This window comes from Aulonocara sp. 'chitande type north' Nkhata Bay, linkage group LG15 (assembly GCF_057382095.1).
Source record: "Aulonocara sp. 'chitande type north' Nkhata Bay isolate Kocher_YH1m ecotype deep benthic linkage group LG15, A_spYH_male_GT1.1, whole genome shotgun sequence".
NCBI classification, from domain to species: domain Eukaryota; kingdom Metazoa; phylum Chordata; class Actinopteri; order Cichliformes; family Cichlidae; genus Aulonocara; species Aulonocara sp. 'chitande type north' Nkhata Bay.
Window position 1 is genome coordinate 41,819,187 of NC_141358.1, and position 265,548 is coordinate 42,084,734.

The following is a 265,548-nucleotide window of genomic DNA, read 5'->3' on the forward strand; positions in this document are numbered from 1 at the left end:
AGAAATTTCGTTTACACACACTTTAAAACACAAAACCAGGCTGTGTCTTTGGTTCGATTCCCGCACTGAAAACGCTGCCCCCTGACAGCTCCCCCGTCGGAGCCCATGAGCGATAAGCTACCTGCTCCAGAGGAGGTCCCGGCAGTAATTAACACCACACCATCGACCTGCTGCAGCCTGTGACAGTGCAGAGGTGCCATCTATAGAGAAAAGGATTTCCTACAGTTCTGGCACTGAAAGCGATAATGAGACATTTCACCGAGGAAACACAGCGGGACGAAAAACTGTGGTACAAACATTTATTTTGAATATTTTTACTTATTTTGTACAACTTACCTTTTAAACTTTGGCCAATTACCAGTGATACCCAAATTTAATCATGCCAAATATTTATTTTATGCAATTTATTTATTTATTATGCAAATATATTTTAAACTTCTCGGTGGCTTCGCCTCATCTAACTCTATACTTGCCTACATGTGCTATTCTACCTGCTTTTAAACCATTTAAAATTACAATTCATAGTTTTATATGTGAATTTTATAATGTTAAATTAGTATTAAACAAATGGCTGACTAAGTATTTTAGGCTTTAGTTTACTTCAGCCATATTCCATATAAAATCATACAAAAATAAAAATAGCTTCAAATACAGTCATGACTACTGCATATGTGGTCTGCACAATACTGCTTATAGTTTAGCTGCATCTTGCTGATCATTTTTGCTAACATAAGCTGATAACTTAGTACTATAACGTCTTCGCTACACACCCAGCAAACATGGTTGAAACCCTGACATCGTCTCTCTGGTCATAAATGGCTGCAGTTCAATAGCAGAGCACCGCAGACAGGCTGATGTTGCAAAGAAGGAATTCAATGCATTTGTGCTTTTTGTTTGTTTGTTTGTCTTTTTTAACTAAAATGGTCAGCACGTGGTTGCGCTGTGAGCATACATCAAGAATGAAAAGGGCAAAATAATAATACTGAAACTCTTGTTTTCCTTTGATTACGTTATGTTTTATTATGTTCTGAAATGACATTTAATTTAATGTAGTTACTTATCTAAGCTGGAAAGTTTTTTGTTTGTTTGTTTGTTTGTTTGTTTGTTTGTTTGTTTGTTTGTTTGTTTGTTTGTTTGTTTGTTTCACTCTTTGCTTCGAGCCCTGTGTACATGAGCTGCATGCTAAAAGACCTTTTGTTAAAAGAGTTGGCGTAATAAGCATATATGCTTCAGCCAATACCTTTTAATTAGCCTTGTCTCGTGCTTTCATGCTTTGTGGTAGATCTTTATGCTGTATTCACTGAGATATTTGAATGCTACTCAATAAATCAATAAATAAAATATATAAGTAAAATGTCTTTACGCCACTAACAGTTTGTTACATTTCAAGTGTAATTCATTTGTGACATGGTGAACTTAAAGCATCATCTTTTGCTCCAATGTTGTGTGATTGTTGGGATTTCCTTTTACCTTAAAATATAAAGCACCTTGAGGTGACTGTTGTGAAATGGAAATATATAAATAAAATTAAACTGAACACGTCTGATTCTGATTCAGTTTATCCACAACATAAACTTAGGAATGCTGCTTTTTAACTTATGAAGCTAATTAGCTCAACGGGACAAGAGGTGGATGTAAAAGAGGTCTGGCATCAGAGTCGAGGCTTAAAGCTTTTTATTTTTTGTGTGTTTCATCTTAATCAATAAAAAGTTGGTAGAAAATATTTCTTGAACACAAACTTTAGCTTGCTGGAAAATCTAACAAGGACGTAGGTGGGAGAGATAACAAAGCAGCATCAGAAACGTTGCTGCTCTGGTTCAGCTCTCATTTTTTCTGCTCGCTGGTTAATTCTTTGCCCCAAAACCATCAAGACAAATCCTAATGTTTAGTCCAAAACAAATGGTGGTGGTCCACATTTTTCTAAACCACAGATTAAGATTTTATATGACAAAGGGCAGTGACTGTGGTGGAAACCTGGCTGCCTTATTTTTTTATTTTGTTCTAGCTGAAGGATTTTGAATCTTACAGTGAAGAAGGGAATTAGAGCTGCCTGGATCAGTATAGCTGGTTATTGTCAGCATGACTGTGGTATGAGTATATTATAGGTTCTGAATATACAACATGACGAATAGATAAAGTGACAATGTAACAGAGCCTCATCTGGAGCAACGAGGTTCTCCACAGATCAGCACAGAAGAAGAGAATCCAGTATCAGTGTAGCCGTAGCTAATTTAGAGAATTATCATCAACTGTGATTGGCCAGTTTCATACAAGGTGAAGAAAGACTACCTAAGATCCCGCCTCTTTCTAATTCTACACACTAGTCTCTGTAACAGTGAATATAAAACATTCAGTGTTGAGAAATCACAGCGCACGCAGGAAGGAGGTGAAAGTCCTGCAAACATACAGTTGAAAATCTATCTAACCTGGGTCACACCTGGTGAAGGACCAGCAGCTTTCAGGTCCTTTGGGTCCACATGTGGTCTTACCACATCAGCATCATGACAATAGCTCTTCCTTTGTTGGGACCTGACTGGCAGGTGTCATACTCTACAGGTAAAACTGGAATTAGTGTTAATAGTGTTGCAGGCTGGACCTCTTGCATGTCATTCTTTTCTTTCACTATATTTCTTCGTCTAATGAAGGCAAATGTGGATTGAGTGTTTCATGGCTCTGCAGTGTTGTAAATGGACACGACGAGGACTGTGGCAGAAAGATGAGGATCCCTGAGAAACCCGACCTCTTTACATCTTTTATCAAAGAGTGAAACTATTGTAATTTAAACGAATCCAGAGAAAATAAAATAGCACAGTCGTGCTGATCTTCATGTCACAAAAATCCAGTTTATTTTGTACTTTGTAAAAAATGTGGGGTGTTAGCCTATTTCCCCCCACTTCTGCAATGTGCATGCCAGACAAAGTTTGAGAAGCTTTGTGTAAGATCACACTTTCATGTATGAGCACATCAGCGATGTGATAGTTAAAACAACAGGATCAAAGTGCTGCACTTCTCTCTAACTCTACATGCACCGGTTTTGTTACCTTTCAAACATGTAGCCTTTATGCTCAGTGTCACAACTTCATATGATTTCTCTTCACTCTTGAAAGTTTATACTTTTTTTAACCACAAACCAAAAAGTCCTCCCAAAAACAGACTGATGTGTGACTTTAAGAGCTAATTCTAGGAGTTAGCGCCAGTAATTGTGTTGATTTGGGAGCAGTGAAGGGTAAAAGGGGACAGATTTTGATAGATAGCCTTGTGAAAGGAAGAAGTTTTGTCCAATCAGCCAACTTCATACCAAATCCATGTTACCAGGAGCTTATGTGTCAACCACAAAGCTTAACAGGGATTGAACCACAGTGTGAGTCAGCAGTGCGAAACACTGGCAGCACATCTTCAAGGAAAATCCTGCACAAACTGACACTTTACTGGAAGAAGTCTGATTGATCTGAAGCTAAAGTTTGTATTTTCAAGAGTTTTGTAGTCGGAAGCAGGATCGGCTGAGCGTGGGGTGGATGGGGACGGCTTTTAAATTAAGGGGAAATCTGCAGTTTAAAAAAATTTATATATTTAAATTGTGTGAATACAACGGGTAAATTCAGCAAATTGCAAATATAAACATGTGGAATGAGCTAGAGTTACACATGAATGTTCATTCTCCAGTCAGTTTAAATCAGTGTGAATCACATCAGTTTTGCAAAAGTGAAAAGTTGCATCAATCAACTCAGCGCTACAGGAGCCTTTTTGTCCATCAAGAGAAAGACTCCTCACAGCGGCGACTGAACACATTCAAGCTCATCTTACATTTGATGTTTTCTACGTTCTGCTGTGAACACAGAATTGTAAAATTTGGGGTTTTGAAATTTGGAAATTATTCCATTCTGCATCCAAATCTTTTGAAATTGTCAATGAATGACAGGACAACACGAGATAAAGATTTTTTAAATGCATTTATTTATGAAGAAGCTTTTTCCTGTGTTTCCTGTTGTGCCACATGTATTGTAGTCTTACGTTACTCAATCTTGTGTTGTAAATGGTAATAACAATAATAATTGCTTTGAAAGCATTTCAACAATATGGACATTTAAACACGCTCTGTCTCTTTCAAAGCACAGCATCACAAAGACAGAAAAGAGGAATCTGAAACGTACACACACCGGAGTGTTAATCACAAGCCACATGATTTATTGACATGAACAACAAGTGTCAGTTAAGGCCTTTAATTTTTACATTTGCATTATCAATAATGGAAACTCTCCTCCCTTGTAACCAAACCTGCCGTTGTCAGCGAGTCTTGTTGCATCTTGTTAATTCTCAGAAATAATTGAAAGAATCAGCTGTCACGCACATTTTCAGCTGAGCTACAGACAGTCAGAGGCACGTGGCACCTACCTTAGAGAGCAACGACTTTGTGTAATATTCATTGCTCTACATTTTTATTATGGTTCTGATCCACAGCACAAAAGATTGACATTGCTGCAGTAACATCACCAAGTGGTTGTTGAGGTAATGTTAGCATTCTCTGAGCATTGTCAGGACCAAATGAGCGGTGGATAAGCCTCTGCAGCTACACACTCATTGACTAACAAGTTGTGATGAGCCTGCTGGCTGGTAAAAACAAAAGGTTTTTGAGGCACTTCCAGGTCGGCTTCAGATCCAAAAGACGTGTCCGTCATTTCTATTCTCTTTGGAAGACAGATTTAGAAATAAAATAACGATTTGTGGCAACAGGTATGTGCAAAAGCAGAGATAGTAAAAGAGATGGACATACTGTAGCTTCTGGGTCTGAAAAGTGACGGTGATGCATAAGTATCTCAAATCTGCATTCTTTATAATATCCACCAGGGGGTGATTTGTTTGGTTACAGACTTCTGGTCCTATAGATATCCTACAAAGGGAAAAAAGCTTTTGACTTGACCTCTGTGGACACTTTGATGAGTTTATGGGCTAAGTCACTCATACTGAATAACCATTAAGACCATTTTGAAGATTGTGTTCATACTAAGTGGTTATCTAATGAAACTTACACACCAGAGTATCCGAACTTTGCTCATCCAATCCTATGTCAGAGCAGCAATGCTCATTTCAATGCTTCAAACATTACTTGAGGAACCAGTGCACGACATCACAGGAGCCACGCCCATATGTAATAATAAGTGGGGCCAAAAAAGGGCAATGTGATGCCCCGCCCACTTCCTTGTAGTCAGTTCGATCCAGTGTTGGAGAGCAATGGGCTGACAAGGGAGTGTCAAACACTAATGCAGCTCAGTTGGGCCTGGGTAAGAGCTGGCCTGTGGCTTCACTCTAGCTGAGGTCAAAGTCAGTATTCATTTCCTCTCATGTCTTTTTCACATCAAATTTTCTTGACCCTGATGGAAAATGTCAGGAGGTCAAGAAAAGCTGTAAAAGCCAATTCAAAAGGAGTCTGAAGAACCGCACTGCTCAGAGAAGGTGACTGCATTTACACTATACTGCTTAATCATGTGTGGATGGATGAGGACACCAGTCTGTCATAAATGACTTCAATACGTTATCCCAGCCTTCTTACTGTGAGGATGAAAGCTGCACAAACATGGAAACCACTGTACGATTCATTCATTTCCATGGTTGCAATTTAAAAACGAAGAATATATTAAGTCAGAGCGTTTAAATGAAATGTTGTCGGCACATAGCATCTACTTTAACTACTGCATACAATCTTCAGTTTCAGTTTTCAGTGTGTCTGTAGTCAAATGAATTAATGATAATCCAAACGAGAAAGGCAACGTCCAAAAGGAGCCTCTGCTGTAAACAATGCGATCATCTACTTTTACTTTGTGATGGAGCCAGTCGTCTTTGTTTAAAACGCACCTGTTTGAACACCGTGTTGCAAAGTGGGTCTCAGAAGGAAGCAACAAGCAGATTTTAATGAGTTCACCTGTGGGTTTATAAACTGGAAACGGCACCTGTGATTGTATATTGATCTGCTTCAGTTGTCAGTGAGGCTCATTGTGAACAGTCTGATAACGTGTCACTGTGAACTGCTGGATTGTTTGTTATCTTCTAATGTTTAACAAATGATGCTCTGGTTCATCATAACAGAGGGTAAAAACAGAGGCGCTGTCTATTTAACCACATCCATCTACTCTTTTTACAGCACTGACTCATCCACTCGCTGCATTACTGAAACCGTTTCATTGCTACTCCTTGTTTGTTTTCATAAATGTTACTGAAGTAATTGTCTTGTGTGGACTATTTGTTACTTTCGCTGAATCAGTCGATGAAAATCCAAATCACAGTGGCAGTGAGAGTTGGATTATTGGCTGTAGACAGAAAGTTATACTGGAATAAAAACGTCCATCTCTCTCACCACACTCGGTCCAGCGGTGAACGCTGAAAACAGGACTGATGACAGAGTCTGCAGTATCCTCCTGTAACAAAGCCTTTGTACAGCAAATTGGACTTGGTGGTTGATATTCCCACTGTGCCCTGACTGAGGCAGAGGACTCATCGATCCTCAGCAGTAACCTCACATTTCCCTGTGGCTACAGACAGAGGGGCTTAAAGTTTAAATCTCTCTTAAACAGGGAACCTCATCCCATACTTCACACGGGAGGAGTCTAGCACATTGAGTGAGAGTTCATCGGGTTATTTAGTTCTTTTCTTGTCTCTAGTACCAACAGCATGATGCTATTGATGGATATTCAACTCCAGTGATGCGATCAAGGACATTTACAGTTTACACCTTGTCAATATGTCGTCTAGACTAATTACCTTTTGAGCTGTTTTCAATTCAAAGCAGACGGTATAAGTGATGGTGGATTATAGATTGCTGACCTCATCTCCAATAACTCACTTGACAGCTACTATTGAAGGAACCAGCCAGTGATGAATCCAGTCTCACTCCCGACTACTTACGCATGGACACATGGCCGGCTCCCCCTGGCGTGACATTTAGACATAAATAAAAATGTGAATGGCAAAATTTGAACCCTAATCATGACTGATAAACCTAACAAAGCAGTTTTGGTGCTCAAACCCAATGCAAGAGACAAAGTGTGCAGATTGGACACAAACACAGTCTCCTGATTAACAGTGCTGTAGTCACGGCACCCTTGTGCCTCCTTATTTTTATTTTGTTGCTCTTTCATGCAGAAGCACTAATTGTCAGTGTCCAGTATTCCTCCCATAGTGCATCAAATCAAAGGATGCCTCAGAGAAGTCAGCAGCTTCAGCAAAATGCCAAAAATTACAATGCTATTATTTTTTAAGTATATTCTTGTTGTTTTCATAGCTCACAGTCCATATACAGACACAGTCTTTACCAAGGTTGTTATCGTTAACGAAAACTAACGAAATAACGAAAACTAGAAGCGAAAAACATTTTCATTAACGGAAATAAAAATAAAAACTAAAAAAGGAAAACTAACTAAAACTGTAATAAGTGTTCACAAAACTAACTAAAATTAACTGAATTTATAGCAAAAATGTGTTTAGTATTCATTGATGTGTGCGTGTCCTACAATAGTCGAGGGTGAAGATGAAGTTTAGTTTCCAGATTTTTTCTTGCTGTGTCTCATTATGCCAGCAGGTGGCAGCACGTTAGTCGAGTCGTCTGTGTTGCTCCGTCCACGCGCAGAATCATGTCAGGAAAAGTCGGGAGAAAGCGCCAGAGTCCAATTTGGGATTACTTTGAATATGACTGTGCTTTGGATAAAGCAAGTGTCTTGTAGTGGAAAGAGACAAATTATGAGGGACATTTCTAAAGGGAAAAAATCCCACAAACCTCAAAGTGCACTTGAAAAGCTCACACAAGAAGGCTAACCTAGCTTACCTTGAGAAGGTAAGGGAGCGCACTCAAACCTCATCCCCAGAAACAGAAGCTAACCCCAGGCAAGGCAGCGTGATGCATCCCGAGACAACAGGACTGGGACATCTACACAACTGTGTGAGTCAGTTGCCTTCAAAAAGTTTATCAATTCACTTGAACCAAAATTAGGAACACCCGGTGCTGCAAGAGTTACAGTTTTTTACAGACGCTAGGACACATTTCACAATACTTAGGTCACTTTTGCAAAACACTTCACACAATCCTCCTAACTGACCATCAGCTTGGCAAAGCAGTTCATTTCACATTCAAAATGCACTACAACTACCAAAACACTTCATTCAGGTCTCAAATAAACTCATTCTTCCAGAACACTAGCAAAGGTTGACAGCCGACAAACACACTTTGTCACCCACAAAACAATGACCTAAAAAACACTAACAACATGTAGCATTACACAGTGTTTTCTTGTGTAAAACAAGGACACATCTCTGTTTATAATTTCAATATATGTTACTGGAATGAATCAGACATCATGCAGAATTCGTTAATATTTGTTTATGTATTTTTATGTTTTTGCACTAAGTAATCCCAAAATACAAGAATTTGTATACACACCATCCACTGATACACATACAATAGTAATGCTAATCTACTCGGTCTTCTCCATTTGGCCACAGGTTCTCATCCACATCACATCTTATGTCATCTAGGGCAACACACCTAGGAAAGAATCTCCTGGCTGCCAGAATTGAAGGAGTTGAAAAATTGAAGGAGTAACACCTGTGTAGATGTTCATCTACAATGAGAATAAGCTGTGGCTGGTTAAACTGCATTTTTAGATTTAAAATATGTTTCAATAAAATATTGCTGTTGGATTTTGCTCTTTTCAAGTTTTGCATTGTGTTATTGTTTTGGCCATAAGTTTAACAGTTTTGAAAACAGTATGTAAGCACATGCAAAATGTCCTGTACGTACAAAGCTTTTTGGCAGTTGTTGTGTCTGAGTGAGAAGATGATTCATGAAATTTGAGAGATGTAGTCATTGAATGCATTTTGTGCCAAAACAATGATAACTGGTCCTCAGTTTAGCCCACATAGACTTCTGTTGTGCTCACTGTGTGAGGAGTTTTACAAACGTGACCTAAGTATTGAGAAATGTGTCCTAGCGTCTGTAAGAAACTGTAATAGTCTCATTGGGGCCAAGATATACATTTTATAGTTGCCTGGTATCAATGGTTGTTCACCTGCCTTTATTTATTCATTTATTTATTTATTTATTTATTTAAAGAACCCATAGGTGGGAATGTGAGTTGTCTGTCTCTGCGTGTTAGCCCTGCGACAGACAGGCGACCTGTCCAGGGTGCAGGGTATGGTAGCTGGAATAGCAACATACCCAAGGATGAGCAGAAGAGCATGACTGATATGATGAAACTGGGATTTTGTTACACTTAATTATTGCAAACACGACTAAAACTATAACTGAAACTAATCAAAGCTAAACTGAAACTAAGGATTTTCAAAAAACTAAAAACTAAACTAAACTAGCAAACAATTGGTAAAAACTAATTAAAACTGATATAAAATTGAAAATCTGAAGTCAAAACTAAATAAAAATAAAAACTAATGAAAATTGCAAAACTATTAAAACCCTGGTCTTTACACAGGGTGTAGTATACAAACGTGCTGGAGGAATTCAGGCTGCAAATACAATCCATCTACCCCACCTGTCTTTCTCATAAAGAAAGATAAAAGCAGTGTGATAGAAAAAGGAGGGGTGGGTCAAAAAAGACTAACATATTTCCTTCATGTAGTACTTTTTGACTAGTATCTGACCCATAAAGGGTCATGAAATAATATGTATTAATGCAAGACATAATCAATTGTACTGTGACATTGAAGTAGGATATAAGGACTTTATGTCCTTGTTTGCGATAAAGTATTCGAAACCAAAATAATGTCTGCAGTATTTCAGTGGCTTTATTACTTTGTGCTCATAACCACTGAGGCACATTTGCAACAATCAAGCTTACAGTTTTTTCTGAATGATTAAACCCTAACTGTGATTCCTGTAGCACAATCTCTAAAACTATTCAGACTTATAGCAAAACCACTCACTGAGTTTGCAAAACTAAAAGCACAAAAACTGCTTTGCACTCAGTTTGCAATTTTGTAACACACACTTTGCAAAACTTTAGGCACAATTCACTGCACAACACTCAATTACCAAATTTCCAACACACTCCTAGCAAAAGTATACACATGTATGGCTATCATTAACACTAACTTGCCAACTGTCTGGCACACTTTCACATGTGAAAACTTTTTTAGATAATTAGTTCACTTTGCAATCAGCCTAAGCACTATAATACAGGTAAGCTGTGTGTGCGGAGTACAATGGAGGGAGCAGAAAGAGTGAGAAGTAGAGGAGGCCGAGGAAGAGGACGTGGAGGTGAAGAAGTAGGATGAAGAGGACGACAAGGACAAGGAGGAGCAAGAGGAAGACGAGGAGGGGGGAGAGGAAGATGAGGAGGGGGGATAGGAAGGGTAGGAAGAGTAAGAAATAGAATTGCTGATGACATCAGAGCTACAATAGTGGACCATGTAATCAACCGTGGAATGACCCTGAGGGTAGCTGGCCAACGGGTCCAGCCTAACTCGAGCCGCTACACTGTAGCAAGCACCATAAGGACATCTTGAAATGAGAATCGGTGAGTACAGTCACTTCGCACAAAGATTTGTAGCACTGCCATATGCCAATGAGAAACACACCAATACCATTGATGTAAAAATACGGAAATTGTTACTTTACAGAATTGCTAGATGACCAGATGCTGGGGCAGAGGAAGCATGTTCACTGCAGACCAAGTAACCCATAGAGTCATTATGGCGATTGCAAATAATCCTATACTTGGAAATAAACACTTGTGTTTGTTTTGATGTGTTTGAATAAACACCAGTACTTGAAGTTTGGATCCCTCTATGCTTATGGATCTATGACAGAAGTATGAGCTCAAACTGACATAGCCTACCTTGTGCACAGAGAAAGCAAAAGCCAGATGTGTTTTGTATTCATACCATCAGTGTGCAGTTGGCGCATTGTGTGCTTAGTAGATGATGGCTTGTGTGTACTGTTTGATACGGAAACACCATTTTTACGAAGGTGTGAAGGGTTAATCTAGCTGTGTTTGCTTTTGCAAGAGAACTACAATGTTTTGATGATTGGGTGACAGGTTTTCTTATTTGTGTGAAGAGTTTTGCAAAATTAGCCAATAGTTACTAAAAATGTGCTTAAGCAATCAGAAAAAACTGTAAATGTTCCCCCATCTTTTTCTCTGGTAGCAATTTTATAGGATTTGTGTGTGTGTGTGTGTGTGTGTGTGTGTGTGTGTGTGTGTGTGTGTGTGTGTGTGTGTGTGTGTGTGTGTGTGTGCGTGTGTGTGTGTGTTTCAGGCATTAAAATGTTCCTTCAAACACACACTTCACATCTGACCCAGTTATACGGTGACATTTGTTCCACAGAGGAGCTAATGAGCCTGACACTAAGCGGTGTCTCGTTTCTTTTTCAGGGCCGTTTAAGAATGTTCTGGTTTCAAAGTAAGAATATTTAACACTGCTTTATGCATTCAGTACAGCTGTCCTGTTCAGAGGACATGTGACCAAAGACGCTCCTGTCTGTAGCCTTTCTAAATGTCTTTAATTAGACTTTGGTCCACACATGCCTTCAGTGCAAGCTCTGTCCTCAGGACTGTGGTGTCCACTGAGGGCCACCCGTACCTGCTGGTTCATGCTGGATCTCTGACACGCTTATTTCACATGATTAATCACCTGCACCTGTATTAAACGACTGCCTCTTTCACTAACTTATCATTAGGACGTTACATTAGTCAGAGTTGTATCACATTAGACACACTTATGTTCCTTGTATTTGCCCCCACTGCCGTCTGCTCACTCCCACTCCACACCACCTCAGGCTCTGACTGCCTGCAGCCCAGCCTGCAGAACACACTTCCTCTAATTCTGAGTCAGTGAATAAAACTATGAACTAAGCTTCACTTATCTGCAGTTTGCATTTGGCTCCAACAGTTCATTTAAAGTTAATGATGTCAAAATTGTTACAAAAACAAAAGATGAAGATTTGAAAATTACTACTTCATGCAATTTTATGTACAATTTTGATGAATGCATTTTAGAGGCAGTATGGTTTTAACTTGACTACCTTTTTAAGAAGTCTTTTTGTGTGATTAAACTGTGGAGGACCCAGTATGCCAAAGGATAAAGAAAAACAGGTGAAAAATTAGGAACTTTAACCATAACAAGAATTATTCCATGAGTTAGGTTAGTACCAAAACACTAAAGTAAGAGCCCACTAACTACCTGGCAAAGACCGATGGACTGGACACAGGCTAATTACACGAGCTAATAAGGAACTGGTGATCTCTATCAGACACTAACAAGAGACAAAAAGAAGAGAGTAAAAACACATTCAACCATGTTTTCCTAACTTTAACCCAAAATACTGTTTTAAAAACCTTTTTTTTCTTTAATTTTCACTTGTAACACCAGTTTTCCAGTTTTTTAATCCTCCCAAAGACGCCAGTTTGAGATTTTATGACTGGCACGTCTCACTTAAACATCCATGCCTCTGTGCCACAGGGCTCTGCTGCATTAAAAACATATCAGTGAGTCTCAGTGTTTTACGGGGTGTTAGGATCCTCATTATCAACAGAAACTACTTTATTTTGACTCAGTCCCACATAAAGTGTCCCACTGTTGGAAAACTCCCCAGAGCAACAAACATGGATTAATCCACGGCTAAAAACAGTCACTGTTTATTATCTCATTCTCTCTCGCTGCTGTGATGTCTGCTGCCGGAGTGAGCAGCTGTTTTAGGAAGTGACTCATTTTGTTTGAGAATTAAAACCTGCAGTTTTTAAGTTTCATTTTGAGAACCATGGGCTAAACTTTGCTCTTACGTGGGTACGAGCAAACTGTCTTAAATCTAAAGTTTAGGATTTGTTTACTCTTACTCTGCACCTCCATAACAATTATGTTCACATACAGCTAAACTTCATTCGTCTATATATTATACTTCCAGAGTTACATTAAAAACATTTTGGTAATAAACAGATATATCCTCTGGAGATCCAGTGCGAGCTGGAGGGACTCACAGCAAGCTCAGCTAAGATGCGGAGCAGGCTCTACCCTCCCCAGCTACAGCACAGGATGGTGGGGCTGAAATCTGTCCAGGTGATAAAGAACGTCCTGGAGAGGCAACTAGTTATTGCTTTGTTACATAACAGCAGCTGTGCCTCAGGATGTAGAGCAGGTCCGTGGCTTGTTCCTGATCTCCTTGTCCAAGGTGCTGAATCCTGGTCTGATGCTTCCATTGCTGTGAGCATAAATCAGTGAGTGCGATACATCCAGTCCATATATTGTCACAAAACTCTCTTTACAACGTTTAAGAGAGTGCTGGGCCTTATATCAGCTTACAATAAAAGAAGCAAAGCGGAAACACTTTGCAAATATTATTATGGTGAATTATCAGAAACCACATATATTGTTTAAGTCAATTGAGACTATTTTAAGCTCTCCCTCTGCTCTTAGTTTTGAGCCTTCACTTGAAATGTGTGAAAGGTTTCTGCACTTCTTTATAAACAAGGTAGCCTCGGCTAGGGCGCAGATTATTTTGCCCACATCTGACGCCTCTGATCTTCCAGTTTGCTCAGCTGTCTTTCAACAGTTTGAGTCGGTTACTCTTGCTCAGCTACAGGAGGTGGTGGTTCATTTAAAGCCTGTAGGCTCACCTTATGATCCTATCCCTCCCCTTTTTCTGAAAGAAGTCTTTTCTACCTTAGGTCCAACTATTTTAACCATTTTAAATAGCAGCCTTACTTCAGGTGTGGTTCCAAAGAATTTCAAAGATGCAATTGTGCAACCACTTCTTAAGAAACCTGGGCTAGATACAAACGCTGTTGAGAATTTTAGACCAATATCTAAGCTGCCCTTTTTATCTAAAGTCTTGGAAAAAATTGTATATGACCAATTGATCTCATACTTGAATGCACAAAATGTTCAGGAGATTTTTCAATCTGGTTTTAAAGCAATGCATAGCACTGAATCAGCACTTTTAAGAATTTTTAATGATATATTTTTATCATGTGATTCTGGTGAAAGTGTCATTCTTATTTTACTCGATTTAACTGCTGCATTTGACACTGTAGACCATGAAATTTTAATCTCACGTTTGGAGCAGTGTGTCGGTATAGCAGGTGTGGCTCTGAAATGGTTCAGGTCTTACTTAACAAACCGAACCTTTTCAGTTCGCTTAGGAAACTGTGAGTCCTCCCGAGCTCCGCTGTCTCACGGAGTACCACAGGGTTCCATTCTGGGCCCTATCCTGTTTTCACTTTATTTACTTCCATTGGGCTCAATTTTTAGAAAGCACAGACTCTCGTTTCACTGTTATGCAGATGACTGCCAGATTTATGTTCCTCTTAAAAAGAAAGATGGGTCGTCTGTCAATCGTTTACAAACATGTCTGGAGGACGTCAAGTCGTGGTTGGCGCTAAACTTTCTTTGTTTTAATGGTTCTAAAACTGAAGTAATGGTGTTCAGACCTGCCTCCACTGCTGTTCCGTGTGTTGATTTGCAATCCCTGAAATCATTCTGTAAACCAGAGATTGTTAATCTGGGTTTTAAAATGGATCCTGAGCTTAAGCTTGAAAGCCAGATCGGGTTGGTTGTAAGGTCTAGTTTCTTTCATCTGAGGCAACTGGCCAAAATTAAGCACTTTCTTACGAGACAGCAATTTGAAACAGTAATCCATGCTTTTGTAACCGTTCGGCTGGATTACTGTAATTCTCTTTATTTTGGGGTGAGTCGATCTTCTGTTTTTCGACTGCAGTTAGTCCAGAATGCTGCTGCACGCCTTTTAACTGGCACTCATAGATACGAGCATATCACCCCAGTTTTATATTCACTTCATTGGCTGCCCGTGCATTTTAGGATCCATTTTAAGAAGCTTTTATTTGTTTTTAAATGTCTGTCCAATGCTGCCCCTGTGTACCTCTCTGAGCTTCTTCATCCATACATACCTTCCCGGTCCCTCAGGTCGGCAGACCAGCTCCTCCTGAGTGTGCCCAGGACTAATCGTAAGCTCAGAGGGGATCGGGCGTTTGCTGTGGCAGCACCAAAACTGTGGAATGAGTTGCCTTTACATGTTAGACAGGACCTTCCTTATCTGTTTTTAAATCACGTCTTAAAACATATTTATTTACCTTGGCTTTTAGCACAGCAGGACTTGTTGATGTCTCTTAATACGTTTCTTATTAATTATATTACTTTTAATTTTAAGATATTTTATATGTAATTTAAACTGTTTCCTCTCTGTTTTATATTTGTAGCACTTTGGTCAACATAGTTGGATGTAAAGTGCGTTATAAATAAAGATGCTATGCTATGCTATGCTACAAAACGTGTGCGTGTATCAATACATGCACACACTTTATTTGGTAGAACATATGGTTTCATATATTGGTCCATCTTGCCTCTCACCATTTAGCTCCCTGCGTTCACTCTCTCTGACACAGTGTCAAACAAGCTGCTGCTGTGGGGTAATTGGCCTAAGGGAATCATAAAGTGGGCAAAACTCAACTTCACAGAGGAAGTGGAACATGAAATTAAAAACCATTGATAACAGCACAGGAAATGTCGCACTGCTGGGTTTGTTTGGCCTACACTGTACTGAAACGACCTTTCTGAGGGATTTCTGTTCGATGTCTATTTCATGACAAGGAACAATTTGTCATGGATCTATATGCAATGAAAATGAACACTCGAAGCTGAGGTAGCTGTGGATCAGGAAGTAGACCAGGTCAACCCCCAGCTTCTCAAAGTATCCTTGGGTGAGGATCCATCTGAGTGTGAATGTTAGACAAGGTGCTGAGGCACAGAAGAAAAGCGCTGCATGACTGTGTGACTGAGGCTTGTAGGAAAAAGTGCTTTGAAAGCTCAGATGTGCTGTGTAAGCACCAGTACGTTTACTATGTTAATACTAGCTTTTGGGTTGGGTTTACCACAGCACTGAAAGACCCCTCCTGTAGTCCACCAGTGCACAAACATGCACGCTGCTGACCTACATCATCATCATCCTCTGACCCTGCTGTTGGCCCGTTGAACAAACGCTCAACAAATTGGTTTTCTTCACCAAACAGGTGAAGAGAATGAATGAAGTCAGGTATTTTAAACATCTGACCCACGGACTCAATGACTGGACTCACTTACAAACAATTCATTTTTCTTTTTCTCCTTTAAAAAGATCATTTCATCAAGGGATCATTTCCAGTCACGAGTGCACAATAAACACACCTTTCTGTCTTTGTTTATTATTGAAACTACGCTGGTGGTAACATGACGCCGGATGCCCTTTTACTAACGCCGTGGTCATGACAGTCCGGGTTGCTAACCGAATCACTGTGGCTCATTTGTCTGAGGTGTTTTTGGGCTGACTCTGATAATCAGAGGCTTTATTATGTTTGCATTGAAACAAGTGAAGAAAGAATTTAATTGAAATGGATTTAATTGGGACTCTAATTTGTAAATAGCTAGAACAGCATCAGTGTGGGGCCGTCACTGCAATTGTCTCTGAATGTGCCTCAGCAGAAAAAAAGCAGCTCTTTTTCTAAGAAATTCTATTAATATTAAACTGATCTGTTTGACTAATCACACTCTGGCTTTAAACAGAGCCTGCTTTATGTTCATATTTGCCATTTATTTTGAGAGGAACAATAAGCCAATATTGCATGAAGAATATTGGGTTAGCTCGGTTAACAAGAATGGATGTTTCCAGAGAATATGGGCTTGGACAGAACACTGGACCAGCCATCGCTTATGAAGGAGGCCAGCCTGATTGTTCGCACCTTGGAAGCTGTCTAATCCATTTCCCCAGTCTTCCAGATTGATACTGAACGGCAGAAGAAACTACCGTCACTCTTAGCATTTCCTATTTTGTTTAATTTAGGGCTTCGCACCAAATAGCACATCGTCTTTGTACATGACAAGCACTAGAAAGTTTAGATAATACAAACTGTGGTGGATGTTGGGTAACAGTGTGGAGCGCTGTTTGTATATTTGTGAGAACTGGCTTTTCAAACTTTATTTTGAAATCTGTATTTGTTCTGAATACTAATTTTATAAATTCGATTAAAGAACCCAAACATCGTTTGTGTCCTGGGCTGTTGGATTTCAAAAAACATTTTGCTAGCATGGCAATGTGCTCCAAGAAGTAAAGTGTCCTTCTGACAGTGAAACCCAGGGTTCAACCTTGATAAGCTTGAAAGTCGGCTTCAGACTGCAGGTCCTTGGTCTCCAAACCATTTCTCAGAAGCAGCTGATCATTCTGTGTTGCAAAAAGTTGTGGTGGGTAGAGAGAGTTGAACATCAGACACAGGCAGAACACAGGGCATCTGGCCATATTTTTCAAAACCTGCAGACCAAGCACATTAAACTGTGGTTCAGACAGCTTAGGCAAAGGTGACGGATTTAAGGTAAGCTGTATTAAGTCGTGTTATTTGTCAGAGAATTGCAACCAAAATGTTTGAAGAGGGACCAGCATCACAACGAGGTCGAGTTCAGTGATTCCAATTAGCTGTGGTGAAACCTTAGCAGTAACCGTCCCCCGTGTCTGCATCCACCTGTCAGTCGCTCTCATGGAGATGGATGAGTTAGTGAGAAACCCTCTCCTGCAGAGTAGAGGTGACAACAGTACAGACTTTCTTTACTAGTACAGATACCTGGATTAAAAAATACTCCAGTAAAAGTACGGAAGCAACTTTTTTACTCAAATAAAAGTGAAAAAGTACAGACTCTGAAATGTACTCAAAGTAAAAAAGTAGCTACTTGAAGAAAAATTCTACTGACCCTTTTTGCACAAAGGGAACTGAATCTTGTGCCATATTGATATAATCATAAAATATTAGTGCACGAGAATACAAATACTATTCTAATCTAAACTGTGATTATCACCAGAGGATTTATTATGTAGGACACATACAGCACAAGAGAACTTAGAAAATAACAGTTGTCTGTAGCCTACGTTGTAGAGGGGGACTAATAGAAGCTGGAACTAATCTAAGCATCATTAAATACAAACTCATCTCTGCAACCTAAATCTGACCATGAGCACCACAGCCACTGTGCACCAGTCTAACACAGAGCTTTACTGTGAATTCACCTCATTAATGCAAGCGGACCTGTTTGTCCTGCACAAAACTCCCCATTTTGCAACATTTGAACAACACAGATTCAGTATAGTTGAGTCTGTTTCGCAGGACGTTATGCAACATGAAAATGCATAATTTGGAGCTTTGGAGCCAGCCTCACCCGGCCATTTCACTTTGCTGTCATAAGCCCCAGAGGTTGATGCTTGGTTGGGGGATGCTTCCCTGAGGACTGATTCCATTCAAGAGAATAAGAGGGCTGCATTTTTTTCCAGTGTGAAGCCTGAATCACTCTGGGCAGGAGTGATTCAATGACAAAGCGTGTGTTCATGAGCATGTGAAGCAAACAATTTCTGAGCTCATAGATCTTGATTGATTGATTGATTGATTGATTGATTGATTGATTGGTAATTTATTTCAACATGTGAACAATATACAAGTACATTTAGAAAAGAAATGAGAGAAAAAAAAATATACTATACAAATTACATACAAAAAAACATTCTGATTAATTTACATGTTGAAAGGGAGTGGGAAGAAGTATACACTTATTTAATCCCACCCCTGTCCCATAAATTATCAGTGAATATTTAGTCAGCTTCCTTACTGATATAATTTGTAATAAAAATAGTGAACAGATTTCTGATATACTATATACTATAATATCACATCATGAATTTTTTGTTTGTTTGTTTTTAAATAGAGACATTCACTTAATGTAAATATTTTCCTTTTCTTTATAGATCGAGAAGATCATATTTTTATAACTCTTTTTGAACAGTTTTATGTTTGGACATTGCTTTAATTCCATATTCAGTTTGTTCCATAGTTTCACTCCTTGAACAGAAACACAAAAGCCTTTTCTTGTAGTACGTACCTTCATTGTTTTGAAGTTACAAAAACCCCTTAAATTATAACTTCCTTCTTTCAAAAAAAACATACTCTGAATATTACCTGGCAGTTCTTTATTTTTTGCTTTGAATAGAATTTGTGCTGTTTGGAATTTCACTATATCGACAATTTTCAATATTTCAGACTGCAAAAATAGTGAGTTTGTATGTTCCCTATAACCTGCATTGTGGATGATTCGAATTGCTTTCTTTTGAAGAGTAAAAAGTGAATGTAATGTGGTTTTATAGTTATTGCCCCAGACCTCTGCACAATAGCTTAAGTATGGTGAAACCAGTGAACAGTAGAGAATATGAAGTGATGTTCTGTCGAATACCTGTTTTGCCTTGTTTAGTACTGCAATGCTTCGTGATACTTTGGAATGAATATATCTTACGTGAGCTCTCCAGTTAAGTTTTTCATCTATTATTACCCCCAGAAATTTATTTTCACTGACTCTTTCAATATCAACACCATTTATTTGAATCTTTGCATTTGTATTTAAACTACTATTTCCAAATAACATAAGTTTAGATTTATTCAAATTTAATGATAATTTGTTTTTATCAAGCCAGAACTTCACTTTACTTATTTCATTAGTCATATCCTCCAATAAATTCTGCAGATCATCACCAGAGCAAAAAATGTTTGTATCGTCAGCAAAGAGAACCATTTTTAATACTTTGGACACTTTACAGATGTCGTTAATGTACAAGTTGAAGAATTTTGGACCCAAAACTGACCCTTGGGGTACACCACAAGCAATGTCCATACATAAGGAGCAACCACCATTTATTTTCACAAACTGCTTTCTGTCACTTAAATAACTCCGGACCCAATCTAAAACTACCCCTCTGACACCATAACGTTCCAGTTTTCTTATTAATATATCATGATCTATAGTGTCAAATGCTTTTGTCAAGTCTATGAATAACCCAGCCACATATTGCTTTTTGTCTATGGAATTTGTGATGTATTCTATTGAATCTAATAGTGCCGATGATGTTGATCTGCTTGATCTGAATCCGTTCTGACTCTCAGTGAGTAGTTTATGTTTATCTATAAATTTTTCCAGTCTGTTTTTAAACAGTTTTTCCAGAACTTTTGAGAATTGAGGTAGTAAAGAGACAGGCCTGTAGTTTGTGAAATGGTGTTTGTTTCCAGACAGACCGTAGACAGAGTGTCAGAGTGGGTAAGAACACCTCTTCCACCCTTGTGGTCAACACCGGTGCCCCTCAGGGGTGTGTTCTGAGCCCTCTGCTATACACTCTCTTCACCCATGACTGTATTTCCTCCTGCGCGTCCAATCTCATTGTTAAGTTTGCAGATGACACTACAGTGCTCGGACTTATATCCAACAATGATGAGACAAACTATAGGACAGAGGTGCAACAACTAGAGTCATGGTGCCACGACAATAACTTGGTCTTAAACACCAAAAAGACCAAGGAGATCATTGTAGATTTCCGGAAGAGGGGTCATAACAACCATCTGCCTCTCTTCATTGGCAGTGAGGCGGTGGAGAGGGTGAGCAGTTTTAAATTCTTGGGGGTAACTGTGACCGAGGACCTGTCCTGGGGCAACCATATCACCTCAGTTGTACGGAAGGCCCAACAGCGCCTCTACTACCTGAGGAGACTGCGGAGCGCACACATTCCCAGATCTCTGATGTTGAACTTCTACAACTGTGCCATCAGCAGCGTTCTGACGTATGGATTTCTAGTGTGGTTCCCCAGCTGCACCAAGGCCGATCAGCAAGCACTCCAGCGGGTGGTGAAAGAAGCTGGCAGAATTATTGGAACAAGTCTGCCAGAGATCAGTAATATCTTCCCCACTCGCTGTCTGAGGAGGGTGCACAGTATCCTGCGGGACCAACATCACCCTGCGCGCCACCTTTTCCATCTGCTGCCCTCAGGGAGAAGGTACAGGTCTATACAGGCCAGAACATCCAGACTGGCCAACAGCCTGTATCCACAGGCTGTGAGGCTCCTGAACTCTCTGCCCCCCTCTCACGGACAATAACCATATCCAACTTCTTAATAGCAATGAACTGGTCTGCATTGGTGCACCATATCTTTATTCTCTTCCCCCTCCTGCCCCCCCCCCCCTCTTTCTTAAATAGATAACTATCATATCTGATATCATATCTCACAGTACAATAATATTGAATGGGTGCATTGTTGTATTTTGTCATGTTTCTCAGGTCTTTGTCTGAATTTCTACGAACATTATTGCTAAGGATTGTCTTATTGCATTGGAGTCACACTGGGTTAAATATGTACACTTGGGTTTTAAGGGGTATTTATTATTTTCTTCTTTTTTTGGGTTGTATGGAAGCCCCAAACGCAATTTCATTGTTCTTGACAATGACAATAAATAAATAAATACTAATACTAATACTAAATTTGTATAGAGGTATAACTTTTGCTATTTTCATTCTGTCTGGAAATCGACCAGTTTGAAATGATAAATTACAGATGTATGTAAATGGTTTTATAATAGCCTCAATGACTCTTTTAACCACTATCATATCAATATCATTACAATCCAAAGATTTGTGATTTTTACATTTTTTGACAATTTCAAGAACTTCATTTTCATCAACGGCTGTGAGAAACATAGAATATGGATTTCTGTCAATCAGTGTATCGGGTTTTTCCTGTGCTTTCCCAGGATGAGTGATTGTTCTTGCTAAATTTGGTCCAGCAGTTACAAAGAATTCATTGAGACTATTTGCCACAACATCCATATTGTATTCTTCATGGTCATTACAAATGAAATACTTGGGATAGTTCTTTTGTCCAGTCCCACATTTTATAACACTGTTCAGGATTTCCCATAATCTTTTATTATTATTTCTATTTATATCTAATTGCTTCTTATAGTATTCCTTTTTACTAAATCTAAGTATATTAGTTAACCTATTTTTATATCTTTTGTATCTGATTTCAGCATCTTTAGTTCTCGTTCTTAAGAACTCTCTGTATAGAGCATTTTTCTTTATACATGCATTTTGCAGACCTTTTGTTATCCATGGACAGTCCATATATTTCTGTTTCCTACTATATTGCTTTATTGGACAGTTGGTATTGTACAGTAATGTAAATATTCTAAGGAATTTATTATAAGCACTATTAACGTCCTGTTCCTGATATACTTCACCCCAGTTTTCCTTCAATAAATCTTTTTTAAATGCATTCATTCTTTCTTCTGTTCTTACTCGTCTGTACTCTTTTTTACTGTCCATTTTATTGATCTTGTAATTCCTATCATAGATTGTAAAAATTGGAAGATGGTCACTTATGTCGTTAATCAGGAGTCCACTTACAGTCTTATTTTCAATGTCATTTGCAAAAATGTTGTCTATGAGAGTTGCACAATGTGATGTAATCCTGGTAGGTCTAGTAATTTTAGGGAATAGGTTCATACAGTGCATTGTGTTTATAAATTCCTCAGTGGTTTTATGTTTATTTGGGTTTAGCAAATCAATATTGAAGTCTCCACAAATGAAAACTTTTTTGCGAGCTATTTCAATAAATGTTTCTTCTATCCAGTCTTTAAATGTCTCAATACTACTACCTGGAGCTCTGTATATACAGCTAATGATTACATTTTTACTTTTTTCTTTACAAATTTCAACTGTAATACATTCTAGTACATTATCAATCACCATCGTCATCTTTTCCACCACATTAAATTTCAAGGATTTGTCCACATACAAGGCCACTCCTCCTCCTCCTTTGTTTCGCCTAGTTATAAATGTGAATTCATAACCCTCCAGTTCAAAGTCTGTTCCTTTTTCCATATTGATCCAAGTTTCTGATAAGGCAATGACACTAAATGGATGTGAAAACTGGTTAAGATATTCTTTGATATGACTAAAATTAGCATAGAGACTTCTACAGTTAAAGTGGATAATTGATCATTTATTCTCAGTTTTAATCCTCTGATTGTAGTCTTTATTTGTATAGTAGCAGCAATTGTTATTGTTAGATGAGAAAAAGTTGTTGTCTGGATCTATTTCATATTCCAAGTCGTGTGTATTGTGATCCATATAGTTAAATGTTTTCAGTTCCAATTGATCACATTCTGCAACTGTCTGACTGATGCAGCTGATTCTTCCAGATGTATCTGAGTTCTTCCTTCCAGTGTGTGTCATAAGTGAGTGTCTGGTTGTCTGTTACCTTGTTTGCCGTCCAGATCGTGTTGCTCACTGATATTTTTCGAGATCCGCCATATTTTTAATGGTCAGAACTTTGGCTTCCTCTGGTGATCCGTTTAGTTTAATGAATATTTTGCAGTTCGTCGTCCAAGTGCTTTGGATTTTTCCCAGCTTCTTAAGGTGTCGCGCTTTTTTGGCTATTTCAGCGTTGTGTTTGGTTAGATGTTCATTGATAAAGACATTAGATCCTTTTAATTTTCTTCCTTGTTTCAGCAGCGTAATCTTGTGCTTTCGATTTACAAATCTTAATATAATAGCCGGTATGTTGCCGTTCCTCCTGGGAAGAGGGTGGCATGCTTCGACAGAGTTACAGTCCAGGGCAATCCCTTTGGACCGCAGGAAAGCAGCCACCTGTTGTTCCGTGGAGCTAATGTCAAGCTCTCCAGGTTCCTCGTTGCTGTCAGCGGTCACCGCCTGAGCGTATGACCGGGGTTTAATATGGAGCCCAGTGATGATGACGTCGTTTATCCTGGAGTATTGTTCCAGGTCAGCGACCTTACTTTCCAGGTATGCAATCTTTTTATCTTTTTCGGCATTTTGGATGCGGAGGAGCTTTACCTCCTCCACAATTTCAATGATATTTTTCTGCTGCAACCTGATAGTAGAAATTTCCTCCATTATGAAGTCAAGGGACTTTTTAATGTCCTCGACTTCCTCAGCTGTCGGTGTCCTCTTCGGCCCCATTTTATCTGGTTACCCTGGTAGCAGGTTCGGTCAGCTGATTCCTCAGTCAGCTGTTAGCCTGGTAACGCGTTGGCTAGCCTGCAATTACCTCGTTAACTCCGTTAGTCCAGTCCAATATCCTGTATCAAAGTCGTAATCCAGACAGGGTTGTACCAAAAGTTCCAACAATGTGAGTAGTCTTTGCTCCAGAAATTGATGGCCAAATTTCAAAAATCCACAGGACACGATCAAAACACAACTTCCAAACAAATGGCAAACAGGAAGTGAAGGTGGAGGTATGGGCCAATGGTGTTGAGTAACAGAGAATGGGTGGCAGGACAGGACTTTGATCTATATTTACATTAACAAGCAGCTGTTCTTGAAAGGATTCTGTCTTGATCAAAGAGCTGGCTGTCACTGGTGTTCCCTGAGCCACTCTACTAGAAGCGTAACAAAATCTCACAGGCAGTTTTTCCATTTAAAGATAACACATTCATTGTTTTTGTGCACTGGACAGGACACAAACTCCCAGCTAAATGAGTGAGTCAACAGTGTGTTTTACTGTAGAAGTGACTTCCCGCTAACACGAGCTGACGCTGAACCTTGCAGCAATCAGTGAGTAAGCGGGCTGAGAAAAACAACAGGACATCATTCCCTGACAGTGCGACAGAAGTCAGCAAATGCTCCATTGTGATGTGAGCCCACAGCCCACGGCAACTCTTAGGTGCTAATTTGAAGAGATCAGCCTTGATAATCAGGGGCTGATGTGTCCTGATACTGCCTGCTGCCACACTGCAGAAATACACTGGGACTTAGACACAGCTTTTTCATACTTAGCTTGTCACCCCCTTATTATTATTGGCCGTCACTGCTGTCCACATTTCTGTGCCACTCTGCTACATCTTTAGCTGGCAGTTTAAGATGTAGCAAATTCTAACAATCAGAATTTGCGTAAATGATTAATTTTCTCTTTCTCTCGAGTTTACAGAGGGAACCGTTCCAGCCCGTCCTCTTCTGCTGCAGACAGCACACAACAGTGACCTGGTTAATGTTTAATTACTTTAATGGCTCAGATAAGGTATCTCTTTGCAGACTGTGAAGAAGCACTGCAGAGGGGGGGCTGCTGTCCAGTGGGTACAGTATCACCAGACTTCATTTCACTGCACAACAAGCTTTTTGTGGAACCCGGTCCGACTGCTGCTGAGTTCCAGTCCAAAAACGCTTACCTGCAGGCAGAGTTTCCTACTATTAAGCAAGAGCAGTTGGCAGTGTACCTCTAATTTAAAACTTCCCACTCTTTTCAAGGGCAAAATGTGAATTTCCTTCAGTACTTCTTGGTTGATTTTTACATTGCAGCTTTTTTCTTTTCTTCCTTTCTTTCTTTATTTTGTGGGCATCGCTAAAAACGTTCCACCTGCTCCTGTCATGTTTGGTGCATCATCCAAGCAGCAACCTCTGTAACTCACAAACAAATGAAACACTGCAGTGCTGCAGTTCCTCTAATGTCCTCTTGAACGCAACTCTAAAAGCAAGTCAGTCCTCACAAATTCCAGGTTAAAATGTCCAACTTTGCAGGAAAAATAAATCAGTTTACTGTCCTGTGCACACATGCTTTTGTGTTCAGTTTCTACCTTCAGTAACTGTACAGAGATTTATTTTTATGCAACTCAGCTGATCACCTGATTGTAGCCGTGGTGATATCAGTCACTGGTTACTGAGCATCATTTACAGCTGATAATCTTGCACTTCTCTCTGACGTTTCTATAACATCTGTGATCAGCTGGCCATGACATCCCCATGGGCGTAGTTGTATGCTGCTGATATTGTTCGATGTCACGATGTCAGAGTACCGTTTCCAAATTTCAAAACACAGTCCAGTTTTTCCCATCAGTGTTAAATCTTCTGAGAGGCTATTTGGGAACACGCATTATGACCTGCGGTTATTATTACTGCAGCGTCAAGGAATAAAAATACTTCACATTCCGACATCTTGAAACGTCCTCGCAGTCATCTGAGGCATGTCGGCACTGCTGCTAGATGTTTTGTTGCGTGTAATGTACGTGGGATTGAGTCAAAATAAGAGAAATGCACTCAACAGTGAAGCCTGTTGATAAGCACAGAGCTCAGGGGCACAGAGGAACACGACAGATCAGGCTTTGGATTCACACATGATTTGTTAACAGGATACATTTGTTGCTGGTAAGATCAAATTTTCTAAAGACTAAGATGAATCTCATTTTCCAATAAGCAATATAACTTTGAATCTTGGAGTGACATGATTTCCTTGTGCTGTGTGTGTGTGTGTGTGTGTGTGTGTGTGTGTGTGTGTGTGTGTGTGTGTGTGTGTGTGTGTGTGTGTGTGTGTGTTGGCACAAAGAGGTTTAAGTTTTCTGCTCAGAGACAAGAGTGCACTGAATGAAAAACTCAAACCTTTTGATGTTTGCTTTGAGTTTGAATCTCTGTCCCTTTTAACAGGAAGAAACCCGGAGGTTTCTTCCATCATGAACAATGATGAAAGTTAATTAAGAAACCAGCTACTGTCTGAGTTCCAAATCGTGCATACTGCGTGCATATTAAGTCAACTTTAGGCCTTAAAGTAACTGCTGGGGAAAAAATAGCCGCAATTAAAGTCAACTTCTTGTTCTACATGAATGAACCTGTGTGCCCCGCATGAAGCAATGTTCAAATAGTGTGCTTGGGCATGCTGCAGGCATTGCAGGCTGCACTGGGACTACTTCACATCCCTATAGTTGATGCATTAAATGCTAATTCATTCTAATTCTGTCCCACTGGAACATGCATTGTGAGGGTAAAGGCAATGCATGGAAATGATGTTTTTTCAAACTGTTACACAGATCCAAACTGCAGCAGTAAACTGGCTTCTGCAAAGACGCAATAAACCTGGTAAGTTCGAATAAACAGGGGATGTGAAACATTATTGGAATCTTAAACAAGCAGCTTGAATTGTAAAACGAGTGTTTGCATAACCTGAAGGGAGCAGATTTCAACGTTACCTGCTTCAGTCTGTTTCATTCCATGATCTCAGTGGAAATCTGACTTTTGTATGAAAGTGGAGAAAAACAACTTGCTGATCTGATCAAGGGCAGAACACTGTGTAAAAGCACCTCTTTAAGGGCATTTCTGCATCAATAGTTTGTTCGCTCTGTCAGAAACGTGTGTGCTATTTGATTGTACCCTATTTTTAGAAATACATAAACATAGTCAACGAGTCCTGCTACTACCACCTGAGGAATATGGTGAGGAAAAGATCCGTTCTACATTTTAGTGCCATTCGGACCATCATTCATGCTTTTATTCCCTCTGGCATCAATCAGAGGGGGGAGGGGGGAGTAAAGATAATGGTACTATTTTACTCACTAATAATAATAATAATAATAATAATAATAATAAGGAAAAAAGAGAGAGAACTTTCTGTTTCCTTTGTATTGTTCTCCAGCTCATTCAGCCAGACCAGAAACAACTGGAGGAGTAAAACCCTGAGTCATAGACAGTAATGTACAGATCAATACCAACAGGGGAGAGAGAGGACGTGTATTAGGGCCATCATCATCTCTTCTGAATCCCTTCTTTGGCATTTGTCTGTTTATATCCATTTCTTCCCCATAACCAAAGTCTGTTATCCCACAGATATTTTCCCCTGCAATGTTTTCTAGTGTCTCCTGGGGGATCCCAAGGCAATCCCATACTAGAAGAGCCGCATAATCTCTCCAGAAAATCCTCCCCTGGGGTCTTCTCCCAGTTGGACGTGCCTTGAAGACCTCGCTCAGGGGGCATCCTGATTAGATGGCTAAACCCCTGCAGCTGCCTCCTTTCAACATGAAAGATCAGCACTCAAACCATCTCTAAGGCTTAGGCCCATCCAATGAGGGAAAGTGGTCGCTTGACTGGTAAATCTAAAGCCTCTCCTCACAACAGTCCAGCCCAACACCTTCATGCCTCCTGACACCTCATCATCATGCTCCACCTTCCCATCAACAAAGATCCTATATATATAATCCCAAGATATTTCAATGCTTTGGCTTTGGGCATCAACCCAGAGGGAGCAATCCACCACTGTGGCTTCAGACGTTTGCCTCCCAAGCCATGTCGCACGCAAACTGCTCCTTTGCATGAAATCTAGTCTTTAATGTGGTGCTGAATCCAATGGCCAGCAGACAACTATTCACCGAGCAGCATAAAATGTTTTGTACAACAAAGATTCTGCATTTATTCACTGGGCATCAGAGATATTTCTGTTTAGTGGAAGAGATAGAAAATGAGAGCAAAATACAACATAACTGTGCTCAGGTTTAACTGTGATTGCACTGAACATGATCTTTGGAGTTAAACTTCTCACATTACAGACTTATATTTAAGGAGAGACTGACGCCAGTATTAATCTCAGAAAGCATGCCACTCTGATTTATTTTATTTTACAAGTCTGTGAAAAAGTTTCTCAGCAGCAGCCAATTAAATCACTTTGTGCCAATCATATAAGACATGACAGCTCAGTGAAGAATCTAAACATCACAACTACCGACAGACAAGTTTAGACCTACAGCATCATGAGACAGTGAAAGTAATAAACATGAGACATCATATTTATCCCCTTGATGATTTATCATCTTTTTAACTCTAATGGATTTGGAAAACCTCGATTACACTCAGAGATATCACAAATCATCTTTTTTTCTTTTTTGCTGTCATTGAATTTTGTTTGTTTTGTTCCACTTGTTTCTGATGGATTGTCAGTATCTTGATTGGCCTTACATGATTGTGTATGTATGTGCAGTTAACAATGAACCGGGTTAGAAAACTATAAGGAACTCTTTGTGTCAGACCAGTATGCTTGAATGAAGACGTTGGCACACGTCTGTGGATTTGCTGCACTGCACACTAATTTATGCATCTTTGCTTTTAACAAAAACCTCTTCGTGCGATATTGATTGTAATCCTCTCAGGTAGCAGAGCTGGCTCACTATAAACACAGGAAGTTCTTTGTAAATTAGATGCAAATGTGGTGCTAACTCTATCTGAAGCAGACCATATGCCACAACAAATGAACATCATATGGTAGCAGGTGCACTGAGATATTACGTGCAGATTGTCATTATGTTTACAAGAGCTGATGTTAGATGTGAAATGTTTTCCCTGCTTAATATGTAGCGAGACATGACTTATCACGTTTTAGAGTTTCTGTAGTTTGAAACTGACATTTAAATTAAATACTTTTAATCAAGTTTGTTGGATTTTAGCCAACTGGATAATAATAAGGGAATCTCAACAACATGCACGTAGAGTTGCTGTAATCCTGCAGTTCATTGTTGACATGCACAGTTCACAGACGCACTGGAACGTACTCATAATATTAAAGAGATGAGTCAGTGCACATAGCATATATAATTTGTAAGGATTTGAGTGGTGGTGTTAGCCATTGCTAGTGTAACACACCCCAAGCAAGAGGGCGGCTGACAGATTATGTCTGGTTCTGAAAAAAACAGATAAATTATGAGATGGACGACAGGTAGTGTGTTTCCTCTCTCGCTTCTGCCAGATCTTTATTTAAACACATTCATGTGTTCACAACAGGTTGCAAAAACTTCTTAACATCTCTGTCTCACATTCCCAAAGCCCAAAATCAGAATAAACTAAAATAGTATAATAATAGTATAAACAAAAATCTAAACAGTCATCTCTGTTGTTTGTTACTAAGAGCTATAAATCACACTTTTTTTCACACATCGTTTGATAAAGCAAACATTCCAGTATTGTACCATATACTAATGGCGTATCTGTGTAGTGGAAATCTCCACATCAACATTGCAGAGCGATCAGAATTATTATAGGTTATTACACTAACTTTAGACAATAACAGTGACAACATATCAAACTGTCTCTGCGAACACATTAACTCAAATATACAGGAGCCGTGGTGTACTTTTGTTACAAGAGGGTGCCTTAAGTTTAGAAAACAACAAAGCTAACAGCTACTCTAGGATGTGGCGAGCTAAGCTAGCTCCTACTCTCGATCGTAACACATTTCAATGAGCAAAACAGACGAATACAGATCCCAGCAAAACAAACTGCTGGTCAGGTTTTACCCTTATTTGGCATGTAAATTATGTGGACCACATGTGTGGCCTTATTACTTACTAACCTGAAAAAAACAGATAAATTATGAGATGGACGACAGGTAGTGTGTTTCCTCTCTCGCTTCTGCCAGATCTGAAGACGAGCAGTAGCGTCACACTAAACCATCTCACTGGGGCGGAAGTGCCCCCTTGTGGCGTAACTAGGGATCACACCACATGTTGGATCTCCAACAAAAATCACAAGATTAAGGCCCTTCCTTAACAAAACTACACCTAAAAGCTTTAAATCACATAATGTGACCACACATTACAGTGTGTCACACGCTCCCTGACAAAATAAGAATGGCTCCTGGCATTCAAACCTCAATTTTTCTCAAAAACATTGACACATACACTTATTCAATATAACAAAGGTGTGTATATGTAAGGTGTGTAAGCATATGAAAGGTGAGGTGTAAAGCATGTGGGTGTTGGAATATGATAAGGAACTGTCCATGGTGGCATGTAGGGTGAGGAGAGCGTTGCAACTGTAGGATGAGGCTGGTACGATGGTTCACCCAGTGTTTGGTATGTCAGCATCTGCCTTGGTTTCCTCTCCCTAGTCGACCTTCTCATGTCGCTAGTAGAACATCGTGGAGGGGTGCGTGCAGACAGTTCGTCCTCATTTGGAATTGACAGTTCATCATCTGCACTTTCTGATGGAACTGGGTCATGTAGTGAAAGCGCCTCTGGAAAGTTGTCTCCTAGACTGGCTTGATCTTGGCTGACTGGCCGGCCAATACAGCTTTCTTCCCTGATGGGTACCTTCGCATGACTGTTTTCTTCACCGGAGGCTGGGTGGGGCTGTTCTGCAGTAGATATCCTATGGTAAGTCTTTCCTTTGATGGGCTCTCTTTCTTTTACAGGAAGCCTCAACCAGAATTTTCCAGTACTCTCTTCAGAGTCTGAGTCACTTGTTTCAGTCTGTTGTCTCCTCCTGCCTCTGTCCCCTGGCAGGTTGTTTGATTTTGTTTGTCTCTTTGGTGTAGGTTCAGGAATGTGCTGTGGGGCCTCAACTGGTAAGTCATTCACAAGTAGTAACAAGTTACGGTGAAGCACTCTAGTCTTATCCTTATCTCCTGCTTCTCGGTAGACGACATACACGGGGTTGTCAGCTACTTGTGCTTTGACTACGTAGATACTCTTTTCCCAGTATGACTTGAGTTTTCCAGGCCCACCTCTTTCACCAAGATTTCTAACGAGGACCCTGTCCCCAGGATGCAAGACGACACCCCTGAGTTTTTTGTCATAGTAGGATTTGCCTCGTGCGCTGGACAGTTTACTATTGTCACTGGCTATCTTGTACGCCTCAGTCATCTTTTCTGCCCACTTTTCAGCATAATGTTTGTGAGACACAGTTTTTTTCTCCCCAACCAGGCCAAACAACAAGTCTATTGGGAGACGGGGGTGATGCCCATACAACAGAAAGTAAGGGGAATACCCTGTTGACTCATGCCGCGTACAATTGTAAGCGTGCACTGTTTGCTGAAGGTGATCTTTCCAGCATTGCTTTTCTTTGTCGCCGAGTGTCCTAAGCATCTGCAAGAGAGTCCGATTAAATCTCTCGGCGGGATTACATTGGGGGTGATACGGTGTGGTCCTTGAGTGTCCAATTCCAGCTTTCTCTCTTAAAGTCCGAAAGAGCTCGTTTTCAAACTCACGACCCTGATCGTGATGCAGCCTGCCGGGATATCCAAAACGCTGGATGAAATCACCAAAGATGCGCTCAGCTGCTGTCTTGCCTGACTTATTTTTGGTCGGGTATGCTTGAGCAAACCTTGTAAAATGATCTACTACGACCAGGATATATTCATATCCACCTCGGCTGGGCTCTAGGTGCAGGTAATCTATGCATACAAGATCCAAAGGTGAGTTTGAAGTGATTGTGCCCATTGGGGCACGGACATGTCCAACCGGTTTTTTTTGTTTTATGCAGGGACACTTCCTTGTGACATAGTTTTCAACTTCCTGTTTCATAAATGGCCAGTAGAACCTCTCTCTAGCTAGGGCCAGTACTCGGTCAGTACCAATGTGTCCCATGTCGTCATGGAGGTATTTTAGTACCTTGGCCTTGTAAACTGCTGGGAGAACAAGTTGCTGTCTTTCAGTAGTACGTCGATACAAAAGTCCATTGTCAAGGCACAGTTTGCTCCATTCATGAAGCAATCTCCTTGCAGCTTTACCTACTGTTTGTCGTATCTCGTTTGTCATTACAGCATTTGTCTCTTTTAGCCGAATGATTTCTCCCACTGCTGGGTCTTCCCTTTGAGCCTTCACCAACTCCTCACTGCTTATGATTGGAAGTGAAGTTGGGGGGTCTTGGTTCGTGTTAGCAGTAAGAGCCAGGATGGCGACCCAAGCTACATCCTGTTCCTGGGCTGCTTTGGCCCCACCCCATGTGGTTTGCACAACTTCATGAGAGAGCCCCTCAGTACATGCTGTCACGTACTTCTCAATGTCAAGGGGCATGCGGGACAACGTGTCAGCATCTATATTTACCTTTCCTGGTCTGTATTTTATCTCAAACCGGAAATCTGACAACTCCCCAACCCAGCGATGCCCAACAGCATTAAGCTTAGCAGTGCTCATTATGTAAGTCAGAGGGTTGTTGTCAGTATAGATGATGAAGTGTGGGGCATAATAGAGGTAGTCTCTAAACTTTTCACACACCGCCCATTTAAGCGCCAGAAATTCTAATTTCCCACTGTGCAGGCAATAGTTTTTCTCGGCTGGAGACAGCGTTCTGGAGCCATACCCAATAACCCTTAGCTTACCATCTTGCTGCTGATAGAGTACAGCGCCAAGGCCTTGCTCTGAGGCATCTGTGTGTAGCAAGAAAGGTAAGTGGAAGTCTGGGTAGGCCAGGACTGGAGGGTGGGTGAGCATGTCAATGAGTTGCTCCAGTGCCCCCTGGTGTTCACCAGTCCACACCACAGGAGTATTGGAAGACAGCTGACTGCCTTTGGTTTTCCTCTGGTGAGGTGGTGCTCGTGACATGTCAGACTTGGCTTGGAGAAGCTCATACACAGGCTTTGCGATACGTGAGAAGTCCTGAATATAGCTACGGTAGTAGCTGAGGAAGCCCAGGAGCCGCCTCACATCGCCAACAGTCTGCGGTGTTTTGGCCCTGAGTGACTGCACAGCCTCTAGATCCTTTGGGTCAATTTGCACACCCTCTGCTGATACAAGGCGACCCAAATATCTTACTTGTCTGCAAAAGAGTTCACACTTTTCAGACCTTAGCTTCACACCGTGATGCTGAAGTGCTTTCAAAACTTTGCGGACGCCCTCAACATGCTCCTCAAAGGTTTTGGCATCGCAGAGGATGTCATCTAGGTAGGGAATGCAACATTCATCCCTAAATGCATCCAGCATCTCCTCCATACTCCTCTGAAAGGCTGCAGGCGCATTGGAGAGGCCGAAGGGTATTCTGACCCACTCATACAACCCCCAGGGAGTTACAAAGGCTGTGAGATGCCTTGAGCCCTCTGCCATAAATCCCTGGTGGTACGCCTTTCCTTGGTCAAGAATACTGAACCAGCAGTGGCCCCCCAGCGTATCGATCAGATCTTGGATACGGGGCAGTGGGTGCCTATCAGGTATGGTTTTCTGGTTTAGTAACCGGTAGTCGATGCACAGGCGTAATGTGCCATCCTTTTTGCGGACACATACAACAGGGGCAGCATAAGGAGATTTTGATTTGATTATCCAGCCCTTTGCTAGAAGGTCCTGGATATACTCCTTTACTTCGTTGAATAATGGCTTTGGAACTGAGCTGTAGGCTTTTTGCACAGGGATGTCATCTTTAAGATTTAGTGACAGCTCTAGGCTTGTAATACAGCCTATATCATTAGCATCCTTTGCAAAAGCAGCTGACTCCTCAAACAGCATTTTCTTTACAACTCCCTGCTGCTCCTCTGTGAGGTGATGTACATCAACGGGTGGATGCCACAATAGAGTGGAACAACTTGCAGTAGGTGGTGCAGTGGTAGGACTCTGAATCTCCAGGTCTCTGTTTGGGAGTGAGTCAGTCTCAACAATTTTCTTGATAGGCTGGATACTGCCAATCAAAGCTTTTCGAGGTAGAATAATGTCGTGTTTTGTCTGGTTTCCTAAAGGCAAATTTACATGTGGAGTTCTGCCCATCTGAACTTCTAAGAGGCCCTCACCCACATCTAGCTGTTGTAACTGTGGGCAATTTTCCTCAGGTTCGAACAGCACTAGTGGGTCGCCAGAGTCAAACTGTGGTGGTACTTTACATTTTACCCAGGTTACGCTACCAGCTGGGATGACTTTGTCTTTCGGACCTGTTCTCAGGCGCCCCTGAGCAGAAACAGGTTTTTTTGTCTGCACAAAATGGACAATAGTCTTTGCTGTGTCATCTGGGATGGACATTGCCCCACCTAGGAGGCGACTTAAAGTGGAAGCTAGCCTTTCTGGTTTTCCCTGAATCACTACTTCAACCACATTGAATCCCAAAAGTGGCATTTCTAAGGGCAACGAGCTCACCAGGAAGGGTACACTGACTGATAAATCTGGGTCCTCATTTCCTGGTAAGTTCAGGGTTATGATCACCCAGCCATCAAAGGGGATTAGCCCTCCATTGACCGCATACACTTCCAGTGTCTTTTTATCTTCCATGAGCTCAATTAGCTCAGTCAGGGGGCGAACGTCAAGATCAGGTAAGTACTTGTCTCTCCAATGGCGGTCTATTATGCTGACTTGGGCCCCAGTGTCCAAGAGAGCATTGACTGCGAGGCCATTGAGGATACACTTAGTCAAAGCTTTCCTACCTATTAATTTGGCAACAGGTTCATTGGTAGGCATCGTGTCTTTTAGGGGGTCAGCAGCAGTTCTCTCACGGCTATGCTTTTTGTTAACAGCAGCTGTTTCAATAGCTGTTTTGAAACTACTGTTCCCCGTCACCTTGTGGGTGGTGTCTGTTTCAGCTCCCCTGTCTGTGAATTGGGACTTGGGAAGGACTCCGGTTACTGTTTGTCCCCCCACAGCAACCGGTTCACGTTTCCCTGCTGCTTAGGGTTTTTTAGGCAACCCACAGCTCTGTGTCCCTGTTCGCCACAAGAGAAGCAGTGTTTACAATCTTGTAACCCCTCCTGCACACATTTTGGACAACCATAACGGCTTCCTCTTCTGGTTGCTTGTGGCTTGGGGGGTAGACAGCTGTATGACTGGCTCCTCTCCACTTTCTCTGCTAGGGTGTCTACTAATTTGGTGAGCACATCTATTTTCTCTGCAAGCTTCTGTACTTCATCTGATTTAGCTCTATGCTCTGTCATGTCTTTCTTTATATTTGCCTGCTTAACCTGTTCTCCCTCAACCTGTAGACTATGTGCAGCAGCTTGTCTTGAGCGTTGTGTTGACCCCAAACGCCTTTGTCGTTCACTTTCATCACTTGTTACCCTCATGACATGCTTTAGGATTGTCTCATCTGTAACTGTGTTGTCTGAAAGTAAAGGTTTAAGCTCCCTGCGAATATCGTTGTACTTGTGTCCTATTCCCTGATACACTGTGTGTAGGAAGACATCTTGTACTGTATCTGGGCTATACCTGATATCAGTCCCTGGCTGTTTTGACCCAAACAATATTCTTTGCTTCAGTCCAATAACACGGTAGAGGAACTGCTGAGGGGTTTCATGCTCATTTTGTTTGGCACACATTAGTTCTTGGAATAGTTCTGTGCTATTCCTCTCACCTAAGTGCGACTGGAGGAACCCCTTGAGCTTAGCCACAGTCATGTCTTCTTTATTGACCAGCATGTCCTTGAAATCTCCTGGCTTTATTATCCTTAGCACACCTCTCACGATCTCAGACTCAGTGAGATTGTCCTTTATCCCCTCCTCTATCTGTCTGCAAACACTGTTAAAGCTTATATCGGATGAGTGATCTCCAATTTGGCCTCCTTGAACTTTGAATTCACGGCGATGGATGTAGGACAGATCCTTCAATGATACTACTTGTTCGGGTCCTCTGTGTCTGGAAACGTCCATCTGTGTCTCAGAGTGATGTGGGACTGAGAGTGTAGGTTGTGCTGTAGCTTGAGGTGTGGGAATGTGCATCAGCCTACCAAGCTTTCGGCTCAAATCCTCATAGTCTAACAGCATCTTTTGGACATTCTCTGGTGAAACGTCACAACTGAGTTTATTAGTTGTCTCAGTGATTAGCTTGGCGTTTGCTGTTACAGGAGTGGTTACATTTGTTACATCAGAAAATAGTACATCAGTGTTAGCTGGTTGGGCTGATGCAGTAGGTGGGACAGTGATAAGTGGGGACATTGGCTTTGTATTTACACTTGACCCAGCAGGTAAAATTACACTACTTTGAGACTGAACAACCTCATCGACAACATCTTTTAGGGCTAGTAGTTCTCCCATGCCCCTATCCTCAGCATCTAATAAGTTCTTACTGTACATAAAGGCGTGGATGTACTCGAAACATCCCTCTGCGTCTCCGCTGGAAAGCTCTGCAGCATCTTTGCCTGGAGCAGGGCTGACTGTAGAAGCAATCTGGAAAAGTTCGTTTGATGACAGCGACAGTAGGCTTTTCCTGATGTCCCATACCAGGCTTTTCCTCTCCTGGTCTGCCATGACGACGTCTTCCCCAGTCTCTCGCAGTAGGTTGCTTTTGGGTCCAGCCCTCTTCCTCACTTGGTCTCAGCTTGTCTCACACAGACAGCTCACTTTGGGGCAGCCGGCATCACGCTGTCAGCTTTACCAGCACGAGGTGTTGTAGGTTGTGGGATTAGCTCATGGCAATGTGGAGAGCCAATCCCGGACGAGCCCCCAAGAATCTGTAACACACCCCAAGCAAGAGGGCGGCTGACAGATTATGTCTGGTTCTGAAAAAAACAGATAAATTATGAGATGGACGACAGGTAGTGTGTTTCCTCTCTCGCTTCTGCCAGATCTTTATTTAAACACATTCATGTGTTCACAACAGGTTGCAAAAACTTCTTAACATCTCTGTCTCACATTCCCAAAGCCCAAAATCAGAATAAACTAAAATAGTATAATAATAGTATAAACAAAAATCTAAACAGTCATCTCTGTTGTTTGTTACTAAGAGCTATAAATCACACTTTTTTTCACACATCGTTTGATAAAGCAAACATTCCAGTATTGTACCATATACTAATGGCGTATCTGTGTAGTGGAAATCTCCACATCAACATTGCAGAGCGATCAGAATTATTATAGGTTATTACACTAACTTTAGACAATAACAGTGACAACATATCAAACTGTCTCTGCGAACACATTAACTCAAATATACAGGAGCCGTGGTGTACTTTTGTTACAAGAGGGTGCCTTAGGTTTAGAAAACAACAAAGCTAACAGCTACTCTAGGATGTGGCGAGCTAAGCTAGCTCCTACTCTCGATCGTAACACATTTCAATGAGCAAAACAGACGAATACAGATCCCAGCAAAACAAACTGCTGGTCAGGTTTTACCCTTATTTGGCATGTAAATTATGTGGACCACATGTGTGGCCTTATTACTTACTAACCTGAAAAAAACAGATAAATTATGAGATGGACGACAGGTAGTGTGTTTCCTCTCTCGCTTCTGCCAGATCTGAAGACGAGCAGTAGCGTCACACTAAACCATCTCACTGGGGCGGAAGTGCCCCCTTGTGGCGTAACTAGGGATCACACCACATGTTGGATCTCCAACAAAAATCACAAGATTAAGGCCCTTCCTTAACAAAACTACACCTAAAAGCTTTAAATCACATAATGTGACCACACATTACAGTGTGTCACACTAGCAAAAAATTAACATGTCAGTGGCTGTATTTACTTACTGTAAAAGATTTGTGTAAAGTTGATGTAAAAGAACTGAAGATGAGCCGATTACACGGCAGTTGTCAGTTTTCCATCAGCAAGACAAAAGTTTTCTTTCCTCCTGGGAAAATAATTCATGAACTGGACTGGTCTCATATACTGTGAAGCTACACATGTACTGTACTCATCCACTGCTATCAATGTAACATTTACAAACACGTTCAGTATTTAAACACATAACTCAGCTTTTACAAGCATATATGTGTTTAATTATGTTAATGTACACAGCATCCTCAGGCTCTGGTTTTCTTCCTCAGATATAGATGATCCAACCAAATGTGACAGTACTAATGATTTAACCATTCCTCTTACACTTAGCACTATTTTTCCAGCTCTGACATCTAACATCAGTTTTTACTATGAAATAATCTAAAATTATAACAGCACAAAATGTGGTCAACTCAAACGATTATGAATATTCACAGCTGTAGCGTGTCACCCTCTTTTATCCACACCAATACATCTGTGTTCAAAGTCTGCTGGAGTGGCTTCTGTCCACACCAGAATGTGGCTGCTTCTCTCTATTATCTCAAGTCCAAAATACTGTGTATGGTGTCTTTTGAGATGCAGTGAGCAGGAATGTTGCATAGCTGTAATTTAACATAAACCTATCGAGAATTCTTCAGGAGTTAGTGAAGGGGTTGACAATCTGAATGTTTCTAGCATTTCCTGAGTTTCCTGGCACTCGGAATTCTCAATATAGTTAATTGTAGTTTTTTGTAGCTTTTATTCAGACATTGTTGTTGCTTATTACCGAGATGAAAAGAATCAACCAAAGGCAGTTTCATCTATACTTTCACCAGATCAAGAGTGCTGACAGTGAAAGGCAGTTTCTGATTTGACGTTTGTGCTGTAGACTATTTCAAGATACAGCACTAAATCAGAGCGGCATATTTTTATCCCCACTAACGATAAAAAGTTATGTAGTACTAACAGGGGCATGTGCCCTGACAGAAGGTAGGCCTACTGGGAAATTAACTAATAATAATGTTTCATGGCTTTTGTTCACAAGAAGCAATCAGGCTACCCTTGTAGTAGATTGTGGGCCAGACTTGCTGTGTTGTGTCAGTGCAAATGTTGGTATTTACAAAGAGCACAGTGACAAGATTGCGTGTAACAGGCAGGAACCTCTCAGTTATTGAAAGCATATATAATCAAGTGTACAAAATGATTTGCTAACATTTGTGCAACACAATCTATAGTTAATGACGCCAATAGTAACACAGAAAAATCTATGTATTATTTTTGAGCTTTTTATTGAAATGAAGTGACTGTAGCTTTGATTAGAAAACAACACAACCTTTGTGGATCACCTGTATACAAACGATTATTAGGGCAACATAAAGAAAAAAACATTTATTGATCATTTCAAGAAGAAAGACAAAATATGCAGATAACAGTTGTTGTTTCAAGACAAACTGCCACTGCTGCTATACCCTCTATATAAAGGGAGATGACTTAATGAAACAGACTGATAAGCCGTGATACAACATACATCCTCTTTATTGCACCAGTCTAACCATCGATAACCTTGCATCTGTCCATTACCAACCATTTCATTTTGCATAAATTCACTCTTCCATGTTTTTCTGTTTTTCAGTTTCACTAGATGCAGCTTTCTGCACCATGTCGTCCTTGTATTTATCACCACACTGTAAATCGTTCCTCGTTACTAAAACTGATTCTAAAGTACAATTTCACTAGCTCAGAGGGTACCGTGGCAGTTTGTCTTGAAACAACAACTGTAATGTCAAAATTTTCTTAAAATACAATTTAGACTTTATTCTCAATATTTTCACTTTATTCTCAAAATGATTAATAATATATATTTTATTTATGCTCAGTCACACCTGTATATATATATATATATATATATATATATATAATATATATATATATTAGGGGTGCAACGATACTCGTATTGATATTGAACCGTTCGATACAGTGCTTTCGGTTCGGTACGTATATGTATCGAACAATACAAAATTTTTATTTCTTTTATCAACTTTTCTTCTGATGATGCTGTCTGTGTTGAGTACGGAGCCCCGTAGGGGACATGGGAGAAAAAAAATTAAGACGGCAAAAGTTTTGCGAGATCTCGCAAAAGTTGAATTCCAACAATGGCGGCAGCTACTTAGCTGTAATATTACTCTTTCTGGGTCACAAAATACACTTTTAAGATATTTTGAGGCGTGAATGTAGTTGTGTAAATGTCAGATATCTGCTCGGTTTACAAGACATCACATATTTGCAAAAGTGCTCCGACGTTTTCGGAGATGTATGAAACTTTTAGGCTGCACTGTCGAGTGCAGATCTGAGCGCAGCACAAGCTAGCAAGACAGAAGCTAAGCTCGTTGCAACATGGCAACTGCCTCAACGCTTCCCGAAATTGAACCTCCCCCACCCTCATTCAGATCTGGCCTTTGGAACTATCTTGGTTTTCATGTGACGTATGACCCTGAAGGTAAGCGAGTCATGGACTAAAGTAAAACAGTATGTTGGATGTGCCACGCAATGCTCAATTACATGGGTGGGAGCTAGTGCGTTAGCGCAGTTAGCTTGTTAAGGTGTTGACGTCGTCCAGCCCCACGCACAGGGCGAGAGATTTCCCACGTTATGGCGTTAATGTCATTTGAACAAGATTAAGGCTGACAGCACTAGTGGGAACACAACGAATATGACTGCACATTTACTCCGACATCATCCTAGTGCAAAGACAAGTGGAAGCAGACAAAAACAACAAGCACGCATGCTACAAACTTTACCCGAGTCGTTTAGACAGCCGTTAGCACACGATTCTCCTTATGGGGACCTGATATGTTTAATATGCTGCTGAGAATATAGCCCAGAAGAAGCGTATAGTATAGCTTTTATTTTGAAAGAGCCATTTCTCTGTAATAAACTCTCTTTTCCAAAGATGAGGGATTCCTCAATCAGATTAATTTTTTTATTACTTTGTTTTTTCAGCAACATTCAATTTAAAAACTGTACTTTTGAGTTAAAATATATATTTATAATTTTAATAAATGACAAATTAAAAAATCATGAACATTTTTTTGTATCGAAAAAATATTGAACCGTGACACCAAAGTATGGAACCGAACCGTGGATTTTGTGTATCGTTGCACCCCTAATATATACACACACATACATACGTGCAAATCTCCGTTAGCAAGTTAACGCGAATTTTAAAAAACAAATGTTAAAAAAAAAAAAAAAGGAGACAGACAACCATTCATACCTACGGGCAATTTAGAGTCACCAATTAACCAAACCCCATTACCTGCATGTCTTTGGACTGTGGGAGGGAGCTGCAGTCAAAAGACACAAACACAGGGAGACACTCCACACAGAAAGTCCCTGTCCAGATGGTGGAGTCAAACTCAGGACCTTCATGCTGTGAAGCAACAGTGCTAACCACCACACCGCTGTGCTGCCCATCTAAAAGGAACCTGTGTGACAAATGCAATTATTTTTACAAGAACAAGCACGACACAACATTCAGGCTAATATTTAGCAAAATTAGTTAAAGCTTTGCAGGAGCTTTTTAAATCATTCTGTTCTAGATTTGTGGACATTGAATGTGTCTGTTTTTCACACTAGCACTGTAAGGTAATAAATAGCAGATTAATGGTAAAATGTTTTATGCATGTTTGTTATAAGAAATCCAAACACAATAGAAGTGTACACTTCACCTAAAACCAGATTATGCATTTCTCCTCAAGGGGCCGAGCCTCAGGTTTTGTGTTCTCTGTGCTCTCCTCCACAAATATAATAAATTCTTAGTGCATAAGAACTGCAATAATCAGGAGCAGTGCAGTGTTTGTTAAATGCATGGAAAAGCTTATATTTTCCTTAGCTTAGAAAAGAAATATCAATTTATGTGTGTAAAACACAAGCAAATCTAATATATGCGTATGTAGTATGAATGCTATAGAGGCCCAGTGTTGAATGCCTCTCCATCCTCCCCCGGGCAGTTGTACAAATCCTAAAACAAGCCACCAGATGGTCACCCCCAGGATACAGCTACTGAGGGGATGTACACTGGGAAAAGCAGCTAATATTAGACATATTAGAGCATTTCTCAAGGTACTTCCACTGACAGATGGCATGAGAGCATCTTTGACTCACAGCACAATGTGAGTGAAATCTAACCAAGCGCAGCACTATGAAAACTCTAGCACTCTATATTTAAGGCTAAACATAGTCCGAGCCCTCTGAAAGCATTATAGACGTAAGAGTAATTTTTCTTTCAAGATATTTTGACAGTGGGCCCAGCAGACAGCAGACTGTGCTGGTTGCTGCCAAAGTCTAACTACGAGGTCGGAGACAACGCGTTCTCATCCCAGGGTGACACACAATGCCATTTTGTCAGATGCCGCCTGCGTCTCACCATTACGCACAACGTGTCTTTACACGTGTATATCTTGACGCACTGGCTGCTGTGAGGTAACAGCCTCATTTTAGAGGGCTGAAAAGTCTTTGAAGGGTGGCGTGAGTGTCAGGCTGACCATCCAGAAGATCGTCACATCTAAAAAACAACAATCTAGGGGGGATTGCTCCATAGACCGCCAGGTGTGCTCCACACTACCACGGTCATTGGCACTACCACCAGACAACACGTGCTTTAGCTAAGACGAAACCTTGTTTTCACCCGTTTTCAATGAGACAAGGCAAAACTTCACAAAGGCATCCATCCAAAGAGCAACAGGACTTTTAGCAGCCATAAAAAATGATGTAGCACAGACAGGGGCATGTACGCTGACAGATGTTGGGAAGTTAAGTAAGAATAATTGTTTTGTGGCTTTTGTTCACAAGAAGTAATCAAGTTACTATTAACAAAAGGGTTGTAATCAGTAACTGTAAGTAAAAACTGAGTATAAATAGGACTGCCCTGTCCTGCCTGAGCCATGGCTGATTTCTGTTGTATGTTCCAGGAGCATCCAAGCGTGACTAGTAGAGCAGCCCACCTTTTTGTTTACTGTTGTCCTGTGCAGACCACCCTGAACAGAAGACAATCTGCTCAGCGTGGAGCGCTAATCTCTGTGGAAATGCAGCTGTTAGCAGCATGCGGCACATATCGCAACCATCACAGCGTCACGGTAATCTCTGTGGGGTCACTGGCAGCAGGAAATCAAGCTTAATTCCCTTGAACTGAGTGTGGGATGCTCAGTTTGAATAGAAATGTGTGTTTCTGCAGAACAGAGGTTCAGTGTGGGAGTTAATTATACTGACTGTGTCCTGAGCTGGGACACTGCTGACCCCAGAGCTAGAACAGAAAAGCCAGGATTATGTGGAAGTTAAACACAAACGTTGGTACAGATATTTTCCTTCATAAAGGAGCCGATGAAGTTTGAGCTTTGACGGTAAAGACTTCTTTTATTAATTAAACAGAAAAATAATTCACTTAGCAGTTTCTGTGTATACTGGTTTCACTACTAACCTGCATTTATATGTGTAGAAAAACTTCAAAAGGAAATCCATCAGCTGATAATGTAGACGGTAGGTAAACATTTCACAAACTGCTCAGTTTGTTCTAATTTGTTATTTATTTATTACCTGTAAATGAATAAATGTCACTGCCTAGTTTTCAGTTGTAGCCTTTTTATAGCAGCTGTATTTGTAGCATGTGCAGTTGTATCCATGGCTCAGCTGTAGTTCAGCGTCCTCGTAATCCCACGTGGCGTTAATGTGAGTCACGGCATGACGCAACAATACAAGGACCCTGAAAATGAAGCAAGTGAATAGAGTTCAGTTATTGTTTGTTTGTTTTTGTTTTTTTACTGTTACATATTTAAATATATCAATATCTTATCATTTACTGCCCTCACTATGCGTCATATGGAGTGTACAGCCAGCACAGGTATGTTGAGCCTAACGTCAAACGTTTCACTGTGACAGGTCGTCCTCTTCCTTTGATCACTTATTCTGAACACGTGCAGTAAAGCTGGTGTGGACCAGATCACGTTCAGGGTTTCCCTGTGATAATGTCTCTGACTAGCATAGGCAGCGCTCGGCTGATTGATTTTGTGTAGAAAAGGAGTGAAATGATGTGTCAGCCACCCCTCATTATGTGAGTGCACACAGAGCTTGAAGCAGAAAGCCCGAGTTAACATAGAAACTTAATAACTATTGTTGTGATACCATTATCTCTGATGGGGTTCCAGGTTCTGTCAAGTCAGGTAAGAGATGCGATGGTGAACTTGTGCAGTGCACTTCCCTGGTCTTCTTGTTAAACGGTGGACAGACAAATAAAGACATTAATGGGTCTGTGATAATGAAATTAGACCCATTTTAAGAGAATAACTCCACACAAATTGGACACCAGTGCATATTTCATACAAACAGCTCATTAGTGATCTGTTCAGTTTGACAGGGCATTTCCTCTCCACAGCAGCACAAACCATGAGGTTAATGAAATTAATAATAATCTTTTAATTTTTTTCATCTTTCACTTTAACATGTTTAATCAGTCAACTTTAATTCAGTCCAATAAAAGTTCAATATCAGTTTTGTTCCTATTGAACCAACTGACAAGAACAGTCAGCTCAGGGTGCTGGACAGCTAACAGATGGACAGGTGAGTTACACGATGCTGCCAAAAGTATTCGCTCATCTGCCTTTCATAACTTTCTTAATCCAAACGGTTTAGTATAATGTCAGTCCGTCTTGTCAGGGACGGCTTTCCACAGGGTTTAGGAATGTGTTCATGGGAATGTTTGACCCTTTTCTGGAATGAACTCTCAGCACTCTTTCACGAATGTTGGTAGAAGCATTCGTCATAGGTGCTTGATTTATACACCTGCGGTCATGGAAGTGGCTGGAAAATCTGCATTCAATGATTTGGATGGATGAGTGAATACTTTTGGCAATGCAGTGTAAAAAAACATAAATACAAAAGTCCTGATCCTTAGTTTGTGCTCGCAGAGTAAGTCTGCATTTCCAGTTGGATCTTTAGGTCCTTGGCTGTAGCCCTGATGTGCTGCTGCTTTTCATTTTGATTGGAAGTCCCATCAGGATAACAGCCTAATCAGTTATTCGTCTTTCAGCCATAATTTTAACAGATTTATTTCAGTAAACTGCAACTGCCATAACAAGCATGGATTCTACAGACTGATCTACTCTCTGGAACCCAATTATAGTTCAGTCATAACTGTTTGCAGCATCCTTCATGCAGTGGAAGACTTGATGTGGTTTTGATCGTGATTAGCTGCAGTTCACCACCAGCATCCTGTTTGCCCCTTTGTGTCCCTTTGAAGTCTAATTTCTTTGACAACAGCGTCTATAAAAGTCATCAATGCAATGTTTACGCTGAATGACATGTTGAAGCAACACTGTGGGAATCTGCTTCTGACACTACAGTCGGACTGCTGCTAGCGGTCCTTATCCGTTCCCGGTAGTTACCGACCTCCCTGGTCATTACAGACCTTTTTTTTCTCTACCTGCCTAATGGTAACTCTGAATATTACCCATAATGCTTTTCTTCCCTTTTTTTCCCTTTTGCTTTGTTTTGGGGGGGGGGGGGGGGGGGGGGGGGGGTTGGAGCTGTTCAACCTGTTGCACAACAAACTAGCTTAATGAACTTGAACTTACAATATTTGTTTAGAAAGTGCTTTTCATAGACAAACTAATAAAAATAGGAATGTTCAAGAATTTGTACAGTGTGGAAAGCATCAGTGAGATCAGTGTGGGCCTGAGGGTCTGAGGACAGTCTTCTGTCTCATTACAGATAATATTTTATTTACTGGAAGAAGTAATACTAATACATATAACTGTATGTATTTAATGTATACATTTAAAGAGGCATATGTTTGATTTGAAATAATGTTAATTTCACTTTTGGGGGTTTTGTCTGTTACTCGCTCGTGTATTAGTGGGTTTAGTTTTCACAAGCATTTTTAAACAAAGGTGAACCAAACAGGTGAAGAGCTGTGAAGTGTTAAGAGTTTCATACACAGAAGCATAAAAGTTTATTCAATAGTGAAATCAAATAGTGAAGTCCATCATTAAATATAGTAAGTTCCATGATCGGTCAGTGCTCCATAATTTTAATAACATTGCACGTTGTTCAGGTTTTTTCTTTTGTCTTTGCATCACCGGATCACATCTGTTGATATTAATTTTCCATCCACACCTCCTCACTGTGATGTTTAAGTTTCTGTGCTCAGAGTTGTTCTAGGCATTGTCAGAAATCATAAACCCTAATAGTTTAAGCTAAGTCAGGAGCTCTCTGAGAACCAGTAAAAATACATTTAGAGCCATAAATATTTGGGCAGTTACACAATTCTTGTACTTTTGCCTCTGTAGACTCCACACTGGACTTTAGATCAAACACTAAAAAGATGCAATACAAGTGCAGACTTTCATCTTTAATTCATGGGCTGTAATAATGCCTTGCATTAGCCGATTATGAACTACAGCCACTTCTTTATGTATTCCCCCAGATGACACTGTCTGTCTGACCTGTGTGTAGCCCAGCAGCAGCAGTGTGAGTTATCTGCAAGAGATTCAGGGCAGATTCATCGAGTGAGGAAAATAGTGAATAACATAGTCAATAAGGGGTAAGATGGATGCACTATTGAGGATCTTTAGCTCCTCATTAGAAACTGTGCATCTCAATTTAATAATATTTTTCATATATGAGAAACAGGTGCTAAAGATCTGCTTTACATGAGTGTCAAAGATCAGGAGTGATAGAAGACCCCTGATGCATACTGACAGCACAGTCCCCCAGAGCAACGGTTCAAAACTCCATTCAGTTTGTGGACAATGTACAAGTCAGTTAGATGCTCAGAAAATTATACCAATAAAACCAAATAAGAAAGAATGAAAGGAAGAAAGAATGCTTACATAAAGCACACAGTGATGTCTTTAAAAAACAAGCATGTCATTTCAATGTGATATATGTTAAGATGTCATAATTTGGCATAATTACAATTAACGTGGCACACAGTATAGAGGGACTCTAAATGCACAAAGTCTTTGCAAAACTTTGCCATCTTCCCCTTTTGCAAGGTCATCCAGTTGGCATAACTGGACCCTTCAGCACGCTGCTTCTGGCCCCAAGCTGCATGTTGGACATCGCTGCCAGCATACAGCTTGATGCTGATTAGCATCTGCCCAGTTTTGAAACTTTAAGTGTGGTCGTGCTGATGAACAAGAAGTGTTGGAAGTATAGCTCATTCTGTATAATTTGAATGAACTTCGTGTGTGTTTGTTGTCTCGTGTTATGACGGGCAAATTCATTTGTCTTTCCTGCATTTTGTGGCAAAAATAAATTCATAGCATGAACATAATGAAGACACATAATATTTTAACTATCAATGTGGGTTAGGCTGCTGATAAAAATGTGAGTCAAGGTCACAGGACCTTTTGTATATGAGAGGCAGCAGCAGCAGTGTAATGGGGCTGAGTGTCTCTGCAGTGCTAACCCAGTATCTCCGCTGGTTGGGTCCTCTGGGAATACTGGTTTTCAAAGCTGTGAAATATAAATCTGCCAGAGCCCAAATCTGAACTACGCTTTAGTCTCAGCCACTCACGTCTGAGGCTTTCGGTGCTCTGTCTCTGCACTGCAGATGAAAGGATACCCTACTGATAATAATCTTTTTATAGTTTGAAACAAATTTGATCCTCACCACGGTGTCTCCTTGAAAGTGCATCTCCTGAGTAAATATCAGTTATCAGAGTCAAATCAGTCCTGAAAAATCTGTTATCAAGCACAACTTGCTCAAAATAATGATTCATGCAAAGTCCAACTTACTGGCAGATCACTCAGTGATTATAAACACAAAATAAACCAAGTAGTTACACACTGGCTTTCAGCGCTCGGCAGTTAGCAGTAATTGGGTCATCCTTTAAATCATTATTCTTCAGAGTTGGTTGAGTCGCTGCACACTGTTTTTCAAGGACCTCTCTGTATTAGGTTGCATTTATTCCATGTATGTAAAATAAAAAAGTAGCCGTGTGACGCACTGGTTAGTCAGGAACTAGCTTAAAGGTGAGCCTTTTCTCTGCCACCAGCTTTAACTTGACTGAGAAACCAAGCAACCCTAAATACTCATACAGTATCTGTAACATCCCAAGGTCGGCATGCTGTAAAGCAAACACTCTAGTTTACTGCAAATGAAACTAAAATGTATGAAGTTGCATCAAATGAGACTTAACACAAGTGACTGAGTCCATAAAGTCATCATGAAAGTCTCCCTCCCAGTTAGTATTACTGTGGTAGTATACAGTATGTATGTTTATGTACATATGTTTCACTTTTCTGCATAAAATGGAAATAATGATATTTCCAGATGTCAGAAAGAAAACCACTTTCAAACTGTAGATGTCCCAGGAACAAAACTGCTTTCTGCTATCAGGCAAAACAATCACCTGTAACCATCGATTCTTCCTGATGCTACTGTGTGTGCTACATGTAGACCAGCGCTGGTCTGGACACCAAATTATCAGGTTGTCAAGGAGCGTATCTGAATATGTGCCAGTCTTCAGGCTTTGTTTCAAAACACATTATCATGACTAAGTAGCTTTGAAAGTGCACTCACTTAGCTCTGATTATCAGATGTGCTGGATTAACTGTTTGGATATATGAAGATGAATTTATGGATGAATTTATCTCATTTGCAAAACACTATATATTTACCTGTATGTTGACCCAGTAATTCAGAGGGTTTTTCTTTAAAGAACTGGTGTATTTTTAAGTTCTTTTTCCTTTTCTCAAACTCTTTTCTTTTCCTTCGTCTTTTCTTCCGTTTCTCAAAAGGGGTTTTCTAAATTTGCTCAACAACTTTGTTTGTATTTACCCCAAAGCCATTGCCAGCACTACTGTCAGTGCGATTCAGAGACAGCAATCTGCCTTCCCTAGAACTTTACTTTGGAAAAGTCCTTGAACAGCAGGTAGGAGTATGTCACTGCCTATACACCATAAAGACGCCGGACGTACGGCTTCAAATGAGTGTCTAAAGTCCTGGTGGCTTCATCACATGTGCTACCAAACGGCTTCTCCCAGATTCAGTGGGAGAATCATCCGAGGCGCATGGATATGTGGGCTGCTGTTGGTTTTTAGCTTTTGCAGACACATTTTGTAAAAAGTAATTTCAAACCAAGTTGAGAGGACGGCAAAAGAGTTCAAGGATGGCAATTTGACATCGATACACAGTGAGAAAAATATTTGAAGCCTGTATTTCTCCTTGTACCTGGAACGAGAGACCAAACCCTGTTTACTGTCATTTAACCAAACCAGTAACTCGCTCTGTGTTCGACCATTTAAGCCCACTTCAGACTCCCTTTGGTACGTGTTTACAAGATCCATCATTTCCACTTTCTGTTCATCCTCTGGGTCAGCACCGCTCTAATGTACTCTGGTAGCATCAGGTCACACATTCCTGATTGTATAAAGTTAAGTAGGAGCCACTCCAGGTGTGACTGAATACTGGAAACCTTTGACACTAGCTGTTATTGAACCGGATCCATGCTCAGCCACTTCCTTTTCAGCTTCTTTCTAAAACAGATTTTACTGAACTGTCTTCTTCTTAATTTTGTTGATAAGTTTGCAAACCCACTAACATAGCAGGTAAGCTAAGTACAAATAGATACACAGGTATATAAAAACCTAAATAAATAAATACTAATTTATGTGTCACACTGGAGATTTGCTTTGTGATATTATTTCCCACTTTGGCGCCTGGCAGATAGAAAGCACCGTGGAGAAACCATCCAGCTGTCACAAGTCAGGAAGCTGAGAACAAATGGTGCAAATTCATCTTTAGAGAAACGTCTGGTTTACAATCCAAAGATGAGTAGATGTGCGTTTATCTAACATAATCAGCATGAGTATTAACAAGTGCCATTGAGCCCATTGGCTTCCTGTCTGTTGTCGACCTCACTTCCATCTCTTTGTTTTGTAATTAAACTGGAGACATCAGGTTTCTCTCGTGTTGACTGAACTGGATTTCTTCTGACGCACAGAAATAATTTGTCCAATATTAATGCAATCAATACTAAAAGTGCAAAAAAGACTTTTTTAATCAGTGCTCTCCTTTTCTCACCATGACAACCAGATTTTTAAAACATTTTTAAGTGCTTGTAAATGGATGTGCTGAAAATGTCTCACTCCTCAACACTTAACAATATTAAATAATTATAAACTCATCTCAAATCTGCCTTCCACTGGAAAATTACTGCCAGCTTCTAATCCGAACACCACCTCCTGTACTGTGTGGAATCATCTGAGTTCAGATTCCACCAAAACATCCTGATTGATTAGAAGGCGACGTGTTTGCCACAGTTAGTTCAGACTATGTAAGACTGTTGCTTCTGATGATCATATCCCACAAACTGCACGAATTCATCAAGGCTCGATTCTTAGGCCACTGATTTCCATCCTGTGCACACTGACTCTAGGTCAGGTTGGTAGCACTTTATAATACATCATCCAAGTTACACAGAGAGAAGTTGGTGAAATTATTTTTGTGCTAATGTTGGTTTTTTATGTGAAAGTATTTAGACCAGAGAGTAAAGTTGTTGGTTAATAAGTTGCATTTATGAACTGTACAGTTGCTGTTGCACAAACACAGGTATCTGCTGAATTAGTGATAAGTAACATAGTAACATAATGGTAGTGTTTCACTCACCAGATCTGAAGCAAACATGTTTATTTCTGCTACAAAGTGGAGTATTTGGACGTAGGACTTTATATGACTCACTGTTGAGACAAGCCTCGAGTGGGCATTAGAGGAACTGCAGTCTGTGGCATTTAGTTTTGTTTCATTTTTCAGCCCCACAGGTTGATGCTTGAAGAGGAGACATGAAATTAAATTCAGCTGATGTGTCTGAAGCACGACATCTCTGCCCCCAATAACAGAAATGATTGAGATCCATTAAGTGTCCTCTGTAAACAAGGCAGATAACACAAGGTCAGTGAGGGGAACACCTTGCATGGGTGTCAACAAGGAATACAACTTCTGTTAGCGTTAATTTTTACAGATGAAGCAGATGGAAGAGGTGAGGGAGAGGTGAGCGAGAGTTGGCCGGTGGCAGCTCGAGGTTGAGGTTGTGTAAGAGAAAACAAACTACAAAGAAGCAGTGAGAGCAGCAGCAGAGTGCAGACAGGCAGGAGCTTTCATCCTGAGTGCTTTCGGTTTTAAAAAAGCTGATACAATATATACACATGGGGTAAATGGGAGATATTCCCCAACCACGGAGGTAAACCGAATCACTAATTACACCGGCGAATGATGAATTATTAATAAACCAAGTAATTGTTTCGGCAAATAAGGGTTCTCCATGAGGAGAAATATTAACAACAGATAGAGTGAGGCATATCTGCAGTGCATCTATTGCTCAAACAATGGTGCGCTACCTTTATAGAGGATATATGATGGATTTAGAAATCTTAGATTGTGAATGAGCCCTTCAAGCTAAAATAATATTCAGTGAACTGTTTGACCATGCTTTAGAGAACTCCCAAAAAGATGCTTATAGGTAGACTTGGTACTCTTTTGCCACCTCATGCTTTCAGGTATTCAAACGCATTGCTTTGGTTAGTTGTGATGGCTGCTCCTGTTAGAAGGGGGCCTTACTGGCTCATAGTGCTCAGAGAATAATTGGATCATTAGCATTCTCTCTCTCGTCTGTGGGTCTTTATAGGCTTTGCATTACAATATAAATCACCTTGAAATGAACGTTGTTGGAAACTGGTGCTATAAAAGTATCATTCTAGGATAGGCACACAGTAAAAGTAAATAAAACTACAATTCTGACTTTTTCACTTAAAAGCACACTGCAAGGATGATGAAACAGGCATACTGCATGTGGCCTCGGGATTAATGAAACAACAGAGGAGCAGCAGATGCTGCCTGCAGCCCTCTCATGGTCTGGAGTGGTTACAGTTCTCTCCATGAAACTCAGCACAGCAGCAGTCTCGAGTTCCCAGGAGAGTGTCACATTAAGCAAATGTTTCTCTGGGTTCACACAGTTAGACGCAGCTCAGTGCTCTGCAAACAGGAAGGCTGAACAAGTCAATCCATTCACAGAGGGAATCCTGAAAAGTGGTACTTTAGTCCTGCTGATAAATAATAAAGGAGCGAGTCTTCAGTATCTAAGACTAACTGTAGTTTAGAGTGTCCAAACACAAGCCGAGCAGGTTTGGTTCCTAATCAGTTTTTCCTGAAGGTACTTTTTACTGTCTTAAGTAACCAATAGTGTGTTTGTGCCCAAAGCTAACTAGATACATTTTAGTGTCTTAACCTAAACAAGTAGTCTCAACCAATCCAAACTGAAAAGAAAATGAATCATATAATTTGTATTTACTCACAGTACTGGTTATTTTCACAGGGCAGCAGTGAGGTGCAGTTTGCAGGTAGGACAAAATACCAGTTGCTGTTCTTTTAATGTAAGCTTATGCTTCCCAGGCAGTGGCTGTAACGGTCGACTGAGCTTTGTCACCTAAGTAAGGGGCAGTGAGAGGAGAGGTGAGCTTGTGCTTCGCTTTTAAAGCTGCAGTAGAAACTTTGTCACTGAAAAATGGAAGAAAATGGGAACAAGGTGTATTGCACTTCAGTTTTTTGCAAACGGGAGCTTTCTGTATAATATTGGTGATGCTGAGCACGTTTCCAAGGCTACCGTCTGTCGGGCAGTCAGGAATGTTACAGTTGCACTGAAACGTCTCCTGTACTCGTTTGTGTTCCCCGGTCATAGACCCACAAGATTTATCAAAGAGGGATGCCACAAAATTGCAGGTATCAGGATGAACGAAACTTAATTCATGATGTGGTGATACTTGGACTACTACTTAAAGTTTACATTTATTCCACAGCATTAATGTGCAGGTACATAGTTCCCTGTAGCATTTCAAACTAACAAATTATTTCATTATAGTAATGGATGCTAATTTGTGTTCTCTGCACTGTGAAGATCATATGTGATGCTGCCAACATTATCACAAATGTGGAAGCCAACTGCTCAGCCTCTGTGAGTGGTGGTGGTGGAGGACCCCCACCTGTTTTTCGGGCCTCTGCTTTTTTTTCTGTTGGCTATAACGGGTCACATTTGAGCATACAGAGTAAGCAAATATGTACTTGTAATGTGCTCAGATAATTTCAATAAGTGCTTACAGAGGGGAAATTAATGTAGCCTCTAACTGCAATTGATTTACATCGGACAAACAGACCAAGCACTATGGCTCATAATACAATTACACCTTACCTGTTTGGACTATATTTTTATATTTCATTTTTACTTGCTGCCAGGAACGTTTGGGGCCTGTTGGGTTGCACCTGCGCTCACATCACATCACAAAATAAAATGTATGAAATAAAAAATAAAATAAAATATAATAAAATAACGTGTTAAATGGGTGGAAATCCCTCGATCAATGTTTAAATTAACACTCACGCATTGACTCTGTCGGCTATGTTTTGCCATGCATGCTCCCTTTCTTTTGCAGCTGAGGCTGTATTACTTTTATCGGCATATGCTGCCATCAGAATTTTGGCCTCAAGCGCTGTAAAATACATTGACCGCGCCTTCTTTCCCTCTGTCTCCATGGTGACTCGCTTAATCTGTGCTCCACTAATCAGGGCTTTATGTATCCTCGTGCGCGCGCTTAACTTGGGGTTAAAGCAACTCCGCGTTGACTGAACTAATTGTTATCAGCCTTTCTGAAACAGAATATTCCGAGTTGGACAGTTTGGGGTTACTCAACCCTGAGTATCTTTTGTCACTCTGAGTTTTCTAAACCGGCTTCCTGAAATAGGGCCCTAGTGTTATTTGTCTCTCAGAAACAGTTCATAACTTCAACTCATTCATGTCACCTAAAAGGTAAACCTGTTTCTCCATCACCTGTTCAGCTCTGATGGTTCAGTAAGGACGTCTCCTGGTTTCATCTTCATGTTTCCCTCTCACCACATATCCAAACCGACATCATGACCAGCAGCTTTACAGCTGTGGCTCCAGCAAACATCAGCTGATACTAGAAATTATTATTAAATAAATTCTAACAACAGCTGATCAAGCTTAAAGGTGCTGCTGTTGTTTAGCGCAACATCCAATGGTTTCCTGTTTCTGGCGCAAAGTGAACAATAAACAAACAAGAGAGAAAAGCCGATCAGCTGATCATTGATCAGTTTCATGATTGAATGAGAGAAGAAGAGGCAGCTGACAGTGTAAAGACAGAATAACTCCAGCTTTGTGTCTTTTTCATTCTAGCTGAAGTCCGGGACAAACTGTTCCTTTTCACCTCAACACGAAATGCGTAATAATTTCTCTGAATACGAGACGATTCCGTCTTTTACGGGACGGCTGGCAACTCTACTAACTAACCTTATGAATAAAGTTCAACATCAGTAACATCATAGCACCACCCAGCTGTATAGAAACTCCATCATGCTAGCTAGCACACAGTACAGGCTATTGTAACTGACTGTAAAAAGTCAGCACAACGAAAATAAACTCCACTTAAACTTGGTTCATATCTGACCCAGATAGACTGCAGGTCATAACTTCTTTTTTCTTTTTTTCTTTTTTTTGTGTCCCGTTTGGATCTTTAGCATCAGAATTGTTGTCTTAAAGCCAAGAAAGATGCCAAGCGGATTTATTTTACCAAGTGGATCATCATGGCCTTGCCATATTGGTCCATTTGATTGACCTTTATTATAATTATGAATTTATTTTATTTTCAGTTGCTACAAACGGGACAAACATGACTGGGGGATAGGACAGGGAGAAAGAATGAAAGAAAGAGAGGGAGAGAAAGAAAACCAAAGGGGAGAAGAGACGGTGAGAAGGGGGGAAGAAAGAAAGAAAAAAACAAACAACAAAAAAAACAAAACACCTGGATCACCTGTATGGAGAAAAAAAACAGAAGAGAAAGCAAACAACAAAGAGCAACATAATAAAAAAAACGGCACCATCACAATAAACTAGCTAGCAGTAGATAACAGTAGATACTAAATAATAAACGATATTGTGCAGCACGCAGGATAGACAGCACACAATGTGCTTTGAGGCAGCAGCCAAGAAAGCTGTAGTCCGCGTCTGTGAATACCCGTGTGTACACCTGTGTGGATCAGCATGCTTGCATTCCAAAGGTTTCTCCATGTAACGATCTGCTAGGGAGTGTGGGGGGGCCACAGCCCCGTCCTCCAGGGCATGAAGCAGGTATGGAGGAGATCAAAACTCCAGACATCCAGAGGCCCCCAGAACACAAGAGACCAAGGAAGACCAACAGAGGGGCAGCCGCGCCACTGTCCCAGTAAGAGCTGAGGAGAGTCCCAGATGAGGGCTCACTCAGCAGCCGCGGAGCAGAAGCCGGGGGGAGTTGCAGTGACGCGCCCGTGAGCTCCGCCGGCCCCCAGCTGTGCCTGAGTGACCCCACCTCCGAAGTGGCCCGAGCGAGCCCCAGGCTCCAGGCCCCGATAAGCGGCCGCCAAGGAGTGAGCCGGTGTGTACCTGGACGCCCATCCCCGTACACAAAGAACCACCAACGCACCGATGTCTGAGGGAGTCCGCCACTGGCAGGGGAAGTGGTGGTGGGGGGAGATAGGCCTCCAAACCTTGGAGGGCCTGAGATGTCCCCAGAGAGGTGGCGTCTGATACCCAACCTGACATATAGACACAGACATACAGGCACACACAGACACAAACATCCATTCCCACCCTCAGGCTCTCATATGCACTTACTCCACACTCAACCAACGTGGAGACAGACATAAAGAGACGCTGTACACACGATCACACTCCCCAAGCGTACTCTACAAACCGGGTCTAGGTACCCTTGCCCCTGGAGGGGGAACTGCACCCAGACCCAGGTGGTGTTACCCTTTTCCCTGCGGTGGGGGGAGGCAGACCACCCCGACTCCGCAGCAGCAGGAAGGCTCCACACTCCAGACCGCAGTCGGACGGCCAACTCCTCCTCCTAGCCCCCCTGCTCCAGCAGGTCGCAGAGAATGGGGGTGAGAGAAGACTCCAAACCTCCCTCCACCCGCTCATTGTAATGTTGATGCATGTGTGTTCTAAGGTGCATTTAAAACCCAGGAGGGCTTGGAGCTACCTGCCAGAGAGCAGCAGGTAAGCGCATGGTCCCTCCTGCTAGCCCTCAATGTCTACGTGTATTTAAAATTGAGAGGTGGGCAACGACGCCAGGGGTGAGGTGTACACCCTGATGGTACTTTGGACTCCGTGTATCGTGCCCACCCCCAAGATCCTATATGTATGTGTAATGAGAGTGTGAGTAATGTGAATGTCTAAGTTGTGGGATAAAATTGAGGCAGAGGCAGCCAGAAGGGGACAGGGGGGGGGGGGGGGGGTAGCCTCCTCTGCACCCTGGTGACATACCCCTACTCCAAGGCCCTGCATGTGTGGGTGGTTGTGGTGGAGTGGGAAGAGGGAGGCAGCTGGAGATGGGGAGGGAAGGAAGGGAGGGGCAGGTAACCCCTCCCTGGGGCCAGCTCCCCCGCTGACCCCAGTAAGCACCCCCATATTCCGCGACCCGTCAGGGAAAGGGGGCCCAGGCCCATCCAGACCGGGGACCAGTGCAGCAGCGCCGCCCGGCCCCACAGAGCCCGGGACAGTCCACCCAACCCCACCACAGAGAAAACTGCACCCACCCCACCATCCACTCATCTTCCAGACTACATGAGACAATAGACGCCCAGGCTGAGATCTTCCTCCACCTCTCCTGTATCTCCCCCTCCTGCAGAGAGTTCCTGAGGAGAGGAAAGTTCCTGCAAGATGTGACAATCTCCCCCACCAGTTGAAGAGCCCCCCAGGCGGCTCGACGCACCGGCGGCACCCTGCGCCAGGGATGGGCCCCCATGCACCCACCCGCCCACAACCCCGGCAACACACAAACCAGGACCCAAGGCCCCGAGGCCCGGCCAGGGCCCCAGCCCAGAGACGGAGCGCCCCCAGAACCTCACGCCCATCCCGGACCCACCCAGGGGCAGCCAGGCTACCAGGTCAGTAACCCACGTCCGTCAGCACAGACCCTCCCCTAGCCCCGCTGCACGCAGCCACGAGGAAACAGTCACCCGAGAGCCAAAAGAGTTATTTTTAAACATCTGCCAGCATCTGGACAACCCACCACCTTTCATTGTTTATACCGTCACAAAAACAAACAAACAAGAAAAAAACAAAAAAACATCAGCCCATAAATATGAAGAATCACCATCGGCCCACGATGGCCAGTCCAGCGATGCCAGGCCAACCGGTCAGATAAACGGGAAGGGTGACAGCGGTGCGCAGGCCGCCACCATGTATTGTCACTTCCCCTTAATTAAAGCCGGGTGCGCGGTCCCCGCTGCGGTCTCAGATTGCAAGAGCAGCTGCAAGCCGAAGGTGTTTCGGGGTTAAATATAGGAATGGGTACAGTTTAGGTTTTATCCGATACCAGTACCAAACCGGTACTTTTGAAACGGTGCCGGTGCTTAAAGAATGGAAAAAACTTTGTCCAAAAACCTCTCATGTTCAGCTGTTTTCCACTTTTTCTTTAGTCATTTTCACTTAGTGAAACTTAAAAGAGTGTGTTTAATATATAAAGTCTTACACTCCCTTGCTCCACCACTGAAGCAGTTCATTAAGCATAAAGAAAGCTCAGACAGGACCACTCGAGCTACAATCCGAGGAGACATGTTTATACCCCACAGACGGACAGCATTTGGGCAGAACGTCCTCTCTGTTAAGGGCGGCCATCGGTGGAACAGTCTTCCTCAGCCCATTAGAGAACGCTCGACATTCAATTTGTTTAAGGCAAAGGTTAAAAACTGGTTATGGACAAATCAAGTGTGTGATCATGTATGAGTTGTATAGTTTTAATGTTTTGTTTGGGAACAGAATGGTGTGTGTATGAGTTTGGTGATGGAGTTTTTATTATGAATGAATGATGAATTTTTATGAATTATTATGTCTATTTTTTTATGTTTAAGGACAACAGATGGAAATTAGCCTTTGGCTATAATCTGGTATGTTTACGTTCATGTAATTTTTTTTTTTTTTTTTTACATTTATGTTCATTAACATGCACTGTCCTAAATAAATAATTAAAAAGAAATTTTAGCCTTTTTGTCCAGGGTGAAGGGAGCATCTGCCATCAAACAAGAAGACAGCCGCATGTAGCTATGATGATGTTTGCTAGTTCACCTTACATGCATTAATGTAATAACGTGGTTAGCCTGCTCAACGTAAATTACACACGAACAACATGAAGCTACTCACGCAGAGAAGAACGGCTGCTGCTGCATCATCATCCTCATCATTTCTGCTACACTGGCAGGGCTAGGGGCCAGGACTCTCCTCTTCGGGTTTTTGGGGGATGTTGCAAACTCCGGGTCCGATAACAGGCACCACACCCGCAGTAGATGTGCTCGGTGTGAGGTCTCGCAGCAAGCTATCAAATACGGCGCATTTCTCGGCTTTTAACAAAACGCTATGCGTCGCCAGGTGTTTCATCAGATTCTTGGTGTTACCTCCTTTGACAGTATCACAGTATCAGCTTAAAGCACTTGTTGCTGCTGAGTTTGCATCTTTTGCTGTGAAGTACAGCCAGACTTTGACCGCTTCGCCTTGGGCATTTTTAATCTGTAGCTCTGCTCTAAAAGAACGTACGTACCTGGACCCACCTACTACGCTCGCAAAGGTAAAATGATTGGCTGGAATCCAAAGTGTATCTCAGGGGAAAAAATCACCGAAATAAAGCACCGAAATGTGCGCTGCTTTTCGGTCTGGTTACTACCGTTTATGTCAGAACCGGTACCTTGATACCGGTACCCATCCCTAGTTAAATAGTGGGTTCTCGCGCGCTTGCGCGGTCACGTGAACCACATTATTTTTTGTTTGGGTTTTTCTCCTATTACGAGACACTGTACGTTGTTATAAATCATAAATAAACACATATATGATTATTATGGAAAATATGGCTGGAAATAAGAAAAGTATTGTTTTGTGAAGAAAATCCCCTTGATGGATAAATGCCTAGTGGGAGGGGCAAGGGAGGCTATACCTGGGCCTGGGTGAGATGGTAACGTGGTTACATGTAGGCTGGTTCAGCTGCTTGAGCTTCGGGAATAGGTTATTTTTTATTTTTCTATTTTTTACAAGTTCCTTGTTTATTCTTTTGGTAAATAGTCCTTTGTGCACTTGGGAATAAGGTACACGCCCCAAACCCTACTGACTACGCTTCTGTTTGTTCGGGACAAGTTTACGAGAGGACCCCGTGACAAACTATCACAGCTGTCATCTATCTGATGTGTTGGTGACATACGGCAGAGTTAAATATGAGGGTGGTCTGCATTTTAGCAGCTCATCAGTTGTGATATTTAGGAGCATTTCTCTTCCTGACAGTGATTCAGAGAATCTGCTCTGTCCTTAATAGAAATATCTGGGTCAGAATAACCTGACAGCAGAAATGCCAACAGCATCATCATCCATAATGAACAGCAGATGATAATAAGTTACCCCTCCTCCTTATAAAGCTTTTTCATTTTAGCAACATATTCAGTATTTCTCAACTATTTTTGCAATAAATATTTGGGCGATTTTTACAGTAGTAGATTAAAATTCATAATTAACATTTCCACATGTTTCAGAAGCTTACGCTCTCATGAATCTCATGGTAACTTTGGGCTTTTAGCGATTTCTTTGACCTGCTCTGTTTCCTGGGTGGAGAGACTGTACAGCATCACATCACTGACTGATTTTAAAAAAACAAGAATTGGGTTTGAATTTATTTATTTTCTCTCGTTCATGCAGGCTCAAATATAAACATATACCCTCTCTAGCATCTGGTTAAATCTTACTTTAGTCAGACACTCTTGATAGTGTTGATACTGTTATTGTATGTTTTACACATGTTGGTATGGGATGTTGTATTTGTTTTAAATGTTATATACTTATGTGGTATGTGACTTTTGTTGCCATGATGCCAGGTCTCTCTTGGAAATGAGATTTTTAATCTCAGATTTTTACCTGGATAAATAAAGGACTAATAAAATAGTCATTAACAAGCTTCTGGCACAAGTCTTGATATTACTCTTCTTGGGAGAGTTCATTTAAACTGGTCGGTTTCCAGCACAGCGCTGTACTCAGCATTGCAGTATTTTCTAAGTGATGTCTCCCCCATGTTTTTGGTTCATTTCTCTTTCTGAAGTTTCTCACTCTGTTCCTCTCCAGTAGTTACAAGTTTGCCCCTCAACCCTGAAATTTATCACGCTGGAAAGCTTGCAAGTACTCAGAAGCAATCTTTTGTTTTGTAATCATAAACAGCTTCTGTGGCGGGGGCGTGGTTTGCTGACCTGCTGCAGAGGAGGGGTGACACAGTGAGCTCTCTGGGCGGCGGGGAGGCAACAGGTGTACGGGACTGCGTTAATGAGGGAGATGTCTTTTTGTGTTCCCACAGTGAGATGGACCAGATGATGCTGGCAGGGAGACGGGGTGGCTGCGTCCGAGGCGGGTGCCAAAAAGCTGCAGATTATTGTCAAAATAAAAAAGACGCCATGCATAACCCGTGTGTGTGTGGGTCCTGTGTCACAGCTTCCTAATGGCTAAAATCAATAGTGACATTACATATAAGTTAGTATTATAGATCAAATTACCTGGTGAAGTAATTTGCCAAGCTCTGTTTCTACAGTACCATTAGCTGGGGCTGCATACGCTGAGGCTGGAGTGGAAAACAGGCAATGAGGCTCACGTACAAGCTCCACATCCTTTGAGTTTGAGCAGAAATCCAACCCAAGTACTTCACAGAAGTCATTCCACAGGCTGTTAGAGGCCACCACGAGAGCTTGGCAAGGCCTCATTTTCTTAGAATAGACTGCAACACACTCTGGCTTTGGGCAACAAAGTGATTTAATACAAAAGAGTGCTATAAAACATTTACAATAATCAAATGAGTGATTCAGCTGATGGTGAAGGTGGATCACCTGACAGGAGCCACGTTGACACGTTGTTCAGCATTACTGAATGATAGGAATGATTGAAATCTGTACACAGCAGTGAAAAACTGCGGTTCTAGTTCATTTTGCTCCATCGACCATGAAGGCCTCCTCCCCGTTGTCCCTGGGCAGAGCTGCACAGAGCCAACTGACAAGCCTTCAGCTGGATGCCCGATCTCATTTCACATGCAACGGAAAAATGGACACAGGCCTTGTTAAGAGTAATTAACTGCACGCATGCGCCGCTCTGCATGTGGATATTAATGCAAAGTCAAATGACAGAGGAACACAGCTCTGTGGCTTCAGAACAAACAAGCACTTATTTACTTGTTCTTGAGGAGCGTCGGGCAGTGCCAGTAGATGACATGCCCGACACGGTTCACTGGTTTGAGATTATTCTGTCAACATGGTTCTCGAGCAGCCTTGAGGGTCGCAGCTGACACGTTACTTCTGCTCTTCTCTGCCTGCTCATTAAACAGTTTTATCTATAAAGTCGCTGATGAGCTGTGCTTTATGTGGTTAGTATATTCTGCTTGTCTTCAAAACACAAGCACACAAATGCACTTGTGCTGTGCGTCTACTGTCACATATGTTGAGCTGCATCAACTCTTTTTATGTTAAAGTCAGTGTTTGCATCCAAACATCAGGTTTGGTGGTTAATGATATCAAGACTGGCGGGAAAATCCACATTAGGAATAACAAAACTGAAAATGGAAAACTGCTCTAGTTTTACCTCTAAAATTATTACTCGTCCTTATGAGACGTCAAAAAACCTTCATCAGTTTTTTGAAAGGGTAACATAGCAAAGTAAAACTGAGTCACAAAGGACAGGAGCCGATCCCAAACTGAGCGGAAGTCAAAGAGCTCTTTCAGAAGAAATGCTTGTCCTGAGATTAAAAACCTTGGTATTTTTTAAAGCTGCATTTGGTATCTGCACATCAGCTGCACATGTGAGCAGAGCAGGTAAACATTTCTGAGTCGGTGTCACGGAGATGACATGAGCAGGCAGTGTGCGACTTTAAGCACGAGCCCAAGGGAAGCTCAGAGAGGAGTCCTTGAATGTCATCAGCCTTCAGGTGGAAAGAGTCTCCTGCAAACAACGATACGGGGTGTCTGAAACGAGAGAAGAACTCACCTGGAGTCTGACAGATGATTTCTCTTGAACTTGTAGAAGTTTGATGTGGAAATAAACAAGAAGTGCTTCAACAGTCCTCTCACACTTATTTACCTTTAAAATATTTGGACTTATTACACCTCTGGTTTTGGCAAAAGCATCAGTTCTGATACTTCAACCGTAAGATCATACAAAAAGTTCCTACCATGTGAATAACATGTGCACAAACAACCCGCGGCAGGTCGAATAACACCGTAGAATAATGACATTTTAATGCCTGTTTCATTTAGGTCGGGTTTTTATCTTTTTCAGATCTGGAGATGTGTGAGCGGAGCAGGCAGGAATAAGCAAATAAAAACTGGCAGCAATAATAATGAATGCAGAGAAAATGTGGAAGGTTAAAAAAAGTTTTAAAGCCATTAATTGAAAAAGCATAAGCCAGCCAATGTGCCTGAAGCAAAAGCTGACAACGGTATATTTGGTTCACAGTTAATCAGACTTGAATAAAGCCTTTCAAAAGCAAAGTTCAGAAACATGCACACATAAAGAAGGAAATGTTGAAACTTAAAAAGAGAACCTTTATTGGTGATGATAATCAAAGTTCTTCAGTTTTTTCTGTGCGTTTCTATTAAAGGTTCTCTGTCTGAGACCACCCACCCATCCCTCCATCAGTCTTCTTATCTAGCTCAGGGTTGAGGGGATGCTGCAGCCCACCAGCTGTGACGGGACGAGAGGATAGTCTATCTCAGAGCTCAGACTGCATCACTATTGTCATATTTCAATCTGAAATTACAATGTGATTGATTGTGAGGTAAATTTATTTGAAGAGACACTTAAAGTTCAAACTGGTTCTTTTCACTTTCCCAGCATGTTTCAGTTTTGTGGGACTTTTCTTCCAGAATATAATTTTTGTTGGGCTTTCCTAAACTCTCCAGTCACCTTGTGTGCTGCCAACACTTTCCACCAATATTTGTTGTTTTAAGTTGTTTTCTTTTGTTTTAACTAAAGTTACCTTTTGGCTCATCATTCCTGGCTGCAATATCCTGCAACCTGCCTTTGGGGTCTCATTTTGACCTTACTATAATGGATTGGTGTGTCCGTCCCCCATGTTCACAAATAATGAGAATTACACTGAACTGCTAGAGTTATAAATCCACTCAGGAGGGATCTTATAAAGCACTTCAGTGTCCATGATTGGTGGGTAAACTTTATAATCCAATTCTATAAACCGAACCCCGAGCAGAAACACGCAGCTGCTTCCCACAGCTCTAAAGAATAAGATTGTGTTGCACTTTAAACTTCATTGTTTTCTTCTGGATACAAGTACTCAAACACTAAAAAAAACCATCTCTAAGAAACAACAGCTTCCAGTGGAAAAGCCCAAGTTTGAAGTAAAGAAGCAATTACCAGACATGACCAGGTTCTCACATGTTATCAGAGTTGAAATGAATTGGAGTCCAGTGCTGAAAAAGCATTAAAAGCTATTACACGTCTGTGGCTCAGGCACACTGTATTCCAGTCATGGCAGCCATCAGTGACCTTTTCACCCAAAATCTGCGAGCTGACAGACTCAACAGTGCAGAGCCTGCAGCTGTAAGTACTCTAAGCTGTTGTACCTCCCTCAAGAACAATAGGAAAGACTGAAGTCAGTTTCACTTTGATTGCAGTGTAGTTATCTACTCAGTCAGTAAGGCTGGTACTGGGCAAGTCTGTCAGATACCTCAACACAATCAGGTACAATTCAGGACGTTCAGCTGAAGTTACAAAACAGCTCGTCGTTTCAGACTCATCAAAATTATTTCAAGTAAATAACAAAACAAACACAAAGGAACAGAACAGGAGCAAATCAAAGACAGACAACAAAGACAACCGTGAGCTGATCATTCATTTATAGTATAACAAAATCTGGTTTAGAAGCACATAAGTAAAGTTCTTCATAGATGAGTACAAATGTGTACAGAGACCTGTCATCAGATTGAGTAACGTGGCAGTTTCACCAGTGGATGCTTAGAATAACAGTACCTGTTATATCTTTCAAACAGCTTCCCACGACCGTCCAACTCTTTCACATTATGATTTTTACAGCAGCTTTGTTTTCGAACGCTCCAGCAGAACCTGTTCACCTCGGAAATTATTCAACCATGAATGTGCGCTTGTATATTTGAATGGTCAGTCTGCCCCTGCTGATGTCACATTCTTTTAAAAGCAGATTTCTTGTGATTTTTAATTGTTTCACAGAACAAGATGGCAACAAATACTCAAACTGAGGCTTCAGAATGGGACTAAAAATTAGCTGGTAATGCTAATGGCTATGCCCACCTTTGGTTTACAGTCTTTGTGCAGCTATCTGGCCTCTCATGGAGTAGATTCACATCTCTGGTGCGACAGCAGATAGGAAGAATATTGTTAAATATTCGTTGACATGTCTGTTAAACGTCTGATAAACATGTGCATTGGCACTCTAATTGCTCTTATGTGGCTTAAACATGGCCAACTGTATAGCATTAATGCTAAATAGTAAATGAAAGTATGCTTTTTGTAACGACTTACTGAAAACTGAGCATAATGTTAGTGTGACACTGAGCTCAGTCCCAGACATCAGCTGATTTTGGCTGATACCCTTCTGCACATCCTTCTGGCAAATCTCATCGATCTGATCTCAGCTTCTTCAGCTGCCTGTAGTTTTGCTGCCTCTGCAAGCAGCTTTGCAACTCACCTTCTTTTCAAGCTAGCCCTGCGATTTCTGCCATAATCAGCACTCTCTGCTCTCACCTTTAAGGTCAACAATCCTGTTTTGAGGTAACATAGCTTTTGTTCTGTATGTTTAAAGATTAGGAAAAAAAACTATTGTGACCAGCTGTTTTACAAAAATAATGAGCTGTTGTAAACTACATTTGGGGGGGTGTTTTTACAGATTATCAGTGGTGCCAGTTAGCCACATCAGACTAAGTCTGATATACAATTATATGAGAGGCCGACTTCCAGATTTTGAGGCATTTAGTGACTATAAGTTATTTTGAAGAATCTGAAGAATATAATTTTTTCACTGACAAACATCAGATTTTTTTATTTGCAGTATACACAATAACACCACGGCTCAGATAGCTCCATAGCTATATATACTTAAAGCTCTTCTATCCATGAGGTTATGAAATTGTGAATTTTCGTGTGATGCCCCTGATTAGCCATTATGGCACGCACACTTTGCCCTTAATAGTGGTCTAATATCAGGCCTTGAACCGTTAAACCTACTACAGCAGAGCAGAGGAGATAAGACGAGAAGGGTCTGGCTGCAGCCACTGTGGAGCTCCACAGTGGCTGCAGCCAGACGCTCTTGGATAAGACCCCTAATTCCAGATAACGACACGTCTTTCATGTAGCCTGTCAATAAGTTAGTGTTTGAAGTGTATAGTAAGCAGCTGTCTTCTAACAGCAGATTGTGATAAGAAGACAATTACAGAGCAAAGATGTTTTGCTTACAGGCTTAGTTCTTCAGTCTGAAAGTTAAAAGACTTTAAATCCTCAAAATAGTTAAGCTGAAAATAATTAATGAAGAAGTTCTCCTGGTCAGTGTATGTTTAGCAGGAAGGGTGCAAGAATTTCATGCAGCAATTATTACAGTATTTCAGGTTTTTTAAGCACGTTGGCACATGTGACAGGGTGATAACAGCTGACTATTCTAATATCTGCTGTCTGTGGATGGGAGGGAGAAAAAGGACATTTTCAAGTTTGGTGCTGCAGAGATAAGCTGATAATAGCTGCAGGTGTACTGTGTGGCAGACCTTCCCAAAGTGTGGGGCCCCATTGCCCCAGGGGGGGCGCGGTATGAAGAGGGAAAAAAACAAACAAAAAACGCTTGGACACTGCTGGCACGGGCGCCCACACAAACGCAGAGCAGGAGATGAAGCTGAATATGTTTCCAAACCAACTTCATTCTGAGCCAAAGAGTAGAAAATATGGTGAAGCAACTCTTCCCTTTGGTTTCACCTGCACAGGTGCTGAGGTAGGTCTCCCTGCAGGATTGGTCTTTCCTGTGTCTGGAGCAGCGCTGGGCTGTTTAGATCACGGACAAACAGGATCCCACATTCTTGATTTTTAGTTCACAAACACTTGTTGTAATGACTAACTGCTCCTGACATGTTGGAGATGTTTACTCTTTATACAGTAAAGTTACAGCTGGATACAAATAACATCAGGCTGATCCTGCCACGATTTGTCCGCCCCTGTCTAAATCAGAATCAGAATCAGAATCAGAATCAGAATACTTTATTGATCCCTGGGGGAAATTATTTTTTGTTACAGTGCTCCATTATAAACCAACATTAAGACAAGACAGACAATACACTAACTAAGAATAGTACAATATATACATATATATACATACATAAGTCACTCATAAATAAATAGCTGGAAAAGAAACATGTGTAGCTGTACCATCAAATCACAGACAAACAGGATCTCACAGCTGTTTATGTTTTTAAACCCATTTTGAACAGAGAGGCGTTTTTTGAAAAATGTATTGACAGCTATGTTGAACATTATTACACAGAAGAAAAAAAACAACTACAGTAAAATAATGACACCGTGACGCCTCTGCCTTTGTAAATGGAGGGACAGTAACTGCGTGTAAAACCTGCAGACAGTCAGATTAACAGTATTTTGTCTCTATCATTCTGCAATTCATCTCATGTAAACAATAACGTGGCCACAGCGTGACGTGGAAAAAGGCACATACCTTTGACGTTGTGTGACGAACTCTGTATTCCTCGTAAAATGCAAAAAACAAGTTTTAAAAATCTCCGTTTTCGGTGATTGGAAACGCCGTTTACGTGGACGAAACAGCTGCGCTTTCAAAATCACCCGTGTAGGTGCGGACGCAGCGTAAAAGAGTTAGTAGTTTCTTTTATTACCACCTGTAATTTATTGCAGGTTACTTGTATTTGCTTAATTGTTTACTAAATGTTTGAGGTGTGAAATAAACCGCAATGGAGCAAAATATGGGCGTGTGTGGTTGGAGGATGTGTGCGTGCGGGGGGGGGTGTCACAGAGGAGAAGAGCCCAAATGTAGGCTGGAAATTAAAGATACATCTGTGCACTGTACAGGAGGTTGTCGAAATGTTTGGAGAAATGCGCCATTATTATTTCTCTTTTGTTTTTGTCAATTTTGAACAGAACATTTTGTGAAATGTGTTTTCACTTTTTGTTAAAGTTCTAATCGATAACCAAAGATAAACAGCTCTGCATAAATGTCAGTGCAAGAAAACAGAATTTATCCCAAACTGTAACCACCATCCCCAAGAAGTGAAATAGAGTTACAGACCGACCGAAGCACACAGACCAAGTTTGCAGCAGGCTGTCCGTCTACAAAGCCACATCATTGTAATTGATTTTTGTAGTTTCCTCTGCCACTGCGTTGCAGTTTGTCACTTTGCTGTTTTCGTTCAGTCAGCGTGATGGTCACTGTAGCTACAATGTTTTCCAGATTTCATGGCTTTAGGCTTATGAGATGCACAGAAGCAGAGTTACTGTTTGCACTGTTTATAGTAAGCAGTGCGTTTCAGCACTGGACAGCTGACAGATGTTTAAAGCTGAGATTTGGACATAGTGAAGCAGGAGGTAACAGTTAGTGTGATTCCTTAAGTCCAGCTCTTAAAATGAAACTTGCATTCAGCTAAAAGTTGATAAACCAACAGCGACATGGTACCCAGGATGTCCTTTAGTTTGTCTTCGTTTCTTCCTGTGCCTGTTGTGATGATTTTGTTTACCTTCTGTGTTACTTTGAAGGTTAGTTTTGTCATGTCTCACTTTAAGGTTTTGTTTTTTCTTTGCTTTTCAGTTTTAAACAGATTTTGAAGGATTTCTAAAATAATGTTTTTTTGTTTTTATGAAAGTTGGTTGTTAAGCACTGTAGTTTCAGCTGCCTCTCAGCCACTCTCTAATGTGTGTACGTAGTCCAGTCTTTGTCTTTGTCAGATTGTCTGGTTTGTGGGTCCACCTCTCAGTTAATGGGCTTCTTTTGCTTGTTTTATTCTTTGAATTTTCTGTATATTGTATTCTTTGGTCACCCAATAACAGTTTGCTTTTCATTGTTTAACTTGCCTATGCTCTGCATTTGGGTCCTCTGATGTTTGACTGTTTTTATATGGCATATACTACAGTTTGAGTTTGACATGAGCCTTGAAACTCAATGTTAGCCACAACTAACTTAGCTAATTATAGGCCAATCTCCAACCTTCCTTTCATATCAAACATCCTTGAAAGAGTAGTTGTCAAACAGCTAACAGATCATCTGCAGAGGTTTATTTGAAGAGTTTCAGTCAGGTTTCAGAGCTCATCACAGCACAGAAACAGCTTTAGTGAAGGTTACAAATGATCTTCTTATGGCCTCTGACAGTGGACTCATCTCTGTGCTTGTCCTGCTAGACCTCAGTGCAGCGTTCGATACTGTCGACCATAATATCCTATTAGAGCGATTAGAACATGCTGTAGGTATTACAGGTACTGTGCTGCAGTGGTTTGTATCATATCTATCTAATAGACTCCAGTTTGTGCATGTAAATGGAGAGTCCTCTTCACACACTGAGGTTAATTATGGAGTTCCACAGGGTTCAGTGCTAGGACCAATTCTGTTTACATTATACATGCTTCCCTTAGGCAGCATCATTAGAAGACATAGCATACATTTTCACTGCTATGCAGATGACACCCAGCTCTATCTGTCCATGGAGCCAGATAACACACACCAATGAGTTAAACTGCAGGAATGTCTTAAAGACATAAAGACCTGGATGGCCGCTAACTTTCTGCTTCTTAATTCAGATCAAACTGAGGTTATTGTACTCGGCCCTGAAAAGCCTAGAAATATGGTATCTAAGCAGATTCTTACTCTGGATGGCATTACCTTGGCCTCCAGTAACGCGGTGAGGAACCTTGGAGTCATTTTTGACCAGGACATGTCCTTCAACGCACATATTAAACAAATATGTAAGACTGCTTTCTTCCATTTGCACAACATCTCTAAAGTTAGAAATATCCTGTCTCAGAGTGACGCTGAAAAACTAGTTCATGCATTTATTACTTCCAGGCTGGACGACTGTAATTCATTATTATCAGGAAGTCCTAAAAACTCCCTGAAAAGCCTTCAGCTGATCCAAAATGCTGCAGCAAGAGTCCTGACAGGGACTAGAAAGAGAGCAGATTTCTCCTGTTTTGGCTTCCTGTTAAATCCAGAATTCAAAATCCTGCTCCTCACATACAAGGTCTTAAATAATCAGGCCCCATCTTATCTTAATGACCTTGTAGTACCATATCACCCTATTAGAGTGCTTTGCTCTCGCTCTGCAGGCCTACTTGTTGTTCCTAGAGTATTTAAAAGTAGAATGGGAGGCAGAGCCTTCAGTTTTCAGGCCCCTCTTCTGTGGAACCAGCTTCCAGTTTGGATTCAGGAGACAGACACTATCTCTACTTTCAAGATTAGGCTTCAAACTTTCCTTTTTGCTAAAGCATATAGTTAGGGCTGGACCAGGTGACCCTGAATCCTCCCTTAGTTATGCTGCAATAGACGTAGGCTGCCGGGGATTCCCATGATGCACTGAGTTTTTCCTTTCCAGTCACCTTTCTCACTCACTATGTGTTAACAGACCTCTCTGCATTGAATCATATCTGTTATTAACCTCTGTCTCTCTTCCACAGCATGTCTTCATCCTGTCTTCCTTCTCTCACCCCAACCAATCACAGCAGATGGCCCCGCCCCTCCCTGAGCCTGGTTCTGCCGGAGGTTTCTTCCTGTTAAAAGGGAGTTTTTCCTTCCCACTGTCGCCAAAGTGCTGCTCATAGGGGGTCATATGATTGTTGGGTTTTTCTCTGTATCTATGAAGCGCCTTGAGGCGACTTATGTTGTGATTTGGTGCCATATAAATAAAAATTGAATTGAATTGAACTGTTGTTATGTTATGTTCAGCTTGGGTTCAGGACACTGGAGACATGAGACTGATAGGGCTGGGTCACATGACCTTAAGAAGTCCTTCATTTATGTTGCTATAGCTTCAATTTATCGGGAGAAATAATAAATAAATACAAAAAATTGAGCGTTTATCCTTCCTTCTTTTCACTCCTCTGTAGATTTGAATGCTACTATTGTCAGTAGTAGTACATATATCAATAACCATGATTAATCAGCTTATTTCAGCCAAAGGATAAACTGCAGGCAAAGCCCAGTAAAAGTGAAATAACAGCGACTTTTAACAGTAAATCATGCAAAGCTACTCTAGTATTAGAATAAAAATAATATGGAGCAGGAATGACTAGGATATATCCCCTTCAACTAATCCTATGGCTAATATTATTCAGCCTGCAGCTGGCTGCACTTGTAAATCTGCAGCTTCTAAACTTAGTGCTTGCAAACATAGCTGCCCCTCAGAAGTTGTCCTTCTCGTATAGGTTCTGTTTTAAAGCAGCCATGTCTCTACAGCGCCTTTGTGTGGGAGTACTTAGAGCCTGTCTGCTGTTCGGGGATCAAAGGTTCGTAAGAAACTCAGACACAAAGAGAAATGTAGCTTTGCAGCTCATTCCTCAAAATCACGAAGCTTTAAGAATTGAACTGGAACTGATCTGGAAAAATGTGTGACTCAAGTCTTTGCTTAAAATACAGAAAATATTCATCACTGTGCTATCAAGCACAGAGAAGACCTCGTCGCAGTATATCTTGTCTGGGATATTCAAAAAGATTAAAGTGTAAAGCACCACTTATAGTCCCTCGAGGGCGCAGAGAAGATGACACCACTGAGGGCAGCACCTTTATGACAGATACAAAAATCATCAGTACAAAACAGATGAGTTGAAGCTTTGCTTTCCAGTTCATCTGAAAGAGTGTTTGGTTTGATTTCACTCTTGTTTTTTTTTCTTTTGATGTGGTCGTTTTTTTAACCTGAGTTATTTTATTTCCATTTCACCTTCTCTTGTGTGACAGTCCTGGATTGACAGGGTCAGGTCATGAACGCACACCTCTCACTGTTCTCAAACATGTTCTGCACCACCGTCGCATGCTTCGCCGCCACTCCTGACTTCTTAATGCAGTCCCACTCTTTTTTTTTATAATTGAAGTCTTTATTTGTTTTTAACATTTCACAACACGAAAACAAACAAAACAACCAACAAACAACAACAGAAAAAAAAATATATATATATATATATAAAAAATATAATAATAATAAAAAAATAAAATAAAAAAAAAACCCTCAAATCAGTTAACTCAAATCTTTAAGTCATTCCCTTACTGAGTGCCTACACAAACAAACAGTGCAGCAAGCGTACAACATGACTAAAGATAATTGCCCTGACCAAATAAGTTCCAACCATCTCAGCCAAAAACACGTCCCCACGATTTGTCAAAACCCTCCCTATCATCATTAATCCTAGCCAAGAGCTTTTCATACGACACCATTTTCAGCATAGTTTCTTTCCACCTATTATATTCTGGAGGAGACGGTTCCTTCCATACACTGAGAATAACTCGAGCCGCTGCGATCACCCCCACCTTTATAACCACAAAGTCATATTTTGAAACCCCAGGTAATACTGACCAATCCCCTAATAAGCACAGTCTTGGTGACAGGGGTATCATCAAACCAATCCACCTTCCTATTTTGTCCAATACTTTTTGCCAAAAGGGATAAACTTTCCCACATTCCCAAATAGCATGTATAAATGTCCCTGGATCTGAACTACATTTCCAGCATACATTACTGGGACTAATTCCCATTCTATAAAGTTTGGATGGAGTGAAGTACCACCTGTGTATTAATTTATACTGAGTAAATTTACCCCTGGCCTCTCTTATATATTTATCAGAGAATGACAAAATTCTGCGCCAGTCTTCTTTAGAAATTGCACAACCCAGATCCCTCTGCCATATAACCCTCAAGTTTTCACATATCTCTTTTTTTGGATTGTTAAACAGTTTGTAGAAAACCGCCGCCCTATGTGCTGTACTGGACAATTCTAAAAACTCCACCACCATATTCGAGCTTTGAGCAAATTTTCCTTTGGTAACACAATCCCTTATTTGTAAATATTTCCAAAAATTATTTTCTCTTATCAAACCGTATTTTCGGGTTATTTCAGCAAATGACATAAACACTCCCCCTGAGTAAAGATCACTTATCCTGCGTATGCCTTTGACAAGCCATTCCTTCCAGAACACAGTTTTCCGCCCAATCCTTACAGCAATATTGTTCCATAGCGAGGCATAAGGTTGTCTTAGATGAGATGCTCCACACAACTTGTGCACCTCCACCCAGACAGCTTTGGAATACCCGAGCACTGGGTTATCATGAGTCTTGTCCATTAGTTGCCGCGCCCTGCGAGAGAACATCCAAAGGTGTGAAGGGGCTCGCTAGTTCCTGTTCGATCTTCATCCAGCTCAGCTCAGAGCCCGATCCTGTCCAGTATTTGGCCAGTCTTGACAATTCAAAAGCTAAATTATACAACTTCACATTTGGGAGGGCCATTCCCCCAATGTCTTTAGAGGCCCACATTTTCTTTATATTCACTCTCGGCTTCTTGTTATTCCACAAAAAATCTTTGATTAACTTCTCAATTTGACCAAATATGTGCAAAGGAATCCGTACAGGTAACATCATGGAAACATAATTGAACTGTGGGACCACCATCATTTTAATCACATTAATTTTACCCCATAGTGTAAGATTCAATTTACCCCATTTATCCAGATTTGTTTTTATCTTTAGGAGGAGAGGTTCCACATTTGAAAGCATAATATCCTCCAAGTCGGGTTTTAATAATATTCCTAAATACTTCATACCTGAAGGTGAGTACTTAAAATTGAATGGAGTAACGCATCCAGAATGACATGATGCTGACAATGGCATGCCCTCTGACTTGTCCCAGTTTATCTCATAACCTGAGAACCCTGAAAATGACTCAACACACGTGAGTAGCGCTGGTAGAGACTGCATGGGATCCGTCAATACTGCTAAGATGTCATCAGCATATAGAAACAACTTGTGTTCCATACCCCCTGCATGAACACCTCTGACACCCCTGTTTGCTCGAATAGCCAAGGCCAGCGGTTCCAGAAATATTGTAAAAAGCAACGGGGACAAAGGGCACCCCTGTCGGGTCCCGCGAGTAAGATGAAAAAACCCTGACACCAATCCATTTGTCAAAACCGCTGCCCTTGGACTTGCATATACAGTTTTGACCCAATTACAAAACCCAGGCCCAAACCCGAACCTTGCGAGGGTCGTCATAAGGAAGCCCCATTCCACCCGATCAAAGGCCTTCTCAGCATCTAGCGAGAAGGCCGCAACCGGGGTTAGGTTAGATTCGCTTCTGTGCATGAGATGAAGAAGTCTTCTAATGTTATCACCTGAGGACCTATTTTTAATAAAGCCAACCTGGTCACCATTAATGATATCTGGTAATATTTGATCCAGGCGGGAGGCCAAAACCTTTGTCAAAATTTTGCAATCAACGCCCAAAAGGCTTACAGGCCGGTAATTTGCTGGGTCCGACAGATCCCTATCCTTTTTAGGAATAAGGGAGATCAGTGCTTCATTAAACGTACTCGGCAAGGAACCTATCTCCAATGCCTCAAGGTAAACTTTATGCAGGACTGGGGCTAAAATATCGATATATTTCTTATAATACTCAATCGGGAAGCCATCCAAGCCTGGCGATTTCCCATTCTTCATTAATAAGATCGCAGCCCTGACCTCTTCTTCCGTTATAGGCTCATCCAGTCTCGTTTTCTGTTCCCCAGAGAGAGTAGGTAATTGTAGACCTGAAAAAAATGTCTCCACCTCCCCTTCATCAAGCGCACCAGCAGACGTATACAAATCCTGATAAAATAATTGGAAAACTGAGTTTATTTCCTTCGATGAGGTTATCACTTGGCCGTCCTTCTTAATCATAGATATATTATTCAAATTATCTTGCTGCTTCAGTTGTCTTGTCAACAGTCTTCCAAGATCACTTTTCTTAACTTTTGATGCGTATGCAATCATCTTTCCTCTTATATATGCTTTAGACGCTTCCCAAACTGTGGCTACTTTGTCTGTGGAACCCATATTGATTTTGAAAAAATTTTTGAGATCCTTTGTTAACTCCTCACTAAAACTCTTGTTCTGCAACAACATCGTGTTAAGCCTCCAGCGGCCCCTCTTCGTTCTATCTGTGTTCAAGTCAATTTGCAACTCTACTGTGGCATGATCACTAATAGCAATGGCACCAATCTCACAGTCTACGACTGAATCGACCAGAGACTTTGATATTAAGGCGAAATCTATCCTCGAATATGTTTTATGACAGTTGGAGTAAAACGTGTATTCCCTTGAACTGGGATTAACTAACCTCCAAATGTCCGTTAAGCAAAGATCGTCTGTCAGTAAATGAACAGCCTCTCTGTCCCTGGGTGTAGACGTACCCCTGGGATTACTCTTATCAATTATCCCATCCATCACCTGGTTGAAATCCCCAGCCAATATCACCTGCCCCACATGATCCCCTATTATCTTATTCATTTTGTGAAAAAAAACTGGCTCTTCCTTATTAGGTGCATAAATATTGCACAAAACTGTTCGAACCCCATTAATTAAGGCCTCCAAGCATATAATGCGTCCTTCGTCATCATTATACTTCTTCAGCAACACGAAGCTTAATTTCTTATTAACAAGGATCAATACACCATTTCGTTTACTCGAATATGAACTATGAAAAACGGAGCCCACCCAGTCTCGTTTAAATTTTTTCGCCTCTTCTTCCCCCGCAACGTGGGATTCCTGAATAAACGCTATATCTGCATTTTTAGATTTTAAGTATGTTAGAACCTTCCTCCTCTTGATTGGGTCCCCACATCCGTTTATGTTCCACGATATTATTTTAGTATACCTGTTCATCGCTTTCTAACAGAAATGGGGTAAGGCACACCTTGTGCGCTTTACAACACAACACAAATATATGCATAGGCACTCAATATTACAAAACCCATCTGGTCTTATCAAACTAGCCGTCAATAAAAAAAAACAAAAAAACAAACAAACCTGAACAAAACCAACACCCTTCTTTGCATAGCAACTCTGAACAACGTTGCTAAGCGCCCCCTCCCTCCCCTCCCACCCAAGCCTAACTAACTTTAGCTTGAGACCCCAAACTGCTCGTGGTCCGTGAGACACGCTAATCATCCGACAGCAGCACCACCGCCGCAGCCCCATTGTGCCCATTGTTTGTTTGTTACCTTATTTTAAAATCCACATACACTACTCCGATCTGTTACATCATGTCCCGCATTCCTCTAAGTCGACTCCTGCAGAAATTTCTCGGCCTCTTTTCCGTCTTTGAATGCTTTCTTTTGTCCGTTCCACGTGAAAACGAGCGTTGCAGGATACATCAGCCTATGCTTCACTTGTAGCTCCCGAAGACGCCTCTTCACCGGATTGAATGCCTTCCTCTTCTCCGCCAGCTCCTTTGTAACATCTTCAAAAAAGGAAAGCTTGGAGCCTTGCCAATCGACTCCACGCCTCTCTCTGGCCACCCGAAGCACTTTCTCCCTAGCAGATGAACGTAGAAAGCGGACATGTATCACCCTGGGAGGCTCGGTAGGTTCCGGCATTGGTACCGGGGAACGGTGGGCACGTTCAATTTCAAATTCACTTCCAGAAAGCTCAAATGCTTTGGCCAGTATCTCCATCACATATTTGTCCACGTTCCCGGGTGTCTCCACACCTTCTTTGAGTCCAATGATCCGTACATTATTCCTCCTGCTACGGTTTTCAAGGTCCTCCACTCGCGACCACAACGCGTCCATCCTCTTCTGGAATTTGTCCACTTTTGCCTCGGTAAGCACGCTGGCATCTTCCATGTCTGATATACGTTGTTCCGCCTCCCCTAACCTCACTTTTATATCTTCCACCGAATCTTTCAATTCTTTAGTGGCCTCTTTAATAGTGGTGACATCTTTTGCTACGACCTGAAGAGTAGCGTTCATCTTCTTAATTTCTTCAAAAATGTCTTTTTTGCTCTCGCTCCCTATACCGTCCTCAACTACTGGAGAGGCGGCCTCAGATGCAGATGCACTTTCGGGTGGTTCCGGAGCGAGGCTAATGCTAGCTTGCTTCTTCCTCGTGGTAGCTCCCTTAAAAAAGTTTGCTTTGTTGTTACCTGCCATTTTCCAAAGACGGTAATCCTTGAAAAGCTTCAAAGTCCACAAAGGGCGTCCAATTTACGACTACAGCTGGAGTGTATGTTTCCAGATTCAGAACATTAATCAACAGGCTTTAGGAGCGCCTCTAGTGTGCGGCCATCTTCTTCGGCGGTCCCACGTGACTCCAATGCAGTCCCACTCTTGACACAAACGCATTTCTCTAGATCCATAGAGAAACAGTGCAATTTCTTCTGGCCTCCTCTGTACTGATGCTCACTAATTGTCACCTTTCCCATAGCATAACTGTGACTCATCATATGGTTTTATGCAGCTCTGCACATCACCCTTGTTCTTAAAAACTGGAACCAGTACACTTCTCTTCTCAGAAGAGTGCAGCTGCGCGTCATTTCGCGCCAGTTTGCTGCACAGTCGTTTTCTAAAGCAGAAGCTGTCGGACTCGCTGAAGCAGTGGCTGTTTTATGACATGGACATATTCCCGTCTCTTCACTTTTCTGAAACAAGCAGACACGAACATTACAGTAATATGTAAAAACTATCGGCTGCTGTTAACAGCAGCAGTAATCTACTGAAGTGCCTGACACAGAGCATAGACGAACACTTCTGAGTGATCCTTGTTCATCATCCATAACACCGCGCAACTCCCGCTAAGCAGCAAAACCTGATTTTACTTCAGCAGCACAGAAAGCGTCTGAAGGTGAGCTTAAAAATGACTGCAGGCTACACTGTGGAAGAGATGCTGCCGCTGCGTTCTGCAGAGTCTCCGTCTTTAAAAAAAATGTATTTATTATGTAAAGAGTTTAATTTCTATTGTTTGTCCACTCAAGGTTTAGAGGGATTTTAAGAAGTATTTAGTTAAATTACTTATTGAGTAATTAAGTTACTTTTCAGACACAGTAATTAGATAAGTATTTTAAATACAATATTGATTAAGTAATTAGTAATTAGTAATTAATTACTTTTTTAAAGTAATTTACCCAACACTGCTCGGTAGCATATTTCTATCTCTATCTCAGTCTGCTGCTTATCCAGCTCAGTCTCTTTACCGAGCAGTACTTAGAGTCCTTTGACTTTGCCACATTTCTCTTTGCCAAACTCCTACAGTAGCTTACTCGTACTGCTGTCTGCTTTGACAGACACTATCTCTACTTTCAAGATCAGGCTTCAAACTTTCCTTTTTGCTAAAGCATATAGTTAGGGCTGGACCAGGTGACCCTGAATCCTCCCTTAGTTATGCTGCAATAGGCTGCCGGGGATTCCCATGATGCACTGGGTGTTTCTTCTTCACTCACCATGTATTAACAGACCTCTCTGCACTGAATCATATCTGTTATTAATCTCTGTCTCTCTTCCACAGCATGTCTTTATCCTGTCTTCCTTCTCTCACCCCAACCGGTCGCAGCAGATGGCCCCGCCCCTCCCTGAGCCTGGTTCTGCCGGAGGTTTCTTCCTGTTAAAAGGGAGTTTTTCCTTCCCACTGTCGCCAAAGTGCTGCTCATAGGGGGTCATATGACTGTTGGGTTTTTCTCTGTATGTATTATTGTAGGGTCGACCTTACAATATGAAGCACCTTGAGGCGACTGTTGTTGTGATTTGTCGCTGTATTAATAAAATTGAATTGAATTGAATAACTGATTCAGAGCAGTGAAGGCAGAGCCAGTAGCAGCTTGTCTAGCATGCAATTCTCCCATTAATCAAAGACAATATCTTTATTCACAATACATTTGTGCAAACAGTCAGATAAAGCTGCTGGCCTCTCAGGATGTGTCAACGCAATCAGGAGAAGCTCCATATTTCAGTGAAATCAGAGGCTGCTTCCTGATACAAACTGCAGACAGTAGTAGTTTGAAGTGTGGATGCAATAGCAGCCATTAAGAAAAGCTTATGGCTCTTATCACCCTTTGAGGTGAACGGAGATGGATCGCCTTCATTTGATTTTCATTGATGCCTATGTTTAGATTTGATTGGACAAGCAGTGCTTGCCTTGCTTGTCCGCACTGATCACCACTGGGTTACTAATAAAGTTTGTGGCTAACCAGGCTTGCTTGCATTATCTAATATCCCTCTGAGGCAGAAACATTCATGTAGAAACAACAATTTTTATATACAGCATATGATTGCAAGGTCAAGAGTTTAAAGCCTATGCTGCTAGTCTAATTTCATTGAAGCTGGCTTGCTAAATTAAAACTGGCAGTAAGGAGCTGAATATAAACAACTCTGAGGCACTTGCTGAAAGTAGATGCTGTGATGTTGAAATGACTGACATTTTAAGCAGGAAAAGCAGGTGGTTCAACCTGGCCATGCTGAAGACTATATGAATGTGAAACAGGGTGGTGTTAAAAGTATATACACATGCTGGCAAACACTGCATGAGTAAAAAGATTGTCAGCTCTTGAAACAAGCCTCTTGAACAGCATCCTGGGAGCTGATGATTGGGCAATTCTGCTTTCAAAGACCTTTACTGTGCAGAAAGCCACCAAATAACCTAACAGAGAAATCTGGACTCTCACGCATAAGAGCTCCTCAATTATTGGCACAAATGATGCCTTTGATCACAACAGGCAACAGTTTGCACTGCAGAGATCATCCAGGTAAAGTTGTGCTTGCTTTAAAATGGCTCCTCTGCTGTGATCCTGCTCGTTCTGAAGACACATCTGACACAAGAGCAGCGGTTTTTCACTGAGTGGTATTTTCTTTTTGGGATTTGTTATTCATATCCTCCTGAGACCCAGGGGAAAAAAGTATTTTGATTTTGATTTTTTTCAGATAAATCAAGTGTTGGGATGGCAAAAAACACATTACAAAAACAAAATTAATTTTAACTAATTTTATTTTAATTTTACAACATGTGCACTTCAGTGCACAAGGGGAGTTCATTGATCACGAATGTGAAACTAACAAAATTCAAGAGCTATTTAAGAAAATTAAATGCTCCACTGAATTTTTTGTAAGCAGGATATTAAAACTTATTTATATAACAATATCATAAAAATGTAGATTAGGGATCAACTTAGAAGTCACTGACACTTCACTAGCTGTAAGCCATTGGTTCAGGAACAAGTGATTGCACTGGGCTTTCTATTTCACAAAAGTCAATTCATTTATGATATCTGAGGAAGTAATGTGATTTTTTTATTTGGAGACACAAAGCAACATTTGGCACTTCCCACATGTGTTTTACTGTTGCACCCAACCATTCTACAAATGAAATGCCTTGGACTGTTAACCATTTCAGGCAAGTGGAGTGAACCATATTTTGTTACACTCTCATCTGGTTGGGGCTTCCTTTTCTTGATTTTTGGAGAGAACTCTTCATTACTGGTATTAATCAGGTCTTGATCACATGTTTGTACCTGGTTTCTCAGCCAAGAGGAGCTTGAACTCCAGATACTGTGAGTTCTTTTCGCACATTGAGATCATTGACAACTTTTAACAACGACGTGATCTTGTAGAAACAATCAGGTGTCATGGATTCATTTATAAATGCGACTCTTATTTTTTACTTTACTGGAAAACATTTCTGCATTTTACCCATATTTTATTTTTAACTCAAAATCAAAAATTCCAGATTCTCCTACATGTTGGTTTTGGACCAGATAGGACGACAGATTTCAGGTGGCCCTGTGTCTTTCTCTATTACATCTGCCACTGCATCTTGATAATCTTCGTGTGGCTCCTCCTCGGTTCTCACCCTCTCCTATCTGGCTCACATGACTCATCTTCTGAAGAATCTATGTTTGAATCTCCCTCAATGATTCTGTTAATAATTCTCTCTGCCTTTGTCAAAGAGTTGTCTACTAAAAAGTGAAATAAATATAAGTACAAAGTCCCGACGTGCACCAGAGTACACATTAATAAATTAGTCATTTCCTCTGTGAAACTAAATAAGCTTAATTCTTAAAAAACCCTCAAATTATTTACTAGATGTTTATTTTTGAAAATTACTCAAAATCTGATTTTAAAAAACATTTTAAATGTAAATATCATGCTTACCTTTCTTTCTTCCATAAAATATTCTTGTGGGCACGCCAGCCATTTTGAAAAGGTGGGAAAAAGACAATTGGCAAGGCCACACCCCCACACATGTGATATCATTTTAAAGGTACTGTTGTCCTCTCTAAGAAACATCAGGACTTAGAAGAGTGGCAAGTAGAGTATGAGAGGTACAAGCAAAAACTAAATGTGTACTACAGTGCACAAAAATGAATTACTGGGTCTCAGGAGGATATACAGCAGAATACTATGTTACGCGTACTATGTTTGTTTGTAATGAAACTGAACACAGAATTGCCAAAACCAAGTGTGCTGCCATAACCTCCTGTCTGAAACGCACAGAGCAGAAATAATCAGATTTAAAGTCTGGTATAAAAATGTTCCTTTGTTGTGTCAATTTTTAACTCACCTGTTTAAATTGTATGAGGGCTTGAATATGCATAATTAAAAGTATGGCATCTTTGAATGGCAGGTGGGTGCTGTCAAAGGGTGCTCTCTGTCAGGCATCACAGGAGCTAAATGGAGTCAACATCAGAAATCATCTTACAGCTCTGTTAAAAGCTCTGTTGTAGCTAATTTCACTCTTCATAACAACTGAAACTGAGTGGAATACATTAACAGTTCAGTCTGAAATCAGTCGAATGTGACTGGCAGATCTATCTCTGTACGTCTGGGCTTAAAGGTCGGCGTGTGGGCTACATTAATTCAAGTCTCTGAACTGGTTCTTTCAACCATGCTTCATGTGTTTAAATTAATACACAGTTTGCAGCCTTTCCAAGAATTCTAGCTTTGGTGAGTGAGGTTCTAGCATTTATTAGTCTCTTTCTTAGCATTAATTAGCAGGTGTCTCTGTTTGTGCGTTACACCTGTACAGTCTATGTGTATGACAAGCAAACTGGCATTAGCTGATGACTAAGTAGCTCATAATATTGGTTTGTTATTGCTTTTGGTGGATTTAAGTCCTAAACAAGATCTTGAGTTTCACCTCATGTCACACCGTCCAAATACAGCCTGTCATAAGGTTTAATATAACCTCTATGTTAATGTAGGTTCTTGATATATTTTGGTCTCCAGCGAGACAAGCACACCTCTGTTGCTAACAGAGACTGGCATAGCAAAAGGAAAGCTGACAAGACAAGCAGGAGACACCTATTTTTACCGGCTCTAATATTTAGAATCAAAGAAATAAAAGGAAAAGTCTTTACATAAAATAAGAGACTGGACGTTGACGATTGGATGTCACATGAAATCATCCTTTTCTTGCCAAACTAGTGTAGAAAGAGTTCAGGAAGAGATTGTCTGTGACACATTAGGTTCAGCTGAAGGAACAATGAATTACACTTCAGTTTTCAGACTCTTCTCTAAACTCTTTCAGTGGGGAGCAGTGCTGTCTGCACAGCTGTGATATTACATTATATTATATATTATATTCTAACATTATTGTCATTAATGATCAGACGTTATAGAAACCTAAAGGGAGCGTGTGGAGGCCCCTGGAAACGATTTTGATTTATGGGCTCCAGAAACAGCAGCACAGCCCCCGTCTTTGATTTATAGGCTGAACCAGCTGAGGACTGAGGCCCATGTTTCCAGCTGCTGTATCACACAACACTGACCAGAGCGTTTACTTTGGAACCTACGAGAAATCAATGAATACACGGCGTTTGGTAAATATTGACACACACGTGTTGTTTAAGCAGTATAAATACTCTACAGCTGCTGTTACAATTACTTTCAACTTTAAAGTCATTAGATGAAGTGCTATAGACAAAACAGCTGTCAGTAATTATTCAGTTAACTGCCTGTAAGCTATACATGGCCGCCGGTCATAAGTTCAGTAATTTTTGTTTAAAAACGACCGTTTAGAGAGAACAAAAAAGATGTTTGCAGACAACGGTGTTCTCGTTAGGACCTCATCAGATCTGTGATATTCTTTCACATACAGCAGTTTCTGTGCTGGGATGAGAAATAACTCCTCACTGCTGCTAACCTCAGTGTGACAGAACTTGTGTGTTAGCAGAATATTAATCCTCCTGGGTCGTGTGCTGTTAAGCCTCCAGAGGCACTCGCTGCTTCACCACTGTAACCTGCTTCTGTCAGGATATTTATTTCAGTTTGGCTTCAGCTACCCTCCTCTAACAAGTGTTTTACATGAATTTGCTGCTACATGAGGAATAAGGGAAGGTTTGCTGAAGAAAATAAAGACAGCATTTAATGCCACATTTTCTTTATCAAGGCTAAATGCTGCTCTGAAAACATTTGTCATGTTCTTATTTACATCTTGAGCTTCTTCAGAAGATGAGTGCAAAAACCGTATGTATAAATTTAAAAACTACATAGAAAGGGTGTACTAAAAAGCTAAGCCTCAAACTGCGACCTCAGTACGACAAACATCTTGTGTCTTTTAGTTTTTGATGACAGACTGGACCCTCTTGGGGATGGGTGATACCAATCTCTCACACAAGGTTTTGTTGCTCTGCTTTCCACTTTGAAAAACACCAGAAGTGTTCAGATTCAAGCCAAATGACAGGTCGCACGTTCCCTCCTTTTAAACAGTCTCAGCTGTTTCAGTGTTTTTGGGATCTTTGTAAAAAATGATGTTCCTCTTCTTTCAAGCTTCATGAAACTACGAGGGGTTTTCCCCATTTCTCCACCATGCAATCCCACGTAAGCACACTCCCACCCGATGCTTTGCACTCAGCACAGTCACTGCAGTAGTGCCAGTCAGGTACCCGTTTAAGTCCAAAGTATCCTTTTGGTTTAATCCAACCGATGGTTCTGCTGCTCCATCACATTTGCTTAATCATGCTCCTTCGTGAGCAGTGGTTGTCTTTAGCATTAAACTCCATCACATAGGTGACAATCATTAAACATCACATCTATAATGTCATGCGCAGGTAGGTCTGTAAGCTTTTGGACAGTGAAACATTTGTTTTTTAATTTAGTTTCTTTACACCACTACAGTCGCTTTTAAAACCAAGTAATGAACACGTGATTGAAGACTTTCAGCTGGAATTTAAGGGCTTTAAGATAAGATAAGATAAGATAAGATAAGATAACCTTTATTAGTCCCACACGTGGGAAATTTGTTTTGTCACAGCAGGAAGTGGACAGTGCAAAAGTTATGAGGCAAAAATTAGAATACAATAAGAATAAATACAGTACACAGCTGTACAGAATAGAATAAAATAAAATACTATATACAGTAGAATAAAATAAAATAAATATACAATAAGATAAAAATAGAATACAAATACAAATACTATATACAACTGAGTAAAAATGCAACGATGACAGAAAGGATTATTGCACTTAGTATTATTGCATATGTATGGATGTGTGTGTTTGATCAGTTAAAGTCTTTATTATGGAGTCTGACAGCAGTGGGGAGGAAAGACCTGCGAAATCTCTCCGTCCCACACCGTGGGTGCCGCAGTCTCCCACTGAAGGAGCTGCTCAGTGCTGTCACAGTCTGCTGCATGGGGTGGGAGATGTTGTCCATCAGGGATGACAGCTTAGCCGCCGTTCTCCTGTCACTCACCACCTCCACTGGGTCCAGAGGGCATCCTAGAACAGAGCTGGCCCTTCGGATCACCCTGTTCAGTCTCTTCCTGTCCCCAGCAGAGATGCTGCCGCCCCAGCAGACCACACCATAAAAGATAGCAGAAGCCACCACAGAGTCATAGAAGGTCTTCAGGAGTGGGCCCTCCACTCCAAACGACCTGAGTCTCCGCAGCAGGTACAGCCTGCTCTGCCTTTCCTGTAGAGGGCGTCTGAGTTATGAGTCCAGTCCAGTCTGTTGTTCAGATGAACACCAAGGTACCTGTAGCTGTCCACAGCCTCAATGTCCATACCTTGGATGTTCAGTGGTTGCAGTGGAGAATGCTTGTGCCTGCGGAAGTCTACCACCAGTTCCTTGGTTTTACTGGCGTTGATCTGGAGGTAGTTCAGCTGGCACCAGTCCACAAAGTCTTGGGTCAGACCTCTGTACTCCTTGTCGTCCCCATCAGTGATGAGGCCGACTATTGCAGAGTCATCAGAGAACTTCTGCAGGAAGCACTGGGTGGAGTTGTGGGAGAAGTCTGCAGTGTAGATGGTGAAGAGGAACGGAGCCAGAACCGTTCCCTGTGGGGCCCCCGTACTGCAGACGACCCTGTCCGACACACAGCCCTGAGTCCTCACATACTGTGGTCGGTCGGTGAGGTAGTCCAGGATCCAGGTAGTGAGGTGATGGTCCACTCCAGAGTTCACCAGCCTGTCCTTTAGAACCGAGGGAAGAATGGTGTTGAAGGCACTGGAGAAATCAAAGAACATGATTCTAACAGTGCTTCCAGCGGTCTCCAGGTGAGCGAGGGAACGATGTAGGAGGTGAATGACGGCATCATCCGCTCCAATGCCAGGCTGGTAGGCAAACTGAAGTGGGTCCAGTGATGAGCTTATTAGGCGCCGAAGCTGAGCCAGGACCAACCGCTCCAGGGTCTTCATCAGGTGGGATGTCAGAGCCACCGGCCTGTAGCTGTTGAGGTCCTTACCAAAAGTGATGGATTAACCGAATCACCTGATCCTGGGTCACACTGGGAGCTCCGCTGAACCGCTACCAGCTGCAGCGTCAACACTTGGAACCAACTGTAGCTCTTTTCTCTCCACATTTGTTATGAAATAACAAAAATAAGGTAACAGGCCTCACCTGTCCCACAAGAAAATGTGGGACCGTCTAAAAATGACTGTAATTACCACACAGTTAAGGTGGAACTTAAGTCGATTGTAATAAAGCAGAAAGTGATGTATAGAAGAAAAATAACAAAAACAATCCCGGTGTCCAAAAAAATAAACAACTGGATCGAACTGTAAACTGTGCCTTCTGTTATTAGCAGTGTAGCGCTCAGATAGACTATCAATAAAAGGTAGACATGGCAATCATGATGTCAGCCATTGATTAGTGAAGCTCAATTCTGAAACCTCGAGCTGAGGATTTTCATCATCACCTTCTGGGTATATTGATGTTGCATGGACACGACGAGCAATGTGCAGATCTGAATATGAAACAGGCAGAAACTTCAAGCTTACAGTGCACCAACATTTCCAGTCACACTAAAAACACAGTCGACTTTACTGCATTTCTTTACCTTCAATGTGAAAGTCATTTACGAAATGGAAATCATGTTATATCCAGTAACTTGAAACTAGCAAGTGACCGAATAAATTCATCAGGAAAGTTTTTACTGAGGTCACAGGTCAAGTGAGCAGCAGGGAAACTTTCTTGTAGGCGTCTATGCAATCATACTTTGTATAACTTCCAGAGAAGTCGTCCCTGCAAAAGAAAGATTGCAGGTATAAGGATTTATCTGGGATCTATCTACAGTGATGTGGAGAAAAATCTAGAGGAATTAAGAGTAAGAATAAAGGTGCAGTTAGTCAAACCCATTGACAGGTGTCCTTCACCTGTAGATGAAAAACGCAGCAATGTGACATGTCATCAGTTAATATTCTTACTAAATATTTTTTTGATACCTCATTAAGGATAAGGATACGCTTTATCTGTCAGTTGCAGTTGCCTGCAGCTGAGATGACAGACCCAGTCGACCATACAGACAATATACAGACTTACATTGGGGAGACAGGTCAGGCGAGGCAGCAAAAAAAGGGATAGACAGTGAAATATGTAACATATGGGGGCAAAGTCAGGAGAAAAAAAGGGTTCTGCCCATGATGACTTCCAACCAGTGAGTCATCATGAGGAGAAAACACAAAAACTCCATAGCACATAAAGAAGCACAGATATCATCACACTGTAATGCCATGAAACACAGACAAGCAACATAAGGGCGGGGATACGCCGATGTACGCCTCCAGCTGAGCGGGTGTCTCCATCGGTTCAGCTTGAGAAAGTGTCCTGTAGCCAAGAGCCCTGTTATCATGGGTCCGAATAAGTAGATGTCTTCAATGTCTTCGATAGACAGTCTCACCAGGACACGCCACTTCTGCCACCCGTCCATCGTGTATCCAGCAAGTGACACTCGGGCTCTCCCGAACCCAGGCTTCTCGTCAAGAATAGAGTGTCAATTACATTAAGGGACCAGTTGATCAAATCCATAGTTCTTCTTTAGTTTTAGAGAACAAGAGTGAGAAAGAGACTCTCTCAGGGTTAGAGTCAGACAAGACAAGGACATAGAAGCAGCAGCAGGGAAGATAAGGTTCAAGGTTCAAGGTTCAAGGTTCTTTATTTGTCACATGCATAGTTATACAAGTATAACACACAGTGAAATGTAGCCTGACACGCTCCTCGACATGTGCAAAAATTGGGGGGGGTGTGTGTAGAGGAAGAACATATATATATATATATATATACACATATAGTATATACACTGGGTGAATGTGCAGTAGTAGCAGCAAGCAGGTGAATTCTGTACATTAATATGAATAGATATCTGACTATTTTACAGGATAGACAATATAAACATATTTAAAGTTAAAGGAATTGAAATGTACATTGTGCCTTGGTTTAGTGTCTGGAAGAGAGTCCTGTCTCAGTCAATTATAGATGATGTGAGAGGGCGGGTGTGTGTGTTTAGGGCACGGATGGCTTGGGGATAGAAGCTCCTCTTGAGTCTCTCTGTCCTTGCCCGGAAGATGCGGAACCTTCTACCAGATTGCAGAAGTTGGAACAGTTTGTTGCCTGGATGGGACGGGTCCTTCAGTATCTGCGCTGCTCTAGTCAAATCAAATCAAATCAAATCACTTTTATTGTCACATCACATGTGCAGGCACACTGGCACAGCACATGCGAGTGAAATTCTTGTGTGCGAGCCCCACAAGCAACAGAGATGTGCAAACACAACAACACAAACGAGCAAAATACAAGAATGGCCAACCTGAAACTAATAAATATATGTACAATATATAATAGTGTATGCATTTATGCATGTGTATACTAAATATTTTCCTACGTGTGTGTGTGTGTGCGTGTGTGTGTGTGTGTGTGTGTGTGTGTGTGTATACACATTTTTACAAATTAAATAGTAAAAAAATAAAATAAAATAATAATAATAATAATAATAATAATAATAATAAAATATATAAAATATACAGAGTTGAATATGTGCAAAACAGCGGCATTACTGTACAGTATGGAGTGCATAATGTTGAAGTTCCAGTAGTGAAGCTGAGGTGTCTATGACGTGTTCAGCAGTCTGATGGCCTGATGGAAGAAGCTGTCTCTCAGTCTGCTGGTACGGGACCGGATGCTGCAGAACCTCCTTCCTGATGGAAGCAGTCTGAACAGTTTATGGCTGGGGTGACTGGAGTCCTTGATGATCCTCCCCGCTTTCCTCAGGCACCGCTTCCTGTAGATGTCTTGGAGGGAGGGAAGCTCACCTCCAATTATCCGTTCAGAGCACCGCACTACTCGCTGGAGAGCTTTACGGTTGTAGGCGGTGCTGTTGCCATACCAGGTGGTGATGCATCCAGTGAGGATGCTCTCAATGGCACAGCGATAGAAGGTCCTGAGGATGCGGGGGCTCATGCCGAATCTTTTCAGTCTCCTGAGAAAGAAGAGGCGCTGCTGCGCCTTCTTCACTGTTTTGTTTGTGTGTACTGACCACGTAAGATCCTCAGCCAGATGTACTCCAAGGAACCGGAAGCTGCTCACTCTCTCCACAGCAGCGCCGTTGATGGTGATGGGGGTGTGTACTTCTCTGCACCTCCGGAAGTCCACTATCAACTCCTTTGTCTTTGCGACGTTGAGGGTGAGATGGTTGTCTTGACACCAGTGGGTCAGGGCGCTGACCTCCTCCCTGTAAGCCGTCTCATCACCGTTGGTGATAAGACCCACCACTGTAGTGTCGTCCGCAAACTTCACAATGATGTTGGAGCTGTTAGTGGCTGTGCAGTCGTAGGTGTAGAGTGAGTACAGGAGAGGGCTCAGTACACACCCCTGTGGAGCACCAGTGTTCAGTGTGATGGGGGATGAGGTGATGCTGCCCAGTCTGACCACCTGGCGTCTGTCAGACAGGAAGCTAAGGATCCAGCTGCAGAGGGAGCTGCTCAGTCCTAGATCCTGCAGTTTCCTGTCCAGCTTCGAGGGAACGATGGTATTGAATGCTGAGCTGTAATCTACAAACAGCATCCTCACATACGTGTCTCTCTTCTCCAGGTGTGACAGGGCAGTGTGTAGTGTCAGGGCTATGGCATCATCAGTGGACCTGTTGTGGCGGTATGCAAACTGTAGAGGGTCCAGTGAGTCGGGTAGTGCAGAGCAGATGAAGTCCCTGACCAGCTTCTCGAAGCATTTGCTTACGATGGGGGTCAGGGCTACAGGTCGCCAGTCGTTCAATGAGGAGATGGTGGAGGATTTGGGTACAGGGACGATGGTGGCCACTTTGAAGCAGGCTGGGACTACAGACAGAGAGAGGGAAAGGTTGAAGATGTGCGTGAACACTCCAGCCAGCTGAGCCGCGCATGACCTGAGGACGCGGCCGGGAATCCCGTCCGGACCAGTAGCTTTGCGTGCGTTCACCTTCCTGAAGCACCTCGCACATCCTCCTCAGACACAGTGCGCGCACTGACGTCATCCGCGGTGCGCACACTGTCCGGTCTCATGGTGTTCGCTGTGTCGAATCTAGCGTAGAATACGTTTAGATCCTCACACAGAGAGGCCGTGGTCTGTGGTGTGCTGGTTTTCCCTCTAAAGTCTGTGATCGTGTTTAGTCCCTGCCACATACTCCGAGGGTTGTCAAACTGTTGCTCCACCCTGTCCCTGTACTCACGTTTGGCTGCTTTGATCGTCTTCCGGAGTTGGTAATGTGCGTGTTTGTAGTCCGATGTGTTCGCGGAGGCAAAGGCGGTGTTCCGTGCCGCCAGTGCCGCCGCGAACATCTCCGTTAATCCAGGGTTTTTGATTTGGGAAGGATTTGACTGTTCTGGATGGGACGACATCTTCCACGCATTTCCTGATAAATCCACAGACTGAGTCTGTGTACTCATCAATGTCCCTAGCAGCCACGTGAAACATTTCCCAGTCCGCGTGATCAAAACAGTCCCGCAGCGCAGACTCCGATTGGTCCGTCCAACAGTGCACCGCCCTCCGGGTTGGAGCTTCCTGTTTCAGCTTCTGCCTGTAGGCGGGCAGGAGCAGGATGGAGCAGTGATCTGATTGGCCGAATGGGGCGCGGGGGAGGGCTTTGTACGCATCCCGGAAAGAGGTGTAGCAGTGGTCGAGTAGCCGGTTTCCACGTGTGTTGAAAAGGATGTGTTGATGGAGTTTGGGTGAGACTTTCTTTAGGTTTCCTTTATTAAAGTCTCCGGCTGTGATAAACGCTGCCTCTGGGTGTGCGGTTTCCTCGCTGCTGATCGCGCTGTACAGTTCCCTGAGTGCACGGTCAGTGTCGGCTTGTGGGGGAATGTAAACAGCCGTAATAATCACTGCTGTAAATTCCCTCGGTAGCCAGAATGGCCGGCACTTAATCATCAGGTACTCCAGGTCCGGTGAGCAGAAGGATTTGACCGGGTGCACGTTCGCATAATCACACCAGCTGTTGTTGATCATGAAACACACACCACCGCCTCTGCTTTTCCCAGTAAGATCCTGTGACCTGTCCGCGCGGTGCACAGAGAACCCCGGCAGTTGTATTGCGGAGTCCGGTACTTTGTCCGATAGCCAGGTTTCTGTGAGGCAGATCACGCAGCAGTCCCGCATCTCTCGCTGGAATGAGATCCGTGCCCGAAGCTCGCACAGCTTGTTCTCCAGAGACTGCACATTAGCCAGTAATAAACTGGGTAACGGTGGTCTGTAAGTGCGCCGTCTCAGTCGAACCAGAACGCCAGATCTTCTCCCTCTGCGTCGGCGTTTGCGGCCTCCAGGGCCAGAGAACAAAGGCGTCTCAGGTGAGATGAATGGGGGGTCTGCAAACGGAGCGTCCGTGTTGCAAAACTTGAACTCCGGAAAGTTATAAGAAAGACCGTCTTTTATGTCCAGTAAGGTTTGTCGGTCGTACACAAGGAGACAAGTGCTGCTCGTGAAAAAATAAAGGAAAAGTAAAATTAAACACAGAAGAAAGCCGTTGCTTGGGGGAGCTCGCGACGAGGCTGCCATACTCGGCGCCATCTTGATCATCATTCCGTCCGGCATCTCCTGGTGTAGGTGTCCTGAAGCGGGGGGAGAGCAATCCTGCAGCAGCGTTCTGCTGTACGGATCACTCTCTGGAGAGCTTTTTGGTCCTTCACACAGCTGTTCCCAAACCACGATGTCATGTTCTGTGTGAGGATGCTCTCCACAGCGCCTGTATAGCAAATCCTGAGGATCTTTGGAGAGACCCTGAACTTCCTCAGTTGTCGTAGGTGATACAGGCGCTGCCTAGCCTTTTTGGTCTGGACCTGAATGTGGGCAGCCCATGTCAGGTCTGAGGGGATGTGGACACCAAGATACTTGAAGGACTGCACCCTCTCCACTGGAGCTTCATTGATGATAATGGGCTTGTAGTCTCTGTGCTGACCCCTTCTGAAGTCCACCACCAGCTCCTTGGTCTTGCCGACGTTCAGCTGGAGGTGGTTGTCCTGGCACCACGATGCCAGATTCTTCACTTCATCCATGTAGGCCGCCTCATCATTGTTGGAGATGGCACCCAACACCACTGTGTCGTCAGCAAACTTCACAATGGTGTTGGAGCCAGATAAGGGAAGGAGAGGGTGAAAGATGCGTCCGCCTCCTCCAAGAGCCAGAAGATATATAATATATATATTACACCTGCTTTTTTTCTTTTCTTTCACAAATGAACAAGCTGATATTTGACAAGAGACACCCAGACTGGCTAACTGATGTCTGGAGAGTCCTGATCCCCAAGGATCCCCAGAAGGCCCTGTCCCATCCAACTACCAGCCAATAACCTGCCTCAGTACCACATGGAAGCTCCTGTCAGGTATCATAGTGGCTAAGATGAACACACACGGCTCAGTGCATAAGCGGGGCGCAGAAAGGAGTTGGCAGGAATACCAGAGGGGTGAAAAATTGGACCAATGAAGAGGCCGCTGGGAAAGCCGCAACCACCCAAGACCTGCAGAGGGTCAGGCTGAGGAGTCAGCTGAATGGATAAAACAAGATCTAGGGAATCCACACCTACGCCCTGCTGCTGATCAAGCACCCTGCTAGGATAGTAAGATGACCAAAGGAGGCTATAGAGGCCACTGACATCAAGACAGGGAAGCTCCTGACCAATCATGGAGAATTTCACCCCAAATAAAGCACCCTGAGACTTCACACTGAGCAAAACCACTGCCCAAGATGAGAAAACAAACATCCACGAGGACATCAGGAAGATCACAGACGACCATGTGATTCATGAATACCTCAGGCAAGAGGAAGAACCATCATGCAAGGACAGGCCCCCGCATGCTATGTACCACCCGCAGATAGAAGAAGTGGCTGACATCCAGAAATCCTACCAGTGGCTGGAAAAGGTGGACTGAAAGAGCACAGAGGCACTAATCATGGCAGCACAGGAACAGAGGAAGACGGCCATAGTGATAGATGTAGCTATACCAAGTGTTAGCAACGTGAGAAAGAAGGAATACAAGAAGCTGTACAAGTGCCAAGGGCTCAGAGAAGAGGTGCAGAAGCTGTAGAGAGTGAAGGTAAGTGTGGTCCCAGTGGTAATCGGAGCACTCGGTGCAGTGACCCCCCAGGTTATGGGAGTGGCTCCAGCAGATCCTGCAACAACATCTGAGACCTCTGTCCCGATACTGAAGAACCTCAAGCTCCCGGCGCTCTGGTAGGGGCCTGAGCTTGAAGGATAAAAGAGCGCCCACAGGCTCACCATAGCGTGATCGCTCTGTACTCACTTTTTTTGCTTCTGTTTTTTTATATTGGGTAACATGAGCAGCTGCTTTAATGTTTACAATTTTATAAATTGCTGGTGAACAGTGGGAGCATTTAGCAGCTAACAAGAAAGATATTTCCCTGAGGACCAGGCAGAGACTAAACTAGCTCTGATGAACTAGGACATGTTGATGTTTTAAAAGATTTGACTTGGCATGACTGTGATGGGGGGGAACTATGGATAAAATAAGCAGCTACAGCTCATCAGGAGCTGTGTAACAGTCTGGCAGTCGTTTGGACTCACAATATTTTTTAAGTTAGTTCAAAGCAGCTGCCTCACTTGTGTGGATTGTTGACATTTGAGAGAATATGGAGTATATGGTGTAGACCAGCGTGCTTTCACTCTTTGGTTTCTTTATTTCATGACTTGTTTGGTGTGAGGGGACAATGATCCCTGGTGACAGCAGTGTTTACTGGAGTTGTCATTTGATGTTGAGTCCTTAAAATCAAAGCAGGTTACCATAGAGAAAAAAATCAGCAGCACAATTTGAACCATATGGGAACAAAATGTTCTAAAATTATAAATATTTAGAAAGTCTTTATTACTATTGATCTAACTAACATGATTTGCTGTGAAAATCTTCGTACTGCATGCATTCATTCATTGCCTTACAATATTTTGGAGGTGACTCATATCTGCATTCATGTTAAATTAAAGGGAAGAGTGTCAGCGCTCTCAGGGATACACCGATGAAGCACGGCACTGAGAGGATGTTTGGTCACATCTGGCGCTCTGAAACAGGTGCGTCATTCCTCTGAAACATTAACATCTTAAGGATGTTTCTGTATAACTATAGCTGTTACTTTGTGCCATATTCTCTTAGATTACAGGATATATATAATATAATATGTGTATGAATAAGCTGTTTAGTCATGCACAAGCAGTAAGAGCTTGGTGTGCACTGCTGACAATAACATAAACTAGAATCATGTTTCTGAATCTCACAGCAGATATTTTCCTGTTGGCTTTATTAAACAGTGATCACTGTTTGTAAGTCAGCCTGAAGGGTTTTTATTGAGAATGCTCTGAATTCACAGGGAATTCCCACCCTAGGTGGATGCCAAAGTATAAATAACACATCAGCAGCTAGAGCACCATTATCAGCTGCTGTCAGAGGTGCAATAATATTGGTTTTGCATGCATTAGCCTTAGTCAGCAGGACTGTCTGCTCAGAGATAATGAATGAAGGATACCTGTAAAGGTAAGCGGGAAGCCTAAAACAGGTCAGGCCTCTGATGACAGCCAAATATGGCTGCACTGAACAGCAGGCTCAGCAGATCGAGCACCAAGAGAAGTCCTTTAAAATTATACCAAAGGCTTTGTTTGGTCAGCCCTTCCAAAATGACACAGGGCAGTGTTTTCACTAGGACGGTGTATTCTGTGTCCCAAATAAAAAAAAATTGTCTTATTTTTTGTTTTAAGAATCTATTTTACAAGTTTGGTAAGTTTCAGAAAAGCAGCATTAAGCCAATAAAATCATTTTTCATCTTTATAAATCTTGATATGAATAAATGGACCAGATTTTTGGTTGTAAGAGCGTTTCTGACTTCTGCTTTTCCTCTAATAACACATCACATTTGACTGCATGGAGATAAGGGTCATTCTCAGGGTCATTCTCAGCTGCAAAAGGGTATGGGGTATTGTTGTCAACCTGCCAGGCGGGGAGGTGGCATGGACACTTTTAAGTTGGGATAAGAATGAGGCGACGCAGGACTGATACTATAGGAGCATCTACTAGGAGCTGAGGGGTATACAGTGGTGTGAAAAAGTGTTTGTTCCCTTTTCTAGTTTTTTGCATTTGTCACACTTACATATTTCAGATCATCAAACAAATTTGAATATTACACAAAGATAACTCAAGTAAACACAAAACGCAGTTTTTGAATCAAGAAATCTCTTGAATGGTGCCTGTCCGACAAAGTGAAGCAGACTAACAGATCTCAGAAAGCAACACATCATACCACGATCTAAAGAAACCCCTGAGGACCAAAGTCACTGACATCTATCGGCCTGGGAAGGGTTACGAAGCCATTTTAAGGCTTTGAGACTCCAATTAATCATGGAGAGAGCCATTATCCACACTGAACAGGGGTGAACCTTCCCAGGAGTGACCAGCCGACCACAATTACTCCAAATTTAGTCCAGAAGGTAACTAATTCAGATGGTCACAAAAGAACCCAGAACAACATTAAAGAACCACAGGCTTTACATGTCTTAGTCACAGTCAGAGTTTATAATTTACCAATAAAAAAGAGACTTGGCAAAAATGGCCTGCATGGCAGAGTTCAATGAGAAAATCACTGCTGACCAAAAAGGACCTCATCTCACATTTGCCAAAAACATCTGGATGATCCCCAAAACCTTTAGGACTGACAAGACAAAAGTTTAATTTTTTGGAAGGTGTGTGGCTCATTACATCTGGCGTAAAATTAACACAACATTTCACAAAAGGAATATCATAACAATAGTCAAATATGGCGGTGGTGTGATGGTCTGCAGCTGTTTTGCTGCCTCAGGACCTGGAAGACTTCCTGTGCTAAACTGAACCATGTTATTCTGCTGACTGTCCGGCAGTTTGTTTGTGACCTCAAGCTGAAGCGCACTTGGATTCTGCAGCAGGACGATGATCCGAAACACACCAAGTCTACCTCTGAATGGCTTAGCAGAAACATGTATGTGCGACTTGTATGTGGAGTGACGTAGTCGAAGCCCTGACCTGAATCTGACTGAGATGCTGGGGCATGGCCTTGGAAATGCAGTCCATGCTTGAAAACACTCCAGTGTTGCTCAATTACAACAATGAGTTAAGCAAAGATGAGTTAGACAAAATTCCTCCATGGTGCTGTAAAGACTCATTGCCAGGGCAACATCACACGATGTTTCAAAGCGGTGACAGGACCGCACAGGTGAAAGAAGACACTAATATTATGTTCAACTTAAAGGACCAGTTCTAGTCAAAACACTATACATAAGGTTAATATCTGTATCCAGTTATTTACAACTGAGATAGCAGACCATGATTGTTTCTGAGCCTTTACAGTCTATTAATATGTTTTTAATGAGAAAGTAAGCTACTGTGAATTCAAGTTAAGATAACCCTGGTTTGTGTCTATCAGTAGGTGACAGGCCACAGATAAGCACCAATTCCTCTAAAAGATACAGATCTGCAATGTTTGGAAAACCCAGAAGGTTGATATTGTTGCTGGATATCATATCTGGATTGAGAAAAAAACATTCAGCTCAGAGCACAACAAAAACTATATTTGTAACCCCAAGGTCCACCTCTGCTTCAGAATCAAACCACAGCTAGCAGCCTGCTGGAATCCAGGATGGGAAACACAGATGTAAGCTGAGAACTTACTAAAAGAGCCTTTTCACAATGGAAAAATGTCACATATGGATGATGTGAATAGCTGTTGTTAGCTAGAAGCCCATGTAAGAGCACAAACTGGGGATAAACTGAGCTGCCAAACCTCACAATCTGAAGGTTTCCAATGATAAACATGACAGATGTTTTATAACGAACCAAAACTGCTAAATGGAAAGAAAAAAGACTGAAATAAGTCAAACAATAAAGAATCAAATGAACCAGAGCAATAATGTATGATATCAGTTTTTTGTAAGTGTGTGGTAAGTAAATTAATGTACAGTTCAGTAATAGAGTTTTATTTCAAAAACATTGTCCTGAAATACGTTTTTTTGCATTTGTGATTTGTCTTTAAATAAAACAAAAGAACAAACAAACAAGCAAAAAACGAACAAAGAAAAGAAAAGAAAGCAACAAGGAAAACAAACATTGAGATGCTGGAGTTGAACATATTACATTAACACTGTTTTTAACTCATTATTGTTTTGGAGACAGTGTATTTTAAAACACTTAAAACTTTGGGAAAACAGTATTTTCCTACCTGAGATTACATTTATCCGCATACTTACAATCTTATTTAAAAGTCATTCTTTGCTGTACTTTTTCTTTAGTTTTTTATATTACATTTTTATTATTATTTTTGTATTATTTATACTTTAAGGTATAATTTTACAGTAAAATAAAGTAGAATAAAATGAACAAAGTAAAATAAAATAAGATTAAATAAAATTATAATCGTACTGGATTTAGAAAAACAAGCAAGGACGCACGCTGCCAATCACGTGACGATAACACCGGTCTCCTCTGACGTTCTAAGATTAACGTTTCCGGTTTATTTTTCACAATAAAGGGCTCTAATTATTTCATGAATTTTGTTCGGCCCCGAATGGTTTTATGTGGTGTAAAACAATTGAATATCAATGGTGATTTGTTTTAATTATATTTTAGCTTTACGTCAGAACATTTTCAAGGAACTGTGTTCTATATACATAAAAATTCAAATAATATTTATTTTATTTTGAAAGGTTTGCTTTCCATTTCCGGTCCAGACCGACGGAAATGTAGCTAGTTTAGCGTAGCTCCTCCCTGTCTGTTAGCACGTAGAAAGTTCAGCTGGACGGCTGAACTCGGTCGTTGGCCTCGGAAGTTTAACAGAATGGCTCCACTGAAGTTTTGTGCGAATATTTCGTGGCTGTTCACAGAGCTTCCGGACTTCAGCCAGAGAATATTAGCAGCAGCCGCGGCTGGATTTCAGGCTGTGGAGGCAGCGTGGCTGTACGATTCGGATCTACAGGAGCTTCAGAGAGTCAGAAAGGCCACAGGGGTGGAGGTCGTCCTTATCAACACCCCGCCAGGTAGACACTAGAGGGGGTCGCACCGTTACACGCAGCTGTTCATGTTAACTACCAATGCTGAAGAATGGCGTGGAGAGCAACTTCCTCCCGGGTGGGAGTGCACAACAATAAAAGAAAAAACCCACGACCTTCTTAAAACGATAAATATTAATTGTTTTTCTTTTAATGACAAATATTCTTAAATAAGCCAATTTGAAAATTAAAAATACAAATTAAATCCAATACAAAGCCAGTCAGGCCTGTGTCAGGTAGTGCTACTGCTCCACTACTACTGGCATGTTTTACAAAGCCAAAAATACTACATTTGAGCTATTCTAATGTAACTAATGCAGTTTCAGTACAGGGTGAGTACAGGACGATAGCGCTGCATTGTGTTTGTGTCACAGTTTCAGTCTGTTTGAGGATTGTTCCACCCCTAGTCTTACCGCATCCATGCATCATCTGCTTATCCAGTTCAGGGTCACAGTTGGGCTGGAGCCTGTCCCACATGTCATTGAGGGGGAGGCAGGGTGGCCTTATAGTTGTGGCTCTCTGGCGAAACGTGTTAATGTTTCCTCTCAGCTGACTGAGAGGTGGTTAATAAAGGGAGAAACTGATCATTTAAAATAAATAAATAAATAAAATCTGATTGAAGTGTAGACTTTAAGCTATAATTCAAGGGGTTAACAAAAGTATTGCATTTATTGTCTTCTTTCGATATGCTGGAGCAGCGGCTCTACTCCACACTATGCCTCCAGTCATCTGAGCTCTCACCCTTTCTCTAAGAATGAACCCAGCCACCATACTGTCATTTCAACTGCATGAGTTTGCGACCTTTTGGTCATTACCCAAATTCCATGAGAGTTGGGACGTAGATGGACTGTCTCAGTCTTTCAACTTGGTGCTCTCGTCACCTTGACAATTCAATACAATACCTGCAATACTGCTGATGTTGCACCAATCTGCTGGTCCAATAAGATTTCAAAATGCTTGAACTCTCTTGCTTGAGGCAGCGTCTCTTCTCCAACACAGTGGGAGACTTCCACTGTTTTTGTGGCCTCAGACTTGTAGGACTCAGACTCTGACTCCGAGGTGCTGACTCTCCTGCATGTTGTAAGGAGCTAGTTGAGGTGACTTGGGCACTGGTTAAGATGTCTCCCAGGCACCTCCCTTTGGTGTCTCTTGAAATGCAAAGTGGGCCAAAAACAAACGAGAGAAAAGCCGATCAGCTGATCATTGATCAGTTTCATGATTGAAGTAGCAGCAGGAGAGGGAGGGGGAGGCAGTCTCCAGCTGGAATGCTTTACAAACACTCAGAGATGGACTTACACACTTGCTTTACTTCTCTGGGATCACTTCCTCGGAGATGAAATGCTGGTTTGGTAGCGAGACTCAACCAGACCGCCGACAGGTCTCGCACCACAGCCGCTCTATCACGTGACCACACTGCTCCGACGTGCTACGGTTATGAGCAGAGTTATGCCATGTGGCAAGTTTTGTGAGGTGCTCTTGTGATATTTAATGGATCGGATTACATTTTTTATTTCTCTCCGATATCCGATCCAGTAATTTAGGTCAGTATCGGACCGACACGTAATATCGGAGCGGTCCATCTCTAGTGTAAACACAATATATTGATTAGAACAAGGATATGTTGGGTAGGAATCTGCCAGCATAGACAAACAGTTTTCCCTATTTTCACGGCTCTGACAGTTTGTGAATAGTTTTGGTTTTGAAGTCCTCATTTCTTCCTCAGGGTTTTATTAAAAGTAACTGTCGTTCAAGATTATTAATCACCCAGAGCAACAAGATCATCAGTTTCACTTACGGAGGCAGAGCAATGAAGACGCATCATAAACACTAACAATGATGTCACCCACTACAGCAGGCATTCAACACACAGAAATTAAGCTTAAGAGTTGTGTGTGTGTGTGTGTGTGTGTGTGTGTGTGTGTGTGTGTGTGTGTGTTGCAGGAGATATAAAGGCAGGTGATCTCGGTCTTGGAGCAGTTCCTGGAAGAGAAGCAGAGTTCAGAGAGGGACTGGATCTAAGTGTGAAGTATGCCAGAGCTTTGGACTGTAAGAGGTAAATTGAAATCCATTTTTTATCCCCTAACCTCCAACCTGAGAAACAAAGAAATTGCATATATTATTAACAAGCGTGTAGTCATACGAACGCTTGCATTTGTCTTGTGCTGTGTAATAGGGCTGCATTGATTCTTCAAGTAATCAGAATAATTACAAAAGGGAAACCAAGAAGTAATGCAGTCTTATATGAAAGACATTTCATATCCACATACTCGCATACACAGAGGGCCTCCAACACTAAAGAGACGTCCCATACAGGGACGCGGACCCTAACCACGGGTCTCAGCCCGTGAAGCCCTTTCAAAGAAACGCATAGCAAGGGGAGGTGCACTTGCTCTCACCCTGTCTGCTGCTTAATAAGCCTCAATTGTAGAAAAAAAATGCTTTTATCCAGCAGCTCCTGCAGGAATGTCGAAATGGATAACTGGGATGGTCCTGGCACCATTCCTCAAAGGCTGCCCATTTGTAAGCATATGAGGCTCCTGATTGCTGCTACCATGCTTGGGGGCAGACCCTTAGCTGTCAAATTGAACCTGTCATCATGATGAACTGAGGACATGCGGGGCCGATGTGCTCTCTCTAGAACTGGAGATACCCCTCCCTGCCTGTTTATATAAGAGACCATCCTGACTTGGATATTCTGGCTCCTCAGAATCAGACGAAAATGCTTGAGAGCTGAGAACACTGCTAGTAAGTGATCGATGTGCAGCCTGTGCTGTGGTCCAGATCCCTCTCACTGATGCGCCATCACACAGAGCTCCCCACCCCATCAGAGAAGCAGTGGTGGATACCACGTTGTGAAACAACACTGCCAGTCGGAGAGCCCTGGTGCAGCAGCCAGGGCTCCCTCCAGGGACAGAGAGCTAACATGCAAGCTGTGGTTACCGTCAGCATCCTCCAGCAAAAGCTATGTCGCCACCTCCTCTGTTTAGCAAGTTACGAGAGCCCAGTGGTCCAGATAAGATGCAAACACCCATCTCTCTGAGGGGTGCTAACGCTGCCAGTGTGTTCATGGGGAAATGCATCACCTGCCTGGCCTGGCTCACTCGCTTGCAGGCTGAGCATTTGAATAAGCATTTTTCATTGATTGTAACACAGGACCGTGTACATTAATAGTTTGTTGGAGACACCTTGGTGGGGCACAGCAATGAAACACAGCAGGAACACTTGATTTGGTCACCTGAAAATTCAATATACCCAAACTTGGAGTTACAACCTGAGAAATTTCGTGTGCAGGGGGTTTGTGCTTCGTAGACGGTGGTAGAAAAGTGCAGTGTTGTCTGGGGCCGACAACCTAAACACAACTTAAGTGGTGCCTCTTGGACAGCAACAGAGAGGGAAAAGCAGCATTTCCCTGCCGCTGGACCCATTCTCCACTCGGTCCCAGAGATAGGAGGGCTGAGGCTTGTTGGGCCCGAGGGTTTGCTGGTGTGGAAGTCGATACGGAGGCTGTGCGCTCGCTGCAAGGTCACCCGCAGCAGCCGTGGGCGCCGCTCTCTCGCAGGTCGGCAGAGGAGTGGCAGGCCTGTGAGAGCTAGAGCTGCTTCTTCCTCAGATCAAATCCAGCCTGCATTGCTTCCAGTGATGGTCCGAATAGCCCAGCAGCAGACACTGGTTCGTCAAATACACAGCCTTGTCCCTGTCTGGGAAATCAAAGAGCGTCAGCCACAGGTACCTCTGTGCCACTCCCATCAACACCATCCCTCTGCCAAGGCAGTGCTGCATAGGGTGCAGCACTCCATACCACTACTGCATAGCGGGGCGCACGAAGGATCTAATCAGTGGCGATTATGACCTTGTTAAGGAGAAGTGCCAGCGGGCTGTCTGCAGGAACCAGCAGCCCGAGCACCACCAGGGACATCGCCTGGTACGTCTGGAGCACTGTGACGAAGCGGCAGTGCCTGAGCCCGATAAATCTTGTCCAGCTGCGCGTGCTGAAGCTGCAGTGCGTGAACGGCAGAGTTGTGGGGCAACCGTCACCGTGGTTGTGAGACGGGGGCAGATAAGCAGCCAGGGACAGCTCCAGCTAAGCCAGCCTCCTCAGCACCATCCAGGTCCACAGTGACACAGGTGACAGTATTTTGCTGCATGATGCGGTCAGCTCAGAGACCAAGTCGGGAACATGGGACGCCAGTTTTTGGCCGTCATGGGCTCCGGTGGGAGGATAAGAATTACAACGTGTCCTGAGCTGGCAGAGGAGAGGGTCAGTCCACGGGAAAAAGAGACACGTCGTTGTGGCCGGCCGACGCAGCAGTAGCGGCGCACTGCGATAGGCTCTCCTGCTCATCCCTCAACAAACCACACGTCCAGCACGTCCTCGTCTCCCTGGGGGGCGCTGGCCACCTGCGTGGTTCCGGCTCATCTCTGGTTAACCCGTCAACATATTCCATGTCGTCAGCTCAGCTAATTGCGGGGACATTGACCACATACTCCTCGTCTTTGGACTCAGAGGTTTGTTCTTCGCAGTGTGTAAACTCTGGCTCCATGTTAGACCATCATCATCTCTGCTGCTGTGGTGTTGTCAGTATTGGCGGGCTTAATAAACTTAATTAACTTAACCTTTTGTTTACTTGCTGCTCCTAAGTTGTATTACCTGTATTGCAGTTCTGTTCTCAGTGGCTCACATTTCCAGAGCCGTGTGTTAAACGAAGCAAAGAATTTGTGTCGAGAATTTTTTACGATGGAATTATTCAAATTACTCGCTGAATGTTTGCAGTCCAACTGCATCTGTTACTGTGTCACTGCTGTTATACTATGATGCTTCTGCTGGCAGCTTGTGACATTAAATTCACACTAACAGGTCGTCTGTCATCACTGACAGCAGTCATCAAAACCAAGGTTTGAATTTCAGTTTTAGTTTGCACCAATAATGCTGCTGTTCCCAGCTGTTCGTAGCTTTTTTCAACAGTATTTTTAAATATTGTAAATATAAAAATGGGACACTATCACCCCCCCTGCTCTCTGGGGTCAGCTGTCTCTCTCAGTGAGCTGTACTGAGTGATGCTGGTTGTTCCAGCAGTGAGTCCAGGCTGAACTCGCTCCCGGTGGACTTCAGCTTTGTGTACAAGCTTGCCTTTATTTAGCTGGATCCATTTACATGGTTTAAATTGTTGTATCTGTGCGCTTTCTTTATAACACATTGTGAAGCACTTTGTGTGTTTTGTTCTTGAAAAGTGCGGCATAAATAAAATTAACTTACTTACAGTTGCAAGTCAACCAGGCTCAGACGTTTCTCGGGCCATGATAGTAGAGCAGCTAGAAGAAAGGCACTTTAGTAAGAGGCATGGCTGCCAGCAAGAGCCCAAACACTGTCTGCTGAACACCAGGCAACGTTTATGGCCTAGTAATACCACTCTGTAAATGTAAGTGCTCCTTCACTAAGTAAAACATTGTGCTCTCAGCAGCCGAAACACATTTACTTTAAAACACAAAGACTGCTTTCTCCACATGGTGTCCACTCATTCTGCCAAATGTTATACAAAGTATAAGAAAATCAAAGGTCATTTTCATTGTGCTGGCAGTGACACAACCGCAGCATTACTGGTACATGCTGCGGTTGCTTTGGCAGGTTCAGCCAGCAGGTGATTTACTGGTGGATGTGTTGAATTGTTTTTGCATTTTATTGCACAGCCCTCATTTCCTCGAGAGTTGTTGTCATTTGTCGCTCCGTTATGTTATCGTCTGATTAAGTCACGACACACCAGCTGGTACTTAATGAAAGTAAAGCTCAGCAATAGTTGAACTTAATTTCATTTGATATCTCTTCAGCACCGTGCACAGATGTTCTGGACACAGTCAAAGCAGTTGGTTTGTAACTTCCTGTTGATTTTCTGGTTCATCTTCAAAATTTGCATTGAAGATTTTCTGGTTACTGGAAGCTTTCAGTCACAGCTTTGCTGGTTTTTGTGACTTTTTCATAAAATGCATTAACTGCCTGATATCTTTTGGATGTGTTATAATGAAGTTAATCACACTTCTGGCATCTGAGGCTACAGATTTGCCAACATATGCTGTCTTCAGAGGCTGCAGAGATTTAGCGAACAGAAGCAGCTGTGTGCAGCAGACACCAGAGTCCACTGTGGTCGGGACCAAAGTACCACCAGGAAAAGTCAATTCAGTTCATGTAAATAGGCGTGACGTCACAGCAATCAATAACTCCGCCCGTTGGCGTTGTCCCCTGATACAATCGGAGTAATTTACAGGAAATTTCAGCGTAAGGTTCTTGATGACCGCTCTGGGGCGGGCTAAGCCTCTTAATGGTGCTGTCTAATGGTGCGAGATTTTAGAGAGGTCCGCCGAGGTTCGCTGATGCTCCGTAGATGTAAAGCAGAAATTTCTACTTCATGTTGCAGTGTGCGTTTCCTTTTTGTCTTATCCAGTTACGGGAGCGTCGCGTTTCCACTAAAGGTTAAGTGAAGACATTGTGTGTTGATCTGGACTTAAAGCGTACATCATCCCCACTGCTTTGTTCATGTAGAGGATGCTGGCTGACCTGTGACATGGCGTTATGGTTCCAGATCCTCACTGGACATCATTGCGTGTTAGACTGACCACAGTTGCAAACAAGGGGACATGTTGCCAAATGCGAGTCATAAAACAGCCCCTTGTGTCCGAGCGCCCGGCTGTTCCCTGGAACGTGCTGGAAACGTCTCTTTTCAACATCTGTCGGCTCATTTTTCTGTTTTGTTTCCGAGCAGCTGGCAACGTAAATTTGAAAAGCTTGTTTGTCTCTTAATTCTTGTAATTGCCGCCGAGTTATCTCATAATTTGAGCCAGTTTGATTAGATGGTTGATAAACCAAACAAACGCACCTTTTGGAGATCTTTGTGTGTCACTTTTGTTCTCAGGTGTGTAAAGCTGCCCTGCAGGTACAGAGTTGAACAAAGCCATGTTGATTTGGCACAGTGTGTGAAAAATACAAATCCATTTAGCTGCTGGTGTTGCTCGTGCAGACTCATTGTCACATTTCAGCAGAACGCAGGCATTGTTAATGACACCTGCTTTAACCAGACAACGTGTCTGCTGCGAAAAAGGTCGATTCAGACCAATTTGGGACAAGCTCAGCTCCCTTAACTCATTCACTGCAATTGACGTCTATAGCCGTCAATGGCAGTGAATGAGTCAATGGGTTTAACTCATTCACTGCCAATGGCTGGCAGTGAATGAGTTAATAAGTCTGGCACAAAAGCAGTCTTTATAAATGTGTTTTAAAAGCTAGAATAGAGTAATAGATGTTCCTGTGTGCCATCTTTTCTACATTTCCTTTCCAGGATTCACCTGATGGCTGGGAGAGTTCCCGTGGACTCTGACAGAGCGACGGTTGCTAAGGGAATGGAGGCGGTCTTTGTGCAGAACCTGAAATATGCCGCTGATATCCTTTCAAAGGTAAGTGACCTTCTCTATCCAACATACCACTACTGTCACGGCAGTGCAGTCATAAATCTTTCATGAATGCATTCCCCTTTGGGCATGAAAAAGGATTTAATCCCTGCACTCGAGTAAAGGCAGAGTTTCAGAGTGCACGTGATGAGCACAGCAAAGGTAAATATATGTTTAATTGAGTGGGTTGAGCCTACGTGGAGGCGGTTTGGTGTCGTGGCTGAGAAAGAGGATCTCCACGCTAACAACTGGATCTGTTCCAGTGGTTGAAGCTGTCGCACAGAGATGAGCTAACGTGAGAGTCACTCAGTGCTCTGTAGCCGTTTGCTTCTCCACAAACTTCTGCTTGAGAGCCACGCCCACTGCAACATCAGTCAGTGACTTTCCACCTCAGCTGGCGTCCCTGTCACCGCTTCCCAGCCCTCCACTCTCCGGTGTCAGACACGGCTGCTTTTCAGCGAAATACTCTGAAAACCGCATGTGCATCCACGTGGACGAGCCCCGACACTGACCTGCGACAGCGTTTGAAGCACTTCTGTATCGTTTCTAGCTGCACTGTTGCCAGATATGAACAGAGATGGAGCTGGGTGTAATGGCCTGTGGACAATGATTTTAGGCTATACCACAATAGACAGTTTATATCTTGATATTTCAAATATTTCATGCTCAATTTATCCCTTTAATACATACAGTTGCACTCGTGTGGAGCTTCTAGAAGTCATTGCAAAATAGACCTACAATAAAACATAATTGAATCCATTCTAGGGCTGGCACTGGGACACATTGGCTTTTACCAACTGTTTGCTGAAAGTAAGGCCATGATGTGAGGCTGTATATGTGCTCGTATACTGTAATTTAATAGAGACCAAAGCTGGCACACACTAAAACTCCAGTTTTATTCTTGCTGTTTCTCTGCTGAAATCCTGATTCTAGTAGTTGCAGCATTATCTGGTAAAATCAGCGTAAAAGCCAACAGCTGTGATTGTATTTGTTCCTTTGGGGGGGCGGCTGCTATAGTTTTGTGTAAAATGACTCAAAATGATGTGTTTTTGTTGAAACCTTTTCCACTCTGCACTTACTGAGCAGAGTAAAAGCAAAGATAGAAGCGCCTCTGACAGGACAGCAGGGTCTGTGCTCGGGGGCGATGTTCTCGACTCTTCTGTGGACAGTGTGCAGGCTTTTCCCCAAACGTTTGGATTTCTCGGTAACTATTTTTGTCAACAGTCACTACTTTGGACACCTGTAGTACGTTGTGGTGAGCCAGGTCTGGGATGTTAGCTTGGGCAGCAAAATATGAGACGCCCAGAGTTTGAAACTGGCAACTAGTAACCTGAAGGTTGCTGGTTTGAGTCCCTGTTAGGTACTAAAATGTGTATAATGAATGAAAAATATGATTCAAGTTACACCAATCACACTATCGCTCTTAGGAAGGAATCACTGGACTGATTGAACCGATCAACACCAGGATTACAGACCCCGGGTATTTTCTGGACTCTCCTCATCAGGGTAAGCCCGCCCACTCTAAACACCCTTGAACTGACATCAAGAAACACGTTATGTTTACTTTTGCATATGAATGATCAAAAACCGCTGACCTGACCAAACTATGAGTTCAGCTGGAGCTTCAAGTAAGAGTTGACTGGTTGACTAGAATGATGATAATATCAGGGCTCAGTCCAGGTGTCATACTCGTGACCTTTGACCCTCTGGATATCATGTTAGATGCGAGTGTATTATATGTCCTTCATGCAGACATGCTAACACTGCTTTGCTGTGTCTGCCTACGTCTTTTCCTGTTACCTTAGTTACCAGTTTCACTACTTTTGTTCTCCAAAGAGTCATAAAAGTCTCAGACATCAAAATGAATAATGGCAGTGGTTGCACGTGCAACCTGTAGACTTTGGTAAAGTTTTAAAGACTTTCATCAGTTTGTTTTTTCCAAATTAACTCGTGAACGTAATGATGCAAAAGCCTGTTTCCAACAGCAGCAATGAAATCTTCCATCATCGCTGAGCTGGACCAACCAAATGCAGTGGTCTGATTGGTCAGATCGGTTTATTCCGAGCCGAAAAATCGAGCTTGGTTAAAAAGTGAAATTACAGCTGCTGCATTAACAATCGGTCCAAAAACTGCACAGTTTTTATGCATCTGGTGTGTGAAGGCCTTCAGACTGTGTCATTAAAATTAGTCAACAGCTAAAGCGGGAAAATCCCAACCTAAATGTGAGCTGGTATGTTTATTCATCAGTGACCCTGAACCATGAACGGCGCGATGTTGTAATGATGACGTTCAGTATGTCGTCTCATTTCCAGCACATGTAAATGCTTCTTTTTTCTGTCTGCAGCATCTGCAATCCTGGAGAAGGTTGGAAAGCCAAATATGAAACTGCAGATGGTGGGTTCTTTCAAAATGTGTCTAAAGTGGAGACAAATAACGTAACAGCCGTCTACACTGTTTCAGGACATCTTTCACTGGCAAATAATGGATGGAAACCTCACACAAAACATTCAAAAGTATATTCCTGTCATTGGTGAGTATGCAAATGTTCATCTGGTATTAAAAACTCAAATCAGTTATAGCAGTCAAGACCTCAAATCGAATCCTTCTGGGTTAATATCTGCAGAGGCTGCCTGTCTTTCCTTCTCTTCTTTATTAATTTCTGCCGTCACTCACACTTCCTGTCTCTTCTATTCTGAAAGTGCTCGAACTCGTGGGGGTGACGGCGTGGTGGCTTGAGTTAGAGCCAGGAAATGGCCATAATGCACAAAAACTGGATGTGCAGAGGGAACTGACTTACCCTGCTGATGATGTGCTTTGCCTTTATACAGCAGCTACAGAGGAAACGAGGTCCATCAGGTCGTTTGCTTCATCAGCATCAGATACTGACTGTAGGCTGCCGTAAATGACATTTTAAAACTTGAACCTTGTTATCGAGCAGCATGCTTTTTTCTTTCTCAGAGGCAGACTAAAGGTATCTGTGTCTTATCACACAAGTGGCATTAAGGATGTTAATTAAAATCACCTTGCAGACCTCATAATCTTGATATGGACACTGACCTCTGTCAGCTGCACTCAGAGAGGCTGTGTCTGCACTGGGCAGAAGTATTCCTGTCTAGTTTAGTTCTGTGTGCAGCGCGACTGAAGTGTAGAAGTAACAAATGCACGGGCTGATTTTCAGCATCACTCTGACACATCATTGCACAGATGAAAGAGTCCTACGTGTTTCTTTCGTGTCTGTATTGAAGGACAAAAGCACTCCCAGGTCCTCCGTGTTACTGGAGGTAATCCTATCCACAGTAGGTATCTGGTCAGGCGCTGACTTCTGCTCTTTATGTTGCCCAACACAAATTTGGGCAGTTTCACACATAAAACCTGGTTTTATGTTTCGTGTGAACACATCACAAGATGATAGGTTGCCACATTTCTCAGGTCACGTCCAGATTGCTCAGGTTCCCAGCAGAAATGAGCCCGACAGCGCCGGAGAGCTCAGTTACAGCTACCTGTTCGACACACTGGAAAACATCGGCTACCAGGGTTATATCGGGTGTGAGTACAAGCCGCAAGGTGAGTGTTCGTGTGATTTAAGGAATGATTATGAAAAAGACTTAGAAAACAGCCGTAATTAACTCTCTCTTTGCACTGCAGGCTCCACAGACGAGGGTCTCGGCTGGATCAAAGAGTACTGGGCTCACAGAAAGTGCTGAGAGGAGGTGACGGAGCATAAAGCTGCCAGAGCCCGACGGACCTCCACCTGCAGCACGCGGACTTTGCACAGACTCCTGTGTCCTCCTCTCTGAATCTGTTTCCACACTGTAGAAAGAAGTGAATACACGACTTCCTCCTCATCGTTGCTGGGTTTGTGCTTCTTTCTTCATCGGTGCACTCAGTTCATTCACAGCAGTGATTCAGGATGGCAATGTTGTTCTTTAAAAGTTCAAATCATTTTTTCCATAAGTTTCTTCGTAGCATCAGGTGGAAGGAACGTAGGACGGAGCAGGCAGAGCTGCCGAAGGCTCAGAAGTAGAAAATACTGACTGTGAGAGGCAAGCTCGACATCAAAGGTGTTTCTTAAGAAAAAAATCTTAGAGTAGCAGCCTGATGGAGCAAATGATTAAGAATTCGTTTTTGAATGAAATATTTTGACTCCTGGTACGACATTTAAAACAAATAACTGCAACATAATGACATTTAATAATGAACTAATGAATGTTATATTTGAAGTTTTGGCGTCTGAGAAAATGACCTTCAGGGCTGAAAAGTTAAAGTGCTGAAGTGGGCTTTCTTTCCGAGACGTGTAGCCGAGATATTAGAAAAATAAACTTTCCTTCGATGTAAAATAGTATTTTCAGAAATGAATAAACTTTCCAGTTTGCCCCAAACTGCATTAAGGTCCTCTCATATTTACAGCTGATTAAGTGCTTTGCTACTAGAAGAAGTCCAAGTAATGAAGTGTAAACCATTTCCTGAACATTTAGCTGATGAATTTGACAAACTCAGAGTTGGGACAGATTTATATATTAAAACAAATTTCTGGTACTTTCATTAAGTTTATTGCTTAATGTAACAGAACCAGAGCGTTTATGCTGTGATGCGTTGCTCATACCGAGGCTTTGGCTCTAGCCACTTTGCTATTGTTAGCTCCTGTAAAATGTTCAGCTGTGTAAGTCATTTGAAGTGTCTGATCAGGTTTATTGTCCTGGCTACCTTCAGTTTGTTTGGGCGAACTTGTTTACATTGAGGAGATCGTAAGAATAAAAGAAGGCAACTGTTTGTCCTGCTGTGAGGTTTAATGTATGAACAGACGCTCAGTCTCTGAGGTTTGCTGATACACTCCACGCTGTAATATAGAAACATACAATCATTCCTGTGGCTTGAGGCTGGTGAGTCCGCGGTGGTCGATCATCTCCGAGATGCAGAATGTGGATCTGACTCCACGGGTTTCATGTTTCGTGGTTTCTTTCAGCTCGGAGTCCTAATTACAAACGACACCAAATCATTTTCCATTCTGTCTTCTGGTTTGCTTCAGCGCGCAGCTCATTAGTGTTCATCGTCCTGACCCTCGTGGCCTGTAGACGTTACACTGAGATGATTGCGTCCACAGCAGCTTTTGTACACTTAAGAAATATTTCCACACACGGAGCCACTGGACTGGTGCACATACTGATGAACACTCAGGTAAATGAATGGTTTAACCGTCCATCTCACATTTCAGATATGTATTGATTATTAACACGTTATGTTAATAATCGATATGCCTCCACATGGACGCATTTCAGCCTCTTCGCGTCGTAACTTACGCGACGTATTTATGGCGATGGCGTCCTGTCGACTGAACGGTGAACCTGCTGCTTTGCTTTTGCACTCAAAGTTGAGAAAATGTTTTTCACGTGTCGAGCAGTCAGGTGATGCTTTGACTGGCTGCTTGTGCAGTTCAGCATCAAAATGAAGGAAGAGTTGATCGTTGCAGTGAGCAGTCACTCAGCTGTGTACATGAGCTGAATCTGTAAGAGGCAGCTACCTCGGCTCGTGCCGAGTGCTAATTGAAGCTCAGCCAGGACCGCGTGAGCGATTTGTGTTGCTATGACAATTGCATCACCAGAGACACCCACCAGTCTTTATTTACTGGCGTTACTACGGTGCTCTTCCTCTTCCTCAGGTGTGAGTGACACGGACGTGACACAATCCACGAGCTTGTTTCTTTTTTTCATCTTTGAGGATTTTCTGGAGACTTTTTTCCTGTTGTTCTGCTGCACGAGTAGATTTGAGAGCTTGGTTGAAGGTTCTTGAAGATGTTCTGCATCTTATCAGAGGCGGTTCCCATAAAGTTATTCTGTTTATCTGGATGTGGCGTTTTCAGTGGGAGAAACGTTTCTCACTCATCCAGGTGGCTTCTGCAGCCCCAGCTGACTGCAGGTTTCCCCTTATAAACAGGACATTTGCATACTGGAACTGTTGCATCAGGATGGGCAGCTGGCGTAAACTGTTGGCCAGAACATGCTGCTCATTGTGCAGAGAGCAAGCATCCTCTTTAAAACTCTTCCACGGTTTTCAGTGGACTGGTTATTTTTTGGTTGGATGCTGGGCGGTGAGCACTGAGACCAGGACTGTGCTCATAATTGTGTGTGACATTAATGGGACTGTGACCGAGGTCATTCCCAGGGTGAAACTGTGCACGTGGACTAATACGGAGACATCCTAGGGTAAATACTCAGCTTTTGCACTGACACAGGCTTTGATAAATGAGGTGGGTGCAAGCAGACTTTCCTCAGCGTGACTTCATCTTAAAAATGGAAATGAAGTCAGAGGATCATCAATTTGACGCACTGGAGGAGATGAAATATGTACTGCAGAGTCACGTCCGAGAGAAATTATTTTTTAAATCTGCGTTTTTTCCCCTTCATTGCAGTCTCTAAACAAAAACACTAATAGTGGTGAAAAACAAATCTGTTTGATCCTGTTCTAAAGGTTGCAGAGATGCGCGTGTGAAACCTGAAAGAAGCTTTTTCTATTTCATCCCAGCTGTTGCATTTTAACCCAATGACCTCTGATACACACCCTTAGTGAACACATTTAAAAATAACACAGACATGAAAATGTGACATGGATGGCATGAGTGTCAAAACCACTCTGGATTCATTCAGTGAGACCACAAATCAGTACGTTTTATAGACATGAGCCAGAATTTGAATTGTTTTCACAAACTGGTGTTGTGTTGTCACGCCTGACTGACTCATGCTAACGCCTTCATTAAATCTTTTACTTGCAGTGTTCCCAACTAGCTGCGCCTTTTTAAAATTATTCCCACTGACTGAACACCCGAACTATAATAAATGCTCTGACACACTGTAATAACAAACGTTTTGTGCTTTATGCCGATGATTCTGGCGTCTGCAGGATTGAAGATGCTAAAACAGGGGCGTCCGACTCCAGGCCTCGAGGGCCGGTGTCCTGCAGGTTTTAGATCTCACCCTGGGTCAGCACACGTGAATCACATGAGTTCATTAGCAGCTTCTGGAGAACTTCACGGCATGTTGAGGAGGTCATCCAGCCGTTTGAATCAGCTGTGTTGGATCATCTGAGACCTGCGGGACTCCGGCCCTCGAGGCCTGGCGTTGGACAGTCCGGCACTAAAGTTTTGTCCGGGGCTTCTGTCACGACACGAAGCTGCACAGTGAAGAACAGTTCAGCACACTCTTACTCTGTAACTTGTTTATTTAACTTTACATACTGTATAAAGTGTTCTGTATATACACAATATACACGACACAGGTAGTGCAGGTTTTATTTTACAGGGCTGTCTGCTTACAGTTCACATTTTGCATGATGAATAATCCAGTGTTTAACATTCAGTCCTCTTCAGTTGGTGAAGCTCAGACCTGTTTGGTTCCCTCCCAGAACGGGTGCGACTCCTACAGGAGCCACACTGGACACGGAGCCTTCCTGTTGTGATGTAACAGTCCTGTGCCAGGCTGAGGTATGACTACCAGCCACACTGTGTGAGAGTACACACCACCACCCGGCGCTGATGACATGTGGCATGTTATTATGCAAATCACCAAAGTTAATATGACCAATTTTCCTGCTTATGAAAGGCAATTTTTGTCACATTTCTCCAAACTGACTCAGGCACTTTCGCTGCATAACACCAGCAGTGTGTTTCCACACATCTCCTGCCAGAGCGACAACGGCGTCACTTCACAGGTTAGGGAATGAAAAAAGGGAAAAGGGAGAAAATAATAAACAGAGAAAGGCACTTGAGGGCAACAGACATGGCAGTGGGGTTCAAGTGGAAACAGGTTTGACGCATTTGAACATAAAAGCCTTCCCACTCTGCGCACCGGCATCTGGGCTGTCTCTTCTTGTTTTAACACTGATGTGGCGTGAAGCTAAATACTGTCAGAAGGCACGAGATCCAAACCGACGCTGAGACATTAGTGAAGATGTGGAGCTTCAAATTTGTGCAGAATGCATGTAAGTGCTGCCTTCTGACCACTGACTCAGGCTCAATGATGTCAAACAGCCGCTGCACGCTCACGATGTTTCTGTCCGTACATCGACGGCGTCCTCGCCGTGTCATATCCATCAGAATGTGTTAAAGAGCACCTTCCAGGTCGTCCACCCGTTCTACCTTTGTGCCTTTGAGCACCGAATGCTCAGAGTTGTTTCCAGATTGACAGATGGAGCTGCAGCAGCTTGTGGTGGTGAAGGTATGTCCTTACTCTCAGCTATGACACCAGCTTTGGTTGGTGACCAAAAGCATCCCATCAAAGCAGCAGAGCTCTTGCGTCTGTGATGACGAGGTTCAGGTCGTCTCCTCTTCGGTGATGTTTTCTGGGCACGTCCAACCAGGAGGAGACCCCGTTGCAGACCCGGGACACAGCTGAGCTGTTCGGGAACGTCTCATTATCCTCACTTCCTGGAAGAACTGGAGGCAGCAAGGCATCATCAGTTTGTGGTGCCATGCTTACTAGTACCAGTACATTTTTAGGGAGGTGGAAATACGTGAAACTGGTTCTGGATTTGGCACGACGTTGGTGGAGGTTAAAGGTTAAAGATATGAGCCCTGAAAAGCTGCAGATCATCTCACCTACTCAGCTCAGACCGCCCCAAGTATTTGGACTGAGTAGGACTCAGTTTGATATATGCTACATATTATCTTATCAAGCACTGCAAATGACCTCAAGTTCCTCGAGGAACCAGGAGCCAGTGATGCTGCTTTGGCCAAATCTTCATCCTCAGCCCCTTTTTGAATCTGTTCCAGGATGTGAGATATTGCTGACATGTCTCACCTGCTACAAAGATCTAAAACATCACTTTTTAAACAGGATTTTGTACGTTGTGATTTAAAGGGACTGTCCCAACCCATAAGTGCATACAGCCTGCAGTTCTCTTTATCTGGATGTTGATCGCCCGTCTGACTCTTGACAATAGTGGTAAGGAAGGTGCTTTTGCTGTGGCGTGGTCACAGTGCTGTTTGAAGGCTCGTACAGTAACTGCGAGGGAACCCATCGTAGTGTCTGCTCAACTTTATGATCCTCAACATTTAAAACTGTTTCTTGCACATGAGTCCAGTATGTCGCTGCTCCCACTCAGTGAGCTCAGCGTTATGCAGAAAGCTTCTCTTCTCATTTCCATTTGTCTCGTGTTAAAGACACGACTCGGGTCCGGGTGCTATAGCAGTCCGGTCCACAGATTGTAGCACGCGGTGTTAATTACAGACTCCAGGTGATGATACATGGACACCAGCTGAGGAGGGGGGCTGCTGCCGGCCTGCGGCTGCAACGGCAGCGGCTCCCGAAACACGACCTTTAAACTCTGCGGGAGGAAGATGAAATCTGAGAACTTTGCATGACTTTATTATAAGAAAAAATAAGTCAGACGTGTATAAGAACTCACAGTTTTTCCAGCTTGGTTGTCCAGAAATACCAGAACGAAGCAGTCGGTGAACTTTTGGTTCAGAACAGCCTGAAGTACAAAGACACGAGTGGACGTTAGCTGGAACGAGGTGAACAGGTGTGTGCAACACAAACGTCACCGTTTTAAAGTCTGTCTCCACAGATACAGAAGAAATATGTGTTACTGCAGTTCATGTGTTGGAGCTCTCACTCTGAGCTCGATGCTCCATCCTCTCGCCTGTAAGTCACTCGAGGTCTCTTTTACACTCTGACTCGACTGATCTAACAATCGAGTCTGAACGCGAGTGAGACTAATCAGTGTCGCATTACGTGTTGCAGGTGTTTCTAGCTCGAGTCTGCTAAATGATCCCATTTGTGTCCAGAGAAATGCTACTAGAGACTAACGGAGCTGTGCTTAGAGATGACGTTTGGGGTCGTGTTTCCAATATTTTTTAAAGGGATCTTGATGACACTGAGCATTAAAGGGAACGCCTTCATTTGGTTGTTGGCTGGTAACGTTTTGCTGCCCGTTTGTGAAGCCACAGCAGAGGGAAACTCATGGATACAGGGGCCTGTGGGTTTGCCACTTTGAACTCTTTTTTTCTCACCAGATACTGGATGCCGTTGTCGTCGAAGTGTCTGCAGCTCTGAGGGAAGCGACTGAGCAGGACCTTGATGAGACTCTGGTACCAGGCTGGACCCATGGTCAGGAAACAGTCCTGCAGCAACACGTTCACACTACAGTTACAACACTGACCATCAGAAACTTTCACTGGGTTTCACCTGCAAAGTCAAATATTCAAGCTGCAGATGTATCATTTAAAAGCTCCTCCTTTAACTAACAAAATCCTGAAGCCTCCTGATGTGTTAGGAACATTTACCTCCCATTCACAGCTCCTGCTAACATGTATGTGCGAGCTGATGTTTGATCTGCAGGTCACCTGCAGCTGGCTGAGGTCACAGCGAGAGCCTGATCACCTCCAAATGTTTCTCATACTGTGGGAGCACCGATGCTTAGCTGTGTGCTGGTGTTGCTTTGCGTTTCAAATGACAGGGTGTCGAGCTGCTGGCGGTTCATTTGTGTCGAGCTGTGGTCTTAGTAATCAAGGTGTTTGGTATTGCTGATGTTTGATGGTCATAACTGAATCTTGATTTTAAGGCTAAAATTAGAGTCTCACCAGCTGCGGGTCGATTTCCCCCACTGATCGGCTCTGCACAGCCTCCAGCAGCTCCTCCAGCTCGCTGAACGACAACTTGGCCAGCTTCAGTTTATCCAGGGCCACATGCTCGCCGTGGAACAGCCTCCTCCACAGGTTGTCCCTGCGGCAGTGACCCATGGCCTGCTCCACGCTGATCTGGATCTGTCTGCGGGCAGACGCCACCTCGTTGTTGAGAAGAGGGAACAGAGGGGAGGCGTAGAGGAGCCCCTGAGCCTCTGGTCCACCGCCTGTCAGAGGGTAAAACTCGTTGCCATCACTTGGAGCCAAGGGTGCTGAAGCTTCAGACGAACCCTCCTCCCAGAGGTCCTGCTCAGAACCACGTGACCCAGAAGCCTCTGCTCGATCCTGGGAGAGCCGTCCCCCCAGCTCTCCGGGATCACGGTGGATCTGAGGAAGCTTCTTAAAGCGGCGCATGTCTGCAGTGAGGCGTGGGAATAGCTCCCGCTGACTGGTCATGATCACGTAGAAGCGTAGCCTATGAAAGGGGACGAGATGAGACTCAGCAAAAGTTTATCCAAGGTTATCCAGTGCCTTCAGTGATGTACTGTTAACACATTTGTTTGGCCCGTGAAACGTCCACCAGTCCTCTTTAGGTTGTGTCAGGACATGTCAGATAAAACAAACATGGTGTCAGCCCAGATATGAGTAACTATCACACAGCCTCTGTGCTGCAGTCTCTAGATCTTACCTGAGCAGATGCCTCTCCCCGTCTGACTGCTCCTCAAACGGAGCAGCGTTGTGACACACCACCAGGGAAACATCGAAGTCATCGTGGTGGGGCAGACCGTCCAGATCCTTGTAGGAGCCCGAACTAAAGCAAGAGGAGCCAACAAAGGTAAAGTTAAGCCGCAGATATGAGGAGAGAAGGTTTATTCTGAGGTCAGAGCTGTTTCTCCACCTGTTCCACAGAGCCACCAGGGCATACTCGTGAAGGTCAGGCATCGCCTTCTTGTTGTCAGTGGCGACCGCAGCCTTCGACATGCGGAGCGGCTTCATGCCATACGTGCTGGCGTGGTCGGTGATGTAGTTGTAGAGCTGGTGAGCCGTTATCATCCCCGTGGAGATGGAGAAGCTCCCTGATTTACACAAGAATGACAGACGCTCAGAAGGACAAACACAGTTGTTCCTGTGCACACACAGAGCCCGAGAAGCTCTGATGGAAAAACAAATATCTGCTCATCGATCCAGAACGGCTCAGAGAGCGCTGCTGGTGACGCCCGAACGGAGGCGGGACACAGAGGGACTGAACTCGTCTTTCAGTGAAACAATTTCAAATATTTACTCTGAATATCATTTCAGTTGGTTTGCACTGACCACCAGAGGGAGCTGGAGAAGACGCTAAACATGAACACAAATTCACCTGAGTAGACTTCCAGTACTCGTGCTAGCAGAGGTTAGCGAATAAACTCTGTGCTAAATCAACCACAGGGGTGGGGGGGGGTAAGAGGTGAGCTAAAGTTGTTTATTTCAGAACAAAAAAAATAATTCATGAACCATCACTGTGGATGATTCAGATTTACCTGTTTAGCTACAGGAGTTTAACCCAAACTTTGTTTGGAGTTTGGAATTTAATCCAGACCACTTCCTCCCAAAGGTCTTGGTGCACTTATTTTTTTCTGCACGTCTGCATAGTTTAAGCCAAGACAGCAGAGTTTGTTTTTTAAAATGACCACAACTTCCATAAACGTGCTGCGAATAACTTCAGTGAAGTCACAGCACACGGACACATTTTCAGATGCAAGTCTTTGTTAAATGAAGCTGGTGGAAAGACTTCATCTCATGTATCAGGGACCATTAGGTAAAAGGGGGAAAGTTGAAAGCCGGAGGCAAAGAATACAAATTAAAGTTATAACCTTGCACTTTTTAAGGTTGGATAAACCTAATCGCACCATAAAAATGGGGAATGCCATTCGCACTTTAGTGAGGACGTGCAGCTATATGGTGGATATAACTGGATCCTTAGTTTGTATTTCCCATCAGAACCAGTGTGTGTTTGTGTGGGCACTGACCCACAGTCCAAATGCTTCTAATCACATGATGATTTTTGGGCCTATTTTTCATTTGTCAGTTTGTTTTTTTCTGGTCTTTGTTTCTGGTGAATTCGAGTTTTGTTCCCTTTAGTAAATGCTCTGTACACCGTTCACTGTGTTGCCATCTTTTGTTTACTTTCACTGGCTGCTCTGGCGGCTGCTGTAAATGTTGAAAAGCTAGAAATCATGGCAGAATCAAAAAAACATTATCATCATCATCACATGGGATTCGATGCAGTCAGCAACACCAGAATCACCTTGAAAGACGTGGTTGCGGCCGAACTTGGGGATGTCCGGGTGATGGGAGATGAAGTCGTCCAGGAAGTCGGTGAGCTGGTAGCCTTGCCGTAGCGTCATGTGGCAGCCGACCAGGTACTGGTGAACCACTCGCAGGTGGAAGTCGTAGCTGAAGGAGTGAACGTGCATGGTGTCCCTGACTTTATCACACTCCTCAGTGAAGAGCATGGAGAGCTGCAACAGAAGGTTGTGAGACGGTCATCACCAGGACAGCATGACTCACTGACACAGACGGGAAAAGAAGGAGGTACTCTAACTCCAAACTCAGTCAGTCTGAATACCTCTGCAAAACTGATCTGGCAGACAGCGCTAACTCTGAATGTCTATCTGTGCGATCAGCCATGTATGAAACTGTTTTGCATCTGAAGGGGAAGGACCTGCTGTTCCAGCCACTCCAACAGAGACTGCTTTGTACAGCACACCTTAAGGCCCTGCTGCACTGTGACTCCCATCGCTCCTTACTGAGAAGCTTTTGTAAGCAACTTTGATATCAATCAGATTCATAATAATATCCTTTTTAATTAAATCCAACATCAAAAGGGAGCTGACAAAAGCAATAATTGCAAATGCAAATGGCTGCAGTGAGAGGCTGTGCTGTGCAGTTAATTACAGCACAATAAGAGTTTACAAGGAGCTCTAATTGCTACTCCTGCTTTTACTTTGATCTGGACCATTTGCCTGGAACGTGCACAAAAGCAGCTTCATTATATCAAAGAGCCAAGAAAAGACTGCACAGCGTTCTGTAGCTACAGACTTTCATCTCTTCGCCGTCTGGAACCTTTTCCTGCCTCGACACTTGTCCAGAAACTGGCAAAAGGGCAGAAGACTTTCATCAGCACCCTCACCGCAGAGATAAGAATGAGGAAGAATATTCTTTTGCACACAGGAATGAAAAGATGAATATTAACTTTTCTCTCCCCAGCGGTGTTCCTGCAGTCTGGCAGACAAATTAAGTGTGACCTCCTGGCCTGTTATCTATGGAGCCTGGAAGCCAATGGGACTGCGCGGCTCTCCTCAGTTCATAGGTAGTTCCTGTGTGTGTGTGTGTGTCCTCCTTGCTATCACGCTAACATTTATTATTTCCTAACCTGTAATCCCAAATGGTTCATGTTCTAGTTAATTAAAACACTCCGTGTAACTTTGACAAGAACAAATTGCCAGTTTGAGTCGTGGGGCTGCAGCTCGTCTCCTGTCAGCGGCACTCGGTGGAAGTGAAATTAATGACAGCGGCTGCATTGACGGGAGAAGCTGCAATCAGCGAGGTCATACAAGAAGAAGAAAAAGAAGAGAATACAAAGCAAGCTGATTGAAAGAAAAACAAGCAGAGCGACGAGAGGAAAGCTCTCAGACTGTGACATCCATCGATGCGTCCCTGTGAGGCTCTGCATTTTCACTCCTGGAAAAAAGACTCACATTTCTGCAGTGGTACTATCACAATGCAGTGATCTGAAACCCAACAGGAGTAACAGCAGTTATCCAGCTGTGATGTGTGTATTACAACTGCAAATATACACTCACAGCCACTTTACCAGGTACACCTTTCCCCCTTCAGCACTGCCGTAGTGCTTTGTGGCACAGATTCGACAAGGTGCTGGCACCATTCCTCGTGGTTCACACTGACATGATAGTGTCACACGCATGCTGTAGATTTGAAGTCTCCTGTTACATCACATCCTAAAGGTGCTGTGTGGGATCAACACTTTGAACCTTTGATTACAGCAGAATCAGGTTCAAGAATCCAGTTTCAGATCATGAGAGTTTCCTGACGTGCCATGCTCTCCAGCTGGAAGACGGGTACATGGAGGAGATTCATCAGAGCAGATAAGCTTCCAAACTGTCCACTATTGGCGAGGCTGTGGAAATCGTAAGCCGTGGTCTCCTGGTTTTACCTGCACGCAGCAGCACTCTGTGTGGTCTTCTGCTGCTGTAGAGCTTCTCACTTGGTGTTTTCAGGGATGCTGTTCTGCATACCTTGGTTGTAATGAGCAATTGACCGAGTTATTGTTGGCTTCCCATCAGCTAACAGGAGCTTGGCCAATCTCCTCTGACCACTGGCATTTACTGGACCATCCTCTGTAAAGCCTACAAGTGTCTGTGTTGAAAAATCACACATTCATCACTTAAATAACATTTGCTGATGCTCGGATTGAACTTCGGGTCTTCTTGACTATGCCTACATGCATTGAGTTGCTGCCATGTGATTGGCCCATTAGTATTTGCAGTGTTGGTGTCTCTAATAAAGTGGCTGGTGAGTGTCTGATTCTCTGCTTATGTATTTAGTACCTGATTTTCTTAACCGCAACACCCTGAGGATATGTTAGTGTGAGTGTTGCAGTAAGTTTGCTTTCTCTGGCTGCTTGGTCAGGTTTAGGCACAGAATAATTACATGCATTACTAATAATTCAGAAGACCCTTATGAAGAGAACATCGAGGGAACAGTTTACCCTGCCCGGGGTAGGGTTACCGGGGCCCCGCCCTGGAGCCAGGCCTGGGGAGGGTGCCCGAGGGCGAGCGTATGGTGGCCGGGCCTTAGTCCATGGGGCCCGGCCGGGCACAGCCCGAAGAGGAGACATGGGCCCATCCTCCCGCAGGCCCACCACCCGCAGGAGGCGCCATAGGGGTCGGGTGCATTGTGTGCCGGGTGGCGGCCAGGAGGGGAGGCCCTGGCGGACTGATCCCCGGCTGCCAAGACTGGCAATAAGGACATGGAATGTCACCTCTCTGGTGGGGAAGGAGCCTGAGTTAGTGCGTGAGGTTGAGAGGTACCGGCTAGATATAGTCGGGCTCACCTCTACGCATGGCTTGGGCTCTGGAACCAGTCTCCTGGAGAGGGGCTGGACTCTGTCTCAGTCTGGAGTTGCCCATGGTGAGAGGCAACAGGCTGGGGTGGGTATTCTAATATCCCCTCGGCTTGCTGCCGGTACGTTGGGGTTTTTCCCGGTGGATGAGAGGGTTTGTTCCCTGCTCCTTAGGGTCGGGGAACGGGCCTGACTGTCATCTGCGCTTATGCGCCGAGTGGCAGTTCAGAGTACCCAGCCTTCTTAGAGTCCCTGGGTGGGGTGCTGGAAGGTGCTCCACCTGGAGACTCTGTTGTCCTGCTGGGAGACTTCAATGCTCACGTGGGTAACGACATCGAGACCTGGAGGGGCGTGATTGGGAGAAATGGCCTCCCTGATCTGACCCCAAGCGGTGTTTTGTTATTGGACTTCTGTGCAAATCACAGTTTGGCCATAACGAACACCTTGTTCGAACATAAGCGTTTGTCCATAAGTGCACGTGGCACCAGGACGCTCTAGGCTGCAGGTTGATGATCGATTTTGTAATCGTATCACCAGACCTGCAACCATATGTTCTGGACACTCGGGTAAAGAGAGGGGCTGAGCTGTCAACTGATCACCACCTGGTGGTGAGTTGGATCAGGTGGCGGGGGAGGACGCTGGACAGACCTGGTGCACCTAAACGCATAGTGAGGGTGTGCTGGGAACGTCTAGCAGAGGCCCCAGTCCGCGAGATCTTCAACGCACACCTCCGGCAGAGCTTCAACAGCATTCCGAGGGAGACTGGGGACATTGAGTCCGAATGGACCATGTTCAGCGTCTCCATTGCCGAAGCTGCTGCATTGAGCTGCGGCCGCAAAGTGGTTGGTGCCTGCCGTGGTGGTAATCCCCGAACCAAATGGTGGACACCAGAGGTGAAGGGAGCCACCAGGCTGAAGAAGGAGTCCTACCAGGCTTGGTTAGCCTGTGGGACTCCGGAGGCAGCCGACAGGTATTTACAGGCCAAGCGGAATGCGGCTCGGGCAGTGGCTGAAGCAAAAACTCGGGTGTGGGAGGAGTTCGGAGAGGGCATGGAAAAAGACTTTCGGACTGCCTCGAAGAGATTCTGGCAAACCGTCAGGATGGGAAAGAGGTGCTCTACCTGCACTGTGTATAGTGCTGGCGGAGCGCTGCTGACGTCGACTGAGAAAATTGTCAGGCGGTGGAAGGAATACTTCGAGGACCTCCTTAATCCCACTGACACGTCTTCCGAGGAGGAAGCAGAGTCTGGGGATGAGGGGAATGACCCGCCAATTTCCGGGGGCGAGGTCACTGAGGCAGTTAAACAACTCCTTGGTGGCAGAGCCCCTGGTGTGGATGAGGTCCGCCCCGAGTTCCTGAAGGCTCTGGACGTTGTAGGGCTGTCCTGGTTGACACGCCTCTACAATGTTGCGTGGAGATCAGGGGCAGTACTCCTGGACTGGCAAACTGGGGTGGTGGTCCCCATCTTTAAGAAGGGAGACCGGAGGGTGTGTTCCAAATACAAGGGGATCACACTCCTCAGCCTCCCTGGGAAAGTCTATGCCAGGGTGCTGGAAAGGAGAGTTCGTCCGCTAGTCGAACCTCGGATACAGGGGGAACAATGTGGTTTTCGTCCTGGTCGCGGAACACTGGACCAGCTCTTTATCCTCTCAAGGATACTCAAGGGCGCATGGGAGTTTGCCCAACCAGTCTACATGTGTTTTATGGACTTGGAGAAGGCATTCGACCGTGTCCCTCGGGGTGTCCTGTGGGAGGTGTTGCGGGAGTATGGGGTGTCTGGCCCATTGCTACGGGCCATTCGATCCCTATACAACCGTTGCAAGAGCTTGGTTTGCATTGCCGGCAATAAGTCGGATTTGTTCCTGGTGGGTGATGGGCTTCACCGGTTCTGTTCATAATTTTTATGGACAGGATTTCTAGGCGCAGCCAAGTGGCGGAGGGCTTTCGCTTTGGTGGCCTCAGAATCTCATCTCTGATTTTTGCGGATGATGTGGTTCTGTTGGCTTCATCGGTTCCTGCCCCAAGTGGAGGAGTTCAAGTATCTCGGGTTCTTGTTTGCGAGTGATGGGAGAAGGGAGCCGGAGATCGACAGACGGATTGGGGCTGCAGCTGCAGTAATGCGGACGCTGCACCGGTCCGTCGTGGTGAAGAGGGAGCTGAGTGTAAAAGCTCTCAATTTACCAGTCGATTCCAGCATGTCCCACCGGGAGGAGGCCCCGGGGCAGACCCAGGACACGCTGGAGAAATTATCTCTCGGCTGGCCTGGGAACGCCTTGGTGTTCCCCCGGATAAGCCGGAGGAGGTGGCTGGGGAGAGGGAGGTTTGGGCCTCTCTGCTCAGGCTGCTGCCCCCGCGACCCGGCCTCGGATAAAGCGGATGAAGATGGATGGATGGATACTAATAATTATCAAATACTCAAACTTAAGACAGATCATTTCAAAATCTAAAAAAATCTTTTTCAGCTCACGATAACCTAATAATCACAATCTGGATGACCACACAAGCTTGTAAAGTTTGTGCACTTTCAGTGATTTATTTTCATCCTTTGACCTTTTTCTCCTATAAACTTTTTTTTAATGATTGTTTTAAAATCTAGAATATAATATTTAAACAAACTCCTTGTGGCCGCACCCTCACAGCCTGCACTTTGCAACCTACCATTATACTGTTAATTAATACTCGACTCAAGCTCATTTAGCTTTACATTACAAAGAAAATATTAGAAGAAAAATCAATGAAATGAGTCATTGATGGCATGATTCAATTGTAGCTACCGTCACGCTGCTAAACATGCAGCATTTAAGCAGAAGTGGCCCAATAACTGAGCCTTGGGGAACAACATATACTTACTCAGACATACAGTTATAAACACCCAGTGGTCACTAACAATTTAAATGAATTAATAGTTCTGTATAAATTCTGTATAATAGAAATTATACAGAATTTTCCAGTATTGTATCTGTAGCAGCGGAGCAGCAGAAGCAGCAGTTTACATTCTGTGTAATTCAAAGACTGAACCTTCACACATGAACACAGACCCTAGCTCCAATCACCACCTGGCTGCTAAAGAAGAGGAAGAAGAGGAAGAAGAGGAAGGGCAAAAGAAAAACATGGTTGCATAAAAAATTAGCTCCAACACCCAAAACACCAAACCAACAACCACAGAGAAGACAGCCTGTTGAAAACAGAAAAGGAAAAGAAAATCATAGAGGTGCTTGGCCCTCACCTGATCCTCAACACAATCAGGTATAAATGCATCATTTTTATTGCATAACTTAAGTCTGAGTCCCTGCCTTAAGCTAAAGATGCGTTTTTACAGTCAAGCTGTAGTTTGCAGCAACAGTAGCTCCCACAGTGCACTTGATTTAACATTAAACCCAATCATTCCCACAGAGACAGGCAGGTAAACTTGAAAGGAAAGAGACCAGGACTGATGAGAGCAAGCATAGAGTGGCGAAGAGGGGTGGAGCCTGATTGTAGTGAGACACCCCTCCCTTGAGAATGGCTGGGACATACCGCACAGTCAGATACTGGTGTGGCATCTGGAAACGGCTTGCAACGAGGTTTGGTGAGGAGGCTGCCCTGATGGAGAGATGACATGAGGTGGGACTAGGCAGACACAGAGACACAGACAGATGGATGGAAAGGAAGACTGAAGATGTGCTAAGAGATCAAATAAAACCATTTCAGACTACAAATATCCACATTACATACACACTCTAGAACTGTGGACTTGGATGTGTTTATTGTTTTTAGTGTGACACTAACCAGCTAAACACTCAGCTAATCTGACTAGCTGATAGTCACAGTAATATGCATCTTGGTTAGTAGGAAACTACTTGTGGATAATACGACTTCAGTAAAGCATCATAAGACTGATATATCCATCGATCAGCCCCAACATTAAAACCACCATCCTGTGGTTAAGCTGCACATCCTTCTGTTGGCCTCAGGATCAGGTTAGTTCCCACAGATGCACCGTCAGACTGGGATAGGCGTGTTAGGAGGCCAGCTCAACGACCTGGGCTTGGACTTATAATAATCACATGATATGTGGTTCTAATGTTGGGCTGATCCATAGCTGTTAGCAAACTTTACGCTTCATTCATTAAGTTGGTGTCACTTCACTAACAAGCTGCCTGCTATTTCTCAGTATTTACCAGAACACTGTCAAAGCAGTAACACATTAAGTTTAATGCACGCTGCTGTAAACCCCAAATACTAATGCAACTAATTTGTGTTTATTTATAAAGACATTTTATACTGACAGCACTAACAAGTGCTAACGAATGAATTACCACAGTCCTCGTCCTGAACACCGTCTGAAACTTTGCATGTGTGCTGGGCAATTAAATTCACTGATGATCAGAGGAACACGAGAAACAATATTTGAACAAATTAAAGTAGAAAAAAATCTGCATCTTAAAATGGAAAAGATCCCACAGTATTTTCACATTTAGGAAAAACACGGGGAAGAGTTCGTTTCTGCTTGCAGCCTATTATGATGGCGTATTGAAACACTGTTCCAGACGCATTTTTCACCTCTTAGATCTGAATAAAAAGACTGAAACTATTTACTCTGATATTGTCGTCTCAGGCACAGATCAAGCCCACCTTCCAATCAAATCTTTTTGCTTATGAGGGACATCCAATGAGGAGAAAGATGGGAGGTTTTGTCAGACGGATGATGAACTGAGGGGTTGCACTGATATTATTGATATTAACAAGGCTTATTCTGCAAATCATGCAAAGCTACTGTAACAGAGCCAAAGGACAAAGGCTGGAAATAAACGGGTCCCCTTTAATGTGGCCAGCATGAACATTCATTCTTTTTATATCTGTGTGTTTCTCACATGTCAACAAGTCTCCTGTTTAAAGTGTTTCAGCAACATCGTCATTTAAATGTAAATCATATTCTAAACTGTTTAAAATTATCTATTAATTAAGAAGCAATTCATTGCTTTTGTGTATAATGTTTGGGCCAATGTGAAGAGCCACTTCAGAACGTGCTCTCACCTGTAAATACTGACTGCAGTTATGACTCCCTCCCTAACACAGGGAACACATCTCTGGGCTTTACAGAGATAATTCATTTTAAACATAAAACACATTGTTTACGCTTAATTTACTCAATGTCAAGCTTTTTGTTGAGGATTTATGGACATCTTTAATTCACAATAGCTGCAGCGAATGCACCTTTCTTCCTTTCTCAACACTTAAACCCTTTGGCCTCCCCACTGTGCTTAGAGGCACAGGCTCTTTCAACACAGTCAACCTCTCACATCACTTTGTAGACATCCTGACAACACCACCGGGAGGGAAACAAACAGCATGACATCTTTCAAAACATCTTTCTCTGCCTTCGTCACATCAAAGTGCACCGACCCCCTAATCTGAAAATGGATCAGTCACAAGTGGGAGAGATGTTCACCTAATATAGAAGCAGAACAAGGACCGAAGCTGCTGGCACTCGGGATAAGAGCTGAATCTTCAAGGTCGGAAATTCTTCAAAAATCCATAAACAGAAGTGAAAAAGCACCTCTGCTCATGCACAGAACAAACAATCGCAGCTTTGTGCACAAGGGAACACCATGAAGTTGTACTTTGGTACTTCCTGTGAGCCATCCTAAAGTAGAAATGGCATTTATACAAGATAGAGGACATTTCATTTAACAAGTCCATATAAACAAAGTTTAGCAGAACTAATGGCGATTAGCTTATGTTGTCTTTTTTTATTGAATATTTCTGCGTCTAACTTGGCTTTAAAATTCATGCCTAAGCTACAAGGCAGATTAATGCAGGTCTCATTATTTCCCTTCATGTTTACACGTCCTGTTACTCGATATAAAAACTGATGGTTTGATTCATGACTCCACCCAGAAGTATTCTTGTAGGATTTTCATTTATTTATTTTTTTATCTCTGGTTGCCGCTGGTTACCTTTTCTTCATGTTTTCCTGCTCCTGTCTCCTTCACAGTTAAATTTTCCACTGACACCATTTCTGATCATGTAGTCTTGAATCCTCCATTTATCTAATTTCCTCAGTATTTTTAAGAACACACTGCACACCATGCCAGGCACCAGTGTGCGGTTTAAGCTGCAGCTGCTCTAAAACAGCACTATTGCTCATTAAAATCCTTTTTGACATATTTCTGTAATAGTTAGTCCACCACTATGTGCAAGTTCTTTCATCTAAATGATCATTTTTCACCAAAAAACAGAAAAAAAATAGTGAAGTATATTATGATCTTTATAAGACGCCAAATTACAGATAAATACTTGATTAAATAACCATAAAGAAGTCCAGTGTGCCAGTTGTTATCTGCCTTAAAAAATAACATAATTGTTTGGTTTTAAGCTTTGATAAATTTCTAAAATATTTGCGTTTTTTGATTTTATCACAGTGTTTGTTATTATGTAATAAATGCATTCGTATGCAGCTAACAGCTCTTTGAAAATCCATTTTTGGAACAAACCCCACATGTTGCACAGATTCAGCTGCAGTAACAGCTGTACAAGTGTAAGGCAAGTTTATTTACAGCAAGGTGATTCAAAGCGCTTTACAGAGACATTAAAAAACAAAAACAAATAAAAAGCATGAAAAAAATGTAAGTTTTGAAATTTAAGCTTAAAGTGTGGATTTGGTGCTTTATTCAAATGCAGCTGAGAACAGGTGAGTCTTCAACCTGGATTTAAATAAACTGAGTGTTTCAGCTGATCTGAGGCTTTCTGGGAGTTTGTTCCAGATATAAGGAGCATAAAAGCTGAATGCAGCTTCTCCGTGTCTGGTTCTGACTCTGGGAACTGATAAAAGACCGGATCCAGATGACCTGAGGGATCTGGATGGTTCATACTGGGTCAGGAGGTCATTGATGTATTTTGGTCCTAAACCATTCAGAGCTTTATAGGCCAGCATCAGAACTTTAAAGTCTATCCTCTGACGGACAGGCAGCCAGTGTAAAGACCTCAGAGCTGGACTGATGTGGTCCACTTTTTTGGTCTTAGTGAGGACTCGAGCAGCAGAGTTCTGAATGAGCTGTAGTTGTCTGACTGATTTTTTAGGTAGACCTGTAAAGATGCTGTTACAGTAATCAAGCCTACTAAAGATGAATGCATGGACTAGTTTTTCCAGGTCCTGTTGAGACATCAGATCTTTTATCCTTGATATATTCTTGAGGTGATAGTAAGCTGACTTTGTTATTGTCTTAATGTGTTTTTCTAAGTTTAGGTCTGCATCCATCACTACACCCAAATTTCTCGCCTGGTTTGTGGTTTTTAGATGTATAGATTGAAGTTCTCTGGTGACCTGTAATCGTTTTTCTTTGGCGCCAAAGACTATTACCTCAGTTTGTTTTTGTTTAGTTGGAGAAAATTGTGGCACAACCAGTCATTGATTTCCTCAATGCATTTACCAAGAGCCTGTACAGGGCCTCGGTCTCCTGGTGACATTGTGATATATATTTGTGTGTCATCTGCACAGCTGTTTATGTGATATGTCAAACAAACAACGCTGATTCATCCTTTGAGTTTAGTAACTTTTGTATGTTTGAATGATTTATAGTGAAGCTGCCAAAAACTAAAAGGATGCTCCTCTGACGCTGGACCAGTACAACAACTAATGATGAGAGGATCAAAAGGCTGTTTGATCATCCTTTTGTTCCTAAAACTTGGAAAAGGTTCCACCTGAATTATTTCCAAAGTACTTTTGTTGTTACTTTGACTCTGGTTTCTTCAGGCTGTGTTGTAAGCATATTATTTTATGCATCAGACAATAATACATTTGATAAATAATGCATCTTTAGATTAAACCACGTGGAGTATGCTCTAACAGACGAGGTGAAATGAGATGGGAAGTGCAACATGGCTGATAGTAAAATACTGTCAGGGGGCCGAGCTGCAGGCTAAAGCCACACATTGTCAGAAACAGTCCACCAATGTTGAATTTGCTTTAACATATTTGGCGTCCAGATTGATGGCAGCAACTGTCACTCGTGCATGATCGGAGGAGACCTCACAGAGAGGAGAACTTGGACTTATTTCTCCCTTCAGCTAAACATCAGCAACTGTTAGAAACAGCGGGTCTGAAACTGGAGGCAAATTTAAATAAAAATAGAAATAAATAAAAACCAGCTGACTGTTTGCAGAACTAAACAGCTCTGCAAACAGTTGAATTAACGCCCACTTAGATTGAAATGGGCTTTTAAAAAGTTCCACTTCACTTTGTCGCTAAAAGCAGGCAGGCCATGTGTGCCTGTTCTAAAATACTTTTCCTCCTTGCAGTAATACATGTTCGGGATGCACAGCATGAAACAGCACGGAGCGGCAGACCCAATGAAATCTGAAAAGTGACACAGTGTGAAAAACACCCTGGATGGTGAAAGTACTGGAGCAAAGTGATTTTCTTTCCAGATGAACAGTCGCTGCTGGACAGCGTCAGGATTTCATCTTCACAGGCAGTTACTCAAAACATGTGAACTCAAAACAGAAAATAACAAACAGCTGTTAGCTTTTATGTGCAGATCAAGAAAATGCGGATATATTTTTAAAAATCATTTGTGATTGAATCCTGTTTCAGAATTTTACAGCCGCTCTGTCTGTTCATAAATAAAACACATTTAAAACGAAGACAAGACTAAAGCTCGGGACTTGTAAGACACGAATGCTGTTATTAGGTCCGATTCTTTATCGATCGCCTCAATATTTCCAGATTCATGTTTCATTATCTGAGTCTCAACAGAAAGAAAAAAAGCTTCATTGTTGCTGCTTCTCCGACACCAGCTTGATGCCATTTTTATGCAAATATCAGAACATAACATGCCAGCACTGATAAAAGGAGTCGATAAGCTTGGAGGTGCACGAGTCTGCAGAACTGGAACATTTGGAGCAGTTTCTTGTTTCCTCCCTCTGTGGCTGAGAAGTTTAGTTTAGTTTCACGAGCCTAAAGGTGGGTTAGGCGAGTCCAGGAACATGTTTCTCATTTCACTGTGCTCCATGATGCTGTCCCTGCAGCTGAGACTGCCTGTGGTTGTCCTGTGACAGCACAGACAGCAGGATAAACGCAGGACAGCGGCACCATTTTTACTTAACACTACAACACAAATTTGTCCACTCAACTCAATTTAAAGTTGAGAGACTGCTGCTTACACAGGAAATAGTGGGACTTCCACAGAGAGTCTAAAACAACCAGAATGATTGGTCAGAAGTGCTCGACAGGATCACTTCCTGAACTGGCTGATGTCCTTGCTACTGTACTGTGTTTTGAATAAATGCCACTTTCACTGACCTGTTGCTCTTTTTGCTGACATTCTACTTTGGTTCTTGTGTCCACACATCCTCTGGAGGAAGCTTGTGTCGTGCTTTTTCGCAGACTCGCATTATTTTGCTCGTGGCCGTAGGCAAAGGTGTGATGCTGACTGCCATACAAATCTACAGTTCTGCCTTCATACTCTGTCTTTACCACAGGGTACGGTTCTACTCTACTCTACTATGTGAAGGCCTTGAAATACTACATCTCCTTCACAGGTGCAGCAACCTTCTGAGTGGGCTCTACCTGCTTCCAGCTGATGGCTGAATGATGCAGCGGTCCTCCACCCAGCCTGCAGACAGACATTATTGCCTACATGCTGTAGTTGTTTACTGTCACCAAGAGAAACGTGCCCCCTGCAGTCTCCCGTGTGAGCTTCTCCTGCTGTAGGTTTTTTAAATCTTAGGTGTTTTTGTTGTACTGCTGCACTGACACTCATTTTTTGTTCCAGCACATTTCCCATGAAACCAGCATTGAATCTACACACGTCATCATCCACATCAGGCTACATACTGTTGGGTCATTGGAAGCCAGCATGCCTGCATTTGTTACTTACCGCCATGATTAAGCTCTGCATACACAGATACCTACTACTGCCACAAATCCTGTACCATAAAAGGGATTGGAAATTTAGCACTTTCAAGTCTGAGGCCATGGTTGGCCTCAGACTTGAAAGTGCTAAATTTCCAATCCTAGGATCCTCCCACTTAGAGGTCAATGAAACCAAGATAAGCAGGTCATCTGCTAAAAGCTAGCATAGATAGATGCTCTTCAACCTGCAGCTTCTGTCCATGAAAGCTATGAAGAGAAGTGATGTCAGAGAGCAGCTTTGGCTCCAACAACGAGTGTTTGAATAGCTGTAGCCTGTTTGGTCACTGCAGTGTAGTTTCTCATAGATGGTTACGGCCGACACTTTTAAGTTGCGCCACCTTATGATGACAAATTTACCCTAGTTGGACCTGACATGACTAGTAGATGTGAAATAACAGTGGAGGTTATTCTGTCTCAGCCAGAGGATTATTTTCAAATCTGTATCTGCTTCTTATTTATTAATAAGTGTGTTTCTGCTCACGGTGGATAAACAGACAAAGGGTGGAAATTACATCGGACGAGAAGTAAAGAAATGGGCGAACACGCTGTAAACCAGACTGAACAGCTGCTGTTGACCACGTGGCTCTTAAACTGCATCAGAGCAATAATAATATTCAACTGCAGCACGAACAGAAGAGGCAAAATAACACTAAACTACAGTAAAGCTAGCATAAAAGCTACGTGTGGTTCACCTCTTCCCATCATGCTGTCAGGAACTGGCTGCTTCAAATGATTATTTTATCTTATTTTTTATTTTGCTTTACTGCTAACAGCTGGGAAAATGTAGTCAGAGTGATAAAGTCTACATGTCGACTCACGTGAGGCACTAATGGTGTGAAGGGCTTCAAAAAATGTGGTTTTTAAACAACTCAGACTACAAGGAATTTATTCAGCATTTATATTGAAAGAGTTTAGGTGTTTTAAAAACAGCTTTAATTTCAAGTATATCAGTTCCTACAAAAACTGATTTAAACAAAGATTTAAGGATTTAAATTTGACTGAGCCCATGATCACAAAGAGCCCAGCAGCCCAACACCAGTCAGAACCCCAAACCTACATGATGCACACAGATCGGCACTCCTGCCCTCCCACTGTGATCATTTGTGTTCTGGTTTGTGTTTCCTTTTCGCTCTTTTATGTTCTTGTTGAGGACACGGAGCTCAGTGTTGTGTGTCCACACAGCAGTGCAGATCAGTGTCAAGCATTTACCTGCGAGTTGACGGTCTGGCCCATGGGAATACGGGAACACTCCAGTGCATACTGCTTCACACAAAAGTAACAGCCCTGGTGGAGTGACACAAAGACCACAAGGTTACTCAACACCAGAGTAAAATAATCCGTAAGACTGCACACAGGGAGTCAATGTGCTGTTTTTCAGGAGAGCTGAAGGCTTGTATGTGGAAAAAATCTATCCTCACCATCACAACAAACAATATGTCGAAAGGTCAAAACGTTTCACGTGTAGCTAAGGATGAGCAAACGGCAAAAACAAACACATAGTGCCAGGATATCAGACCACACACACAGCACGGGGCCAAACGCACAGCGCTGCGACGACAACATCACAGCAGTGATTACCCACTCCTCCCACTCTCAGTAATAGGTTTTGGCAAACACTGTGGCTTATTTCACTCGTCTCACACCAGTTGTGTTCTGTCTCGTTGTACGTTAAGTGTGGGACACAGTAAACAAAAAGGTTGCCATAACAACCTGGGAGGAAGACCTTAGCTGAACACGACTGAAGGCCTAACGAAAGATGCTAGTGTGGGAAACACCAGTTACTCAGTGGGACCCACGATGCAGGCTGATACTGATTCACTCTGAGTGTTTGCAGTGGCAGCGCTGCTGACACTGAGACACTGACCACAGGTACAAATGCTTTACTGGGGATGCTCGAGAGCACTCTGGCAGCACAGCGTTTCACTGTCTGACACACTCCTATGATACAGAAGTACCTGACACCAACTGCCTGCTGTAGACGCACTGCAAACAAAAAGTTCCTCCAAGCATTATTTCCCTTTCACTACTGTAAGAGTTTGGGGCTTTAAGCAGGTCATTACTGTTGAGTGCTACCAGTAGGATGTGGCTGTTGGTCAGTGTGTCGCGCTCTCCTTCGCAGGAATTTGACAGCAAGGTGAAAAGTGACACCAAGCTCAGCGTTTTTATCTGAAGTTGAACACTTTTCGACTTGCTCAGCACCTCTTCTCTTCTCACTGCTGCCTTTTTTAGCATCTTTCAACACTGCAGCAGAACCAACACGACCAGAAACAAAGTGTTAGAAATGCTGGCGTTCAGACCGGATCTCTCCAGGATGAACAGAATAACTGTGAACTTTGGAAACGATCCCCATCAGCGTCACATGGACCTCGTCTGAACAGCCAGTTGGCCGCTGATCGCTGTGACCCATCATCCCTTTAACTATTTAACATTTAACCATCACATTAGATTTTTAATCATTATCTAAACTAAACTGTTCGCCTGTCTCAAAGAACTGAAAGAATCATACCACTGTGATTTTAGCACATACAGTGTATTAGTGAGGACAGCGCTTCTCACCTGAAAAGCCAGTTCCATCAACACGATTCCTCCTGGCAGCGCCCTCTGCAGGTGATATGCGGTGGTCCCAGACGCCGCAGTCTGAAGGTCACAACAGTCACAGTTTGTAACTGTAACATTTTAAATGCGCACCACCTTTATGTGTAGCATAGTACTACTCCAGCACCCTCATCAACACTAATGTTATAATGGTAGATATTCTTTATTGTAACACAATATTGTTTCTAAAGCAACAAACTGTTCCCGCTGTGTGGACTGACTGCTGTGCAGGTTTGGAAAGCAAAGGGAAGGACTGATATCAAAGCGAGGGCTGTCATCTCAGCCTAATGGGATTTAGGTCTTATTTATGCACATATGTGGTGTGGACCTCCATCTGTGCACAGAGGCTTTCATGGTCTCCGAAACACCAGGGCGCATCCAAACAAAGCATTCAGTGGAGGGGGGGCAGCACCAAACGTAGCTATGCTACCGAGCTCCTCGAAGCTGACGAACATGATTATTGTGCTCTTGCTTCCCACAGGTTTGAAGCCATCTGCCCGTCTCTCCGCTGTTTCACAGAAGGCTCATCTAACCTGTAGAGACGTCCGTCAGGTTCATGCTGCCCCAGTGGAGCCAACGTGCTTGCTGCAAGAAGCATGCGATGTCACAGGAGGCACACCTCCACTCCGCATTATGTTTTTGTTTGACAAAAACCCACCGGTGTTGGATTCGATCATTATCCAGTCAGACGTCCCTGCCGTCTTAATTTCTAATCTAAAAGCAAAGTTTTGTTTTAGCATCTCTGTAAATCTGCAGACATGGAGGGGGGCGACGAGTCAATAAATATGCAAACGAGTCCAAAGCTCTGTGTTGGACAGCATCACGGCACAGATTTGAAACTCCTGACTGATGCAGTGAGTGAAGGTCAGGTTGATCTTTGTGTGGCTGCAAAGCCAACAAACCATGCAGGTAACTTTCCAACTGCAGCACATGAAAGGTCCAGTGCATAAGAGCAATTCAGACCTCAGCTTTGTAAATAAGAGACAGATGATCAGGCCTGTGGCTGATATTGTAAAATCTGCCACTGCGAATCTTTTTCATTTCTCTTTTTACGTAGCTGGCTGTGGTTTTCATGTTCAAATAGCAACGACATAGAAGGTGACGTCATTAAAAGCTGGGACAGAAGGGATCTGGATTTTCCGCCTGCTGTTGCAGGATCACAAGTGATGAAACTGAATTTTGTGATTTCTCACTGTGGCCTGTTTCAGGATGCAGGTGTGCATGTTAGTCTCACCCAGCAGGTAAACAGGTTTATATTTGCCCAATAAGACGTTACTGTGTCTGATTATGTGCAGCTGCTGGTGCCTAAACAGTGTGATTATTTACAATAAATACACACAATGAAAGGACAACATTTAAACCTGCGTCACATTTTGTTTCCTACTTTAAATCAGGCTGATGTTCCGTTAAATCGAGGAGAGCGTCCATATTTGCCAGGTGCTGAAGTTGTGCCACAGAGGAACTTTTTACACGCCATAACTCATTAAAGTTAGCAGCAATGAAAAGGTTACCACTGCCTGAGTACAAACAAAACAGCTTCTTGACCCCCTGAAGCAGCGCTGCAGTCTTTTTCCATTGTTGCATCATTACACACATGTTTACACCGTCTTTGGGAACTCGCATCTGTTTTTTAAAAATACAGAAAGATCTAAAACTGTCAACTTCTCAGCGTGCATGAGTACATGAGTCTTCCTCGAGTTTGCCTCACCACAGCTCAAACCATGGCTGTGGCAGCTCTTCAGTCAAATCTGATAAAAAAAAGTTTAAATCAGACGTAGAGGAAATACCCGTCTCTGGAGATGCTGGAGACTTTAGTTTTACTGACACATTAGAAATTCACTGGACCCGTTTTCCCACAGCACAGTCTGACTTTATCCCCAAGTTTTGTGAATAAAAGAGCATTTTCAAGGTGAACACTAACCTTAGGGCTGTCCTCGCTCTTCTGCTTCACATAAGAAAAAGACATCCTGCCTTCTGATGACATAGAGTTCAACATGGCAGCACGAGCGCGGGCGATGCTGCAGGACAGGGGGTGGGGGTGGAGTGGGGGACAGGGGTCAGTAAAGATCTGCTTAAACTATAAAAAACCCAACAAAGGCTCATAGAGAGCCAGCAGCAAATATCCAAGCAGGAAGACAATTCAGTGCGAGTCACACACAGACTGAGAAAGTGACAGCAGGCAGGACGCTCAGGCTTCCTGCCTCAGTGGATGGAGGTTAAAGGTCAGAGGAGAATCAAAACATATGCGATTAGATGACTAATAGACAAGTATGACACACGACAGTGCGAGAGAAGACTGGAGGTTAATGATTCCTGATTGTCTTACATTTTACACACTAAAGGGAGAGAAAAAAAACACCCGTTTACTAATTAAACAGTTTATGAAACGTGTTTATTCTTATCTAATAAACATAAATATGGACTTACACATGAAAGCCTTTATTTTAACTGCTGCCATTAGACATGCCCCAGTTTAGATGCAATCACTCACAAGACACTTAAACATGTGCCCAACCCTGGACATTACATTTCTTTCATTACCATTTAATACTCGTACAGCTGCTTTTGTTCCATATTTCTTCATATTCTCTTATATATTTTCTATATTGTGTATTTTGTTGTACAGTTATTTTATTTTTAACTTTAATTTTTATATTTTACTTTATTCTTTCCTAGTTAAATTTACCCTTTATTTTCATATTTATTTCCTATCCTATTCATAGTCGTTTATTTTAGGTCACGAGCAGTTGTTGTGGGGATTCAGAGATTCTTTTATTGCTACCATATAATCTGCCTTATGAAGAATGTATTAATAACATGTTTCACAGTATCATTTATCAGTAATATTTCCTGCAGGGTTTATAAAATTGCATTGAATATGTCTGTCATCACATTGACCTTTCTATTTTTACAGGTTGAGTTCATTTTATACACAATGCATAAATGTGCTTGGTTAGAGTTGATGTTCCATTCTAGAAGGTTTTAAGCTTCACTGGTGAGAGTGTCCAGATGATACATGCTGAGGGGAGATGAGAACATAGCAGGTTAATTGCATGCATGCTTACGATACACATATTAATCTAGTAGCAGGTTTGAGTGAAGGCCTAAGCGTCTTCTGCTTCAGTTTGAGACTGGCTGCAAAAGTACTCTACTTAGTGATTAATGACGAGGGTCCATTATTAGCTCTCAGAAATGCTAAGACCTGAAGTTATTACCTTAAAAGGCAAGTAATGTAGAAAGGAGAAGTTATATGTCGGTGTAAGGTTATATGTACGTGATGAACCCTTGTCTGTACGAGTTGAACTTTTGCCCGTCTGTCACCATGTATTTTTGAACTGTATTGACGTAGGTGTGCTATCTTGTCCTATAAAACCAGAACCCAGTGTATTCTTGTCAGAGCAAAACAATCCGTATGCTGATGGTTGGTTGTTCTGTGATAATAAAACTCATCGTTTGATTGCACTTTTCCGGAGCCTCCATCGTTTGTTGTCTGGTCTAAAGTTGATCGATCTCGCAACATTGTCTAAGCACTTCACTGTGTATGTGACAAATACAATTTGAATTTAAATGGGGGCATTAAAGAGAAATCTCTGAGAACAAGCAGCCCGGATTCAACGTAAAGTTCTGATTAACACGTCTGAGCTCATGGAGGGGGACGCACAGGTGCTGAAAGGGTTGAGGGTACATTAGAAGGAAGCAACAGCTGAAAAGCACACATCCAACACACCTGCGAGCTGGAGACTGAGGCCGGACCTGCACCAAAATGAAGCCCATGCTCTGCAGGTATTGGACATACTGCTGAAGGAAGGTGCTGGAAATTTCAAGCAGCCAGGACTCTTCCTTCAGTCGGCCGGGCAGCATGTCAGCTGAGTCTGTGCTGTAGCTGCGGTCCCGACCTGATGCCGTGGAATCACTGGAGCGATGCCTTTTCTGACACACACAGTTTCAGAAGAATTTATAGTACAGTGCACATGGCCTGAATACATATCAAAGAAATGAACCATGTTTGAATACAAAATTCTAAAAGATGACTGAAAATCACAACTTTCATTTTGAGCCTGATGAAACAAAGAAGCCATACGTCTGAGCCGTGGAAGAATAATCCAGATCAATGCACCACTAATGGAAAGAGCATTTGAACTTTGATGAAGGCCTGTTTAACTTGAAAAGAGCGACATGTGCAGAGTTAGAGCACACAGGCAGAAAGACAGGGGGCTGCTGTCAGCTCTGACAGGAAGCAGGAGCACCGGGGCTCACATGTGGAAATACACGTCACAAACTGATCCACATCCCAGAATCTGTCTGAAGCCTGTCGACCACAAAGTGCTCCATACATACAACATGTTCCTGTACTGAAAATGACCAAAGTGACTCCGATTGTGAGATTTTTCAGATGAAAGAAGCTGGAATCCTACAAAACTTCCTCCTGAGGTTTGAAAGGAACTTCCAGGGAATAAATTTACAACACTAACATAAAACATGCTGGAGTGCTGTGTAAATCAATACTCCTTTCACAACAGAACACAGAAAACATATCAAATGTTGAGACATTTTACTCTTTCATGAAAAACCATTTCTCGTTTTGCAGCTGAGCTCATGTTGAGGAAGTCGGGTGTCCACAGCCCCCTCCTCATCTGTCAGCATGACAACAACACGAGGCTGGTGGGGTAAACCAGCCGGAGGAGCATTTTGCAGGTGAGTAAGATGTAGAGAGGCACAGAAGATGATCTTCAACTAAGCAAAGCTCATTTAAAATGAACTGAGGCAAAATGGAAAACTGTTTTGTGATCAGATGAAGCAAAATTTGAAATTCTTGTTCCTCTGGACTAACGAGGAGAGGGACCATCTGCTAGTTATCAGTTCAGAAGGTGCTGGAACTGGTGGCTTGCACTTCTGCAAAGGTACCGTCAATGCTGGAAAGCATATGCAGGTTTTAGAGCAACACACGCGCCCAAGCAAACACTTAGTATGCTGAACTGAAGTGTCTGCAGACCTTTCGTCAACTGAACACATTTGGTGGGTAATGAAACAGGATGTACAGCTCAGCAGCCTGAACGCCACATCGAACACTGCACAGATGATACTGTCGTTGTTAAAGACTTAAGCAAATCTAGTCACACACTTTGGGGCCAGACTGAGATACTTTAGGAAACATCAGGCTCTGAAATAAATTCCTCTAAAACCTTCATTGTGTTGTTAAATAACAATAAAAAGGCTTTAAATACTTACAATTAACTAACTTCATCAGTCACTATCTATTCCCTCTTTGACCATAATAGAAAAACTAGTCTTCTGGGAAGGGGTTGATATGTAAACTATATCACTTATTAGCAGACGAGTCCTCTGAGTCTTCTGTAAAAACACTGCAGAGGACTAACACGACGATATTCCCAGGAAGAGTGGAGGAAGGCATCCAAGGCTCATTCAAAAACACATTCAACGCATGTTTTAGGCTACTGCAAAAATAATTGGTTGACATGAACCTACGGAGCACCAGAGCAAAGAATAGCTTCATTTATGCTTTAATGTGGAAATAATTAGCAGTGTGTTCGAATAAATGCATTCTGGGAAGCAGTAGGAGTTTGCATTCAGGATCTCGTCTCAGTGAAAATATCTTCTGGCCCTTAAAGGTTTATATCCAACAAATGACTAACAGGACTAATATGAAAGCATGTTTTCTCCTCAGCTAAAGGGTTACCCGCTCACTTGTTTGGAGTATTTGAGGCCTTTTCATAGAAAGAACAAACTGGATCTCAGTGTTGGAAATACTTGATGATATGAATAGCCTTTTGTGATATGATGCTCTCAGATGTCTTATCTGTGCACAATAAATGGATTAAACGGAGAGTTGCCCATCCTCACTCAGCCCTTTTCTGGTCTTTACAGATGTATAATGCTGTGCGTAGGGAAAGTTAAAAAAAGGGACCAAAATAAACAACAGCATTCGTTTCCAAAAGTCCAGCAACTGGTGTCCTCAGCTCCAAGTCTATTTATGGACTGTTGTTAAAAGAAGGGGCGATGCTACACTGTTTACACGTCGCCCTGCTCCAGTTTTGTAAACATTTTTCCTGCCGTTGAATTGAAAATGACTCTTCTGGACCAAAATGATCCATTTTCTCAGTCTAAATATTTGATGTGTTTTCTGTGTCGTCGTTAAAGCAAATCCTTTTGTAAAAGAACATCTCAAATCAAGCATGAATGTAAAACAGAGGATTCCTAACCTGGAGTCACTGCGTTTACCATGAAGTAAGAGAGGAACATTAAACACAGGATCAGAAATTGAAGACTGTATTTATATTCGGTCTTCATATGAATAAAATGTCTAAAGTGAAAAATGAATCTGCCAGTAACTTTGCCTTTAGCTGCATGGAAAACAAACCTTTTCTAGAGGCTGAATAATCTGTTCCTCTTGGATCTGCTTGCGGAAGACGGGGTCAAAGAGCAGAGGGGTGGCACAGTAGTGGACCAGTCGGGACGACTGCTTCAGAGTCTCCAAATCTGTCCCCTGCAGAGACAGCCAAGGTAACTCTTACTGAAATGGTAAAAGTATGAAACTGCAAGTGGGATGACATAAAAGACCACAGCAACATCAAAGATGACACCAGGCTGAACGTTTAGCAGCAGATCAGCATTCAAACTACAGCCAACAGGTAATTTAGCTTGTTTATTGCACTGGACACGGGTCCTGGCCCCGACAGACTCAGCTCAGGCTGCAGACCTCCTGCTGGATGTGCTTCAGTAAGAGCACCATGTGGGCGACTGCTGAAATATCAAATTTGTAAATTTAATGCCACCGTGTAACCTCTCGAGATGTCACGGTGTCAGATAGAACCTTTTTAATTAGCTCGGATATTCCCCACTTTGAAACAAGGCGATGCAAAATGATTTCCCCGAGGAGTGAGCTGTAACTGAAGCCCCTCAAAGACATGAAGCAGTGAGACGCTGTTCCCCCGGGTTAGTCGAGTGCAATTAGCTCCATCTGAGATTATGCTGCTTGCACAGTGGAAGAATTTACTGGTCAAATACAATTTGCTGTTTATGTTTTAAATATCCATCATCATTATGAACTTAAAGGTGCATTTTGTGATTCCCCTTTATGAACGTTAACTAAAACTATCACCACCAGGGGGCAGGCTTTTCAGAAAGTATAACGACACGTGTGCTGCTTTTCTTTTAACTTTCTTTTGTTTTGCATTCCTCACACTCCACAGGCTCCATTATAAGAACAGCTGTCTTTAAGGCTACATTTACTTACGTTGACCCTGCTGAGCCGCTGCTTTCAGGAAGCGTGGGAATTCTTTCAATTGAGCAACTGGTTCAGGAGTTATGGGAATTACAGATGTTTAATAAAAACATTGCAGGTGCCTGTGTGACCCCAGCGACCGGCTCTAAAGGGTTAAACACTGTTGAAAATACTTACTGAAATGGGCATGTTGGACTGTGCTGACCTCTGCTGCCAGGTCACGAACAGGTTCTCTATCTTCATCTGCTTCTCTAATTCTGTAAGAATAAAAACAAAGCCATTAATTTTTCAAACTGACATCATGTTTAATGTCCAGGTCAAACTATTCACCTCTCCGCTCAGCAGCTTTGATCTCCAACAGCTGGCTGCCATGTCGAGCCACCACATCTCCGTCCATCAAAGGCCGAATGGTGCAGACGTCCCTCAGAGCTTCATCAAAGGGAAGCAACTCGGAGGGAAAGTGGAGGGGAGCAAGACTTCGACCAGAGTTTCCCAGTCTGCCCTGCTCTTTACTGGGCAGAGGAGGGACTGCGCTACGCAGCAATGCATCAGGCTCCATGGAGGGACCGAGGAATGGGTTGGGATCCTGATCAAGATAGAGAATAAATCAAATACCTCGACAATTAATGACGCCATCACCTCACTTAGCAGCTAAATACCTCCTGAGTAACCTCAGGAAACCACTCTTATTACATAGTTGTCGAGTGAATCGCAGTTTCCTGTCTGGCCAAGCAGGCTTTCACCGGGCTACTGTTAGCAAATGCTAGCTTATATCTGAGCCAAGCACAGCACAGCAGCTTTTAAAGTCACCACTAAAACACTGTCTGAAGCCACAGGTTGGAGTTTCTGTATGAGAAGCTTGTGTTGGAGGGTTTGATGTTTGTGGTGGTGACTGCTGGGTGTCATCGCTCAGACAGTGCTGCTCACAGCAGAAGAGAAGTCTGGGCCCAAGTCCTTCACAAGAAGTCATTTCACAAGCAGCAAGAGGGAACTCAATAATCTGGAAAGGTCTTGTTTTTGTATGGTCCGTTAAAACTCATCTTAAAAGAGTTTAATACGTGAAATCTTAGTCTGTGTTCATCAGGTGATTAATTCTGCCTTAACCTGAGGATGCTCAAGCCTTGGACACCACAGACAGGAAGCACATTTGCATTCTTCTATCACATGACGCAGCGACGTGCTGCAGTCACCGCGCTGCATATTAGTTTTGTCTGTTCTTCTCTTTTTGCTGTTGACAGGAGCTTTTGGGTGAGTTTGCTCAGCGGAGCAGCTCAGGGCCCAGATGCCCCTCGTGTGGCAGTGCTGGCTGCACCATGCCCACAGGCTGGGGGGTCAAACCGTGCACTGGTGCTCCCTCTGCTTCTCATCAGGACCTTGACAGATGAAGTTCTGTTCAGGCAAATTTTCTGCTGCTCTGACTTTGCCTTCTGTCCGCACTCATTAGTAATGCCGTGATGAAGAGCGAGGCCATCGGAGGGAAAGGAAAAGTTTGCTTCTTTCTATTCTTTGCGCTTGTTTTGTTGTTGGCCACAGGGAGAAGACTGAAAGGGCATTTGGTGTCATTCTCGGCTGCAAAACGGGGTCTAATAAGTCCCTTCGTCCGTCTGTTTTGCTCACACTGTGCATGACATTTTGCTGGATTTTACTGAACTTTCATTCAAACTAAAACAGCATTACATGATTTATTTAAACAACACCATGGTCAGCTTGACATGGTGGGGAAGGGTGGCACTCTTTGCTCTCGGTATACTTCTCCATACTGGAAAAGTACTGTATGCTGATTATCCAACCAGTGATCTCCGATCTGAGCCAGAAGAGCCGAACAGTCACCAAAGACCTCGTCCCTTAGTGTGTTCTACAGACGCATCTACTCCAGGAGTTTTCCTCCAATCGAACGATCCCAAAATACTCGCTCCCCACTGTAGCTGGGCCTTTGGCTAGTCTGCGTGGACAGCGCTTTGGCTCAGATTAGGACTCTTCCTCACATCTACCACCACCAGCAGGGGGCCTGTTCACAGAGGTTTGTGTTTTACAGTTTACAGATGTCCCCTAAACGAAACAATTCAAAAGTTCTTGTTCTGAAAAGAAGACATGAAAAACATGGCTGTGCAACATGAGGTGGCAGCTTTTTAAATAATCACTCCTTCAATAATATGAGAGGGTTTCTGAATCCATTCGTCACAAGGTTAGACCAGCGGTCCCCAACCCCCGGGCCGTGGACCGGCACTGGTCGTTTGGTACCGGGCCGCGAGAGTTGAGGCTCGGGTTTTATTTTATGTTGCTGTATTTATCCGCCACACCTTAAAGGCCGGTCTGTGAAAATACCGTCTGACATTAAACCGGTTGGGGACCGCCGGATTAGACCATATTTAAATAAAAGTTTTTGACTGTGCCTCGTTTTTCATGTCTCTTCAAATCCTTTTTCATGTTTATACAGTAGTCTTGCACATCTGTGAGGTTCACATCTGTAAACAAACTAAACTTGATAAACTGCAGTGTCCTCACATCACTGTTTTCTCACTCACTATGTATTAACAGACCTCTCTGCATTGAATCATATCTGTTATTAACCTCTGTCTCTCTTCCACAGCATGTCTTTATCCTGTCTTCCTTCTCTCACCCCAACCAATCACAGCAGATGGCCCCGCCCCTCCCTGAGCCTGGTTCTGCTGGAGGTTTCTTCCTGTTAAAAGGGAGTTTTTCCTTCCCACTGTCGCCAAAGTGCTGCTCATAGGGGGTCATATGATTGTTGGGTTTTTCTCTCTGTATCTATGAAGCGCCTTGAGGCGACTTATGTTGTGATTTGGCGCTATATAAATAAAATTGAATTGAATCACAGGTTACAAATCAATGTTCCATCTACGCCAATGCTGCACGATGCAAGCTAGTTTTAATCGATTTTTGAAAAGCTCTGTGGCTTGATGGCTTTATCATTTGCATGATGTCTCTTGTATTTTAGCAGCAGTCGCTGATGCCGTCACTCTGCTTTCTCTGCCTACATTTTTCCAGATGTTCCAACACAGAAGCCTTTTTAGTCGCCCAATTCTCAAGCCATCTGTAGTACACTATCACGTATGACACCCCCTTCATCTCACCAGGAAAAACGATTGTAAAATCAATCAGTAGCTGTAGAAGTGGAGCCTTCTTGCACTGCTGTCCTCAGAGCAGCGAAGCTGATGTGACAGCTGATGTGTGAGAGTGGGAGGGAAGATGGGATGTAAAAGATGCTTTGCAAACAGTTATTAAACAGGCGGCACAGCAGACTACAGAAACCTACAACCCAAAGCCCTCTGTGTGAGAGAGGATCATAAATAATCGAGGAGGATGAATGGAAACTGACAGAGGCTAAACTGCACTGAGGTGGTTAAGTCCTCCATTTTGGAAAACAAGGCCGCTGATGTGACAGGGTTATATTTCCAGGATATGATCCGGACAACATAAGAAGACAGCAGATAGAGAAGGGTAATAATCAAGGAGAATAAAAATGCTTAGTCGTGTGGCTGAAAAATCTTGTTTTGGTTTCTGCTGCCAACACCATCAACTGCATATTGATCCAAAACTCCATATTTAATAAAGGGTGTCCAGCAGTTTTTGCTGAGACACGCAAAACAGAAAACAAAGCTGAATCGAGCCACAGCGAGCTTTGATGAAGCTGCAAGTGGCATAAATATGGAAGAGGCTTCAGTGACAGTCTTTGCCTGCCAATATTTACACAGGATGTCAATCGACTGAACTGAAAACAGTTTGCACACTGCAGCATCTCCCAAATATTGAATATTTTACACGAGATAAGTGTAGTAGGGGCGACTAGTAGCAGACCAAAGTTAAAAAACACCTCTTGTATCTAAAAAGCCAAACTTTACAGTGATCGTACAGAAAATGCTGCAGGAGGACAAACGGAGCAAAGCAGAAATGGTTCTGATGCAAAAGCAAGAAATGCTCATTTAAAAATGACACTCACACTCAGATAAATCCCAAACCTCTCGGGCTAATTACGTACATGCTAAGAGGTGGTTATAGTCCCACGGCTACAACTGTCATAGCCTAACATTAGCATTTTGTGTGCATGTTGCAAAAATGATAAACGATGCTTATTTACTGTAATAAGCCGCGACGATTTCAGCTTTTTGTAAGAGGAACCACAGAGATGCAGCCCTGCAGCTCTCTATACAACTATTGTATCATAGTACAAGATGAAAACACATTACTGTGACACATCGTCACTGAAACTCATAAATAGCACGAGGACCACTAACAGGCTGGATCAAGTAATGACATCACCATCCATGTGGGAGTCACACAAATTCGTCCTCGGGACACAACAGCTGCATGAAGTGTGCTCCGGGAGCTGCTGCCTCCTGTGACAGCGCGAGTGCAGATGCTACCCTCCCAGGCTGATTCCACCTGAGCTAGCATCCTGTTCTCCTCACCAGCTCCCCACCAGATGCAGCAGAGCAGCAGAAACAGAAGGTGCAGCCGTGCTTTTTAGAGGCAAGTCTGAGGTCTAAGGGGGAGCCTGAAAATGCTGCCGAGGTTTTTCTGATGTCATTTTTTATATTGCTGTTATAAAAAGAAAGAAGGCTGTGATTATTCTCCCAGAACAATCATTGTGGCAGGACCACGTCTGACATGTTAAGCAGCGTTAATCGTCCTGCTTTTATATGAAAAACACCCCTGTGCAGATCATATTCCACAGTTGCACAATAACTGAGCGGCACAGCCTGTCATTGCAGAACTCAGTTAACACAGCGTGTCATTACAGGAAGCACGCGGTGACTGCCACAGTGCTGATGCCACATAACCTCTGCAGTGAGTTTGACACTGGTCATTTGCTGTCACCACATGTGAACACATGATGGCCGATCGTAGTCAGCTGCCTCCTTTCTTTCTCTAATGCAGGACAAGCACAGCACTGACTGTGAGAGCTGCTGGTGACTCAGCAGCTGCTGAAATACCATGAATAAAAAATACGCCCTGGGTTCCAAATCAAATACTCGAATACTACTTTCAGTCCATACTGCAGCTTCTCTCATAAAGTCAGTATTACTGGAGCTGGAACTGATTCCTCTGTCAGAGCACTGTACCTTCAACTTTGACTGCTTTGACTGCCTTGCATACATATATGAATATATATGTATGCACACATACATAGAGATCAATGCATTTTTGATACAAATCTGTTGATATGATTTTTGGCCATTAAGCACTGACTTCATTTGTGTGTGTATGTATGTATGTATGTATATACACACACACACACACACACACACCTATGACGTTAGAATAAAGTATGCGATATTGAACCCAAAAGAAAACTCCAGGGCTAAAAAATGAAGTCGGTGCTTAACGGCCAAAAAGCACATCAACAGATTTGTATCAAAAATGCGTTTATCTCTATTTTTAAGAATCGAAAGCTTTGACTGACAGGTGAGGGCAGACTAAGCTGCTAGACACCTGCTGGGGTAACTGGACCGTAAACTACATTTTGCTGGATTTTGTAGGAAGTGTGCAACTGTACAGTTTAACAGTTTGATGCTGCGCTCCAGTCATGCAGTGCAATCTACCCAGCAAAGCATGTTGGGGTGGCACAGACAACAACAGGACTGTTTGGGCACCTGTAAATATCAGAGGAGACTGAAGTATCCTCAGAGACGGACTTTGGTAACGTGTATGTAAACAAAACAGTCACCAAAAAGTATTTTACATTGTTTATACACAGAAAAAAACAATGTAGTAAGCTTTCATTTGTGGGTCTGACTGCCAAGTCTGATTACCTGATTACTTATAAGACGACAACTTGCTCATAACCTAAAACCTAAGACACAGTGAGGCTGTCCTGCTTTTAAAACGGGCATTCAGCAACCAGTTAAGGCCATCTTTGAGGTACAGTTTATGTACTAAATGGTGCTTCAGTGCTTAAACCCTCTGTGTGCTCTCTCTGACTCAGCACAAAACGTCCCTCACAAATAACTAACAATGAAGTGATCCCATGATGCTTTTCTTCCTGTACTGCTGTTGGCCTGCTTACAATACACCAGAGTGTTTTCACCTGCTTGGAGTCTATTTCATGGATGGGAGCATCGGAAAAGCAGTAGTGATGGAAGAGACCCATCTTCTGATTGAACAGGCAGTGGACGACGTGAGCCCTCGCATTCTGCCACTTCACCAGACGCACCAGCTCGCGATTCAGAGAGGCGCCCAGATCCACGGACCAGTTGTAGCTGTACAGCGTCACCTGAAAAACCAACGGTGAAGTATTACAATCATGTTTTAAAGAGCACACTTGTACTTAGAAACATAATCCCACAGCTTAATTATGAAGCACAATGAGGATATGTGTGCTACCTTTTTGAAAAGATATCAGAGAAATTTGCTTTACAGAGAAATGACAGCATTTGGCTTCAAAAACACACTAATAAAGGTAAAAAACCCAGAGGATTAAAGATCTTTGGGCTAGTAACCTGGCTACCACGTAGGCTTATATGTCACACATTTTCATTATTGTGGGCAGCTTATACACATGCGCTGTCAGAGCACCATCTTTATTTGCTCAAGCACCCACTGACAAAAATACATCTAAGGACAAGTTCATGTATTTGAAAGCCATTACAAATGGGACCCTTTGGGATCTTGTTCTCTGCCCGGCCTGAGGGATATACAGAGTGTACAGAGGCCTCCATATCCCAAATCACCTCTTTGTCCAGGATGCTGATAAAGAGGAACCTCTGGCGAGGAGCCATTCCCACCCCAGCCTGGCTCGGACCGACCGAATCGCTCTGCTCCAGAGCATCGAAGCGCTGGAAGCCTTTATGAGCTGGACAGAAAAGACAGAAAGTCAGTGCAACAGCAAAGCAATACGAGTCCAAGCTGCCCAGCAGGCTGTGCTATGTCCTTCAACAAAGAGTCCCAGCTGACTCTGATCACAATCTTTACTGAACTGTCAGATGAACATAACTGAGTTTTAAATACAAACGTACTGGGCAGCTGCTTCGCAGGTTTTTCACTTCCTGGGAGGTTTTGGGGTTTCTGAGGTTTGACTGACGAGAGCGAAAGCTTTACTGTGATGCTGCTTCTGAAATCACAGCGTTCGATGGACCACAAAAACAGTGTTGGCTTGATTATCAGGAGTGAAGAAACGTGGTTATTTTTTAAAACCGATGTAAACCTGTTTGCGAGCGGCGGTCGTGATATCCCCGCAGAAAGGAAGCAGAGAATGATGAAGTAATATCATTACCACAGAAAGGTCAAACAGCATTTCAGCTTCAAGATGATTTAAGGTGCGCTTAAACAAAACGTATTGGTGCTGCAGCTTTATAAAAGCTCATGAGTGCTATTCTCTCAATGTGTGCGTTTTATTCTCCTCGTCAGTGTGAGACACAACGTCACGGGGCTGCTTTTACTTCACTTTGGTTTGTGGCAGGTTTAGTTATTTATTTGTTACCTCAAAGTATAAATTAGTAATATTCAGCCCCAAACTATGAAGCTATGGAGAAACTATTCAAGAAGAGAACTGCTAACATCATGAAGCCATGTAGTGTAATAAGAACCGGACATGGGTTCCAGTGCAGGGGACTAACTGCAGAAATAAGTCTGATTGTAAAGAAGTCAAAAGTAAAAATGCATTTATTTTCTAAATTGTGATCGAGCTGTTAGCCAATGAGCATCGAGTATCCCGCGGCTTTCACAGTCGTAGCTCGAGGATGAACAAGAGGACGTCACATGAATAGATCCATGTTTTCTATACAGTCCACATTAAAAACTTTGCTATCACAGCATAACAATTAGTCTGATTAACTGATGTGTTTTAAAGTGGCGAGGCGACATAGTTAGCATTCGTGGTTATCGTTTTATGATGGCTCCGTTCTGTAGCTTTGTTACAGGGTGATCGATACAATTAAAAACACGACTGAAGTTAATGCAACTTCAGTCGTCTTTTATTTATAATGTAAAACAAATTTCATAAATCCAACTAAGTTTGAGACCCATTAAAAATGAATTTAAGACATTTTAATGCCTTAAATTCAGATCATGGATCTTAAAAAACTGCAGGTCTTAAAGAACCAGTAAAAATTCAGTTTAACTGAAGAGGCGAACACACTAACATCTTTTTATCACACTGACTCTCTAAGACTTTCATGTCAACATGTGAAGTATTCTGCTGTTCTCTGTGAAAGCTCGCTTACATATATTTCAGCTGTTGAGACTATAGAAAAACAAACAAACAAACCAATATATTGACAAAACGCAGCCATAAAGAAAATCCTATTACCATGAAAGTTGTTGGTAAGCTGAGGAGCAAACTTACGTGTGAACCTATTTAGCACTGGGCTGTTTTCCTCATCTGAACTGTCTTCTGTGGGTAAACAGAGGAGGTACAAACAGCAAGGCGGCGTGGACAGTGAAACACAGCTCGACACAAACCGATGTAAGCAAAACAAAAATAAGACAGATGTTAGAGAGCAGCGAGCACGGACAGAGAAACACAGAATCAAAGAGCAGCGGCGGCGGCGGCGAGGACAGAGCACGTTCAAAGCTTCAACAGGAAACACGTGGAGCGTCTCCTCCACACTACTCATGGTGTTAAAACAAGTGTTAGCAACATGCTGCAGACAGGTCTATGCCAGCCTAATATACCGAACAGCTTTACCTCAAGAATATCCTCACTAGACTAGCAGTGTGTGATTAGCTGCTGCGACACAAAAGCAACAGAAATGAGGCCGAACTTTATTTTGCAGCAGTCGAATAAATGAGAAAAAACTAGAAACAGAAGCTCTGCATGAGACAAAAGCAGACTTCACTCACTGGACACCTGAAAGGACTCATAAACTACACTACAGTTAGACATTAATATCTCAAATTAAACTGTATTTATGTTTTATAGCCATCATGTTTGTTGACTTTGTTATATGTAAATTATAGTTTTATTCATGTTGATTCTTTTTAGTTTTTGGTAATTATTTACTATAGTTTATAATGTAGCATTTTATTCAACTATATGATGTTTAATCAACTTTTCAGAGGTTTCTTTTTTGTTTGTGTCATTTTGTTGTGTTTCCATCCTCTGCTGCTTATAGTGGAAATGTTTGACATAATGTTCGGTGCAACCAAACACAGCTTTCATTTACCGAGTCAACCACAAACTCCTCACTCAGCAGGCATCCAGGTCAGATGCCTAAACAACCTCGATATCAAACAGCTGCTGGTCTTTACCCCATGGCCAAGTTACTCACCCCACTCTGAGGGTGAGACAGACACACACCCTTCATTTCCACTACTTGTGTTTTCTATGGTAGCCTCACCCATGAGTAGGACCGTAGACAGACCAGGAAGCTGAGAGCATTGATTCCACACTCGGCTCTTTCTCACCAGGATGGACGGTCTGACTATACGTTAGTCTCCCACTCCACTCATGAACAAGACGTTAACATGAACTTAAATTCCTCCACACTCGGAGCGCACGTTCCTTCCTGTTCCACCGTAGAACCACAACACTGGACTTGGGGCTAATCCTCATTGATGTGCTGAACTCTGAGCGCGCTTGTATTTAACGTCCTTTTATTCCACCTTCTGTTTGGTTTCAGTTTGCTTTGTCTCATCGTCGGCTTCTCAGTCGTCTGTGAAGCTCTTTGAACTGCACTTACTTGCATGAGACGAACTACAGACTGAAATGTGATTGATTACAATAATGAGGAAACAAAAGAACATCACAGGATAATGTGTTTATTGGACTTCTATTTTACTTTATTATGGGGTCATCTGTTGCTCATTAGAAGCAACGAATGACTCGAGCACATAACAGGCTCACAGGACCAGCAACAACACTTTACATGGACTTCTTTTTATGTGATGCTTTTTCTCTCTCATTGTCTTTATAAGCCTGTTTATTGTTTTCAATTATTCTTGATCATTTCTCATTAAATGCTTTTATTCTGTTGTTGACATTTATTCTGTGTTTTGCATTGTGCAGTCTTGTTGCAGCTCGTTCTCACCGTTACCTTCATCTTGTTTTGTTTGGCCTTGATTCTGCTCATCTGTCAACTGACTGTTTGGTAATTAAGCAGGAGGGAGACAAAGTAATTAACTTTTATTCTAAAAACTCTGGTACTTTGTAGATGATAAAATATAAATCTAACAATGTGTCATTTGAACATATCGCCATCCAATAATATAATGTGGTGGTCGCCGTCGCTGGGGGCCAGCTGGGGTCAGCGGGAGTTTGCATGTTCTCCGTGTGCCTGTGTGGCTCTCCGTGAACAAAGACACGTATGTTAGGTTAACTGGTGTTTCTAAATTGGTTGCAGGTGTGAATGAATGTGTGAACGTCTCTCTGTGCAAGTATGGTGGCCTGTCCACAGTGCGCCCCACCTCGCACCTAAAGGTCAGCTGGGGTCGGCTTTGGAAAACTGATGGATGACACCGATGTACTCGTACTTGAACGGCTGTTCAATTCCAAACATGGACTCTTACAGAAAGACTCATCACTTACTACATCTATATCAGGGCTGCACAAATCTATGAACGGCATTCATTTCTAATCAAATATTCTGATTTCCTGATGAATTGGAGAAAAAGGAAACAACCATAACAGGCTGTTTAAAACACACTGGAGCTGAGGTAGTGATGCATAGCCTGTGCAGAGGGTAAGGTAGTAAGGGGCTAATGTGAACGGCTGGTATTGCAGCGGTTACCTTGCTCTGTGCTGTAGTGCCACTGATGGAAGTTGCGGCCGATGAGAATGAAGCTCCTCACAGCGTCCGGTGGTTGGCTGAGGTTCTGGCCAAGAGGGAGCGGCACAAAATGGTCTCCAGATGTGGGGCAGCTGCAAAAAGTATAATACAGGTGCAATATTATAGAGCTGAACGACTTTAATGGCAGTGTGCAGTCAGAGGGCGCCCACCAGGTATGGTATATATCCTGTTAACAGTTTCCAAAAATATGCCTTTCTACTCTCTGAGCTCTCAAAGTGCTTCATGCAACATGTCTTAATGTTTCAGTCCCATTCATAGAAGCACTGCTTTCTATGGCTAAGTGCATTGGATGCATTCCAGTGGATGAAGCTGAGAGAAACCTGGGGTCAGTATCTTGTGCACAGACATTTGGCATGTAGACTGGAGCAGCCAGGCATCGAATCACCAACCTTCTGATTAGTGGATGACCTGCTCGGCCCCCTGAGCTCAGTCTAAGTGTTTCTGAGTGTGACCTGAAGCTGCAGCTGTTTGCTCAAAATCCTCAGTTTAACATTTTTTTCTATTTTTGAAACGTCACCAACGCGACCTGCTCGTCAAACCTTTAGTTTGTGAGGGGCAGCCAATCACAATAAATGCTGCAGTAAAGGGAGAGAAATAAAAGGCCTCATAGCTGACAGAGGATGAACTGGGGGTGGTAACCCAAAAACAGCGCCTAACTTCTATAAGGTAAAACTGTGTGTCTATAGTCGTGTTCATTGATTATATGTCTGAGAAGTCTAAAGGAGAACTGATTTTCGAGTGCGATCACAACAGTGACTCGGTATCTGTGTGGCAACAATCAGGAATGAAGAAGTTGTCTGGCTCCAGAGAGCGCACACTTCTTATTCACAGTGTTTTCTAACGAGCAGGCTGCTAAGAAGTCTGCGAGAACAATTTGTTCGCTTTCAGGGGTCTGCACTGAAAGAGATGACAGCAAGTTGGACTTATAACCAATAAAAGTCATTCAAATTTCAGCTGAAGAGTCAAAATGACTCAAAGCATGAGGAGGCTGAAAGTAGCTGGAATGCCATTTGATGAAGTGCAGACAGCAGTTGGAAGATCAGCTGCAGAGATGAAAGTGAATGAAAGCTGTGGAAATGTCATTTGCATTGGAAGCAACAATCGACATTTGAGCTGAAGCTGAAGAGTCTCAGCTGAGGTGTTTTTGAATGTCAGAGCACAACAACAGCTTTCATGCACCTCGGCAACAAAAAATATCACAACTCAGTGTTACTTTTTATTGCTCTCAACATCAGGAAGGTAAGAGTGATGATCGATTACCAAGAAAAGCACGATGTAAAAACTCACCTCGTCTTTCGAAATGTCTTCACTGTTGTGTCGGCGGCCAGCGAACTGACCAAACTGACAATCTCTGCCAAGATGGAAGGCAGCAGGAAGTGTGAGGCCGTTTTAGTGGTACACTGCTGAATGGAGGGGCAACCTGCGAGTAACACAGAGTGTGAGAGCTCGCAGAATATAAACCCCCAACTTCTCAAATAAGTTTTCAGATTCTGGATGAATGTAGAGATAAAACTTACCAAGTTTGGCCATGAAAGTTATCCACGGCTGGCAGATATCTTGGTAAATGGGGTCCAGAGTGCCTGCATCTCCCTCCTCAAACTGAGACAGCTTCCTCCTGCACAGCCACAAACCCCCCACACTTCATTAAACCACATTTCTATGGGACTCACAGCAGAGAGAAAACCTGTTTTGGTGGTTTAAAGGCTTGTTGCCTGCCATCAGTGATGCAGTGGTGGTCAGGCAAGATTTCTGCTTTCTCAGCTCCATATCTAAGACAGAAATGACAATACTACCATACATGGTAAAATATTTAATCTTTAAATATGAAATGGACAGTACTGGCACTGTGACTCCACCCACTCAAGCATCATGCTGTCTTAGCCTTTTCTGAAACCAGGCATCGTGATCGCGCTGGAAGACATCTGACTATGAAACCAAGGACACCGCACACTAACCAGCTAACAGCCTGTCAGTCACAGCAACTTGCTAACCAGTCTTGCAAGTATTAGCTGGTGTCTTTCATCTGTAAATACAGTCACTGGTGAGTCCAAAAGGCAACCACAGCAGCAGCCAATGATCTAACAGGCATCAAAATGCCAATGAAGCTAAATGGTGACGATGCAGCAGCTGTGTGCATCTATGTACAGTCTGAGACTGAAGAGCCACCAGCAAGACTGTGCAGCAGCTTACACCTATCAGCTTTCTCCATACACAGTGCAGACCCACCTGCTAGGACCTGGCGTCCACATATGTGGACTTCACATTTTGGGTTGTCTAGACCACAATTATTCACCACTGTTCTATCGAGATATAGAACGAATGTCCTCATATGTGGATCTCATTTTTCTCAGACACTACATCAGGTAAAAAGATCATTCTTTGCTTTTACATCCAATCAGCCTAAACAGCAAAGAGAAATTAAAAACGCCATGAAGGAGTTCGTGTCTTAGGAGGTTAAATTTGGCACCAAAGACCGTGACCATCTTCTAAACCATACCAGAATGATTTCAGCTCTTCTTGCTTTCCTCTCGATATAAAGTTTTAATGCGCTTTAGACAAGCGGCTCTCAAAGCATTAATGTCCAAGTGTTAACCCAAGGGGCCAATATATGATTGAGGGCCACACAGGAAAAATGCTGCATATATGATGTGTCATGTAGCTTTCATTAGTAATAATTGGTCTTTTCCTGCGATATCACACTCTTACATGAAGTAGAAGGAGGAACTGCACAGCCCACGCTGTGTCCGTATTCTCTCCAAGGACTGCATAAGGGTTCAACTTTGTGTGATTTCTAGCTCCCTGATGCAGTTAGTGTTCAGTATAATAACTCAAAGTGGCTTCAGTGAGTCCCACCTCTGGGTCTGCTCTAGCTCCACAGCCACCGTCTTGTCCTGGCTCCACTGCTGCTTTACATTCTCCGTCTTGTGTCTGCGGCGCGCTGCTCGGCCCTCCTCGCCTTTCTCCTGCACAATGTCGTCTGTCGTCTTGGGGCTCCCGAGCTCGGCCGAGTCTGGCTTACTCTGATGGAGGGAAAGAAACATGCTTACTTTCATACGTGTCTGTGACGACACGTCTGATCTGTCGAAACTAGACGAACAGTCAATAAGCACTGGGAACTGTGCAAAAAAGGAACGATTGTTTTTTAAATGATCACAAAATGCTGACGTAGAAAGCCAGTAACTGACCAGTATGTCCCAGAAGCTGCGGCGAGTGCTTTTGCCAGTAGGCGTGGTGGACTCGGGTGTGCTACTTCCTGTCGTGGGGGCGCCTCCTACAGCTTGGATTAAGCTGATCGGAGATGGACTGGTTTTAAAAACCCTTGAGCCACTGCGCTGCCTGGGGCTGTCCTTCACTTCTCTCGCCTCAGCCAAAGGAATCAGCAGCCCTGAAGAACATTTCACAATCAAACTTCAATTAAAGTCTTAAACGTTTCCCAAGGATGGCTGCAGTGAGATCCTCCATGCTGTTCTGCTTTCTGCCACCGGGTGTCACGAACGCCCGCATCCAAATATCCCACACGCTTCTAGATTATTCGTTTAGTCTGTGAGGCAAATAAGCCTGATAATAGAGTGCTTTCATGACCAATTACATGAGGGTCAAACATAACATGGGAGGGAGCTTTACTACATTCAAACAGGAAAAGGAAATCAGTCTGTCGTACCAACGTGTTAAAACTTTACCTTTCCACAAAGGCCCTGCAGCTTCAGTGTGTGCTGCTGCGTCTCCTCCATGTCATCCTCTGATGTTGGGTTAACCAAAAACAGATTCCATGCTTGTGGGGTATCTGACAAATTCCAAAGTGTGGGGTAATCTGGAGTCCTTTGTGACCCATCGGTCTAAGTCTGCTTGTGCTGATATTATCAGCTCAGAGGACAACTTGCCAATTTTCACCATCACCATCATTAAACCTCTGATCTGTGTCATGATATCAGTGTGGATGGCCACAAACAGATGAAGCAGCATGAATATTGGATTAATCCGGCCAAACGGGCCATTATGCAGCAGCAGGTAAACCATCTCACTGAATATGTACAAAGGCCAGCAGTACACTCCATGTTGGTAACAAACAGAAAATCTGTCAGCAAACAGAATTCTTCGCCTCGCTCTGAGGACGGCATTGATAATGTAGGCTCAGCTAAATTTGTGGCTTTGTAGTTAAAAGGTTAGCAGGACGTCCCTTTGATACCAGAGAGCAGTCCTGGAGGGACAGCTGCATCCATTTTTGAGACCTACTCAAACACCATTTGGGTTGTGTAATTATCCGCTGAGTTGTACCAGCTCAAGATTCAAGCATTAAACTAAAAAACTGAAAAACAAATGATGGGGGGAAAAAAAACCCATGGCATAGTCGCCTACTACTCCGAAAGAGACTCGCGTTTAGGAACAGGACTGTCTGCGGGTCAAGAAAGCACAAATATAGAGTACACCTACACCTGGCTGTAGCACCGCTGCTTCTCTGTCGCCATCTTACAATGCTGTGATTGCAGCCAGCCCCCGACTCTCTGTGAACGCCACTCATGGCCACTGATCAATGATCATGACAGTTCAATGATAATGAAACTGACCTCACAACCCACTGTTAGTCAGTGGTGCTACTTTCAGTCATTATGTGAATGTACTGACTGTAAGTTTGTGGAAACCTGAAGGATGAGAAGGCGACGTCCAGATGAACAGAATCAACCTTCTGGTTCATCTGCTTGTAGTTTTGTCTTGCAGTGAACGTTTGTTATTTGATTTGCTAAAGACAAAAACATTGTAACAACATGAAACTGCTGCTGACTACAGCTTTCATGTAACACCGTGCACCGCACAGCAACAATGTGTCAAAATCATTTTAGAAAAATAAACCTCTTTGGCTATTTTGGCTACATTTGCTTATGTGACCGTTTCAGACCCATTATCAAACTTTTAGGACGTAGACAGAGCCAATTATCTCTGCTGCTCCTCGAACATAAGCAATGACATCAGTGTTTTTGTTGACACAGTGTCAGAAGTGTGGTGAATGATATTACACTGTAAAGCATTGTTTTTATTGGACTGCTTGGTACAATCTGATTGCAAATAGGTGCAGACACAACAGACCCAGCATACAGATGCAGTAATGAGCTCACCTTTTGCCTCTTCTTTCTGAGCTTTCGTTGCTGGGCAGAGGACCCCGACACAAAGAGGGTTTGGCAATACTCTCAGCTCCATGACAACATCACACAGTGCGTGGCGCAGTGCCCCCTGCAGTTTGTCACTCAGCTGTAAGGGGCTAATGTTGCCTTGCTCCCAGATGTCGAAGCGGACATACAGCTGTGGTTCTGTTAGAAGCAAAACAGACAAATAAGTGAAAAAAGGGAAAAAAGCAATAAAAAGGAACATTTTGTTGACTCACACCACAACACACACATCCCACAGAGCCAGAAAGATATCTGACATCAATCTGTGATATTTTGTTGAGCATAACATCTCATGGATGGATGGACGGACGGACGGATGGGTGGGTGGGTGGGTGCATGGATGGATGGGTGGATGGGTGGGTGGGTGCATGGATGGATGGGTGGATGGGTGGGTGGGTGGGTGCATGGATGGGTGGACGGACGGACGGACGGGTGGGTGCATGGATGGATGGATGGGTGGGTGGATGGGTGGGTGGGTGCATGGATGGACGGGTGCATGGATGCATGGATAGATGGACGGACGGACGGACGGATGGGTGGGTGCATGGATGGACGGGTGCATGGGTGCATGGATGGATGGACGGGTGGATGGGTGGGTGGGTGCATGGGTGCATGGATGGGTGGACGGACGGACGGACGGGTGGGTGCATGGATGGACGGGTGCATGGGTGCATGGATGGGTGGACGGACGGACGGACGGGTGGGTGCATGGATGGATGGATGGATGGATGGATGGGTGGGTGCATGGATGGACGGGTGCATGGGTGCATGGATGGATGGACGGGTGGATGGGTGGGTGGGTGCATGGATGCATGGATGGGTGGACGGACGGACGGACGGATGGGTGGGTGCATGGATGGACGGGTGGATGGGTGGGTGGGTGCATGGGTGCATGGATGGGTGGACGGACGGGTGGGTGCATGGATGGATGGATGGATGGATGGATGGATGGGTGGGTGCATGGATGGACGGGTGCATGGGTGCATGGATGGGTGGACGGACGGGTGGGTGCATGGATGGATGGATGGATGGATGGATGGATGGGTGGGTGCATGGATGGACGGGTGCATGGGTGCATGGATGGATGGACGGGTGGATGGGTGGGTGGGTGCATGGGTGCATGGATGGGTGGACGGACGGACGGACGGATGGATGGATGGGTGGGTGGGTGCATGGATGGACGGGTGCATGGATGGATGGATGGATGGGTGGGTGGGTGCATGGATGGACGGGTGCATGGACGGACGGACGGACGGACGGATGGATGGGTGGGTGGATGGGTGGGTGGGTGCATGGATGGACGGGTGCATGGATGGATGGATGGATGGACGGACGGATGGATGGATGGGTGGGTGCATGGATGGATGGATGGATGGATGGATGGGTGGGTGGGTGGGTGCATGGATGGACGGGTGCATGGACGGACGGACGGACGGACGGATGGATGGGTGGATGGGTGGACGGGTGCATGGATGGATGGATGGATGGACGGACGGATGGATGGATGGATGGGTGGGTGCATGGATGGGTGGGTGGGTGCATGGATGGACGGGTGCATGGATGGACGGGTGCATGGATGCATGGATGGATGGACGGACGGACGGACGGACGGATGGGTGGGTGGGTGCATGGATGGATGGATGGGTGGGTGGGTGCATGGATGGACGGGTGCATGGATGGATGGATGGACGGGTGCATGGATGGATGGATGGACGGACGGATGGATGGATGGGTGGGTGCATGGATGGATTGATGGGTGGGTGGGTGGGTGGGTGCATGGATGGACGGGTGCATGGATGCATGGATGGATGGACGGACGGACGGATGGATGGATGGGTGGGTGGGTGCATGGATGGATGGATGGATGGGTGGGTGCATGGATGGATGGATGGGTGGGTGCATGGACGGATGGATGGGTGGGTGCATGGACGGACGGATGGATGGATGGATGGGTGGGTGGGTGCATGGATGGACGGGTGCATGGACGGACGGGTGCATGGACGGACAGGTGCATGGATGGGTGGCAAAATGAAACTGAGATATCATTATTTTCCCTTTAAGGGCCACAGCCTCATGGCAGCATTTAATGCTGTCATCAGCGGACGTTGTGTTACAAGTATGTAAAACAATTGATAATGAGGCTGCTCTTAATGCCTGTGCTGTGTGTCCTTTAGCTTAACCCCTGTATCAAAGGTGTCTGTATCCACTGTGATATCACCCACTGGTTTGCAAAGCCTGAGACTGAGCCCTTTCATTGGCTTGGCCTCATGTCACCCATGCATGAAAAGCACAGGGCAGGTCTGACTGTGACACTGAGGGATCATCAACCACAGGACAGGCCCGCCATAAAGCATACTTTTCTTTCTAAAGGTTAATCAGGTCCAATATATTTAATATAAACATTTTTAATAGATCCTAAAATAATCAGAAAGTATTTACTGAGGTCATCGAGTTAGCCAGCAATAAGGTTTTCCTCCTATTCATTTCTAATCATGTGCAGTCGGACTTTTTATCCCCCAGTTCTGCATTGGCTTCAACTGTAGCTGAAGCCAATGCAGAACTGGCTTCAGTAAAATTCAGTAGCTGTAGGATGTAAATGGTGAATGGACCGGTTCTTATACGGCACTCTCTACTCTATTGAAGCCCTCAAAGTACTCTATACATCATTCACCCATTCACATTCATTTATTCAAGCACTGTCCGTCTAACATTCACACACATTCATACTCTGATATCAAAGAGCATTTTGGGATTATTGTTAGTAAACTGTAAATTTATTACATCCAGGGATCGAACCATCAACCTTTCAATGAGTGGATGAGCTGCTCTGCTGCAGAGAAGTCATAACAACAAACATCTTTGTTGTTAAGTGACATCAAATGTTACGGCCAATGAAAAGGAAGCACTGCAGACACCAGCTGTCCCATCGTTCATGCTTTTTGATATGTGATCACCTGTGATGTGGACAAACATCCAAAACTATGAGTTTTCCTCCAGCACACAGTTTCAGGGTCTCGTAATGATACCAAAATAACAAAAGAAAACCTTTTTAGTCACTATCCAGGGCCCTATTTCAGGAAGCCGGTTTAGTGGAAAAACTGAGTAAGTATACCCTGAGTTAACGAAAACTCTGGTTTTTCGGTTTCACAAAGCGAGTTCAGCTGAAGCCTGAGTGAGTCACTATGACGACACACTCCGTGAAGCTAACCTGCCCCCTAGCAGGTTTACTTCAACTAACCCTGACTTTCTCCGCCTCTTTGTCGGAAACCTGACTGTAGGAAGTGTCAGACATGGCGTGCTCCTTCCTTGAAGAGCCAGTAGATGTTGAAGCCCAAATTCTCCGCAGAGCTCTCCGCCGGGAGAGAGTGATTAGAGCGCGTTTGGACATTTTATCATTTCCTGATGATTTCCTGTGTGAACGTTACCGTTTTTCAGCACAATCTATAATTTATTTGAATAACATCCTCAGGCCTAATATTGCTCATGTGACACATCGCAGACATTCTCTCAGTTCTGTACATATTATTCGTATTGCACTTCGGTTTTTTGCAAACGGGAGCTTTCTGTTTTTACTGTCTTAAGTAACCAATAGTGTGTTTGTGCCCAAAGCTAACTAGATACATTTTAGTGTCTTAACCTAAACAAGTAGTCTCAACCAATCCAAACTGAAAAGAAAATGAATCATATAATTTGTATTTACTCACAGTACTGGTTATTTTCACAGGGCAGCAGTGAGGTGCAGTTTGCAGGTAGGACAAAATACCAGTTGCTGTTCTTTTAATGTAAGCTTATGCTTCCCAGGCAGTGGCTGTAACGGTCGACTGAGCTTTGTCACCTAAGTAAGGGGCAGTGAGAGGAGAGGTGAGCTTGTGCTTCGCTTTTAAAGCTGCAGTAGAAACTTTGTCACTGAAAAATGGAAGAAAATGGGAACAAGGTGTATTGCACTTCGGTTTTTTGCAAACGGGAGCTTTCTGTATAATATTGGTGATGCTGAGCACGTTTCCAAGGCTACCGTCTGTCGGGCAGTCAGGAATGTTACAGTTGCACTGAAACGTCTCCTGTACTCGTTTGTGGTGTTCCCCGGTCATAGACCCACAAGATTTATCAAAGAGGGATGCCACAAAATTGCAGGTATCAGGATGAACGAAACTTAATTCATGATGTGGTGATACTTGAACTACTACTTAAATTTTACATTTATTCTCACGGTTCCCAGGCATGATTGGCTGTACAGATGGCACTCACATTCCAATCATTGCTCCTTCAGTAAATGAAGGAGACTATGTGAACAGGAAGTCTTTCCACAGCATTAATGTACAGGTACATAGTTCCCTGTAGCATTTCAAACTAACAAATTATTTCATTATAGTAATGGATGCTAATTTGTGTTCTCTGCACTGTGAAGATCATATGTGATGCTGCCAACATTATCACAAATGTGGAAGCCAACTGCTCAGCCTCTGTGAGTGGTGGTGGTGGAGGACCCCCACCTGTTTTTCGGGCCTCTGCTTTTTTTTCTGTTGGCTATAACGGGTCACATTTGAGCATACAGAGTAAGCAAATATGTACTTGTAATGTGCTCAGATAATTTCAATAAGTGCTTACAGAGGGGAAATTAATGTAGCCTCTAACTGCAATTGATTTACATGGGACAAACAGACCAAGCACTATGGCTCATAATACAATTACACCTTACCTGTTTGGACTATATTTTTATATTTCATCTTTACTTGCTGCCAGGAACGTTTGGGGCCTGTTGGGTTGCACCTGCGCTCAAATCACATCACAAAATAAAATGTATGAAATAAAAAATAAAATAAAATATAATAAAATAACGTGTTAAATGGGTGGAAATCCCTCGATCAATGTTTAAATTAACACTCACGCATTGACTCTGTCGGCCATGTTTTGCCATGCATGCTCTCTTTCTTTTGTAGCTGAGGCTGTGTTACTTTTTTTCCGCAAAATTTGCATGTTATCGCCCACCCCCGTGACATCACGCTCCAAAGCCCTATGCTGCCATCAGAATTTCAGCCTCAAGCGCTGTAAGATACATTGACCGCGCCTTCTTTCCCTCCGTCTCCATGGTGACTCGCTTAATCTGTGCTCCACTAATCAGGGCTTTATGTATCCTCGTGCGTGCGCTTAACTTGGGGTTAATGCAACTCCGCGTTGACTGAACTAATTGTTATCAGCCTTTCTGAAACCGAATATTCCGAGTTGGACAGTTCGGGGTTACTCAACCCTGAGTATCGTTTTTCACTCTGAGTTTTCTAAACCGGCTTCCTGAAATAGGGCCCAGATATCTAAATACTTCATTTACATGCACAAGCTACTTATATGGAGAGACTTCAGTTTGAAATGGTAACACCTGCATCTCATGCATGAGGTGTTTACTGGAGTGACAAAACTGTAAAGCCTGTTTAGATGTTTTGCGTAGACACCAAGCCCCTCGTCTCTCAGTAATTTCCACGAGGCTTCTGTCATTTTAAATCTTAGGGGTTCCTACACAGAAAGGGTTGCTCCTTATAATCCAGGTAGAGATAAAAGTACCAACACTTAAGCTTTCAGAAGTAATCAGCACACGTTTCTTAGAGATGTGGTCTTAATATCAGGTCAGCTGTGGCACCATGTCGGACTCAGATAAGGGCCATTAATCATCTGCACCATGGTGTCATTTCTCTCACAAGGATCATGATTAAACTGTCTGTGATATATCGATGTTAAAAACAGCTCATGGTAGCGCACAGTTTAAATTACATTGCATTAACGATTAGCTAACACATCCCTCTCTGTCACTTCTACACATTTATTCAACCTAATTGCAGAAGGTGATGAAGAATAAAAAGCACCTGCTCAGAGGCACGATGGCCCGTTATGTTCAGATGCTTGTTAGGGACACATCATGTGAACTCTGTGGCCTCTGTTCACTGCTTCACACACACTTCATATTTCAGCAGAATTCACTGAACATGTCATGAAACTATATAGAAACCATGTAATGTGAAGGTTATACTACACAGTTAAACCTACAGCACTGACGATGACTATTTTTAATGCCTAAAACAGCTTGGTTATTATTTCCCCCATATTTCACCAATCCCAGCAGCAGAGTGTGACTAACACTTTATATAACAACAAGCCCCAAATATGAGATTTCGTTTTGATTTATGGCCGTGTGCTGCAGTGTCACACTGACAAATTGAGCTTCCGTAAGTGGCTCCGTAATAGACTCGTATTCATTAACCGGCAGATTTACTTGTTCCGATTTAGGGGCATTTCATATTTGGACACTAAATTTAACGGCTGGACTGTTAACCCCAGCACAGTTTGATGTTTATGTTTGCAATTAATCCATTTTAAAATGAGTGGCGTTTACATGCCTCCTGGGACGTGCTGTAACCTTGTTGCATAAACAAATCCAGCAGTGAAACGATTCTCCAGAGGGTGAAGAATAATGTGAAAACCAATGAGCCCAGTCTCTGCTGGAAACATTAGTTTGGCATTGTAAAAGTGGGCTGCACTGATTTTCACATGCTAAATTCAAGTCGTGCTTAATCTACGCAGACTATGAAAACATCTGGAGACCAGGTCATTACCTCAGTTTGGGCTTGGACATCTGGATCTCAGTGATACCTAATATTAAAATATGCTCTGGAGCAGATGAAGAGAAAGATCACCCAGAGCCACATCTTCTGTCTCAAGCTGCATCAACATAAACTCAGCACACCTTTAAGAGAGTTGTGCATTGCTACAAACCTCTCATCACCTCCTTTAATAATGTCAGACTGAAAGAGGCTCTAGTCTACATCCTGCACATCAAAGTGGCTCCCTGTCAATATCAAGCTTCACCTGAGATACAAATTTGTTTACAGTCTGCAGCTCTGATTGGCTGCTGGGTTTTCAATAAAATATCAGCAAAGCTCAGATAACACAGACGCTTATTGAACTGTAGAAATACAAAGGCCTGTGATCTCGAGTCACTGTGTGTGGACAGCTTCTGCAAAGACACAGTTCAGGTTCACCAGAAAGGCAGCTTCACAATATGGAGATTTTTAGAACTGCAGCAAATGAAAAATAAAAGTGCAGCTATGACAGTGACAGCTGCATCAGCTGTTTACAGGCTGCATCAGCTGTTTACAGGCTGCAAATCTGCAGCTTGTGAGTCGTCACGTACATGCGCGGCTGCAGGTTACATTCAACAGATACTTTACATCACTGAAAGTTTCAAAAAGGAGCAAAGTAACTGAATATTTATACATTTCTTTTCCCTCTCTCCTCGGGGCATTTCACTCGGTGGTCAATTTAAGCTTTTATAGGAGCAATAAAATTCATTTCTGAGGAACACAAGCAGGCATTTTTTCATTTTCATTGTAAATCAGTTCGTCTTCCTCAGAGGCCAAACCAGCACTGTTGTGTTGATGAATTCTTGTTTCCAGCATCTCTTCAATAAAGCTTATTTATGGACCCACCGAGCACCAAACACCACTCACAGCCGTTTCCTGCTGCACGAATCTTGTCGACCTGTCATCAACATTGCTGCTAATATTTTTATTAAAATGGCAAATTCTTTCCTTCTGATAAACACGTGTTTCCTTTGTTCTGCTGTGACTAAAATATCGATACAACATTTACAAATGACTGCGATTTCTTTTTGATTACCTGAGCCGCTAATGATGGACTCCACTTTGACGACAGCGGTCAGCTCATTAAAGCGATCCGGGTGCAGGGGGACGGAGCAGTTCTCGGACTTCTGCAGGGCGGCACCGCCCTGAGCTGGAACTTGAAGGGGCCGACCGTGGGCATCGACAAAGGAGAGGGCGATGCAGGCGATACCTGAAAGAGCAGGGAACGTGTTCAAACGACCAACTTCAAATCACCAAAGTCTGGGTCGCTCATTAGTTTTCAATTCATAGTCTCCTCATTTCATGTTTATTTGAAATTTCCCAGCAACTTTGAGGTTTTCAGGCCTCATTATTGATCATCTCATACTTCCTGACGCATCACAGCTCTGCACAAGCTTCATCAGAAGTATAGCTGCCACCACATGTCTGAGGATGTTATACTAGTTATCAAAGAAAGCTCCTGAGCTAACACACAGCTACATAACCACCACGTATGTACACTTTATAAATTCAATAAAGTACTGGGAGTGAGCTGAACCCATACAAGCTGACACTCCCTGAGAAATACTGTGAAGCTTAAGGAAGGATGAGTGAGGGCATCCGCGGCTGTGTTCTTTCTACCACGGTGTTTAGTAAATGAAAACTTACGCAATCACATGTAGCAGTAATTATTCCAAGGCAGTAAGAAGAAACCAAACTCACATGTGTTGTTAGATCAAGCAGGTTATTCAAGTATTGGCCCGTTTTTGTCTGTGAGCGTGTTTCCGTGTTAGTGGCCTATGTTGGGTCAACACGAGGGTCAAAGTCAACAAAGACGACAACAAAGCTCACGCTACTAAACTAAGACGGCAACAACTGAAACCCTCGCGCAGCAGTACAGGTACCAGCCGAGCCGTCACTGCGAATCTCCAACTAAGCTCCTTTAAACTGCAAGCTACTCTGCAGCCCTACCTCCACCCTCCACCTCCGCCTTATTTAATATCATGTCTGCTGCCACCTGTGCCCGCTCTGTTCTGTACTGGGAGATACTGGACCCTGCTCAGAGAAATAGGAAAGTCCCCATAGGCGAGATGACTCTTATTTTTTAAACAATTTAAATTGCTAATTTTACTGCTTATCAAAGTGAATCTGCATCTCATATTTGACTATTCATTGCAATGTGCATGCAGCCGAGCATGCTGCATTAGCCAGTTACTGATATAAGCTTCCTGTAACTGGCTCTTCATGATGGTGAGCGAACGATCAAGCTGGGAAATGAGGCCTGTGTGTCTAATGGGCAGCCACAGAGTGACTTCAGGCTCCATTCTCAGGGCACATGGCCGTCCTCTGCACAGTCTATCAACACTGACACTGGTTGGTGAGCTTGACACAACAAATAAAAACGAAATCATAAAATGCTCCCCAGGACGAGACAAAAGTAAAATCCCATAAACCCATATTTCCTTCACAGCAGAACACAGAAAACATTTACATATTTACACTGAATTTGTTTTCTTCTGATTTAACAGCAGAAGTTCACCAGTGTGCAAAAAAACTGCAAAACACTGTGCAACAAATTTAGAATAATGTTTTTCAAAAGAATAAAAATGGGCCGTATCATGCAATAATGAAGCTCAATGTGAACACGAGGCAGAAAAATGATCCAAAAGACAGACTGAGGCCAAGTGGAAAAATGCTGTGAGGTCAAACAAATCCAAATTTGAAATTCTTTATGCGCAACATGCACACTGGATCCTCTGGCCTGCAGAGGAGAAAGACCACTGGGCGTGTTTTCAGCGCTCAGATGAAAGCCTGCTGCTGGTGCGACGGGAGTGCATCAGTGCCCAGGGATCAGGCGCCATTAAAGGGCACAGTTAGAGACCGTGTTTAGAGCAGCGTACGCTGCCTTACATATGACACTTCTTCAGGGAAGGGCTTGCACATTTCAACATGATAATGTTAAACCCCACACTGCATCTATTATATAGTAGCATAGCTTCATAATACAAAAGTCTGAACTGGCCCGCAGTGAAATTAAGTGAAAGGGACGACAGAAACACAGGACTGTCGAGCATCTAGAATCCTCCATCAGACATTCCTCCCACAAAAATCCAGCAACCAGCGTCCTCAGACATTTACGGGAACTATACATGTGTTTAACTAAAGCGGTCCTGACTGACTAACAGTTCTATAAAAGCTGGGAAGCTTAATGAGCATGACCCTGTTCCAACTTTTTCATTTCTCAACATTTTAAAATGGTTTTTTTGTTCTGTTGTGGAAAAAAATGGTTTATGAAATTTGCAAATAGTTTCATTTCTGTTTACATTTTACACAGTGTCATACTTAAAGTGTATGTTCTTATATTTCAGGTCCATTTCATTGTGGTTGTGTTGAACTCTTACTAATGTCCGTAAGCAGAAGAGACCCTGGGAACACCGCATTTCATGCACCCTGCAAGTCCATGCCAAATCTTAAGCCAACTAAAAGATGGATGCAGCTAACAATAATAATAATAACAACAACAACAACGATGTATATGCTGATGGAAGCCTAACAAAGGCCGAACACAGTGTTAGGGCACTACAAAGAAAATAAATAAAAGGCCACGAGCAGCAGCAGCAGCGCAGGCTTCAGTTGACACAACCAGCAGGAGTGAAACGGGCAGGTACCTTTAAACTGAGAAGGTGGGAAGAGATGCTGAACCAGCTCCAACATGGTACCTGGGTCAACATTAAAAAGACCCAGAGAACAGAGAGTATTAGGGATGCAAAACCAATAACATTTTATTTTTATCCAATTTAACACCAGGAAACTCCAAGAGGGGGTGGCAGTTGTTGGGCACCACACTAGTAAAGCCGACCCACTGGCGGGATTTTGCTTGCAGTAATATTTGCAAGCAAAACATGATTAGCCAGCTAGCTGCAACTTCACTGTCTGCTGATGTTTCGGTGATAAACTCATTTATACATAGCCAGATCAGCCCAGGGAGTCATCCAGCCTTATTCTCAGTATCTGGCTTCATGAGACAGTTTTCTGTGTTTGTAGGCACACTAGCATTAGCCAACATTAGCTTAAAGAAAGAGGGTTGTGAGTCAGATTTGATCCACCAAACCAAAACAGCCTGCCATGTTGTTTAATGCCCAACCCAGCAGCCAGCTGTCTAACCATAGCTTGCTTATGTCATTACCAATAAAACTCGTTGCTTTGTTGTGTTTGTGTGTTGGAGTTTGTGCTGGTTACTGCATTTCTAAGCTACCATTAACTATCGTTGCTTAGTCCTGATGCTGGGAGCAAAACAGTCTCCTGGGTGCTTAAAAAGAGGGGAGCTACATGTTTTTAGGTTCGTGGATATGCTTCTCATCCAAGAGGCTTCTGCAGTTCTCAAACTGTTACCAAGCCACAGGTATAGATCCCCTGGTGGGGCTGACCCCTTGTACGGGGGCCGGATGTTCGTACACCTACTGTTAATAATATACACATGAGCCACGGTGTGATAGAAGGTGAGCATCACTGGGGCCAAAGTGTGAAGACATCGCCCCATTTCCACCCTCATGTGAGCTGTCGAGGTCAACTCAGGCCAGGAGTGAGCGTGGGGTTTAAAGAGGATCTGGAGGCTGCATTGTAGGTGCCTCATAGCTGACAGTTGAACTGAATAAGCCTCTTGGATGAGAGGCAGAAGCTTTTCACAAACCTACTGAAGTCCAGCTGCCGTCTATTTAAGCATTTAAGAGGACTGAGAACCGACAAAGACACGAGCAAAGGAGAGGCACTCAGGCAAGACACTCGGGAGTGGGAATTGTGTGGATTTGAGAAAATCCAAGAGCTTCTCTCGGAGGCAACCAACAGAGTCATTTGTGGGTATAGTTTAGTTTTTAAAGTATTGACACAAGCACCTGTTTAAACTGCAGTTTAAATATATATATAAGTTTTATCTAATGTATGTTTAAAGCCCTGCTGAGTGTGACCTCTCACAGACATTTGAACTTTAACTTCATTTACATTTCATTACAGGTAAACTCAGTGTGTTGAACACATATGAAAAAGCATAAAAAGCTGTGCAGTTGACAGCTCCGTGTCAGCTGAGCCCTACACGCCTTACTAGATACATACAGTGCTTCATCTGATACTTTTAGGGAGCAGTGGCAGGGTGGATGTTACTGGTGATGTTTGGCAAGAGTGCATTAAGAATACATATTGTAGTTCTGTAAATGCTAGACATAGTCTGAGCCAATTTAAGGTATTTTTTTCTCCCACTAAAGTGGAAAAAATATACAAGAACGTTTCAGCCCTCTGTCTTAAGTGTTCAAGTGGTCGAGGAACTTTACCTCACCGTTTCTTTCAATGCCAAAAACTAACTTTTTTGGAATCATCTGTTTGATTTTCTGACCAAAGCCTTTGGCAGGGAGGTCCCATGTTCCCCTTTGCAGCATTGTTCGGGGTGTCTGAACCAGGATGGGCAAGGGACAAGACAGAGACGCAGGTTGTGTCAATGACCACACTTGTGGCAAGAAAGCTGCAAGTCTGATAAACCTCCTACCTTCGAAATGTGGTTGAGAGAATTTGGAAATGTACTCCATCTGGAGAAAATCAGGTTTACCTTGTCTAACCGAGAGAGAGTGTTTTATAAGATTTGGCAACCAGTCATTAGCCTGATGGATAAATTTAAGTGAAATGTGCTCTGTCTTAACATTTATGTGTGCTGCATTACCACCTCGTTGACTTGCCGTCCACCTTCTATTGTGTTCTTTGGAAGGTGATTGTTGTATACGGCTCAATTATAAAATCAATAAAAATATATTGAAAAAAGAAGAAGCTGTGCAGGCTTTCACTGCACTGAGAGGTGAAATAAAACAAAGCAACAGCACCTGTGAAGTCTAAGCCTGTGTGAAGAAAAAGGTTTTCAGTTTGTTTGAGCAGGTTAGCAGGCAGCTTGTTTCCAAGAACAGGACTCAGCACGCGAGTTTTACTGCTGCGTCAAATCTACGCCGTAAATTACACCCCAACCAAAACCCTACTTAACCCTACGCTGCAACCTCCCACGTAACCTGACGTGCACTTCCTGAGAAATGTAACCACAAATCGGTCGATGCAAACCAAAATGACCTGACTGGAAGTTAGAAAAAGGTCTTTATAAGATGCTTGCTGACATAATTTACATGTTAACAGGACTTCTTAATAAGGTATTATTGCTGATTTAGAATATGAAGGCAGAGTTAGTTGTTAAACACAATAAATAAATAATAAAGTATCATCACTATTAAGCATAAGAATCTATTTAGAGTCTTAATGGGTCTATAACATGTAATAAACCCTTGTGTGATATCTGATGCCACATTTGCATATTATTAACAGCTAGTGTGTGTTAATAAGCGCTTTATAAGGATGTTATCTATTAACAAGTGTTGATAAGGCCCGTGACATTTAAGTGCAAATAAAATCTGAAGCTACAACAGAAGCTGTTACCTCACAGCTAGTTTGGAAGCCGATCCTAATTTAGTCAGCTGGGATTCAGACGATAAACGACTGAGCAGCAAAGAGTCATCAGAGAACATTTCATTAATTAGCAGTCAGGCAACACAGGTGAGAGTCAGGGTATCTCTCACTTTGCAACTTTTCGAGCTGTCTGACACTCGGGAGTTATTTCACACAGTGAGTGGGGGCTTGGATATCATCATATAACTTGAGGACCTCGTTCCACAGCTGCTAAGACTAATGAGATTCAGTCAGAGCTTTCCTGCATAGCAATTAAAAAGTAGTTAGACGGCAAGTGGAGCGAATGTAGGAGCGAGGGACAAACTCTTCACATCAGCCTTGATGTTTAGATTCGACAGGCGCGCAGAGGTCAGTTTGAAAGAGACTCGAGGAGGCCATCTCCAGAGCTCCACTGCTCTGCAGCTGGAAGCAGCGCTGTGTCTGTTCACTGGAAAGTTACTTGGTACCAAAACAAAACAAATAAATCTTGGCTTTTTTATTTTTAAAGAAGCTGATATGCCAGGAGAAGTTGTTGCTGATCTTGGTTTGATACTGATCCAATATTTGGTGCAAAACTCTACAAAACCAAAAACCACACCTGATGTAAATTTGGCCACTTTCCCCTTCCAGGCCGTCTCCTTGGCCACCTCTTCATTTGATGTGCTTTTGCTTTTTAATACTTGCAACCAAAGGTCTGATTATATACAATATCTTTGTTATTGGTTAATACAGGAAGTGTACTTTGGGCGGCACAATGATTCTACAAATGAAAATGAAGCAGTGTAATTAACAGCCAAACGTTGAGTTGTATTGACAATGGCAGGGAACGTGTCACAGAAACAGTAATTATACATAAGCGCTTCAATTCAGTAAACTCATCATTTACATTGATAATTAGCTGCCCTTTGGTTGGAGAGTTATACATTCGCTTTCTCGTAGTGAACTAGCTAACCTTTCAGTTACAAAGCAGCAGCACTCCCCTTTAACTGGCTTCAAATGCCAGTAGATGACATTAGCATATTGATAAACAAGAAAGTATTGCAATGTGAAATGGAACTGATCAGTTCTGCAGGAGAAAGCATGACAGCAAAGTGGAAAAACTTTGCAGAACTTCAGCTCGATTTGAATGAAGGAGCACAGCTAAATGAGGCACCATTGACATGAAGCAAACCAATTTCTACACAAGTGTGAAATTACATTCATGAGTGCATAAAGCACACTGTACAAGCTGCTAGCTCAAGGTTTGTGCAGCTCACAACAATCCACATAACGAGCAGGACAGCTGAGAAGCTTTCCTGCAACAGGCAGGTCACCGCTGGTTAAAGAGCAAGTTAGGCTCCCAGCTTAATGCACGTGCACGCACACACACACACACAGACACACACAAACACAAGTTTCAGGTGCATGTTAAGGAGGGGGAAAAGAGAGCCGCCTCAGGAAAACAAATGTGCTGATTCTCATCACAGAAATTAAGAGTGTGCAGCAAAGGGAGGACGAGTGTGATGGTCTCTGTTATGCCAGACAGGGACAGGGAAATGTCTCCTGAATTTAATGTGGGAGTTATAAATAGGACAAAAAACAGAGAATGTCAGCGAATTTGACGATATCACACTGACTCCACATCTGCAGCTTAACAAAGGAAACGGAGCCAAGAGCTGAGGTTACAGCAAAGTTTCCAAGTCATTATTTGTTCACAGTAAACAAGGAGAACTTGTCAGTGCTGTAAAGCAGTTTATGAAAATGGATCCGTGTTTAAACAGGCCATTTTCTGCTTCCTCTCACATATATGTGGTCACGGCAGTGGATGCCCACTTAAGGCCTAAGGTTTTGAATAATGAGGACAGAGGACTGAAAGGTCACCCTGTGAGCCGAAGCTCAGGCTTCACATTGTTTTCAACACTTTTTAGTTTCATACTGCTTTTTCTACTCTGAGCGTCCACAAGTGCAAACATGCAACGTGCAGGCATCTGAGGTAGGAAGCTGTGTACACGCCCACCTGCAGTTCAAAGCTTCTTGTTTTGAGGGACAGCCAATCAGAAGAAAAGGTGGCCTGCACCTTCAGTTAGACACAAAACCTTTTTTACTTCAGTGGACGAAACCAACTCTAACCTTAGTGTCACAGGTTCCACCAAACCCCGTACGAGGACAGAGACGTGTCACGTAATGCCAAAGGTGACGCACTGCACTGAAGATCTGCTTAAAAACTGAGAAACGTATCAGCCCACAGCTGGGTTCAGCTTTCAGCTGGGAGAAGCTACGTGTCTGAACACTAATGGGGCCATAATGTTGTCTGATCAGAGAATAAAGGTTTTTAAACCTTATTTTGAGGCAAGGCTGCAACATTTCTTGTCTCTGTGACAAATGAAACTGAGTCTATGCTTCTCCTCTTTTTTGTTCAGGCGCTCAGTCTCACATCACCTGACATCCTTTTGGTGTTGCCGAGATGGCTGCCAGGTGCTGAGACTTAGTCCTGGCTACCAGGAATGAACATCAGCAGTGCTCAGTAAGTATACAGACTCCAGGTACTTACAGGTTTCCAGCAGGTGCAACCAGCACCACAGCAGCAATAACCTACATGTAGACTCCTGCATCACTATCAGAGAGACAGGCTGTGGCAAACAGCCTCAATAAGAGACACCGCCGGCTCTGGTCATGTGTCAAAGCTGGATTTTCCTGAACACAGTAGTGCAGCCCACCTGGATAAGGTTAGGCTATCGGTATTCACAGGTGACAGGTTTGAGGTTACTGTGCTGTTGACTGTCTTTGTAGGATTACCTTCCCCTCAAACACAGAGTAACTGAGGCCTGGTGGCACTGACGTGCTGGGCTGGGAGAATGTGATTACCTTTGCCTCCCGTCCCCTGGCCTCCGGGCTTATTGTAGAGGTAGATATCACCGTCAGCCGTGTCACTGCTCAAATGAAAGTAGTGCTGCAGACAGAACAGGAGAGCAAATCAGTCCCTGGAAGCTCAAACCACACAAGTCAGCATTTATTTCATACACCACAATGAGACTTGTCAAAATGATTTTAGTGTCTGCCTCAGTTGTGCAGAGCCTCCCATATCTAGGATTTATTCATTTTTAATCCCGATCACTTTAAACAGTGCTGTTTGTAGTGCACTCGCATGTCAGCCTGTCATCTATCAATGCAGGCAGGCCTTCCTCAGTTTGCAGGGAGCACGGACCTATTTTTTTACAAGTCAACAAATCTTTCAAAGTATTCGGAGGACACAAAAAAGTCTGTTTACTCAGGTGTTTAATCAAGCAGCAGTAGTTTCTTGGATTATGTTAAACTGTCAGAAACGATCTCATGGTGAGTGATTAGAGAGCTGCTGAATGAGTAACCACACAATCTGCTGACTTTTCTCTTTTCTTAAGAACAAAACAAATCCTGTAAATTAAACACACAGTGTGGAGATAAGACCTGAACAGGTACACACTACAGGAAGCTGGGTTACACCGATCAGATGCTCAGGTAACCAGTAACAGTGCCTGCTTCTTATTCTTACTGGGAGGCAGCTGGTGTCCTGCAGTGGACCAGTGGACACTTGTTTATCGCTCGTGTATCTTTATGTGTTGTGAGCCTGTTTAGCTGCTTCCTTGGACACGTGTCTCTTATGAAATACATTTTTGATCTCAGTGAGATTTACCAGTAAAATAAAGGCTAATCTATTCAAACAGAACGATCTTAGTAGACATGCTAGGACATATTTACATTACCCTTTTATTTATTTTATCAAAGCGGGTTTCTTTCACTAGAATGTCTGGTGGTCCCTTCCTATTCTTCATGTCTGTGGTTCACGTCACAGCCTCCTCGAGGCCCACAGGGATAAACTGCAGAGCTTTTCAGGCAACTTCCAGAATTTCAAACCTGACTTTAGTTCCTGACAGTTTCTTCAAGTTTTCTGTGTTGCCTCCAAATTCCTGTGAACTGTCTTTAACCTGCACATCCACAGCAATGTGTTGGGGTCCCTTTTAATTATCTGAGAACTAACACTGTTTGCTGTGGGAGGTAACTGGACTAATGGCCCATACAAGAGCATTCAAGTAGTTTATTCATCTGTAACTTGATACCAAATATTAACATAATAATCTATTTTACACACAGTCTATAATTATTAGTAAAGAAAACACTGTAATAAGTCCCAATGTTCAATAAGCCTAAAGAACCAATAAACAGAGATACAAACAAGCAGACCGAGTGAACGATAAAGTAACAACAAGCTTTCTGATCCGACTGCTTTTTTCACGCCATCAGACTTTATTGTAACAATGTCACAGTGTTGCCTGAACTCAGCCTTTCATTTGGGGTGTAAACAGTTATTGAAAGTGACAGAACTGCCAAGAGCCAGAACTACAAAGACGATCACTTGCACAGCCGACACTTTGACGTGTCAGAGGACTCGCGTTTTAATGAAGGCTCAACTCCACTTAAAGGGTGTTCTGTTTTTGTGCATACTGGTGCACCGTCACAGCTCACATAGAAATGTAATGACAGGCAGCCATCATTAAAGGTCTTTTGTAATTACTCTCCACCACAGGCTGGCGTTTTATCACAGAGTGTCACTGTGGTTGAAAACCTTTGGAAACAAACGAGATTTCTTTCTGCTCACCTGACTAACACCATGCTGATTCCAGGTATTATTAAAGATTTAAAGACTAATATTAAACTGAACGCATGAGGGGAAATGTTAGGTTGTACCTTGAAGTGATGTGCTGTGTTCATGTCCGTGTACTTGGGCACGTGCAGGAAGATGAGGAGGTTCTGTTTGAGGTAGTGAGCCACAGCGGACAGCCAGGGCAGACAGTACTGGGGGAGGCTGAAGGTCATCACCTCAGTGGCTGGAGATCCTGACGGCTGGATGAACTGACCAGACAACATTTGGTGAAGGCTTTTATCTGAAGCAATTTTCAGTAGTCTGAGTGCAAACAAGTGCTTTCTGCATTCCCCAGGGTGGATACAACCCAGACGCAGGACACAGTTTACTCATTTCACTGTACAAGTCGCTGCACACAGAACTACAGAAGAACACCACACACATAGAAACACAAAAGCAACGTTCCCCTAAAAAGTGAAAATCATAATGTACCTCCACATCAGCTGGCGTCAGCTTGCAGTTCCTGACAAGCATGACAGTGATGATGTCCAAGGTGGTTTCATCCAGGCGCTTACGCAGCACCTTCACCAGCTCGTCTGTGATCTCTGGACCTGAACAAACGGTGATAAAAGAGCCCTGTGTCACCCTCACCTCTTCTGCCAGTGCATTAGAAACGGGACAGAAAGTTAGCGATTAAAGTCTTCAGAGGATCGAGTGCATGAGGCAAACTGCTCCCCTGTGACAAAGTCAAATAATCCAAAGGTTCTGCCTACAAAGGGACCGTCCAAGTGGTTTAAGACTGTCCTTGTTTGTGAAGTTCAGAAACTTTCAAGCTGTGCGAGATGTTTAGAAAGTCTCCAGCTATGTGATATTGATCTCTAATAACATGCCAACGTCACGTCTATAGCCCGATGTTTTTGTGTTCACCATCCTGTGATGGAAGCACATGACTGCACCACCCTGCAGACACTGGTTCTGCCACAGGATGGTTGTCTCACTAATATTGTATGAACCTAGAAACCCAGTATAAAGTAAGGATACAGCACCTTGCTTGGATCTGGCTGTATAGAAACAAATGAGAAAAGAAAGAAGAAATCGAAAACAAGGGGAAAAAATATCAGTCTTTGCTTAAAGATGCTAAGATGGGCCCGTTGCTGATGTGAGTGAGACGCCTTGGATCGATGGGGAGTGGACTGCCTGTGGTGCCAAGGGCAAAACCAAAGTATGGGGAAGCAGCTTTCACATATAATGCAGCATAAAAAACATGATAGTTTCAGGAACGTCTCGAAAACGAATTTTCAAATCCAGACGGAAACATTTTTATTCTTGTTTGCTTCTGCTGAGCATTTCAAGGGAACCTCGTCTTTGTTTCTCAAAGACATATTTATACTTTCCAAGGTGAATGTTGATATTGAACATGGCCTTGGTTTCAAATAACAAGGTCAGGTTATCCACAATCAATCCCTGTGGTTGCTCTAAACACAGAGGCATTTTTTCTACTTCCGGCTCTGTATGATGTCACAGAGAGGGGACATTCCTAATATGGTCATCTCTGGCGCACAGCTTAAACATACGTTAACCTCAATATTGGAAACTATTACCATGATACTACTGTGGCACTCTATATAAGAAAAAACATGTAAAGGAGTAATGTTGGGTCTGCTTTAATAAAGCAGCTCTTCTGCTGACAAAAGAAAACTAATCACACAAACACATGGAGGAGACTTTAATACAGCCATCCAGTGATACTGCAGAATAAAGATCATTTCAGACTATGATGAGTGGCAGAAGCAGAGGAGGATTTTAATGAGTTATGCTTTGAGAAACCATGAAGTGAGGCCAGCGTGTCTGCCTGAGACAGATTCCCAGTGCAACAGCCCCATCAACATGTCCGCAGGAGGAACAGCACCGGGCAGCAGAAACTCTTCACACCCAAACGTCTCGACTTTTTATTTTTAACATGAGTTAGCTGAAGGAAGACGTGTTTAAAGCACACACACAGTGGGATTATTCAGTGTGATGAAACTAAGGTGCACACAGTAGTTGGGTTTGTGTTGTGTGCAGGGCTGAAAAACATTTCTCTCTAAATTGAGTCCAATTTGGGAGTCACACCCCTCGACTACAGAACCCTTGTTCCCCAAAAGATGTGTAAACAAGGTAGGTGACAACTGCCTTCTCTGTCAGCGCCCCAAGTCACACTCAGTGAGAGAAGAGGAGCAGTGAAGGGTGTTAGCAAAACTGTCTGCAGGTTTCCACCCCTCACCACTGTGTGTGCAGCGGAGCAGCATCAGCCACCGGCTTGTTGCACTGAGGGGCGCCACACAGTGCAACAAGCCTTCATTTATGTTTCCTGGTAAATGGACCTGAGCACTCAAAGCCCTTCATAATGCTACGCAGCACTAAAAAGCCTCCTCAGAAACTGAGAACTGCTTTGTGCAAAATCTGCGCCTGACAATGGTCACAGATAACAGCGCATTACATCTTAGGCTGCAGGAAACATGAACATCTATAAAAAACATTTGACCCAACTATCCTTAAGAAATCAAAGTTCATATGTGGAAATGTTGCCACATGTATGTCACAGCCCGTTATTAACACCAGGATAACCTAACTAACTGCTGCAGGTTAAGTTGTTGCTGCATTGCTGCCATTAATTGAAACAATGCATCAATGCAGTCACCATGTTTTTCAGTAGCTTACTAATGCATGGACATCTACGGAGTTTGAGGGCTCTACACCACTCAAAACACTAGAAGCTGCCCTCCAGCAGACATGCCATTCACAAGATTGGCAGAACCCTCAAAGTCACTAAGATCTGAACACCAATGGCATCAATTTGTAGCTCCTACGTTGCCTCGTTCCCAGTTATTCACAAACTTAGATGTTCATGCTGCTGACCCCCCCCACCCCCACCCCCCACAGTGAGGTGACAACAATATCCCATCAGCCTTTTATGGCTGAGGTACGGAAGAGGATTAGGGCCACTGGAAACAATAATAATCTGAGATTAAAGTCAGAATTCTGACTTCAGGAAAAGGAGAAAAAAAAAAGACGTGCCCACTTTTTTTTTCCAGTGGCCCTAATCCTCTTCCGTACTGAGGGGTAAAAATATGAATTTTCAAGTTATATTTATGACCACTGCTGGCTCGGTCTCTGCGCACAGAAAATCTGCATTGCGCACAAAAATAACAAACAAAAAAAACAAATCTAACCTGAATTGAAATTAAAATGAAAACTTTAACGATTCAGTTTTGCAGTGTGAGTCAGTGACTGGCTGCTCCCGTATGGGATCAGAACGATGCCACCTTATCCCAAAGTCCAGCCAATGATGCGATTCACATTCGTATATACGCAGCTAATCAACGTGGCTGACAGGCTATGACAGCGTCCTTATGTGCCGGTGTTTTAGCAAAGCGGCTGATGTGGAGTGAAGCCACGTTAATGACAACGTGTACAACCATTGGAGATGTGAGCAGGACAGACAGAACAACTGACGGACAAAGTGTGGACTTTATAGCAGTTTTTAAATTGTGTTGATCGGCCGCGTAAAACCAGAGTTATGATAAAATATCTGCAATGTTTGTTTTTCTTCCTGAATACTGTCGTTGTTTCTATTTACTGCAGGAAGAAACGGTAAAAACGGCGTTTTATAAGGAAAACGCTCGAAAGCCTGTGAGCAAAGACAAAAACACCCCCAGCCTTTCCTATTGGTGGAAAAATTACCATGTGGACCAATCAAAAAACGATATGGCAACATGGCCTTTAGTTGTTTAGGGAGGGGGAAGTTTTAGGAGTGACGGCGTGTTTGAGATGTGAGAGATTTGAGACGTTTAGCACAAATCTTGTGTAGTTAGTGTGTAGTTAGTGTGTAGTCAGTGTGTAGTCAGTGTGTAGTGAGAGTGTAGTCAGTGTGTAGTCAGTGTGTAGTCAGTGTGTAGTGAGAGTGTAGTCAGTGTGTAGTGAGAGTGTAGTCAGTGTGTAGTCAGTGTGTAGTCAGTGTGTAGTGAGAGTGTAGTCAGTGTGTAGTCAGTGTGTAATCAGTGTGTAGTGAGTGTGTAGTGAGAGTAGTCAGTGTGTAGTGAGAGTGTAGTCAGTGTGTAGTCAGCGTGTAGTGAGAGTGTAGTGAGTGTGTAGTCAGTGTGTAGTCAGTGTGTAGTTAGTGTGTAGTCAGTGTGTAGTGAGAGTGTAGTGAGAGTGTAGTCAGTGTGTAGTCAGCGTGTAGTCAGCGTGTAGTCAGCGTGTAGTGAGAGTGTAGTCAGTGTGTAGTGAGAGTGTAGTGAGAGTGTAGTCAGTGTGTAGTCAGCGTGTAGTGAGAGTGTAGTCAGTGTGTAGTGAGAGTGTAGTGAGAGTGTAGTCAGTGTGTAGTCAGTGTGTAGTCAGAGTGTAGTCAGTGTGTAGTCAGCGTGTAGTCAGTGTGTAGTCAGCGTGTAGTCAGCGTGTAGTCAGCGTGTAGTCAGAGTGTAGTGAGAGTGTAGTGAGTGTGTAGTCAGTGTGTAGTCAGTGTGTAGTTAGTGTGTAGTGAGAGTGTAGTGAGAGTGTAGTCAGCGTGTAGTCAGCGTGTAGTGAGAGTGTAGTCAGTGTGTAGTCAGCGTGTAGTGAGTGTAGTCAGTGTGTAGTGAGAGTGTAGTGAGAGTGTAGTCAGTGTGTAGTCAGCGTGTAGTGAGAGTGTAGTCAGTGTGTAGTGAGAGTGTAGTGAGAGTGTAGTCAGTGTGTAGTGAGAGTGTAGTCAGTGTGTAGTCAGTGTGTAGTGAGAGTGTAGTCAGTGTGTAGTCAGTGTGTAGTCAGTGTGTAGTGAGAGTGTAGTCAGTGTGTAGTCAGTGTGTAGTTAGTGTGTAGTCAGTGTGTAGTCAGTGTGTAGTGAGAGTGTAGTCAGTGTGTAGTGAGAGTGTAGTCAGTGTGTAGTTAGTGTGTAGTCAGTGTGTAGTTAGTGTGTAGTCAGTGTGTAGTGAGAGTGTAGTCAGTGTGTAGTGAGAGTGTAGTGAGAGTGTAGTCAGCGTGTAGTGAGAGTGTAGTCAGTGTGTAGTCAGAGTGTAGTCAGTGTGTAGTCAGCGTGTAGTCAGTGTGTAGTCAGCGTGTAGTCAGCGTGTAGTGAGAGTGTAGTGAGTGTAGTGAGAGTGTAGTCAGCGTGTAGTCAGAGTGTAGTCAGTGTGTAGTCAGCGTGTAGTCAGTGTGTAGTCAGCGTGTAGTCAGTGTGTAGTCAGCGTGTAGTGAGAGTGTAGTGAGAGTGTAGTGAGAGTGTAGTCAGTGTGTAGTCAGCGTGTAGTGAGAGTGTAGTCAGTGTGTAGTGAGAGTGTAGTGAGAGTGTAGTCAGCGTGTAGTCAGCGTGTAGTGAGAGTGTAGTCAGTGTGTAGTGAGAGTGTAGTGAGAGTGTAGTCAGTGTGTAGTGAGAGTGTAGTCAGTGTGTAGTGAGAGTGTAGTGAGAGTGTAGTCAGTGTGTAGTCAGCGTGTAGTCAGCGTGTAGTGAGAGTGTAGTGAGAGTGTAGTCAGTGTGTAGTCAGCGTGTAGTGAGAGTGTAGTCAGTGTGTAGTGAGAGTGTAGTGAGAGTGTAGTCAGTGTGTAGTCAGCGTGTAGTCAGCGTGTAGTGAGAGTGTAGTCAGTGTGTAGTGAGAGTGTAGTGAGAGTGTAGTCAGTGTGTAGTGAGAGTGTAGTCAGTGTGTAGTGAGAGTGTAGTCAGTGTGTAGTCAGCGTGTAGTCAGTGTGTAGTCAGCGTGTAGTCAGCGTGTAGTGAGAGTGTAGTGAGAGTGTAGTCAGTGTGTAGTGAGAGTGTAGTCAGCGTGTAGTGAGAGTGTAGTCAGCGTGTAGTGAGAGTGTAGTCAGTGTGTAGTCAGAGTGTAGTCAGTGTGTAGTCAGCGTGTAGTCAGTGTGTAGTGAGAGTGTAGTGAGAGTGTAGTGAGAGTGTAGTCAGTGTGTAGTCAGCGTGTAGTGAGAGTGTAGTCAGTGTGTAGTGAGAGTGTAGTGAGAGTGTAGTCAGTGTGTAGTCAGCGTGTAGTCAGCGTGTAGTGAGAGTGTAGTCAGTGTGTAGTGAGAGTGTAGTCAGTGTGTAGTGAGAGTGTAGTCAGAGTGTAGTCAGTGTGTAGTCAGCGTGTAGTGAGAGTGTAGTCAGCGTGTAGTGTAGTCAGAGTGTAGTCAGTGTGTAGTGAGTGTAGTTAGTGTGTAGTCAGTGTGTAGTGAGTGTGTAGTCAGTGTGTAGTGAGAGTGTAGTCAGTGTGTAGTGAGAGTGTAGTGAGAGTGTAGTCAGCGTGTAGTGAGAGTGTAGTCAGTGTGTAGTCAGAGTGTAGTCAGTGTGTAGTCAGCGTGTAGTCAGTGTGTAGTCAGCGTGTAGTCAGCGTGTAGTGAGAGTGTAGTGAGTGTAGTGAGAGTGTAGTCAGCGTGTAGTCAGAGTGTAGTCAGTGTGTAGTCAGCGTGTAGTCAGTGTGTAGTCAGCGTGTAGTCAGTGTGTAGTCAGCGTGTAGTGAGAGTGTAGTGAGAGTGTAGTGAGAGTGTAGTCAGTGTGTAGTCAGCGTGTAGTGAGAGTGTAGTCAGTGTGTAGTGAGAGTGTAGTGAGAGTGTAGTCAGTGTGTAGTCAGCGTGTAGTCAGCGTGTAGTGAGAGTGTAGTCAGTGTGTAGTGAGAGTGTAGTGAGAGTGTAGTCAGTGTGTAGTGAGAGTGTAGTCAGTGTGTAGTGAGAGTGTAGTCAGTGTGTAGTCAGCGTGTAGTCAGCGTGTAGTGAGAGTGTAGTGAGAGTGTAGTGAGAGTGTAGTCAGTGTGTAGTCAGCGTGTAGTGAGAGTGTAGTCAGTGTGTAGTGAGAGTGTAGTGAGAGTGTAGTCAGTGTGTAGTCAGCGTGTAGTCAGCGTGTAGTGAGAGTGTAGTCAGTGTGTAGTGAGAGTGTAGTGAGAGTGTAGTCAGTGTGTAGTGAGAGTGTAGTCAGTGTGTAGTGAGAGTGTAGTCAGTGTGTAGTCAGCGTGTAGTCAGTGTGTAGTCAGCGTGTAGTCAGCGTGTAGTGAGAGTGTAGTGAGAGTGTAGTCAGTGTGTAGTGAGAGTGTAGTCAGCGTGTAGTGAGAGTGTAGTCAGCGTGTAGTGAGAGTGTAGTCAGTGTGTAGTCAGAGTGTAGTCAGTGTGTAGTCAGCGTGTAGTCAGTGTGTAGTCAGCGTGTAGTCAGCGTGTAGTGAGAGTGTAGTGAGAGTGTAGTGAGAGTGTAGTCAGTGTGTAGTCAGCGTGTAGTGAGAGTGTAGTCAGTGTGTAGTGAGAGTGTAGTGAGAGTGTAGTCAGTGTGTAGTCAGCGTGTAGTCAGCGTGTAGTGAGAGTGTAGTCAGTGTGTAGTGAGAGTGTAGTCAGTGTGTAGTGAGAGTGTAGTCAGAGTGTAGTCAGTGTGTAGTCAGCGTGTAGTGAGAGTGTAGTCAGCGTGTAGTGTAGTCAGAGTGTAGTCAGTGTGTAGTGAGTGTAGTTAGTGTGTAGTCAGTGTGTAGTGAGTGTGTAGTCAGTGTGTAGTGAGAGTGTAGTCAGTGTGTAGTGAGTGTAGTTAGTGTGTAGTCAGTGTGTAGTTAGTGTGTAGTCAGCGTGTAGTCAGAGTGTAGTCAGTGTGTAGTGAGAGTGTAGTCAGTGTGTAGTGAGAGTGTAGTCAGTGTGTAGTCAGTGTGTAGTCAGTGTGTAGTGAGAGTGTAGTTAGTGTGTAGTCAGCGTGTAGTCAGCGTGTAGTGAGAGTGTAGTCAGAGTGTAGTCAGTGTGTAGTGAGAGTGTAGTCAGCGTGTAGTGAGAGTGTAGTCAGAGTGTAGTTAGTGTGTAGTTAGTGTGTAGTGAGAGTGTAGTCAGTGTGTAGTGAGAGTGTAGTCAGCGTGTAGTGAGTGTGTAGTCAGAGTGTAGTCAGTGTGTAGTGAGAGTGTAGTCAGTGTGTAGTGAGAGTGTAGTCAGAGTGTAGTTAGTGTGTAGTTAGTGTGTAGTCAGCGTGTAGTTAGTGTGTAGTGTAGTCAGTAGTGTTGTGTGTGTCAGAACAATGAGGCGCCTGCTGAGTGTTACAGGTGTTACAGCAGTGACACATCTGCTGCTGTCAGGCCTGCAGGTATCAGGCTGTTGTTCTCCTTCGTCTCATAGTGGACACAAATTATTTTTGGAGCGGCACAAATAATTTGTGTGGCATCAGATTTGATGCAGAACAGCTGATTGTTCTGTAAATAGTTTGAAATGTTTGTTTAAAAAAGCCTTGGCTGCATTTTTAGGTAAACAGCTGCAAAAACACTTGTTTACATAACTCAGTTACTTTTTTGAAGAAGTAACTATATAATTAATTGCCCAACATTGGTCATTATTAACTGTATTTGCAGACAGAGTTACAGACTCTCTAACAGACCACAGACTCACAATACAAGTCAGAGCTTTATAAATATATAAAAAGTTAAAGTTATTTTTCCTTCCAATAGTGTTAACATGCTGCACAGGTCATCAACAAGATCTTCTTTAAATTTCATTGTAAGTGGGCTGAAGCAGTTAATTAAAAGTAGTCTAACATAAACGCTGTAATTCGATTATTTTAATAACCATGTAACTTGGATGCTGGCGTGACCACAGTGCTCACGTCTGCTGTTGCTCACAGTGGTCCAAGTGTCGGCTCAGGGAGTTTGTGTGTTCGCTCAGACACGTGAAACATTAGAGGGAACATTGTTTATGACACAGGGTATGTGGTGTACCCTTATGTTATCTTATGTTTACAACATAGTTGCATAAAATATATATATTTAGAAATACCATTACAAATGCATCCTTACGTTCTGCTTAAAGATGAGGAGGTTCGAGCTGAACCCACATGACAAAGAGTCCTTTGGGCCTTTTGGCAAGATACTAAACCCCAAATTGCTCCTGATGCAACCATCAGAGTGTGATGGGTGTGTGCACGCATCAGGTAAAAAGCACCTAAAGTGGACAAAATAAAGCACCGAGTGTTTGTGTGTGTGTGTCTTGTTGTAAGGAAGTGCTTTCAGTTCTCAGCAAAGACGAAAAGTATAGAAAAGAGAAAATAGAAATACCGTCCGTTTACCATTTCACGAGTCTGGATGCAGCATCTGTGTCTATAGTGTGAGAAGCAGCGATCTGCAGGTCAGGCTTTAAGTCACCAATTTGTAATTTAATTGGTGTAAAAGCTGAATTGGCTTTGACATCAGCTGCTTCGATTCTGTGGTTTGCTTTTCCCCTCATACTTTTCAAGTAATGGTTATTTAAATATTATCCCACTAAAACCAGTGCAGGAGTTGTGTTCACCATCAGGAGGTGATTGTGTTTCAGTGCTTTAGTCTTTAAGACAAACATGAAGATGAGCAGATTAAGCTGCTGCCTTTTAATGACATTATTCTACAGGAGGTGATATTGTGCTGGGCTTGCTTCTTCACAAATATTAAAATGAAATGTTTGACAATGAACCACAAAGGCTGCAGCAAAGGACACTATTACTACTGCAGGCAGCCTTTGAACCATATGCATTCTCCATCACATGGATGATTTCTGCTTTTTTTATGCATTAAAAACCTTCGGTGAAAACTACTTTAGATTTGCATCGAGCATATTCTCTGTCCGGTGGACATCTGATCATTTTAGTCCAATCTAGCACATGAGCGCTTTTATTTCTCACCTGGAAAATATGAAAATCTCAGCTACTCATAGTGACATCACTCCCAAATTGGCTTCATTATCGTGGCCAAATCAGAAAATCAAAGAAAAACAGAATTTGTTTGGCTTGTTAGCGAGGTAGAGCAATTTGTACATTACGATCAATACAGCACAATACTTTTCCTTACTATAAAACAGCACATTAGTGGATAGAGCCTGTGATGTGAAGAACTGTACAGATTAAAAGTTTCACAGTTTTACTGATGTTTACGTTCATTGCCGCCTTTTTACTTTATTAACTCGTGTTGGTGGAGCTGCTCCAACTTTCTGAGCTGAGAGGGCGTTTCCGCCTGGGAAAATAATTCTGACTTCATTTGGAACGCACTATTACAACTTGGAAATGATTCTCAAGCCCTGATGTTTCCCAGTTCTCACCTGCACTTCCCACTCCATGCACCAGCAGCAGGATGTGCTTATCTACTTGTCCAACTGGCCGAGAGCCCTCCAAAGAAGACCTGGAGCCCTGAAAGACACATCAAAGATTTGGCAACAGTACTCTGATTTCAAACCTCAATGCAGATTACACCGGTATCCTTTAATTTGTGTGTGACAGAGCATCTCTGTGGGAGGTATATGTACATGGACTTGGCATCAAATGTGCTCATGCCTCCTGCCAATGTACCAAAACCCTCCCCCGTGCTTAATCTGGTAAACAGTGTGCATGTTCATATTATGATAGACATCTGTTTGCTCTCTCTGCTTGTGCTGACAAATATTCAGTCCTTCATACTTCGCTTCACGTTGTCCTTTCTGCCCGTTCCATGGGCACAGGATCCTCTGGAAATATGCTGAGAGGAAGATGAGATTTACTTCTGCTGCTTAATGTAAGTGCTTTCCAAAACTGTCCATCAGCCGTTCCGTGAGTGAATCTGAGGGAACGCAGCTGAAAACGTCTTGCTTTCCTGCCTTATCGACTGCACCCAGTGACTGACAGGCTCGGGTATAATCTCCCTTTCAGAACATCAGATAAGGTGCACAGAACCACCGGACCTGGAATTACAGTCACTGAACTAAAACTTGCCTGAATTCTCTGACCTTTGACTACAGGAAACTTCCAGAAGACTTAAAATCCCTGTTTTATTAATCCAATTAAGCAACAAACCTTCATGTGCACACTGTGGTTTATTATCGGGAGGAAGTCCTTGAAGCATTTCACAGAAGAGTGGGAAATTAAAGGAAGATACTGGTCTCCACCAGTGCTACCCTTCAGCCTCCCAGTAGATACAACTATGGTATCAATTTCAAAAGCCTATCTCACCTTCTTCTCAACTGCATTTTGATGAAGCTCGAACCCTGACCACTGAGATTCAAACTCATCCGAGATTTTCAGTAGATGCACCTATGGTCCAGCTTTAGTGGTCTGACAAGTGAAACTTTTACTCTAAGAGCAGATCTTAGTCCGAGAGTAGACTTAATCCATGTCTGGGAAACTAAGCCTGTGGCCCTCAGAGAGAACAAATTCCAGCGAGATCATCTTAATGGCATAATTGCTGTTTTAACATAAGTCCACCAACCAACAGAAACACATGATAAAATAACACGTTGATAAGATTAAAGGAATAGTGCTGCAGATAAACTGTGAAAAATGGGATTCAAATCAAGCTGAACAGTCTCATACGTTTGATCCGTCCCAGCCTTCCCTGCCTGGCACATACTCTGCCTCTCTCCTTCTGCAGCTCAGGTTCATGCCTGTGGGCAGGTTTGGCACACCTGTGCTTTACCACCTCATCACCCTGCAGTATTTAAGGACCAGCTCATACACCGTCTCTGCCAGAACGTTACAGTCGTCAAAGCAATTTAGGCTCAAATTATGCTCCCAGTCAATTATCGGAGATTTTCCTTGTTCAGTAAATTTCCCCCCGTGTGGCCGCCAGCAAACTGTCAGCCTCATTTCTGGATCCTTGCCTCTCTTGATACTTACCTGTCTGCCCACTCTCCACCCATGCCTGCACCTCTCAAACCGACTAAGACTCTGAACAAAAACCTTATCGTCATCTTTGAGTTTTATATACACAAAAACTCTAAATGTTTCAGAATGTAGACGTTTGTGTGGAACCTGCATCTAACTTTGCCTATCCTGGCTTACATCATCACACAGTCCCCACATCTCACAGTGAAATGATCTGTTACTGGTTGCAGTCAGTGGTGAACAGACTTGGTCACTTACTACAGAGTCCTCGGACATCGAAGGCTCTTGACTCCTGGCGAGCCCGATGCAGCGAGGCACGTGGAGGTTCCCGTCCATGTCGGAGTACTTCCCTGTTAGTGACGTTTCACAGAGTCTGGAAAGAGCACGAGGAGGTAAGTTGATGTTTTTCTGGATGAGCTGGTAATAATCATGTATTTAAGAAGAGAGAACCATCTCTGCCCGCACCATTACGACAAATGTCACACAATTTGTTGCTGCTTCTCAGGCTATTCTATCTGAAACTCACTCAGTGATGTTAAAGAAATGCTGCATATCTGAAACACATTAGAGGTAAATTACAATACTTACTTTCTGCTTTGCCTGTGCAGAGAAACGTCGATGTGCTGCCACTCTGAGTGTAGATAAACTGCTCTAATCACTCACGCTCCAATCAATACGTACGCTTGAATCCTCATCACAAATTCATGTCGGAGCAAAGATGCTGCTGAGGTGTAACATTACATACGTCTCGCCGCTGTTTTTATCGTCACTACATCACCTCAATAATCTATATAAATACACACATTCACACACAGACTGATTTACATGAAACTCCGTATTCTGTTGTTTGTTTCCCGTTTTATTCTCAAACAAGGGATTTTAGGCTTTTCCTGCAGAACAACACACAATGAAACAGCTGATACGATCATCAGCTGATCACCTGTGTGCAGCAGCAGCACATGCTTCGTGCTTTCCCTCTGCACCACATCCAGAGACGTCCTGAATAACAACTGAAATGGAACCATCGTGACCGTCTCAGCTATTTCTCCAGTGACAAACCCTTCAAACCAAAGACCGTCTGCTGCAGGTGCGTTCTAAGGAGAGCGATTGCTGAGGATGTGCGACTTAAATAAACAAAGAAACTAAATAGAAAAGATTCGATGCTAATGTTGGGATGACACACTGCTGGTTTGTAAAGAACAATGACTGCATGCCTGTCAGGCCGATTTATAACATTTGACGACGGTTCTTATGCAAATAAAATATTTTCTTTTCCAAATACATCAAAAACCCACATTTCAATGCCGTGGACTCCACCTTATGAATCAAACAAACACGCACACAAAGTGTTGTGTTCAACTCCAGCAAATCTTTAGTTAAACACAACACAGTAAGTTAACTGACTGTGTTTCACTGTGAAGTGAACGGGGAACTGCGTCAGCAAGCATGAGAGGAAACGCTGGCTCCAGCCTCAGAGTGAACACTGCGATTTGGAAGCTCCTCCATCTGGCACAAACATCACAAAATTGTTTCCTTGCGATGTCCTGTTTGACAGCAGTTCAATTACCAGGAAGTCGGATTTCTCCTCCACCACACTGCTGTTGTAAGAACATCTGTGGGTGGATTTTTGCTTCCAGCAAACGAGATGGAAAAAAGTCAAGGAGAGCCGTGTCACAACAATCTTCACAAAGCTCTCGCAATATAGAGGAAAGTTTATACTGGGAACTTATACTGGGAAGTTTATACTGGGAGCTTTCTTTAAGCATCGGGGGCGAAATGCTGAAAAATACTTTGGGGACAAAACTGGACCCACTGGAGAAGAAAAGAAGTAACAGAGAGTCAAACCTGAGGTAGAAGACTGATTTAGTGGAACGCTCCTGGTAGACAAACATGTTCTTCCTGTTGACCACGCAGAAGGCATTCAACACAGAGCGCAGGGCCTGGATCGCTGCGACAGGAAGACAGAAACATCCACGTTTACAGAACAAATCCACTGATTTAGGAACATCATCTTCGCTGGATTGAAACAGAGAAAGATTCTAATAAGCACATAACTGATGTAAATATGAGAACTGCACATCAAGTACACACTCAGTACAACCACAGTCCCAACTGCAGCCCACTGCAACAACCAGCGTCCAACAGGACGTTACAGCAGTCGCTGCTGTGACTCGAGTCACTGCTCAGTCACAAGCACTTATTTCTTCAGCTCTCTGTATCAAAGATTAGTCCAGCCCTCAGTATCATACTGGAATTGAAAAAGTTGGATCATAACCTGAGCGAAAATATGGCAGTGAGCCATGAAAAAGAGTCCACATGTTCCCAGTTAAAGCTAATTAAAACGCATGGATTCATAGCTACGGGTGCACATTTAATAACAGAATTACAAATCCTGTTTTTGCTTTGGAGCCATTTAAATCCTACACAGCGACTCCTCGGAGTAAGAAGAGATTTATCATACACTGAACTGAAATGACTGCACGCGTTTAAAGCCGAGCACCCGGACGTTCCTCTCACCTCTGGCCACTCCCATGTTGGGTCCCATCTTGAGGCGGGGGTGAATGTGGATGATTGTGCGCCAAACCACATCGCAGGCAAAGTGCCCTGGGATAAACTGCATGGTAGCAGCCAGATAATCTCTGGCCTGGTAGCTCTCCTCTGTGCTGTAGTCTGTGGTTAGAGAAATACCAATATTTACAACTTTATTTGCAGAGGACTAACTGCAGAGTGCAACATGACAGAAGACTGCAAATGTCTTATAGGCTCTGAAACCCTTTGTGAGGAATCCCAGCGTTAATATAAAACACTGTAAAACTACCTGCAGCTTGTTCTCACTCACCATCAGCGGTGTTGAGCCTCTGCCTGCAGTGAGGCTCACTCTTCCAGATGTCTTCCTCACTCTCAGCCACCAGCAGCTTGTTACACAGATGGCTGTCGTGCAGGTCCTGGAGCAGCATACGCTACAAAAGCACAGAGTGTGCAAACACCGAGCAGTAGACTGAAAATGCAAGTTTCAATCCTCTTAAATGTCTGAAAATGATCCAGCAATTAACCTCCTAGGACCTGCGTCCACATATGTGGACGTCACATTTTGGGTTATTTAGACTAAAATACTCAATTTTGCTCTACAAGGGCCTGATGTCCACTTACGAGGACATTATGCTGCTACAAACAAAGAAAGAGACGCAGCTTGGGGTGCTGCAGTAACTACCTGATTCACAACTCTGCACATTTCTCCGATCTTCCTGACCACCATTTGATGCAGCTGTAAGCATTCAGGCAACTCCTGCTCTTCCTCCTTCTTCTCCAGCTCCTCGGTGCCGACCTCTTTTCCCTCACTGAAGCATCTGTAACAACACAACACACCCAAAGGATGAACAGCCGTGATCAAAGTTATGAAAGTAAGCTCAGACTTGTTTTTAGTGCCTCTAGTGTCAGAAAGGAAAAACGTTTGACTAAAAGAAAAATGAAAAATAAGAAAGAGTCAAAGGAAAACAACATTTGTATTTGATAGACTTTCCCTCATAAAGATAACATCTGGCGACCTCCCATTAATGGCGAGTTTGACACCGTAGTATATATCAGTCGACTGTTTTTCCAAGCGTACATGCATCGACCGAGACCGCCATCACTAACTTCCAAACTCGACTTTGATACTCGACAAGCTACTCACCTCCCACTTCCACCTGCACTTTCAACTGGACCACGGCCAATCAGAGAGGTCCCGCCCCTGACTATCTCTGATTGGTTCAGTCCACGATAGGGACAAAATGTGTGTCTGTTGTTGACCACAGGGAAGGTTGCAGATTTTTTTTTTTGCTACCTGAACAGTTGGTCGCACAGGTGCAACCAAATATTTTTTTTTAGTCGCACCACTGAAAAATTTGCTTGCATTTGCAACCAAATTGGTGGCACTCTAGAGCCCTGGTCGTGACGTTCCCCAGAGGCCTGGTAATGAACTCATCATGTGATCCAGGTGTGCTGACCCGGGGTGAGATCTAAAACCTGCAGGACACCGGCCCTCGAGGCCTGGAGTCCGACACCCTGCTTTAAACGGTTCTGATTTTTCATGTCTATAAAAATAAAAACAGATCCTTAAACAGGGGCTTCTTTGAAAACTTGTTACAGTTGCTTCAATTAAAACCTGTATAGTTGTTTTTAGGTCACTTGTTACTAAATGAATGAAAAATGGGAATCACTAAATGACTCTGACCTGGAGTGGGAGTACACCGTCACTCTGTCCTGGTGGATCTTAACAATGAGCCAGAAGTCTGGCATAAGCCGGGCCTGGCACTCCTGTTCATCCAGGGTGGAGCTCTCACACTCAGAGTCGCTGCTGCCACCATCATAACCTGTCAACACAGCATTACGTCTGTATTTAACATGTTTCCACCATTCTTCTGAAGACGCATTGACATGAACCGTCTATAACATAAGAATTAAGACTCTGTAAAGCAGACACTTTGAACCTTTCAGACTGCAGGTGTTTCTATGACTCTCCCCCACAGGGAGCCTCTCACTCAGCTTTGTGCAGCACTTACCCTGCATGTCTGAGTCCAGGCTGCCTTGGCTGGAGACGACACTCTGGACTCGACTCGGCCTGAGTTTGCCGCCACCTGAGGAGAGAAAACAAGAAGTGATAGAGGAGCGCGTCTCTGTTCTACGCAGGTTAAACTACAGAGCTGAAACCCGAACGGTGCACCACGCTGAAAGAATCGGTTACTGTTACAATATCTTCACATTTTACTTTTACACGGACTTTATTTTTTTAATACTTGTATTTATTAAGATTTATTATGCATTATATTTATCTTTTTATATGAAGTTTCTTTTTTTACTGACCAACTTCTGGAATGAATAAAGTACAAATGTAAGGTGTGTCATCATCACTGGACATGATGATGACACACGTGCAACAAAACAGTGAAACAAGCAAACCTAAACAGGTATGAATGTGAAACTCACTGTGAGAGGCCGACTGCACGGACTCAGCCAGGCTGACACTCGAGGGTGTCTTTGGGGGTGAGCTGGCCTCTGTGCAGCTCTCTGCCTGCAGCTGGGGGGTACTGGGCTGACCTCTGTCCCCAACCATGCTAACAGAGTCATCTGCTTCAGGCTTCAAGGCTGCAACTGATTCACCAGCGTCCAGAGTCGTGTCACTGAGAGCATCAGCAGCAACACTGACTGGCTTCCTGTCCTCCCTCTGCACAGAGTTCAAGTAAAAGTTAGAGTCATTCTGTCTGATAAACTCCTGCAGATAAACTCTACCAACTATACGTCTTAAAATTTAACCTGATTTATTTCTGATCATGGATTTATGCTGATGTCAATAATAACATAAAAACAAACTGAATGCACAGCTGGACAGATGAAGGCTGATCTGATGTATTTTCCCTCCTCTGCACATCACAGTCACTGATGTATCTAACCTCACTGTCGGCCTGAGCTCCTGCTTCGCTCTCGAGCGTCGTGGTCTCCGCCTGAGCTGCAGCACTGCAGGATATGGTGGCGGCAGCAGGCTGTTGTGGGGGGGATGCAGTGCTCTCAGACAGCCTCTCGGTCTCTCGGATCCTCTGAGGGTGCAGTCTGCTCAGAGACATATAGTAGAAGCCGGCCTGTTCTCCATTTAACACATAGCCAGAGAAAGACATCCTACGAAACTCCTGCAAGATAAACAAACGTTGTACTTTATATTCATACGTCCATCTATACAGAAGTAACAAACCTCTGTGCATGCCTGTGAATCAGCCTGTAGGCACATATGCAAGAACAAAATTAAAGATTCATTAATGAACTCCTATCATGTTCTCATACAAATATGTGCAGACATGTTTTTGTAGAACATTCCTGGAGAAACTTTGTGTCTCAAGTTTAAATCCTGTTTGTTCTTCTTGCCTCTTTGAATTTTTCCAGCGACTGTTCAGGCCCAAAGACAAACTGAAGCGGGACTTCCTCACAGTGACAGTGCGGTCGACCGCTGGAGCGTAAAACGTGCTCCGCCACTTTCTGCAGCGTGGCCGGGCCGATGACCCGAGAGTGACGCAGAGCAGAGACGATCTCATCCTCCAGCAGCCAGCGGATCTGAATCACACGAGAGAAACCAGGATAAGAGCAGCACTGCTAGTGTGTGTGTGTGTGTGCAGGAACAGCAGGAAGCACAGATATCTGTTCAGTGAATCTTTCACAAAGACTATTAGAAATGCTCTTGTGAAGTGTACGAACGCTGCACGCTTCAGTAATGTGGAAAAGCTGCCCACCTGTCACGTGTGGGAGGACTCACCTCGTCCATTGTGGCCAGGATTGCCAACTTGTGGGGAAGTGGGAGTTTGGATAAGGGGTCACCAGAGATGCCGTTGACACCTCCTCCCCTCAGACTGTCCAGCACGGCCATCAGCTCCTCGTCAGAGCGATAGGAGGAGGGCTGCCCTGGTGAACGATTCATGCTGCTCTCTGAGGTGTACCTACACACGGAGACAGCTGACGTGAACATCATGGAGTCCACACTCAGACTGACTCAAAGACGCAGTGGGTGCATGGGTCTCCTGCCAACAGCTTCACTCTGGTGCTGCTGCTAATCATCACTTCCAATCCCGTCAATTTAATCTAAAATAAGCAATAACTACTGAACATGAAGACAAAAATTACAATTGATTATTTTTGTCACCTCGGTTTTTAGGTTTACACGATGATAGAAACAATAATAACTTGGTAGCAGGAAATTAGCAGTCTTTGAATGAAAAATGACTGAAATAAGATATTTTCTGTGGATAAAATAATCAATTAATTCAACTTAAAAAAATGAAATAAATAAAAGGAAACAGCACGTGTTTAATTGTAGTAAAATGAATGGAGTGATATTCCAGATGTGCTGGTGTAGTCATCAGTGAAATACCGACACAGCCACAACTGTTGCTTTGCTTTTCTAAGGCTTGTTGGAGTCCATCTACCAACTGTCAGTTCAGCCTTTTCTATAACTGTCTGTGAGATCCAGACTGATGCTGCAGTGTTTTCTTAGATGTGCATTATGGATGATTATATACAGGCAGATAGAGGTCCAGGGTCCTGAGTGGGGTGTGTCTAAAATGAAGCTCCGCCTCCATCTCACAGAGCTGTTTTTTACTTTCAAAGCTTGTGATTTGCTAAAATGCTCTCATTGAGTTTCATCTGCCTGACATTTATTCATCTCTTCATCTGGCTGCGACTATCACAGGTTGAGAGGCGGTGTACACCTTGGACAGGTCACCAGCAGAGCTAACGAGCACTAGGACTGGGTAACATAAACGCTGACAAACTGTGGTCCAGTTTGTCGTGTTTCTCTTTCAAAGGTGTTCCTGGTTCATCTGTGCTGGAGCCACTTTAATTCAGAGAGCAGTGCAGAAAGATCCTTTGTTCTCTGAAAGGGTCTGTTTTTGGTTCATGTTCAGCTTTCCTTTCATTCTGTTTGCTTTTTGTGGTCAAATCCAGGAAAGTGAGTAACGTCCTGCCCAAAGAGGCATCAATAACTCTTTAAAGGCCATTTGAGAAATTCACTGCAGAATAAGCAACGTCACCAGTTTCTGTCTTTATTTCTGCTCCGTGTCACCGCTTTTAAAAAGTGTGATTTCATTAAAATCCTACCAACGCTCCTACAAAGGATCTTTACTGCAATCGATCAGGATGTAAAATTGAGATTAAAAAAAACTGGATTTTGCACACGACCTGTTATGATGGAAGTCCGCCATGGCTTCGATCTCCAGAGGCAGCGTCAGAACAAAAATATCCAGCGTGACCGAGAGTTCGTTCAGATCTACAGACTGCACCGCCTCAGCATTCTCCAGGCAGGAAATGACCTCACCTGCAAACACAACTGTGAAGTAAGCTCGGGAACAAAATTAACAGTGTGAAGAAGAAGCTCTTTGTCCAAAGTGGTGATTTATAGAAGCAAAAGAGTAACACAGCTTCAGATATGCTTCCTTGCACAGAAAGAAGCCACTTAGGTGGAAAGCAGTCAGCTGTACTCACCCAGGCACGTGGGCAGCGTCTGCATGGGCACGGAGCCATGGCAGCTCTTCATGTTGACAGAGCAGGTGATGTGAACAAACAGTGGTGGCATGTCCAGCTGTGGGGCCTCGTTCTCCAGCAGGGACTCTCCCTCCAGGATGCTGAACGAGTCCTGGTCCTGGTTCACAGTGTTGGAGTCAGACAGGGACTGGTCCTCACCCTCTCCCTGGGAGCTGCTGCCTGGGTGCTCCTCATACTCCACCACCAGATCTGTGTCGCTCTCCGTCATTATGCAGGAAGACGGCACATTTTCTGCAAGTGTAGCAAGACAACTTTAAAGTAGTCCTAAGAATCATAAACTCTGCAAACTCTTTTTGTTGTTTCACGTCTTTGGTTAAATAAGGTTTTAGGAAAGACTTTATTTTACTTTCAGGCTTTTTATTGACCCGCAGGGACCACGTGGATCCTGCCTGTTATGCATTGTTGTGCATATGTGGGCTACATGCCGACTACGGGAAAAGCGACCCCTGTCTTGACGTTGTTCTCTCGATAACGCAGGACTGCATTGGGCGTTCCAGGAAATAAAGGACTCCACATGAACGTCTGGAATCCCTGAAGGTTACTCACTGAGTTATAACTTATGTGTTTGTGTCAGTGTCTAACAGTAAAGGCATATAACTGTATATGAATACACAGACGAGTATCAGACACCTGTACAGAGATCATTTACTGCTACAATATAACCTGCATTATTAACATTGTATTAGTAATATATCCCACAGCACTGATGTTGCATTAGAGATGCTTATTAAAGTTATTGCCACCATGTTAACCTTTTTTTACAGGTGCAGCTATAATTATTTTATACACATTGCATGTTTGTGCTCATTCAGAGTTGATGCTCAGTCTCTTAAAGAAGGTTTTAAGCTTTGTGAAGCGCTATGTCCTCACAATCTATAGTGTAGGTGACTTGGAGCACAGAAGGATAAACAGCGCACACGCTTACAAACACATAATCCTGCCAGGCCAAAAGCCCGAAATTCATTTAGCTTCTAACTGCATTTCAGTTTGCTTGGTAACAGATGACAGAAGACAAGTCAAGAAAAGGACAAGCCCTCAGGGACCGTCTAGGCTGGAAATTTACTGCCATGTATGGAAGCTGTTATAGAAAGAGGAACTTCTGTGTCTGTTTTTAGCCATCTAAGATGTACCATTTACTGCAATCGATGTATTTGATCTGCAATCGACGTGAGAAGGGGCGGTAACCCCGATGTTATAAAAGCATTTTCAAGTGTGTTCTTAGCAGGAGACGTGTGCTGATGTGATGCTGCAGACTTCTTCTCCTGTGTGCGTTGGACCTCTGCTGTTTGTTTCATTGCTCCACATTTATTGAAGTCGGGACACCTCAAAAGGAGGCGATGTGTCTCGCGTTTCTAAAGCATGAAACAGAAGTCGCTGAAATAACGACGGCTGATTAAAAACTAACTGATGAAGCACTAACTGGATATTAAATGTGAAATGAGCCGTACTAAAATGATCAGTTTAACTGGGCTCGGCCTCAGAGTCTTCCTCATCTTCACCCTGCTTTGAGTTCTTCTACACCTTTCTCCCAGACGCTGAAGTCACCATAACGATTGCTTTCCATTATAAAAAGCCACTTGTGTAACGCTCACGAGCAGGCAGGTGCTGTTATTGACTGGAGAGAAATATCTGTGCTCAGAGCACAGGATGGACGACTGCTGAAAATTCACTCGTTTTATTTTCCCTTTCTATCAGTCTCACATTTTATCTTTTGTAGCCTCCTCCAACAACAACAGCCCTTTTGTTGAGTCACGTTTTCACAGTAATTTCGATGATTCCACTATCAGCCTTTTGGCTACAGGTTATCAACAGCTACAGGAGGAAGAAAAGAAACAACAAACACAAAAAAGCTACGATACTCCTGCACAGAAGCTTCAGGGAAGCTTAGCAGTATAACAACTTGTGCTTAATGAAGGACGAAACATGAAAGGTCCTCCACCTTTAACATTTGTTACTGCTGAACACTGAACAACTGAATGTGTGACCACAGTGCTGACGGGAGACTAACAACAAACCCAAACTAAAGGCAAACGTTTCAGAACGGCCTTTACCGTCTTCAGTGGCGGGCTCAGCTTCTGACAGCAGCTCTTCACTCGCCCGTCTTTTCATCTCGCCGTCCTCCGACTCCTGTGAAGGAAAATCAGAGCAGCAAGGTTCATGCTCAGATATAGAGATACAGACTCACCTCTCTTCGGTTTGCTTCTCTGAAATAAACAGTTTTTAGTTTCCCCCCAACATCTGATTTGTCCAAATCCTTGATGACATCCATCCCTCTTTATAACATCTAACCTGCTATGATATTGTAGCAAATTTACAGCAAACTCACCTCTTTCTTGGATGAAGGTGGAGAGTAGTAGAAGTAGTGTGGGTTGGAGGGAACACTTTTGAAATACTGAGAAAGGATCTCCATGAATTTATCCTGACAACAGTTTAAAATTGAAATGATAATTATTTAAAGCCGTTAGCTTTCTGGTCCAAGAATCAGCTTTAAGGAACTGAAGAGTACGGGATCCCCCTTCAGACACTACCTGTATTATTTTGTGCAGATCTGGATACACGTCACACGCGGGTTGTGTCTGCAGCAGCGTCAGAGGGAATTCTGCTATCGCTCCTTTCTTGGGCTCTTCCTTGATCGGTGGAGATGTAGGAGCAGAGGAATCAGGAACTCCTCTGGATTCAGCCTCACTGGTGTCCTCCACTTCAGTACTGCAGCCAGAAATACCACACAATTAATAACTGTGTCAGTTAACATGAATCTTATTGCAGACTGACCTTAAAACAGTCGTTATAAAAGTGCTTTGGAAGGGAAAAGCCAACACACTGACAGCAAACTTATGAACTGGAACGTGTTAACAGATGTGATTCATCAAAGGACAATTAGCAACATGGTGTGGTGGTTTGTTGCTTTATTTGAATGATGACTGGTGAAAGGGAAACATGCATTTATCACGTCTCAAACAGCTCTGGCATCCTGGAGGTCTCAGAGCGCCACATTATTCCAACAGAGCAGCCCACTGTGGGAGCACAGGCCCACCGGTGGCAGACTGCATTTAGGAAACAGACACCATCTATACTTCTTACATTACAAACATTTTCATGAAGCTAAATGACACTAAAACTCTGCTTAGTTGTATCATAGTTTTGTGCTGTGTTCGTTCTTTCGGCTCCTGTCAGAGATCTCATCCTGGTAAACTGGAGCTCTTCTTCCGCACGCTCGCTTGCTTGCAGGGGCTGGTCTGGAGGTCTAATGTTATAGTTTTTACTGCAGTTTACTGCAGTCTTTCCCTGACCATGTAAAGCACAGTGAGAAGACGAGTGCTTAGAAGTGTGACTACAAGAAACAAAGATTTGTTTATAATAGAACTAAACCCTCTTTTTACAGAAAAGTGGAGAATAAATAAAGTTCATTAATATAACAAACGAATCAAAGTATGTTTGAGTCACACCAACATCAGCACATGTGAAGAAAACCCTGACGTAGGCCTCTGTGGATGTGAATTCACCAGCTCAGACAGCACCACCTGCTGGACAGTTTAAATCATTACCAAATGACTAAACTGTATGCTGATGGTTTGCATGCCACTAGCCCCAGATAAACAGATCCACAGACAGATGGGCAGAAACGTGGCTTACCCCCTATGCTGAGATGTTTTATGTAAAGCAAAATATAAGAAGGTGATAAGCTGTAACTTAACTTTGTTAAATAGAAGCAACTCGTTTCTCAAAGACTGGCATGTGTCTGATTCTGATGATTGGCTTCACCTGCATGAAGAGGCCACTTTATCATCGAGTTGCTCCCCCTCAGCTTCACCAAGGATAAACGTGGCAGGGCTCCTTGAAGCTTTCAGAGGCCCTCCTCCCCATCCTGGAGTCTTGCCGTGTTCCCTGAAGACCCTGATGTGTCCACATAGCGTCTGCAGGAAGGAGGTGATGTCGATCTCCTGCAGCGATTCTTCACAGTAGTCCATCGCCATCAGGACGTCCTGGGAGCTGATGTTGTAGGACTGCTGCAGGCTGCGGTATACACCTGACAAGAACATGGACGCGTGACCAAACGACGCTCGGACGAGTTTCAGTCACTGTATTTTAACACCTGTGAAATCATGGACGACTGCGACATGTTGCACTGCTGTGATGGACTTAACCTTAGATCCTCAGTTGTGTGTGTGTTTTGGTGGAGTAAGGATTTTTCTTTTTGACTACTCAGTTAAGCTTGAAGCATTCGTGTTGGTGGACACAGATCACCTTTGACGTAGCTCTGGTGGTAATGCTCCTGCAGCATGCTGCAGTAGTTGGCCAGCTCCTTGTGTTTGTGAGGCTGAGACAGGAGGTCGGTCCAAGGAGACTGACTGCTGCGATCCTGAGATAGAGACCTGCTGGGGAACAACAGCACAGAAAAGACACTGAGAAGAGGAACCCGGGTCTGACAGGATGATGAAGGATCAGTTGAACCCACAAGGATAGATTACGTTAGTACATAAAACCTCAATTTCACACATGTAGAAAACAGTGCTGGTTAAAATACAGACAGTTCCACTGCACCTAGTTTTGCATAAGCACTTACATGAACCCATATCTGCACCACAGTACAAGCCCAGTCACAAGGCCGAGAGACCAGTCGATGAAACCCTCACAAGCCAAAATCCTTCTGACCGACTGCTAAATGACCGACATGCATTTCCCAAAGCAAATAAATTTGAATGTTTCCATGTTAACCAGTGGTTGTTGACTGGTCTCTATGCTTATGTGACTGGGACTGGGGATTAAGCATCATCGAAGGAGCCAATAAGCCTGTGAGGGACAGCTGAACCTCCACAGCAAGCATCTGAAGCGCTGAATTAGGGGAGGAGCAAACATGATTTATCAGGTCAAAGTCAGGGAGAGACGAGTCATTTAACAATATTTCTATTTTTAACCTAAGTGTAGAAATTATTTGTGTGTGTTTATAGGTTTGTAGTTTAAACTTAAAATAAGACACAAACATCTAAACAACAGTCTTAATTCAGTATTGACACCCAGAGTTAACTGTTAGTTAAGCACAGGAAGTCTTTTATTGTTTCCCAGTTAACCCATTCTAAGTATTAGGATAGACTCCAGTATGCTTCTGTTTATAAACATCAGCATAACTTTACATGTTTACAAATATGTCATGGCCCCATGCTGTCAGTTTAAGCATCACCAGTCTCTGCATTCCCGCTACATCAGTGGTTCGCAAACTGTGGTACGCGTACCACTGGTGGTACTTTGGCTCCATCTAGTGGTACGTGGGAAGTCTCCAGATTAAATGATATCTGGCACATTCTGGTTCAAACGTACAGCTCTGCTGTCACTTCCAACATGAATGAAGACAGAAACTAAACAGCAGTGACGTTTGTAGGGTTACTGAAGTTTGGCTAGCTGCTATATAATGATGTGCTACGTGATTGCTAGCAACACAGCTATGTTAGCATAAACAGTGAAGCTGGAGGATGAAGCTAACTTTCTTCCACTCGATAAAAGTTAACGTGAGGGTTCCTGATGGTTAGAGACAAATGCAATGGCATGGCAGGATGCTGTAAACAGACCAAACTTCAGCAGGAGAACAACTGAGAAAATCCATCCACAATACGAGGTTAGTCATTAATATACTGCTGCTGGGCTGCAGTTACATCGTAAGGGTTTAAACACTGAGCTGTAAAATGAACAGTGATGATTAAAACCGAGAGAGGCCGACAGTGATCACTGACTGTTTTTATGGGCTTGTTGAGATTAGAACAAGGTACAAAGTATTAAAACATGTTAAAAACACAGCAGCCTTAATAAACACGGAGCAGTTTGTTCAGACGTCATCACTTAACGATTGGCTATCCCACCTGCTGTTTTAATGCAGCACAGTTGTTATTATTATGACGTGTCACATCCTGTTCATGACAGTTAAAATAAATAACATTCATATAAGAAATAAAACTGTCTCGTGTAAACTGCATGTGGTGTTAAATAGGCTGATCTGCACTGTTCAGAGTGCAGTGTCTGTGTGACACTCTTATATAGAATAACAGGTATCAATAATCATCCCTGACAAATATCCTGCCGACCCAACAGAGTTTGGCTTCAAATATCACTACAATCCACATTCAGTGTTTCTGAGGTGTACCAGTAAATACTGCCAACTATTTTAAACTATTGCTGTCAGCTTCAAGCATGCAGTGAGTGCTGTTTCACACAGAAAACTGAATTATTGCATTACTCAGTCGCACCAGCACAAATAATGTAAACAGAAAGTTTGATCTGTCCACATCATCTCTTTGAATTAAAACTATAGTTCATGTGTAATCCTTGGCTCATCAGCAGTGAGGCTGGTTCTCCACTAAAACAGATTACAAAGCTGAAGAGCAGCAGACAAAACTGCAGCCTGTGATAGTATCAGTGTTAATACATATAAATACAGCGAGGCCAGCATCCCGCTGAGACTTTCATAATTCATGTTCGTGGATAAAAACCTTGTATATAAAACATGGATGTAGATCCCAGGTTTAAATATCAGTCTAAACTGGAAGTGTCTTAAACCTGCAGTCCTTCCCCCATCCCACAGGAAGTGTCTGAGGCAATTTTGATTTACAACCTCAAAAAAAAAAAAAAAAAAACACGTCTTGGTATTTATGATACCAAACATCATTTTTATGTCTTATTCAGTAGGACAGGACAGCAGGCATGAAGGCAAGGCCACAGTTTTAAGAGACTTCAACAATGTCAGAGCTCCAAATAAGCAACAGAAGAAGAAATGTGACCCTTTGATGAGTGTCTGTGGTTTTCTCTGATGTTTGCAGCAACAGGAGGAAGCACAGACAGGCCCGGGGAGTAGATGCTTTTACCAGCCTAGTTTTAGGAAAGCCACACTGTCCCGCTCTACAAGCGCATCCCCAAGTTGCCAGAAGTGTCCAGAGAAAGCTGAGCAGCCCCTCAGCAGACAGAAGGAGAGCAGACAGACAGACAGTGTGCTACCTGAACTTCATCTGCTGACACATCTCCCAGGACTCTGCATCTCGGGCTCTATTCTCCCCCGTGAAGACAACCAGAGACACACATGTTAACATCTCCACTGCAACAATCCAAGGCTCGCAGTGCGTCACACAATCATGACAAAGCCTAATTACAACACGGCTCCTCTTCGTCTAGTACTTCTAAGACTGGGTTAGATGATCCATATTCAGTATTTGGTGACGGTTTTTGTGTTCCAGGCAATAACAGTGTCATTATTATGAGATAGCCAAGGTTACAAAAAGACCCAAATATATACAATAATTCTATAAGACCTTCTTATCATTTTATAATTGTAACTGGCAACACAACTGTAAAACCTTCCTTGTCTTTCAGGATTTCAATGCTTGCTTGTTTTTCCCTCAGTACCTGAAGAAGACGTCCCTGGGTTGGCGGCTGGAGTTTGGGTGAACCAGCTGCTCTTTCAGATTCTCCAGTGAACAGTTGTAGACGTAAACTGGACACTTCAGCTGGCTGCTGTCACCAGTGCTCTGCTGGGAAAGCTGTCTGCTGAGGCTGATATGGAAGTCTGACTTGTGTGGCTCAGAGAAGTGGACTCCTTCTTTTTCTGCAGCATCTGGAAACATCAGAAAAACGTCAATCTTTGTGCAAAATGTTTGAACAATTCAAACCCTGCAGACGTGCGGTTTTAGGCTCACCTGAGCCCGGCATCCAACTCTCCATCTCTGAGCCTCTGCTGTCCCAGCTGTTCTGCTCCAGGGTCTGGGAGTCAGCAGCTCCAGTCTGGCCATCAGATGGAGATGAGAGCACAGGGGACCTGGCGGTGCTGGAGCTCAGTCGCCGAATAGAGCGCAGGCTGAGTCCAGACTCGGACCCTTCAAAGCCACCAGTGGATCCAGACAAAGAGTCAGCCTGAGATTTGTTGCTGGGGGTCAAAGCGTCGTCCTCCTGTGTGCTCACATTACTCCGAGGCTCGGTCTCTCCTGAAGCCATCAACATCAGAACATCTGCAACATAACAAACATCATGAGAGCGCGCTAGAAGCACCACAGCCAACAAACTCCAGACTCACCTGTGAAGGTAGCAGGAAGGAAGGTGAGGATTAGATGCTGGGAGCTGATGCACTTGGCATAACATCTCCACTGTGGCGCAGAGCAGCTGCTCTCCAACAACAGGGGCTCTTCATCCACAAGGTCTGCATTGCTGAAACTCTGCCAAACACAACAGACATTTGTCACGAATACAGGAAAGACCAACGAGGGACCTGAAGCAGCTCCCACTGCAGATTTCCAGTGTGGTTGTGGCCTCATTACCCACAGAAACAGTCAGAGAGCTCAAAAGGACTATTTCAATTTATTAGAGAAATGTTTGCATTCCTATCCCATGATTTACTTTAGTACGTTTAACTAGAAACAGCAGACTGAAAGAAAACAATACAAGTATCACAGACGTGTGTGGCAATCAAGCCTAAAGGCACCAACGGCTGTAAGGATTCAAACATTTTCAAAGGCTTCAACAGATCATCACTAGCTGCATTAGAACAACATAAATAAAAAACACTTAAAAGTGACACAGGTTTGGTTTTGTGCCAATGTTGGAGATCACCTGTAAAGTGCTGGTTGACCCCATCACCTCTCTGCTGCTGCCGGCCGTGTAGAATGACGTCACCGTGTCCTGTTTCTCTGGAGGCTTGACGCACTCCTCTAAAGAAACCGAGACGACAGAGAAACTGATAAAACAGAGAACAAAACACTCATATTTTGTTACTCTCCTATCATTCTTTTCCAATTATAATGGGATCATCTACCTCCAGGAGATACTCTGGCTAGATTCACATCCACTTGGACACAGACTCGTACAGACCTTTAATAACCGGCAGGGAGAAAGGAGCGACGTGGCCGTCTCGTTCCCGCTCCAAGATGTGATGCATGAAGGCGACGTGGTCCCCGTCAGCTAACGGGATCTCTCTGTCACTCAGCTCGTTCTCCAGGCTGGTGTGGAAGAGGCTGAGCAGGAGCTCATTGGGCAGGCAGTGGGAGCTGTTCATCTGCTCCTCACTCCCCGTCGCTGAGCACAAAAAGGGAAACGCGCTCAAATCGATTTATTATATTTATTTATTATCATTTCTAAGCGTATAGATGCATGTTGTAGGACACAGATGGAAGTGAGATGCATTCAGATCAGCGAGCCCTCATATACAGTGCGCTACTCTGTCTAAAGCAGGTTGACGTAAAACGTGCTGTACATACCTGTGCTGAATGTGACGAAAAACAGCTCAACCTGCTGGCATTTTGGGAGCAGCTTAATGAGGTCAAACTGGAAAGGGACCATGTGGATGCTCTCCTCAGAGACCAGATGTTCTCCTGCACGCACACATAATGGAAAATCATCACATTTTCAAACAAGCAAAAACCGGAGAATCGCATCCGCTGAGCCATCAAGGCTTTAATGTATTCAGCTTTAGTTTAATGTTTGACTAGAATGAGCTCAACAAACGTCTAACAACGGCAGACTGAGTGCTAACACTTCAGCGAGGCACGACTCTTGCAGGCGTTTCTGTGATGTGAGACGTTTTGCTAACGCTGATTAAAAGCTACGTTTGTTACCTTGTGCATCCTTGAGTCCAGCTGGCAGAGAGCAGATCTGATCCTTATTCTGACACAGCTGGCTCAGATATTCAAAGGTCATCATGGTGGACATGCAGGCCAAGTCCCTCGGGAAGATCTGCAACACAACAGGGATGCGTAAACCAAACCTGCTGCTTTTGACGAGCAAAGCTTCACGTACACAAACGGAGCAAACTGAGCTCTAGTTTGAGAGCAGCTTGTATAAGCCAGCTTTTCGTACTGCTCGAGGGAGCTCCTGGTACTTAAGGCCCTGAAAGGAGCGGTGCTGATCCGTGCAGTTCACCGTGCCGCACTGCGGTTCCACCCAGCATTCGGTCACGAGGTTCAGCTCCGTGTCCAGGTCGACTGCCTCCACCTCGGTGTCATTGTCGTCGTCGGTGGAGAAGCTAGAACTCCACGAAAGACAAAACAAAATGCTGAAAATTGAAGAGTTCAGCTGAGCTGCACAAACATTTTGAACTGTGTTAAAGGGCTTCGTGTTAGATTAACACTTTGCAGACATCGACACAGCATCAGGGTATCTCAGATTAAATGACAACGACACGCTGCTGGCGGAACATAAACATGTCAGTCACACAGCTTCTTCCTCATCACTGTCGATACCACACGCTGACCAGCTGCAGCTTTGCAATAAACATGAATAAATCAGTCAAACTGAGCCTGGATGTAAAATGCTGCATTATGTACATGTTACTGTTTTTTAAGAGGTTCTGAGGTTCAAATGAAATCCACCGTTTCTGGTTTCTGTTGCTTATTTGTAGCTTTAATAAACAGGTGAAGTAAACGTAGACTTTGATCACGCTGAACTCAAACCAAGTGACAAACATTCCTGTTGCTTTTAATAAAAGCTGCGTCCTAACAGCGTGTCCTGGTCTAAACTATGGGTACTGCCAGGCTTACCTGTCCTTCGTTGAGGTAGAGTGAGGGGGAAACAGGATATACTGAACAATACAAGAGTGACTCTCTCTGTCCACGTCTCCTGATGTTCCCTGAAGACACAAATAAAACCAAATCAGGATCACAGAGAATCACTTTGGGAGAGCAGTTTGTCCTGCTGTTCTTTACCTTCATTGGCAGCTCGATCACCAGGTTTATAATGCCCTCGCCACTGGCAGCAAAGTTGAAGCCTTCTGACAGGCGAATCCTGCAGACATCAGGACAATTTTAAGGTTTTGCATCTCAAAGAGAAGAAATTTGTAAAGAGAGACACGGCACTTAAAGAATCCTGAATTTAGATCAGAATCATCTTTGTTTGTTCCAGTTTGATTTATGGGAGAGCTGCATAACCACAGAGTAGATACCATCAAAACCACGGTGAAAAACTGCTGCTCAAATGCGTGCATTTTTTCCTCTGGCTCATTTATATTCGTAGCTGTGGTATTTTTAAATAGATCACATTTAATAGTTTGAACTTACTCCGAGAGCACGGACAGGATATGGGCAACAGCCTGCATGGCTACAGCCGGTCCCTGGCTGCTCTGCACGGCCCACACCCAACGCTGGTGCAGGAAGTAACGTGACAGAGAGGCCAGCGTCGAGGAGGCTGTGCGGTTTGCTGCCACGCTGAGGGGTGCAGCGGTGTTGGAGGGCAGTGGGAAGGTCTCCATGTTGAAGATGAAGGGAGTCCTGAAGTCTAGAGGAAGCTTGTCATACCTGCACAGGATCAGCAGTTAGTCTCCATTCAGTTGCTGTTGGTAGCAACAGCAAACTGTGTAACCAGTACTTTTAAGTGGTTATGCATTTATTTATTTATTATTAGATTACATGACCTTCCTCTGGTGGCCTACTATGACATGGACCGACCTGATTAGCAGCTTTTCCAGAGGCTTACTGACCACCACCACACAGGGTCTGTCAGAGAGCGCAGGCTTGGGAGCAGGGATGGAGGGAGACTTGGATGGAGACGGGTGGCCCACAGCCTTCCTCTTGGTTTTGGGTGTTGCCTCTTTGTTCTGAACACGATGAGGGAAGCGAAGCTTGAGGATCTGCTCTCGCAGCTCATCCACAATCTGATTTTAGAAAACAAAGCACAACACGAGTCTCACAGAGAGTTACAAGTGGGGCAGTTTGTTCCCCGAGCATACATGTGTCCTATAACCTCCTTTCATGTTTTTACAAAACTGCTCATAAAAGAAACGGAGAACCACATTTTATAAAAACAGTGCACGAAAAATACAATACTGTCATCTACTAACAGCTATGGATCATAACACTGATATTGTATTGGCCCCATGTTTTTTGACTGAGTACCTTGTTCCTAATGTGGGCCGGTGTGCCGATGGGGAAACCCAGACGCAGGACCATGCAGGGGGTCTTTGAGATGACACGCACCAAGTAGAAGGAGGTGGGAGGCTGATCAGAAGAGCTGCTGAGAAAAAACAAAGAGCGTTGAGGCAGAAGCAGTGAGTCTTAAACATCATCAGCCAACACCACCTGTCGTCTCACCTGTATATGAGTTTTACATACGAGTAACCCTCCACCAGCACGAAGCTGCTGCAGTCCCTCAGCAGTGACGTGAGGGCCGAGTGGGAGATGCGACACTGGATGGTGCTGTAGCGCCCGTTGTTCCCAGGTGTGTGCAGATGTTTGGGGACAGGCCTGCAAAGGTCAAAGTATTGTGGTAGCAATGAAAGACTGGCAAAGAAAAACAAGCTGATATAAACAAATATGGCTGATAAAAAGAATACAAGAGCTTCATTATTCTTAATGCAAGCTCAATCATCCAGGTAAGGAAATCTCAGTGGTTGTTGATCAGTGGTCATGAGGATTTGCATAATTAAGATGAAGGAACTGCCCTCCCAGCCCATTGTTCCCTCAGTGGGCTGGTTTCAGTCATTGTGCAAATGTGCTGTTTATAAGATTGAAACCTGCAGTCAGCTGAGACTGAAGACGTCACCTGATGATGACGAAACGTTTCTCCCACAAAACGCTACGTCCAGATGAACAGAACCAACTTTTGGAGATTCATTATTCTTACATATCATGCTCAAGGATGATGACAATGCGATGCATGTGTAGCCATCTCTGCCAGAAGTTGGCGTCCATGGAGAGGATGGGCTTCCAGTATGATGCAAACTGGGACTGAGAGGAATCTTTGGATCCACTGTGCTGCAGAGACAAGACCTGGAGGAGGAGGAGAGACACGACAGCGTTAAGAGACAAACAGATAAACAGAGCTGGTCTCTACAAACACTACATGTTAGTAGGTCCCACACAGCGGGAACAATAAGAACGATTTGTGAATATTTAGGTCCATTCTGGTGTCTTGCTTCATAAATCTGCAGGATTTAGGAGCATTCGGGATGAAAGTTTCCCAAGAAAAAATGCAACTACGCAAAAGCAACACTTTGTGACACACAGAGTTTTTAAACCTTGCACCAACACAGATCATAAGAGTTGGTAAGTTCCCAACATAGTGTGAAGTATAGCAACAAGGCTGACCGGAGTGGTGGAGCCAGGAGGGATGTAGAACAGGGGAACTCCATTTTTGGTGCTCTCAGGAATCATGTAGTTCTCAGGCATCGAGTTAAACGACTGCAGGTGCACCAACATCTGATCAGTTTGGTTGATGCTGGAAAGGACAAACAGCACATGGATTTTCATATCAATATGGCTACATGATGGTGGGATCGCACAGAGTCTCTAACTGGAAACCAGATTCCAGTCCTCATGTCGTACCTCTGCAGTGTGTTCCAGAAGCGCCGGATGACAGAGGTGCGGTACTGGCTGGTGATGGGTTTCCTCTGGGTGCAGCTGATGTCGTGCAAGATGTCGTAGCTCCCCTCCATCGTCACCTCCACTCTGGTGGTTCTCTTGGAGGGGTCCAGTGGCCAGGAGGCAGCCGCGAGATACTCAATGTGCATGTTGTGTTTCCATAAGAGCACGAGCTTCACCTCCAGCTGAGTCCCACCTAATGTCACCAGCAGCTTCAGTCTCAACACAAACATTCAGTTTTCCTGACTTGGTGTGAGATGTTAGTAAAGACACACAGCCGTTTACCTTTAGTGAGGCTGATGTCAGTGATGGTGTAGCCCTCTCTCAGTCTCACAGACAGCACGCTGATTAGATGAGCATGGACCTCCTTCTCCGTGTGCTTCTTCCTCCTCATGACCAGAGCAGGGTTTCCACTGGCCGACACCAGGTGCTCGTTGAACAGCTTGTGCTGGGAAACTACAAAAAACAGAAGCAGTTAGTATGTGTCATGATGATTAGAACCATCACTATCGTCTTCATCACTAACAATAAAGAGATTATGGCCTACAAACGCTAATAAGCTGACAATGAAGAGCAAGAGGACTAGCGATAAATGCAGCAGTGTTTGAACTCCTCGGACATTTTTGTAATTCTATGTATTCCTTCATATGACCTGAAATATAACTGGTTTTTCATATAATGTAGCTAAAGAGATCCCAGGTAAGTAACTGTTAACAATCTATGGAACTAAGAGAATTCAACATATCTTGTATTTGTGATATGCTTAAGATTAATATTATAATTCAGCAGCTGCTTTTCTGTAAAAACTGACAGTAAAATGTAAAAAAGGCTTGGTGTAAATCAGCGCTCCTCAACCTTTTTTGCTCCACAGACGGTTTCATGTCAGACAATATTTTTAAGGTGTCGCGGATAAATACAACAAAATAAAATGATGCGACCGAGACAAAAACTGTGGTGTTTTGTAAATATAAGAATAAATATTAATTCACTGTGTAACTTTATTAGGAGCGTCCTCCTGAAACGCACCAACAACATGAGAGTAACGTCCTCCTCTCTGCCCCTTAATGCTCTCTGGTCACTATGGTAACGCGTAAATATTTCTTTCAAAATAAGACACAACTACAACACAGGAAAGACCCAGGGAACCAGAGCTAACGATAAAAACCCTGAAAACCATAAACTTCACACCGGAGCCTCAAGTCTCGTAGCCCGGTACCAAACGACCGGTACCGGTGCGTGAGTCGTTTGGTACCGGTGGTGTCAACCAGAGTGCTGTCCTGTGAGGCCTGATGGGGGAACGCTCATATATTCATGTAAAATGAGTCATTGAGACTGAGGATTCAAAAAAACGTTAACAATAAAAAACACAGCTTTTGTGTTTCAAAACAAAGAATAAATATTTAGATTCTGCACCGTTTTAAAAACTGTCAGAGCTCATTTGTGTTGCATCCTGTCACTGAACCAGTGCTCACAGGACTGATGAAAAAACTAGCATCAGACTTGTACATCGTTGTCTCACCACAGAAATACTCTGAGTTCATGGACTCGGGGCTCTTGAGGAAGGAGTATGTTAGAAATGCTTTGTGGTAGGCATTCATCTCCTCGCTGTTTAGGTCCACTTCAGGACAGCTGGGCAGGTAGGAGCCAAAAGTGGCTAATGAGATGAACTTCATCAGCTCGACGTTGGGGATATAGCCAAAGCTGCAGTCGTAGGAGTACGCCCCGCCAACCTGTGCATGCAAAAACAGGACTCAGAGACGAGCAGCTGGAGAATCCCCTAAATATCTTTAAATAATAATCATCATCACTTCTATTGTGGAAAACGATTGTTGTGACTGCTTTAGATAACAGTTCTTGCACACAAAAATGTATATTCAGAATACAGAGTTAGATTCTTGTCTTTACTTGTACAAAGGAGCAGGAGATGGTTCCACTCCGGAGCTGGTTCAGCAGGGTTTCACACATGGCCACATCAGGAACACTCGTGACCCCGTCCGTGATTATAATGATGCCTTTGACAGAAAGACAAGTAAAGAAAGGAGTCGGTGTTCCAAGTTTATTCTTCTTTGTAAAGCACTGGCAACTTTATATCCATCGCTCCAGGATCGTCACATAAATGACTGTCATGTGGTACAAAACCATTCATTAAAAACCTTTAAAAGTTACAGGAAGCTTATGTGTGCTTTATGCGACTGCATTTACTTGTTCATCAATGAAACTTAACGTTAAAAAACAAATGCACGCAGAGTTTCAACCTCTCTATTTTTATTTCTCTCATAAGTACACCTGTCATTTTACAGAAGAGAAACTGAGTGCATCAGTGATTTAACCTGTCTGAGAGTGTGCACTCTTCCTCCATCAATCATGTCATAAACTCAATAAAAACAACAGTTTCTTGGCTTGCAGAATAAAGGAAGCCATGACAAAGTCCCAGATGTGTGACTTCAGTGGTTCACATCAGATCAATAAGTTGACCCATACAGCAGGAAAACAACATCAGTAATATCTGATGGAGTACTGTGTGCTTTCAGATGTTAACGGTTATTTCTGAGGAAACAATCATCCAGGTAAGAAGATCCCAAAAGGCTGATACTCTTCATCAGCGTTTTCACGTCTTCAGTCTCAGCTGACTGCAGGTTTCAATCTTATAAACAGGACATTTGCATAATGACTGAAACCAGCCCACTGAAGGAACAATGGGCTGGGAGGTCACCTTCATCATAATTATGCAAATCCTCATCACCACTGATCAATGTCCATGAGTCCCATTCACAGAGAGGTGGGGAACGGCTGCAATCACAGCATGTAAGATGGAGACAGATGCACCCTCTGCTTCAGAGGTGGTCGTTCCCTTTTCACAGAAATGTGCTGTTTATAAGGTTGAAACCTGCAGTCAGCTGAGATTAGTGACGAAACTCCTCCCCCACTGAAAACGTGCAGATGAACAGAATCAACCTTTTGGGCTCTGAGGAAACAGTTCTCTTGATCTGTGGATGTCAAGTGCAAAATCATCTGCATAAAAACAGATTTGTTCTTAGAAGAGACGTTTTTTAAATAAGGCACGACAACGAAAGAGAAACTGCTAAATAACACCTCTGATACTTGAAGTGTAACTTCACCAACCTGCACTGGAGTTGGGAGGCAGCAGCTGAAGGGCCAGGATGCCCTGGCGTACCATGCTGACCAGCCCCATTTCAGCTGACACCATGGAAACACTTTGCGTCCGGTGGGGGTGCTCGTCCAAGCCGCTGCTCTGGTCACTTGAGTTCTGTGACGGCTCCACGCACTAAGAAGCAAAGGAAATATAAATGTGTTAGGACACATTTAATGCACAACATAGAAGGCAGGATTTAATGCCACACTCATTCTTTATAAAGCAGCATTAAACTGTGACACGCTTTGATGTAGACTCACAAGCTGCCCCCAGGTGGAGGAGCTTTTAGTTCACTTTGCTGAGGGCAGTTACAACATGTGCTTTCATAGGTGGACAAGGTGACGCACTGAATGCAGTGCAAAGTCTGCCCCTGTTTGTTTTCTAGCAAATAACAGTGAATAATGTCAGCAGGGAATTGTGTGTTTGTTAACATATCAGGATATCAGCTACTCGCTCCCCTGGGATCATCAGCCGTGTGATGAGAGACGATATTTTACTGACCTGCATAATCAGTCGACCCACAAAAAGACTCAGACATAGCTGTTTAAAGTCTGGCCCTTCTTCCCAAAATGAACCATTCAATAAAGATCTTTGACAGAAGATCTTTTTCTTAAAAACAATGACCTGCTACAAACAGGGGTCACAAGTAGGGATGGGTACCGGTGTCCGGTCCCATGATGGCACCGGTTCTGACATAAACGGTAGTAACCAGACCGAAAAGCAGCGCACATTTCGGTGCTTTATTTCGGTGCTTTTTTTTTCACTTCTAGCCAATCATTTTACGTTTCCGAGGATAGTAGGCGGGTCCAGGTACGTATGTTCTGTTAGAGCAGAGCTACAGATTAAAAATGCCCAAGGCGAAGCGGTCAAAGTCTGGCTGTACTTCACAGCAAAAGATGCAAACTCAGCAGCAACAAGTGCTTTAAGCTGATACTGTGATACTGTCAAAGGAGGTAACACCTCGAATCTGATGAAACACCTGGCGACGCATAGCGTTTTTTTTAAAAGCCGAGAAATGCGCCGTATTTGATAGCTTGCTGCGAGACCTCACACCGAGCACATCTACTGTGGGTGTGGTGCCTGTTATCGACCCGGAGTTAGCAACATCCCCCAAAAACCCGAAGAGGAGAGTCCTGGCCCCTAGCCCTGCCAGTGTAGCAGAAATGATGAGGATGATGATGCAGCAGCAGCTTCTCTGCGTGAGTAGGCTAACCACGTTATTACATTAATGCATGTAAGGTGAACTAGCAAACATCATCATAGCTACATGCGGCTGTCTTCTTGTTTGATGGCAGATACTCCCTGCACCCTGGCCAAAAAGGCTAAAATGACCAAAGAAAAAGTGGGAAACAGCTAAACATTAGGGCTGAACGATATATCGCATTTGCGATAATATCGCGACATGATCAAGTGCAATTTTCTAACCGCAAAGGCTGCGATTATACTCTGGACATGTCCAAATTCATGGGCTGCATCCTCCTGAGGCCGCATTTGTAGACCGATTACGTCACAGCGACGCGCCGAAAGCTGTCCAAATTACTACCATATCCCAGAATTCATAGCGCGGCCCAGCCAAACTCCAGTTTCCAGCAATGGCGGCTGCTACTAAGTTTTAAAATTACTCATACTAATCTTTCAGGGTCACAAAATAAACTTTTAACATATTTTCAGGCGAGAAAGTAGTTGTGTAAACATCAAATATCTGCTCGGTTTATCAAGATATCCCATATTTGCAAAAGTGCTTCGACGTTTTCAGAGGCGTCTGCTACCCACCAGCTCGACAGCTAGCCGGGAGCTCGAGGGTTACTGATGCGGCCGAGAACGGCACAACTCCCGGCACATCATTTTCAGATCACCGCGGAGTTTCGCTGCTCGGGTTAAACGTAATATATAAGTCACTTAGACAACCTAAAAATGTTATTGTTGGGCTTTTTTCAGTGTTTTGTTTGTTCGTGAGTAAATCGGTTTGGCTGAGATTAAAGTTCTTAGATTAGATAAAATAAAACTTTATTAATCCCCCGGGTGGGTTCCTCCTTGGTTTTCACACAGCTGACTAAACGTCAAACAGAAAACTTATTAAACAGAAGTATGAGACAGTCGAGAATTTACACCAGTGTCTGGTTATATTTTAGATAGCAAGAAGCAGACGGCCGAGTTTATTAAACTCCACCGAGACAGCGGTGACGCTAATCAGAACTAGACCGTCCAATTTCACGCCTTTAAACTTTAAAGGCGTGTTTGTGTGTGTGTTTGTACAATTGCTATTATGTTTGCACTTTATGTGTAATGTTACTGACTGCAGAGATCAGTAAGATGTGTGTATTTTTTATTTATTAGTTTTATTTATTTAATATTATTTTTTAATTGAATGACTGTCTAGTAGTTCACAGATGTCGAAAAACTGAGTGTGGTAAAGCCACTGATTTTTTTTATGTATATTTCTGCAATCTGCACATTGTACTGACTTTCATTTTAATGTTTACACCAGGGTTCCTTGTCAGCACTTTATGCTCAGATGTTTGTAAGCTAAAAATAAACTATTGTGTATGTTCAAATATACTGTTGTGATTGAAGAAGTTAAATAAAAATGTCAGTCATCAATTCATGCATCACCTCATGTCATCATAACAGAGGTCTGTCTTCCAGGAAAGAACAGTTTAAAATTAATGTAATATAGTATTGGCCATACTATATGATGTATTGCTTGTCTTTGTTTAATAATACAGAAGACAAAGACCTTAAAAAATAATCGCATATCGCATCGCAATCGCAATATTGGGGCAAAAAATCGCAATTAGATTATTTTCCATAATCGTTCAGCCCTACTAAACATGAGAGGTTTTTGGACAAAGTTTGTTTTTTCCATTGTTTAAGCACTGCTTCCAGCCAAGAGTGATACCATATATGCCCCATAGCTGCAGAAAAGGCTAACATTGTTATCTTTTTACAAAAAAACAGCTGAACATGAGAGGTTTTTGGACCAATTTTGTGTTCTCCATTCTTTAAGCACCGTTTGAGCACCATTTAAGCACCGGCACCGTTTCAAAAGTACCGATTTGGCACCGGTATTGGATAAAACCTAAACGATACCCATCCCTAGTCACAAGTGAATCCCATGGGCGTAACAAACCTGCCGCAGTTGGCTAAAGTATCACACCCATGCTGTTTTTGGTAACCATGGATACAACAGGTGCTTGTGGTTGGAAGCCAATCGTGGAGAGGATGTTCGGGGTCAAACTGAAGAGCGATGCTAATCTAGTCTGATAAAGTAGGATGTTGTTTTATTTTTGCTTGTAAAGCACGGTGGAGCTTTACAGGGTGCTGGTGAGAGCTTTTACACTTGCAGTGTTTCTCTAATAGTTACAGCATTCTTGCTAGCACAGTGTCATTTCTGCTAGTGTGCACTCGCCTGTTCGTGCTGCTGATGCAGGACTTCTGCGATGCTACTCTCCAACGCTCTGAGCTGCTGGTAGATGTGATGCAAGAACTCATCCAGGTCTGTTTTATCAAGCTGGCATCCTTGGACCAAAACCTGCAGGGAACAAAAGATTAAAGACCGTCAGAGAACTGCACAAACATCTACAGCAGCCTAACATCTCCCACAGAAACTAACCCAACGTGTGCTTTGGTGGCTGAAATGTAGTCAAACATAGTAAAGACAGAGATTAAAGTAAGCGTGAAGCACTCCACACCAATGTGGGCTGGGCAATAAACACGTGCTGGAGAGAGAAACTCTGCTTTTCTTGGCGTTAAGTTACTCTCGAAGACATTTGTTTCATTCATTTTTATGACTAAAGTAAATTACAGTCATTACCTGATGTGAAGGGAGGCCAATGATGGAGGAATATGCAAGGATGGTGATGAAGATCTTAGGCTTGAAAAATCGATCTGTTCCAGGGACTCTGAATGGTTGAACCAGACCAGCCAGACACCTGGACAAGGCGTGGAAGACCTCATCAAAGATCATCTCGCCTGTGCTGTCATCCTGCAGGACACAAAACCAACGTGTAACACAGAGACACCAAATGATCTGGCATATTGTACACCAGAGGCAGGGCTCAGTGTGAGCCGTTTCCCTCAGTCTATGACATTCATACCTGCCCAGTTTAGGCAGAGGTTTTATATTGAACTGAACACATGTTCTTTACATGCATCAATGAAGCCACTGTGAGAGCCCAGGTCTACGTCAAAAAAACGTTAAACTTGAATTAAAGTCTGTTACTAGTGGAGCTGACTCAACCAGTGGTGCTCTGTGCACAGAAGCTCTGCTGTGCAGACTGAAGAGTCGGTCTGATGGATTTTCACCACACTGAGAATAACAGTTTTAACATTAACATCAGGCTGATGTGGAAGTTCAGGATGAGGCTTTGCAGGAAGGCCTTATCTTAACTGTTTTTTAAAGGCAACATGTGAGTGACATCACTGTGATGACTTCACTGTGATGACTTCACTGTGATGACATCACTGTGATGACATCACTGTGATGTCACTCACATGTTAGATGACATTGTGCTGTGAAGACTGGAACATCTGTGTTGGCACTACTTTAGCAAACTGCTGACGTAACAAACAGCACTGATGTAACTGTGAAACAAAGAAACATGGCACTCATACAACTTCAGTCACAAGCCACGCCCACACTAAAGCAAACCCTCCTTTATTCAGCTTTCTGACTCTAGAAGATCCATCCATCTACTTACTTACTCACTTGCTTATCCAGCTGAGAGTAGTGGATGTTGGAGGCTATCCTAGCTGTCATGACCCTGCACAGGTTGCCAGTCTGTCACAGGACTAACATATAGAGACAGACCACCAGTCACACTTACATTCAACCCATTTAATTTAACCCTACGCATGTCTTTGGACTGTTGGATGAAGCCACAATCCCCAAAGAGAACACACACGGCCCCTAAAGCTTCTTCTAGCTGCTCTTAATCAGCAGGGTTCACCACAGCAGACAGGTCTGCAACTTTGATTTGACAAACTGTTATGTTGGACGTCAACATGGGAATAGGGACCTTTAACATTAGGTGAATTTATAAACTACATAAATTTATGAAAAATCTCTTACTGAGGTTGTAATTTAAAGGAATTAATACTTTTTGCAACCCGAGGTTCCAATTTGAAGTCGTGCAGGTTTAAGGCACTTAAAAATAAGTTCTTATTTTACACCATATAAGGATATCTCTTATCTGTAGGTAACTGCTTAACAGTTTTCCAGATATGGGCTTCATGCTAACAAAGAAGCAAATAAGTCCATCCGCTGTCCATATGTTACCAGACATGCTGAGAGAAGCGGACCTGAAACCTCTGAACTGCATGAGCTCCTTCTCTTATGCAACGATATGGTTCAACAGTGCAGCGTGTGCATTTACAGAATACTCTGTGCTGTCTCATATAAAAAGGGTCAAATGTGAAGACTGAGGAACACATTCAGCAGCACAACAACAGTCTCAGTTCTGTGCTTTCAGACTTTAATTCTATCCTTGTGATTGCACTTGGTAAGAGTTCATTGGATCACCATGCAGTGCTGCTTCACATGCATGGATGGCCATGCATCCAGTTTTCTGTGAGAGGTTTCAGTACGGAGTAGCAACATCCCACTGAGCAACAGCTCGAGCACGATTCACATTCAACCAACTAAAAGTGAACAATCTAAATCTTAATGAGGTGCTTCGTCTGCGAGTCAGAGCAGCAAATGATTGTGAGCTCAGAAGGCAGAGCGGGTCATCTGCAGTATCCTTGAGCAACATACTGAACCCCAGGTTGTCCCCAATGTTAAATAAAGAGGCAGCTGGAGTAAGAAAAAGCACTTTAAGTGATCAAATATTTACCATTTGCAAAATTCATTCACAAAATTTAAATTTTTTTGCTCTTCTAACAGCGTCTGAATAAATTAAAAGCCTTCTTGACTACAAATGGAAACACACTGAGACACTCAGGAGCCAGAAAGAGACGTGATGTACTTGATATAAGACAAGCAGACAAATGGATTGTCCACTATGAATAATTTACACAGCAAATAATCATAACAAACTTAAATATTACATCTATTCTTGCACTAAGCACTTTTTAATATTGTTTGAACTCATTCAGGAGACAGTGCATTTAAGACTTACCACAATCCCTGTGGAGGGACTCAGGTCCAGCTCGATGATGAAGCGGTACCTCCGGGCCAGGAAGGTGGCCCGGGTGGAAGGCATCAGTATGCATGGGTGTGAAGTTGGGGAGATATCTGGCTGCCATCCTTTAGGTAAGATGCTAAGCAGGTCCAGTTCATTTTCAGAGTGCAGCTACAACAGGAAGTGGGAGGAAATATGATTTGCAGTAGCTTTTAGAGACCAATCAGAACAGCAGTTACAATGTTAAAATAGCTCTCCATTTTTCCTTTAATTTGTCACAGTGCAGCCACCATCTAATCATCGGTGGCATATACAAGGATAATAATAGAAGGGTGCCAATCTTGATCTTGGTGCTGCTGGGCCATCATGAGGACAGGAGAGGAAACTCACCACTTCAGGCTTTGAAGCCGGACAGATGATTTGGTTAAGTTTACTAAGAAACCACGCCAGTCGCACATTCCTAGAGATCCGGTAGTCCTCTTTCATGAGCAGGTAGATGTGGTCAGCCTCCTCCACCTTAACAACAACATGCACAATCATAAATGTGGGATGTTCACACATCTGCATGAGCGAGAGAGGGTTTGAGGATGCCCAACCCCACTGGATGGCAGCATTATTCAGGAATAATAAAGACCATATTTTCTAATATAAGCATGTCCATGTAGAACAGATCTATGTGATCTATTCTATTTAAACTAGCAAGAGTGGCTATAAAGGTAATATGAAAGTATTTACCAATATCACAGTTCAGGAGAGCAGTAGGGTCACAACTTTCACTCCATGTTTCAGAGGTCCCAGCGCAGAAACTCCAGAGCAACAGATTTCAAATCGAAACTAAAAACTCACCTTTTCAGTTTTAGCTTTAAATGTTAACAGGTGTGATTCTGTGAACAGCACCGACTCTCATTTTTAATTATTAATAACTATATTTTAATTTTGCATTTAATTTGATATGTCATTTTTCCTATTTGCTTTGCTGGCTGTTGTGCATCATTTTCATCAGTTTTGTTGTGCTTCAATGTACCGTAAAATCTTTAGTATTATCATTTAAATAATCCAAATAAAAGCTTCACCAAGTTTGAAATCATTACCTTTGTTTAAAACACCATCTGGCTGATACCACGTTTTGTGCTGATGTTCTTTTGTTCTGCTTCAGCTTTTTATTACACCACAATTCAACATTTTGCCAATGCTAAACTGATGTAACAGCTAAACATAGGCCAGAGTAAGTGTGAGCTTTTTTGCTGACTGGCAGTCAGCAGGGTCCATAATAACAATGTTAGCCTACATATTTGTGCATCATTACACATAGTTATAGATTACAACACTCAGCAGTATATTGATCAACATTAGCTGTAGCTTCCACATTACTTATATACAAATAAAATAAGAAGTAATTATAATTCAACAGCATCGTCTTCAGTCACACCAGTCCTCTGCATATCCTCCTTCACTACGTCAATGAATCATCTCTGGTTTTCCTCCTGCCTGGCAGCTGCATCTTCAACATCCTTCCACATGCACTCTCCCTCCTCTGCACCATCTCAGCTCTGCCTCATTAACTTTACTCCAAACCACTCATGAGCTGTCCCTGTGTCCATTCTGTGTCCATTCTGGTCGCTCCCAACAAAAATCTTCAGTAGCATCTTCAGCTCTGCCACCTCCAGGTCGGCCTCACGTCTTTCTGTCAGTGCATAATAGCAGGTCTAACTAACATCTTAGGAATCTTCCCTTTATCTCTTGCTGCTATCCATCTGTCAAAAATCACCCGTGACACTCGTCCCCACCCGCTGCACTCTGCCTGCAGGCTCTTCTCCACCTTTCCTCCTGCAGAGTCCAACAGTACAAATGTACAGCTTGCCTTTAAATAACATATAATAGTCAATCTTTTAGCTAGCTGGTAATTTGAGATACTGGACTTTCATGTTAAAATTTCACTTCATAAAACTGCATTTGTATTTATTGTAAATACATAATGTGGGCTAAATGTTTTTAGCTGTTTCCTAACGAACACACGCGGAGCGTTAACCCTTTTGCCTATTTTAATGCTGAAGGAAAGTTTTATTTGGCTCTGTAATCTGCAGGCACGTATCGCCGAGTTGCTAACAGGCCAGAAACTCAGCAAAATTAACTTAAACCTTCTGACTAATGTGACTCGTGTTTACTTCCAGTTTGTCAGTTGCTGCTAGCTTCCTGTAGTCGTGTAGCTGTGCAGCTATCACAAGTTTCTCCTCGTCTGCAGACGTCACGTAACAGCTCTGCCTCTCTGTTGTGGATTATTTAAATTCATGCTTCACTTTAAAAGGGACTTTAACGACTTCTGGGTGTTAAGAGCACGAAGTTAAAATGTGGCATGTTTTACTAACCAGTGCTACCCTGACTGTTACCTCATTGTCCGGTCTCTCTGCCATGCCGTGTTTAGCATAAGAGCTGCAGGGTGTCGGCGAGGCTCGGCCGACGGATATCCACTCTGTGTTGTGCAAAGTGGTCTGTATTAGTACTTGTTTATCATCTGTCTTCTCTTCTGATCAGGTGCTTGTAGAGCGGTACCAGCGTCGACATGTTCTTCTTCGTCTTCTTGTTTTCGCGCAGTTGACGTCCAAACTCTGCGGTCTTACCGCCACCTGCTGGGCTGTAGCGGGACCTACAGGTGACCGGGTCGAAACGATAGTGTCGATGCTGGTGTTGGTATCGGATCAATACTAGAAAGAGTGATAAGATTTATACATATAAATATTTACATGTGTTAAATGAATTATTTTTTAGAAATTAAAAAAATAAACATCAAACATGCACTGTGACATATGATGTTTTTTTGACTCTCAGGTCTATGCTGTTTGTAGCCTGTAGCACCTTTATAAGACTTCTGTCTTATAAAGGTGCTACAGGCTACAAACACAAAGTCCTTTAAAGACAGGCACATTTACATTGCAGGTCTTCATAGAAGTTTGAAAATACATAAAAAGCTCACAAACTGTTCTCCACAACACGAGCTGCCTTTATAAGTTCAAAGTACCACTATCTGTACTGGTATCAGCAATACTGGCCCTGCTTGGTATCAGAGTGATACCAAATAAAATCTGCAGTATGGCACAGCACTAATGGGGCATTTTACAAACTTTATAAACGAGGACTATCTCCAGCAATAACATCATTCTTAGATTTTCTCTGACACAGAATTGATTTTCATGATTTTAATAAAGAAATTATAGCGGAACTGTTACTGCTGCCATATTTTGCCTGTGGCATGCTCTTTATGAATAATTGGAGGTGGATAAGATGGCTGTGAAAGCTGAATAAAAAGCAGTTGATACTTATATGCAAAAAAGTTTTTGAAGGAGTTTTTGAAATGTGAATAGAGAAGCAGACTGTTAGTGCTCGTTAGGTCTGTTGTATATCATGTCTGTTGAAAACAAATGATGGATTGAAGACAATATTTTCTGCTTCTCGCACTCTTTGAGTTGTTTTTTCCACTCTAGCTGTGAACATTGAACATTATCCCAGATCCCACAGGGCAAGTGGCAGAATACACCCTGTACAGGTTGCCAGTCTGCCACAGGGCTAAACCACAGAGTCACTGTGATGCACTCAGGTGAGGTCCTGCTGTGAAGACTCAGAGTTTTGATGCTACTTCAGTGACACAAACACTGACATAATAAGTTCATGTAATTGTGACACCAAGAACCACTGCACACCCATACAACAGCAACTACGGTCCCAAGGCAGACCTACCCTACACCATACCCTGCTTTATTAAACATTTTGATTTTAAATTGGGCTATCTTTCTGTCCATCCACTTTCTTCCACTTGTCCAGTTCAGGGTAGCTGGTGGGCTGAAGGGTAACAAGATATCATAGAGTGAGAGAGAAGGTAAACCCTGGAAAGGCTGCCAACTGTCATGGGTCTTAAACATAGAGATATACTACCATTCAAGACTATAGAGTCAATCACGCATATCTGTGGGAGGACCTAGGAAAATATGTGGAAAACACGCAAACTCCATGTGTTGTGCTACAAACAATATTTCTATAGCGAAAGGTGAGGACCTGGTCAAATGCGAAGGTTAGGGGATTTTTTTAGACATATAGTGGGAATTCTGATTTGCAGCAGTCAAATCACTGAAATATATGTTAACCCAAAAAGTTGAATTATATTCTGAAGGAATTTGGTGTCGAGGATGTTAAATAATAAGGAGAAAGTATGTTTCCACCTCCTAAACCCCTAAAGTGAAAGAAGATTCAAAAGAAGCAGCGAAATGAGATTTACACAACTCAACATCGTGGTTTAATTTGGATGTGAATACGTGAGTCCTCTGTGAGAATGACAACCACAACTGTTGTTTTTACACGTTTTCTGAAGGATGGCTGAAGCTGGCCAAGGCAGCTGCCACCTTTGACGGTAAAAATATTCAACACTGCGGAATTATGCTGACCTTTGCACCCACTTCTGTCTTTGTTATTCGCCCGTTGTCTTTACACAGCGCTGTGAATACATTTAAATACATAAATAAATATTTTGCAGTTCTGCCTGTCAAATGAAATTCAGGGCAAAGCTTCCCCATGTTAAAGATTTGAGTCGCGGGATGACTACGTCATTCAACACGCGACGGCGAGCAGGCTTCTCCATGCTGTTTATCTAGAGTCCAGCGTGTGTGTTTTTGACTCGATCTTGCTGCGATTCTCGTCTTTAGTCATGGAGAAAAAAGGCCCAAATCCTGTTGGGAAAAAACCGAAACCCCAAAAGATGAAAGCGAGCGTCGACCCCGTCAGAAACTTCGAGAAATGGAAGAAAAAGTACAACCGGACCAAAGCACGAGTGAAGCAAGAGAGGGCGCAGAAGAAGAAGCCCGAGTGGCAGGTAGAACGAGAGTACATCGATAAGCTGGTGAGCAGGTATGGAGAAATCAACCTCAAGGAGGTTGTCAAGTTCTCCGACTTCCCCATTTCTAAGAAGACCTTGCTGGGCCTGCAGGAGGCTCAGTATCGGCAGCCTACGGAGATCCAGCGGCAGACCATCGGCTTCGCTCTGCAGGGGAAAGATGTTCTCGGTGCGGCTAAAACTGGCTCCGGTAAGACTTTAGCCTTTCTCATACCGGTCCTGGAGTGTCTCTACCGCCAGCAATGGAGCTCCATGGACGGCCTCGGTGCTCTCATCATCTCTCCCACCCGAGAGCTCGCCTACCAGACCTTTGAAGTCCTGCGCAAGGTGGGCAGGAACCACGAGTTTTCTGCAGGGCTCATCATCGGCGGAAAAGACCTGAAAAGCGAGTGTGAGAGGATTCACCGTACCAACATTGTCATCTGCACCCCGGGCCGACTCCTCCAGCACATGGATGAAACGGCCACCTTCCACGCGTCCGACCTCCACATGCTGGTCCTGGATGAGGCAGACCGCATTCTGGACATGGGCTTTGCAGATACGCTCAATGCCATCGTGGAGAATCTCCCCAAGTCCCGGCAGACTCTGCTGTTTTCTGCCACGCAAACCAAATCAGTCAAAGACCTGGGCCGGCTCAGTCTCAAAGATCCGGAGTATGTGTGGGTGCACGAAAAAGCCAAGTTCAGCACGCCAGCCACGCTGGAGCAGAACTACATCGTGTGTGAGCTCCACCAGAAGGTCAACATGCTCTACTCATTCATTAGGAGCCACCTAAAGAAGAAGATCATAGTCTTCTTCGCCTGCTGCAAGGAGGTGCAGTACCTGTTCCGAGCTTTCTGCCGTCTCCGGCCAGGCATGCCCATCCTGGCTCTGCATGGAAAACAGCAGCAAATGAAGAGGGTGGAGGTGTACAACGACTTCCTCAAGAAGCAAAACGCTGTGCTTTTTGCCACCGACATAGCTGCCAGAGGCCTGGACTTCCCTGCCGTCCACTGGGTGCTGCAGTTTGACTGTCCAGAGGACGCCGACACATACATCCACAGGGTGGGCCGGACGGCCAGGTACAAGGAGGGTGGAGAGGCCCTGCTGCTGCTGCTGCCCTCGGAGGAGAAAGGCATGGTGAAGCAGCTGGAGGAGAAGAAAGTTCCCATCAACAAGATACAAGTGAGACATCATCTACCCATTACACACACACACACACACACACTGTTCAGTAGGTTTATGTAAAACAGTAAAATAACTGTTTGATGTTTTTACTCCATTTAGAAGGAGATATTTCAAACCCTCGGTACAGTACTTTGCATTACTCCCCAGGAATTAAGATAAGATAAGATAGAACTTTATTAATCCCTCGGGTGGGTTCCTCTGGGAAATTCGACTTCCAAAAAAAAGCACAGCAACGACCGAAGTTACAGTTACAGAATTGTTATATATATATATATATATATATATATACACACACACACACACACACACACACACACACACACATATATATAAATACAGAGACAAATATAAATAAAATATACAAAGGGGATAAATAGGAATAAAAATAAAAATACAAGTGAATTGCACATTTCAAGTATTGAGTCTATTGCACTGTTGACTATTTACAAAAAGTATTGCACAAGGTATTGTACAGTGAGGTGAAGAGGCACTACAGCTTAGTAGTGTAGGCACTACACGTTAGTATAACACTGTTAATATCTGCACAAACTGCCGTCCTAACGAGGTGTGCACACGTCAAATAACTTTTTAAGTATCACTACAAATCTGACAGAAAAGTTGGGGAAAAGACTCACAGTGGTGACAGCAACTCAAATTTAGGAACAAGTACAGGCAGATATAATATGATTATGCTAAACCCAATACTGCTGATACAGCTTAATGTGGTACTTATATTTCAAATATTGCAAAATAAAAAACCTTTATGTCCGCACATCTCGTCACCCAGAGCTGTACTAGTCTTAGAAACCTCCTCAGAATATATTTATTATAGTTCATTTATTTAATATACATTTATATGCGGTTTCAAACAGGCAGATTTAAGTGTAGTCACAAAACATTACATAAGATCTGATTAACTTCATTGTTTGGCTACTTCCAGGTGAACCCAGACAAACTGCAGAACGTGCAGCAGAAGCTGGAGGCCTTCCTCGCTCAGGAGAAGGAGCAGAAGGAGCGAGCCCAGAGGTGTTTTGTTTCCTACCTGCGCTCGGTGTACCTCATGAAGAACAAAGAGGTGTTTGATGCCTTTAAGATCAAGCTTCACGAGTACGCTTTGTCCCTCGGCCTCGCTGTGGCCCCAAGGGTTCGGTTCCTAAGTAAAGCTCAAGCACAGAAAGTAGAGAAAGAAGTGCAGGAGGAGGAGTCTGAGGAAGAAGAAGAGCTGAGGAGATTTAAGGCCCAGCTGAAAGGAGAGGTTTCTCGTGAGGAGCGGCAAAACTCGGAGTCAGACGAGTCCAGTGAGGATGAGGACGGTGGTGATGAAGGAGGTTTGGATACGTCCAAGACATTAACCCCGAGTGCAGGTGACGCTGATGACGATGATGATGATGATCTACGAGACTTGGACCTGCTGACAGTCAAACGAAAGGATGTCTTTAATCTGACGGAGGATCAGCAGAGTCCAGAGGATCCTGAAAATGACCCAGAAAAGAAAACTGAGAAAGAGACAAAGTACAAAGAAGCTAAAAAGATCCTCAAGAGAAAGTTTCAGGTAAACACCAAAGTGACTTTCAATGAAGAAGGTGAGGCTGTGCAGCTTTGGCCACCAGTCCAGCAAGCAGTGACTGCTGAGGATGAGGGGGAGCAAGAAGAGGAGGACGTTTCGGGAATCAATGTGGAAAAGGCTCGGGAGAGGCTGAAGCGGGAAGATCAAGAGTTTGATAAGCAGGAGTACAGCCGCAAGGTGAAAGCCAAACACCGAGAGAAGCGGCTGAAGGAGAGGGCTGCCAGGAAGGAGGCAAGCAAGCGGGACCAGGACGAGGAGGACGAGGTCGTGGCCTACCTGGCCAATGACAGCGAAGACGAGTTTGACCCCAGTGCCCTGCCAGATCCCGACAAAGTGCACTCGTCGTCTTCTTCGTCGTCAGAGGATGAGGAGGACGAGATGGAAATGGGGTCGTCTAAACGGCAGCACAGCAGTGAAGAGGAAGAGGAGGAGGACAGCGAAGAGGAGGATGAGAAGCATACAGCAGGAAAGAGGAGGAAAGTGAGCGATGAAGATGATGAGCACACAGCTCTGGACACTGGTCTCTCTTTGGCAGAGGATGAGGAGTTAGTCTTACAGTTGCTGGGTGGGCGAAGGTAGATGACCCAAAGAGAACAGAACGGTTCCGTCAGTTCTAATGAGGAGTACTCAAGCTGACCAGTGTTTTACTCTGCAGTGCAAACGTGCAGGTGACTGTTCAGTCCAGAGGCTTCCAATCAGAAACTGCCATCAAACGTTATCAGGACTGATCCCATTGGGTGTGAAAGAAACACTGCTAAATGTTGCCCCGTCCTGATTGGCTTACACAAGAACAGAGTCATAGCAAAGAGACGAGCCAAACATGCTCCTAGAGTGAAGCACCAGTCAGTCATGTTAGAGCACATTAGCAAAAAATAAAAGCTCACTTTGAGGCAGAAGTTGTGACCCAGCTGTTCAAAACAGAAGAAAGATGGCGGTGTGCCATTAATGTGTAACTTTCTCTGTAAAACAGTCAATTCCAGTTTGTAATGCAGACTTTCAGACTTTAAACACGAGCTCGGGGTTGGTCAGTCTCAACAAAGCTTGAGACAGCAACATTACTGAAGGTCCTGCAGAGGGACAATGAGTGCATCTTTATTTTACATGTATTATGTTTAAACTGTTGTGGATTTGAAATCAGTTCTACTTTTCCCCAAGTGGCTAAAATGGCCATTAGGCTGCTGAGGTTAAGACTAGGTCATTGTGTTATTGCACTCATAGTGGGATAAAACCGTTTCTGGAAGGTAGTCTGTGACTTTTCAACTGAAAACCAAACAGGAAGTTGTTTTCTGATGCCCACATTAGTATCTGAGGGGTGATCGTTTTCAATCACTGTCCACTGTTAAATGTGAACAGGTTAGCTCCACGATGCCAGAGCTGCTGATGAGGACAAGCGGTGCCTGGTTGGCATCCATGGGGAGCTGTGTTTCTCCAAAAGGACTAAACAGCTTAGTTAATGCACCGATGTTCCCTGTGGCTCCCTGGCTCACCCCTGGAATCGTGGCCTCTTCTTCTTCTTCTTCTTGATCCATGAATATAATTTCATGTCTGAGAGTCACAACTTTGACTTGTCTGATTATTGAGTTATGCTATTAAAATATTTGTAATCATTGAAGTTTTCTTGTCATTGGTTTGAACTTTAAGGACTTTAGGGGTAAATTTCCAGGAATTTCAAGTGAATTCTAGTGACCTGGATGGATCAGCCTGCTCTAAAGTCAGCTGAAGTGCTTCTCTCGGTGTGTGCCTGTTTTTCACAAACATGTACTTCTGTGAAAAATTAAGAATGTCAGGATTACAGTCAGATTGATTTACATTGAGATTTCCCACTTATTTTGCTCCACAGATGCGACGCTACACCCTGCATGTCCAACATGTGTCCAGCAGGTGGAGCTAAAGTGACCCAGTAGCTGCTCATCTCAGTGATCGGCAGCTCCTTGGTTATGCACGTGTTTGGGCTGTTATGTGTTGAGAATGAGGCCGGGTGATGCAGAGCAAGAACAAAAGAGACTTAATTGGAAAAGTGCAAATGTAGATTTAAAACAAATTAGCTTTGTTCCACTACATTTCCCCGTACAAAGCAATTCATGCAATAGACTCAAAAATCCTTTCAGATTCTTATTCAAATATGAAGCAATCGTCTTTTATTTTATTCTATCAACATGCAATAATTTGGTTTGACTGCTCTAAAATAACATCTGAATTTCTACATGTTTAAACACTTGACAATGTATTTAACTCATATGTACCTATTATGGAGAATCATACATGTCATATTTAATCGTAATTATTGAGTCTTTAATGTTGCAGCTGGGGGTGATTTTAATTATATTTATGATGCTTAACCTATATTTTAACAGTTTGAGTGATTAATGTTGTACGCTAAATGAAACAGCACAAACTATTGTTTAAGGAGCCTTTACTGAGTTTACAGAGTAATATTTAGCTGACAGTTTATGCTGAAGGTGAAGAAACAGAGGAGGACGGGCCAGCCTGTGTTGGAAATAAAACCTTAGAACTGTTAACAACTTATATTTATTTATCTTATAAACCTAAATGTTTTTAGTTTACTGTGAGTGGATGTTAATTTAGACATTAGCAATATTCACCTAGTTGTCTTCTCCTTACCATGTGTGAAAGTAAAAGGAGCTCCTGGAGCAAACCGAAGGGAAAGGTTAGGGAAGTATAATCAAGGTCTTGTTACCCCCAGTCTCGGGCCTTTCCAAACACACACCTGAGGACAAAAGGAAGCCAGCTGCTTTCAGAAGGGTTGGTATGTGTAAAAGTTTCTGAACAAATTTGTGGATTAATTTTATTTCTTTGTTAACCTGAAACTATCACCTTTGAAAATGACAATCCATGTTCTCACCCAATGACATCAGAATAGAATAGAATAGAATAGCCTTTATTGTCATTGTACAGAGTACAATGAAATTGGAGTGCCACTCCCTTGGTGCAAGTTTCAATAATAAATATAAATGTCCGTCCATCCATCCATCCATCCATCCATCCATCCGCTTCCGCTTATCCTTTTTCAGGGTCGCGGGGGGCGCTGGAGCCTATCCCAGCTGTCATAGGGCGAGAGGCGGGTACACCCTGGACAGGTCGTCAGTCTGTCGCAGGGCCAACACACAGGGACAGACAACCATTCACACTCACATTCACTCCTAGTGGCAACTTGGATTATCCAATTAACCTATCCCCACAAGCTGCATGTCTTTGGACGGTGGGAGGAAGCCGGAGTACCCGGAGGGAACCCACGCAAACACGGGGAGAACATGCAAACTCCACACAGAAAGACCCCGGCCTGATGGTGGAATTGAACTCAGGACCTTCTTGCTGTGCGGCAACAGTGCTAACCACCGTGCTGCCTAAATATAAATGTAAAATATAAAAAGTACAAAAAAACAATCGTAAGTACTCAAACATGTATGTACATATATACAGGATAGCAGCATTAATATAATGACAGTATGAATAGCAGCATCAGTGAGTTACTACAACCATACATCTAGATCGCTGAGGTCTGCTGAATACATTTACATTTTATTCAAATACTGCCAAATCACAACTTTAGTTGCATTGATGCACTTTATACTGTAAGGTAGTGATGGCCCGCTTGAAGCTGACGCTCCGGTGCTTCAGAAGCGCTGTGTCGAAGCTTGATTTGTTTGGCCAGAGTCACGTGATCAGTGACGTCCGAAGCTTCATTTAGAGCCCAACTGCTTCGGTGTCTGATTCCCTGGTTTATAAGCAGGTGAATCATTCGCGTTTTGATGGTGACAGATAGCGAACCAGTGATCATTCCACTGGGAGATTTGGAGGCAGCGAGGAAGAGAGGAGGTTCTGTTGTGTGGGAGAATTTTGAGTTGATTTTGGTCGATCGGGTGGGTTTTCCAGCTTTGTGTTCTGGCCCTTTGATTTTGTTTGTGCGTGTTTATTATATCTGAAAACAGGAAAAGGGAAAAATGTCAATAATCTGCTTCCATAATATAAATATCATTAAATAACTTTAGAAAAACTTCCACTTGATTCTTTACATGTAATGTTGTAAAAATATATATTTTATTGTTTAATTAATCTGAAAATGTTAGTCTGCCAAATGTGCAGCAGTTGAATGTATTTATTCTCTTTAGCTGATAGTTTGTGTGGTAGACTGTATAACTGCATCTCTACCAGTTTCTCTGCACTCCAGCCTCCTCTGGGCCATGTGAAGGGATTTCCCTTAAGGCAGGAGAAATTATCTCCACGAAAAGGAACAGGTTCGGCCATCGCACAGTGGAATACATTTTCTTTTTAAATAAAAATGAAAAAGGGTTACCTTAAATACATATTTTTAATTTGCAAGTTCATAAGCATTTTCTCTTTCCAGTTCACAATCAGTTCTAACCCCCAGGTCAAAAATATGTCTGGGAAAATTTCCCTAATGTAATATTATTTATAAATATACCTGTCTAGCGGTTAATTGCATAAGTGCATGGAGGCAGGACCTCAGAGCAGAAGCCTACTCCATAATGTGTTGTACATTATTATATGTATTTATTATATGTAATGTGGTATTTTTCAATTATTCTATTTACCAACATCAAGAAGTCACAAGCAAAGGAAGACCACACCATGGTGCATGTTTAAACAAGGAGAGTTTATTAAACAAATAAACCACATTTTTTAACCCCCCAAAAATACACGTTCAAAGCAACACAACGGCGGCCCAATATCAGACAGAATTCCACTCTGTCGAGTGGGCAATCATTATGAAGCAGTTGGTTTTATTTTGTGGATTCAAGCTGCTCTTCATATTTTTGGCCACCAGATGTCACCAGAGAGGACTGTGTTGAAAAGCTTCGAGTAATGAAATACTTTAAAATTATATTTTGGGGATAAAATTTAGAAGATCGACCCCTAATTACCTGTTTCTTTTATGGAGAAGGAGGGCAAGTGCTCTAAATACTGCACGGCCCTAAATCTACATAAAACAGAAACCAAAGAGTACATCTATTTTACCTTTAAAGTGAAATTCAGAATAGATCGATAAGAAATAACTCGCGGTGATTTATTAATAAAGTTCGGGCTGGGTCATCTTAGCTGCAGCCCTCGAATGCAGCATAGGACAGCCCGTGAACGTCACACCGTTCTCGAAGCTACCACAGGTGAGCTCGTGCGCAAGGCCTCGTTCCTCCAACGTTTATGTCACGAGTGTCCAACTCGTCCTCGAGAGCTGCTGTCCTGCAGCTTTTAGATGCATCTTTACTCCAACACAGCGTTAATCTAATGGTTAGATGACCTCTTTAGCATGAAACCGAGTTTGGCAGAAGCCTGGTAACAAGCCATTCATTTGGTTCAGCTGTGTCGGAACAAGGATGCATGTAAAAGCTGCAGGACAGCAGCTCTCAGAAATGGAATTGGACCCTTTGGTTTATGTGACTGAACCTCGGTGTGTGGGAGATTTAGCACACAGGTAAGCTTTGTCTCACTGTTAGGTAAGCATGACTTGGATGGGGAAACGTGTAGGACCAAATAAACCTTTTCCCGCTTTAAACCTTTAGCGCAGCCTGTATGTGAGCCCGGCAGGAAACGGGGTTTACCCTCGGATGCTCCTGGTGTTTAACACATGCATACATTTTAAAAACGAAACCGTTCTACATGTAGCTGTCCTGAATTTATTATAGCTGAAAATGATAAACTCGTCTTGTAATTATTAGCATTACATTTTGCCACAGCCGCCATTTTCACCGGTTGGCTCCCAGTTTCGCTTGATTGGATTCAGAAATCTTTCACCAAAACTGGCCGAAATGATCTTGGATTCAGGCCCAAGGAGTCTTAATTTTCCGAAGCATACATGGGTCAGATCCAGCTGAAATAGAAATTCACAGAAATGTCCTAAAACCTGGAATAAACGAGTACTTTCGCACTTCCGGTGTCCTTCTTTTCGTGTTAATTGTTTTTCGAGTGGGGGGGTTGGTTGTGTCTCAGGTAAGATCTGTGGTTAACATGAGCCGGTTTCATATTTGTTTGCAAATACATGAAACTTTAGCTACTCCATGTCGAGACAGGTGTTTGCTAACAGGTTGAGATATTAGACACACTTTGGCACGATGCGGGTGACATTGAGTCTAGCAAACCACGGCGCGTTTGAAAAACTCCTTTGTTGTATTTAACTATGCTTTTGCTTTGAACCCTTCTTTCGTTCAGCTGCAGTCATGGCCACAAACAACGTGGTTACTGAAGCTAACAGGCTGGAACCCCAGGCAGCACCCGGGGATGGAGACGCTTCTGTTCAAGTCAGGATACAAGTCGCTGTCACAGCTGCAAGCATGTCACAGAGTGACTCTGTCTCAGCCCCGCCTAAAGTCGTCCCGAGTGGCCAGCCTTCAACCTGTGCAGTGTCAGGGCCTCGCACCTCACCTCCTGTTGTGGTGGTTGCAAATGCAGGCGTGAGTGCAGGTAACCAACAGACAACGAAACAGCCTCAGAACCAGGTGGCCTCCGTGAAACAGGTTACAACCACAGGAAGGACGGTGTTGATAACTGTTCCCAGATCAGCAACTGCACAGCCAGTCACTCCTCGACTGCCACAGGCCACCTCCCCACATCTCCCAGCCAATATCCAGATACCTCCAGGTGAGCTGCACAACCCGCTGACTGTAGTCTACACTGTAATCCCATTACAGATCCTCCTTTATTATATTCCAAAACCTTGTTGGACATGTGCTGTCTATAATTTGCTAATAAACACTTCAGTTAGACGTGTCACCTGCAAGGATAATTCATCAGTTTATTGTAGTGTTTGGGCCACATTTATGGCAGGTATGATGCTGATCCGCAGTGACAGTGGGCAGCTGATGCTAGTATCTCAGCAGGCTTTGGTTCAGGCTCAGCAGGGACAAAGACTTATCAGTGGTCAACCCACCAGGATACTTGCACCGCAGGTGGGTGCATGTGCGTGGCTGCTTTTCTATGTTATTTAATAATGACAGATGTGTGATTGCACCTGTGATGTCAGCTGCATGTCTGCTGTTCAGGTGTGTGCAGCAGCTGAAAGTAAAAGGAATGAGAATGTAACAGTGATCAAGATGACGCCTACTTCCAGTTTCCAGCAAGCAGCACCAGTCCAGAAGACTGCTGTGGTAAAATTACAGGAGTCTGTTTGCAGCTCACAGTCACTGATTGCATGTTATGCAGTGTATGACTGTGTGCACCTCTGACAGTTAGTTTGTTCTTTTAGGTATAGAAAGAAAATCCAAAAAATCGATGCAATAATTACACGACTGATGGACACATTTGTTTTCATTTGAAGTATAAAAAATGTCATTTAGTGACGGTGCTTGAACTTTGTGTTAATAACAATACGTCATCTTTAATCAGTAACACTAATGAAAACAGAATGATGCTGGAAAGTTGCAGTTTGATAGGATCCCGAGTTGAGTAAAAGCAGAGCTCTCCAATGAAACATAAAAAATAATGAGCAACAAACACCAGAGAGGCTCCTGCTGCTGTGATGCTGGCTTTTCTTTGCTGTTCCTGGTTTTAGTTTTTGGTGACTTTGTGTTCAGGTCATTGGTGTTGCTCCCAAACCAGCTCTTGTCCACACGGTGAACGTGATGTCTGAGCGAGGCAGCCATGCTGGCACTCAGGCAGCAGGCGCTAAAAAGGAATCAGCGCCCACGTTTAGCAAGGTGAGTGCGACCAGGCCCAGCTCCCACCTGCACACTCAGCTTGACCTGGCTCAGCAAGAAGCCATCAAATGAGTTTTTATTTAGATTTTTACTGATACTGTTTATAAAATCCAAGGATTTGTTGTACTGTCAAAGAGGAAATCTTTTCACACAGTTTCCAGTTCAGACTAATTTTTGTAATCTTATACTGGTGTAGCCGCTTAGTTCTTCCTCTTTAAACCAACTTTGTCAGGGACAGCCAGTCAGAACAGAGTTTGAGTTAGGAGTGCAGGAATCCATATGAGGGATATCCTCTCACGAAACACACGACAAAAAGCAGCCACAAATTGAGTTTTTAGAGTAGATGATAACAGCTGAGATAACAGATGAGATGTGACTACTAAATATTTCACCAACAGGAGACGCTGGAAAGTGTGAAGAAGTGCAAGAACTTCTTGGTAACGCTGATCAAGCTGGCCTCCAGTGACTCCAGATCTGTGAACGTGGCTAACAATGTCCAAGCGCTGGTCAGGAGTCTGCTGGTACATCTCTGAAGACACTTTGTTTCTCCTGTTGTTTTTAACCTTGTTTACAAAAAGTATTGTTACTAGGCAGACTGAAAGAGGCTTGTTGGTAAGAGTTAATAAGTTGTTGTATTCTTGTGCTACACGTTTGTAATTTTTAATTCTTATCATGAAGTTCATTATTAAATTACCAGCTTATTTATTTATTTATTGATGAATTTTTTTACCTGCAGGAAGGAAAACTGGAAGCAGAAGCGTTTACGGAGCAGCTCTATGACACGTTGAAGTCGACTCCACAACCCTGCTTGGTGCCTTTTCTCAAGGTATTGAGAAGTAAAGCCGCAAGCAGCAATTTCCTAATGTTGTAAACCTGCTCAACATTTGGCAATAAAACCCTTTCAGATTCTGATTCTGTTGCTTCCTCATCTCCAGATGTCTGTGATTGATTTAAAAATAAAAACCTTTTTGCATTTGTGTAGACTGCGTTACACTTTGCTGAAAGGATGTGAATCACATTGATCATAGCTAGACTGTTACATATTTAGCTGATGACATTTCTGTTTCCTCATTGCCACCAGAAAAGTCTTCCTGCGGTGCGTTGCCTTACTGCAGACCCCCAGTTATTCATCCAGAAAGCTTCAGCTTCCACACCCCCTCCCTCAACACCGTCCTCCAGCATAAAGCAGTCCAACACTGAGATAGGAAAAACCCTCCAGAACAGGCAGCAGGTAACCAGATGCAATATTTTATGGGGGGGAATTTGACATTAATTGTACCAAACATAAACCATGTCTGATCTGTGATCTTATTCATGGATGTTGACGTGATTAAAGGCATTGCTGAGCAGCACTGTTGTATTTGCAGCATCCATGGAGGTTCACAGTTTAACAAAAGTGAAATTCACTGACTTGAAATGCAAAAAGAAAAATCCAGCTGTGCAGTCGGCACAAGAATATATAGTCAAAACAGAAATCAGAGATGGTATACTGAGGAGGAATCGTGCTGTTTTAAATGCATTAAAATGTGGACCTGACTTTGGTCGTCTTGTATTTGCAGGACTGACAGTAAAAATATTTCTTCTTAGGAACATCCTCATGTTACATTAAGCATCCCACAGCTTTTCACGTTGCTGTGAAAGTGGATTAACATTAATGAGGTGTGTGTGTGTGTGTGTGTGTGTGTGTGTGTGCTCCAATTACCTGATTACACTGAAGAACTTAACATGATGCAACCTGAAGTAAGACATTTGAAATTATTCCACCTTTGTTTTATTGATTTCAGCCATGACACACACAGTTAGCAACAGCAAAGTCGATTTTGATTTCAGAACAATGTATGTCCATTATACCCTCCAACACCTCCCAATCCTGGATTCTTCCTCTTCCAGGTCCACACTAAACAAGACACGGCAGAGATCCAGTCTCCACACATAAAAATATCTCAAGCCACATCACCCAGTCACACACCCACACACACAAAAGAAAGTGAGTAACAAGCATAACCAAAAAAACCAGAAACTTCATAATGTCGCCTCGCTCAGTTCACTTCAGTCTCAGGAAGTAAAGTAATAGTGTCCACCAGTAAGAGAAATGATTTCCAGGTTTTGTTAAATTTCCTAATTGAACCTTTTAGAGAGAATCTAAGTTTTTCTAACTTTACGTTAAAGAGTACGTCCCTCACCCAATGGTCATGAGTTGGGGATGGGGAAGCTTCCACTTCAACAGAATAAGCCTCCGAGCCAGTAAAGTGGTAAAGGCTAAGGCCTTTTTAAGGGGGCCAGATTACTGTAAACTGGGGGGGGGATGCCAAACATTGCGGAGAGTGGGTTAGGAGGGACAGTCCTCCAAAATGCACTCGGTTTAGAACAAGACCAAAACACGTGGACATGGTTGGCAGGTGATCTGCTACAGGCATCAGTAATGGTTGGATAGATCTTAGATAATTTTGTGTTTGTATAATGTGCTTTACAGACCACCTTGCACTGAATCAAAGCATGACGGGCACAAATTGAGGATGAGTGAATGAGTTTCAAAGCAGAATCCCACTGCTGTTCTGGCAGCTCTTCCTCCCATCTCAGCTTAGTAGGAGAAATTGGTTTGGGGACCAAAGCATCTAGTATTTTATACAAGGCTGGTATCAGTCTGTTTTGATGAGGGTTCGTCTGCAGGATCATATCCAGATTTGTTTCTGGAGGCCGATTGGAGAAAGTGAGGGAACTGCTTTTTTACAAAATCTAGCCTGAAGATAACAAAAAAGTTGGAATCAGGCAGGTTGTATTTAGACGATAGGTCAGCAAAAGATAGAAAGGTGTCCTGACTGTACAAGTCCTTAACAGCCCTGTCATTTATCTTTCCAACTGCTAAAGGCCGCATCAGTGTTTGAAGGTGCAAAATTGCAATTCTTTAGTAAAGGTGTTAGCAAAGACGGCCCACGTAGCCCAACGTATTTTCTGAACTGTCGCCAAATAGTTACCGTTTCCTTAACTATTGGATTCTTCCCAACAAGGGTCGGAGAGAAAGGGAGTGGTGAGCTGAGTATTGATGATGATGAGTGACGGCAGATAATAAGTAACAGTAACTTAACCCAGAGAATAAAGTCAGCCCCCAAGCCAAAGCTATCCATCACCTCGTAGAGGAGGCTCCACTCGACGCGGTCGAAAGCTTTCTCTGAGTCATGAGATACCACAACCTCTGGAATTGAATTGCACGATGTCTGGATAATATTCAAGAGGCGTCTTGAATAATGATATGAGTGCCTGCCGGCCGTGAACCCCGTCTGATCGAAGGAGATGATTTGTGGCAGAACACGTTGTAGCCAAAGTGCGAGAATTTAGAAAGTATTTTAAAATCAATATTTAAAAGAGGAATTGGTCCATAACTGCTGCACAACAGAGGATCCTTGTCTTTTCTCAAGATTAAACAAATAGTAGCTTCGGACAAAGTCTTGGGTAACTGACATTTTGAAAAGGCTTCATTATACATATCTTTCAACAATGGTGCCATAAGATCAGCATTGGCTTCATAGTATTCTGCAGAGTAGCCGTCAGGGCCCAGCGATTTACCCGTGTTTGAGGATTTAATGGCTTCTTGCACCTCTGCTACAGTAATTGGTCCCCCTAAGCCCTTCGTCAGATCTCTATCTATTCTTGGAAAATGTATATTTTGGAGAGTTTCTTCTGATAGAGGTGGAGAGCTTGAAGTGTACAGATCGAAATAGAAACAAACAAATACTTCATTAATTCCCTCTGGGTCCGATATTATGTCGGAGCCAGACGTTTCCCTGCCTTATCACCGGATTCAAAAAAGCGTTGCTTTGTCTTAATTAATTGAACCATAGCTGTTGCGGTGGTGGTTAAATTGAGCCTGGCTTGAAGTTTCACACGTTCTGTATAGAGGTTAGGATCTGGGTTCGATGCATATCTGCCATCTAGATCTTTGATCTTATTCAATACACTGGGCGTGTAAGAAAGCTGAAACAAAGCTATAAGCTGGCCTCTCATGTAGGCTTTCGACGTTTCTCTTTTTTTTTTTTTTTTTTTTCTCGCCTGTCCCATTTGGTTCTTTAGCCGTCAGAATTGTTGTCTGAAGACCAACAAGGAGACCCAATGGATTTACTTTGCCAAATGGATCATCGTGGCATTGCCGTATTGGTCCATTTGGTCGATCTTTGTTTTTATTATTTATTATATTTTATTTTCAGATGTTACAGACGGGACAGACATGAGTGAGAGATAGGAAAGGGAGAAAGAAAGAGGAAGGAAAGGAAAAACAGAAGGGGAGAGGGACAGTGAGAAAGGGGGGGAGAAAAAAAAATAAAAATCTCCTGGATCACCTGTTGAGAGAAGAATAGAAAACAAGCAGAAAAAAAACAAAGCAACATACTAAACACAACACCCTCGCATTAATCTAGCTAAGTGTAAACAGCAGTAAATACTAAATATTCAATGTTGTTGTGCAGCACGCAGGACAGATGTGCTTCGAAGTAGCAGCCAAGAAAGGTGTAATTTGGGTCTACGAGCAGTGAACACCCGTGTGCATACCTGTGTGGATCAGCGCGCTTGTATTCCAAAGGTTTCTCCATGTAACGATCTGCTAGGGAGTGTGGGGGGGCCACAGCCCCGTCCTCCAGGGCATGAAGCAGGTATGGAGGAGATCAAAACTCCAGACATCCAGAGGCCCCCAGAACACAAGAGACCAAGGAAGACCAACAGAGGGGCAGCTGCGCCACTGTCCCAGAAAGAGCTGAGGAGAGTCCCAGATGAGGGCTCACTCAGCAGCCGCGGAGCAGAAGCCAGGGGGGGTTGCAGTGACGCGCCCGTGAGCTCCGCCGGCCCCCAGCTGTGCCTGAGTGACCGAGCCCCAGGCCGAGAGGCCGGGGGCAGCCCACCTCCGAAGTGGCCCGAGCGAGCCCCAGGCTCCAGGCCCCGATAAGCGGCCGCCAAGGAGTGAGCCGGTGTGTACCTGGACGCCCATCCCCGGACACAAAGAACCACCAACGCACCGATGTCTGAGGGGGTCCGCCACCGGCAGGGGAAGTGGTGGTGGGGGGAGATAGGCCTCCAAACCTTGGAGGGCCTGAGATGTCCCCAGAGAGGTGGCGCCTGACACCCAACCTGACATATAGACACAGACATACAGGCACACACAGACACAAACATCCATTCCCCCCCCCCCCCCCCCCCCCATGCTCTCATATGCACTTACTCCACACTCAACCGACGTGGAGACAGACATAAAGAGACGCTGTACACACGATCACACTCCCCAAGCGTACTCTACGAACCGGGTCTAGGTGCCCTTGCCCCTGGAGGGGGAACTGCACCCAGACCCAGGTGGTGTTACCCTTTTCCCTGCGGTGGGGGGAGGCAGACCGCCCCGACTCCGTAGCAGCAGGGAGGCCCCACACCCCAGACCGCAGTCGGACGGCCAACTCCTCCTCCTAGCCCTCCCGCTCCAGCAGGCCGCAGAGAATGGGGGTGGGAGAAGACTCCAAACCTCCCTCCACCCGCTCATTGTAGTGTTGATGCATGTGTGTTCTAAGGTGCATTTAAAACCCAGGAGGGCATGGAGCTACCTGCCGTTTCTCATAGTACACCTCTCGACACTTCAGTGGAATCATTCAATTCAAGGAAACGTGAAAGCTGTGATCTGAAACATTTTGTGTAGTCATCCCTTATCAACAGGCTACAGTTGAATCTCCAGTGTTTAATGGGTCGAGACGGGGTCGCTAATAACGCATCAAAAGAAACTGGTGAGTGATCTGAAATGGGGATAGCACGATACTCCCAGTGGCTAATTTTACAGAGAAACCTAATATTGATAAGGAAAAGTCTATGCGTGTATATGTGTGGTGGGGATGAGAGAAACGGGAAAATGCCTTTGTCTTAGGATTCGCATGTCGCCATGGATCCACAGCTGAGTTTTGACAGATTCTGGGGTTTCAGCAGATTTACTCAGGGAACAGACCTTAGTTGACGATCTATCCAGCAGAGCATCCTGAACCAAGTTAAACTCACCTCCAGTAATGAGATGATAGTTTTCCAAGTTTGGGAGTGAAGAGAAAAGTTTAGCTATAAAAGATTCATCGTCCCAGTCGGCCCGTACACGCTGCCAGTAACACAAGTGAGCCCTGCGAGTTTCCTGACACAAATCTGGGTCCGCAATAACTTTATGTTGCTCAAACAGAATATTATTACGAATAAGTATGGCTGTCCCTCTAGCCTTGCCGTTAAATTTGGAGTGATATATAAGTCCCGATCCAGTTTCTCTTGAGTCGCCTCACTTCTTTGTTGCAGAGACGCGCCTCTTGAAGAAAAACCACATCTCCTTTCAACTGCTGTAAATGCGCCATGACTTTGTTAGTTTTGGTTGCATTTCCTGCACCCCTCACATCCCAGGAGACGATTCTAAGACCACTGATTGTGTTCAACATACCTTACTGTAGTCAGACGGGTCTATGATTTGTTGACTTGGCTAAGTTGACAGTGGCCGAGGGAAGACTGCTGTCTGTACTTGAGGTAATAGACTGTGAACAGGAAGGAAAAAGAACAAAACACCGGACTAGGGATGGGTATCGTTTAGGTTTTATCCGATACCGGTGCCAAACCGGTACTTTTGAAACGGTGCCGGTGCTCAAACGGTGCTCAAACCGGTGCTTAAAGAATGGAGAACACAAAATTGGTCCAAAAACCTCTCATGTTCAGCTGTTTTTTTGTAAAAAGATAACAATGTTAGCCTTTTCTGCAGCTATGGGGCATATATGGCATCACTCTTGGCTGGAAGCAGTGCTTAAACAATGGAAAAAACACAAACTTTGTCCAAAAACCTCTCATGTTTAGCTGTTTTCCACTTTTTCTTTGGTCATTTTAGCCTTTTTGTCCAGGGTGAAGGGAGTATCTGCCATCAAACAAGAAGACAGCCGCATGTAGCTATGATGATGTTTGCTAGTTCACCTTACGTGCATTAATGTAATAACGTGGTTAGCCTACTCAACGTAAATTACACACGAACATTAAGCTACTCACGCAGAGAAGAACGGCTGCTGCTGCATCATCATCCTCATCATTTCTGCTACACTGGCAGGGCTAGGGGCCAGGACTCTCCTCTTCGGGTTTTTGGGGGATGTTGCTAACTCCGGGTCCGATAACAGGCACCACACCCGCAGTAGATGCGCTCGGTGTGAGGGCTCGCAGCAAGCTATCAAATACGACGCATTTCTCGGCTTTTAAAAAAAAAACTCTATGCGTCGCCAGGTGTTTCATCAGATTCGAGGTGTTACCTCCTTTGACAGTATCACAGTATCAGCTTAAAGCACTTGTTGCTGCTGAGTTTGCATCTTTTGCTGTGAAGTACAGCCAGACTTTCACCGCTTCGCCTTGGGCGTTTTTAATCTGCAGCTCTGCTCTAAAAGAACGTACGTACCTGGACCCGCCTACTATCCTCGGAAACGTAAAATGATTGGCTAGAATCCAAAGTGTATCACAGCTCAGGAAAAAAAAGCACCGAAATGTGCGCTGCTTTTCGGTCTGGTTACTACCGTTTATGTCAGAACCGGTGCCGTCATGGCACCGGATACCGGTACCCATCCCTACACCGGACAATACAAATACACATGGAACGACATAAACTGGACCTGGAAACCCCTGAAAACAAAACTTGCAAGTGTCCACTGCACAGCAGGGTGTAAACGTTCCCCTGCAAAGACTTCGGCATCACCACTCTATCTTCCCTGTGGCGGCTAAGGTCTCACTATGAAAATACACCTTGTCCTTGTTCTACTAGAAAAATTGAGAACCAGGTTGTATCTTACTATACAAAAACACACAAAAGAAAAACACACAAAAAATCAGAGGTGTTGTTGTCCAACATTTGAAATTATAGTTAAGATATTAAGAGCCTTTTTTATTATATTAATACAAATGTGTATGAGATATTTAGATGGCATAGAAACTTACAGCTGGAGTCATTTTTATGATCATAGTGTTGGATTTATGATGATGACCTTTTTTTAAAATGCAGGTTTTCCAGCCTCGAGGAGTGGCTCTGAGACCTGGCCTGACGACATTAGTCCAGTCCAGAAATTGCATATCTAAGAAACCCACCACTCGGCCCATAGTGGGATACTCGGGAAAAAACTTCTCAGGTAAACTTTGTTAAAATTTAGATTTGGAGCCACGTCGAGGTGAACACAGAACTGATCAATCAGCTCATTTTTGTTCCTCTAGTTGTTTATTTCATTGTGAGGGTGTTGTTTTGTTTTTTTAATAATTGTACACAGTCAGGGTGCTTCAGTGTGTCCTCACAATGTTTCAGGAGACCTAAATGTGTTTTTTAGGCTTTAGAAATTCAAAAGTGTAGTGGAATTACATGTACAGACCATATGACACCAAGAGACGCTTGCATGACCCTGGCGTGCTCTCACTCTTTATGCATTTTGCTGTTTTATAGGAGGTTTTTCGGTAAAGCAGCCCTTCCCTCGTGAGCCACCTAATTCTACCAAATTTGCATTCAGAGACAGTTCAGGATCTTACAAGTAAGATATAAAGTTCACACATTTGAGACTTTAATAGGAATTTTGTGGTGGTTGGAATCGGTGCACTATGGGGTGGATGAAAGGAAGTGTGTAAAAGCAGCCCTACATCCAGCTGTTTGTCCTTCAAAGTGGAGCTGTGCTGGTTCACACAGCTCGCACCCTTCATATGCACAATCCGCCGTCACAGAGAGGGGGTGTCTTCATCTGTGGCAGGTGGTTGTGTGACATCTGAGATCCAACAGTCACCTAATGTTGCATGATGAGAGAATATTAAGCAGCAGTCTAACTGCAGCAGCAACATTTAATCACAAACGTCCTCAGCACAAATGTGTGTTGTGTCCCAGAGAAGATGATGATATTAATGACGTCACCTCCATGGCTGGAGTCAACCTGAGAGAGGAGAACGCACAGATCTTGACCAGCACGGTTGGTGCTGTGGTGCAGTCGTGTCAGGATCAGCTGTTCCTGTCCACTCACCCGGTGCTCAGCAGAATCCTTCACACAGGTACAAGATCCACACTGAGACACATGTTTATTACAGACACTGTCTCAGACTAGTCTCTGAGACTCCCAGGATGTGATATTGTCATGCACCCTCTGTTAGGACAGGCTCTGGGAGTAACCGATGTTGGTCCAGATGTGGTTGCTTTGGTTTCTCATGCTACTCAGGAGTTTCTTCGTGGGCTGCTGGAGAAACTCACTGTAATGGCAGAACACCGCAAGACAGCCCTGAAGGTAAAGATGTAAAACACAGGCATGAATAAGACCCGAGCAGGGATGCATCTACTAACGCCACGAGGTGTTAATACATGCATCAGCCGCTCATCTGAAAAACCCAGCTGAGGTAATGTCCATCTAGTTTACTGTGGCATTCCTGGTGCTTGGCACTTGTTAAGATGTTGTTAACAAGATGTTATTTTGAAGCACTATCATATACTTTATATGGAGACATGGCCTGCAAAGGACCGTGAACCTGTGGCAAACTAATGCAACATGTGGTCCCTTTGTGTTAAATTTGTCTTTCAACAGCAGAACTCGTGGCACACGCAAGTCAGTGACGTTCGTTCTCAGCTTCGCTTCCTGGAGGAAATTGAGACCTTGCAGAAGAAGAAGAGAGATGAGGAGGAGAGGGAGAGATTGCTGCGTTTTGCCAGAGTAGGTGAAGCCAGAATAAGGCTGCACTCTTATCAAACTCTAACACGATTAGTGTTTTTAGATTCAATGTGTCTTTGAAAACAACTACTGAGAAGAGTTTGTGCATTAAATCCTGGATTACATGTCTGGTTGTGATCACAGAGTCGCTCTCACACTGAAGATCCAGAGTATCAGCAGCTCAAGCAAAAAGCCAAAGAGGTGCGTTTCCTTCTCTAAAACCTCCACAGGAGTCATTCTTCCACCTGCCCCCGTTTATGTTGGTGTTTGTGAGCTCTGTTTACTCTGGGAGGCAGAAACTGTTGTTCTGACTGCAGGTTGGAACTGTGAAGAAAGAACATGTATATAACATGAACATTGCCACTATAAGTCCAAATTTAAAGGCTTGATTGTTTTTTGAGCCACATGTGACCACTTTTCAGATAAAAGTCAACTTAAAATTATCAGGAGGGTGTCAGGTAACACTACTGGTTAGTACGCATCATCCATAGACTGTTTGACTTCACAGAGGGAGGGATTGTAAACCTTAACTGAACAATGCTACATGTGGGCTGAATACAGATCAGCTGAAAGGGAAGGACAGGCGAAGTAACAGCAGTAAGAGTGGCCGAGGTGACCTGCTGTTCCCGTCCCACAGACTAGCAGTGCATCATCACGGAGATGAAGTCTAGAAGACTCGAGCAGGCCTGTGTCAGTCGAAGTAGCCACACCTCTGTTAATTCTGAAGCCTTGATAAGATTTAGTCTGTCAGTTGTAGTGAAGGAGAGATGCAGCCCACAGTCATTCATGTTCCAGGCCATAAGCTTCTCTATTCTGCTGGAAATCTGGGTCATTGTGGGAACGGCAGTTTGTATTTTATCGCTGGCTTCATTTCAGCATCAGGAAGTCAAACTCTGTAAGTCCCTGCTACTTTTCATGCTAATTGTTCGTTTAATAATACGATGGTGTGTGTGATGTTTTTGGCTGGCAGGAGACGGAGTAGTGTGAGGAAGATGAAAGGCAGCGGTAGCACTGCGGCTATTTAAGGAGGCGGAAACGCCACACATGGCGTGTTTAGCTGTAGCTGTGTAGCTCGCAGCCATCACGCCCCCAGAGGCTTCTCCACAGCAACACAATCTGTTCATTTACATGCCCTCCCACCCCCACACACACACTCAACCTCTGCACTGCACACAAGCTAGCACTTTGCCAAGTCTGTACCTACACAAGTACTGAGAGTATGAGTAGGTACAAACTGAAAGGATTCCCACTGGTGAATATCGTGCCTTTAGTGACACGCACTTAACAAAGTTGGTGTGGATTTGATTAACAAATCTTTGCCATAATTTGTCATATATATTTAGCTACAGCTGCCTCATCAAGCAAAGTGCATTTGCCTCTAAACCCTGGCTTATATATTGCATGTATAAAACAATGACAGTGTGTCCACGTATGCATACAGAAAATATGTGTGAAAACATAAATGTTTACAAATTCGTTGTCTTCTCTTTTCAGTTGCAACAAATAGAGGAAGCTCAGCTGCAGCAGAGGGAGGCCAACCTCGCTGCTCTGGCTGCCATTGGCCCTCGCAGGAAGAGACCCCTGGATCAGGCCGACAGCCAGGTGGGTGCACAAAGTTTTGTTTTCTATTCTTTTGTGGTCTGAATGGATCATTTCAGAAACATCTTTTCTAATTTGATATCTGTGAATGTTTAACCTGCTGCTGTAAAACTGCTGCCCTCCTCAGCTGATGAAGACACAGCAAATCTAGAACCTGCTGCAGTTAGCCTGTATAAGACTGTTAGTTTAGCTCATTGAGTCTTTAATTCTTTGTGTGTTTAAGTCGCAGCGCTTCAGGCTGTAGGTTTATAGATGGGGACGCTCTGTTAGCTGCACACTCTACCCGCTGCCTTTGAACTCCATTACCCAGAGGAAAAGACTGCGTGCCGCCTCTGTTTCCTCTCGCTGCTGCAGGCCTTCCTCCACGTCTGTACAGACTTTACCTCAGCTAGTTCAGCAAACATTGACAGGAAGCATGGAGTAGTGATGGAGAGAGCGCCATCTTTGCACAGATGTTCTTTTTCAATATCGAGTTAGTGCTCAGATCACACATCAGTTATGTTATCAGTAACCAGAAGAAGCCTTTCCCCTTCATTTTAAAATGTTTTAGACATGGTTTGAAATGAGACTGATTTAAGTGTGATCGCGGAGAATATTTGAAACCTAAAGCAACATATTAGCTACCTAACAGGAAAGATGCTGTTTTAAAACCTGCCAATGAGATTATTTTTATTATGTCAGGATAATTACGAGCATAAAACTGAACGAGGGAGACGTCCTCTCCGTACTCGTGCTGGTGGATGGATCATCACCTCTGGGCTGCTTTGTTTTAAGAGATCAGATTAAATTAAATCTGTAGCAGCCAAGCGAGCTGAAGAGCAGGAGCATGTGTTTATGTCGCAACACAACCAGCAGGTTCATGCAGGGAGGGTAACACAGAAACTGTCTGTGTGTCAGGTGTGTGTGCTGCCCAGACCAGGTGTTCACAGAGTGACCCGGCTGATCCTGAAGGATCTGCTGGTGTGTATGGAGGAGGAACCCTTTCTGCGTCACTCTCTCACCCTCTACAAAGCCATGCTTTGATCAGCTGATTGTCTTCCTGCAGTTGATCTAAAATAATTTGTTGGAGTCCTCGTTTTGTGATATTCTGTTTTGCTTTTTGTCACGGTCGGGTTCAGCTGCATTTGAATCGCAGTCAGTTTTGGTTTTGCTGTTGTTCTGTTGGAAAAACTAAATGTGAAAGTGAGCACAGCTGTGTGTCCGTGAGCTGTGTGGAAAAAGTAAAGTGACTGTGGTTTCCTGCTGGATTGTTGGGTTTTTTCCACGATTAAAAACATGTTGAAATTGCACATCTCACTGTGTCTTTGTTTCTTACCTACAGTTGCAGATTCTTTCCTCTGCGACAGAAGACTGTAGTGCAAAGGAAGTTTTGTTGCTTAACCAGGAAACTGTAGTTTTACCTCTGAGTTTTTAGGGTCATGAAGGTTCAAAAAAATAATAAATCGGAGTCTCAGGCTGACTCTGGACCCCGGAGTCAGTAGCTTGAAGCAGCCCAACTAAATATTCACTTGCACTTATTAAGGAAAGAAATTAAGGACATTCTTCACTTCTTACTTTTTTCTCTTCTTCGCTGCAAGTTGTGAGACCATGACATGATTTTTCTCATAGTTTGTAAAATATACGATCTACTGCCAGGATACCTGTCCATGAACCTGGCTAAACTGGGAAACCCTGAGTTGAGTAGGTGATCAGCTGTGTGACTGCTTGATGTGAGGGTAAGTGTAGCTGGTCAGTGCTACAATTACTTAAAGACTTGATTTGTAATATGGGCTGTTGGCACGATGCTGTCAGTCGGATAGCTCATTGCTGTAATTAAGCGTAGCTGAACTCAGTGATGCGGTGCAGTTCTGGCCTGTCGCTTGCATCCACACCAACAGCCAGGGAACAATCTTAAATAACCTTAGCAAGATGTTTTCAGGTAGCATGAAGAAGCACCAGCCCGCTGGAAGTGCCCACAAACCTGACATTTCTAGTCTTACAAAACTTCAGAAAATTAAGTCAGATGCCAAAAATCTGAGCTTTCCTGCGATTGGCTCCTAATGACTTTGTATGCTCAGTCACTGAATACAACTTTAAGTTTTTGTCAAACAGAATCTCCATTAGACTCAGAAACACACTACGTAACGTTCATTAGCTAATGACTTGTCAATATTTAACTGCAGCCTCCGCAGTAAGACAACAATAGACTCTATAAAAGATGAATTTTACCACACGAGTGTCACCGTGGCCACGGTCGACTCGTCTCCATTATGACGCTAACGAGACCATAACTGAGAAAGTGAACAAAGTGGTGCAACAAATAGGTCTGTAAGATTAAAAAGACCATAAACTCCATCACAAAAGCATTGACTGAGATTAATGGATCAAGCAGCGGGGCTATTTTCACGTACAGCTGATCCCAGCACTGATCCTGCTGCTTGTTACACTGCAGAGTCCAGTTCAGTGCTTACAGGTGTTTGTACATGAGCCCAGAGTGAAGGACAAATGTGAAAATGTTCTCTGGTTCACATAAACCTGGAATCACATCTCGGATCATCAGCAGCCTAACAGCAGGGATTTCTTTGCTCTTTGTTGGCGTCGAGTCTTTTAGTTTTCCTTCTGACACCTCTTATATGGTAAATGGCCTGTATTTATATAGCGCTTTACTAGTCCCTGATGACCCCAAGGCGCTTTACATATCCAGTCATCCTTCACACGCACAGCCACACACTGGTGATGGCAGCTACATTGTAGCCACAGCCACCCTGGGGCGCACTGACAGAGGCGAGGCTGCCGGACACTGGTGCCACCGGGCCCTCTGACCACCACCAGTAGGCAACGGGGGAAGTGATCTTGCCCAAGGACACAACGACCGAGACTGTCCAAGCCGGGGCTCGAACCGGCAACCTTCCGATTACAAGGCGAACTCCCAACTCTTGAGCCACGATCGCCCTGCTCTTACTCCATTTTAGATCTATGCTGTGACTAACAAGAAAAGACAAGTAGGGTTATAAACATGTCTGATGGATGAAGAATGACATATTTAAATCCCACTGCTTTGTTTTTATAGATCTGTTTCAACGTTTTCTCTCAGTAATATTAGTTGAAGGCCAACATGTGGCACACGAGGCAGCTGTGCCCATGACCACAGATCAACACTGCAGTCGATTATGGAGACGCAGTGATTATAGCTGTGGACGCATGTTTAAGGATGTCATTTACACACACGCAGTGTTGGTTCGGTTAAATGTAAAACTGCAAACTCTGGTTTAGCTGAACTTAGCATCCCAACATCAGACGCTGTTAGAGTTAAAGCACAGCAGGTAATAAAGAGTAACATGAAATGTGGCAAATGTCTTTTATTGAACCAGGTCCTCTCGAGCATTTTGTGGTTTCTTACATAATTGTTTGGCGTGAAGCCTCCCTGCACTCCGGTGTCATCATGGAAGTGCCAGAAAGCAGCATCAAACCAGTTTTCCTAATATTTTTACATGATTAGCTCAACGTTTGGAAAATGTGCTCCTTTGTTTTCTTGTTGTGATCTGATTGATGGCTACTCGTGTTAGTTAACCGTTTGCACAGCGGCAGGAGATTTCTATTTAACGTTTGTTCACCTTTGTACATGAATATGAGGTCGATCTGTCCTCTTAATGTCAGACAAGCACATTTTCCAAATGTCTGAGCTGTTCAAAGTGCACGATGCCACTAACAAATGAAGAATCAAAGTTTTGCCTTCAAAATAAAATTCATGACAGATTTGTGCATTTAGCCTTTTAAAGAGTCTCAGTTCTTCATTCATAAAATGATCTTACAGGTAATTATGCAAAACAAAAGATGACGTGAATATACAATGTGGGACTGATTCGCTGTCCCTTAAAACACGTTTGAAAAACCAAATACAAAATGCATTCATTTCTTTTTTGTAGATTCTTGTAAGTTCTCAAAGCATGAGGAGAAAAATTGTGCTTCTACAGTAAAAACGTTGCATGCTATAAATGAAATTAAGGCTTAAAAATATAACTGAGAAGCTCGGTTTGTTACACGTTTTTGTGTTTTTGCCGTACCAAAAATAAACCTGTCACGCTTGCATCAGGTAAAAGTAACTGATGGTCTTCGCAAGTATTAAATATGAATGTAAAGGTTCATGCAGGCAAGGCTCATGCCTTCATATTTACACTGTTCAATGCAACTGTTGAAAGCACAGAAACCAGCATCAGCTGTGAAAACCTGTTTCTGACGATCTGTGGGCCACTGACTCACATCTGAAATGCAAATGTTTGTGTACAGATTTGATGTGAGGCCCACATGGTTACATATGTGTGCATTAAAGGAGAAAATGAGCATTGGTTACATATAACGCACGCGTGTGCGGGACTACAGAACTGATGCTTTCATCCAATCTAAGCTCGAGAAGAGCAGACAGGAAGACCTGAGGCTGTCACTGCTGCCAAAGACGCATTCACAAAGCGCAGAGTTAAAGGTCTGAATACCTTTAAAGACGAGAATCGAGTTCTTGATTTCCAACAAATCTAAAAAAAAACAACTCTTACGTGTTTTTATTTCATCACAACTTATTAAAAACATTTATTCTTTGAAAAAGCTTTATTTACTGTAATGGCTGGATTTCACTCTGGTAGCGTGACACAGACTGACAGTTAATGTGGACAATTTTGGGGATCACAGGAAGGAAAACATATCTTGCATCAATGTGATGAAATAAATTGGTGAAAGGATGGCCGTGTTGTCTTTTAATTCAGGTGCTACCTTACGTTCACGTTTGAAGATTAGACCACGTTTTGCACGTCCCGCTTTGTTTCACTGTTCTGCTGCAGTGAGGGAGTCTGTGTCATGTGACAAACTGTCCACGCACTTGCACAGAACAGATGTGCAATCAGGTCTTCTGAATTTAATGCAGGAGTTCCTGTTTTATTGCTTTGAGGATCAGGGGGCGTCTGCCTTGGATCTCCCGTCGCAGGACGTATTCACTAAACAGGGAGGAATCCACTCCGCCGCCACACGACCCTGTGATAAAGAAACCTTTCTGCTGTAGCCGTTCCAGCACCTGCAGTCAGACACAAACCAAATAACAGCAACAAAGAATGAGGCATAACGAGAAGATCCAGAGCAAAACATTTAGACGTGATCTCTGTCTCGCTGGAGTCAGGAATACTGAAGGAAGGTGGGACTTGTTCAGCATTTGATGGCGTTTCCACCCGGTTGTTCGCTACAAGTGAAGTGCATGCATTAAAAACACTCATTTTCACCATCATGCATACCAATAACTTTATCACACCTTTACCAAATACTCCCTGGTATCAATACTTACGCACCAGAGCACATAATAACCACCCCAATACACAAAGGCATTTAAACAGTTTAGAAATAGACTCTGAAATTGAAGCCTCTGCAGTAAAGTATGGTTTAAGAGGCAGTGTAAGCTGCCTTCAACTCATCTGACCTGATTTCCTTGGGCAGCTCGTTAGATATTGTAGATATAGTCAGTATTTAATCAAAGCATCAAGTCTCTATGTGGAAAAGTAGGTAAAAGGGGATAAATAGCCCACTGGGTTACAGATGCTTGCTGCCACAGAAAGACACATTCCTGTGGAAGAAACCTGCAGGCTGGGGCGAAGTTCAGCTATTAATTAGTGCTTCAACCCTAATTATGATAATCACAGTAACTTACTGTAGATATCAGAACACACTAGTAGTGTTAACAGTACAGCTCTACAGGGGTTTGAATAATATCTAATAAACTCAGTTCGTGTAAATGGGGAGTCTTCTTCACACACTAAGGCTAATATGGCGCTCCACAGGGCTGTGTGCTGGAGCCACTGTGCTTTACACAATGGTAAATCCAGAATCCAATCTTTCCTGTGGTACCAACTCCCAGTTTGGATTTACTCTCTATGCGTTTATAACCAACACTGCATTTAATTATTAGCTGTTTTTAAACTCTGGCTCTCTTCAGTACAGTTTCTGGAGATGGCTGCCCCTCCCTGAGCCTGGTTGTTCCACAGAAGTTCATCCTGCCAGTGTCACCAAGCGCTTGCTCATACGGGGTCATCTGATTGTTAGGGTTTTTGCTCTATTATTGTTAGGCCTTTACCAGACCACGTGAAGTACCTCAATCCAACTGTTTTCAGGTCAGTCATGATGGCTAACTTTACTTTATAAACCTCCCGTAAACACTTAATGTCTGAGCTCTGTTTTTGTTCTTTCCCCTGACTTATTATGAAATGGTCAAATCATTGCATTTTCATTAGAAAGAGTGTTTGACACAAACCAGATGTTTTTGTGTTCAGTAAGTATGACAACAAAGGAAAGCAAGCAGCGAATCTGTGTCTTTCTGATTTACGGTTATTCTCTGCACTTCTGTTGTGTTTGCGTTTAAATGTGTTGCTAACAACATGTGAGCCTCAGGACCCAGGGTCACTCTCCATCTCAAGAAACCCATCAGCCTATCTGGCCTGAAACACAAACACTTCAGAAGTAGTCCATTAGTTCCCCTCTCTGAGCGTTTCCTCCTGAGGTGAACGCGGTGACATTATCTCAGTTTGCCCTCTGGAGGCTTCTGCTCTCTGTGCTGCTGGTCTGTCTTACTGAGATCTCCCCCGGGAGACAAAGGCAGACCTTCAGGTGATGAAATGTGTCACCCGCCTCAACACAGCGCTGTTACAAACCGACTGTCAGCATTCAGAGTATGCTAACATCACATAAAAACACATCAGGCTTTGATGGATGGTGGAAGGGTGGCATCTGCCAAAGACGGAGCTGACAGATAACAGGCGACGGCACATTTTAGAGTCCCAGATATCATCTTGACTCCTTTAGTTAAGCTGCAGCTTGAGACGGTGCATTGAACACAGCTATCACAGCGGCGGCTGTTTAGCTTGACTCTCTCACACTGGGTGTCTGGACGGTGAACTTCTAAATTCCAGGTCCCGTGTAACACGTCCATCTTTATGAAGGATGGACAGAAGCAACAGTCCAGACGCTGTGGTGTATAAACAACCTATGACAGGATGAATATAAGCTTTCATGTTGATTACGTCAAATTATGACCTTCCATCCGACATTGCAGCAGAAATCAAGGCTCATCAGAGCAGGCGATGTTTTTCAGTCTCCCATTGTCTAAAGTAGGTGAGCTGTACCACCAGTTTCCTGTTTTTAGCTGACAGCAGCAGCTGTGGGCTCTTGCTGCTGTAGCCCATCCGCTTCGAGGTCTGACATGTTGTGCATTCAGAAACACTCTCCTGCACACTTTGGTTGTAACAAGCTGTTATTCGAGTCCCTGTTTTCTTCCTGTCAGCTGTGGTCTGGTATTAACGAGGCATTTTGACTCAAAAACTGGATATTTTTGACTTTTCCAACCATTCCATGTAAGATGAGCAGTTTCTGGAACACTCTGAGCTGCCCGTCTGCCACCAACAACCACGATACTCTGTGAACTTCTGCAGGCTGTCCTGACTGTGTCTACATACTTAAATGCTTTGAGTTGCTCACTCCAGCATCTGACATGTTGAGAGAATATAAACCAGTGTGGCTCAGAGGATGTTATGTACCTGAACTGAGGTGAGGTGGCAGTAGCCGTTGAGCGGGAAGCGGAGCACGTGTGTGGGGTCCTGGTTCCAGCTGGCGTTCATAGAACTGTAGATGATATCAGTCACCTCAGGGAAAATCTCCTCCATCAGCGCCCGGGATGCACTCACACTGATCCTCTCACCGAGCTCCGGCGTCACGCGGACCACGACGCACTCGCAGTCTCGAGAAACGTCCCGGCGCTCCTGCTCAGCCCTCCAGCGCTCCAGCTCGGTCTTTAGAGGTGCCAGCTGGAAGAAAGTAGCCTCTTCGTAGAGCAGGGAGTACTCCTGCAAACACACACACAGCAGAAACAAGAAAACACTCTCAGAAGCATAAGTGCAGACTTACACAGGCCAAAAGAACACGCACAATGCACACAAATACACACACATGCAGATGAGTACACAACACCCACCAAAAAATGCAGAAAACTCCACGTTTTCTTGCAAAAAACAAAGTTTAAAAAATGCATTAACACATATAAACGCTCGTTCAGTACTTTAGTACTAAAGGTGTACTAAAGCCTTGGTAGCAGCTGCTCTGCTGCTAACACACTAACCGAAGGAAGACTCTCGTTTTCATTTATTCTATAAACAAATCACATACAAAACCTTCTGATTCATTTGAAAGCTGCTACAAGCCAATGAAGAAGTTTGCACACGCTGGCTGCAGGCAGTTTCTGTTTGGGCTGTCATAATTGTGATGAAGAATTAATGAAGAGAATGAATGTGTCTTTGGCACGGACTTGCTGCCTGTTTCTCGCCTGAAGTCTCACAATGTTGATAACAGGTAATTTCCCTGATGCAAACATTAAGCCACTGCTACTATAAATCCTTCCATGCATTAATCAGTTTTGAGATCTGGGGTCATTTTGCTGCCATAACATGTTGCCTTCCTAGAGTAATGGAACAAATACTCATTTATTTTACTGCAGTTTATCTATTGGTCATTTTTATGATGTTTGAGAGAATATGACAGAAAATACAGAAAAGGGCAACAGAGTCACTCAAAGAAGTCTCAGTACTGTAAGCGACAGGCTCGTGTGAGACTCTGACAGGGGTTCAAGTCTTTCTTTTGACATTTGTTTCCCTGCTTTAGGTCACGCAGCAGCAGCGGTGAACTGTGGAAGTACCTGATCAGGCACTCACTTTGAAGTCATCAGGCAGGAGGAGCTTGGAGGTTCGCAGGAAGTTGAGTATGTAGCGGAACATGTCCCCGTCCCGATCGATGAAGTAGTGCTGCTTTAGACTGTCCAACACGATGGGCTCTGTGCCGTCGAACAGACGCCCGATTCTGCCCAAAGAGAAGGAAACAGGTTTCTACACTCAGCTGTGGCTAAATTTAAATGTACATGTTGCAGCTAAATCATTTCCTAGCTCACTGAAGGGTAAATGCTAAGTTAATTTTAAAAAGTAGGTTCAAAGATGATCACGTTTATTGTAACAGTGTACAGTGATCGAGATTATGAGGCTTTTTTAATCAAATCTTCGCTGTTTGATGAGTTGAGATATCTGCATTTTCCTTAATGTGTGGACAGCAGGCCACCTTTTCCCCATGAAGCAGGAAGTAGATCACCGCTGCCTGTTAAACTATTCACAGATTTAAACTTTCTGAACAAATAACTGAAAAGCAAACTCTTTCTATATTTTGCAGAGAAGCCATTAAAACCAACTCAATATACTAAAATTCTGTTTCCTGAATCATAGGAAAAATATCCATTTGTATTGAAATGTGATAATTAAGGTAGCAGATATTCAAAATAATCAGTAATGTTGAACTAATTTGTTGATTAAGAGCTTTTGATATTGAGGTGTTGAGGTGGATTACAGCCTTAGCTTTACTCATACGTCCACCAGCCATCCTGTGTATTTTAATGGGGGGAATGTACTTTAAAAGCTTGGATGTGTGCCTCACCTTGACTCGGGGTACCTGGTGAGTGTGGGCAGGCTGCTGGTGTACATGTGTCCTCCTACATCAATGTGAACTGGTGCGTTGGTTTTGGTGAGCTGAGCTGGTGCTGGGATTCCCGTGGTACACGGGGGAGACATCGGAGACCAAGAAGCCAGCTTCTGACTCGACATGCTGCTGCAGCTGCCGCTGCTACGTCTGTCCTGGGACACAAATACACGCTGCAGTGATGGTGGTGCCAGTATATGAAAAAAAGACCAAACATAGCCATGAATATCTCCACATCCATGGACATAGGTTATCTTTACAGTTAATACATTGGAACATATTTATCACCAAGTCATGGAACTGCTATGTGTCTGTTTAAACAACAATTTAGCAACAATTTAGCAACAAGGCAGCAACAAGGCAGCCTGCTATCAGTTTGGATCAAGTTTTCGTTTACGTGCAATCTGTGATAAATCAAAATGATTGAGGAGAGGCAGGAAATATAGCAAAGAGGGGAGATTTGTCCCCTTCAGCACACTCATTTTCATCGCCGCCCACGAGTTATGTATTAACTTGCGACCGCTTGCAGAGCAAATGTAACTGATTGCAACATGTTGGCAATCTGTGTTTATAAATTATGCAGCAATTATTTGCAAACCTCTCTCTGCCACCGAGCTGGACAGGCTGGAGACAACAAGGCGAACTGCACAACCACCTCTGCAACCCAAAGTGCAGCACCCTCAACCTTTATGTGAACAGCTGGTTGCTGCAGGTTAAACTAGAGAAATCTCTGCGTGTTGTCATGAAGTCATGCTCCATAATAAATGCATCTATCTGCAGCTCCTGAAAGATGTTTTGCGCTTGAAGCCAAACTGGGTCTCGTCGATGTTTGTATAAAAACCTGCAAGCAGGCTGGCAAACCTGACCTGAACAGTTTTACAGAGGAGCTGGTTGCTTAGAACAGTTCCTGCCAGGCAGACTCGGGACTGTCAGGTAAAGCCAGGAGCCTGACAGGAAGCTAAGAAGCACAAGGACATCCTGTCAGGCTCACAGATACGGCTCGGTCAGAGCTATTCCTGACTGCCTTGTAGGCTACGTTATAGTGCCAGGTGTCTGGCACGAAACAAATCATTAAGCTCTGAAAGAAACAATTGGCAGCCTGGTAGGAGGCCAGTGGCTGACAGGCTGGGAACACACGTCCTCTGGGCTTTCACTCTGCTCTTCTAGACTGATCCGCCGTTTCCTTTCATTCTGTTCCAACGGCTCCTTTCAAACCTGTTCTGCTCCAAACGATGGTGTTCATGTCAGTTCAACTACACTGAACACTAAATGTGAATGGTCTGCAGTGAGGATATGCCCTGAACATTTGCTGTTACTGGCTACATAAGCTGTAGCACTGTGCCAGTTTATATGTTATGATAATATGGAGCAATTCTACAATAAGGGCTACAGATGAATATGTAAGGGATTAACTTGCTAAGTAATCAACGACCGGCACTGCTAAAGAAAACAGCAGTGTAAGAGTGTAAGCAGCGGTTTAAGCAGAGATAAGCAGACCTTCCTCTTCCTGCCAGTGCTTCCAGCTCTCTGAAGAGGACACTGAGGTGTTTCCAAGCCAGACAGTAGACAAACTCTTCTCTGGCTTGTTCTGGGGCTTTCCCAGGGTCTCCTTACAGAAGAGCATACAGGAACCACCTCATCTAGACGGCATCCAAGAGGCATCTTAGATAAATCCCCAAAACACCTCAGCTGGTAGTTTTTAATGTGGAGGACGAGTCTCTCTACTCCGAGCTCCTCCTGAATGACTCGGTGCCGTTAAAGGATTTCTGCTGTGACCTTTCACATTCCTGCCTCGTCTCCCTTGACCTTAATTTTATAACCTCAGAGAGCGCAAACAGTTCAACTGTCTAATTCATAATTTTAACATTTTGCTTAATTCTTTGCTTGTATGTACATATGACATATGATCAAATTACATATGAATAAATATCAGAGTAAGCACCATGAAGGGCAAACAAACAGCTGAGACACCGGCCTCACACGATGTATAGCAGGTACAGATTATCACATCTATATAATCCATGTGTGCGTGTGTGTGCGTGTGTGTGCGCGTGTGTGTGCGTGTGTGTGCGTGTGCGTGTTGTGACTGCCCAACAAGCAGTCTGTACCCTGCAGCTATGGCACTAATGCATGGTGGATAAATTCATCAGCAGGTATAGTTACCCTTGGCAACAGAGGGACACTCCCAAAGACAAATCACTGCTTCTCCTCACATGATTGGGCCACATGGACAACACAGTTTCCTACAGGGTGAGATTCTGTAATTCTGCATTATGTTTACGTCAGAGCAACTTAAGTAACAAAAATATAAAAATGTACAATCAGATCATTTTTTATCCACTTACTACTGATTTAAAAACAAACAAATGCATGTACATCTGGGGGAACTGAACTGAAGAAGCTTTTTGGGTGAGAGGAGAAACGTCTTCAAGCAACTTAAACGAGTCCAGACGCTTTTCTTTCCAAGCTCCTTAGACTACGATGATCTGCATGACTGAGAACCTTCATAGACAAATGCATGTACATATTTCTGTGCAGCCCTTAGTGATAAACATTTGTGACTACAAAGTAATGATTTTCCCTCGTACCAAGCACTAGAGCTGATGTTGTGCAAATGGTTTTATATGTTTGTAATTCAGAATAAAGGGTGCACAAACTCTGGTACAGGACTTTAAGCTAAATTCTACTTTCATTATTTCACTGAAAAACTGAGCACGTGTAATGTTTTGGTATCCAATTACAACCTAGATCTAAAGAACTGAACGCTTAATTAGGCTTCCAGGTTAGTGTTTGTAGGTCTTTATGTGCATCGATTTTCACACTGTGGCACCACTGAAGTAAACTACATGATTACAGATGTTTTATGTCATGTTCAAGATTATACGACGTGAAAATAACACAAAAGTGATGAATTGCTTTGTAAATGAAGGGTGCAATGGTTCGGCAACTGTATTTTGTTTTTATTTATTTCTCTGTATTTATTAGGCTGATCTGATCCCAGATGTCCCTGTAACAGGAAGTTCACCCTGATACTGATGTACTTCTTAAAGGCATCACGTTGTATTTGCCCGAGAAGAGAAATAAAGTCAGAGTGCTTACTAAGGTAGCCAACTCGAATAGGTATGCTTTTCCTGAGCGTCTGTTTATTTTAATTTTACTTTAAGCCCCTAATAAAGCAGTTCAAATAAAGTTTTTCATAGATTACAGCCCACCTTAAACACCTACTAGTTTAATATTTTATTGCGCTCTTAACTAACTCTCCTCCTAAAGATGGGCGTCACATCGGTACGGGACTGACTGGCTGTCGGGTTTAACACGGGAGGCTTGAAGCTCCAACAGATGAAAACGGACCAACATGTTCCGGGTTACCTCTGTGGGCACAGGGGACCGGGCGCCGGACTGTGCGAGACGGGACTCCGTGGCTGTGGCAGGCACCGACTCTCTCTCATTCGGCTCCGCGGGCGACTCGGCGCGCGTCCCGGGGCGCACACAGCGCTTCTTGGCAGAGGGAGCTCCCGGGTCGTCCTCGTTGCTCTCCCTCCTCGCTGCTGCTGCTGCTGCTGCTGATGTAGGCGATGTGTTCGACGTCTCTGCTTCTGTGCTTTGCTGCTGATTCAGATCCGCAGCGTCGCTGACCCTGCGCAGGTACGGGATCACGAGCTGGAGGTGGGACTGCGCGTGACCATTGACCGTTTCCGAGGCAACGTAAAGCGTCGTCGAGGGCTTGAAGCCCGCGGCCCCCACGATGCTGTTGAGGGTTGCTATGGAGACGGCACCGATGCAGTGGTTGGTGTAGGTTTTCGAGAGCTTGGCAGCGCGCGACAACATCTGCATTCTCGTGCCCAACAGGTTCTTCCCGATGGCTTTGTTCTCGTACCACGTCACGTCGCTCGCGCAGCAGTGGTCCCGGGGCCGCTGGAAGAACGCCCTGCACAGCGGGTTCCGTTTGGACACGTACCGGACGAAGCTGGCGTACGGGCACTGCTCCGTGCCCGTCTCGTACATGCGCGGCAGCGTGTCCTCGTCTGCGTCCGGGCGCTTCTTGGTCCAGGCGGCGGAGCGGGACTTGTGATAGGGTCCGAGAGCTTTAAAATACACAAACTTTCTTCCGTCCTCGTCCACGGCCAGGCCGAACGAGTCCTCCTCCAGCTCCCGCTGGTTCTCTCTTCCCCTGGTGCAGAAATACATGCAGGTCTCAAACCAGACTTTGTTCAGAAGCCCAAACGGGGTGTCGGTGTTGAACACAGAGGACTCGTACAGTTTCCGCAGGTCCGAGCGCGTGATGGCTTGTTTCTGCACCACCGGACCGGCACCCTGCTCCTCCAGCCTCCGTATGACCGCGGCCAGGGTCAGGTTGGCGCTGCGCAGCTCTGGGTCCTTGGTGAGGTCCAAGGTGCGGCAGTAGGGCGGCTCGTTCAAGTACCGATTGAGAGAGCTCCGGATGCTGATGAGGGAGGACTTGCTGTACAGTTGTCCACTTTTGGAGCGCGCCTCGGCGTAAAAGGAGCGCAGCACAGCGCAGAGCGCATCCTTGTCCAGAGTTTCAAAGTCTGGACTTTGGGCTTTCTCGCTGAGGTACTCCCTGAAGATCCTCACGGCGTACCTGGTGGCCAGGCGGGTGTTCTCGCTCAGCTTGTTTCGCTCTGACCGCTGAAGTTCTCCCTCCGGGTGAGACTCGCGCCCGGAGGGGATGCTGCTGCCGAGTGGGTCCGCCTCCCCCTCCTCCCTTCGGTCCATACTCCGCATAACGACCGCTTGTGTCTGCGCGGCGGAACCGCTGGAGTCCAGCACTGTGCTCCCTGACTCCCACTCCACTCCATCTCTGTCGGACTCCTCGTCCTCCTCCTCCCCGGTGATCTGGACCTCCTGAATCTCATCTTCATCTTCCTCCTCCTCCTCCTCCTCATCCCTGCTCCTCTCGGGGCAGCTCATCTGCTCCTGCTCCGTGTCTCCGCTGCCAGGCATTCTCGCCATATTGCGGTCTGTGAAGCAGTCCTCCGGCAGCGCGCATGCGCTATATTGGACCGCAGCGCTGAAAGCCTTTTGTGTTTAAGTGACCTTCAGCCGTGCACGCGTTTTTTAAGGTACGGGGAGCGAGCGCAGCGGGAGGGTAAATTTGGAGGCGCGCTCCCTGCCAGAAAGGCTGCAGTATTGGACTGAATATTGGACCAGCAGCACGAGCACTGATGAGGAAAATGGCAAGACTGCAGTAGTGCCACCGCCAGTATCCAAATATCTTTTTACTTTAGAAGCAGTTTGATACTTAACCGGAAAATTAACGGAAGGCAGCCAAGAATGAAAGAAAAGCAACAATAAATATCACGCAGCTTGTTTTAGTTACGTACACGCGTGGATAGCTTAGGTGCTCGTGTGTTTGCTGCACCAGTCACAGAGTCCAGTTGGTGCCTTATAAAAAGAAAGTAAGGTCGTGATACAAGCACGTGAAACAAGCAAAAATGCACATGATGTAGTCCAGTGGAGTTAACACGGTTAAAAAGAAACCCAGAACTGCAGCTCAGTGAAAATTCAATATCATTTGTGTATTTTTATTGTTGCAATGTAGAGAACATCCAGGTATATCTGTGACATGAAAGGTCAGAGGCTCTTTCTTGCTTTGGACCACCAATGCACGCAACATTAAGGCAGGAAGGGGCGATGCACGCAGATGGGTGTCAAAATATTCAATCAGAGGTAATCACAATTTAGAAAACGTGGCACATGACTCACGTGGGGAAAGTGGACATCAGCAGTAGTTGGAAAAGCCCATGTTGTTTATGTTTTGTATTTTAGGGAACTTGCACCCCTAAAGTTTATCATTTCAACTACAGAAGCCTTGCATTGTAATATAATGGGGTTGCCTAAGCTTATCATTTCAACTGCTGAAAAATAAAATTACTGTTACTGTGATTGTAATAAAGTGGCATCAACACAAGGGATAGGAAGCAGTACAGACAGGAGAACGGAGCAGCAAATTTATCAACAACAATACAGAGACCCATCTTTAAGCCACAGAAACTGTAGAACTGAGCTAATAAATCAAACTGATCTGAGCATTTCTTGAATATGTGCACTGGGATTTTTGTGCTTTTTGCATGAACAACATTGGTAATTGTTGAGGGACATTCGGATCTAAAAGAGAAGCACCTGGACCTTTGGGCCTTTCATTCATATCATTATGTTCAGTGGTTGCAAACTGTATGGATTACAGGCTGTGTTGCTGCTACTGTTAAAGTCATGTTCATATTTTAAAACGATGTTGATCGAACACAGACTGAAAGAAAAATCCTGTTTGTGAAACCTCAAGGTGAGCTTAGAAACTCTGGACATATGCTTCAGAAACTGAGGGACGCTGCGTGCTCAGTGTGGTAGTGACGTGACAAACGTGTATAAAATTGACTAAATAAACATGTATTCAAAATGACTTGAAAATATTGAGGCCATAAACTCATCAGGAAAGTGTTTATTGAGGTCACAAATGAAGTGAGCAGTAGGATCATTTTCTCATACTTTTATACAATTTGACTCTTTTGTTGGGTGAAGGCATGTCATGGTTGTGGCTGTGTGCAGCGCTCACGGAGGCAGGATTGAACTCAAAACACAGCTTTATTGCTGGACAGAAAAACCATACAAACTAAACCGGAAACTATAACATATTGCACAGAGAAACACACGGCCATGAATGCGGGAGAACACGACACAGAACTGAGGGAGACGCAGACATAAATACACAGAGGGTTAACGAGGGAAGTGGGAGCACACGGGGAACACAGCTGACACAGATAATCATAACAAGACACGGCAGGAGTAACGCAACACTGACGGGAGACTGTCAAAGTAAAACAGGAAGTACACAGAGGTTCAGACAGGAGGAGAGAGAGAGAGCACAAACATAATGGGCTGGGGAACACATGGAATAAAACTCAAGGAGAGACGAGGGCTCACAGATACACAGAGGGTAATCAAATAAGGAGCAGCTTAACAGAACCCAGGAACCACGGCATAAATAAAGAACAAAATACAAAACACACGAAAACTAAGAATACTGGGCCAACGTGGCGCAGGACCATGACAAGGCAACCCCATTATATTACAATGCAAGGCGTCTGTAGTTTTTTTTAAATGAGAGTTACCTCCTCCTCTTCCTCACAGTTAGAAGAATTGATGCACTGCATGCATGCACAACTCTACAACATATTGTCCTTTAATGTGATGGCGGCCTGTTTCAGCAAATCAGCCGACACAGGTGCTGAGGTGAGGATATATTCTTAAACCTAACCAACAGCCAAACCAACACAGAGGCTGAAAATAAAAGTAAAATATAAAAATACAAGTAGCGGTCCCTGAAATCTGTCTTCTGGGTAAAAGTGGTGGTTTTTCGCTGTCTGTGTGTTAATGCAGCTCTTTTACATTTCTTATTGTTGCAACATGTTAACGTACATTTTATAAATTAAGCCATTAAGTGCATTAAATGTCAGTACCAAGAGCCAGAGGTAACCTTGAAGTCCCCCAACCTAAAAGGAAGTATTGTACTGAATTAATGCATTTGCACTTTAACATGTCCCACTTATCATTATGAACCATTTGACCCAAAAGGATTTAGGTGAAATTGCTTTAGTTTGCAGTCATAGTAACCCTACCACACACCTACCATCGCTCTGCTTGTTTATTTGCATTTTTTCTGGGCTCGTTGATGGAAGAATGCAGCATTGATCTTTTCGTCTCAGACTCCCTTTCTGATGCACAGTTATGTTAGCAGTTATTTTAGCAGCTTCTTAATATAGCATCCCATCATGCTCTATGCCTGCTCCGAGCTAAGAGCACTGGTTCCTCCCCTGGGCAAACATGACCTTGATATACAGTCTGCACCCCATGTACTGCTCTCATTACTGTTGGGATTACATCAAATTATTATCTCATATTAAACTACAGAGCTTGCTGCTCCTGTGACAGAAAGAGTGGCGGCGATCATAAAATATTCTTTAGAGTGTAATTGAAAAAACAAAACTTTGAATTCATTCAAATTCCCATGAAAATGTGTGTCAACAATATTACAAAACACAACTGCACATCGACCACGCAAACAAAGCGCTTCATTTTTAATCAACAAATCATTGTAAAGTCCACTCACTGTGAACTCCAGTGAGTGGACTTTACAATGTATAATTCAACTTAATCGTGCGGTGTGTGGGATTACCATAAACCACACAACTCACACAAGCTACCGTTGAAATAACTGTTTCCCTACAACTACTCACAACATCACAGTCTTTGAAATGAAGAGACAGCTCATTTAGCAGGATAAATCATGTTGTCCCTGACTGATTGGCAAGTGGTTGCTGGCTGTCACCAGGTGATATCAGTTGCAAAGAGGCTGATGTGGTTGCTGCAGTTGCCTGTTATTTGGATGAAAGCCTCCAACTTGTCTGCAAACACTTGCCATTTGCTCTTCAATCGGTAATGAAACTCGTGTGACATAAACCGCAAACTGAGAACACTGGCCTTCTACGTAAATGTTGTTCTGTAACCAACACATTTCAAAAGACGCTGTTTTTACTTTAAGGCCAAACACTCTGTGCTTCAGGTTTGGGTCGTACTTCTTACACTTCCACTGGATAAATACAAAAACCTGCTAATGAGCTGATCAGTTCCAAAGAGATTTTGGGTGCCGCACTGTATATTTATCTTTGCAACCAATTTCAAGCTAGCAACTGCTGGCAATCTCCAGCAACCACTCTCCAAAAGTGTGCACACTTTTCCCCATCGTCAGGTGGTCACTGAGCAGTCTCTAGGTTTGTTTAATTTGGGGTTTAGCAATTGATTTCCCAGCTAATGCCACAAACCGTTTAGGAACTGGTCTCTAGGCCTAAATAATCAGCTCCCTAATTGTCAGCCTTTTAAATTCAGCAGTTAGCATTCTTGCATTTGGAAATAGATTGTGTATCAATAATAATGACAATCTTTAATGACAATTATTTTTTTTAGTGAAGTGCTAATGCTACTAATGCTAGCTAGTTATAAACTTTACACAAACTCATTCTTGTCTGTTAGTTGATAATTATTGTTAATCAGATACTTATTGTTATTAAGTAACAAATTAAAAGAACAAACAAAAAAGCAGATATATCAGATTCCTATTATTATATTATACAAGTTAAATTGAGTAAATATAAAATGTGCTTTTGAAATGATGATTTAATGTATTAAGTGAAGAAAGCTAAAACGTACATGAGTAGAACAGTAGTGGCCCTCTCTTGTTAACTCAACTGTGATCACATTTTGTTGGAAAGCCAAGTTTAGTTTCAGTAGCCACACTCAGGCCACTGCCAGACCCGTTACTGTCTGTCAGACAAAGTAAAGATGCCTAAATAGGTTTAATAAACCAACAAATCTCATCAGGACCCAAAGAAACTCAAGAAACAGTCATTGAGATATTTCGGTCTGGAGAGGATTTCATTTAGAATGAGGCTTCAACAACGCATCCAGGAAGTCACAAAAAGAAGCCAGAAATGATCTCATGAGCTGCAGCCCTCACTCTCTTCAGTTATGATCAGTGTTCATGATTCAACAACAAGAAAGACGATCAGCATCCACTAAAGTGTTCCAAGGAGAAAACCCTGCTGGACACAAAGAGCACAAAGGCTCGTCTCACAAATGCAAAAAACATCTTGATGATCCCCAAGACTTTTGGGGACTAATGAGACAACAGCAACAAGTTTACATCGGGCATAAAATGAAAGCAGCACTTCATAAAAAGAACATCATACCAGCAGTGAGACATGTGGCAGTGTGATGGCCTGTTTGACTTCTTCAGGACCTGAACGATTTGACATAATTGATGGAACTACGAAATCTCTGTACCAGAAAATCCAGAAGGAAAATATTCAGCTGCTAATATTCAGCTGGGTGAACTGATGCTCAAGTGCACTTGAGTGATGCAGCAAGGCCATGTCCTAAAACATACCAGCAAGTCCTCTGATTGGCTCAACAAGCAAACTTAAGGTTTTAGGATGGCCTAGTCTCGAATCCAATTTAGATGATTTAGCATGACCTTAAACTTGGAAACCCACAGCATCTGCTGAATTAACACAAAGGAGGTCTGGAAGACTCACTGGCAGTTAATGCCATCAAAGGTGGCTCAACCAGTTACTGGGTTTAGGGGGCAATTCCTTTCAGGGCAGTGTAGGTTTTAATCGCTTTCATTTAAAAACGTCTTTTCTGTATTTACTCAGGTTATCTTGTTTAATATTAAAATTTGCTTGATTATCTGAAACATGTCAGTGGGACAAATATTCAAAAGGAGCAAATACTTTTTCACAGCACTTTAAAACACCCCAATTTATTATTGTGAAAACATAATTAAATTTTGATTAAATATTGCAAGAAATATCGCAGAGGTCTTTATTGTTTTACTTTGCATATTCTGCATAATTCAGTAATTTTATTATAGTAGGGACAAAAAGTCATGTAACAGCTGCAAGTGGAGCGGATTGGTGTGTTTTACATCTCTGTGCCCAGGGGCCCACTGTCTCATTATCTCGCCCTGTGCTAAAGCAGTTGGATATAAAACAGATGCTTAATTCCAAGATGTAGACGGGTGGGGGCTTCATGTAGGAAAAGAAATGTCTGTTGTAAACATGGTTGTGTAAATGCAGCTAACAATAAATGCGCCTGTCCATGCACACCACAGTGAAACGACTGCGTGCCAGCGTCGCTGCAAAGCAGAAATCATTTCACCTGTTGTATCCATTATGTGATATATAGGCAATGTTTTTAAACAGCTCTAAAGAAGCGTCAGCCTCTACTGCTGCGGCAGTGGCATTTGTCAGTGTGTTTGTGCTCTGGGGCATGTCACCAGGAAGCCGGAGACACTTCACAGGCATGAGGCGCCCCCGCATTTTAATTCTTGTTAGGCAAGCCCACTTTAGACCTTGCTACTCAATTAGCAATTAGCCAGCCTTTTAAGTGGAGACCTTTGCTGTGGTGTGTGATTCTGGCCTGATTTGTATGCAGTTTGTGCAGACGCTGATAAGAGCACCCGCAGTACATGCGCAGGTTTTTTTTAATGTAATTTTGTGATGATTTGCATGCCAGGACTGCTGCAGGGAGAGGGGAAATAACATGGCCCGTCTTCAAAGGGAGATCTGTACACCAAGCACAGCAAAATGTGTAGGACTGCGCTTTTTTTGTCCAGGCAGGTAATTTGCTCCCTGACTAATCTGCAGAGATAGGGAGAAGTTCAGAAAAAGCACTTGCACAAAGAGCAAGCTGTAGCTCCGAGGCTTGTCAAACACCTGAAGAAATTAACACCGAGGTGTAATAGCTGGAACAGACAAGCATCAGCACAAACCTCCGAGGTAATGAGAGGATGTGTGTGAACATGTCTGCCTTTACCAGTATACACACAGCAGTGTATTGATGTATATATGAGAGCGCATATGTGCCTGGAGATAATTAATTTGTGGTGCGATACGAGACACAAGACTGTTTCTGTTTGTTTGTGTTGGATGAGGAAGCAGAGTGTAGGTGGAGGTTGGATGGAGCTAAAACTGAAGTAGAAACTGCACTACAAGTTTTTTTATTTCTTTATTCAGTTTATATATTTCTACATTAATCAGGTGGTTCAGTTTAAGTCTCCCTCTGGTCAGTGATTGGTCAAAATGTTTTACTAACTAGCAACTGCATAACAACGCTTCTGACCTCTTTAATGTTCAAGTCTGATCTTTATCTTATGAATATTTTTTGTAAATACGAGTTAGAACTTTAGAAAAATGTTTAAAACTTTTCCAAATGAACTCAAAGCCATAAGCAGAAAGCAAAGAAACTGTTACTTATTATGTTTATGTTCTTATGTCAGTGTTGTTATAAAGAGATATTAACTGCAGAGGGATGAGAGCTTAATGTAACACCATTTTATACCACAAGATTATGCAGCGTGTAAATGTGAACAGTTTCACGCAGGAACATATTTGCAGTGGGAGTTTGGAAAATGTAATTTGGGTCAAATGACCCGGGACCATAGAAAAACAAAGGCTCTTAAAAAAAGTCAAAAGTCTAGCAACACAACTTGGTGAAAATGCAGACTGTGATTATATCCAGAGATGGGTAATCCGATTACTTTTTCGAGTAACGAGTAAAGTAAGGGATTACTATTGCAAAAACGGTAATTAGATTACCGTTACTTTCCCGTAGGAACGCTGCGTTACTGCGTTACTAAAACCGTGATTTTTCTGCGAGAATGTCTCATGACAGTGACGTAAGCGAGTGCGCCGTTAGTGACAGCAGCTGTGTGCAGATCAACAATGGATCACATATGGAGTGCGGAGAGAGTATGAGCGTGCAGCGTTTAAAGCGTGGAAGTACTGACCTTACTTTGAGTTTGATTCCATAAAAAGTGACAAAAACATTAGTGTCCGCTGTGCGTGGGAAGAAAACTTCTTTTTACAGCGAAAAAACCCCTAAACTTCCAACAAGCACCGAGTAGCTACGACGTAATGGGAAACTCACAGAGAAACTCGCAGATTCTTCCACTGACCGCGGCACACCTGCACCAGGGTAAACCTCCGCCTACCCCACTCCTGCTTTACAGGTGAAAATAGAGCAACAGGACCGCTGAGTCTTTGACTTTATTTATTTTCTGCTGTGTTTTACTTGCATCTATTTGAAAGACTGAGTGTAAACACAAAAAATATTTTATTTTATGTGCAGAAAATAGGTTTAAATATTAAACTAATTTCTTCCAGTCAGAGAATGTTGCATATAATTAAATTTTTGCTTGATGCATAAAGTTAAAAGATTAAAACTAATAAAACAAGTTTTAAAAAGAGACTTTTCCATTTGATTACATTTTGTATGATGGATTATGCAGAAAAAGTAGAATTGGGCTGAAAGATCTATCGCTTTATCACCTCTTCAGGTTGTAAATCGTGTTTTTAAAAAGTAACTAAGTAACTAAGTAATTAATTACTTTTGAAAATAAATAATCAGTAAAGTAACGGGATTACTTTTTTGGGGAAGTAATCGGTAATTAGTTACTGATTACTTTTTTCAAGTAACTTGACCAACACTGGTGGAGTTTGTGTGAGTTCTCCCCGGGTACTCCGGCTTCCTCCCACAGTCATGCAGTTAGTGGGGATAGGTTAATTGGAAACACGTGAATGGTTGTGTCTGTGTGTATGTTACCCCTGTGACGGACTGGCGACCTGTCCAGGGTGTAGCCCGCCTCTCGCCCTAACACAGCTGGGATAGGCTCCCGCCACCCTGAAAAGGAGAAGCGGATGGATGGATGGACAGTGCTTGAAGATGTCACATCTTTCAGTTGTCAAAGAAAGATGTTAAATACAAGAACATGTAGGTTTTTAAAAAGTTTTAACAGCTTCTCAGACTGATGTGTAAAAATTAATTCCATTAATTAAATGAGTGACTTTAATTTGTATCAGCGACAGAACTCAGCCTCTCATTCAGTTACAGACAGCGAGGCTGGCAGTGATATTTCAAACTGCGTCCTTGTTCTTTGTGCTGTGAATAGCTCCAGGTTTGTGCATCTATAAGCATGCACTGCAAGCTCGTGCTTTGTCTTAAATGAATGTCTGATATATTATTAATAACCTGACAAACTACTGAGTGGCCTGAGGCAGCGCATCCAAATATAAGCTGAGCCAAACAGAAAACACACAAACACTGAAGCGGGGGTAAAGTAGTGCATGTGTGTATTTTTGTAACTAATTTGTCCCTGTAGAGAGAACAGTACAAACCTGCATTTGGGATCCGATATTTGGGTTGATGGTGGAAGTGGTCAGGACTCTGATACTAGTCCATCACCTAATGATTCAACATCTGGAGTGAAACATTAGCTATGATCAGGTAATGTGATGTGTCTAAAGCAGTGAAATGACCTTGAAATATCTGCGTGGAGTCTTGGTGGGAGCTGGACAAACAGACCACTTTGAAGTCACAGTTTAAGTCAGTGCAGCCGTGCGCAGAGACTCACTTCACTGAAACAACACAAGTGAAAGACAAAAACATGCAGGGTCATAGAAATGTGTATAAAATAAACCAGATTGTTCAAAGCATTGACACGTCTGCCTTCACCGTAGTAAAGGGACCTCTGGCTAATACGTCGGGTTCGTGTCGGGCTCATAGCCGACTGTAACAGAATACAATCACT

General features: G+C 43.3%; 8 protein-coding genes across 35 annotated transcripts in view; 3 read left to right on the forward strand and 5 right to left on the reverse strand.

Annotated features, from left to right (window-relative positions):
- ptprfa (protein tyrosine phosphatase receptor type Fa) overlaps positions 1 to 46 on the reverse strand; it is a 353,347-nt gene extending 353,301 nt beyond the window's left edge. For all 7 annotated transcript variants that reach the window (XM_086263516.1, XM_086263515.1, XM_086263514.1 and 4 more), the window contains exon 1: positions 1 to 46. This exon is cut by the window's left edge and continues 489 nt beyond it. The gene's annotated coding sequence lies outside the window, so the exon portion shown is untranslated.
- A 23,049-nt stretch (positions 47 to 23,095) lies between these two features.
- LOC147313737 (uncharacterized) lies at positions 23,096 to 23,988 on the reverse strand. The gene has a single exon (XM_086264714.1). The coding sequence runs from the start codon at positions 23,818 to 23,820 to the stop codon at positions 23,125 to 23,127; it is 696 nt and encodes a 231-aa protein (XP_086120840.1). The 5' UTR covers positions 23,821 to 23,988; the 3' UTR covers positions 23,096 to 23,124.
- Positions 23,989 to 96,296: 72,308 nt separating this feature from the next.
- Positions 96,297 to 108,833, forward strand: hyi (hydroxypyruvate isomerase). 3 transcript variants are annotated; one of them, XM_086263533.1, is made up of 8 exons: positions 96,297 to 96,597; positions 98,551 to 98,662; positions 103,935 to 104,049; positions 105,471 to 105,549; positions 106,388 to 106,407; positions 106,504 to 106,573; positions 107,473 to 107,607; positions 107,689 to 108,833. In XM_086263533.1, the coding sequence occupies exons 1-8, from the start codon at positions 96,399 to 96,401 to the stop codon at positions 107,745 to 107,747; spliced, it is 789 nt and encodes a 262-aa protein (XP_086119659.1). In that variant the 5' UTR covers positions 96,297 to 96,398; the 3' UTR covers positions 107,748 to 108,833. The 3 variants fall into 3 exon arrangements, with proteins under 3 accessions (XP_086119659.1, XP_086119657.1, XP_086119658.1); XM_086263531.1 differs by having other exon boundaries at positions 106,388 to 106,437; positions 106,486 to 106,573; positions 107,689 to 108,831; XM_086263532.1 differs by having other exon boundaries at positions 106,388 to 106,437; positions 107,689 to 108,823.
- A 2,389-nt stretch (positions 108,834 to 111,222) lies between these two features.
- szt2 (SZT2 subunit of KICSTOR complex) lies at positions 111,223 to 217,876 on the reverse strand. Of its 10 annotated transcripts, none has more exons than XM_086263525.1 (74): positions 217,685 to 217,876; positions 215,688 to 215,813; positions 215,295 to 215,468; positions 212,990 to 213,160; positions 212,585 to 212,707; positions 209,145 to 209,307; positions 207,927 to 208,033; positions 207,541 to 207,751; positions 206,307 to 206,477; positions 205,986 to 206,217; positions 205,749 to 205,878; positions 205,285 to 205,430; positions 204,753 to 204,905; positions 204,558 to 204,672; positions 204,111 to 204,316; positions 203,724 to 203,960; positions 203,373 to 203,451; positions 203,208 to 203,296; positions 202,528 to 202,693; positions 202,287 to 202,404; positions 201,930 to 202,043; positions 201,544 to 201,747; positions 201,286 to 201,383; positions 200,753 to 200,891; positions 200,379 to 200,687; positions 200,089 to 200,296; positions 199,684 to 199,731; positions 196,948 to 197,075; positions 196,465 to 196,729; positions 195,231 to 195,408; positions 195,029 to 195,121; positions 194,754 to 194,829; positions 192,643 to 192,933; positions 192,340 to 192,475; positions 190,922 to 191,102; positions 190,537 to 190,722; positions 190,071 to 190,304; positions 189,607 to 189,844; positions 189,183 to 189,257; positions 188,855 to 188,993; positions 187,853 to 187,988; positions 187,481 to 187,601; positions 187,159 to 187,311; positions 186,487 to 186,589; positions 184,900 to 185,014; positions 183,108 to 183,195; positions 173,592 to 173,710; positions 173,204 to 173,368; positions 171,347 to 171,431; positions 163,089 to 163,262; positions 155,376 to 155,567; positions 153,450 to 153,649; positions 153,118 to 153,284; positions 151,782 to 151,879; positions 151,552 to 151,684; positions 150,205 to 150,335; positions 147,822 to 147,869; positions 146,209 to 146,330; positions 145,566 to 145,751; positions 139,847 to 140,102; positions 139,694 to 139,773; positions 138,653 to 138,778; positions 136,001 to 136,203; positions 134,195 to 134,291; positions 132,235 to 132,315; positions 130,888 to 130,962; positions 123,300 to 123,365; positions 116,946 to 117,159; positions 115,557 to 115,734; positions 115,347 to 115,469; positions 114,617 to 115,133; positions 114,047 to 114,157; positions 113,440 to 113,508; positions 111,223 to 113,358 (listed from the first exon to the last, which is right to left on the reverse strand). In XM_086263525.1, exons 1-74 carry the CDS (start codon positions 217,706 to 217,708, stop codon positions 113,215 to 113,217), a joined length of 11,157 nt encoding a protein of 3,718 aa, XP_086119651.1. In that variant the 5' UTR covers positions 217,709 to 217,876; the 3' UTR covers positions 111,223 to 113,214. The 10 variants fall into 10 exon arrangements, with proteins under 10 accessions (XP_086119651.1, XP_086119648.1, XP_086119650.1 ...); XM_086263522.1 differs by having other exon boundaries at positions 202,528 to 202,699; XM_086263524.1 differs by having other exon boundaries at positions 204,558 to 204,675.
- Positions 155,638 to 157,254, reverse strand: LOC147313740 (uncharacterized; the record flags this gene model as incomplete). The annotated part of the gene is made up of 3 exons (XM_086264374.1): positions 155,638 to 155,689; positions 155,949 to 156,818; positions 156,863 to 157,254. Coding segments are annotated over 3 exons (1,314 nt in total), but the record flags the coding sequence as incomplete, so codon positions are not given.
- Positions 217,877 to 219,903: 2,027 nt separating the features above from the next.
- On the forward strand, positions 219,904 to 224,606 carry ddx10 (DEAD (Asp-Glu-Ala-Asp) box polypeptide 10). Its single transcript, XM_086263534.1, has 2 exons — positions 219,904 to 221,340; positions 222,284 to 224,606. Exons 1-2 carry the CDS (start codon positions 219,991 to 219,993, stop codon positions 223,487 to 223,489), a joined length of 2,556 nt encoding a protein of 851 aa, XP_086119660.1. The 5' UTR covers positions 219,904 to 219,990; the 3' UTR covers positions 223,490 to 224,606.
- Positions 224,607 to 228,045: 3,439 nt separating this feature from the next.
- On the forward strand, positions 228,046 to 243,154 carry LOC147313742 (transcription initiation factor TFIID subunit 4-like). Of its 9 annotated transcripts, none has more exons than XM_086263538.1 (16): positions 228,048 to 228,362; positions 229,097 to 229,525; positions 229,712 to 229,833; positions 229,927 to 230,031; positions 230,458 to 230,580; positions 230,979 to 231,101; positions 231,317 to 231,406; positions 231,662 to 231,811; positions 238,601 to 238,724; positions 239,030 to 239,114; positions 239,459 to 239,619; positions 239,719 to 239,849; positions 240,147 to 240,269; positions 240,411 to 240,467; positions 241,761 to 241,868; positions 242,763 to 243,154. In XM_086263538.1, the coding sequence occupies exons 2-16, from the start codon at positions 229,105 to 229,107 to the stop codon at positions 242,886 to 242,888; spliced, it is 2,049 nt and encodes a 682-aa protein (XP_086119664.1). In that variant the 5' UTR covers positions 228,048 to 228,362; positions 229,097 to 229,104; the 3' UTR covers positions 242,889 to 243,154. The 9 variants fall into 9 exon arrangements, 7 of the variants coding, with proteins under 7 accessions (XP_086119664.1, XP_086119665.1, XP_086119666.1 ...); XM_086263539.1 differs by having other exon boundaries at positions 240,144 to 240,269; positions 241,993 to 242,905; XM_086263540.1 differs by having other exon boundaries at positions 240,144 to 240,269; positions 242,089 to 242,905.
- A 2,052-nt stretch (positions 243,155 to 245,206) lies between these two features.
- Positions 245,207 to 256,358, reverse strand: LOC147313743 (uncharacterized). Of its 3 annotated transcripts, none has more exons than XM_086263543.1 (5): positions 254,754 to 256,358; positions 251,343 to 251,539; positions 250,577 to 250,721; positions 249,410 to 249,715; positions 245,207 to 246,906 (listed from the first exon to the last, which is right to left on the reverse strand). In XM_086263543.1, the coding sequence occupies exons 1-5, from the start codon at positions 256,356 to 256,358 to the stop codon at positions 246,751 to 246,753; spliced, it is 2,409 nt and encodes an 802-aa protein (XP_086119669.1). In that variant the 3' UTR covers positions 245,207 to 246,750. The 3 variants fall into 3 exon arrangements, with proteins under 3 accessions (XP_086119669.1, XP_086119670.1, XP_086119671.1); XM_086263544.1 differs by having other exon boundaries at positions 251,343 to 251,557; positions 254,754 to 256,348; XM_086263545.1 differs by lacking the exon at positions 245,207 to 246,906 and having other exon boundaries at positions 249,611 to 249,715; positions 250,561 to 250,721; positions 251,343 to 251,557; positions 254,754 to 256,348.
- Positions 256,359 to 265,548: the final 9,190 nt, after the last annotated feature.

Excerpts from the sequence above, each read along its gene's own strand:
- LOC147313737 (XM_086264714.1), bottom strand. The coding sequence starts at position 23,820 with ATGGGGCCGAAGAGGACACCGACAGCTGAGGAAGTCGAGGACATTAAA.
- hyi (XM_086263531.1), top strand. The coding sequence starts at position 96,399 with ATGGCTCCACTGAAGTTTTGTGCGAATATTTCGTGGCTGTTCACAGAG. Across the intron at positions 98,663-103,934 it reads AGAGCTTTGGACTGTAAGAG|GATTCACCTGATGGCTGGGA; the intron begins GTAAATTGAAAT and ends TTTCCTTTCCAG. Across the intron at positions 107,608-107,688 it reads GTGTGAGTACAAGCCGCAAG|GCTCCACAGACGAGGGTCTC; the intron begins GTGAGTGTTCGT and ends TTTGCACTGCAG.
- szt2 (XM_086263521.1), bottom strand. The coding sequence starts at position 217,708 with ATGGCAGAGAGACCGGACAATGAG. Across the intron at positions 208,034-209,144 it reads GCCTCCCAACTCCAGTGCAG|GCATCATTATAATCACGGAC; the intron begins GTTGGTGAAGTT and ends TTTCTGTCAAAG. Across the intron at positions 203,452-203,723 it reads ATCCTGTCCGTGCTCTCGGA|GATTCGCCTGTCAGAAGGCT; the intron begins GTAAGTTCAAAC and ends TGATGTCTGCAG.
- ddx10 (XM_086263534.1), top strand. The coding sequence starts at position 219,991 with ATGGAGAAAAAAGGCCCAAATCCTGTTGGGAAAAAACCGAAACCCCAA. Across the intron at positions 221,341-222,283 it reads TTCCCATCAACAAGATACAA|GTGAACCCAGACAAACTGCA; the intron begins GTGAGACATCAT and ends GGCTACTTCCAG.
- LOC147313742 (XM_086263537.1), top strand. The coding sequence starts at position 229,105 with ATGGCCACAAACAACGTGGTTACTGAAGCTAACAGGCTGGAACCCCAG. Across the intron at positions 239,620-239,718 it reads CAGCAGAATCCTTCACACAG|GACAGGCTCTGGGAGTAACC; the intron begins GTACAAGATCCA and ends ACCCTCTGTTAG. Across the intron at positions 240,270-240,410 it reads GATTGCTGCGTTTTGCCAGA|AGTCGCTCTCACACTGAAGA; the intron begins GTAGGTGAAGCC and ends TTGTGATCACAG.
- LOC147313743 (XM_086263543.1), bottom strand. The coding sequence starts at position 256,358 with ATGGCGAGAATGCCTGGCAGCGGAGACACGGAGCAGGAGCAGATGAGC. Across the intron at positions 251,540-254,753 it reads GGTCCCCTGTGCCCACAGAG|GACAGACGTAGCAGCGGCAG; the intron begins GTAACCCGGAAC and ends TTTGTGTCCCAG. Across the intron at positions 250,722-251,342 it reads ACCAGGTACCCCGAGTCAAG|AATCGGGCGTCTGTTCGACG; the intron begins GTGAGGCACACA and ends CTCTTTGGGCAG.